The 288,358-nt window shown below is 45.1% G+C and overlaps 3 protein-coding genes and 2 long non-coding RNA genes across 7 annotated transcripts; 3 read left to right on the forward strand and 2 right to left on the reverse strand.

Annotated features, from left to right (window-relative positions):
- Positions 1-47,166: 47,166 nt before the first annotated feature.
- Positions 47,167-60,959, forward strand: LOC128340954 (uncharacterized). The gene is made up of 4 exons (XR_008314106.1): positions 47,167-47,420; positions 53,591-56,017; positions 56,910-57,107; positions 58,042-60,959. It is a non-coding gene; the product is annotated as an uncharacterized LOC128340954 (long non-coding RNA).
- Positions 60,960-99,932: 38,973 nt separating this feature from the next.
- Positions 99,933-178,235, reverse strand: RNF144A (ring finger protein 144A). 2 transcript variants are annotated; one of them, XM_053285849.1, is made up of 8 exons: positions 177,801-178,228; positions 125,863-126,008; positions 114,542-114,646; positions 114,299-114,359; positions 112,771-112,978; positions 111,830-111,977; positions 109,285-109,374; positions 99,933-105,968 (listed from the first exon to the last, which is right to left on the reverse strand). In XM_053285849.1, the coding sequence occupies exons 1-8, from the start codon at positions 177,946-177,948 to the stop codon at positions 105,837-105,839; spliced, it is 1,038 nt and encodes a 345-aa protein (XP_053141824.1). In that variant the 5' UTR covers positions 177,949-178,228; the 3' UTR covers positions 99,933-105,836. The 2 variants fall into 2 exon arrangements, with proteins under 2 accessions (XP_053141824.1, XP_053141825.1); XM_053285850.1 differs by lacking the exon at positions 109,285-109,374 and having other exon boundaries at positions 177,801-178,235.
- Positions 178,236-179,842: 1,607 nt separating this feature from the next.
- LOC128340584 (uncharacterized) lies at positions 179,843-187,502 on the forward strand. Of its 2 annotated transcripts, XR_008313813.1 has the most exons (3): positions 179,848-179,978; positions 186,589-186,713; positions 187,211-187,502. It is a non-coding gene; the product is annotated as an uncharacterized LOC128340584 (long non-coding RNA). The 2 variants fall into 2 exon arrangements; XR_008313812.1 differs by lacking the exons at positions 186,589-186,713; positions 187,211-187,502 and adding an exon at positions 180,932-183,883 and having other exon boundaries at positions 179,843-179,978.
- RSAD2 (radical S-adenosyl methionine domain containing 2) lies at positions 183,795-205,124 on the reverse strand. The gene is made up of 6 exons (XM_053285848.1): positions 204,534-205,124; positions 202,006-202,167; positions 198,886-199,115; positions 188,485-188,634; positions 185,773-185,805; positions 183,795-184,042 (listed from the first exon to the last, which is right to left on the reverse strand). The coding sequence occupies exons 1-6, from the start codon at positions 204,835-204,837 to the stop codon at positions 183,878-183,880; spliced, it is 1,044 nt and encodes a 347-aa protein (XP_053141823.1). The 5' UTR covers positions 204,838-205,124; the 3' UTR covers positions 183,795-183,877.
- A 5,402-nt stretch (positions 205,125-210,526) lies between these two features.
- Positions 210,527-222,619, forward strand: CMPK2 (cytidine/uridine monophosphate kinase 2). Its single transcript, XM_053285847.1, has 5 exons — positions 210,527-211,286; positions 213,361-213,475; positions 213,951-214,152; positions 220,130-220,363; positions 220,742-222,619. Exons 1-5 carry the CDS (start codon positions 210,585-210,587, stop codon positions 220,863-220,865), a joined length of 1,377 nt encoding a protein of 458 aa, XP_053141822.1. The 5' UTR covers positions 210,527-210,584; the 3' UTR covers positions 220,866-222,619.
- The last annotated feature ends 65,739 nt before the right edge of the window (positions 222,620-288,358 follow it).

Consider the following 288,358-nt stretch of genomic DNA (forward strand, 5'->3'; position numbering starts at 1 on the left):
TTTTATGGCTGTTGAATGTGTCACCCTCTATTTAACAAAATGGACAATGGCAATAGCGGTGATTTTTGTAAATAAATAATGCAAGACAAATCGCAGCAGAGCTGTTTGTAATAAGGTTCGGCACATTTAACAATTAAAACCACCACCACAACAGAGAGCCACAGCCACACTGTGAAGTTGGTGCTCATATTAGAGGCTAAGAGGACTGCAGATGAAGCAGACACTTCGCTTGGAATGAGCAGTGAGCTGCGCTTTCAGTGATTGGTGACGGGTACAAATGGGCCGGCCCTAGATAAGTAGCACCAGGGCTGGCCTTGTGGATGGGCAAACCAGGCGGTGGCTCAGGGCACCCACTTGAAAGGGCTGCCAAGCCGAGCTTGGTGGTTCACTGTTTGTGGAGTGAGCTGGTTGCATGGGGGGCGGGGGGCGGGGGAGCAGTGGCTGAGTAGTCTAAAAGACTACTGTAACTCCTGTGCAGTACTATTGAGTAACTCTGGAAGAGGGCCTTTTCAGTGGTTGCACCCCGCTTATGGAATAGCCTCCCCAGTCAGGTTCGCCTGGCTTCATCACTTTGCTCTTTTAGGTTCCAGTAAAGATATTTTTGTTCACTCAGGCCTTTTAACATTTAAAATTTAATTTTTAAAAAATGTTTGATCTGATTGTAACTGATTTTTTTAAAAAAATAAATAAATCTTAAATTGTTTTTGTTTTGTGTTTTGTATTTCCTTCTTACACACACTTTTTGGCCTGTAATGATTTATTGTGTGTTTCTATCTCAGGTTTTAATGTTGTGTTGTAAGCTGCACAGAGAACAATTTGTTATGGAGTAGCGAACAAATAAAGATGATGATGATGATGATTGTTGTTATTATTCTTATTATTCTTATCATTATTACTCCCAGCCATTAATTTTTACAGGTTGTTTGGGTACTAACTACAAAAATAGACTCTCATCAGTTACCATGGGGGGCAGCAGGTTGCTGAAGACACTCCTCACCCAGGGTGCTATCTGTCCTATGGCTGGTCCTGAATAGCACCCTGGCTGAGAAGTCCCTTTGGTGCCAGGATTGCAAGGTTGCAAAAACTAGTAGTGTAAAAGGTCCTACAGTGGCGAGGCTTCATAAGAACATAAAAACAGCCCTGCTGGATCAGGCCCAAGGCCCATCTAGTCCAGCATCCTGTTTCACACAGTGGCCCACCAGATGCCACTGGAAGCCACAGGCAGGAGTTGAGGGCATGTCCTCTCTCCTGCTGTCACTCCCCCGCAACTGGTACTCAGAGGCATCCTGCCTTTGAGGCTAGAGGTGGCCTGTAGCCCTCCGACTAGTAGCCATTGATAGAGCTCTCCTCCATGAAGTTATCCAAACCCCTCTTAAAGCCATCCAGGTTGTTGGCTGTCACCACATCCTGTGGCAGAGAGTTCCACAAGTGGATCACGCATTGTATGAAGCAATACTTCTGTTTGTTGGCCCTAGACCTCCTGGCAATTTGCTAGCATTAAATTCGCTAGCATTAAAAAAAAAAGTTATCTAGCTTTAAAATTTACCACTTACAGCCTCTTTTTAAATTATCTACAATGTTTATAGTTTTTGTAATATTTGTCGTGCTGATAGTGCTTGGTAAGATCACCTCACAGTAAAGCCATGTTCCACAGTTTTGTGTCTAGAACAAATGACATCAGACTGGAAACTGAAAAAGAAAAGTACTTTAAAGGCAACTGATGGAAGTTCATTTTTGTAGTTAGTATCCAAATAATTGGTATAACTTTGAATAAAGACACTGAGCAGCATCCAGATTACATTACTGGATATTACTACTCAGGAGTTACTCTGTAGGACTCTACAGAGGACACCTCTTTGTTACTATCATCTGCAAAGGGTTTTGTTGAGGTGGGTCCAAGTGAATCTGTCTATTTCCAAACAGCTTGGATGAACCACTTAAAATGAATGTTGTCTAGCCACTCTGCTGGTATTGGAAGAACTCATACATTCATCAGATTTGCTAGCAGCTCAGTTGCATTTCATTTTAAAGTTTCTAAAGAACTTTAAGAGTCTTTCTGAAACTGAAGGTATCAGTTTGTTCCAATACATTTGGTTCTGAGGTTTCACATACTCTACAAAGAACACTCTTCCTCAGCATCTGCAAAAGAGTTACTCTGGGGTAATCTCATGGAAAAGTTGCTCATCTGTTCTACAGTGATTGTAAATCCATTTTATTTGCCCTCTTTACTCTCAAGCAGTCTGGAAATCTCACTGCAAAGTTATTTCGATGTGATTTGGGCTTTGACCCATGTGGGAAACATTTACCTGTGCAAACACTCACAGGTCCCCCAATTAAGTTTCAATGCATTTTGTGTGTTGCTGCATCATGACAGTAGCAATGGCACCATCAAAGATATACTTTAAAATCTGCAGTTTTCATAACCAGCAGCCCATCAATGAAAATAGTACATAATTTGCCTGAAAAGATGATAGACAATATGCGAAACTATATGCAGATAGTCGTCAGTCCTTTATGAGGAATTGTCACTGTCATATTTTGAATTCATTAACATGTTGCAAAAAGTGCATGTATAATTGAAAAGCTACATGATACATAATCCTTTTGCAACAGGTTTATGAGCTCCAAATATGCCAAAGTTGTTTTTAAAGGCATGAACTGAGACATGTGCAACTGGATTAAATTCCTTCCCTTTTTTTCCTAGCAGTGCAACATCTTTAATATATTTGCTCCATTTCCTAAAGTTTTACAAACTATCTGTGAGCCTGGCAGAGAACTGTGAGCATTCTACAGATGTAGAGTATATTGCTTTAGCCGAATTCAGAAAAATACCCAATAGGTGTTCATTACTGCAAAGACGACGGCAAACCCCCAACCTAACATTGTTCTTCCAAAACCAGTGATGCACAAGCAAAACCAGCAATGAAAAAAGAGTAGGGACGTCTCCAAAGAAAGAGCTGCCATACTTGAGCCAGATTGTGAATGGCCCCTATGTGGATAGGGGAAGGCAAAGAAGCTGCCAAACTTTTCCTCCCTCTCTTAAATAAATGAACTCCTATATATATATGTGCCTAGTGCTCTTTAGTGAGTTGGGCAGCCATTAGGATGAGGATCATTATTTTGCTCTAAGTAAATATTATAGGAAAATGTTAATATCAACTATCATCCAAGCAATTCATGCTAATTTTATGTACATTATGGACCTAAAAAGAGCTGTGTCTACTTAGTTGCCTGCCTACCCCATTCATGTGTTATGTTGAGTGTACATAAAACCTGTGTGCAATGTGTGCATAAACAGATCTGTACACATGTACAGAAATACAGACATGATGTTCAACACATATTCAATACTCCTTATCTGCACTCTGCATTTGAGGGGTGAGTGAATGCATGTACAGCCATTCAGACAAATACATGTACATGTGCACAGACACTTTCATGTGTACAGGCAATATCTAAATAGGGCTTCTGTTTAGCTTGCTTCAAGTACTCAGTTTGTTATTGGCTGAACTACTGTGAAACCATTGAATGTTCATATACTGAACATCTCCTGGATGAATAAGCTGCGTTCACACAGTTATGATGATCCTGGTTGAAACATTAACCAGGATTGCTGAGCCCTGCAGAGCTGATTGTGAGCACTCCGAATTTCAAGGCAATTCAGGTCAAACCACTGTTCTTAAACGGCATTTGCTCGTTATCTATTCTGGTTAATTTTGTAATTAAATAGTAGTTTGACCTGGAAATTCTGAGTTCTCACAATCAGTACTGCAGGGCTTAGCGCTCCTGGTTAACTCTTTAATCAGGATTGCTGTGATTGTGTGAATGCAGCCATTGTTTTATCCCCTGTCGTAATTTGCACTGAAATTGGAATATATCACCATCTGGACGAGCCTCAGAATTACAAGATTAAAAGATCAAAATGGCAGCCCCTTGCCCAGTTCCTTCCTTCCCTTTCATAACTTCTGGTTCAAGTTATCCCATGAGGAGATGTCATCACAATGTACATTTCTCTCCTCCCACCAATAGTAGCCAATGATGTGGAGTGGGTCCAGAAGAACATACAGTCTAATGACATCTGGCACAGAGTGAGTTGCAGTGCTCAAATTCTTGGAGAAAAGAAAATCTGCTAATGAAATCCACAACTCAACTCCCCTCTTGTATTACCTCCCCTCTAATTCCCCTCCAATCATGGCCTCCCATAACCTTCTACAAACTGTAACTAGAGGATCCTAATAAATGGTAAGGAGTCTGGAATCCCTATGACACCCCTATAATGCAAACTCTGGTGAGAAGCACTAGATGTGATGGAGGGAGAGGCCACTGGCACTGCCAGTCTGTGAAGACAATACTGAGCTAGATAGATGAGTGGTCTGACTCAGGATATGGCAGTTTCCTATGTTCCTGTCCTACACAATCCTAGTAGAGTGGAATGTTAACACATGGACATTTTTCCTCCTCTACTCTGACTCAGCTCTTGGTATGGTAACGAGAACACCATTTCTGATTTTGGGGAGGAAGAAAGAGTTATGATTCGAAGGAAAGCAAACTTCCCAACTACACTGAAAGGTACACTCTTGAATATATTAGGATGAAACTGCCAGACAGCCCTGTATTCAGAAGATTTGCTGTACCTCGTCATAACCTGATCGGTGCTCCTGAAGAATAACCACATGTCATCTGAAACACCAGGTGGAGAGAGAAACTGGTGGAGAGCTCCCTGCTCTCCCTAAATTGCATCCCTGATGGTAAACACACAGAATACTGTGCCTAAATTGCTTCCCTGATGACATCAGAGCAGATGTCACAGGTAAGACAAACACAAGTTAATGTAATACAGCACAGCTCACAGGTTCATTCTTGACCTGTGATGAATATTGAGGGTGGCAATGTGCCTTCCCTAGTGCATTGCTTCATGCCCTGTGACTGTATGGCTGTTTTGTTAATACACATGTATAAACATCTGCAGTTCATTCCTCCTCCCCCAGCATTCCTTAGAAATGTATATCACTGTTTTCAAGCCCTATATTTGGTATTCACAATAATACACCCATCACCAGAATATCATCCGCTCTGGGGAGAAAGGTTAGTGGACCTTTAGTCAGAATTTTCTATGATACTGGTGTTCCACTAGACAATATCAATTCCTGAGACACAGCCAACATTAAAAATGCACATTTTGTGGCTCTGAGGTATGCACTATTTAATCACGGCTTTGCTGGTTTTGAGCACAGCGATTTCAGAATAAAAATTAGCATTCCATTCCAAAAGGATTGCTCGAGTGGCTTCCGCACATTGAAGCTATGCCTGTCCTTCTGGACGGTTGCTGTTTTTTGGCCAGAAACAGATAACTTCAGAGCCATCCAAATGGATGCTTTGGAGAAACTTGCCCTGAACTTTGCATGGAAAACAAAGAGGCTTACAATCTGACTCACCATCGTGGCAACCCCCACAGCAAATGTTTTCGCATGCTGCCCCTCAGGCAGTTTGAATGCTCAGAGGTCTGTGTCCTATAAAGAATGCAGTGGCGCCAGATGCTGATACGAGCGCAATGTGTTCCACAAGTTGTTCGGAATGCAGTCATGCCCTGGGCCCTTGAACACTCAAAACACATGTGAACAACAACTGGAGCTTTGGCAACAACACAAAGATGGCCACAGCAGACTTTGGGACAGCTTTGTCCCTGCAAACATGAGCTTGCTGCCCTCCACAAACTGTAAGAAGAGGGCAATGGGTTTCAGGCTCTGGAATGAATAGCATCTTTCATGCACCAACTCTTTGCACTTGAACAAAGGCATATCAAAGATTGCAGTCGTTGACTCTAAAGCTAGGAAGTACCAATTGAGGGTGTTAGTGGAGGTCCTCCTGGGTAGAATTGTGGGGATGAGTGTGGGAAACTCAGCTTCACAATCCTGGCTAGTCACAATGAACATGGAGCAATACTGTGCAAATCATTCCTTGCCTATCCTCCCTCCCTGAGTTATAGTGAGATTTAAAAAGTAATAAGAAGATTTGTAAAATATTGGGGCTATTCTCACGATTAACAAAAATCGGGCTAGGAGAGCCTAGACCGATTTTTGTTAATCATCAGAACCACTGGGCTCGGTAACCCGCTCTGAACCTGGGTAACCCGCTCTGGAACCCCTGGTAAAAAGCAGGTTTGCACCTGCTTTTTACAATCGTGAGTAGCTGCGGCGTGCCTTCGCGCCGCGTAGACCCTCGGCCAGGAGGCGAAAAGCTGCCTCCTGGCTCGGGGGTCTCCCCAGTATGCCCTGTGCACACGCACAGGGCATACTGGGGCTTGCGGGGGCCACGCGGCCCCCGAATTCCCAGCCCCCGCCGGCTCCGTCTCGGAGGCGGCAATCGTGTGGGCGGCCGATCCAGCCACCCAGGGCTCCCTCCCTGCTCACCCGAAGAAACCAGGTCTCACAGATCATGAGACCCGGCTCATTGACTTACAGCCTGACGAATGCTTCACTTGCACCAGGTCATTGTGTTAGCTCAAGGCTGTTTTGCTAGCTAATTGCACTAAGTCTGGAGCTTGCATTCCAGACCAGCACTGGGCTAGTTCAAATATGTTACTTTTGCGCAACAAGGTTTGCAACCTGTGGCGTGCCTCATATGTTTTGCAGGGAACTTCTGCACAATAGCACAAAAGCGCAATTCTAAAAATCCCCAATACTTCATGGATCTGTGCAATCTTCTTAGAAGAGGTTAATAGCATACTAGATCAGGCCTCAACAATTTATGACCCTCCAAGCCTAACACAACCCATAGCTTAATATTATGGCCTACAAGATGCTTAACAATAAGCCCCTTGCATTTGCAGGGCCACTAAGACAGGGAAAACAGGGTGTTCATAGTGGGCTGCTAGTAAGCTTTAGAGATGTGCACAAAACTAGTTTTCCCAGTTTGGTTTGAGTTTGAACCAGGCTTGAGCTGGGTCCCAATGCTCAGTCAAACAGACCCATGGTTCGACTCAAGCTCGAACCATGCTCAAGCCATTTCTAAAGATTTGACAATAGGGAATAATAGGGATTTGAACTCTTGGTTGTGACACAACTTCTTCATAGGGATTCCTTAAGAATAGAAGTTATTTAACAACCAAGAATCTGCAATACATAACAATCCCTAAATGTTCACACCTTTGCCCGATTGCTTTTGGGGATGGGTAGTAGTTGGTACCCATGCAGCCCTACTACCCAACCTGTTTTGGTGTCCCTAGGTGCTACCCATGGGGAATTATGGGGTCTCTTTGAATTCCCATTATTCCCTATGGCGGTGGGAAGGGGACCAGGAAAAACTAAAAAAACCCATGGTGCCCTACCACCCAACCTGCTCTGGAGTATCTAGGTGTTCCACTACCCAAAATACCAACCACAAACTACAGGGGAAACACAAACCTAACCAAGGCTTCAAGAAAGCATAAATCAAACTAACAACTACAACAACTACAAACCTAGACTCAGCAAACCATAAACCTAACTATACAAACCACAATCCAAGCAAACCACAAATCTAACTACAAACCACTAACCAAAACCTGACAAACTGCAACACAAACTAAAAAACAACCCACAGACAGAGCTTACGGAAATTTAAAATAACATACCTACTGAGAAGTCTTATTTCTTCTCTTTGTGCATGCTAAAATAATAATAACTAGCCGACCCCGCACAAAGCATCTGTGCAGTTGTGCACTGAGCCTGTGGCATTCCCCCACAGTGGTCTCGCTCGCTCCCCCCCCGCAGCGCTCTTGCTTGCTCTCCCCCCAGCACTCTCGCTCGCTTGTCCCCCCACAGCTCACTTGCTCACTCGCCCCCCCGCAGCGCTCTTGCTCGCTCCTCCCCGCAGTTCACTCCCCCCCCACAGCTCTCTCACTCATTCTCCCCTCCACAGCTCACTTGCTCTCCCCACTCCCGCAGCTCTCTTCCCCCGCAGCTCTTCCCATTGGGCGGGCCAGGGCCAAGCCATCCCAACGCTGCCTCCCACCTCCTCTTTCTGGTTGGTAGGGCTTTGCCCACTGTCTGCCCACCTCCTCGCTGCTGCCATTATTTCTCCCCGCCACCACCTCCTCTTCCTGGCTGGACGGGCTTCGCCTGCCGGCCCTCCACTTCTGCATCCTGGCAGCCACCATTATTTCTCTCTGCTTCAATGCTGGAACTCTTGCACGCTCTAGAGCACTTGATTGCTCCCTTCACCTCAGAGTTCTTCTCACCCTCTCCTGAGCTGTACTCCTGCTCCTCCTCCATCCCGTTGCTTCCATCCCCCTCACCCTTCTTGGTCACGGCTGCAGCATTGCCGGCGCCTATTGGCCAAGCTGCAGCCCCCTATCCCGAGAGACCTCCCCACCCTCACCGAAGCCTCACTCCTGCTCCTCCCCCCAGGAGCAGCAGCAGTGGTTGACCGGGCTGTTCCTCGCTGCTGCCACCACCATCGCCCCTCTTCCCCTCAGGCCACTGACAGGCCCGGGCCCGTCCCTTGCTTGCCTGCCTCCCTCTGACAATGGCCTCGGTAGCCCCAAACAGCAGCAGTGGTTGACTGGGCCCTTCCTTGCTGCCAGTGCTGCCATGGCCACTCATTCCCCTCAGGCTGCTGACAGGCTCAGGCCCGTCCCTTGCCCTTCCTTCTGTCTCTCTCTTCCCCCTTCTTTTTCTCTTTCTCCTTCACTCGCTCTTCCCCACTCTTTCTTCCCCCTTCCTTCATGTTTTTTCTCTCCCTTCCTCCCTCCTTGAGTTAACAGATTTTGCTCATCTTGTTTCCTCATTTAATTCACACAATGGCATCCTCCTCCTCCTGAAGGGGCTCTTTCCTCCCTCATGACCCATCTTTTTGCAGAGCCCTGCCTGCTATCCTTTTATATAGAGAGATTTCTCTCCTCTACAGTCAAGAACATCTTCCGACCAGTAACAGTTGCATTCAAACTGACCTTAACCATCACAGGCTCCTCCCCACAAATGGGCATCAGTTGCACACCTTTTGTCCAGGTGGCATCTTTCCAATGTTTGTCCCAGAAGGTTGGTAGGGTGTGTGGTGGCAGCCCAGGTTGTATGGCGAGTGGCATGGGTGTTTGATGGAGTGTCCCCCCCTGCAAAACTTCATTTGGGGCACTGCAATTCCAACAGGAAGGGCCCTGGAGGGGTGTTATGCATTGATACTGTTGAGCCGTGTGTTGTGCACACAATGAGTTCTGCACAAATGGCTCCTTGTCTGGCTTAAACAGCACAGTGCATCAAGTGGTGCACAAATATACCTCCGCAGTGGTCACCGTTCCCATCTCTCTTTCCTTTATTTGTACAGGGACACTCAGTTCCCAGGGAAAGCAGCAGAAAGCAGGCAGATGCCAAAACTATTGTATCCCTTTAAATCCTTCCACTGTGCAAGCACAGTGTCACTGTTGCTAGGCAGAATGGGGAGGAGAAAAGAGAATGCAGGGGACTGGGCATTTTCACAGAGAGGTGGCCATCGAGACCCATGGCGGGCATAGATCTTCCACATTTCTGGAAGGGTCTGGGCTGCCCTCTCTCTGATTTTAGTTCCAGAAACAGCACAAAACCGTGGTTATGGCGGCGTCTGCATTCAGATGTAATGCTGCCTCCAAATCTCAGGTTGAAGAAGCAAAACTCACTACAAACCAAAGGTACAAATAGGAGTTTGAGGAGGAAAACCACAGGCCACTTTTGCCATGGAACTGCAATTTCATACATTCAGATGCACACAAATTCCAACCTCTGACCCTTTCAACTCCGGTTTGGCATTACATGTGAATGTGGCCAATGTTACATTTTCTGATGGGTTTCACATGGGGTTATCTGGGCACATATGCCCTAGAATTGAGCAGCCCCAGCTGCTCGGGAGAGTTGAATAATATAGATCCTGGCCACTTATGACAGAATTCTGGACTGGCCACCTATGACTGAATTCATACATCCTGGCCACACTACTGGAGACCTGGACTACTGCCTAGAGAATATGGAGGCTCGCAAGAAAACATAAATAGGCCATCCCTGCTTAAAACTGTCCAGTCAGAGAGGGAATATCGCATGTGGCCTTCCAGCTGAATAAACCCACTCGACTAGGTCAGCTGGCAGAGCTCTGTTGCTCTAATTGAGCAGAGGCACCTTTTAAAAGTGGTGATTCTCTTTATTTAGCAGGGGGAGAACAACTGGCCCCATCCATCCCCAGCACAGCATCCCTTCACATGGCCTCCCTCTCTTCCAGCCTTTTGGAGGAAATTGAAGGCTAACTATTTCATCTAGGCTTTTGGCCAATGAGTGGCTCCCAACTCTCTTTTTAGGGTGTAGCCATGTTTAGTTTATTTTGAGGTTGTTTTCATTGAACATTTCATTTCATTTCATTGTATTTGTTTGTTTGATTGATTGATTTATATACCACCCTTCCAAAAATGGCTCAGAGCGATTTACATCATATGATTGTTTTTATCTTGTTATTAACCACCCTGGGTCTCAGGCAGTATTAAAATTAATTAATTAATTAATTTAAAAAAGTTGGACCACAAACACAAAGTAACTTGTGCTGGTAATACCATTTCCCAGCTTGGGATGAGGTGGGATTTTACTCAAGCCTTTTCCCATGTGAACTGAATGCCAGTGAACCTAGTCATTGACACACAAGCATCCCAGCCCATCCCCAGCTAGATTTTCTCTGGAATTTTGGGTTCCCCCTCTGGCCACTCCAGGGGCTCTGAGCAAGTATATGACAATCGGACAATTGGGTAATAACCATACTAATCCCTGAAACAGCAGGTAGCAGCAGATCCATCAGCCCCTTAAGCAAAAGCTCTGGTGCTAGACCTGATGAGCTACTATGATGCACCATCTTCTTCTCTTTTCTTTCAGAAACAGCCCTTGCATGGTTTGAAATTTGAAACTGATCAGCCTCTGAGAAATCAGTGAGTCAGAACATCTTTCCCTCCTCTTCTAATCAGCATCTTGCCTTAAGAGCCAAATACAATGGGTTTCCTACCATAGAAACTAATGAGTCTGCCAGTGAAATACTCTCACTGGGTGGAAGATCAGGTAATGCTATTATGGCTATTGTTACTAAGGGACAATCTAGGCATAACAGTGGCACTGCAGGCAATTTTCTGTGATTTTCCCTTTGAGATGTTCCAGCTGGGTAGTAAGAATAACTTGAGCCTGATGTCGCAAAAATCTCCAGAAATCCCAGTCCCTCTCTAAATATTTTGGCCAGGCTACAATTATGCAATAAGTCAAGCATGCAATAACACAAGCATGCCTTCCAGTAGAACATTTTCTAGGCTCAGCCAAACTGGGGGAGGCATATTTCATGCAATACTTCAGCCACATCCACACTCAAAAGGGTCATTTCCCTGTTTGGCAATAGGGACAAGCCAATTGAAGTGAAACATAGAGAAGCGTAACAGTAGCTTTTCTTGAAGCAGATGTCAAGAAAGGGTTAACTAAGTCTCTCTTTTTTTAACAGGGTTAGATTAACATACCTGATATTGCAAACTGTGGAATGTGCAGATAAGTATATCAGGCCCTACCTGTCTTAGCAGAAACAGATGTGCTTACTCGTCAGATTCTGGTATGAAAGCATCTTTGAAGAGGATGGATCCCAGGGGCACAGCTTTAATTGAACACAGAGAGGGCAAATGTCTCTAGGTCCCTGAGAGAGGGGAGGCCCACCAAATGAGTGACAGCTTGCTGTTCACAGTTTCCCCTCCCACATCTCTGAAGGAGAAGGTGGGGGTGGGGATGGGATGGGGGCAGGGTAGGGACTCATTTTCATTTTTTGTCCCAGGGCCCGCTCTAGCCATGTTATACCCTTGATGGACCCTTTAAAGTGTGGAACTTTTCCCTGAGTACATTCTGCACATGTATAGTAATTATACATGTGGTTATTATGAAATTAAGTATTATTTCTGCAATAAGGTCAACCATACAGTGACTCACAATTGATACATTACCTATATCAGTTGGTCGACAGTGTCAGTAAAGAAGGTATTGGAATGCTTCCTTCACTGGGACTGGAGCCAAACAGAGGAAACTCGGAAGTGAGGCCCATTGCTGACCAGGCAAAGTCATTTTGTATAGATTAAGCTTATAAGAAATTTCAAGAAATGAAATGGATGTAATATAATTTTTATTAATGTGCTTGCAAAAGGGAACTAAAAGAGCAGTTTTAAATGTGGATTTCAACTTCAAACATTATTCATTTCATTGACGAATTGCCATGCATAGAAAATTTGAACCTCTTTGGCTTCTCTTGAGCATGTTGTTTTTGAATTATTGATCCGATTATTGAGTGTAAAAAAAATATGTTAAAAACAATAACAGTTAAGATATGATGATTATATTCAGAATTCCTTCTAAGAAATATACCCCAAAATATTTAAACTGTTCTCCCAGCATATTCTGGTGTAAAAAGTAGTTCATTCCGTTAATTTAAGTGGCAGGATTGTTTATGCAAAATTTGGTATCTGTAGGTAATTGGGAAGCATGTTTTTATTTTGTACAAAGAAAATATGTAACAGATTATAAATGCATATTCCATCTTTATCACATGGATTTTCCACATGACTTTGGGATGTATATAAACCCTAACACCCATGATGAGCACATGATGATTGTGCAGATCCTTCTCTCCTCCCAGTGCACTGGGGTGTTTTCTCCTAATCACAGGGATGGGGAAGCTCCTCTGATTTGCTCCCCTACATATGACACATCATTAAATTAGTATTTCAGATGACACCCCCACCCCTCACACACACACACCCATACAAACATATACGATTAGGAAAAGGAGCCCTGGTGTGCTGGAAGCATGTTCATGATGTCTGTTTATCCTTATCGATTCTGCCAGGGCAGGGCCAAAGAACACAGTATTGTCTGAACTGGCCCAGTTTGAAGTTATGGCTTCCATAAAGGCATTGCTACTAGAAACAGTCATGGGTTCTTCCATAAATTCTTCCCAACTCAGTTCTTTTGCATGCGGTTTATTAAGCCAAGAGAAAGGGTGGAAGCTTGCCATTTTGAAATCAGTTAGCCCAGGCAATTGTATATCAAGCCATTTCTATCTTAGCATATCTCAACCCCCAGGGAAGACCTGGGCAACTTCTTTAATTGTACCACTGACAGTTTGTTAACACATAATGGAAGGAAATTGAGCATACAATATTGAGAAGCTTCAGGAAGTTCTGAGAAGGTGTGGAAACACCTACTCAAGAAGTATTAGCTTTATAGATCTTTGCTATATAGAAATATGTTAACTAACGAACTAACTATGTCTGTAGAGCTTTTGCTCTGGTGCCAGGTATCATAAAATGAAGGAGCAGAACTTCCACTAAGTTTTGCCCAGAGCAAATATAGAAGGCCTTGCTTGGTCTATATACTAGCAGGAATGGCAAGGGGAAAAAAATAACAGAATTTCAATAAGATTAGCAACATTCCTCAGGCCACAGACCACGAATCTTAATGTAAGAGCTCATCCAGAACTGGAGGTGTGATTTTTTTTTTAAATGCTGCAAGATAAACTGCTTGTGTTCCAGCTACAGAACAAAAGGTAGTGTACCAGGGCTAGTTGATTGTGTTTGAGGGTCTTTTATGCAAAATGGAAAGTGAGGTTCCTAATACATGATAAACCAGATGCAAAGAAATTGACAAGGAAGACTTTCTGTGCTCCAAACACCTGAGGGGCCCTACTTAGTTAATAAAAGAAACATGATTATTGGTACATAAAATTTGCACATAAAATTGTAAATAAATTTTAAAAAACATGATTATTGTACATAAAATTCTTGGTACAAAGATGAACAGTGAAACAGGCCCTTCCAAATAGCTTACAATCTACTGTATTACAATCTACAGTAAAAGACAAGACACATGAGGCACTGTGAAGGAAGGGAAAGGAAAAAGAGAAGGGGGAGGACATGGATATGAAATCAGTAGGATGTCTGATGTTAACTGGGCAAAGAGGCACCTTTCAAAGTGGTGATTCTCTTATATTTAGCAAGGGAAAGCCACTGTCCCTATTCCACCACAGCAAAATACATCCCTTCAGTGTCTGATGTTCTGTCTACCTTGTGCTTATTTTCATTTGTGAGCCCTCTGGGGACCAGGAACCACTACCACCTCCTCTTCCTCCTCCTTCTAGGTAAGCAGCTTTGATAACCTTTTCTCTTAAAAGTGGTATTTCAGTGGAAAGAAGCTGCAAAGGAATAGAGAAAGTAATTATAAGATTGCTAGTGTAGGATAAACATTTTGAGAAAGAACAGAAAAGGAAAAGAAAGAAGATAGATAAGCCATGGAGAGATTTGAAACTAAGTCCAAGAAACTTAAGCTGAAGATGAGAAGAATGAGGAAGTAGGGATATGTGAAAGATTTTGGGTACAAAATGTTTTGTAACCGAAACGGGTCGTTTTGGCCACTTTGTAGCCAAAATGAATCACCCCTTTGCACCTTCCGAAAGTTTTGGCTAAAAAAAAAAAAATCATCCCTGTTTCAACTACAAAACTTTTGTTGTTTCGGACCTCCATTTTGTGCCTATCTCTGAGTCAGTCTCCATTAGTCTTGTGCATTTCGATTCAGGTACAAAACATTTTGTGCCTGAAAATGGCAATTTCAGAGGTTTTGTAACCAAAACAAAATCAAGAATTAAAAAACAGAGATTTTTGTTTCCAAATAAAAATGACTGTGTTTTGGACAGAATGATTTGTTCTTTGGAAAAGCATTGCAATTGAAACTGACTTCTCTGACTCTCTCCACTCCAGCTGAGGCACTGAGTGATTAGCAGAAGATAAGATATGCAAAAAGCTTTTGAGCTTGAATGGTTTAGTTAAGTATGTGTTGTATTCAGTGTGATTGAAATGCAAACTGACCTTGCAAAGGGATTTGGAAGACAGCATCTTGAGATAGAAATACCCAAATATCTCTGAGAGCTCAACGCAATTCCAAAGCTCTTGCTAAAAGCCATGGTATAAATTGTGTGGAGAAGCTTTTCGAGAAGCTGGTTAAGAAAGTTCTGAAATTACACAGGTTTTTCTTTCCAAAGGTTTAGAAAGAATCTCTTGACTTGTTCAGGGGTCTTTTGAAGAGCTATTTTGTTTTTCTTCTGATTTTTATGAGTGATAGTGGTGTCTAAGTTTTGTTGCCCAAGTTGAGCAGTCTAATGTAATTTAGGCCACAATGTAATTTGGTGGGACATGATGTCTAAGCCAGGGGTTCACAACTTTTGCCATTGCAGGGACAGGTCATCCACATGGGACTATTGGAGACAAAAGGAGGGGGGTGGGGAATATCCCTGTCAATTTATTGACATCCCCAGGAATCTTAGTTGCTTCTCTCTTTCTTGTAACCATGATCCATGGTTTTGCACTTTCTTAAATGCAGTGATGATAAATCTCAACAATTCTGAACAGTAGGCTGATTTGTTTGGGCTACGGCTCACTCCACTTCAGTTAAATGAACATTTGAAGCTGTCCCACAGTACCAAGGCAGTTTTATTTTATTTTTATTTTATTTTTTACATTTTATATCCTGCTCTTCCTCCATGGAGCCCAGAGCGGTGTACTACATACTTAGGCTTCTCCTCACAACAACCTTGTGAAGTAGGTTAGGCTGAGGGAAGTGATTGGCCCAGAGTCACCCAGCTAGTATCATGGCTGAATTTGGATTTGAACTCAGGTCTCCCCGGTCCTAGTCCAGCACTCTAACCACTACACCACGCTGGCTCATTGGTCTATCTTGCTATCTCAAATGACCTGTGGTCACTGTTCCATGGGGAGGGAATGTTTTTATTGAAAGTGCTTGAATCCACAAATGGGTTGTGCTGCTGTGCTAGTGCCACAGGGACAGGCTCCCAACCACTGCAAAATTCTCAAATAACTGTGCCAAAAAATTAAGTGTTGTCGTTGTTCATCATTCTCTTCACTCTTTCAACTTGTTTATGTGGGGCTTCAGGGACAAAACAGTGGGTTGAGTGGCAGTGCCCCAAGGGCGATGCACCCAGATTCCAATAGGGCAAAGGACTGATTTTTTAGAAATGTTTGAGGTTTACACGTCTTTAAGATTCCCCCCCCCCTAGGGAATAATAGAGCTTTCAGCAGCCCCATAACTCCACCTGGGGGGCACTGGGATGGTCAGAAGTGAGTGGTGGTGTAGTGCAGAGAGGGTGCCAACCACCCCCCTGGATTGCTAACCCATTGGGGTACTGGGCTTTTTTGTTTCTGAGGTGTTGAGTTTAGATTCTCTGGTAGCAAATGAGTTTTTTAATGAAAAACCATAAATCCACTCTCATATGCTACTAGAGAATCTACTCTTAGAACACCTCTAGAACAACAAAACCCTGTACTTCATGGGTTGGCAACCCATGTGGGTGGTTGGCACCCTATGTGCACTACACCGCCACTTGGTCTGGGCCACCCTAGTGCCCCTCAAGTGGAGCTATGGGACTGCAGAAACCTCCATTATACCCTACGCGGAAAATCTGAAAGACACGTAACTTCATTAATTCTTTAAAAATCAGCCCTTTGCCAAATTCCTCTGAAAAAAATGTGGTAGCTACCTTGTATCAACTGGACACTACCACCAACCACACTCCACACTGGGCCACCCCACCCTCCACGTGAAACTATACTTTTCCTGAAACCTCCATCATACCCTATGGGGAAAATCTGAAAGACTCGCAAACTTCAAAAATTCACCAAAAATCAGCAGTTTGCCTAATTCCTTTGAAATTTTTGTGGTAGCTTCCACTCATTGGGCACTATAACCCCCACCCACTCTTTTGACCATGTGACCCATTTTTTTATTTTAATAAATTCAGATTCAGATTCAGATTAATTTGGATACAAAACAAAACTGGGGTGATTTGGAAGGCTTAATTTCAGACAAAATACAAAATGGGGTTGATTCGGATTTGGTACAAATCAAAACAGAAAAAAATACAAAATGCGCAACCCTAGTCTCCATTTTGTCTTTGACGTCTATTTGAATTTCCTGCCTTTAGAGCAGTGAACGAAAACATGGGCTGATCTCCTGATTATTCCCTCCTTGTTCCCATTGGCTCTTGCCACTTCTGACTAACCCTACATTGGCCAGGGGAAGGGTAGAAGAAGGCGGAAAGGAGGGAGGGAGGGAGGGAGGGATTCATTCATGCATTTTGCCATTCATTCAGATTTAAAGTGGCAGCAGCCTGCCAGCCACCAATCTGCCTTGTTCGGGGAGAGAAGAGAAAACTTTTGCTTTGCTTTGCTTGCCACCATGCCATTGCCCCTATGTTGCCACCTTCTGCCTTGCCAGCCTGAGCCCAGCCTGCCCACCCAGCCAGGCTGTCTGCCTGCTCATGCTGGCTAGTGGCTGGTGTGGCACTGGCTACTAGCCTGGGAATTGAGTAAAATTTATCTCTGCTGCATTGCTTTTTTATTTTTTGTTGAATCCTGAGAAGAAATCTTTTTTTACCCCCTTGAGACTGAGAATCACTGACTGTCTGTGACAGCAGCCATCAGCTGACAACTGGGTGAAGCCCTAGACTGAGTGAGTGTACCCCATTCTCTCTCTCTCTCTCTCTCTCTCTCTCTCTCTCTCTCTCACACACACACACACACACACACACACACACACACATATATACACACACCCCTCTGGAATTTTGTATTCTTGGGGCTTTTTTCCTGTTTGGAGGGAGGTTTGTGGTTGCAATTGAATTTAAAAAGTTGTGTGTTTAGTTTAGAAGTTTAACTGGGTTCTGTGTGGGAAGGATCCCCATTAGCTAGTACTAGTAGGTGGTTAAGGGTAGCGTAGACTTATGGTTTTAATAAACAATTATGTCTTTTTTCCCATTCCAAAGATTTTTTTCTTGGGGCAGTGGTGCTTTTCTCTTTTTTTAAAGAAGCCTATCCTCCAGCCCTCTGCACCATAATATATCAGAATTAACATTCTCTGGGCCTGTTGTATCTTCAAATGGGAGGCAGAAATGGGGCTTCAGGGGCAGAAGGGTGGGTTGGGTGGTAGTGCCCCAATGGGTGCCTGCCACCACCCAGATTTCAAAGGAATTGGACAAAGGGCTGATTTTTTAGGAATTAATGAAGTTTGCACGTCTTTACGAATTTTTCCCATAGGGAATAATGGAGGTTTCAGCAACCTCATAACTCCACTTGGGGGGCACTGGGGTGGCCCAGAGCAAGTGGTAGTATAGTGCACATAGGGTGCAAACACCCCCCACACTTCTAACCCATGGGGTACAGGGCTTTGTTGTTTCTGAGGTGTTCTGAGTGTAGATTCTCTGGTAGCATATGAGATTTTCAATGACAAACCATGAATCCACTCTCATCTGCTACCCGAGAAGCTACACTCAGAAGATCTCAGAAACAACAAAACCCAGTACCCCATGGATTCGCAACCCATGGGGGTGGTTGGCACCCTATGTGCACTACACCACCACTCGCTCTGGGCCACCCCAGTGCTCCCCAAGTGGAGTTATGGGGCTGCTGAAATCTCCATTATTCCTTATGGGAAAAATTCTTAAAGATGCGTAAACTTCAAAAATCATTTAAAAATCATCTCTTTGCCCAATTCCCTTGAAATAATTCTGGTACCTTCTTTGCCCCCCATTGGGCACTACCACCCACCACACTCTGCTCTGGGCCACCCCTTTCCCCCTGATGTTTTCCCCTGATGTTTGACATTTGCTGGAATCCTCATTATTCCCTATGGGAAAATTCTTAAAGATGGGTAAACTTCAAAAATTCACAAAAAAACCAGCCCTTTGCACAATTCCTTTGAAATTTGGGTGGTGGCTTCCAACCATTGGGCACTACCACCACCCCCACTTGTTTTGCCCTGGGACACGTTTTTTCGATCCAAATCAATTCAGATTTTGAAAAATTCTGGTTCAAAACAAAACAGAGGTGATTTGAAGGGGTCAGATTTGGACCTGAAACAAAATGGGGGTGTTTTTATTCAAATCAAAACACAAAAATTGTTTTGTGTACACCCCTAGTAGCTAACACTTTCCTTGAAATATACCTGCATTGTCATCTAAAGTGCCAGATAAAATATTTTTTGTGAATTTCTAAAAGTTAGATATGCCATTATATATTTTTAATATCTGGATACTTTAATGCTCCCCATTTAGAGTGAGTTCCATGGAAATGTCTGAAGAAATCCCATTTATTTAGGTGAAAAGCTACCGGTAGCATTTTCATTATTGAATACAGTAAGAGTTTATATAGTAAAATTAAGAAATGAAAAAGCTGTTCTGTAAAGTGAGAAATATCTTGCCAGTGGCAGAAGTTACATCTTTGTAAAACAAGTCCATGAAACCTTCAAACATAACAAACACTTTATTTTTGACATTTCAATGTCAGCAATATGCACAATATATCTCAAGGCTCTTCAGGGCTTGCACTTCCTGTACAACGATCTGAAATGCATCACAGCTGCAGCCAATCGTTGAGGATGAAGTATGAGTCATGTCCCTCTTTTTACCTTTCTTCTTATTCTCCATAAAATTTCATTTCAAACAGCCAAACACATGGATCATACTGGCAACAGAATATTTTAGTGTATCAGGATATACACATGCCTCTGTTTTGGACTCTGTTGGGTACATAGGAAGGAGTGAAGCTCATGCCCCATTCATGTGTAACACGTCCACATTCAGAGGAAACAGTCAGGAACCAGACTGCAGTCAGGGAGACTGCAGGAGGGGGATCTGGCTGTGCAGGCTTTCTTCCGGCATGAAGACAGCCCAAATGCCAATCACAGCCAGAGAGAGTGAGGAACCTCCTCCCCCAACTCTGGTCACAGTGAACACAGCCCACTTTTCAGCATTCAGATATGCCACAGCTGGCTACCAACCGCATGTAGGAGCAGCAAAACTCACTACAGCCCGAGGTTTCAATTTGGAGTTTGGGAAGGCAAACCTCAGGTCACTTTTATTTATTTATTTATTACACTTTTATTTTACATTCATTTTCTGATGGAACCGTGGTTTCACTCAACGACATACAGGTTTGTCAGCCTCAAGCTCCTTTAACTCTAGTTTCCCATTAGAGTAAGGCAAATAGGGCCTTACTCTCGGAAAGCAGTTGTGAATTCTGGAGGACTTCTTGCAGACCTTGCCAACAAGCATGGTCCATATGTGGGGACGGTTTACGTTTTATATGGGAGTTTGGGATGGAAGTGCTATTATTTCTATTTGTATGACATTACTCTGAAATCTCTGATACACAATCTTCTTATAAAACACATGCTAAGTATACAAATTAATAGCTCATATACTCTTTTCAGATGTTCTTTGCATGTGCAATGAGTACATATGGGAAGGGCATATTATTCTACTCCAATCCTGACCTAGGCAAATTCATTGCAGGGTCTCAAAAGAGTCAAGTATGATCATATCTGGATGGATGGATGGATAGATAGATGTAAATCAATATTTCCTACTACCTAAGTTACAATCACAGTTGCTTGACTAGCATCTAACAGATGCTTTGGGGGTTGTGAATCCCTATAGGGTGATCTCCCTTCTTTGTAGGATTAGAAGAAGAAGACATCTGGAAGCCTCCACCAGCTGCATTGGTGCCTATATTTTTGTGAACATTTGACCATACTGGCCGATGGATACCCAGGGCCACAATGTCAATGTGCTCCACTGCCATGCCTCTTGCCTTCCCTGAATACAATGCTTGTCTGCAGAGACAAGTGCTAAACCTACCCAGGGAGAGAATTTCTCCCCCTGTGAAACTCTATTGCTGTTGTATTTCATATCTTTCTTCACCCACCCACCTTTTTCTTGATGACATCTTCTAAATTGGCTCATTTACCAAGACCTCAGAACCTGCAGGGTTTTCTGTCAATGCAGCAACATCTGCTGCTAAAGAAAAAAGCTATCCATTAGTCAACAGAGAATCTATTGCAGGCCTGCTCAATTTAGGCCCCCCAGCTGTTTTTGGATTACAACTCCCATAATCCCCAGCCACAGTGGCCAATAGCCAGGGATTATTGGAGTTGTAGGCCAACATCTGCTGGTGGGCTGAGTTGAGCAGCCCTGATATATTGCAAGGAAGAGATGAAGAGAGGTTTATAGGTGTTCTAAGAGAAGACAGCTTCATCTTGTCTTATTGAAAAGGGGGAGAAGAGTGGCAAAGCAAATAAGAAAAACTTATCATCATCATTTATTATTTGTATAAATGTACATAAATAGAAGTGTTCAGGTCTCTGTTCATAGGCTTAAAATCTATATCAATTGAAGGAAGGGGAGAGAGGAGGGAATAGTAAGCTATAGTACACCCTTCAATACTTCACAGGTGAAAACAGGAACACTCTGGTGCATGAATCGGTGGGGCCAAGATTGGAGTCCCTCCTGGTAGCCCAGAGATGTACCTAGGGCTGTGTCGAACCGGTCCACAATTGAACCAGTCTGCAGCAAACCGGGCAGAGGTCCTTTGTGCAGAAGGCATTTGTGTGCTGCAGCCACTGAGAGGGTAGGGGGAGGGTGGCACAGGCCTGTCAGTAAGTGCCTTCTTTTTCTGTTTTAAAGGTGCCTCTCTCTCATTGCTCCTCTGCCACCTTTCTTTGCTTTTGAAAGCAAGGGGAAATCCTCACCGGAATTCCCTATACAGACACTCAAACTGGTGAACCAGTTCGAGCTGGTTTGGTTGGACATACTGGACCAGCTGGTTGGTTCAACCAAACTGGTTTTCAGACTGAGATCTGATCTGAATTTGGTCTGAACTGCTTAAACTGGTTCCGCACACACCCCTAGATGTACCCTGGTGGTCAATACTGAGGTCAAAAAACAATCCAGACTAAAATGTACCACAGGCAGGAAGAAGATATGTTCCAGCTACACTGGAAGCCACATTTCTTTTCTATAATGCAAAACCTTTATCCCTACCATTGCACCACTGGTCACAAGAGCAGGAAGATGGTGGTCACCAACACGGCTGTTGAAGAGTGCTCAGAGCTGCTTTGTGGTAAGATTAAAAAACCCCAAAGGTTTGGCAAGGCTTACTTTGGTGTTAACTTAGTGTCAGTATCTTGGAGTGCTTCCAAGCTGCTGCACTGGTGGCCACCACCAGCATTTTTCACCAGGATTTCAGTGGCCAGCCATGGTGGACAATTGGCTGGTGCCCAAGTTGGCCTACAATAAAGCCAATCCTAATTCTGAGGATCTCCTTCATGAAAATATTGATTCCCAAATTTTATGTGAATTATCTCTGAGGAAGTTCATCAGTAATGATGTTATAAATTCACCTCCTAACTTATTCAGAAATCTACATCCCAAGCATCTTACTTTGCCTGGTTGGAGTCAGATTAATTGTTTGTTTGGTTAGTTAGTTAATATATTTGTATATTGCCCCAAACTTGGGCCTCTGGGTGTTTTACAGCAAATAAAACACAAATTTACAACTCTATAAATCTAGTCAAAAGCTTGAATTATCAAATATGTTTTAAGAGTCTTTTAAAAACCAGTTAGAGATGAAATGAGAAGGCTCTTATTTCAGCAGGGAGTGCATTCCAATAGGGATGTGCACAAATTGATTTTTTTGATTTGATTTGTACCTGAATCGAATCACCCCCAAGTTGTTTTGGGTCTCAGCAGCAAGAGGGTTAAAAAAAAATTATCTTCTCTTTTCCTTAATCAGGAAAGCAGGAACAAAAAGCAGAGAATCCACTACTGGCAGCAGGCAGGCAAGACAAAGCAAAGATACTCTCTCTCTTTCTCTCCTCCTATGAGGCAGAAAGTCAGAATGGTGGCTGGCTGCCTCCTTAAGTACATTTAAAAATCCCTCCTTTGAATTCCCCACACCTTTGTCCCTTCTTTGACCCTTCCTCTAGCCAATGTGGGGTCAGTCACTTCCGGCAACACAAGATTTGATTGGAAATGCAGCAATTAGGAATCAGGGAGGAATCGCCAGCCAATTGTTGCAAAATTTAAGTTACCAATCTGATTCCTATTCTTCAATCCTTGTCTTCTTGGTTCCATGTAATATTCTAATTTTCTGAGATTGTGGATTTGGGTTTTCATGAGCTGTACGCCATGATCATCACAATTATAACAAATTAAGGCTTGACTTATCTCGCTTTGCATGTAATGCGTCTGTCTCATATATCAGTTTCACCTTTTAATTTGCATTACTGAAATTAATGGACTTTTGCACGATATTCTAATTTTCCGAGTTTCACCTGTATATGGCATTTATTAGAGAACTCCATTCTAGATAGGAAAGTGAGGAGTTAGGATCTCTAATCTATCTAGTTAGCTGGATGCAGATGGATTCTACATCTCTGCACACATGATGCAGGGAGAGCAGCTTGCATGTTGCAAGGTAGAAGGAACAGGAAGGGAAGGGAAGAGAGTGCAAAGCAGGAAGGAAGGAAGTTAGTCCCTGAAAGTAGCAATCTACATTCCAAAGGGATAGTGTCAGAGCAGTAGAGAAGAGATGACCAATGTCTTGACCCTCTAGCCCTCTGACTCACTAGTCTGTCCTCCTATGTCACTGAGACAAGAGACAGCGCAAAGTCCTTCACTTCCAACAGTAGTAGTATCATCATCATCATCAATTTTATTACAGCCGTTGGCCAGCATAGATAGAAGTAACAAATATATCCAGTACAACAATCAGTAAACAATTATAAAACAAAATAAAACAAAATACAATCACTCATAATAAATTACTTTAAAAGAATAAACAGCTCTCGCAATTAAGCGCTTAAAAAGGACCTTAATCTAATGGAATGAAAAAATTTAGCTACAATTTTTGTAGTCTCAGGACTTGAATCCACAAGACAATAATATGTATAAAAGAGCTCACACCTTCCAGGAAATTTGAGTAGCAGAAGGAAAATAAGTTCTTCTCTGGCATCCCGATACAAAGAGCAATATAACAAAACATGGGTGAGTTTCCATAAGACCAGCGCCACAAGGGCAAAAAACCGTAACAGGATGATCTTTAACAAACCTCCATTCCAAAAGAGAAAAGGGCAACACGTTAAACCGGGCCTGAGCAAATGAAACCCGAAATTTGGAAAAATGCAGCGTTGTTAAATAATTAGCACCTCTATCTCCCCAAGGTGGCACAATCCCAAAATGAAAAGGGGAGCAAATTCTATTGGCCGAAGACATAAGTTCCTGCCGTTCAATATCATGCAACTGGAGAAGTAGTATTTCCTTCTCCTTATTATCAGTAGTAGTAGTAGTAGTAGTAGTAGTAGTAGAAGATGGACCTCCCCAGATGATTTCAATATGTAGCAGGGCTCATAATGAAGAAAGGTCTTATTGAAGCAGCTCATGATGAAGAAGAAACATCCCAGATCTAAGCTATTTAGAGCTTTATAGGTTATAACCAGCACATTGTATTTTGCTCAAAACATACTGGTAGTTAGTGTAGTACTTTTAATATAGAAGTAATATGGTATCTTCAAGATGACCCAGAGACCAACCTGGTTGCCACATTTTGCACCATTTGCAGTTTCCAAACTATGTACAAAGGCAATCCTACATAAAGCACATTGCAAAAGCTGAATCAAGAGGTTACCAGCATATGTACTACTGTTTTAACATTGTTTGTCTCAAGAAATTGGTGCAGCTGGAATATCAGCTGAAACTGCTAGAAAGTACTGCAGACCATTGCCTCAACCTGAGACACTAGAGAGAGGTTTAGATCCAGAACTACTCTCAGACTGCTTACCTATTCCTTCTGGGATAGTGTAATCCTCGCCAGAACAGGCAGATCAAAACTGTCTCCTGCACAATAAGTCTTAGTTGGATTCAGTCTCCATTTCAAATTTCTTTCTTCCATCTTCAGTTGCTGTTAAACATTTCCCTTTCTATCAATGAGTAGGGAAATCCTTGTAGTGAGGACACAGCATGTCCACAGAATATTTTCTAAGGCTGAACATGTTCATATAGCGCATTCATTTTCTTTCAGTCATGTGGCAATTGTGCCTATCCCCACACATAAGCCCATTAATCCAAAAAGGAGCTGGAGGGGTGCATCAGTGGGGATAGCCTAGCACACACCAAGTGTCACGCAAAACTCTGCGACTTGGCACTTGCATTTTGAAGCGGATTACTAACATCCATTGAGCAGTGGGGAAGGTGTTGGGTAACTTTTATTTTCCTGATACTTTCCCCACCTTAGTGCAAAAATTGTGCTAAGCTCAGAGACCCATGTCATTTTTATTTATAATATAGTGCCTTCTCAAATATGCTCAAAGCAAATGGATAAAGAAACAGATAGACGCTTTTCTCCCTCTCCCAGAACACTAGGACCAATTGAGGCATCCAAACTGGTTGGCAGAAGATTCAGGAGAGACAAATGGATGGAAATACTTCTTCGCACAGTACATCAATGACTGGATGCACTGCCACAAGATGTGCTGATAGCCAGTAGTATAGATGACTTTAAAATGGGGTTAGATCATTAATGCAGGGCAATCTATCCATGGCTGCTAGTGATGATGGCTATATGCTACTTCCAGGGTCAGAAGCAGAGTTCCTCTGATTGCCAGTTCATGGGGAGCAACACTGGGAGATGTTGTGGGGTTTGTAAGAAATCCAACCCCTGATCTAGCCCAGCTTTTGAAGAATGCTTTGCTACAGCCTAGTCCAGCACTGAACTTTGAGGTGGAGCATTCACACAACAAGCAGAATAACAGGGAAGCAGGCTGGGTTGTTTTTCCTGTACAAAAGGACTAAAACACTTTCTTTGTTAAATTCTTAATTCTACTGACTTTATTCTGTTACCTGCTCTTTACATAGTATAACCCTCCATCTTCTGGACTCTACACAGGGCTATTTGTCTACATGCCCTACTTCTGGACTTCCCAGAGACATCTGGTTGGCTACTATGGGAAACAGGATATCAGCCTAGATGGCCCTTCGGTCTGATGCTGCAGGGTTCTTCTTATGTTGTCTTGAAAGTGTTTAACATCAAAAACTGACCAAGAAAGAAGAATACAAAAAGTAAAACACAATCCAGCAGCCAATCCAGTTGCTAATAAAACTAAACCACTGTATCTGAATATATACAATACAATGAAATAAGTAACTAACAATAAAGTAAGCATACATAAATCACAAGATGCAGAATAATAAACAGGCTAAAACAAACATTTCATCGGACTAGAACAAAAGCATAGGATCAATAAATAAAGCCAGCACCCTTGTAGAAACTAAAGGGATTCTACTACTTAAAGGGTTATATGTATTCAATCTTGTCAAAACATAAATTACTGCAATGTGATTCACAGTTCATGAAAATGTTTGGGAGGAACTGCATGTAAGAGCTGTACAAAAGCAGTGGTTTTAAAAATGTGCCTCTACACACATTGCATGTAAGAGCATTCTGACCTGCTCGTATATATAAAATATGAGCATCACTAATAAACAGCAGCTGTACAATATGGCAAGCTAGATCCTTGCACAGAATATCTTTAAGGTGTTTTTGGCACAGTGTTCAGGACTGTCGTGACCAACACTTTCCCAGATGTGCAGGATTATGGGATCTATCTGCTGGAACCTCTGAAGATAGCTCTTTACAGCCACACCTGGTTTGAATATTGCAATCAGCTCCATTTTATTTTCTTCTTGATGTACCATTTTCCTACCTCATTCATTTTAATTTCTCCATCCGCCCTCAGCCTCCTTTATCACTTAATACATTCTCCTCATTATTGGCATCTGGGCTATGTGCTCTATCACAAACACCAAAAGACCAAATCAAGATTAAAAACAACAACAACAAAGAGCAACAATATTCCCATTTCAGATGGAAGAGCAGATGGAGCTCTTGGCACTTCTGAGGATTAAACTGACCCTCTGCACCAAGCTTGGGAAAGACAGACTGTCACCACTGACTGGGAAACACTAAAGAGACCTCCTTTTCCCATATAACATACAGTAGCATTTTCCACTTTCTTCTGTTCTGATCTCTGTGTGTTGCAATGACAAATAGGGTATTTCTATCCTAATCATTCTATTGTGTAAATCTACTAATATTGCTTTCTGCCTTTGCTCATGAAATGGGCCGAACAGCTATTTGGAATCCTTGGTATAGCTGCCACCAGAATGCTTTCTCATAAGATTATATAAGGATTTGGCATATATTGCAGTCGTTTTCCATCCAAGGTACTGTGTTTGAGGCACACAGCACAGCACACAGGCCAGAGTATTACAGCTTTAACAACTCTTGAAGGACAGATCTTTGGACAGGGACTCGAGCAGAACTGCACCAGACTTTGCTGGGGGAAAGGCTCAGTTTTTAGAATGTTAGAGACAACAAACTAATAATGTCAAACCACCAAATTGCCATTCTACCAGGTTTCAAAAGTAATATCTTGTTAATTCATTATTCCTGAGCATTATTGTATTCTAGATACCATAGTGTTTATTTTATGAAAGCTTCAGTGATGTTGTGTGATATTGAGCCAGAGTTGTGCTTGGCACTGGTCAACTAGATTCAAAAGATACGAATAAGAATATGAATACGTTGAGTATTTATATACCCCTTTTCAACCAAAGTTCCCAAAGCGCTTTACATACAGAAATTAATTAATTAATTAAATGGCTGCCTGTCCCCAAAGGGCTCACAGTCTAAAAAAGAAACGCAAGAAAGCCACCAACAACAGCCACGGGAGATGGAAGTCAGTGAGCAGTACGGAAGAGACGAAATGGTCAGAGGTGATCCACAGGCTGAGGCAATCAAAAGTGGGGACAGAGATTTCTTTTTTCTCTCTTGTCTCAGTGTTAGAATTCAATGGTCACCCAATGAAACAACAGATAGGCAGTAGAGTAAGAAGAACAGTCAAAAAGAGGTACAATTGCCCCAAACACATAATTGGTTTATTAATTATGTCAAAATTGATGATGGCCAAATGGTTCCTATTACATAGTACCACTTATGACATACCTGGGGTCTTCCTCAAGGCTCTGGCCTCCAGGGGTCAACTAAGGTGTCAAAAGAGCTGCTGCCACTACTGCATTAGAGATTAGCAGGAATCTCTTATAATAGCTCTGCCTGTACTGGCAAGGCAAGGACATGGGATGGAACTATTTTTACTCCAGATACACCCAGGGCAGAACACATTAACAGAATAAATGGTTTTATTTAAGAACATATGACTGGTAACAGTCAGTTAACCAGAAAGAACGAAAGAACGTTTTTGCCTTACAACAATCCTTTGAGGTAGGCTAGGCTAAGAAATAGTGAGTGGCCAAGATCACCCAGTGATCTGATTGAGTGAGGGCTTCATGGCTGAATTAGGGCTTCAACCTGGGTCTCTCTTACCACCTTATCACTACACCACATTGGCTTATGGGGCAGTTAGAATCTTCTTTATTTTCTGATTTATAGGAAGATATACAAATAAATCATTTTGATTTTTATATAAACTAGAAGCTTTCTTTAGCTTTCTGAGTAATTGCTTGGGTTTAGGGGAATCCTTCTGAGTCACTCCTGTAAAACACACCCCCTCCAATTCCTCTAAGGGTTTCAAGAATTGCATAGAGAGAGATGAAAGGGGGGATAAGTAACTGTTCTCCTCCCCATATGATGATTTGACCATATGATTGCTTCACCATAAATACAACTTGCTGCTCATTTGACTATGCCACAGCTATAGGATTGCAGCCTTTGTCATGACTAACTTTAAGTTATTTCAATGGTTCTACTCTAAGCAGGATTAATATTGGATACATCCTCTTGTGTTTTGATTTCTATTGACATACTTTCTTTATATCCCCCCACCCCCAGAAAAAAGCCTGCAGACACCCACAGAAGGTGGTGAGAAAGGAGAAACATAGCAAACATAGCAAATGAGAATGGAGAAACATAGCAAAAAGGAACAGGGTGTTATGTTGTTGTGGAATTATTGATCTGAGTGAGTGTTAAAAAGCTGGAAATAATCCAGGTTTTGCAGGACAAATCCAAGCACATTAGTATGTTGGGTGGGTATCCCATTGTCTGATGGCTATTTTTTAAAGATATAATACAAGTCTAACATCAAGTGGTGCTGCAGAACCATTATTTTCCTTTGCTGAGATTATTCACAGCCCCAGAAGGCACAACTTGTAGTAATTAAACTAAAAGTAATTTAGTCTTTGAAAAACTTGTATTGCTTAATTGAAATGGAAACAGGTTTGGATAAGTAATGTACATCTTGAAATTGTTCCTTTTTTTCAGGCATTGTATTTTGTATTTTAGGATGTATTTTAAAATACTATTTTGTATTGCGTATTTTGATTGGTTGTTTACCAAGTATTTTGTATCTAAAATACATTTGCTTGGGTATTTGGTATCAAAAATAATTTTTAGAAGTATTTTGCCCATCTCTGTTACAACAGACTAGTCCCTTGTAAAACAATTTTTAAAAGGAGCTCCTTTTAAGAAGAGATGGAAGCATTATAAACTTCACTTCCACTCAAAAGTATTTTAGCCTCACCATGTTTTGGCAGCTTAATGTGAAATTTCACAAAGTGTCCCTAAAATGCCAACAATACCCCCCCCCCCACTGTTTATTTGTTTCTTCTAAGCTTGTTCCCAATGGCTGGGAATTTGGTTCTTTTTTTCTTCTTGCCTATTGCCATTCACACCAGCTGCTATAAAACTGCTATAAAAATACTCCCGGTACAGATCTTGACCGTAGATCACTGCACCTAGACCCAGCTGCAGATGGATGGAGCAGCTGGTCCAAAGAGGTGCTGTTTCTGTCTCCCACACACGCTGGCTTGTGATGCATGAAGCAGCACAGTTGCTCCCCAGCCTCAATTCCGGTTCAGGCACAGATTTATGAAGTAATGAGCCACCTACCAGAAGGGGAGAAGAGAAAGAGGTGGGGGGATGGCTGGGGAGAACCCAGAGGGGGGAAAAGCTCTCTGGCATACTTTCAACAAATATGCATGAATATTCTTTGACTGTATCAAATTGTTGTTTAGACTTCAAAAAGGAAGCTAACTCCTTTTACAAACAATAAAGCTGACCAATGCCTATGAAAGGGAGAATATAATGTATCCTTTTATCAAATATCACACACACAAACACACACATATATATTCTCTCTCTCTGTGTCTCCCTCCATATATATATATATAGAGAGAGAGAGAGAGAGAGAGAGGTCAATTATATTTTCCAAGGTCTCAGCACTTTGGAATTGTATATACACACATTCACTATAACATGAAGGATTTCTAGCCTTTTAATATATGGTTTTTTTAAAAAGCTCAGAATCCCAAGTAGCTGCAGGTTGCTTATGCACCTTTCTTGCAGGGGCATAGCTAGGGAGGAGGGGGCCCATGTTCACCCCACTCTCTGGCGGCCCTTCAGGGTGAGTGAGATAATGAAGGAAATAGGGAGGGGTGGTGCTGGGGGCCCCTCAGGAACTCAGGGACCAGAAACTGGCAGAGTTCAGTGACATCAGAAACATGTAAGAAAGGACTCGAGGCTGGCCTTAGGCATTTTGGCACTTGAGCAAGAAGTGGACCGTAGAGCTCCCCCCAGACCTTTCTTCACAAGTTATTCCTCAACCGGGCATTTGTCAAGCACAGGCCAGGCCTCCTTGTGCCCCCACCTCACCACCACCATTCCTGCTGTTTTTACTGCTTCTTCTCTATGGCAATCAGGGCTGATTTAAATAACCATTTTGTGACAGAAGACACTGGCAAGGTGAATTTTCTCCTCAGTTTTCCTGATATTGCAGACATGGACAAAAGCACCAGGATCCAGGAGAATCAAATGACAGTAGGTTGTATTTGTGCAAGGGAGGGGCAAATTTTGCCAATGTGCCTTTTCCTCTGAAGCCCTCTGAGTGCTCTGAAAATTTGCTACTGATTTTTGGCCCCTGAAAACTGAGAGCTCCATCCTTTATGAGCAAATGTGAGCAGGACTCACAGGGAGCTGTGGAGGAAAGGTTGAATTGGCGAAAATCACCCTTTCCCCCTTGTGTGAACAGAATGCAAATGGGAACAGGGATATGACCCAGTGCCCTAAAAGTAGGATATGACCCAGTACCCTAAAAATCATTAGTTCTCTAGCGGTTTTCAAAATGTGATAGTTTGTAAGCAAACCACATGGGGTGCTTTTCCAAAACCATCTTACCCTGTGAAAACCAGGCATGTAAAGCAGTCTCTAGCAGGCCTGGAGAGTTCAACAATCAGGTTGCCACCAGTTCATCATTTTTATGGGCTGTTCATATTTCGGAAGATTTGGCTATATTCTGTGAAAGCAGGATTGTGTGTTCCAAACTTACCTCAGTCAGCGCTGCTTTCTGGTTCAAAAACAGGTTAACAGGAAAAAGGATTATAGAGAAGAAAAGAAAAAGTAAAAAGTAAAAGCACAAATATTATTAAAGCAAAGAGCTGATACTTAACATTAAGTATCATTAATAAGTATCATTCACTACTTATTCATTAATTAGTGAATAATGTTTATTATGCTGCTTGCTAGCCCTATTCTGAAACTGAAATTGCTGCATATATCAATATTATTTATTTATGACATTTTTCTATCCTTCCTCCAAGGAGCTCAGAGCAGTGGAAAGAGTTTCTTCATTCTGCTCGATTAATTCCTGTTTGGTTAAGTTTCTCATAATTTTTGAACTCAGGGGAAACCCATTGTGTCCATGTTTACAATGCTGATTGACTGACATTTATGACAATTACAAAGCCACGCCCTCCACTCCAGTTTTCAAATTCAAACAAACTGGCTTACATACAGCGCAGTATGCCACCCATGAGGGGGGGGGGGGTTTGCATGTGTCGTAGCTTTGGGGGAGTCCAAACTGTGTCCTCATTTCTGCTGAGTCAGAGAGCCTACATGGCTCCTAAGAATTGCATCAAAGCTGCAGTGACCCTGCTGCCATTAGGAATAATGGAAGCAGTGTTGCTGCAGCTCTGGTGCAATTCTTAGGAGTCATGGAGGCTCTAGGGCTGTGTACATCTTGCCCAGTTAGGCTTGAGTCTGGATTGGACTTGAACCGGACTGGGCATGTTTGTTTTTGGCACACACACCCCGAACATGCCCCCCCCCCCGTTCAGTTCGGTTAGGAGGGGTTCATGAGTTGATTTTTTAAAAAACTTTTTTTAAAAATTTGCTTACCGCCACCTGACCCGAGGGCTTAGATTCAGCCTTGGGGTGTCTCCAGAAGTTCCCCTCCCCCCTGCCAGCCTCCATTTATGTACAAATCACCCAGCTTGGGTGGTCTTTGACCCATTCCAGGCCTGCCATACATTGCAGCAGCCATTTTGAAGGTCGCTCTGCATGGCCTAGGTCATGACCCCCCGCTGCCAAATCTAAGCCTCCGGACCGGGTGGCGGTAAGTAAAATTAAATTTTTTTAAGTTTAAAAAACATTTTTTTAAAACACATGAACCCCCACAACAGCTGGCGGGGGGCGGGGTTCAGTCCAATAGCAAACCAAACTGAGGGGTAGTTTGGTTCGATATCAGACCATCAGAACGAACAGGTTTGATGTTGCACCTGTTCAACATTGAACCTGTTTGTACATCCCTAGGAGGCTCTGGGAGCTCAGTAGAAATGGGGACACAGTTTGGATTCATTCGGAACCAGCATGTGTGTGTGTGTCCCTTCCAAGGGCAGCACACTGCACTGTATGTAAGCCATTCAGTGGAAGTTTTTCTGACAAATGACCAGTGCCTTATTTAAATAAATGTTTAATCAGGGAAAAAAAAACTTGTGAGGCACTTGAAAATGAATTAAAAGTTGAAGAGCTGGCAGGAAGCATGCTGATGGGCAGTGGTGAAGAGGAAGAGGAAAATTGGATTCAAAGACAAGTTAGCTGAGAAGCAAAGGCAGGGAGAATCCACACTCTTTGCCGCAGAAACACAATGCACTGGTCTCCGGTTTTTAGATATGTTTATGTACACTCAAGTTGTTAAGCAGGCCTTTAATATTATACAAAACCAGGTGCGGAGGGAGGCCAGCGGCAGCCCGGGTTCAGCCCGCCACTGCTGCCCCCTATCCCTGCCCCCTAAGCATCTGACATCAGATGCAGGGAGTGAAGGTTAGTCTTATAATACATGTATAGTATTATATGTATTCAAGTATAGTACACAGAGCTGCCTTGATTACAGTACATTAGGAAAAACCATGTAAAACACTGCTAAATAATTTGCAGCTCTGGCAAGGTCCATTAACTCCTGCTAACTTGGCAAAGAGGCACCTTTGAATGTGGAGATTCTCTTTATTTAGCAGGGGGAGAGTAACTGGCCCTATCCACCCTCAGCACAGTAGCTCCAGTGACTGTTGCTGGTGTCTATCTTATGTTTCTTTTTAGTTTGCGAGCCCTTTGGGTTCCATCTTATTTGTTATTTCTCTGTGTAAACTGCCTTGAGCCATTTTTGGAAGTGCGTTACAGAAATCGAATAAATCATCATCGTCGTCGTCGTTGTCGTCGTCGTCGTCATTGGGCAGAAAAATGAATCATGGATAACAGTGCTCCAGCCTGGGGCTGTTTCAGATTCAGAAGCAGCCCCAACGCTGTTCAGAACCCATTCTCTGCAATGGGGGGAAACTGTGGTCATGCTGCATGCATGGTACAATCACTGATTCTGAACAACATCGGGGCTGCTTATGAGTCTGCAGCAGCCCCAGGGCCACCATGCTGCCTTCAAGTCTCTGAAGAAAGTATCATCTGTACACAACCAGTAAGTGTTTCTTTTCTAGTCAAGCTTCTTATGATGGTATGGCACAGTAGTAAAAGCCAGTTGTCTGAGGCCAGGCCAGTCCAACGTTTCTTCTCTCAATATTAGCAGATTCCAGCTGGAGAAAAGCCTCAAAGTCAGAGGCTGTTGGGGCTGAGCAGTTTGGAACGTTACCTTCAGCACTTATTGCAACATCCTTTGCCAAGCACTGTCTTGCTGTTGGCTCCAGAGGATGTCTTTCTGCACCATGCCGAAGCACCTGCTTAGTAAGGCAAATCATTTTAGAAATCATTAACTAACCAATATCTAATAAAGAGAAACCTTCCCGTCATTACAGTGAAGCAGATGTTGTTTTCAGTGGTTAATGAAAAGGGGTGATGCAGCATCAGACTGCATCACCTGACCCTCCCTCCCCCCCACCACGCACCGCCTCCGCTCTCTCCGCACTCTTCTGTCAACAAGCAGGCAAAGATCTTTACCGCATAAATAGGATATTTGGATATTGCTTGCAGAATTGCCAGGTCCTTCATTTGGGAAACAAAACAGCAGCCCTCAGCAAACAGACTGCTGAGGAGGGTAACATCAGAACCAAAGAAAGTGGGACAACTGAGAAAGGCAGCTCCCACAATGCAGCAGTGTGATTGTCACCTAAAGGCATGTGAAAAGTTTTACAACTAGCAAAGCACTTGCAAATAAAATGACACAGTTTTAGCAGTTTCAGAGGAAGGTGATGAAGAAGAAAAATTAGTTTTCTTCATCTAAAAAGAGTGAAATAGTGATGTACTGTATATATTTATACTGTAGCCTAGGCATGTCTTGACTTGACTGTCGACTCTGATCACTGGCACCTTTCTAAGAACTAAATTAGATATGATATTAACCATGCTGATGTTCAGACTGGGAGGCTTTTGAATCTTAAAAAGAGCATCCAAATTGGGGCCATGGGCTGGAAGTAGAGGGTGTTTAGCCCAATACTTCCATGCCACTTTCTCACCAAAAATCTCACCATAGGCTGAAAGTGCCATTGCAGCCAATGGCTTGTCGTAGACTGGCACATGTGTACGGTGTCAAATCACTCTCAATAAGTACCTTCCCAAAGAAAGGTTCCTTACAGTCTTCTGTTCCTTGTTTGCCAGTAAATAAGCCCTGTCTGCCTGCCAAGTAGAGATATCTCATCTATTGTATTCCACAGTCAGGATTCGTGCCACTAAGCCAAGTGTCAAAAAACACTCAAATGCCGAAAATGAGAGGCACTATTCTAGGGAGTATGAAAGTTAATTTCAGGGAATCAGGCAGCCAGCTATTGGTGATCACTCTGTTGACTTCAGTCTTGCCTTTTACCTGAAACAGACCTCTCATGCTGCAGGAATTGCCACATTTATATGGGCCCTAAGCCAGTGGTTTTAATAGCAGCCCGAGTCTAAACTGCAGAAATAAAGCAGGTGAAGTTTTTTTCCTGCATTGTATTTTCAGGCTGCTGTTAGTCACAGAAGGCATGCAAGTTTTTTGTTTGTTTTAAAGTGGCAATCAGAATTCTGAAATCACTCTTTTCTTATATGAAATATCCTGGCTCTCCAAACATATTCAACCCTAAGCTATCAAGAGAATGCCTGTTGTGCAAATCCTACTTTGTATCTTCATTCCTTGGAAACAGACAGGCTGGTTAATTTAAGAAAGAAAATACAATGCGACTACTATTGTCACTGTCAGAGCAATCCAATCAAAGGCTGGAAAACGTGTTGGAAACCTTTCTTATCGTTGATGTTGACCTTGCCAAAGCTGCAAATTATTTTGCAGTGTTTTACATGGTTTTCTAATGTACTGTAACCAAGGCAGCTCTGTGTACTATACATAAATGCATGTTCTCATCAAATTATATTCAATTCCCTTACACTGGACAACAAACCTATCAGGTGCATTTAAATGCTGAATTGTATTCAGGCCAGACTAGATTCTGCTCCTGCTTATTCCAACAGGATGCAAACAGAGAGGAACCCTAGCAATGAACAAGTGCAGGACCACTTTGTACAATTGAGTGAAAGAGTGGCTTCTTATAGTGGAGTACCACAAAAAGCAAGGAATAAGAAAGATATACTTCCATGAAGTGTATTAGGTGTGACATGCCCCTCTTTTGGAAACCTTCACTTTAAAATGTATGTTTCAGTGCAAATGGGTATGCATTTAGATACTACAAAGAGGAATTGTTGTGTGCATGCCCAGGCTCTAAAAGACCATGCTGCCAGTTCCAGGAAGGGTACATTTATATGTCTTGAATCATGGAAGCATAGCAAGCTGCTTTTACAAGTAAAGGAGTCTTCAGAAATAGTTTGGTGGCCATCTATTCAAAAAGCAGATGAAAAAGCAAAAATGTTGGATTGCATGCAAGCTCCTGGATGCCTTTAAAGCAGTTCTTTGGATTCTGATCTTCCTCTTGGGAAGAATGTATGTGCGGGTGCAGGGAGAGAAGGAAAACATATAGAGATGTTTGGGTCTCACAACCTGAAAACTAGACATTTGTAGTTATTGCCTTCCTAAAAGGCTACTCAGTGTGCTAGAAAATGCCAGAAAATTATTGTTTCACCAGAAATCTAAAATGTGATATTCATATAGTCCAAAACACCCTGAATACAACAGGTGTGTCTGGCAATGGAAGTGTGTGTGTGTGTGTGTGTATACACCTTCCATTTGTGGGATGAAAGAAAGCCCAACCTCCCGACAACACAGAAAGTTAAAATTTGGCAGGTACAGATAAGACCCCTTATTTATGAGGGAAACCTGAAAATATGGCACTTGTACATCTTTCCTTCAAAAAAGGGTGCATCACTTGTATCCCCAAACACAACAAAATCACCTAGAAATTTTAAATGCTGTAGATTAGTCCAAGAAAGAATGATTTCTGAAAAACCAGAAAGGGGAACATTTGTATATTTCTATCATAAAATGTGGGTGTGACACCCAATACAGTTATGCTACTCCCACTCTAGCTAGAAAGCTGATATGTGATATAAACATGGCCCCAGATCCTGTTCAGAAATTGGGCTGGTTTGGATGATATCCACCCTACTCCTAACTGGCCCACATCATTAAAATTAGGATGCATCAGGAGCACACACATCCTTATCTCTTCCTAGCATGTCCTGATATCCTCTTTGAATTTTAAACTTGTATTTGGGCCATGGGTAGAGCCTGCTGTTCAAACAAACTGTCCCTCCCCATGCAATAAAGAAACATGCCAGGAGGGGGTCAGGATGGGCCAGGAAGATGTAAGTGTGTCACCTTATAAAATGCATGAGCTGACTGTGGGAGTGGGTGGTACTGGAATATTGTCTGAACCAGTCCATTATATTGTACATACATACAGGTGTCTGTACACATATATATGCTTCTGTGTGAATGAATGAATATGCGTACATTTTTGAGCCTGGGTACAGATACAGGTAGGAAGTGTATTACTGTGTGTGCGTTGAACATAATGTGTGAATAACAGTATGTATCTACAGATCTGCACAATAGGAGTGTGTACGAATCAAATTCCACAATTCAATTTGAGGTCAAATCAAATTTCAGAGCCCTTGAACTTATTCATTGAAAACAGCCAGTTTGGCCAGCTGCCTTGACGAATCACCCTTGAATCACCCAAACTAATTTGGGTGATCTGAGCACCATTTTGAGGCCCATTTCCCTGGGGGAAAGGGCCTCAAAATTGTGCTTTTTTCTGGGGAGAACTGGTCTACCAATTGGAGTGGGCAGGTAGACCAGCCCTCCGCTCTGAACTTGGTGCATCTGCCCACCTCGGAGGACTGGTCTGAATCACCATCTGAATTCGGTTTGAACCACCCAAATCAATTTGGGTCAGATTGGAAGAGATTCTCTTCAACCCCAAAACAGGCCCTCTATTTTGAGGGTGATTCAATTCGGGGCCAAATCTGTGAATTACCTCCAATTTGACCTGAATCAATTTGAGGTCAAATTGAATTGTACACAAGTGTACACCTGTACACTATATATAAATTGTACATACATTGGACACAATGTGAATGGGACACTCTGATTCCTGGAAAGACTGAGACTTGGACTATTTTATACTAGTCAACACGTAGAATATGACAGCCAACATATAGACATGAATATCTTAAAATAAACGGCAGCATTCTAGCACAGAACAAGCAAAGGCACACATCAGTTCTGTAATGTTCTCTCTTTCACACACTTGAATCAATCCATCTTGAAATTCTTCCAATTGGAGCCAGGAAAGTGAAACTTGTGCTTTCAGAATGCAAGCAGGGTTTCCTATTGTGTATATGTTTCTGCACTTACTATCTGATATGTCACTGTCAGCACTTGCTAGCTTGACTTTTAAAAATAAAAACTGAGAAAGAAAGAAAGAAATCAAAAGATGAACAAGAGAGCAAGCAGCATGGATAATCTTAGTCTCCAACCAATTCTATGCAAAAGTGCGTAACTACAGTGCAACTAAAGTGCTACATCTCCATCTTCTGGCAAACACACACCATTGCATCCCTGCTGTTGCCACAAGTGTTTTAGTTTGCAATCTGAAATATTTTAAGATCCAGATTAGGTACAATTGTCCAATCCAAAGATACTTTGTAAGTGCAGGAGATCTGATGTACCAACCACATCCTACTCACTCTTCACCCTGTTTGTCCATCCTACAACAACCAGTCTTCCACTACTGTCCATCACTGCTAACAAATGCCATTCTCTCTAACCCAATTAAAAGCAAACAGCGGAAGCAGGGGGTCAGAGTGTAGCTAGGTGGCCACTGACCCCACGGTGTCATGAGCATCACATTGTCCATGTCCTATTTACTAAACCTTTTGGAACAAAAATATTGCAGTAACCTACTGGCCCATTTTATTTGGAGGGGTTAAGGTAGCATTCGATCATTCAGGGGATAGTTGTAGGCGAATATGAGGTAAGAGGACTTTGTATCATGGTGGTGATGGTGGATATGCATATGTGTTTAGAGTCTAAACCCACCAGCCCCTTTGAATCATGTGGGAAAGAAGCCTGTGCATGCATGTCTTCCTCCATTCAGCATGAAGTCCCACCACCACATAATCACATGAGAAGATAGCCAAACCACCCCTGAACAGAACATGCAATTTAAATACTTCTAGATGGCTGAAGATGTGTACAGCGTTGCTCCTTCCACATGCAATACAGAGGGGCCAGTGGGTTCATAAGCCGAATTGGCTCAGTGTGTCTCTAACTACCTAAGTGGTAGTGAGGTTCCATTAGTCAGCTGGAATTGACCTGATTAAACGAAGTTTTATCTGTAATTGTCTTTTTTTAAAAAAAAGCTTAAAAATCAAATTCATAATTTGTGGTGTGTGTATATAGATCTCTGAACTAGGAGGGATTTGAATTGGTATGCTAAAAAATGCCAAAGGACAGATAGAAACTGATTCAGAGAAGATCAAACAGAGATGGAAGGAGTATACTGAAAATCTGCATAGCAGGGACATCAACATCCAAGATACTCTAGAACAGGGATTCTCAATGTTGGATCCCCAGATGTTATTGGACTTCAACTCCCATAATCCCCAACCAAAGGCCACTGAGACGGGAGATTATGGGAGTTGAAGTCCAATAACATCTGGAGACCCAATGTTGAGAATCCCTGCTCTAGAAGACATTCTGTACTTGCAAGTACCTCTAGTATGGAGGTTAGATCAAGATGAAGTTAGATCAGCACTCCAGTCATTTCCAAATAGGAAGGCTACAGGAATTGATGGAATAGCTACAGAAATACTGTATGACAGGCAACAGAAGAAGAATCAGTCAAGGCTGCAATCAAATCATGCCAGCAAATTTGGAGAACAACACAGTGGCCAACAGATTGGAAGAGGGCAGTCGACATACCCATAGCAAAGAAAGGAGACTTAGATTGTGCAAACCATTGCACAATATCCTTAATTTCACATGCTAGCAAAATCATGCTCAGGATCATCCAACGCAGATTAGAGCCCTACGTGGAAAGGGAAATGCTGGATGTTCAAGCTGGTTTCAGAGAAGGCCGAGGAACAAGAGACATCCTTGCTAATGCACGCTGGCATAGAGAAAGCCAAAGAATACCAGAAAGAAGTCAATATGTGCTTTATTGACTACAGAAAAGCCTTCGATTGCATCAACCATGTCAAGTTGTGGAATATCCTCAGGAAAATGGACATCCTAGAACATCTCAATGTCCTCATGAGAAACCTATGCAGGTGAAACTCGGAAAATTAGAATATCGTGCAAAAGTCCATTAATTTCAGTAATGCAAATTAAAAGGTGAAACTGATATATGAGACAGATGCATTACATGCAAAGTGAGATAAGTCAAGCCTTAATTTGTTATAATTGTGATGATCATGGCGTACAGCTCATGAAAACCCCAAATCCACAATCTCAGAAAATTAGAATATTACATGGAACCAAGAAGACAAGGATTGAAGAACAGAACAATATCGGACCTCTGAAAAGGATAAGCATGCATATGTATTCAGTACTTGGTTTGGGCCCCTTTTGCAGCAATTACTGCCTCAATGCGGTGTGGCATGGATGCTATCAGCCTGTGGCACTGATGAGGTATTATGGAAGACCAGGATGCTTCATTAGCGGCCTTCAGCAATTCTGCATTGTTTGGTCTCATGTCTCTCATCCTTCTCTTGGCAATGCCCCATAGATTCTCTATGGGGTCAGGTCAGGTGAGTTTGCTGGCCAATCAAGCACAGTATACTGTATACTTTTCGGAGGTCCGATATTGTTCTATTCTTCAATCCTTGTCTTCTTGGTTCTATGTAATATTCTAATTTTCTGAGATTGTGGATTTGGGGTTTTCATGAGCTGTATGCCATGATCATCACAATTATAACAAATTAAGGCTTGACTTATCTCGCTTTGCATGTAATGCGTCTGTCTCATATATCAGTTTCACCTTTTAATTTGCATTACTAAAATTAATGGACTTTTGCACGATATTCTAATTTTCTGAGTTTCACCTGTACATAGGACAGGAAGCCACAGTCCAGATGGAACATGGTGAAACAGACTGGTTCCAGATCGGCAAAGGAGTAAGACAAGGCTGTATACTTTCTCCTTATTTATTCAACTTATATGCTGAACATATACTGAGAGAAGCTGGATTGGAAGAAGATGAGCATGGTTTTAAAGTTGGAGGAAGAAACATCAATAACTTGCACTATGCTGATGACACCACTCTGATAGCTGAGAATGCGGATGATCTTCAAGCTCTAGTAAAAAAAAGTCAAGGAGCACAGTGAAAAAATGAGACGACAATTAAATGTAAAGAAGACTAAACTAATGACAACGGGTACAGCAACCAGCATCAGAACTGATATTGAAGACACTGAAGTGGTGGATAGCTTCTACCTTTTAGGATCGACCATCAAGAGTAAAGGATCCAGCAGTCAAGAAATATGCCGCAGACTAGCACTTGGTAGGGTTGTAATGAAGGCCTTGGAAAGGATATTTAGATGCCTTGATGGGTCTACAACTACAATCGTTTGGACAATGGTTTTCCCCATGACACTCTATGAATGCAAAAGCTATACTTTGAAGAAGCAAGATAGAAAAAGCACTGTCGCTTTTGAACTTTGGTGCTGGAGAACACTCAAGGATACCATGGACAGCCAGGAAAACAAACAAATGGATCATAGAACAAATCAATCCAGAATTTTCACTCAAGGCACAAATGACCAGGCTCAAACTATCATACTTCAGACACATTATGTGAAGATCCAGCTCCCTTGAGAAGTCTATAATGTTGGGAAAAGTTGAAGGAAAGAGAAGAAGAGGACGATCAGCAGCAATGTGGATGGACTCGATTACAACAGCAATGAATGCACCAATGAGAGACCTTAAAGGCCAAGTTAAAGACAGATCATCCTGGAGAGAATCTATCTATGTGGTCGCTAAGCGTCGACAGTGACTTGATGGCACTCAATCAATCAATCAATCAATCAATATAAGTAGTATAAATAAGCAGTATATAAATAATAGTAGTAATGATTTATTTTATTTATTTATGATATTTGTACACTGCCCCAAACTTTCATCTCTGGATGGTTTACAACAAGCAACAACATCAAATTTAAACAAAATTAAAACATTAAACCAATTTAAAACCACAATTATAGTTAAAAGCTTGGGTGAATGCATGTGTCTTTGGAGACTTTTTAAAAGTCACCAGAGATGGGGAGGCTCTTATTTCAGCAGGCAACACATTCTAGTCTCTGGGAGGCAACAGAGAAGGCCCGTCCCTGTGTAGCCACCAGAGAAATTGGTGGCACCTGCAGACAGACCTCTCCAAATGATCTCAATAGGCGAGGGGGCTCATAGTGAAGAAGACATTCTTTTAATTACCCTGGGCCCAAGCTGTTAATAATAATTAGCCTTTTAAAAATTAGGCATGATATTAGCATATTAGGCAATTATTTGCTTTTTTTTTACTACAGCTATTATTTCAAAAGGTCCATTTTAAAATATCCTATTAATCCTACAGAAACAAAATGTTAAAACGTGCCCTTCTGAAATACTTACTTCAATTTTCCTAAAGAAACAACCCTCCACAAACATTTCAAATGCGATATTACTAGCCTGTGAATCCTCACTCTTTCCTGAGAAGCTAGAAAACACCTGGGAAAGGGAACAAAGCATTTCAGAACCAAAATTGCAACTTAACCATGACTAATTGCAATTCACATGTCTGTATCAGTTGTAGATTGTGCTGGAGATGATTTTCTGTCAAATTCCAGTGCAAGGAATTTGTGAACCTCTGCACGTTTTATATATCAAAACCACCTGGATAGATGTTCCTTCAACTGTTGCCATTACCTCATGACATCCAAAATTGCATCCTGTAAATCTCTCTAATACCAATCATGAAGGTAATGAATTGTGTCTGAATGCACATCATGCTGAAGTGCAAGATACAGAAGGTATAAACTGTCCCTTTGGATTTACAGTTGCATAGCGCTTAGCCACACAACTCCCATAAAGTCCAGAGGAAGTCTTTAGAGACAGGTGTCTGGTTTTCATATTGATTTGTAGTTTACATGCCTGGCTATTTTCATAATGTATTCTGAAAATGACTGTGCTTCATCTTCTCCTTGTCCCTCTGCTTTCATAGTATTGTTAGAATCAACTGGAATACCTGGCAAAAACTATGAATAAGGCCAGTTAATTCTTTTGCCAGTTGCATTTCTACAGTACGAATTATTTGTATACATATTTTGCTGCCACAAAAATGTCCTTGGAAATGTATGAATTACATTTATACAGGCAGATCTGTCCTGACAATACTGTGAGCTATGCAAGGAATCACCATACGATATATTTGACATCTGTACAGGACTACCACCATTTTACAGCTGCTTTGTATTACAACGTGCATCCTTGAAAATATCTTGGAGCCTTCTCCACCATGTTTTGTAACACTCTGTAATTATCTTCAGAATAATTCCTTCTGCACAGTTCTCATGTGAGAACTTACAAGCAACCATAAAACAGGAGAGGAGATGGATCCATCAGACAGTATATCCTGTAGTCAAGACAATGCAAAATGCATCCTCCCAGCTAGGGAGGTAAGCTAGACTAATAGTGGGTAACCCAACACTTACTTGCATTGCTCAAGGAATGGGGGGCATAGTTCAATGAAAGAGCAATCTGCTTCGCATGCAAAAAGCCCCAGTTTCAATCCCTTGCATCTCCAGGTAGGACTGGAAAAGACCCCTGTTTGAAATCCTGGAGAATCACTGCCTGTCAGTATAGACAATATCTAGCTAGATGGAGCAAGGGTCTGACTCAGTGAGTGGGCTTGCACCATTGCTGGCAAATCAGTAAGCTAGGAACCAGAGGTTCCCAGCGAGCATGCACTTCTGGCGGACACGTCATTTGAACCCACCCAAGTCTGGTTTCTATGCCACATTATCAACATTCTTCTAACTTCTTCTGTCTGACTTCAAATCTTGCTTACAGAAGTTCAGGTGGAAGTTGAGATATTCTTGGTAACGTAGCATGGGAACTGGGCTTGGGCAGGTCCAGAAGACACACCCACCAGAAGTATGCACTTTCTAAGAACCTCTGGTTCCCAGCTTACAAACTTGCCAGAGATTGTGCCAATCCACCCAGTATAAGTCAGCCTTTTACACAGCAACATTACACAACAGGCTGGAGCAGGAGGTGAATCTGTACGGTCCAACTCTCTATCCACAACAACATGCTAGCTTTTCCTTGCTGGTTCCCCCTATGCTTTTTGCATTGACCTGTGACTACAGGGCCAAGGCTATTATGAGAAAGGATATATTTGGGAAACCTTATGCACAGTGGCCCATAATGCACAGGGAAACACGCATCCAGGAGGGCTTTGGAATATGCCCCCTACTGAAATAAGCGCATCTCCTTCTCTGTTTGTTTTCAGGAAGAACCTCAAGATTCTCCTGTCTTTGCAGGCTTTTAATTAGAATTAATTTTTAATAATTTTACAAACTTGTTTTAACAACTATTTTGTTCTTTTGTTTTTATTGTCATGCATTTTAATCTGTGACTTTTAAATATTTTAAATTTTGTACACTGCCTAGAGAAGTACATATCAGGCAGTATAGAAATATGATAAATAAATAAATAAATAAATAAATACATACATACATACATACATACATGCTCACTGGTTCCTTACCAGTCTTTCAGTGCTTCTTGGCAGGGCAAAACAACTGTGTGAACAATACCATGTGTCAGGGAAGCTATTCCCAGCTTCCATTGGGGCTTATGGGATGTGAGTAGGGCTGTGATGATCACAGCATCCATCACACAGAATCTCTTCCTAATGCTCTAGAAGCTAGTGGATGGGTAAGCATGCATCCCTCTTGCGTGTGTGGCTTCTGTGTGGTATGTGAGCCACTGTCTTGAGCTCCTTGGAGGAAGTGCAGAATACAAATCTGACAAATAAAACAAAACATGCTGGCAGTGGCAATGTATATATTTATTTCTCTAAGACAGGCCATGCGTGGGGACGTGGCAGAAAGGGGATGATTGGCTGACAGTGCGTGAGAGTTCAGAAAGCGAGAAAGCAGCAGCCAGAGAGGAGTGTGGGTGGCTGCTTTGGAAAGCCAGGGAGTTTGCCAGCTGGGGTCGTGAAACAGGGAGTTTGGGGACTGGGGACAGAGTTTGTGGAAGGCTGAAACATAAAGCGTCAGGGAATTCGGCAGAAGGGGGCGGGTGGCAGTTCGTTACCTCCAAACACACCAAGGAGCTTGAGGGCACTGCGGAAAGTGGAGGGGCGGCAGGGAGGCCATTGTTACTGCCTGCCTGCCATACCCGCTGTCCGGAGGGAGCTTGCTGGCTGGGGTCGTGAAGCAGGGAATTCGGGGACTGGGAATGGAAAGAGTTTGTGGTGGGCTGCTACATAAAGCAGCAGAGAATTTGGCGGAAGGGGACAGTGGCAGTTCACTGCCTCAAAATGCGCCAAGGAGCTTGCAGCCAGCACAAGGGCACTGTGGAAAGTGTTTGGGTGGCAGGGAGGCCATTGTTAGTGCCTGCCTGGCACACCCGCTGTCGGGAGGGAAATAATGGCAGCGGCAAGGAGGTGGGAGAATGGTGGGCGAAGCCCCACCAGCCAAGAGAAGGAGGCGGGAGTTGGTGACGGGACAGGAGGAGGAGGCAGTGGGGAGAAATAATGGTGGTGGCGAGGAGGTGGGCAGGCGGGCAGCGGGAGAAGCCCTGCCGGCCAGGAGGAGGAGGCAGGAGGCGGCGGCAGTGGGACAGCCTGGCCCAACTAGAGGTGCAGATGCTCTGTGCCTGGGGCCACTAGTCTACTATATTACCACCACCAGATTAGATTACCTTCTAATCAGATTTTTTTTTAAAAAAAAAGAGGTGTTTTTAAAACCTCATGTAATTTGCTGAGAATTTTACAGAGTGATCTCATTCACATTTAATGACACATCAGTTTGTCTGTCCTTAGAACATAAAAAAACATTCTGCTGGATCGGACCACCTCTGAGTATGGAGGTTCCCCATAGCCATCATGACTAATAGTAGTTTAGAGACATACTAGCTGTCAAAAACTACATGCTTTTGTGTACAAACAAAAGCCATGCACATTTGTTTACACTGAAAGACATGTGCTTTCTGACATCACTGGAAGTGGTCAGAATCAGACCGATGCTCTCACCCTGGAAGTTCTGCCCCCCACCCCTTCACACAACACCACCGCAGAATGTGCCCAGCCATGCCCTGAAAGAGGGCGTGTGACCCTTCTATACCACCACCCTGGACCAATAGGAACAGCTTTTAGAGCCCGGAAAGTCTTGATGGTGCAGGCATGATAATGGAGCAGCGGCCATTTTCTGTAACTTTATTGGCTAAAACAGGTACAAGTGAGCCCTCTATAAACATGCCCTTCCATCCTGGACCAATAGGAATAGGTTTTAGAGAACAGAAATCATGGGATCCCCAACAAATCTTTGGAGCCAACCATGCCACCACCTGTTGTAAAACCTAACCCAAGAAAAAGTTGTATCAGTACAAGATCTGATGATGAGAAGTTTCCACCAACCAAATGCCCAGAAAAAGACCAAGAAGTGTATCAAATGTGGCAGGAAACCATTCAGGCCATTGCAGCAGAGCCTCCTGGAATACAAGTAAATAGGGGTTAGTGGGGGGAAATGTTACAGGTGACTCGAGACCAATATAAAGGTAACTTAAAACAGTGTTGTTCCGTTTTCTAGGAGGATGAGGAGGCTTACCTTGACAAGCAGTCTCTAGCCATGTGGAACCTAGCAGCACCAGGAAACATGCATATTAAGGCTCATATGGAGAATTTGGGATGGGATGGAACCAGAGTCTTTTAAAAGGAGGAAAGACGTTAATAATCAGTTTTCCCCCTCCCTCAGGAGCTGATACCAGTGAGAACTCAGCAGGCCAGTCAATGTTACCATGCAACATTTTCTAGGACTTAAAGTGGATGAATCTGACTAAACTGCACCCAGAAAATGGAACTCAGCTATGAAAAGCCTCTTGATAACTGCTGTGTGTGGTATTTTGAAGCACTGTCTGCAGGGGTACATGCACGATTCCTGTGTTGGCTGTATGATTGAAGCAGCAGGCCAGACCTCGCTCAAATGTCTCAGCTGGACTGAAACACAATTTTCCAGATATCTTAGAATCCTTTGCTCAAAGATGTGTTTCAAATCAGTGCTACGCATTGTCACAATTATTGCTTATGCTCTGAAGATGCTAATGTTAACCCAAGAAATAGTTGACCAGGTTTTACATCTGATGACTAGGGGTGTGCATGGAATCAGTTTGGTCGGTTCAGAATCAGAACTGGATTCGAACCAACCTGGCCCGGTCCAGTTCTGTGTACAGTAGAACCAGGCGCGTAACAACTATAGGGCAAGGGGAGACAGTTGTCTGGGGGCCCCACTGCCTGGAGGGGCCCCCCAGAGGCACCTCACGTGACTCCCCATTGCCCCCTGCCCAGCCCCAAGGCCCCTCAGCCACTTGCCCTCTTCGCCGTCTCTCCAGCTTGTTCTCCTGGCCGGCAATCAAGGCAGCAGACAAGCTGCAAAGAGCTCCTTTTCTCCCGCCTCTCAGCTGATCGGCGGGTGGGCGGGGCTTCCACGGAGGCCTCCGTGTAGGCCTCTGTGAAGCCTGAACTCCAGTAGGGCCCAAGCCAGCCAGGAAGGAGGCAGCCAGAGAGGCCTCCACTGTTCTCTGCAGCAGAAGACCCCCTGCTGCCAGGTAGAGTGTGAACTCCTTTTTGTGGTTACCTTCCTCACCCCCCCACCTGGATATATAGGGATCTGCTTGCCATAGGGCTTTGATATGGGGGGGAGGGACTGAGAAGTCTCTGAATATTTATTTTTAAACAGCTTGGAAAATTTGCTGGCTTAAAAAAAACTATCTAAAAAGTCCTATAAGTGGCTTGTTTCATGGCAGAAAATTACAAAAACTTCTGGAAGAAACAGTATTATATTTATTTTATTCATTCATTTATAAATGCACTTATGTTCAAGTTGTTTTGCAACCCAGAAGGTCTGAGTGAGAACTGTGAAGCATGTGTGGTGCTTTTATTTTATTTTTCTTGTGTGTGAACTGCTCCCCAATAACTTGCAGGGACTTCAGGGTAAATCTGGCCAACATGTGAATGCAGCACCTCCCTTCCAGAGATGTGTGTTAAAGGGCTTTAAAAGCCTCTTGTGAAAAACCTCCTGGAATCAAACTTGACTGAATTTGTTCAGAATTCTGAGAAAACAAACATAGGCTCACCCTGCATGGTTGAAAGTCTCCTTGGCTAATCTGCAGCGAGGGGCCCATTTTAATCATTCATCTTTCTAGTGTGTTCTAGGCATTAAAAGTAAAACAAATGTATAGTACTCAATGTATATCGCTATATATTGTGACGTGTGCGTGTGTGTATTCAGTGAAATGTATTTCCAGGCAGCATACTTATTTTGGAATATCAGACTTAAATCCTTGGGGGCCTGGGGTGTGCGGAGGCCCTGGACTTTGAGTGGGGGGGCCCCATTTTAAAATCTTGTCTCTGGGCCCACTCCAACCTTGCTACGCCCCTGAGTAGAACCATCAAATCAGGCTGAACCTGTTCAGGGGTTATACTTGTAAAAGTGTATCCGGTGAGAATACACCCCCTTTACAAGTACAGGAGTAAAGGAGCATTTCCAAGGCAGTGGTGGTGAGAAGGGAAAAAAGCTGCTTTCCTTGGCCAGAGCGGAGGCCAGTGACACTGCTCACTACCGCAGCTTGCCCTCTGGGTGCAGGAAGCACACACCCCGCCCCCCGCCTTTACCAAGCCACCAGCTCAGTGGCAGCTCAGTTCTGGCCTCCATGCACATGCAATATGCATGGTGATGCATATTGAATCCCTCCAAGGCTTCTTGGAATCTGACCGGATCGAGTAACCTCTTCAGGCGGACCATTCTAATAGGCCCCTCGCCCCTGCAAAAGTGGAAAGCAGTTGTAAGTCCAACCTTAACCAGATGGTGGTCCGTCCATGACAACGGGGAAATCGTAGGAGTCCCCACCCATGGAATACCACCCTGATCAGAATAAAAGACCAAATCAAGCATGTGACCTGCAATATGCGTCGATCCAGAGACCACTTGGGATAGGCCCATAGTCGTCATGGACGCTATGAACTCCTGAGCTGCCCTGGACAGATTGGTCCCAAAATGAACAACATTGAAGTCCCCCAGCACCAAAAGTCTGGGAGACTCCAATGCAAGTTCTGCGACCAAGTCTGTGAGCTCAGTAAGGGATTCCATTGGGCAGCGGGGCGATCGGTACACCAACAGAAGTCCCAATCTATCCCTGGTCCCCACACTCAAGTACACACATTCAATATGTCCGATACCCTAACAGGGACCCTGGTAAGGGAGATATTATCTTTATAGACCACAGCCACTCCACCTCCCCGCCTACGTCCCCTCACCTGCTCCTCTACAGAATATCCTGGAGGGAGAAGCTGGGACCAAACTGGACCACTAGCCTCCCCCAACCAAGTCTCAGTAATACACATCAGGTCAGCCCCTTCAGCCATGATCAAATCATGGATGAGTTCTGATTTATTTTGGACTGACCTGGCATTGCAGAGGAGCAAGTTAAGGTTATGTGGGATGTTGGCAGTTCTCCCCAAGGTCAAAGAGCTGGCAGGACAGCCGGAAAGGGGGACAGCTATTAGATTTCTGACTACCCTTCCCCTGGAACAGCCTGCTGACCTGCCAATGTCTCTTCTTCTATTCCCCACCACCACCGGAATAGCTGCCCCACATTCAACGAAGGCACTCCCTGCCTCCCCATCTCCAGACAAACCCACACACATTGCAACTTCAACCCAACCTCAGCACAACTTAAAACTGATTAAACAGAAGCCCCACTATTGAATGCCTCCCTCTATACAAATGGTTGGACAAAGTGTCCAGCCCTCGCCCTCATTTCTCCCCCGAAGTGGCTCCCCCGAAGGGGCGACCCCCTTTGGTAGCGACCCCTTTGATGGCGACCCCTTCAGTGGTGGGCCCGCTGCCACTGGCAGTCTTCCTATATAGGCTGAGCAGCAAGCTCAGCAGGTGGAACCAGGAAAAACTGCCCAGTCACCCTTACAGCCCCAGCCCTGCAAATCCTCTCCGCAAGCAGTCCTGGGGGGAGGCAGATGGCAACCAGGGAGGGCAGAAGAGAAGAGGTAGCCAGGCAGGCACCCCAGTCTCACACCTTGGGGAAGATGGTATCCTCTTCTCTTCTTCTCCAGCAGGCTTCTGTTGGTCTTTGACCATAATAAAGATTGGCTGTGGAGAGGCACGTTAACTACAGGCACAGCAGTGTCAGGATGGTGGTGGAGAGGGTGTTCAGGAGGCTTAAACCCTGCTGGCGTGCACTCTATGGCTTGCTGGGTGTGGAGGAGGATTTGGTGTCCAATGTGCTGTGACCTGCTGCATCTTCCACAACATCTGTGGGATGAGGGGAGATGTCCTCCTTGAGGAGCCTGTGGACTCAACCGCACATCCAGAGGGTGAGGCGGAGAAGACAGTCATGCTTGGCTATCAGTTGTGGAGCAACCCCTGAGGATCACTGGCAGTATGAGGGTAACATGGGCTGTGAGAGTGGCCTTTGCAAAACACACCTGGGAACATCTTGCCCCAGAGCATCTGGAGGCAGAGAGCTGCATGATGTCAGAAGAGTTCACCACCCTTTAAACCTGGGGCAATCACCCACACCAGTGGAAGCAGATTGGATAGGAGATAGCAAGCACCTGCCCCCCACCCAGCTCATGAGAGTTTGCTGTTTGCAAATAAAATTAAAACTTTCTTGATCAAAGCTCTGTGCTCCTTTCCAATCGAAGTGCGGAGGTTCCCCACTCACACCTGGCCAGTGGCGTGGAGGGCGGTTGGGAGGGTGGCAAGCAACTTCAGGCCGTGGGATTGGGAAGTAAGGGCCGTGGGATCCCCCCCTTGCATGTGCCGTGGGAGTTCCAGAAAGGCTTGTGGGACTGTGTGTAGCTGGGAACACACCCACAAGTCCCCTGTAGGGAGGCAGAGAGGGCACAAGCTGTTTTGGGGGTGTTAGATGGAAAAAGGGGGGCACATGGGATCCCCCTACCATGTGTGGTGTGGGGTGATGAGCACTTTGGTGAGGGGGTGTGTGTGCCAAGAACACTATTAGGTCCCCCTTGGCAGTGCTGGGGCATTGTGAAGGAAGGGACACAGGATACTCCTTGCATGTGGCACTTAGCTTAGGTGATGGGTGTGTTGCTGTGACTAGAACCAGTTTACCCCTTCAGAGCAGCCATGGAGGGGAGGAAGGCAAGTGGCACCACTTGTGGTAACCAAGCCTGCAGGTGCTCCCATGCCATGCCCTGCTCTGAGGTGAAGCTTGAAAAGCAATGATGCCCCCTGCCAGAACAGAAACCCCCAATCCTCACTGAGGATGTGTGTCCCTCCACCAGCAAGTATTAGCCCCGTGAGCCACTTTCCTGCTTCAGGCTTCATGAGACCACAACGGACCCCATGTGCGTGCTGGTGCCACACGAGGGTACTTGGAACAGGCCCTGCCACAACAGGAAGCTGCATGCTGCAGCAGAGAGTGGATAAAAGCCTGATCTTTTTAAAAAAAAGATAGATCCCCTCAGTGCTCCCCTCCTCACGGCACCAAACCTCGGTTCATGCACATCCCAACCGGTGGTTCTCAAATCTGGGTCCCTAGATTATGTTGGACTACAACTCCCATCACCTCCAGTCACAATGGCCCACTTACATCACCTGGAGTTCTGTGGTGGGACAAAGACAGGAAACAAATGTAATAATTAGTCCATCTACACTGCAAGTAAAGTTGCATGTTGTGAGTTTTGCTTTTAACATACATTAAGGAATGTGGTGGGGAAGAATGTAGATCTTTTAATATTTATTCAGAGCAGGTAGAGGTTGGCTTTCCTGGAACCCTTGATTACAGTCGGTGAACTTCAAGGCCAAAGGTTGTTTATGCTTTTCAGTGTCACCATAGATGTCACTGTACAATGATCCTGGGGAAGTCACGGATATCAGCAGCAATTCATGTGGCAATTCATGTGGCAATTCACAAGCTTCTTATCATGGAGCACCACTGCATGGAGAGGAGGGCCAGCTATGCTTACTGGAGGGCATTATGAAGCAAGAGCCAAGTGGGTTGCTACTTCAGTACTGCAGCTGAATAGCTCCTGAGTGAGTAGCAGTGCCCAACATAGGTGCAAGGTTCTCCTTCCCCATTTGGCATCACTGAAAGGCAGAAGTGGAGAACCTGACAGTAAACTGGAATTTGCCAGTAAATTGGCAAACTTCATACACTCCCTGCTGAACTAAGAGCATCTCCCCTTATTGAAACATACTCCCTGCTGAAATAAGAGCATCTCCTCCTCTGTTTGTTTTTAGGAGGACCTGAACTCGTAACTGTTTTCCCAGGCTTTTAATTTCAATTTCAACATGTTTTTATTCATCAAGATTTTTAACCTGTTTTATGAATGTTAACTGTTTTATATTGTTTTTATATTTGTTATGTTATATCACCGCCTGGAGATTTCAATATCAGGTGGTATAGAAATATGATGAATGAATGAATGAATGAATGAATGAATGCCATCCAAGCCCCCATCTGCTATGCAATTGTTAAAGACACAGAACCCCTCTCTGGTTCTCAAAGCTCAGTGTGTGTTTGTCTTTCAGGGGGCAACACAGCCCGAGAGGCAGTAGGGGAGGACTGAGTTTCAGTTCTTTATGCAGAACTAGCCAGGTTATGACTGGCAAGGCAAGGGGGACCAACCAAGATTCAGGAGGATTCTGGGGCATTCTGCTTTCTGGGTTTCTTAATTACCAGTTGTATTTTGATTCTAATTGTAAGCTTTGGGCATTCTTTGAGTGGAACGCTGGGATAAAAATCCCCTAATAAATAAATAAAGTTAATATTTATCTCAGGCTTGCCTGTGGGGATGTGCAAAATGTTTCGGGTAAGGAACAATCTGTACCCGAATCTGCCTGTTTTGGGCGATTTGTGCACAAAACAAATCGCCCATCTGCAAGTCCCAAAAGATTTGGCTTCAAAACAAATTGCCAGCGTTTCAGAGCCAAAGGTTTTGTTGTTTTGGACCTCTATGGTGATCTCCATGTAGTCCCATTTTGTGTTTGATGTCTATTTGAATTTTCCACCCTTCCAAGCTTCAGATCAGTGAACGAAAGCATGGGCTGATCTGCTGACGATTCCCTCCTGGTTCCAGATTGGCTCTTTTGGGTCCTGACACTCCTGACTGACTGCACATTGGCCAGGGGAAGGGTCGAAGAAGGGGCAAGGGTGGGAGGGAGTTCAAGGAGGGATTTTCAATTAGATGTAAAGAGGCAGCAGCCATCATTCTGCCTTTCCGTCTTGTGGGAGAAGAGAGAGAGAGAGAGCTTTGCTTTGCTTTCCCTTTCCATGCCATGCCTATTGCCTTCTGCCTTGTCAGCCTGAGCCCAGCCTGCCTTACCACCCAGTCTGCCTGCCCCTGCTGCATGCCAGCCTGGGAATGGATATTAATGGATATTCCCCTCAGGGGATGGAGCTGCTCTGGGAAGAGCATCTAGGCTCCAAGTTCCCTCCCTGGCTAGGGCTGAGAGACATTCCTGCCTGCAACTTTGGAGAAGCCGCTGCCAGTCTGTGAAGACAATACTGAGCTAGATAGACTCAGTATATGGCAGCTTCCTATGTTCCTATGTTGTTGTTCCTGTCTGCTGCATTGCTTGATTTTTGTTCCTGAGAAGAAGAGAATTCTTTTTTCACCTCTTCCCCGCTGCTGAGAGAATCACTGCCTGCCTGTGCCTGCTGTGTCAGTGCCAGCCATCAGCCCCAGCCCCTGTGGCCATTGCCCACCTCGCCATCCCCCCCCCCCGATTTTCCAGGCTTTTGCCCCAGCCCCCAGCTGCAATCTGAAGACTGAAGAAAGAGAAGGAGATTGAAGAAGAAAGAGTAGACTCAGAAACTAGACCACAGAAGTGGACAACTGGACACACAACATGGGTGAAGCCCTAGACTGAGTGAGTATCCATTTTCTCTCTCTCAAACACACACCCCTATGGAATTGTGTATACTTGGGACTTTTTTCCTATTTGGAGGGAGGTTTGGGGTTGCAATTGAATTTAAAAAGATGTGTGTTGTTTAGTTTAGAAGAGGTTTAAACAGGGGTTCTGTCTGTGGGAGGGATCTCCATTAGCTAGTACTAGTAGGTGGTTAGAAGGGTAGTGTAGCCTCATGGTTTTAAAAAACAATTCTGCCTTTCCCCCCATTCCCTATATATATCTATATCTATATCTATATCTATATCTATATCTATATCTATATCTATATCTATATATACACACACACACACACACACAGAGAGAGAGAGAGAGAGAGAGAAACCTGTCCTCCAGCCCTCTGTGCCTATAATATATCAGTATGAATATTCTCTGCCCAGCAGCCTACGGGCTCTGAGTGGGCAGGAAGGCACAGACTCTAGCCTCCTCCCTGCACCCATTTACCCCCCCCACACACACACACCCCAACTGCAGCATTCTGAGGCCATGGCAAAAATTAGAGTGGATTCATTGTTTGTCATTGAAAATGAATCCATTCTCATTTGCTACCAGAGAATCTACCTCAGAAACAACAAAACCTAGTACCCCATGGGCTTGTGGGTATGGGGGTGGTTGGCACCCTATGTGCACAACACCACCACTCACTCTGGGCCACCTCAGTGCCCCGGAAGTGGAGTTATGGGGCTGCTGAAATCCCCATTATTCCCTATGGGGAAAGAGCTTAAAGACACACAAACTTTACAAATTATTTAAAATTTTCACCAATTCCTTTCACCCTTTCACCAATTCCTTTGAAATCTGGATGGTAGCATGCACTCACTGGGGCACTACCACCTGACCCACTCTTCTGCCCCCAAAACCCCATTTCTGCCCCGAATCATCCCCCAAAGTTATGCCAACTACAAAACTCCTTTAAAAAACAGCCCTTTGCCAAATTCCTTTGAAATCTGGGTGGTAGCTTCCTTGCACCCATTGGGCATTACCACCCAACACAACCTGCTATGGGCCACCCTGGTGCCACTGCCCTGGGGGAATTATAATTAAGGCTGCTGAAATTCCCATTATTCCCTATGGAAAAAAGCTTAAAGACACGTAAACTTCAAAAGTCATTTAAAATTCAGCCCTTTGCCCAATTCATTTAAAATATGGGTGGTAGCTTCCTTGCACCCATTGGGCACTACCACCCACCACACCCCACTCTGAGCCACCCTGGTGCCCCCCACATGGAGCTATAGGGTTGTTTAAACCCCCATTATTCCCTATGGGGAAATCTTAAAGATGTGTAAACTTAAAAATATATATATCATTCCTTTGCCCAATTTCTTTTAAATTTGGGTGGTAGCTTCCACCCATTGGGCACTACCCCCTCTCTTTTGGCCCCAGGACCCTTTTTTGATCCAAATCAGATTTGTATTCAATACATATCAAATCTGGGGTGATTCAGGGGTGTCAGATTTGGACCCAAAACAAATTGGGGTTGTTTCGATTTGGGTACAAATGGAAACAAAATTGATTCATGCACATCCCTATTTGCCTGTGGGCTTTAAGTTATGTACAGTTCTCAGGCTCAAGCATCCTCCTCCAAATGACATGTACTGTAGCTTATAACCTTAACCTTCAATGTGAAGGGAGATCTGTCTGTATAAACATGCCTATGCAAATAAGTTGTTTGTTTTGTATTAGGGTACAGTAAATTAGATATTTTACCTCAGAGAAAATATAGACCAGTTAAACCTGATAAAACTCTCAAATTGGGACAATATTATAGTTTCTGCATACAATTTGTCATAATATCTATTCCGTCTAGTTTTGTGTTTTGTTTTGTTTTTTACTACAGGAAAAATGTTCTTTGATTTAGGAGTAGCAATATTACTGAAGTGCTCTTTCCCCTTTTGTTTTTTATGTTTTCCTGTCACCACATTGACCGACTACTAAAAGGCAAATAATAGTACTGTGTAGACCTTAGAGTAAGGGATTCATAGGAATGTTCAAACAACTTCTGAAAGCCAGGAAACTAAGTGAAACCACCTGGATAGCAATGCAAACTGTGCTCTATTAATACCAAACTACTTACTGTGGACTCCCTGCTGAAATCATATGAGGACCGGTGACTGAGATAATATGTATGATGTGCTTTCTTCTTGTTGTTATAACGGTTGTTGCTGATATTACCATCCGCATCATCTGAAAATCACCATTAACGCAGGCTCTGAGCAGACAGAGCATGGCAGAGGCAATCCTAGCTTGTATCAGGTACAAAAGGGGAAAGACTCAGTAGGGCAAGGCGGGGGGAATGAACAGCATGCCTCAGTGGTGTGTGGAAGGCCAGTGGCAGTGGGCACCTGGGAGGCCTGTGGGATGGTGCCTGTGGTGGCAGCATGGCTGGCACTTGCTTCCCCTTAGGCCCCTCCTTGTGAATGCACCTCAGGCAGTCACCTCACCTTGCCTCATGGAAGGGCTGTCCCTGAGCTCCAGTGATTGGGAAAGCAAAATATGTTTACTTTATCATGGTTTCCCCCCCCCCCGCTTATTGAAGACAAAGGGGCCTGTGTCTATTCCTCACATTTACAAAAGCAGGCTCCTGTTGACACTGTTGCGTGTACAATGAAGACGAATGCATGAACCCGAGGCTTCCTCCCACACCCCACCACATGTAAAACCTACCCTGGGACTAGGTGTGAACCAGACCAGCATTTCAAATGTTTAAGTGTTTCAAAGCTCTTGCCCTCATGTCCTTCTGACTCTCCTCTTCTCCCCCTGACGTGTTCCACTGAAAATGCAGATACATCTCTTATAAAAAAGAGGGAAAGTAATGCATTATGCAGACAGAATATATTTTTAAAGGAAGCCAGAGATAATAATATATTTGGTTTATAGCTCTTGAGTCCAAAAAAGTCTCCCCTTTTTGTCACTCATATGCTGTTGTAGACAACAGTATTGTGATCCCTCGGATACTGACAAACAAGCTGTGTTCAACGGATATCTGCTTCCCTTGAGAATACATCGTCCCATTGCTTTTCCATGGCACTAGTTGCATGCCATAGGAAGACCTTCATAATCATACTTTTGAACTAACAGGTGCTTTCAGTTTACATGACATTGGCGTGGGGGATTCAAATAATTAATTGTAATCTTCTTCCTGTAGATAACTGAGGGGGGAAATGCATTCCTGTGCAATGGCAACCACTCCAAAAAAAACTCAGCATGATAATAACTTGCAGATATTGGAGTAGTTATGAACCAAGCTCATGGGAGGAATTCCATCACCAATTGTGTTTTCCCAGTCCTACGCAACGGATTTCCATGGAAAATCTGCCGGGTGAAAAAAAAGGAGCAACCTTCGGTATGCATTCCAACAATTCACTCTGGAATCCTTTCTCCATCTACTCAGGCCCCAGATGTCGTTACACAAGTATGGCTCACTGGCACTTGGCCAGCACAGCCAACTTTATAGCCTTCATGAACTTGTAAATTTATTCGGCTGTGTAATATTTCACTGCATCATGGGACTGATAGTTTTGAAATAGTAGCACTTCTAAATCATTAAGCTTGTGCACATGACCTTCGGCCACCGCTTTCATGGGCTGCAGGGAAGGCAGGAGCCCGTCTGCCTTCCCGGCAGACACAGGTTCACTTAACCTCGGCAATACGCCAGGTTCAAAAGCAAGACTAGGCACAAGGGCAGCACCGGGATCGGGATTGATCCCGGCACTTCACATGCACAGCCTAGCCCAGGCTAGGCTGCATGTGTGAAAAGCCTCATTCATTTGCATGTGCATTTGGCCTTGGCACAACTGTTTCTCGGGATCTGATAAGCTTACAGAAGAAGATGGGAATGGAAAGCAGGGGAAACTGCAAATGCTGGTGCTTTGGAATAAAGATCAAAGAACTGCAGATAGGACAGGAACACATAATGCTTGTTGGCAGATGTGTGATAACAATAAATACTGTCTGGTCCGGCATATAGCAAATTCACAGAAAGCACAGTGGATATTATGAAAAACAAAATTTTCGGTGCAGCATTTTGATTGGAACTGCAAAACAAAATTCTAAATTCTAGTTTTGTACTTGCAAATGTTAGCCTAGGTTAGTCTAGACTCTTCTCCTTCTGGCTACCAGCCTTGTTATAAGACCGAATCTGTATTAGCTATCCTGGGGCTGTTATGCGCAGCAGGTTTCACCGTGAGTTTTTTAAACTCGGGATATAAATTTGGTTACACACTAATGCACAGTGAGAAACCCAAATTGTACGTGAACTATTCCTCGATAACCCGCAGGGACTTTGGGGTAAATCTAGCCGATATGTGAATGCACCCCCTCCATTCCAGAGAAGATGTGAGTTTCCAAAAGCCCTGTGTGAAAAGCTTCCAGGAGGGTTGTCTTCATCAGAAGAGAGACAGACAGGGTGAATACTTTCCTGTTCATCTGGTTGGATTCAGCATCAGCTTGCAGTACAGTAGACTGCTTTATTCTTTTGGATCACCTTGTACATCTAGTGAGTGTCTTGAAGAGCATGTTTTGTTATGCGTTTTTGTTTGTTTGAAAGGACTCACACCAAGGTTATGTCAGCCTCCTGGAGGCTACTGCAGTTCTCTGGGATTTGTTGTTATCACCAGTGTTGCTCAATATCTGTATAAAGCTTCCAATCACCAGTATGTTTGGGGCAGGGTGTCATTAGGGTGTCAGGACTGGGGAGACTCAGGTTCAAATCCCCATTCAGCCATGAGACTTGCTGAATGACTCTGGGCCAGTCACTTCTCTCTCAGCCTAACCTACTTCACAGGGTTGTTGTGAGGAGAAACCTAAGTATGTAGTACACCACTCTGGGCTCCTTGGAGGAAGAGCAGGATATAAAATGTAAAAATAAATAAATAAATAAATAAATAAATAAATAAAGGGCTGGCCCGTAGCGCATGGGCCCCCAGTGAATTGCTCAGAGCACTGGATGTCATCAGCCAGCTCCCCACTCCATGACCTTCCAGAATGGAAGTGCAGCAGTGGCAGCACCTGCACACAGCATGGGAGAGAGCTCCTAGTAGCCTTACCTAGGTCTTTGCTGCTTCTACCTTCATAGATGCTGCATTCTAATATTAGAGATGTTTAAAAGAATATGTAATTATTTTTGTGGATGGGTGCAATTGAGTTTAATGATCAAAAGTGGGGCTGTGGGCCCGGCCCTGGATCTTTTAAGCACCTAGCAATATCCCTGGTTTGGGGTTCAGTGTCATCAATATTCAGATGCCATCCAGGTCTGTTTGTCTTTAGCTAAGCATCCAGCAGCATCTATTTCTGTCCTGAGCCAGTATTTGGAAATTGTGATCAATGGATAAGGGAGGACAGATCAAAGCTGAATTCAGACAAGATGGAAGTGATGACAGTAGGGAACAGCCATACCCTGAAAGAGATACATCTGCCTTATCTGATCAGGAGCACTTTTTAAAATCTACAGTTAGTACAGCTGTTCTGTCCCCTCAAGGACAGGTCACACCCTGCTTTGTGGTTCATGGTTCTGTAATGTCCAAGCTTGCTTCTGGTAATGTGCTTTATATGAAGATTACCTTGAAGATGTCATGGGAGCTTCATCTGATGCAGAACACTGCTGCTTCTCTCCTAACAGCTACTGAAAAGGATTCCCATCCTGTGCACCTCTCCCCATATTTAACTGCAACCAGAAGCGCTCTTAAGTCCAGGGCCTCCACAGCCCCTGGGGGGCCCCATATACTCTTTCGTCTGTCCCGGGTATTGTGGTTGGCTGGTGGAGCATGATGATACTTAATTTGTAGGGGAGGGGGCCCCTCCAAAAGCCTTTAGGTCCAGACTTCAAAATTACCTAGGTGTACCTCTGCCTGCAACTGAGGTCATCTAAATTAATTGCCAACTGAGGTTAGGCAACTAGTTTTGCTGGCCCTTGTGGCACTTTCCTGGGAAGGTCAAAAGAAGAGCTATCACTTTATTGAATTTTGGGAGGTGTTCTAAAACCAACCCTTTCCATCAGGTTTTTGGCTGACCTGTGCCTTTTCTGTGATGGCTTATGAATACAAATATGATAAGTATCCATATACCGCTTTTCAACAAAAGTTCCCAAAGCATTTTACATAGATATAAATTTAAAAAATAAATAAAATGGCTGCCTGTCTCCAAAGGGCTCACAATCTAAAAAAGAAACACGACAGACACCAGCAACGGCCACTGGAGGGATCCTGTGCTGGGGTTGGATAGGGCCAGTTACTCTCCCCCTGCTAAATAAAGAGAATCACCACTTTTAAAAGGTGCCTTTTTGCTAGTTAGTTCTCTTGCTGTGTTTATGGTTGTGTTTTATTATTTTAGTCTTAATGTTGTTAAGACATTAATGCTTTGAATTTCCTCTACGAGTGGTATGAAAGTGCTTTTAAAATAAATAAAGAAGCCCTCAAGAACATATTTGAAACAGTCCCTATGTACTTTTTCCAGTTTTGTGAGAACAGTAACGACTCATAATATAATCAGATCAAGGGAATTACTTGATAGATGAATCTTCATTCTAATTAGGCTATTCTCAGAGTTTCCAAGCACTGGTTCTGGGCAAGCATTCCTTGACAGAGGAAGGGCAAAAACACTTGTACAATATACTTATTCACAAGCCTCTGCCATCTGGATATATAGGTTCAAATCAGGTCACAGATGGGCTGAATGAACGTTAGTATTCAGTGCCTCTTTCTGGTCTCCCATATACTTTCAGGATAGCACCAGTGACCTACAAAGATACGATCCTCCAGTTCACTTGTGTCTGATTGTGATAGTGGTTTTCCAGAAAGGAATGCTCACCCTCAGCAGGGACAGGGCATTTAAATTCTGCTCAGTGCCATGCCATTCAAGCCCTTCTTCTGACAGTGATTGCACCGCCACCATCATAAAAGCCCCGAAACAAATCAATCTCATGTAAGTACAATTTCTAGTTGGAGGGAGATGCTGAGGGGCACCGTTTTGCTTGCTGTTACTCAGGAAAGGGAAGGGAACATGATGCCTTCCTAAGAAGGCAAAATATCCTGGGGCCTGGCCCATTGTGACCAAGGATGCTCTTGTGGTGCGAAGGATGCCATGGCAAAGCAGTCCATGGATACCAAACCACACTCTTGCACTCTCATGAGAGGGCCAGTCTACTGGGGAGGACCTTAGGCTTGCCAGCCATTGGGCTTCCATCAGACTGTGTGCTCATTAGTTGATCTATCAAAAAAGGGCCCCCTGCTTGCGTGGGGCCCCTTTCTCTCTGGTTAATGATAAAACGTTTGCACAGAGAGACCCCCCTCCTTTCCAGGGGAGTCTTTCATGCACCCAGAGGATATTTTGGTGCTCCATGTGTCCCAGTGTAGCCGGGTGGGCATACTGGGGAAACACCAGGACAGGGGACAAATCTTTACTCTTGTTCAAATTTCCCGCCATTGTAGCATATGCAGATCTGTCACCATGGTGAATCGCGGAAGAGGGGAGCCTCGATTTCCAGTGACTCCAAGAGAGCGGGGTCGCTGTTCCGGGCAAAAATAAAGATGGACATGTTCAAGTGGGTGTATGGGCTGGCAGGGGGCACACTGACAGCGTCTTCATAGCAGTCGCCAAGACAGGGAGAGCTGTTGCCAGGGAGAGCTGTTGCCAGGCTACTCATCCCCACGGCTTGCTTGTATAGAACAACCTGGCTGGGCGGCATTTGCCGTCTGTCTGGCCCCCATGCATATCTCCATGGCCTGATACTCTCCTGAGAGAGCATTCCGTGGGAGAAGGGATGTTGTCACACATTATTAGCGATTCAACCTGAATTGTGAAGCTGAATTCACACAATTGTGAATTGTGTCCCCATGGCCTTACACTCTCATGAGTGAGTGGTACTCTCAGGAACAGCATCCATCATCAGCACATATGTCAAATTGCCCCTTTCCTAGGGGACAATGCTGATCCTGATGCCCAGCCCTTCTCATGATTAAGCCTAGGGACTGCACAGATACCCGCAAGGGGAAGGAGCTGGGCTCCCCTTCAACAACATCATTTTACAAAAAATAGACCTTAGCCATTCAAGAATGCCTGGTAGGGGCTGTCTTTTAAACCCAATGCCAGGTATCGCCAACCTGCAATATGTTGCTGTCCCAGTGCTCTAATGGGGTTGCCCTGCCTATGTTGCCACCTTGAGTGCATGTGCTTCTGGACATACTACTACTATGGCTATTTATATACTGCCCCTGAACCACAGCTCTCAAAGCGGTTTACATACAAAAATAAATAATACATAAATAAGACGGGGGCCCACAATCTAAAATGAAACATAAGGTTGACCCCAGCAACAGCCACTGGAGGGATGCTGTGCAGGGGTTGGATAGGGCCAGTCACTCTTCCCCTGCTAAACGAAGAGAATCACCACTTTAAACTGCCCTGAGCCATTTTTGGAAGGGTGGTATAGAAATCGACTAAAATAACAACAACAACAATAATAATAATAAGTGGAAAATCAGACATCACCAAGACCTGGCAATGGCTTAAGAATGGCAACTTGAAGAAAGAAACAGAGGGTTTAATACTGGCTGCGCAAGAACAGGCACTAAGAACAAATGCAATAAGAGCAAAAGTCGAAAAATCCACAACAAACAGCAAGTGCTGCCTTTGTAAAGAAGCAGATGAAACAGTGGAGCACCTAATCAGCTGTTGTAAAAAAATCGCACAGACTGACTACAAACAAAGGCATGACAAGGTAGCAGGGATGATATACTGGAACATCTGCAAAAAATACAAGCTACCTGTAGCCAAAAATTGGTGGGACCATAAAATTGAAAAAGTTGAAGAAAATGAAAATGTAAAAATATGATGGGACTTCCGACTACAAACAGACAAACATCTGCCACACAATACACCAGATATAACTGTAGTCAAGAAGAAAGAAAAACAAGTTAAAATAATCGACATAGCAGTACCAGGGGATAGCAGAATAGAAGAAAAAGAAATAGAAAAAATCACCAAATACAAAGATCTACAAATTGAAATTGAAAGGCTGTGGCAGAAAAAGACCAAAATAATCCCAGTGGTAATTGGCCCCCTGGGTGCAGTTCCAAAAGACCTTGAAGAGCACCTCAACACCATAGGGGCTACAGAAATCACCATCAGCCAATTACAAAAAGCAGCTTTACTGGGAACAGCCTATATTCTGCGACGATATCTATAACAGCAACAACATTGACAATAAAATTCAGCCATCCCAGGTCCTTGGGAAGGATTCGATGTCTGGATAAAACAAACCAGTCAATAACACGTGTCTGACTGTGTAAACAAGAAATAATAATAATAATATGCCTCTTTGCTCAGTCTGAACACACTCAGTCAGTACACACTGAAGTTAAAAGAAAAAATGGAAGTGAATACATCAGGAGAGTTAGAAAAATCCTAAAGTCCAAACACAATGGCGGGAACACCATACAAGCCATAAACACCTGGGCTATACTTGTTATCAGATACACTGCAGGAATAATAGACTGGACCCAGGCAGAGCTAGAGACACTAGATCATAAGACCAGGAAAATAATGACCATCAATCATGCTCTGCACCCCCACAGTGATGTAGATGGGCTATACCTCCCTCGCAGCTCAGGTGGAAGAGGAATGCTGCAAGTCCAGCAGAGGAGGAGAAAAGAGGCCTTGAAGAATATATAAAGGTCAGTGAAGAAGATGCACTTCAAATGGTCAATGACAAGAAACTATTCAACACCAATGAAACAAAGCAGGCCTACAAGAAAGAACAAGTCAAGAACCAAGCAGAAAAATGGAAAAAGAAGCCACTGCATGGTCAATATTTGCACAATATAAGTGGAAAATCAAACATCACCAAGACCTGGCAATGGCTTAAGAATGACAACTTGAAGAAAGAAACAGAGGGTCTAATACTGGCTGCACAAGAACCGGCACTAAGAACAAATGCAATAAGAGCAAAAGTAGAAAAGTCAACAACAAACAGCAAGTGCCGCCTTTGTAAAGAAGCAGATGAAACTGTGGACCACCTAATCAGCTGTTGTAAAAAGATTGCACAGACTGACTACAAACAAAGGGATGACAAGGTAGCAGAGATGATACACTGGAACATCTGCAAAAAATACAAGCTACCTGTAGCCAAACATTGGTGGGACCATAACATTGAAAAAGTTATAGAAAATGAAGATGCAAAAATATTATGGGACTTCCGACTACAAACAGACAAACATCTGCCACACAATACACCAGATATAACTGTAGTCGAGAAGAAAGAAAAACAAGTCAAAATAATCGACATAGCAATACCAGGGGATAGCAGAATAGAAGAAAAAGAAATAGAAAAAAAAATCACCAAATACAAAGATCTACAAATTGAAATTGAAAGGCTGTGGCAGAAAAAGACCAAAATAATCCCAGTGGTAATTGGCACCCTAGGTGCAATTCCAAAACAACTTGAAGAGCACCTCAACACCATAGGGGCCACAGAAATCACCAACAGCCAATTACAAAAGGCAACTTTACTGGGAACAGCCTATATTCTGCGACGATATCTATAATAACAGCAACAACATTGACAATAAAATTCAGCCATCCCAGGTCCTTGGGAAGGACTCGATGTCTGGATAAAACAAACCAGTCAATAACACCTGTCTGGCTGTGTAAACAATAATAATATGCCTCTTTACTTAGTCAGCAGGGGTTAACTGAGTGACATCTTTGCCACTTCATTCTTGGAGAGAAAAGCATGTAGTGCCCATCTTGCCATCCCGTTCCCTTTCTATACTTATTGCCAGGAGGGGGCAACAAGGGACAGAGTGGGACAAGGGCATGCCCCTGTGTGACTTTCCCATTTGACAGGCTGACAAGCTTGGGATGGGATGTTGTGGCATCCCTGTTGCTGGGCAACTGCTTTGCTGGATCAGAAACCAGCAAAACAGGTCCACATAATCCCCTTTATAATCACATGTGCTCAGAGAGGCGACCAATCAAGAAGTGCCACAGACCTGGAGCAGGCACAATCCTAGGTAGGGATGTGCAAACAGGTTAGGTGTTGAACAGGTTCAACATTGAACCTGTTTGGCTTGACGGTCCAATATTGAACCAAACCCCCTGGTTCAGTTCGGTATCGGACTGAACTCCCCTGGCCATTTGGGGGTTTTACAAAATTTTTTTTAATGACCCAGGCCATGCAGAGGCCCATTGGGCATGTGTGGCAGGTTCCCAAATGGCCACTGCCACTCAAAGCAGGCCCAGAATGGGCCAAAGACTGCTTGGACTGGGCGATTTTTACCATAATGGAGGCTGGCAGGGGGGAGAGGGAAATCCAGAGACCCCCCTGTGGCCTCGGAGAAGCCCCCTGGAGGGGGTGAGTTTAAAAAAAGAGGGTGTTTGAGGGGGTGCAGAACCAGACTGGCCCAGTCTAGTTCAGGTCCAGTTTGGATTAGAACCAAATTGGGCCATCTGGTTTTGTGCACACTCCTAATCCTGGGTGGTTCTGCACCACCCTCTCTATGATTACGGTTCCAAAACCAGCACAAAACTGCAGTTATGGAGGCATCTGCATTCAGACATTACTCTGCTGCCGGAAAACTTCAGGTTGCAGTGGTGAAACTCACTACAAACCAAAGGTTAAAACTGGTGTTTGTAGAGGCAAAGTGAAAGTCACTTTTGGCATGAAACCACGGTTGCAAGCATTCAAATGTAACCAACCTTAGCCCCATTTAACTGTGGTTTTGCATTACATGTGAATGTGGCCACTCTGTATCAAATGAATATATGTCCTTGAGGACTGCACAAATCTCAGGCACATTTTTTTATTTTTTTTTTGGTGATACAGAGTACTTCCAGGGCAAGGAGATCAGTAACGGAAATCACCTATCATGCATGATCACCGCAATGGAACTTCTAGAACTGGGCCAGTCACTTATCTCTCAGCCTAACCTACTTCACAGGGTTGTTGTGAGGAGAAACCTAAGTATGTAGTACAGCGTTCTGGGCTCCTTGGAGGAAGAGCGGGATATAAAATGTAAATAACAACAACAACAACAACAACTGCCATGTTTCATGGAAACTTAGGGCCTGCCTTGGAGGTGGTGTGTGTGTGGGGGGGGAGGGCTGGGGGCAGGGGAGAGGCAGCCCAGCACATGCCTTTGAGCAGTGAGCAACTCATGTTCTTTGAACACATCTGCTCAATTATAGCTCCACCCCGCCGTTGTGCTGATGTGTGCACTCTCATGTGCCCCCTTCATAGTCATGTGTTAGTGGTGTGCACAGAACCAGCTGACCTGGTTTGGTTCGAGTCTGAACTGGACTCTAACCAGACCAGGCCAGTTCGGTCCAGCAACCCTTCGACCCCCCCCTCAACCCAGTTCAGTTCGGTCCGGGGGGGGGGGTTCATGGACCTTTTTTTAAAAAACCCCTACCCCCTTTGAGGGAGTTGTTGGAGGTGGTCTGGGGAGGTCCCCCCTCTCCCCACCAGCCTTCCTTGCAGCCCAAACTGGCCATTTTGTTCGGGCCTTCTCCCTTTGGCACTGCGGCCATTTATTGGCCTCTGCATGACCCAGGCCTTGCAGAGGCCAATTGCGCAGGCACGGTGGCCTCCAAAATGGCCACCGCGCTGGAGGGGGAAGGCCTGAACAGGCCAAATTGCCAGCCAAATGGGCCAGTTTGGGCTGCAAGGAAGACTGGTGGGGGGAGGGGGAACCTCTACGGTCACCCCGGCCACCTCCAACAACTCCCCGAAGGGGGTAAGGTAAAATTTTGTCAGACGAACAGGGAATGGTTCATTTCAACCCTGAACCTTTGAACTACACAGGTTTGACGTTGAATGCGTTGAATGTCGAACCTGTTCTCACATCCCTGTCATGTATCCCAAGGGTTGTATCATCTGAATGAGCCCTTTATAATCACAAATATAAAACTAGGCATAACACCTCTTACTCCTTTAAAGTTACTAAAAAGATCTCACAAGGTATTTTATAAACCCATATGTTACAAACTCTGACAACACTTTGCTGCTATTAGGTTACTGGTACTGCATGTGTCCTTGCATATCCATTAACTAACAGGGACACACACACACATACTGTAAAATCCTGATTTTCCTAATCCTAATACTCTGGGTTTTGGATTTTCTGGACAGTGTTTGTGAAACTAGAAGTTTGCCCATTTTGCTTCCTCATTCTACTCTCATTTACTGTCCCAGGCATATGTTGTACCATCTCATCTCATGCAGAAAAATTACTTTCTGTATCCCAACTAGTGTTGTGTGTGGTAGTGTACAAGGTGGTGGGGTGTTTTTTTTGGTCCATCACCTTCCATGTCCCCCAAACTCCGTGTTTGGTGTTGTAAAAACTTATTTTAGCTTATTTTATCAACTTTTGTGACCATGTGCTTTTTGTTTTCATTTTCTGGGCAGTTGCCTAATCCAAATTGACCTTCCCCATAATTAGGCTGGAAAATCGAGGTGTGTGTGTGTGTGTGTATACACATACACACATGTACATGCCACTACATTATGTCAGTAAACTATTAGAAAGCATTTTAATTTATAAGCAAACATCTAATATATGACTAACTCACTACCAATGAATCACTAAAGTCCTTAGGATAACATAACAATGGCAGGCTTAGGTCCCAACCAACGTACATGTATTAGAATAACTACAGCAGTGGTTCCCAACCAGGGTTCCTCTAGATGTTGCTGAACTACAACTCCCATCATTCCCAGCTGTCTACAAGGATCCCTGTGCATGCAAAGAGGGATGCACAGAGATGCAGTCTATGACTACAGTGTCAGTATGGGGCTCGCTACAGACATTGTAATGAACACATGGAGAGGAGAGCTGGTCTTGTAGTAGCAAACATGACTTGTCCCCATAGCTAAGCAGGGTCTGCCCTGGTTGCATCTGAATGGGAGACTTGATGTGTGAGCACTGCAAGATCTTCCCCTCAGGGGATGAAGCCGCTCTGGGAAGAGCAGAAGGTTTCAAGTTCCCTCCCTGGCTTCTCCAAGATAGGGCTGAGAGAGATTCCTGCCTGCAACCTTGGAGAAGCCGCTGCCAGTCTGTGAAGACAATACTGAGCTAGATGGACCAATGGTCTGACTCAGTATATGGCGGTTTCCTATGTTTCCTATATTTCCACATGCAACTTGAATATACATCCTGCTGTTGCACCCTGATACTCAAGAAAGACAAGACACAAATGATGGATTTAAACGAGGGCCACTTTATTAAGTTAATACAAGAGAGTAGTTAAATAACCCCTAAAACTTAGTGCGGGGAACTCCTCCCATGAAATCCAGCTTCCTAGTGACAGCTATTATTCCACCAGGGTAAAACAGCCAGGTTCAGGGGTTGACAGCTGACATCCTACAACTGGTGCACCCCTCACTTCACAAATGTTATGTTGAGGGAGAATTGCCCGAGTCACCCCCGCCGCCCAAGTCACAAGACTCTGAGTGGGTGAGGTGAGCAATTCCCCAAAGCAGATCTAGGGAGAGAGAATGAGTGGACGTGGAAGGTGAAATGTGCAGCCTCCCGCCCCGCTCCTGATAGGCTGCTAACACACATGGCCTCTGATGGTGTGCCTCTTGCCCCTGCCTTCCCAGGTCCCAAGGTACAACTCTGCCTCCTCGCCGACTGACTGGGCATGACAGGTAACCTAGGCATGGTTGTTCTACATGAACGTAGGCCTGAAAAGGACTGGAATGTCCTACATTCAAAAGAGCAGCATATTGTTTGCGAGGGAGAAAGTGAAAATCACTGAAGCTGAGCCCAGATTGTGGCCACTCCACCCTCCATATTATCTGTCGTGACAATACTTATATTGAAGGGCATACAAAGGAAAGCTATAGAAACTTCACAACTCACTTCCATTACATAAAATGCCATAGGCATATTTATTTCTTCATTGCATTTTAATACCACCTATGAAAAATTATTTTAGCGGTGTTAATATATTAAAACATCAATGACAGAAATTAAGCACTGACTACCAGGGTATTTAAAGGAGAAAATGTTCTCCTTACAGAAGGACATTGACTGATTAGAGCGGAATGATTGGAGAGATTGTATTTTTATATGCTAGATAGAAAGGGATTTCAATCCGTTGCTGGGTTAAGGAAAGAGGGAGCAGGAGGAGTGACCAGTGAGGTTGAGGAAGAGAAGATAGATAATGTTCTCATGAACGACACTTTCCATGTTTGTTGTGCAGCTGGATAGCACCTGCTTAACATTTACACCGGATAGCTTTTATTCATTTCATGGGATAGTCATCAAAAACATGGTTGAGAGATGGAGAAAATTCCAAGTATGTGTCATCACTTTCCTGGCTTGTGCAGCTGTTTCCTAAGGCACACAATGATGTTGTGTCATTAAGGAAATACACTGTCACTGTGCTGGACAAATAACACATTTGATTTTATTGAGCAACTCTATAATAATGAAGGGAAATAATAGACCTAAATATACTGTTTATGCAGTGGCAAAGATAATCTCCCCTCATAAACAAAAAAAGGGGGAGGATAATAATGCCCGATCACTTTCTACTTTATTTTCCTACTGTTAATATCCTCTGTACAACCTGCTTGCTAAAGCTTTTCTCAAATATTTGCTGATCTGCCCCATGATTATTCCAGGCTCTGCAGCTGACTCCGGCAACACAATTCTACAAAGGTGCCAGTGTCTCTCTTAATGGATTCTGATGCAGGAGTGAAGCCAGGCCAAGACTGCTGCTATAAATGTAATAATTACATTTAGGCTGTGATCCTAACCCTTTCTAGTTTTTGAAGAAAGCAGTAGGGCTAAGCTCATGACAAAAAGCGTTAACGTTTCCAATCTTACAACAGCAGAAAATGAAAGGAAGATGTTGTTCATGGGTGATTTTATGCCATAGAAAAACAACAGAATGCACCTCTAGTGGGAGTGGGTGAGGTGGTGGGTTTCTCCCAATATTTGGAAACAAATTTAATGCTAGGCTTCTGTGACCATAAGCCTTGATTATTACAATCAACCTTTTTACCCATCCTCTGCTAACAATGATGTGTATAAGATTACTGGAGTCTCTGTGGAGTCATTTGTATTGCTACCATTATAAATTGGCAAACTGACCCATATGCTTCAGAAGGCCCTATTTGCAAAGGACAGTCCATATTTTTTGGCAGGGCTGTGCACTGATTTCAGAATAACTGAGCAAAGAGGCATTTTTTGCTAATTGGCATCTTTGCTAACTGAGCAAAGAGGCATCTTTTTAAAGTGGCGATTCTCTTTATTTAGCAGGGGGAGAGCAACTGGCCCTATCCAGCCTCAGCACAGTATCCCTCCAGTGGCTGTTGCTGGGGTCAACCTTATGTTTCATTTTAGATTGTGAACCCTTTGGGGACAGGGGACCCCAATAATAAATATTTATGTATTATCTATTTTTGTATGCAAACTGCTTTGAGAACTTTGGTTGAACGGCGGTATTTAAGTATCTGTAGAAGTAGTAGTAGTAGTAGTAGTAGTAGTAGTAGTAGTAGTAGTAGAATACCTGGCAAAACAAACTGATTTGGTTCATCTTTCATTCATTCCACAAGAAATGTTATTATAAACCACTGTAAAGATAATAAACTGCATATTTTATACGTATTCCTTTTCATTTCTTTTTTCTTCTCTTTTTACTATTTTGCTATTTCCAGTGGTGTACATATCAGTAGCCTCTTCTTAGCAGCTACTATTTCCCTCCTCAGAATTCTACATATTGTGTCATTCTGAGGCATCCTGGGAGGGCAGGAAGTGGTGGTCACCACAATAATGATGGCTTAAAATGACTGGAATAACAAAATGAGAAGGAATTCATTTTTCTGTCACTGGTAAATTACTATCCTATTTTGCATTGAGGGACAGGGTTTTTTAAAAAAAGTTATCAATTGTTACATTATAGAGCAGATAGGGAGCAGAAGAAATGTATCTTGGTTTGGTTCTCATGCATGTAGATATACTAAGGCATGACCTACACAGAACAGCAGTTTTACAAGTACAAAACTGTCCTTATTTTCAGGTACGAATATTGGAGAGATATGCAGAATTTTCATGTTACATTTTCTCAAAATTTTCACTGTTAAACAAAAGAGAAAAACTTGTAAGTTGCATGAATGGAAAAGTTCCTGATGAGCTCACAAATAAACTTCTATTGTCAGTGATGTTGGGACTTCCGTCTTGTATCCATTAATTACATAGTTCCAGTGCCTGTAGTTCAATCAAGCAAAATTGTGACTATGGCAAGTTTACATGGTCCAAATCTCATCCCTGTGGTTCAAACTGGTCATCAGTAGGGGATGCAATCAAATGGAAGATTGAATGCAATGTTCTTCACTGAAAGGCAGTTCCTATTGACCCTGAGCATGGCTCCTTCACTCTCAGGATTCCCACTCCCCAAGTAGGGATGTGCACAATACCGATTTGCTCAGTTTGTTTGAGTCCAAACTAGACTCAAACTGGACCAGGCATGTTCAGTTTTGGCACCCCGAATGAGGGGCCTGGTTAAGTTGAATTCAAATCAGTTGGGGTAGGTTCAGGGTGCCATCCACATTAAAATGTGTTGTTTTAAGGCAGGCTTACTACCACCATGGTCTTTGGTGGCCTCAGGGGATGCTTCTGCGGCCATGAGGGGTTCTGGCAGTTCCTCCTCCGCCCACCAGCCTCCCCCACCTGATGACCTACAGGCCAATTCAGCTGTTTTGGGGCCATTCCGGCCCTCTGCGTGTGGTGGCCATTTTTGAGACTGCTGCTCATGCGTGTGGGCCATTTGCCGGTTCAAGCTCAAGCCGGCTCAAGGTCAAGACGCCTCACACATCCCTATCTGTGTTCTCCGTAATATTTTTAATCTCTGTGCAGAATGAGTTTTGTTCTGAGTGGCAGTATCAAAGCAGTATGTGCGCACATATATTCAGAGTGGAACCTTCCTGATTCAATCTGAGCGGGATCGAAAATTAACTGAACAGACATCAAAAATCATGTGCATGCCTTAGAGGGAACACTGATCCCTATCCTCAAGCCAAGGGAGGGATGTCAACTCACTCACCCCACAGCAGGCCCACAGCAGCTGCATCAAAGGAGTCCAAATATCCCAAAGTTGGTGGTGCACTAAGAAAACCAGGAGACGCTCCAGGCAGTCTTGGAGGAAACTGACTATCTAGACCCATTTCAAACTGGTTTTCGGATGGGTTATGTGGTGGAGACTGCCTTGTTCAGCTTAATGGACGATCTCCAATTAGGACTTGACAGAGGAAGTGTGAATGTTGGTCCTTTTGGATCTCTCGGCAGCTTTCGATACTATCGACCATAGTATCCTTCTGGAACGTCAGAGGGAGCTGGAGGTGGGAGGCACTGCTTTGCAGTGGTTCTACTCCTTCCTTTCTGGCAGATTCCAGATGTTGTCACTTGGAGACTGTTGCTCTTCAAAAACTGAGCTTTTATATGGGGTCCCTCAGGCCTCCATACTGTCTCCAATGCTTTTTAATATCTACATGAAACCATTGGGAGAGATCATCTGGAGGTTTGGTGCAGGGTGTTATCAGTGCACTGATGACACCCAAATCTATTTCTCCATGTCAGCATCATCAGGAGAAGGCATATCCTCCCTGAATGCTTGCTTGGAAGCAGTAATGGGCTGGATGAGGGATAACAAACTGAGACAATCCAGACAAGACGGAGGTACTTATTGTGTGGGGTCATCACTCAGGAAGCGATATGGAGCAACCTGTTCTAGATGGGGTCACACTTCCTCAGAAGGAACAGGTACGCAGTTGGGGAGTGCTTCTGTATCCACACCTTTCCCTGGTTCCCCAGGTTGAGGCAGTGGCCAGAAGCGCTTTCTATCAGCTTCAGTTGATACACCAGCTGCGTCCGTTTCTTGAGGTCCATGATCTCAGAACAGTAGTACACTTGCTGGTAACCTCCAGACTTGATTACTGCAATGCACTCTATGTCGGGCTGCCTTTGAAAATAGTCTGGAAACTACAATTAGTACAAAATGCGGCAGTCAGGTTGGTCTCCTGGTCATCTCGAAGAGACCATATTACTCCTACATTACAGGAGTTGCATTGGTTTCCAATAATTTTCTGGGCAAAATACAAAGTACTTATAACCTATAAAGCCCTAAACAGCTTAGGTCCACGGTACTTAAGAGAGCGTCTTCTTCTGCATGATCCCCATCATCCACTGTGTACATCAGGGGAGGCTTGTCTGTGGCTACTTTCATGATGCCTGGTGGCCACCCAGGGACAGGCCTTCTCTGTTGTCGCCCCAAGGCTTTGAAATGTACTTCCCGTGGGAATAAGAATCTCCCCGTCTCTAGCGGCTTTTAAAAAGTGTCTGAAGACTCATCTTTTTACCCAGGCTTTTTAACTTTTTAAATTTTAGATTGGTTATTGTTTTAAACTGTTTTTAGCATTTAATTGATTTTAATGTTTTGTTTAGTGCTTTGTTGTGAACCGCCCTGAGACCTTGGTTTGGGGTCATATATAAATACGTTAAAGATAGATAGATAGCTATAGCTATAGCTATAGCTATAGATATAGATATAGATATAGATATAGATATAGATATAGATATATAGAGAGAGGCAGGATGAGCTGTGAAGGCAACTGGATGGGTGACAATGGGGATTCATTGGGACTCTCTTATAAGTCACAAGGTAGGTGACTGGAACACAAGTGGTGCAGAACTCGGCTCGAATGTGACAGGACACAGCACAGAACCCATTTGAAGGTTTATGCAGAGGCAGTCTGTGCAGCAAAAAAGAATTCTGGTCTGCGTGCATCGCTTCTTTAGGTTCGTGTTCAGTAGAGTTGTCCCAGGTTGTGAGGAGTTTGATTCAGGCTCCTTTCTGTTCGAACCAGTCCCCAGAGACTATGTTCTGCTGGAATGTTTTTAATGGGTTCTTTGCACACACAATCTCCTGTATTCGGGCCAACTTGGACTCCACTGTTTCTGTGGAGCCTGGTGGTGGCCAGCAATACCTCTTGCAGTATTAGATTGGATCAGTTTCAATCTGTGATGCCTGAGAACATGGACAAGCTGCTTGGGGTGGTGCAGCCTACCACTTATTCGCTGGACCCTTGCCCAACTTGACTGCTTCTATCTAGCAGGGAAATTGTTGAAGATGGCCTAGTTAATATCAATAACTCATCACTGAGGGAGGGCAGTATGCCTCCTTGTCTGAAGGAGGCAATAATTAGACCACTTCTTGAGAAGCCTTCCCTAGATCCTTTCCCTAGACAGTTATAGGCCGGGCTCCAATCTCCCTTGGTTGGGCAAGGTGATTGAGAGAGTGATGGCTAACCAGTTCCAGGCAGTTTTGGAGGAAACCAATTATCTAGACCCATATTCAAACTGGCTTTAGAGTGGGCTATGGGTTTGAGATGGCCTAGGTTGGCCTAATGGATGACCTTTACCAGGGAATTGACAGAGGGAGTGTGACTCTGTTGGTTCTTTTGGATCTCTCGGCAGTGTTTGATACCATCGACCATCGTATCCTTCTGGATCGCCTGGAGGAGTTGGGGGCTGGAGGCACTGCTTTGCAGTGCAGCTATTATATGGAGTCCCTCAGGGTTCATTCTGGCACAAATGCTTTTTAATATCTACATGAAACCGCTGGGTAAGGTCATCAGGAGATTTGGTGCAGTGTGTTATCAGTATGCTGATGACACCCAAATCTATTTATCATCATCATCATCATCATCATCATCATCATCATCATCTGGCATTCACTCCCTAAATCCCTGCCTACAGGCATTAATGGGCTGGATGGGGGACAACAAATTGAAGCTGAATCCAAGCAAGATGGAGACGCTCATTGTGGGAGATAGGAATTTGAGGGATGAGCTAGATCTTCCTGTGCTGGATTACACTCCCCCAGAAGGAACAGGTGCACAGCCTGGGAGTGCTCTTGAATCTAGCCCTTTCCCTGGTATCCCAGATAGAGGCTATAGCCAGGAGCAATTTTCCATTAACTTCTGTTGATTCGACAGCAACGTCCATTCCTTGAAGAGAATGATCTCAAAAGACTGGTGCATCAGCTGGTAACCTTCAGGTTGGACTATTACAATGCACTCTACATGCGGCTTCCTTTATACAAAGTTCAGAAACTTCAGTTAGTCCAAAAGGCGGCAGCCAGACTGGTCTCTAGGGTAACCCGCAGAGACCATATTATGCCTGTTTTCAAGCAGTTGCATTGGCTACCAATAAGTTTCCAGGCAAAATACAAAGTGCTGGTTATTACTTTTAAAGCCCTGAATGGCTTAGGTCTGGGTTACCTTAGAGAGCATCTTCTTTTGTATGATCCCCATCGTACACTGAGGTCTTCTGAAGAGGTCTGTCTCCAGTTACCACTGGCACGTCTTGTGGCAACTCAGAACCGGGCCTTCTCTGTAGCTGCTCCTGCTCTGTAGAAGGCACTCCCAACAGATATCCGTAGTTTGAACTCGTTGTTGGCTTTCAAGAGAGCCCTAAAGACTTACTTGCTTGGCCTGGCCTTCTAAGGTTTTAAAGTATTTTCATTGGTTTTAAATTATTCTGAATTATTTCAAATTGGTTTTTACATTGTTTTAAGTAGCCTGTTTTAAATGGTGTTTGCCTTTGTTTTTTACTTGTTCTACACCACCCAGGACCTTTGGAAGGGGCAGTATAGAAATGTAATAAATACAATAATAAATAAATAAGGGCAGACATCAGCAGACTCTTGTGAGATCTTGGAGTGGAGTGAGGGAATATTAAGGAAGCAGAGTCTAAGTAGTAAACTGTTTGTGCAGTGAATGCCCAGACTCTCGAGGAGGAAGGGATGCATGTTAATGTAGCTCTTGCTTTGAAGGTGGTTTGTTGTTGTTGTTGTTGTTGCTGCTGTTTTTTGCTAAAGTGGCCACCAATTGAAAAATAGTGAAGATGACTAATCTAATGGATGACCTATAGCACGTCCCCAGATGCAGATATATATGGCTTGATGACAATGACAATGATGATGGCAATGACAGGGGTGGTGGTAGTGAGTGAGAGAGAGGCAATAACAGAATAGGGATGTACTGTATCACATAATTTGATGGATATACATAACTATGAACCTAGCTATGACTGGCAATGGGGACCTCATAGTGTACATGTGCTTTAGTCTGTGTGCATCAGCTGTATCTTTCCCAATGAAGATAATGAGATGGAGCCAGTTTTTGCAACCCGTCGAAACAAGTGAGAAATTATGTGTTCAATGTTGTAAATGTAGACTGGCTGTCCCTTTAAGAAGGAGCCTGTGTGGGAATTTTTGTAAGCTTCCCCTTTCCCCATAAGTGCTCTGTGCAATGTGCAAATATGTCCCTGTGTTGTGCAGCCCTCAAGGACATATTTGCATATCTCACACATTGCCTCTAGGGCAGTGCAGGGCAAACTTGGCCCTTCAGATATTGTTGAATTGCAACTCTCACCACCCCCACAAATGTACTTCGGCAATATATGTAGTTCCCAGCCCTATTCTAGGGGAAGGGGAGACTGGTGAATAACACCATTCCTGCATGTGAGCTTTAGAAGCAGGAATGCATCCGCTGCATGCCTGCTTCTTTTGGCTGCACACATGCAGTGTTAGGATGTCAGCCAATGATGCTAAACTGAGTTAAACAAAGAGAAGCCCACTAGTTCTCAAGCTGCCCTCATTACGTACTGCACACAAAGAGAACTACAGTCTGTCCTAACTCCCAAGAGAGAAACTTGCCGATAAGGGTATGCTTTATTCCTACATACAGGAGCACGGAAGAAGCCAGAACATTACTAGATCCTCTGACCTTTTATCTAGTTAGGGTAGTATAAAGAATCTAATGGTGGAGCGAGGAAATGACTTGACCAGCAAGCCAGAGGTTGCCGGTTCGAATCCCCTCTGGTATGTTTCCCAGACTATGGGAAACACCTATATCAGGCAGTAGCAATATAAGAAGATACTGAAAGGCATCGTCTCGGACTGCGCGGGAGATGGCAATGGTAAACCCCTCTTGTATTCTACCAAAGACAACCACAGGGCTCTGTGGGCACCAGGAGTCGATACCGACTTGATGTCACACTTTACTTTACTTTACTTTACTTTACTCACTTCACTTCACTTCACTATATTCCTACATACAGGAGCAAGGAAGAAGCCAGAGCATTACTAGATCCTCTGGTCTTTTCTCTTGAGCTGGGTTGCAAGGAGTGTGGCAAGAATTGGTGCAGTCCAGTGTTACAGGAAGTCCTTCCCACCTTGATTCACCTTTCCACTGACTGGGAAAGCATGAGGTCTAATCTAAACCAGTCTGAAAAAACCTATATGAAGGTGTGGCAGGTAGTGATGAGGGTCCGGAGCTAGGCAATTAGGTGGTGCAAGGGCACAAGCAGCAAACGGCTGAGGGGGCTCTGTCTCAGCTTCACTAGTGGCACTAGTCGTTTCCCACTGTTTCATTTTTGATTAGTATTCTCCCTAAGAACAGACTCCTGCTTGCCTTCTTTCAAAGTTATTATCATTCTATAAGGCAGGCTATTAAAAAAAAGGTGCACGATTGTCTGCACTAAAACAAATCCCTGCAAAAGGGGCACCTCAACTTCTGGGGGAAATGAAATGTATAAAAGGATAGAGTGTACTTGTCAAAGATCATAATGGACCTTTGTGGCAAAGCTGGGAAGGAAAGCCAGATGTTCATAGCCTTGGATTTCCTGTACATCAGTGAACACATTGTGGCTTAAAAATAAGGCGACGGAGAAGGGGAAGCTGCCCTCTCTGGCTCCTTAGAGGCACAACGATGTGGGCTTTAATATACAGCGGGATGTTATGGATAGAAGAACAATCTCTGTTGTAAGCCTGGCTGTCATATGTTGTGTACATGGGTAGTTTTTAGAAGACTGTCGCAGGTATTGGGCAGGAAATAAGAAGAAATACGAATCCGCATCAAGATGGCTGTACACTGCCTGCACGACCTGGCGCTTCTGAACCATCTTCAGAGGCAGCCCACACAGTACACTTTGCAGTAATTGAGCTTAATTAAATGCTGAATATTCCAAATTAATGTTTGTCCAAAAAAAGAATTTCATTTGGCAAAAATGTCTGAATATTTCTAATTTTGCTGGGGAGGGCACTAGTTAAAAAATAATCTGACCATCTAAGCAAGATGTTTATTACAGCATTAGGTTTAAACGGCTTGGTTTTATTTCTTGATTTAAATAAATGTGTGGGATTTCTTTTGTTTCCAAATCCCCCTCCATGCTAATTTTGCTGCTGACAATAAAGAGAAGAGTGCTATAAAAATGAAACTGCAGCTGACACTTTCTTTTGGAACCTCCAATTTAAATTAGCAGGGTCCTGTTTTGCTCCTTTGTGCGGAAAACTTTAGGTCCAGCTGGTTCAGAAAGCCAGTGGAGCAGTGAGCGAGATCAGATTGGGAAAGATTTGCATAAGCATTGTTGCCCCTGGCTACTGGTCCTCAAGAGTGTTCATTGTTCTGTCCTATAATTATCTAGCTCACAGACAGCTCCAAGGAGCCAGAGAGAATAGAACACACACCTGCAAAAGAGTGCCTTGCCAATATCCCATATAGATGCCATCTTCACATTTTTGTCCCTTCTGCAGGCAGGAAACACTTTGTTTTGCTCAGCGGAGGATGTTTCAGGGCATCATAGCATGGCATGATTATGAGAGACACCCACCCCCAGTCCCTGGAGGTGACAAACAGAATGAAGATTTACTCCTTCGACAAAGTCAGTCAAGTGTTTGACATATGGATGTTTCCATTCCCCAATGGTGAAACTGCCTTAAATCTGATATCTCAGAAGACTGCAAGTTTCTCTGTATGATCAAAAGAGTAATCTATCTGCTTTCACTTCAATTCAAATAAGTCTGTGTCATGTCTGGTTTGTCACACTGCCTTCTGCAGCATAGCATCACAAGGGAAATGTTTACACCTGGCTTACTCTAGAAGCTTGACTGAAAATCTATGTTATCTTACCTGTTTCTATATTCTTCACCTATCCCCCGCCCCCCGCCTGCTGTACAATCTAATTATTGTAGGCCTGGGATTGCTGTGTCGATGCCGTTTTTGAGTGATTACCATGGCCATAAATTACATTGAGAGACTGCACATGAGCAAACAAGCCTGGGCTTGGGCAGCCCAGCCTGGGCTTAGCTGCTCGTGTGCACTATTGGGATCGATCCTGAACCCGGCACTGCCTTGGCCCCAAGACTGAGTTTTGTACCCAGCCTTTTACTGCGTGACCCCTGGCGGTTTTCACGAGAGTTTTCATGGCCAAGGGATATGATTGATGGGTCAAATTAACATACAAGCCATTTGGATTTTCTAAAAACTATCAACTTTTGTAATTTTTTTTAAAGTATCACCCTTTTCAGACAGGAAAAAAACATCTGAGGTAAACCGTGGCTGTGGCTGACTATTTTCAAACTGACACTGGCTATTGGCTGAGGCTCTGTGGGGCACTGAAGGCTGAGGGGAAAATGAGACTCAGTTGTAAATCATTCTGTTTTAATAATTATTTTTATTGATTTTTTTAAAATACTGAACTAAAAAATGCACAAATGCATTTTCCATGCTTGGGAATGACTCATTAGTGAATCAATAACAAACAGCAAAAACAATAGACCAACATGTAATCCAAAAAAGCAGATGCCAAATAAGCAGATGCCAACTTTAAAAAAAATCATTTTTAGGAAGATTTAAAATTATTAAAGGCAGCAAGCATGACAAGTGATGCTAATAAATAAAAAGAGAGAAACAAAATGGTCCCACATATCTCAGTTATGAAAGAATATCCTCCCATCGGTTTATCCAGTGGTGTAGTAGTCGAGCAGGAGCAGTCAGGAACGAAGCTCCTATAGATAGGGCCAGTTGTTCTCCCTCGCTCAATCAAGAGAATCACCACTTTAAAAAGGTGCTTCTTTGCTCAGTTAGTAGGGCTTCTATTTATCAGGGGGAGCAAGAATCCTTCAGTGGCTGATGCTGTTGTTTCCTTGCCTTTCTTTTTAGATTGTGAGCCCTTTGGGGGACAGGGGACAGGGTAGCATCTTATTATTGATTTTTCTTTGAAAACCACTGTGAAAAGCGGTATATCTGTTGAAAAGTGGTATATACATGTTTGTAGTCACAGAGAAGAGACTACGCATGCACCACTGCACTAGCATGCAAAGAGACTGGTTCGGTAGCTAGCTGGCTGCTCTGCCTCAAGCCATGAAGTTGCTGGCCTGGCTAGGGAGAGCAGGCTGGGTGTCCTGTGGGGAAGAGGACAGAGGACTGGGGTGTGTGTGTGTTAAACCTAACTAGGAGATGAATTTATGTTTAAGACATCACCATCCGGACCTGGCAACCCTAGTCTGGCAGAAGGAGAGAGGGACAAGCAGCATGTTCATCAGGAGATCTCAGGGACAGTACACATTCCAGAGGACATGAGTAAATGAGTTACATGTCTTATCTCTAAAGTGCATAGAAGAACTAAGACTAGATCCAGGGTCTACAGGGCATTTGCCAAGTGTATAATTACCATACATACATAAATGGTAAAGTGTGCTGTCAAATCAATGTCAACTCCTGGTGCCCACAGAGCCCTGTGGTTATCTTTGGTAGAATACAGGAGGGGCTTACCATTGCCTCCTCCCACGCACTATGAGATTAAGCCTTTCAACATCTTCCTATATCGCTGCTGCCCGCAGTGGCGGATTGGGTCTAAAAATATTGGTTGCCAGGAGACAATGGGGGCCCACCCACAACTATAAGGCTATCATTCACTTTTTATAAGAAATAAATAAAATTTTCAAAAATACATCAGTGGAAAAAAGGTACAATTAAAATTTTTGTGAAATAAATGTATATTTTTAAGTAATTACAGTGTACATATATTGTACATATTACTGGCAGTATACAGTACAGATTGTTATAATTGAATTTTTATTTTTAAAAAAAATTTAAATAAATGTATATTTTTAAATAGTTTGCTTGTACTGAACATTTTACACATTAACAGGTAGTTCAAAAGCATATTTCATGCAGTCCACTATATTAAGAGCAATCGTTTGAGTTCACTAGATGATTGTGCGAATCTGTTAATATTTGCTTCTGCATCAAATTCATCTAACAATTCCTTTTCAATGGATAGCAACTTGTATGATTCCAAGTTCTCCTCAGACAGTGAATTTCTTAGCCTTGTCTTTATGATCTTTAGCTTTGAAAATGTCCTCTCACATTGGACTTGAGTAACTGATAGTGTGCAGATGACTTTATAAAGTTCATAAAGGTTATCATATGCCTTATCATGAAGTCTGTTGGATGCCAGAATTTTTAGTACACAGAATGGGCAAGTGCTACAAATTTTACACTTGTTGCAACTGGAATCCATATTCTCACCATCATTAAGCAATAGCTTTCATACATCAAAGTTCGAAGCAAAAGAAAACAATTCCAGTATTACTTGATCTTTGCTGATTTGTGGAGACAGCTTAATAATACCTTCCAATGCTTCATCTTCAAGGCCCTTCTCTGCAATGGTTTTAAACGTTGCTGGGTCCAAGCAGGATAAATCTTTATACAACTTTTTGTGTTGTACAAAGCGTGAATCTAGTGACTGGACAATTTTGCGGTCCATTATTAGGTTAAACACATTTACTCGAAAATCAGCTAGAGAATCTGAGGATTTTTTTTTTCTTTTTCCACGTCCAGCCACTGAACAAAGCTCCCCAGAGAACCCTGTCTCAGAGGAGGCACTTCCTGAAGGCCCAGCCAGGGTGTTACGGATTTGGGAGGTGCAGGAGGAATTGAACAGGGGGGATTATACGGAGCCTGTGGGAGTGAATGACGAAGAGGTGGTGGGCTGGAGGGGCAGAAGTCACCCTCATTAAGCCTGATCTGGTGCAAAAGAAGCAGTTCTTGCCAGGCAGGACTTATAAGATCAAGAGATAAGAAGTAGGCCTCAGGCGTCTGCAGAGAAGACAGTCGCAGCACCTACAGAGCCCCAGCCCAGAACAACGATCCCAGAGACATCCATGCAGAGCGTTTACTGCAAGGGGAGCATGCTGCAGAATTCCTTGCTGGGTTTTAACACTCCACAGTAAATGATAGCCTTAGAGTTGTGGGTGGGCCCCCTTTGTCTCCACAGTGTATTAGGGCCACAGTACATAAAAAATATTAATTAAATACATACCTTTTACAGAACACATAAAGCACAGCAAGCACGAGGTGAAGAGCTGACGAAGCACACGCGGACTGGGGAGGCCGACGCAATGGAAAATATTTGCTGTCTGTGCAATGTGGGCAGGGGCAATAGCTCGCAGGTCGAGGGCGCAGGGGCTGAGCAGCGACTCGCGGAGGATCTGCTCGAGGGCCAGCTGCATGGTGTCGCTCAGCGGCATCAGGCCCATGATGGCCAGCGGGGTGGTGGCAGCGGTGGCAGCTACTGCCGCAGGAGGCGGCAGAGGCGGGTGGGGGCCGTGGTGGGCATGCTGCCGGAGGCTTGCCAGCGCCCGCTGCCCTCCGCCAGGCGCCCCCGGCTGGCTGGGCGTAATATTCTTAAATATAAAGTATCCTCGAAAAATGATTTTATTAAATTTTTTAGATTAAAATAGTAATACGACGTAAATTTTAGTTGCATACAGTAATAATATTGAACTTCTATTATATTTTCAAACTACTAAAAGGTCATTAACATTTTTAACATATTGTCTAATGTTTAAGGGGGCCCATTTCATCAGGGGCCCACAGGGCCCACTTGCCATCGGGCAAGCTGACACCCTGGCCAGTCCGCCACTGCCCATAGTCTGGCAAACATACCAGAGGGGATTCGAACCGGCAACCTCTGGCTTGCTAATCAAGTCATTTCCCCGCTGCACCACTAGGTGGTGTATATAATTACCATACATACATAGAAGCGGGACTGGTATTACAGGTTTGTACCAAATCCAGAAAGTGGTGCTTGGGCACTGGCCATGATTTAGTGCTTGTGGTGTACACATGAGGGATTCTAACGTGGAGGCTTTTGTTTGCTTTGGTTTTGCTTTTGTAATGTATGTGTGCAGCAAGACACAAAACATAAGTTCAAAAAAAAAAAGTGCACTTCTAAAAGAACATTTGTGTTGTTCAAAAGTTCAAATCATGTAAACGTCGCATTATGTTAGATGATATAAAAGTGACTGTTAATGATGAGAAAAGTAAAGAGTGTAGCCCAGGCTCCTCTAGAACCCAGGCCATGATCAAGCATATCAATTTTTCCTCCCCCTGCCGAATATGTTTCCCACAGACTCCACCACTACACACAGAGTCTTCATCAATGAATGCAACACTCTTCTGCAATAGTGCTGTCAAATTCCCAGTTCTGGGGTTTTTCTCCCACTCTACATAGGCTTCTAAATATCACGGGATGTGACTCTAGGCAAGAAAGTATGTGTGTACAGACAAAGAAAATGCATAGGTGTGTGTTGAAGTGGTGCATGCTTTACACACAAGTTTTGCTCACATAGCATTGCCCCCAATTTTTTCTTTTTAAAAGCCCTGCTAATGTGCTGTTGAAGGTTTAAGCATGTAGGATATGCCCTCTTGTAGGGATGTGCAGAATGTTTCATGGTCAGAATGTTCCAACTCGAAATGGGCCGTTTCAAGGGTTCCAAGCTCAGAATAGAATGCCCTTCAAATGAAGGGCCTGTTCTGAGCTCAGAACGGAATGGCCCATTTCAAGTTGGAACATTCCAAGCATTCCAAGTGCCATTTTAGAATCCAAAATGGTGCTCTTCTGGTCTCTGCATATGCTCAGCAGCAATTTGCATGGTCAGCACTACCATGCAAATGGCCACTGTGCATGCACAGAGGCCAGAAGAGCACCATTTTGGATTCCAAAATGGTGCTCAGAACATTCTGGCGCGGAACGAGGTCATTCTAACCATCTTGGCCGGTTGTTCCAATGGAATGTTCAGCAGATTTAGCATTCCATTCCGAGCTCGGAATGGAATGCTCAATCCATTTCATGCACATCCTTACCCCCTTGTTTCCTATGGAGGAATACTCCACACACATGTGAATGCAGATGCCATCCTGCTTGCAGGAACCATTGCTCACCATTCCTGCTTGCAGGAACCATTGCTCACCATAAGAGAAAACAGGTACTTGCTGCAGAAGAGGAGTCTTACTGTTGCATCGGAGCCCAGCAGAATTTGGATGCTGCTCGTTTTTTCATTTTTATTTACATTCCGTTCCACCAGGGCTTTCCTGGATCTCTGAGCTCTCAGTCTTGAAGAGTTTGTGGATTTAGCAGTTTACATGTCAGACATAAGCAGACACTGAAATGCAAGAATAAACTGTGGATTTAGCCCAAAATACCTTGGAGAGCCAGCGCTTGCCAAAAACATGTGAACGCTGACAACGTGATCATCCACTCCCTGTATGCTCATAAAATACCAGCTCAGTCTGTGGAAATGTTCAGGAAGAGATAAGTGCTGGTAATCATTCTTCCGCAGAGACATCTAACAGAGAATTATTATCAGGCACAACTTAGAATATGAGGCCGTCAAAGCACACATCCTAATGCTTGGATTCAATGCCTGATTGTACTTTTACAGTGATGAACTGACTAAAAATAATAAAGATTGCCAGAACTATTAAAACAAAAGGGTGAGAGAGAGCACTTATTACATATTCAAAGTAAAGACCTACAGCTTCTTTTCATCTCACTGCTTTGTGCTTTGATTGGGCAACAGGGTTTAGCCCACCGATACAAAACGTTAGGCAGGAGATATATTTATATATTGATTTGAGCTTCTAAAGGGCTAAAATGTGTGTGCTTTGCACATTTGGATTTCATCTGTAAATTCTGAGCCTTGGGGCAGAAACATAGCCAATGGTTACCTGATCCGCATATGAACAATGAACAGACCAAAGTATTAAAGACACTTCTTTCTGTTTGGGGTAGGATTATGGTAAAGAGTATAGCCCACTGGATTTAATTAATAGTTAGGAGACACAAAGTGGTAGAAATGTTCAATGACTACTTACTTCCCATTTGAAACCAAGCATATTGTTTCTATGATGTTTGTCATTTTGATTCTGAGTCCAGTAAGTGACTAAACCTTGTTTGGTTTGTACAGCACACCCAGGCATATTGTCTTTTCCCTTTGGGAGAATAACACAAGCCTATTCGCTCAGGTTCCTTATACATATTCCAGATGCTGTTCTCAGAGAGCAAGTGGACAGGCCCCTTGGGATGAACCAGTCTGTACTCTATTTCAGAGCGAAATGCTGGTGCAGGAGGCTGCCCTGGCATGGGAGGCTGGCATGGAGAAGGAAGGCTTTGCAACGTGCCAAAGAAGATTGTTTAACTTTTGGAATAAACAAGCCACTGCTTCAACAATAGTTACAGCAGCTATCTGGGACTGGGCTGCCTGTTTGTAGTGATATCCATCTGTCTTGTCACTGACAAGACAAGAATAGTGTAAACACAGGTGCACAATAGTGCCCAGAGGCGTAACTACAGGGGGGGCAGGGGGGGCACGTGCCCCGGGCGCCATCTTTTCTGGTCACGTGGGGGGCGCCGCCATGACAAAAAAATTTTTTTTTAATTTTTTGTTAATACAAATGTTTCCTGCTCAGTGCAGCAGCGCTGCAGCAGTCAAGGGAGTGCATCGGTGCCCCCTCGCCCACAAGCGGTCCCTTCCGCGCCGCCCGCGCGCCCCCCCATTGCTTTGCTGGCACCTGGCGGCCAGTCAGTGGCCTGGCTTGGCGGCCGTGGCGGGCGCTTGTGAGGAAAAACCTAAGTATAATGTAGTATGTTGGGGGGGGCGGGGGGGCACCATTTCAGTGCTTGCCCCGTGCGCCATTTTCCCTAGTTACGCCTCTGATAGTGCCCATTACACAACTGTTGTGGAGACACTGAATTTTCCAGGCATTAGGTATAAGAAATACCTAATGATTCTTCCCCAGCTAACACATTCATTTTCATGGTCATAGTGATGGTGCAAATGCTACAAGCACCTTTTTGATGTTGCCTCTGATGTGAATTGTGATCAGCAGCACAACTTTATGTCTGCATCATTTGAGAGTTAGAGCATGATTTTTTGGTTTCTGTTATTCTTGGCTTGATGCTTAGAGCAAAGTGGCTAGCCTGAGGTTCTCTAGCTTTTGCTGGACTACTGCTCCCAGCAACCCCAGCAATTCCAGGTGGTGATTATGGGAGTTGCAGTCCGACAACAGCTGGTTGGCCACCCCTGCTCTAGACACCCCTGCTCTATACTATATCATGCTGTGCCACTCCAGTGACAGAGCATACTTCTATATATATTTTTAAGTAGTTCACAAAGGATTGCCATATTCAGGCTCTCTAAATCCGGGCACCCTAATTTGCTTACTATGCAAATTAGCTTGCACATAGTGTAAAAATTATGCAAATCAACCGGTGCACTATGCAGTTGGCTTGTCTTTGCTCTGGATATCTAACAGCAATAGTTGGGGAGGATCTCTTTATCTGACCATTTACCTGAGCATTAAACACCCAGACTTTATATCCCAGCACATTCTATCCAAGTTCAGTTTTTAACCCTGTCTAATTAGCTGTCTGTAGGACTGCCATGGATTTCTCAACAAATGGAGACTACCAACCCACTCCATTTTCTAATACCAGAATATGCTTTTTATTGGTGAATAAACATGCTATTTATTGGTTTAAATATGCTAATTTAAATATGCTATTTATTGGTGGTAAAGATACCAGATCTTCAGCAGGGAGAGCAACTGGCCCTATCCATCCCCAGCTAGGGATGTGCACAAAACCGGTTTGCACAGTTTGGTTCAAATTTGAACTGGGTTCAAACTGGGGTGGGGAGGTTCGGTTTTTGGTTTTTCTCGAACTCCCCCTTAGGTTAAGTTCAAATTTGAACCTGGTTTGAACCATTTTAAAGCAGTTTGAACTGGTTAAAACCGGGTTGAGCCTCCAAAACTGGATTGGCTGGTAGGCACCCGGGGGTGCCAACTACCACCCAAACCCCAAAGCAACCAGAGATTCCTACAATTTTTAATGAATTATTGAAATTTTTATTATTTTTCCCCATTATTCCCTATGTGGAGTACCTAGGGGCAAAAAACTGAAGTGGGTGCTAGGCAATAGGGAAACAATTATTCCCTATGGTGAAAAACCTTAAAGCCTCGTAAACTTCAACAAATCACAAAAAAATCAACCCTTTGCCCAATTCCTTTGAATTGTGGCCCCTGGTGGCACAGTGGTTAAAAAAAACTGCCGCCCTGTAACCAGAAGGTTACAAGTTCGATCCTGACCAGGGGCTCAAGGTTGACTCAGCCTTCCATCCTTCCGAGGTCGGTAAAATGAGTACCCAGAATGTTGGGGGCAATATGCTAAAATAATTGTAAACTGCTTAGAGAGCTCCGGCTATAGAGCGGTATATAAATGTAAGTGCTATTGCTATTGCTATTTGAAATAATTCTGGTAGCTTCCTTGCCCACACTGGGCACTACCACTCACCACACTCCACTCTGGGCCACCCCTTTCCCCCTGACGTGAAGCGATACATTTGCTGGAACCCCCATTATTCCCTATGGGAGGAATTAAAAAATGAAAAAACCCTTCAAAAATTCACAAATAATTGCAGGAGTATCTGATGGCTTTGCCATTCTGTGGGTGGTAGGCACCCCTGGGTGCCTACCAACCACCCTGGTTTTTTGCCCCTAGGTACTCCACAGAGGGAATAATGGGCAATAATGGTTTTTTTAAAAATTCATTAAAAATTGTAGGAGTGTCTGATTGCTTTGAGGTTTGGGTGGTAGTTGGCACCCATGGGTGCCTACCACCCAACCCAGTTTTGGAAGCTCAAAACAGTTTGAACCAGTTCAAACAAGTTCAAAATGAACCAGGCTCAGTCCTGTTCAAATTCGAACCGGCAGGTCAAACCCAATGCCTGGTTCGGTTCGAATTTGAACCATAGAACTGAACCAGTGTGAATTCAAACCGGTTCAAAATAAAAATCGGTTTGCATATCCCTATCTCCAGCACAGCATCCTATCTTATGTTTCTTTTTTAGATTGTGAACCCTTTGGGGACATAGAACCACTTTATTTATTTATTTATTCATTCATTCATTCAGATGTAAACTGCTTTGGGAACTTTTGTTGAAAAGCGGTATATAAATATCCTTCATATCCATGTTTGTATAAGATTGGTGAAGATACCAAATCAAAGCTCATGCTGAAGAGCAGTGCTGAGTGCATTTTCATAACTACTAAATTCTACAATTGACCCCACAAAACTGGCACTAGGGATAAAGGCTTTCATGCTTGAGCCTTTTCATGATCACCATTTACAACCTGAGGTAAGTATATAAAATGTAACACCAAAATGACTCATTTTGATTTGGAATAATAGTATAGGCTGGAAAAGAGCAGCGGGCATGGAGAATTCATGGTGACTTAAAGCAAAATTTAAAAACATACAAAACCAAAATCACATATAATTGGGGTGGGGGTGGGGGTGGCTGAACTACGTTTGAGATATTAACAGTGCAATAGAACAAAAATAGAATGAACTTTTCAGTTAAGGCTACAATCCTATACACACTTAAAGTGGGAGAGTATCTGATTAAAACCAATGGTACTTACACCTAAGCAGGCATGCACAGAATGGATTGCATTATAAAGGTAAAAACTTTAAACATTACAATACACAGGTAGGCAGTGACTTACAGCAAAATCAAGCTATCCTCTCAACTGCCCTATGGAGATTCCCTGCTGACCAAAAACAAAGGCAACATCCCTCATGGAGATTACTTATTGTTGTGAACCTCTCCCAGCCAGCCTTGTGTGCTTCACCTGCTTTTCTCGAAGTCCAGTGGTTTAACAGAATAGTGACCACATGTTTTGCTCCTTAACTCTACTTCCAGGCTAGAGCTTAGCTTTTTTGCTTTTTTTTTTTTTTTTAAATGAAAGCCGGGAATCTGGGTAAGCAAATGGACTAACCGGGTGCCAGGGAACATGCCTAAAATCCAGTAAATACCTGGAAATCTGGTGAGTTGGCAACCTTAGGTGAACACAAGCAGGCTGGCCAGTCCACCACATCAGTGTCATTGTCACACTATTTCGTTCTTTGAAGACCATGTGCTATCCCTATTTTTTATTTTATTTTTGGCCAAGGAACAAACACTGATATGGTTATCTCCCCACAGCAAACCTTCAGTATGTGAACTTTATTGCTCTGAAGTGTCTTCAATTTGAGACTTGCAGAACTATTTGCAAGCCAAAAATTAGCTTTCTTGTGGCCGTGGGGAACCACATTCACATTTCTGGATAAACTACTGTTTTATAGCTGCTTCCCTTGTAAACACAAAGTAGTCTTATGCTGGTTTAAATAAGACTTTATTCAGAAACAAGTCCATCTCCTCTTCCTCCATTCCCCCCCCCCTTTTCTCTCTCTGACTCCACCATGTCCCCTCTGCAGGATCCCCACTGTCTGGGACAAACTGCTAAAATAACAAAATATAAAAGATTACTAGATAGACTACAACTACCATATTTCTGATATTAGTTGCTGCTCAACTATTTTGTTAATTCTCGCAGTGCTACCTGGATTAATGAGGTTAATGTCCTACTTAAATCTTTGTTCCATACAAAGAATGAAATACATGCAGTGGTCCAAATTGTATTTTGTGGGTTGCTAGCAAGTTATGACTTGACTAACTGATGACCTGTAAGAAAACAATTAACTGTAATAGTAAGAAAATTGTAAGACAGCATGATAGTCAGAGAAAGTGGTTATTGTATTGCATTCACCCCTATATCTGGAGTTCCTTAAAATGCTCCTCCAGAATAATACACTGAACATGGAGACTGGGAGAACTGCCAAATATTTATGTTCAAAAGTAACTGTGAGTTTCTTCTTCAACAATCTTGGCTCCTGTTGTACTCAGTGTGCGACTTTGCTGTGTCTCCGGAGAGGTTTCTTCTCACATGAGGTTGAACTCCAGTCTGTTTTTACTCTCAAGATTCAGCAGAGTCTCCAGTCTTTTTAATATTTGGCCTGCTTACTCAATATATATTTCACTCACTCCTACAGCTGTAGCTCTTTGCCTCAGATATGGGAATATAAATTCTGTTCAGCAAAGTTCAAATTTTGGCCCTCTTATTTCTTCACACTCAGATAGAACACCCTCAGTTCTCATTCTCCAAACCAGCCTGTTGGTTGCTTAAGCTGCATATTGGTCTCCATACATTATCATCTTTGTACTGTACCCTGAGGCATTACCTTGGCAGGAAGCTTTCCTAGGGCAACTCAGGAAAACTCAGAAAAGGGGTTGTGTAAGCGAGAAATGCAGAGCACATCTCACCCACAACATATCTGTCTACCATCTTTCCCCACCACAAATGCTTTTGTCCTCAGCTGAGCTTAATGTGTACTCAACATGGAGGAAAGTACAGCCACCTAACGGCACAGCGGGGAAATGACTTGACTAGCAAGCCAGAGGTTGCCGGTATGGGAAAGACTATGGGAAACACCTATATTGGGCAGCAGCGATACAGGAAGATGCTGAAAGGCATCATCTCATACTGCGCGGGAGATGGCAATTTTAAACCCCTCCTGCATTCTACCAAAGACATCCACAGGGCTCTGTGGGTGCCAGGAGTTGACACCGACTCGACAGCACATGTTATCTTTAGCTTTACTCAGAGAAAAGGGCTGTAGAGAGGTAAGCATCTGGTGAGGGGAAGATTCTGCTCACCTGCACACTCCTTTTGCTGTTAAAATGTTTTCCCAGCCCCTTCCTTTTATGTGATTGGGGCAGATCCATGTTTCAACACATGGACCGGCCACCATGACATTCTGCTTGGCCCAGGGGTGTAGCAAGGTTGAAGTGGGCCCTAGGACAAGAAGTGAAGATTGGCTCCTGCTGTCCCCTCTTTCTTCTCTATCCCACTACACCTGTCTTTGCTGCAGAAGAAGTATATGAACATGGTGAAAAACAAAACATACTGAGCAGGCCCTTTCTCTTGTTCCTATGAAAATAGTATCACACACTCCTATCAGGAGCTAGCACCTTGCCAGTGAGTCAGGGAGGTGGAAGGGGCTGGGGGAGTGAAGAACAGGGTGCCGTTCAACCTGTGCCCAGGGACACCTCCCCTGCTCCAGGGTCATTATAGCTATGACCATGGTTTGGCTCATTGTACTTGACCCAAAACGTTTTAAGAATAAAATGATATGGAGATACAAAACAATCTTAAAAAAAAAATGCAACAAAAGTGCAATTAATATTTCAAACCACAGAAAAATGAATTGCATTCATCTTCTACTGGAACAATCCATGTGTTCCTTCCTGCTTGGAAATAGTTTTATTGATCTCTGATTACATGTTAATTATGCATGGTATAAATTATAATAATAAAATATTTTTAAAAATTAAAGAATGTGTCCAGCATAAAGTAGCAGGTTTCCAGGCCCTGGCCTCTGTAGATGAGATGACTTCACTTGCTGAAGAGCTACCTTTAAAAAGCCACTCTGCTTATTAAAATCATTTTAATTTTTAAAATGTGAGTTTTTATGGTATTCTAATGAATTGGTTTCCACAGTAGCTTTGGGGGTTTAGCTGTGCCAAATCAGAAGAACAAAGATGAAGCAGCTGGCAATGAATTTTGTAGTAGTTAGCAGTAAGTTATAGAGATCTGTTGGTATAGTTAGTACTGACAGATAATTTAATATGGATTGTAATGGTGTTTAAATGATTGTGTTACATGGTGGGGTCTTACTTTGGCAAGATGAAGCAATGAAAAATATAACCAGTCAATCTTTGTATCATGCTGGTCTATTAGCTAAAGCACCCCTGTGTGAAGGCTGCTTTTTGTTATACTTCTCATGGACATCCTTGATTCTAAACCTAATTTATTAGATTATTGGGTTTGGGAATTGGTGACTAAAGCTACAAGACCATCTGGCTGGAATGAGTACATTTTCAGGTGTTCCCTATGGCAATTGCCATTATTGACATGCTGATGGTCCTTTTTAAAATTATTTTTAACATTTTTAGCAGGTTTAACATTATTTTTTTGGAATCTGTTTCTGCCATACCTGAGCTTAACCTCTGAAATCTTGCTGTTTCAGAATACAAGAGTATCATTTTACAATGCTGGTCTAAATGTTGCCCATATTCAGGCTATTTTGAACCACTCCTCCCATCCTTCATGTATATTTTCTTATTTTTGGATGGTTTCAGCATGCAAAGAAAGTGCTTGTGTAATCATAGCTCACCTGCACACTTACATCTTTATTCAGTATTGGTGTCTTTTTCATAAGAGCAGAGCAACAATGGAACATGCTAATATGCAACAAAAAACAAAAAATAAAATAAAATAAAATAAACCATCCATTTGCTGTGCCAAAACATATTTTGCCAGCTACATGCTTTCCATTAGTAGAACTCATTGATAAAGTTTAGTTCATAATGCTCAAAATAATGTTTACTACATCAGCATTGTGTGTGAACAAGACATGTATTTATATGGGATGCATGTTAAATATTTGAGCAAGGAGGTCATTCAGCATCCTCTAATGTGTGCAAAGACTGCACCCTGCTGGTTTTTAACGAAATGTGAAAATATGAGATACTTAAAACATGGATTTTGGCATAAAACGTATAGGCAGAATGGCCTATTCAATTCGGCCTTCAGCTGTTCAGTTATCAGAATGGGGGGAAAAAGTGCAACCAGTTATTTACTGAAGCATAGAATTTGCAATATGGACATTGGTTAGAACTGGCATAGTGACTGGCATCGTGAATAATAAAGCACTGGTGCAATGGGAGAAACACCAGTGTAGCACCAGTGCTTCTGAAGAGCTCCAGACTAATGCTAGTGTGTGATGTGTTTGTGTGTGACATTTTAATGACCTCCCCTTCCCCCAGAGGCTCTCTGTGTTACCCAAAAATATGTCACTGAGGGGTGTGTTTCTCTCATGGACATATTTCCGGGTGCCACAGAGAGCTTCCTGGGAAAGGAGGGATCATTGAACACTGCAGAGCTAGCAGTGGAGCTAAGTTACTTGAACTTTTCAGAAGCAGAGGTGTTTCTCCTGTTGCACTGGTGCTTCCTTAACCAGGATGTCAGCCAGTGTTTAGTTGCTGTGAGTAAATTCTCCCAAATGACAGTGACACAGTTATAACTGCAGGTTGTTTTTTGAAGCAACGTAAGTATTTTTACCATACACAAATTCAGTGCAATAGTATGAGGAATATTAGATAAGTCCTTAAAAACAAACAAACCATTTTCCTTTCCACTCATGAAAATACTCTCAAATGGTTGCAGCCTTTGGGTTCAATTTAACCCAGCCCGGCACAACTTAATGACCAACCAAGCTGAAAACTGCTAGCAAGGCTACACTTGAGGCCCTTCCATGGTCTTGATAAGCCTCCTATTTTTGTTGCCTGCCTGGAATTGCAAAAATTGGGATTGTCAAACAACACGACAGGGTTGCTGGGCTGCATTTGCTTGGTGAGGTACGAGCTGAAGACCAAACTAACATACCCTCTAACACTGAAGTCTGGATTCTATCTGCTATATGCTATGCATGGTACAATATGTTACTGTTGTGCACCCATTTAGGTAACGGGGACTGTCCAAGGACAGTAGGAACAGAACATCTGAGTCAACCTACGTATGTGCCTGCATGTTAAATATGTGCCTGCAGGCAGTTTCCTTGGGTGTCTGTATGTTTGCCCTGCTCATAGGTCATGTGTCTGTCCTATTTGCATATAAAGCAGGTGTAGAGAGTCCCCTGGCTTTCTGGGCTACACTTCACTAGTTGTTAAAAGCAGGGTTTTTTCTCCCACCTGGGTTCAATACTGAAAGTGAGCAAGACTGGGTGAAAACTGCTTAAAACTACAGAGTGCAGTGAGGTAAGGCACAGGAGATGGTGTGTGTGTGGGGGGAGAGGTTTCATTTCTCCTCTCATCCCCTGCATAGAGTTTTGCATAGCATTTTGTTCTGCTTTTACATCCCACCCCAACATTATGAGTGAACAAGGCAAATGTGTTTAGTATATGTGGTATGTCCTGGCACATTTAGTTTGGCTTGCATTTAGTCACAGCTGAAAACTGAAAGCTTTTACCCTTTTGTATTTGGTTATATTTTGTCTGCTGTTGGGTAAAAAATGCTACCAGAAAAGATGGGTCAAGCCGTCTTCAATGCCAAGCATTTGCAATTCCTTAAACATTAGCACTATCATAATGCTGGATAGTATCTGAGGCCATATAATCCAAATCACTATTCTAAATTAAGACTGAGACGCCCACACCCTTTAAGATTAACCCACATCTTTTCAATTATAGGAAGCCACAAGCAGAGAACAAAAACTGAAACCCATCTACCAGAAGGTCCTGTTCACAAGGCATAGCTCAATGAAACAGTTTCAATAGTATGCAAGTAAATGATACATAACACACGCCAAGAAAGGAGAGGGCAAAAGATAATACTCACTGGTGCTAACCAATCTAAGAAATGGCGGGGGGGGGGGATGCCAATGCCAAGTATGCTGATCAAACAATGAGAGTGAAGCAAAATCCAGCCCAGTGAGCCATTTTTTAAATTTAATTAATTAATTTTATTTATATATCTCCCTTCCAAAGGTGGCTCAGGGCAGTTTACATTAAAATAAAAATACATAACAATTTTTTTTAAAAAAACCAATTTAAATCAGATTAAAATCACAATTAAAATTGGATAACATTAAAACTAACTATCATTAAAAGCCAGGCTAAAAAGATGGGCCTTTAAAGCTCTCCTGAAGGCCTCCAATGAAGACAATCCTCTTATATCCATGGGGAGCATGTAAGGGGAATAACAGAGAAGGCCCTATCCCAGGGTGCCACCAAATGAACCAGTGGCACCCAAAGATGGACCCCTCCTGATGATCTCAATGAGTGGTGGGGAGCTTGTAGAGAAAGGTGTTCCTTCAGGTAACCCATACCTAAGCCATTCAGGGCTTTAAAGGTATTAACCAGTACTTTGTATTTTGCCCAGAAACATATCAGCTGCCAGTGCAACTGTTTGAGAACAGGCATAATGTGGTCTCTCCGGGATACCCCAAAGACCAATCTGGTCGCCGTACTAACGCAAGTTTCTGAACTACATACAAAGGCAGCCCTACATAGAGTGCATTGCAGAAGTCCAACCTGGAGGTTACCAGCTGGTGAACCAAAGTTTTCAGGTCATTCTCCTTAAGAAACAGGGAGAGTTGTTGAATCAGTCACCACTGTTAAAAAGCACTCCTGGCCACAGCCTCAACCTGAGGCACAAGGGCAAGTGCTGGGTCCAAGAGCACTCCCAAGCTACGAACCTGTTCTTTCTGGGTCTAACCTTGTTCAGAACAGGAAGTTCTAATCCATCTTGCAGATTATGACACTCAAAAATGAGCACCCCTGTCTTGCTTGGATTCAGCTTCAGTTTATTATCCCTCACCCAGCCCATTACTGCCTGTAGACAGGCATTTAAGAGGATAACACCATTTCCTGATGTTGATGACAAGGAGAAATAGATCTGGATGTCATCAGCATATTGCTAACACCCAGCACCAAATCCCCTGATGACCTCACCCAGAGGTTTCACATAGATGTTAAAAAGCATTGGTGACAGAATGGAGCCCTGGGGGGCTCCATATTGTAGCTCCCGCTTTGAAGAGCAACTTTCACCAATCACCACCATCTGAATTCTTCCCAAGACATAGGAGCAGAACCACTGTAAAACAGTGCCTCAAATCCCTCAGGTGACCCAGAAGGATACCATGGTTGATGGTATTGAAAGCTGCTGAGAGATTCAAAAGAACTAGCAAAGACACATTCCTTCTGTCAATTCCCAGATGAAGGTCATCTATCAGGCCAACCAAGACCGTTTCAACCCCATAGCCCGATTTAAAGCCAGTTTGAAATTGGTCTAGATCAGGGGTGGGGAACCTTGGCCCTCCAGCTGTTTTTGAACTACAACTCCCATCATCCCCAGCCACAATTAGTTGTAGTTCAAGAACAGCTGGCGGGCCAAGGTTCCCCACCCCTGGTCTAGATAATCATTTCCCTCCAGGACTGCTTGGAGCTGGGCAGCGACCACACTTTCAATTATCTTACCAACCATGGGAGGTTGGAGACTGGCCTATAATTGTCCATCACCAGCAGGTCCAAAGTGGACTTCTTAAGAAGGAGATGAACCACTGACTCCTTCAGACAATATGGCATCCTGTTCGCCCTCAGTGAGGTATTAATGATATCAACAGGCCAGCAACCACTTCCCTGCAAGACAAAATCAGCCATGTTGGGGAAGGATCCCAACAACAGGTGGTAGGCTATACTGTTTCAAGCAGCTTGTCCACATCTTCAGGAGTCACAAACTGAAAATGATCCCATCTAATCTCGCAAGAGGGATTGCCAAACACGCCCCCCCCCCAACTGGATGTACAGAAATATTGGAGTCCAGATCAGCCCAAATGAGAGAAATTTTATGTGCAAATAACTCTTTGACTGTGTCACAGTGAGACATTGTTTCTGGAAGCAAATCTGAGACAGAAGGGGTTTGAGTTGAGCCCCTTAACAATCCGGAAAAGCTCTGCTGGATGAGAACTTGCAGACTCAATACGCGCAGAAAAAAATTGCTTCCTTGCTGCACATATTGCCACAGTATTGGTAATATGTGCAGTTTTAGGCAGTATAGAAATGTTAAATAAAATAAATAAATAAATAAATGTATGGCTTTAAATGGGCTCTATGCTGTGTCATCAAATTCAAGATGAGTCCTCCTCCATTTGCGCTCTAGTCATCTACCTTGCTGCTTCAGTTCCCGTAGCTCTTCCGTATACCATGGAGCTAATTTTGAAGCGGGTTGGAGAGGATGCTTAGCGGTGATCATGTCTACTGCCCTGGAAAGTTCCCTGTTCCAAGTATCCACCAAGGCATTGACAGAATCATGGCAGAACCAACTCCAAAACCCACCAAGGCCCTTTGGAATTCTATTGGATCCTGCAGCCTTCTTGGGTGGACCATTCTAACAGGTCCACCACCCCTGCAGGGGTCAGATGTGACTGTGAAACCAACCTTAACCAGGAAGTGATCTGTCCATGACAATGGGGAAAGTTCAGGAGACCCCACCCATGGAACACCCCCCGATCAGCGGGAAAGGCCAAATCCAGCATGTGTTCAGCAATATGTGTAGGTCCTTGGACTGATTGGGACAGGCCCATAGCTGGCATGGGTGCTATGAACTCTTGAGCAGCACCAGACAAGCCAGTCCTAAAGTGGACATTAAAATCACCCAGCACTGGGCGACTCCAAGACCAAATCAGGGATCAGCTCCATCAGCTCAGTTAGAGAGTCTGTTAGGTAGCAGGGTGAGCAGTACACCAACAGAATCCCCAATTTATTCCAAGTCCCCAGCCTAAGGTACACTCAATATTAAGTCAATTCTCTTACAGGGCTCCTGCTAAGGGAGATGTTATTCTTATGGACCACAATCACTCCACCCCTCTACCTGCCCACCTCCCCTAACCTGCTCAACAACAGAGTACCCGGGGAAGATGTTGGTCCCACACAGGACCACTAGCCTCTCCCAACCAGGTGTGAGTTATACAAGCCAGGTCAGCTTCTTCATCCACAATAAAATCATGGATTATTTCAACCTTATTTTGAACTGACCCGGCTTTACAAAGGAGCATGGTTAGGTTATGGGCTTCTAGTTTGGAACTGTTCCCTGAGGCCTGAGAGGAGTTGGAATTACTCCCTGAGGCCTGTGACAGGGCAGCCAGAAGGGAAAACAGTAATAAAGCTACTGAACTCCATTCCCCTGTAACGGCCTGCCAATGGCCAGTTCTCTATTCCCCACCACTAAGGAAATAGCTGCCCTAATCTCATCAAATGCACCCCCTGCTCCATCTTTCACAAGGGACACCCCCAGCACAGGACCTCCAGTGACTGTTGTTGGTGTCTATCTTATGTTTCTTTTTAGATTGTGAGCCCTTTGGGGAAAGGGCTCCATCTTATTTGTTTGTTATTTCTCTGTGTAAACTGCCATGAGCCTATTATTAAGAAGTCCATGGTACTGTAGCCAACCTCCCTGGATGCGGCAGCAAGAAGAACATCGACCCCAGAATGGGCAGAAGGATAGTAAGAATGGTAGACGAAAAGCCAAGGACAACTTCCAAAGAGATCCAAGTTGAACTCCAAGGTCAAGGTCCATCAGTGTCTGATCACACCATCTGTTGCTTTTTGAGTGACAGTGGGCTCATTGGAAGAAGACCCAGGAGTACTCCACTGTTGAAAGAAAAACATTAAAAAAGCCAGACTGGAATTTCATACCTACTGTGAAACATGGAGGAGGCTCGGTTGTTTTGGGGCAGCTTTGCTGAGTCTGGCATGGGGTGCCTTGAGTCTGTGCAGGGAACAATGAAATCTCAAGACTATCAAGACATTCTGGAGCGAAACGTACTACCCAGTGTCAGAAAGCTCTGTCTCAGTCGCAGATCATGGCTCCTCCAACAGGATAATGGCTCAAAACACACAGCTAAAAGCACCCAAGAATGGCGAAGAACTAAACATTGGACTATTCTGAAGTGGCCTTCTATGAGCCCTGATCTGAATCCTATCGAACATCTGTGGAAAGAACGGAAACATGCAGTCTGGAGAAGGCACCCTTCAAACCTGACACAGCTGGAGCAGTTTGCTCAGGAAGAGTGGGCCAAACTACCTGTTGACAGATGCAAAAGTCTCATTGAGAGCTACAGGAATCGCTTGTTTGCAGTGATTGCCTCTAAAGGTTGTGCAACAGAATATAAGGTTAAGGGTCCCATCCTTTTTGTCCATGCCATTTTCATTTATGTTATTATTTGAAATATTCTGTTGCATCAAAAGTCTAAAGCAAAGTCTGATTTTTGTTAAATGCAGAATAAACAATGATGGGTGCCAATTACTTTTGTCAGTTTCAAGTTATTTCAGAGACAATTGTGGGTTTTTCTTTTTTCGTGGAGGGGTACCAACACATTTGTCCACGAGTGTAAACTGCAGCTAGATGTTGACTGCATTGGCTACATGTACTAGAGGTCGGGGCGTAGCAAGGTTGGAGTGGGCCCAGAGACAAGATTTTAAAATGGCCCCCCCCTCACTGAAGCTCAGCTCATGAAGTAAAGAAATCTTAAATGAGGCTGAATAGTGGTATATATAACCTATGTGCCACAATAGAACATCATCCTAAATTATATTTTTAAAAGTTTTGTAAATTGTGGACGATGCAAGTCATTTGATGGTACTAGAGAAAGACATGCTGTTCTGGTAGCTCCAGGTCTTAACACTCACATCAATTTCGGAGGATGAATACAACTGAAGGAAGCCTGGTCGGCTGCACAGCTGGGGGAGTCAGTCATTTGACTCCCACTCCCCAAGGCAGCGGGCCTCCAGACAACTGTCTCCCCTTGCTCTATTATAGTTATGCCCCTGCTAGAGGTAGCAGGCAGGCTCAGAGGGAGTATTCTAGATATCTGCTGGCCACAAACAAACTAGATGGTAGGTAGTTTATGATTCAGGCCTGGCATGTTTTCTTTTAAAAATGTAAATGCAGCATGTGGGGCAATTCCAATTGGTGCCCAACAGAAGCTTTTCTCCCAGGTGTCTCTGGGAGACCCATTTGAATCTGGACAGTGAAGGGAGGCAAAGGCTTGAAGCTCTTCTTCCTCCCTGCCGTGCTCCTGATGCCGATCGGAGCCCCACACAGCTGCCTTTTATACTAGAAAACAAACAGGAACCTGTGCACCATCTAATTTGGACCAGTTATAGATCATATTGAGGCAACAATGGGAAGGGCCTAAGATATCTGAGCCTACAGGCTTGGAAGCTGAATGTCCATTCAGTTGAGCTTACCAGGATAGGAAGGCAGTTCTCAGTGCTGTTCTTGCTTGGACAAGTAAACAATTGATTTGACAAAGAGTTCTACCTGGAAGAACATTTGTAGTACTTCTTGTGCTTTTGGTTGGCTAGGGGGCAATTTTTCCATTTGCTCCCCCACCCTTAACTCAATCTGAAGGAGAATTCTAGCATGATTTTGAAAAAGCTATTTGTGGTAGCTTCTCCCCATCCCAGCTGTATAAGAGGGTATGTGGAGAGAGAGAGAGAAGAGAAGAGAAGAGAAAACACCCAGAGAGGAGACTGATTCATTTAAAATATCTATTGAAATTACAAATAAAACTCTTCAATATGATTCAAAGTACAAAACAACATTCAAAGGCATTCAACAGCTCTTTTATACATCACAGTGTTAGTGGCACAAAATGTAGCTACATTTCAAATACAGAAACAGATTTTTTTTTTACACTCGTCAAATACATCCTTTATACATATGCATGACTCCTCCATGCTTCTCTATACAAGGTTAAAAATACATCCATGGTAAGATGAGCAATGATTGTTCAGTTCTACACATACCTGCACCTAAAGCTCCTGGAGCCCTCTTAAGAGAGATGTGCACGTAACAGGGCTTTAGACACAAATGACAGGTTTTTACTTTATGGAAGAGTGAGAATTAGCAAGTGGGCATGATTGCAGGCCTCTGTGATGTCTTTAAGCTTCATCAATCTGCATTACTGTCCTCCTTCAGCAGGCTCCCTTGAAGAAACCTCTTTGTAAAATTATGTGGTACCTAATGGAGAAGGCTTTCTATTGAGACCGACCAGTATCTATGTCAAAAATAAGCTTTGACAGACGTCAAGGGTAGGGAAGAACCTGTTCCACTATGTTGCATGAGTTGGCTCTGCCTCTGCATTATGCAGTCTTTCTTCTTGTTTAACTTAAAGCATTTCTAAAAATAATTTTGGAATGGGAGCATGCACAATTTACTGCAGTTGGAGAATCTTCCTCCTTCCCACTCCCCTCCCCACCCCACCTTTTACAGGTTAGCAATGTACAGGAGCTCATGTGCCCACAGACCACACCATCACATCACTGTTTGTCCTTAAAAAAAAAAAAAATCAAAACACACATAAGCATGGTGGCAAATTGGTAACCAGTAAGAAGAACAAAAGAAGACAGGGACTGAGTACTTTCAGAGATGGTTGAACACATGCACATTTTGTTGCAAAGTGCAGAAATAAAAAATGGAAGGACAGCAGATCACGAACACATTGGTGAGCCCCTGGAAATAAGATCAGGTGGCAGATCCTCAAATCCAGGTTAAAATTTGGATGAGGAGAATTTCACAATCTTCCCTAAAAAATAACCTACTCTGTTTGCCAAATCTTTAAAATTGTATGTAAGTGTAATTATTTTCTCTTTCTTTGTGGGGGTGGGGGTCCACATAAAAGATTTCTGTTGCTCTCCTTTCAGGTAGATTTGTGCTAATTATCCTAGGCATTTCATTGTATAGAAATAACTGGACCAAATATTTCCTGCCAATTTTTACAGTTTAAGTTACATGGTACCTAGCACTAGGAAAATGACAGCTTTGTAACTACAATCAAAAGCCACTGAAAGTTTACCTTAAGTGCTTCCCAGAGAAGCTTGAAATGATTAGCCTGAAATGTCTGCTAAGTAGGATTTGTGCAGAGGTGGGCAAAATAAGCCACAGACCAAATGATCTGCCCAAACCCACCAGGTCAAGGCTTAATTTGCCACTCACAAATGGACCTTTTTGCTATCCATTTCAGTGAAAGCACAACCAAATCAGGATCAACTGAGGGGGGATGGGAGATCTCCCAGGACTTGATATGAGATTACATCAGTCTTGTCCAACAGAATTATATAACCTCCTTGAAAAGATTTAAGGCGATGTACCCAAAGTAAGCAACGTACAGAAATAAAATACAAGTGATAGGTGTCAAAACCTAAGTTTTTACTTGAAACTATTAGAATTGCAACCAGGGGCGTAGCAAGGTTGGAGGGGGCCCAGAGAGAAGGTTTTAAAATGGGCCCCTCACTGATATACACACACAAACACACTTCACAATATATAGTGCACTCATACTCACATCCCCATTATGAATATGGTGAAAATCTAGTTCACATTGAATCTAGTTTTTTTACTCTCTGCTCCTGCCGATCTCCAAGAGACTCAATATAATTCATAGGGGGTGCAACATGGGCGGGTGGGGAGTCATGTGATGTGCCTCTGGGGGGCCCCTCGAGGTAGTGGGGCCCCAAGACGACTGCCTCCCCTTGCCTAATGGTAGTTACGCCCCTGATTGCAACAAAAACTCTAAAGCATTTGGTGGTCCCATACAAAGCCTTCAAATTTGAAATGTAAATTAGTTCCTGTTATACTGTTCTTTGATTTCAGGGTAATATGACCATTGTCAGATTATGTAACATATCCATTCACTGCCAATGAATGGTTATTTACTGATTGCAAGGCAAGGCACCAAACTTAATACACGGAGCAGATGTCCGATATGCAGGATGCCGAACTGGTTTCAGAATGTGGTACAGCATTTAGAACCGTTCTATAATTAAAGTGTATCAGTCAACATTTTGAGGTGTCTGATGTGATATGATATGAACACTGTTTCCAGAGACAGGACTGAGACTGCAATCTAGAGTTCAGATGTGTGTTGTAATCTAATAATGGTATCAGCTTGACAGAAAACCTCTGATGGTTCTGTACACACACAAATTGCAGTGGGCAAATTGGTGAAACATGAAAGACAAGACAAAAGTGAGTGCCTACATTGGCATGTCTCTTTCCTCCTGCTCACTGACTCACCTGTTCTTCATTTAAAGCAAGGGCATCAACCTGCAGCGTTCCAACTATTATTGGCCTACAACTCCCATCATCCCTGGCTACTGGACACTGTGGCTGGGGATGATGGGAGTTGTAGGCTAACACTGCAACCTTGGAGAAGCCATTGCCAGTCTGTACAGACAATACTGAGCTAGATGGACCAATGATCTGACTCGGTATATGGCAGCTTCCAGGCCACACACTATGTCCCTATAAGCGCTGGAGTGCCACAGTTTGAAAACCTTCATTGAAAGGATGAGAAAGAGGAGAGTTGGGCCAAGTGAGTTTGTTAGTACTGGTGCATCGAACAGAATAGCTGGGATCAGAGCAGAGGCTTAAATGCATATCATATAATGTGGCAGCCCATCCAACTGTGAGCAGACATACTATGCTTGCCTTCCCATGGCCACCAACACAATAGCTAATAGTGCCTGTGGTGGATTTGCATCACAGTTTTTATGCCACAGACTGGGCATATTAGCATAAAACTAGAGGCTCAGAAATGGGCAAAGCAAGCTCCTTTCCCCCTGCAGGTGGGCTGTAGTCAATGGATCAAGTCTCTGGCATGTGGATCAGTTGTGCATTAGATGCATATATCTCTATCCAAACTGCTGCGCACTTGTGCCTTAAAAGTAGCTCCCATTTCATTGTCATTACACATGCACCTAAAGACGTCCCCATTATCCCATATGCTTCAGGTTTCATTTGTTAGGTTACATTTTCATCTAAAACTTTTTCCTGGCTTGAAAACCTGCATATATTAGAGAGGTGTTTACAGTGATACCCCAAGATAGCGCAAAACAGCAGTCTCAGGTTTTAACAGCACACTGATGCCCACATTTTACTCCCTCTGGAGTAAAAGTTTACTCCCTCTACAGCACTTTAAATTACACAACAGATAGTTCCATAACAAAGCAGCAAAAGGGCAGAAATTTAAAATAGAAAAAAGAGATTTCATCAAGGAGGAAAAATACCCACTTCATCACAGTATCATACAGCATGAGATATAATTGTTTGAAAAACTGACTAAACCATCGAACAGACTTTACCTATTACCACTGCAGGCATTTTTTAAAAAAAAAATGTTGCAAACAAACAAAAAATAACCTCTCTCAAGTTTACAAATGTCCATGTGTTTTAGGATGGAGGTGTTGACAGCTGTATATAAAAAAAGTTACTTTGGGCACAATCCTTCCTCATGTGAGCCCAGCTCAGAGCACTGGGATAGACAGATGGATGTAAGACTCAAAGGAGCCCTTGTTCCCTTTCCCTAGTTGGTCTTTGGTGCATGTCACATACAGTGGTCCCTCGACTTACAAACTACTCGACATAAGTATTTTTCGAGTTACAAACGGCAGTTTTAGATCCGGTTTTAGATGCGGTTTTTTCGACTTACAAATTTTTAGATGGGGTTTCCTCGACTTACGAATTTTACATGCGGTTTCCTTGACTTGCCTGCCTGTTTACTGCCTGTTTATTCTTGAAAAGAAATGTTCCTGTGCAGTTTGCAAGCCTTACTGGGGGTCTGGGTCTTTTTTCTAGGCTCCGGAACGCATTAATCCGTTCCCAATGCATTCCTATGGGAAACCGCTTTTCGACTTACAAATTTTTCGACTTACAAATGTGCATTTGGAACGGATTAATTTCGTACGTAGAGGGACCACTGTATTGAAGAAAACAGGCCCTTGACCACCTTCCAGACAGGGAACACCCTGTAAGAGGGAATCCCAGAGGTTGTTGACCACTGCTCCCAGAATCTCTAGCTGCAGTGGGCTTTGGCTGAGGATGCTGGGAGTTGTAGTCAACATCATCTGGGATTTTCTTTTAGAGGAAAAACTACCCCCAGATACTCCTCCCTTGACTGCCCAGGCCTTTCCTCCAAAATGATTTTTGCCCGAGGGCTCAAATAATGCCCTGGGGAAGCAATGGGAGAGTTGCTCATCTGGTATAGTGGACTAGGTCCCGCTTCAGACATTATTTTAAAAAATAGTGGGGATAACAATACTGTACATCATACTGAGAGCATGCTGGAAAACCCCACCTTAGTGCCGATGCTCTCAGACGGCTCCCCTCAGCACTTAACATGATTATGGCACTTGTCCACGGAGACAATCACTGTAAGCATGAAAATATTATTTCTGTGATTGGAAGACTGGGGCTTCTGATCTGCAGAGAAGAGCTGTAAGTGTGAGCACAGGGTGAGATCTGAGTGCTGCTTTGTCAGCGCTGAGGTGAGGTTTGCTGGTGTGCTCTCCGGGTGCTGTGCGCCCTTTTAAAAAATCATATTTGAAGAGGGGGGCTAGTGTGTGCACCAAGATGTGGCTGGGGAAGGGGAAGTAAAGAAGAGGGCGTCATCAAACCCTGATGTTGGGTTTGCCTCTCCTTATGTGCAGAGCTGAGACAATGAGGGAAAGGATCATGCCCTTCATTATTTTCATCTTAGTACCTGCCATCAAGACAGATGTGGCATGCTTTTAACTTTTACATTATTCAAAAGAACATCTATTTGCACATTTGATTTCAACAGAATTATCTCAATATGTACAAAAAAAGATACCTGGATTAGAGGTAGCCCTACTTATGTTGCAGGTAGCAAATTAAAAAAAAAAGTGTGTGTGTGGGGTGGGGGTGGGGGAGATAAGCTTGCTAAGAGTAATTACCTTTTTTTTAAAAGAGCTTTGATTAGGTAGCAGGTCTGTGTGATATCTCAACCTCAACACTTTGGGTGAGTAGGGGGGGATATTTAAAAATCAAATGTATGTCAACACAAATTGTGGACAAATTTTCCCCAAAATGTTAGTAGCTAGCAATTGCATCTGTTGTTTTTGAAAAGTCAAAGTCATGGGATGTCCTACTGGATGGCCATGATTATTTTCTGTGTGGGATAAGAAGGAAATGCTTAAATAAATTTTCCCATGTCTATTATTACCATGCCTAGCTTTAATAAACAGATATTTCTAGTCACAAATGGTCCAATTTAAAATGGCAAGTTCTTCAAATACATATGTTAGGTGGTAAAACACCTCAGTTTGATGCAAATAGATATGTGAAAAGTTTCATTCTGATTCAGTTCCAGGCTGGCCAACCTAACCTCCAGGTGAACAAAGTGACTTGTTACCTACACATATTTCTCTGATGTTCAGCTTGTTTTCCACCAGCTCCTCAGTAGACCATAATGTTCTCCATCATCCTACTTGTGGCTAAAAAGCTGCAGTAATGTAGTTCCTCAAATCATGGCACCGTAGGTCTTGCCTGAAGTCAGGGGTGAGTAAGGCTAAAACCATGTTAAGTGCAATAAAGGGGCGGAAATGTACTGTGATGAGCTAGTCCTCTCTTCGGTCTGTCTTAAGTAGGTAGAGGGTCATCATCTCCTTTATTACACTTGCACTTGCAGCAAAGAACAAACGGGGTAGCGAGTAAAAGAAAAGGAGAAGCCACTAACAACAACAGACCAAATCCTGCAAAGATCCCCACGACCTGGAACAAAAAATACAACAGAAAAGGAAATATTGTCAGCAGTATTTCCAACCCAGCTCTAAAGGAGACCGGCGGAGATTCTGAATCTCTGTTAACTTTTTCTGTTGACTCTTTGCATGCCAAGTTGACTTTATTTACACAACACACACAAGAATTGGGCTAAAGGGTGGCTCCTGCAACTAGTTGGGAGGAGGTGTTATTTTCAAAAGAGGCCACTGCAGTTGCATTACAGTCTATCTTTGCCACTTGTGCCCTTCAAGCTCTTACACTGAGCCTTGGAATTACACATATTCAACTGGTGTCATATGGCAGATAAAAAAATGCCCAGGAACAGTGTTCCCTCTAACAGGGATTCCCAGATATTGTTGACTACAACTCCCATAATCCTCAAGCAAAAGCCATTGCAGCTGGGGATCCTGGGAGCTGTAGTCAACAACATCTGGGAATCCCTGTTAGAGGGAAGACTGCCCAGGAGTGCCAAGCACAGGCTACTGGAAGCATGAGAAGATTCACAACTGCTACATGTCCCTATCTGAGGAACACAGGGAAGCATTTTGGCTCCTGCACCTGCTTTGTCCATCTTTCTCTCAAGGCAACCCATTGTGCAGAATGTGAGAGATGATAATCCATATGCTGGTTTCCAAAGGTTGCTGAAAGACTGGAATTCTTAGTGGGCCTGTTCAGGTGACAATTTCCAAATGGCCTCACTCACACAAGATCAAGACATGAGTGTGCTATGAGTGCACACATCTCCCCACTCCAGAACGCTGTTCCTTGATCACGGCAGACAGACTTCTATCTCTAAGTGGTTTACAACAATATAAACAGATCAGATATGAAAACCTTAAAACAATTTAACACAGTCCAGTTAAAAAGCTTGTGTGGGGAAAAATAAGTCTTTAGAGACTTTTAAAAACTCGTCAGATGGGGAGGGGCTCTTATTTCAGCAGGGAGTGCATTCCAGAGTCTCGGGGCAGCAACAGAGAAGGCCCACTTCTACGTAGCCACCAGATAAACCGGTGGCAACTGCAATATTGTTTGCTTAAATGTCTGTGTGCACACATGTGTGCACTTTGAAGAAACAGCAGGAGCCAATGTTAATTGCTTTATACTGTACTCAGGTCTACATCATGAACAATTTTGCAGCTGGGATTTGTATTGTTTTATTTTTTGTTTTGCTTCAAATTTTATTACCTCATTTCTTTATTGTGGTTGAAAAATCAAATGTTTATCAGCAGGTGGCACTGTTGAACAACATTAATTCTGAAGACACTACTGTATTATGTAATAGACTTGGAGTTCTTTATTCCAAGTACAAAATATTCCGCTATTTCATAAATCTTTTTATTTTGGTGAAGCGGTGTTCACGATGGTGTTGCTTCACTGTGCATCATTCAAAATATGAGTATTATCCCTTGTGCAAGTTTCTGCCATGTTTCATATATCAATCTTCTACCACAGCAAGCATAATTTTAGCTCCAGCAACAAATCACTGCAGCATCATGCTTTTTCTCATCAGTGCAACTCAGTTTTCTAAAGCCTTATTTTCTAATGTTCTTTGGTGTCAAAATAAAATGCTATAGGATTTCAATGGCTAGCAGTTTGAATTCTGGCCTCCACAATGTGACAAAATTCTGCCAGGTCTGGGGACTGATGCCTGTAAATCCTGTTTCTACTTTTTTCTTCTGCCCAGTAAAAATCCATTGCCACATCAGCTGAAAGTCTTTCAGTGCTCTCCAGCTCATAGAAAGTCCAATAATCATCTCTGCTTTTTCTGCAACACTACATGGAATATCCATGAGAACTTGTATACTCTCTATAACTCATCTCAAACAGGGAAGCATTCAAGACCTTCGTCTGGAAGTGGAATGCTTGTTCCAGAGTAAGGACCTGTTCTGGATTAAGGACTCCAGAACAGGAGTAATATATATTCAAATATATTTATATTAACTTTCCCGTACCTCAGACCAGCTTTCATCAGTGCTCCTTGCAGTATAAGCAAACTAAGTAGTACAAAGTACTACATTTTTTAAAAAAAGCTTCCAGTTTTGTTTGTGCCACTTCTTTTCTGGTCCACAATCATCATTCACTCTACTTCTGCATGAAGATACTAATAAGAAAGACAGCACAGATGCAGACAAAGAGCCACTGTGGGGCATTGGTTGTAGTGGTGGACTAGGGAGAACCGTGTCCAAATCCTCACCCAGTTATGAAATCCACTGGTTGGCTTTGTCAATAATTATCTCTCAGCTTCACAGAGTTGTTGTGAGAATAACATGGGGGAGGAAACACTTTGTATGCTATACTGAGCTCTTTGGAAAAAGGGTGAGATTACTGCTGCTGCTACTGCTAAGTAAAGTGTGCTGTCAAGTCCATTTCGACTCCTGGCGTCCACAGAACCCTGTGGTTTCCTTTTGGTAGAATACAGGAGGAGTTTACCATTGCCTCCTCCCACACAGTCTGAGATGATGCCTTTCAGCATCTTCTCATATCACTGCTGCCCGATATAGTACCAGCGGGGATTCGAACCGGCAACCTTCTGCTTGTTAGTCAAGCATTTTCCTGCAGCGCCACTTAAGGTGATCCCAGTAGTAGGCCACCTTAAGGGGTGCAGTGGGGAAATACTTGAATAACAAGCAGAAGGTTGGTGGTTCGAATCCCCGCTGGTACTATATCGGGCAGCAGCAATATAGGAAGATGCTATGAGATGAAAGTCATTATCTCATACTGTGCGGGAGATGGCAATGGTAAACCCCTCCTATATTCTACCAAAGACAACCGCAGGGCTCTGTGGGCACCAGGAGTCGAAACTGACTTGGCAGGACACTTTACCTTTACTACTACTAGGAGGAGAGAAGAGCTGGTCTTGTGGTAGCAAGTATGACTTGTCCTCTTAACTAAGCAGGGTCTACCCTGGTTGCATATGAATGGGAGACTACATGTGAGCACTGTAAGATATTCCCCTGAGGGGATGGATCCGCTCTGGGAACAGCAGAAGGTTCCAAGTTCCCTCCTTGGCATCTCCAAGATAGGGCTGAGTTGCTCTGCCTGCAACTTTGGAGAAGCTGCTGCCAGTCTGGGTAGACAATGCAGAGCTAGATGGACCAATGGTCTGACTCAGTATATTGCAGCTTCCTATGTTCTTATGTTGTTCCTCCTCCACTACTTTTTAATATTGTTTTTATCTTGTTGTAAACTGCCCAGAGACGCAAGTTTTGGGCGGTATAAAAATATGTTAAATAAAATAAAATAAAATAAAATAAAATAAAATAAAATAAAATAAATAAATACTACTGCTAAGTAAGTTGGCCCTTACCTGTGTTCTGTGCCAAATGACTGATGCCCTGGAATGACCTAGCTTGTTTCGGCAAGGTCCTTTGTCATAATGTATAAGGAGGAAATCATCCTACAAAATATCAATTAAAAATTTTGGTCATGGTGCTGAACAATCAAAATATTACAGACTTTTGCCAAGTCGTAGACATGGCAGCCCATGTCGTATTGCCTCAGCAGTCAATTCACTGGCTGACATATAGAATACGTATGCACTGGTGCAGTGAGAGCAGCCTAACAGAACTTCCCAACTAACTGTACCAGTGCAGTGAGGAAACAGCAAGTTCTGAAGCCCTCTCCTTCCCCAGGAAGCCATCTGTGCCAATCAAAAATGTGTCCCCGAGGACTGTAGAGCCCTTTTTTGAGTGGCACAGAGGGCTTCCTGAGGAAGGCGTCAAAAATGGTAGCTTCCCAGATGCAGTTAGCTGGGAAGTTCCGTTAGGCGCCCCTCTTGCTGCATTGGCGCATCCATGCTCTGTATGTCAGCCAGTGACTTCAGTGGAGTTTACTCCAAAGTGCCGAGACTACTTGGGATAGGCCCAACCTTGGGATAGGTTTCAAGTTGTCATTCTCCACTTGCGCTTTAGTCATCTACCTCATCGCCTCAGCCCCTGTAGTTCTTCCATACTACTTCAAGGGGCTAGTTTTGAAGCCGGTCAGAGAGGACACTTATGAGAAGTCTTGTCTACTGCCCTGGTGAGTTTGTGGTTCCAGTTCTCCACCAGAACATCAACAGGATTGCCAGCAGAGCCAACACTAAATCCATCCAAGGCTTCTTGGAATCCTATTAGATCCAATAACCTTCTCGGGCGGTCCATCCTAATAGGTCCCTCAGCCCTGCAAAGGTGGGAAGTGATGGGAAGAGTCCAACCTTAACCAGAAGGTGGTCAGTCCATGACAATGGGGAAATCACAGGAGTCCCCACCCACAGAGCACTCTGATCAGAGTGAAAGACCAAATCAAGCATGTGACCAGCAATGTGCGTCGATCTCGAGACTACTTGGGATAGGCCCATAGATGTCATGGCTGCTATGAACTCCTGAGCTGTCTCAGACAATGAGAACTGCAGCCCTGGCACAGCTTGAGGACTGCAAAGCACGAGCTGCACTTTTGCTTGCTTTTTCAGCAGTAGAGATGACATGGCATGTCTGCATCAATGGCCATCCACATCTCACAGGGTAATGATGACATCAAAGGACATGGCTCCCACCACTCTGCAAGGTGCAATGATGCCACCGAGCTGGCCCATAAGCAGCAAGTGAACAGGCTGCAGCTAATGAGGTTTGTGAGTCATACATTGCTCACCTCTGCATGACTTCAATAGTACAAAAGGCTCTCTCACAGAATCGAGTAATGGGAATGGGGGGGGGGAATCATGCCGTTATAGAAGACATGAAAGTGTATTTACTGATCTTAACAGACATGCTGAGAGGCATCAGACATGCTGGGCAGGCATCAGAAAAATCTGTTTTCTGATGTGTTACTAGAATATACAATCATGTGGCCACACATTACATTGTACACATCCTTTTTTCCTAACAAATATTCTGTGTCTTGCTAGAAAATAAATCTGGAGAAAATTAAAGTGAGACGTGTCCCTGTGTGACTAGCACAATTACAGACGAGTTCTGTAAAATGACTGATGACGCATTCTGTCTATGTATTCTCCAGAACTGTAATAGCTTTTAATATCAATACAATGATGCATCCGATTTGGTTAAACTCTGTAAACTTCAATTTTTTAAAATAAAAATGACTAGCCAATAGACCAGAGTATCTCTATACATCAAGCCTGTATAGCATTTTAAAAATACCTTTCATATAGCTGATTTTGAGAACAGACCAGAGCAGAATATTTTCAAGCTCAATTGTATGGCAGTTAGGGATATGTATCAACCATGATTAGCATCTAGACTGGTACCTGCATGAACAGAACTCTTCCATTCATGCAAGGGAGGGAAGGGCAATTTTTGGAGATTCCTCATTTACCTAAAAATCTGCTCCTGAGGATCCCCCAACACTGAGAATCTATTTTGGGGGTCACAGGGGGTTGAAAAAGGAAGTGTGTGTGTGTGTGTGTGTGTGTGATCCACCAAAAATCACCATTCTTCTTGCTTGCTTGCTTCAACTACTAGTCTGAATCGGTGTTCCCTATAACCAGGATTTCCAAAGGTCAAACAACTCCCAGCATTCCCAGCTACAATGGCCTTTGACTGGGGATTCTGGGAGTTGTAGTCAACAACATCTGGGAATCCCTGTTACAGGGAACACTAGTCTGATTGGCATAAGTTTAAGCCTTTATTACAGTTCTACTTTTCAGTAAAAGTCATATAACAGTACAGCAATGAATAATGAATATGGGTGCAATGGTCTGTGCTTTATCTGCTGAGGAAATCCAATATCTTTCACTTGTTAACTTTTGAGTACTTCTCTGGACAACTTCTGAAAATCTGGATCAACATACAAATAGGGCATTTATGGCCCATGATAAGGATACCTATGATCCCCAAGGTGTGAAATATACTTACATCAAGTGATTCCAAACAGTACCAGCAAAAGGCGTGTTTACAGTTCTTACACATCATTTGGGCACATCCTTCATCCCGTTCAATATAAACTTTGCATTTGGGGCACCGTTTGATTGGAGCATCATCTTCTTCCATTTTAAAAACAGAGCTGGGGAAAAATATTTTCATTATATTATGAGAGAAATACTCTTTTTTAAAAGCTGAATTTCTTAAACACTGATGCACACTCTCAAAACTGGAGCTCTTTGTATGTCTCTGTGAAGTTGTGACCCAGCCATACATTTTCACTTTCCACTGGCACAGCACACCTTTTGTCATTTCGCCTAAATAGCTGCCACACAGCTCAAAAAATTCAGGTCAGCTAGCATTAAGCCTGTCTCCAGTTCCAGATCCAGGAGTGGATTATATGTATCCAGGAGTGAAAAATATCCCAAGTTACATACAGCTGGGCTCCTTCCAACATTACTTTCATGGTTTAGGAGCGATTTCCTGTGGCTATTGCCCATGTTACTCATAATGTTAGAAATGGGCTTCTCTCATGTGACCAGGGTCTTCTGCTTATGCATCACTTAGTAACTCATTTTAAAAAAACAGAAGAACATTGGTACAGGCCATGTGACCACAGATCTCTGCCCTTTCCAAGGGGTATGGGAAAGAGCCATAGGACTGCAGCCATGGCAAAGTAGTATTTTACACTACCCCATCCCTTCCATACTCCTGGGAACCCTTGTGTGCACCAGATTTTAGAAGTAGGACCATCTATCTACACTGACCTTGCCTTATTGTCTAGTCTATGGTGACACAAAAAGATTTTAAACAATTGTCTAATGACACACCTGAGGCAGAAAGACTCTGGAAACCACATCTTTTTAGGCCTGGATGAAAGGGTTGCTACTAGTGTGTTGTTAATTATGCAGACATCACTTAGTAGTTCATAGTACCTTGTCTCCCCTGGAAGGAAGCTGACTGGCAGATTCTCTTGGCAACCTTGTCCTGGATGCCAATTAGATTTGCACGCAGAGCAGAATTCTATGTCACAAGCGGTACATTGTACCAGCTGGGGATTCTGAGGCCCTGATTCTTGAAGCTGGCAAACTGCTTGGCAGGAAGAAGATGGGCACCAAGTCCGACAAGGATCTAAAAGCACTTCTGTATGGAAATAGAATCAATGGCAAAAGTGAAAACACAAAATTAATATTGAATCGCAATATATAGATATGAATGCCCAATCCTTAACTCTAAGTACCATATTCTGAATGGCTTTATCCATTACAAAATATGTAGGGAACCCAACTGCAAGTACACCACCTGCCTATGGGGAGAGATGCGCAAATTCTATATTGGATAAGGTGGAGAAATATACAGAACAGGAAACATAGGTTACTTCTCATCCACAACTCCTCATATTCCATAACATCATAAAAACATAGGAACAGCCCTGCTGAATCAGGCCCAAGGCCCATCCATTCCAGCATTCTGTTTTCCACAGTGGCACACCAGATGCCTCTGGGAAGCCCACAGGCAAGAGGTGAGGGCATGCCTTCTCTCCTGCTGTTGCTCCCCTATAAATGGTATTCAGAGACATCCTGCCTCTGAGCCTGAAGGTGGCCTACAGCCATCAAGATTAGTAGCCACTGATAGACCTGTCCTCCATGAATTTGTCCAAGCCCCTCATAAAGCCACCTATGCTGGTGGCCATTATCACATCCTGTGGCAGAGAACTGCATAGATTAATCTGCTGTGCTGTGTTAAAAAGTACTTTCATTTGTCAGGCCTAAATTTCCTGGCAATCAATAAAGGCAATATAATATTAGCAGTTTTATTTTCAAACCCCTAGCTAAGGATCCCTAGTATGGAATTTGCCATTTTCACAGATGCCATACACTGAGTCAACACTTTTAATGAGTTGTCCACCACAACCCCAAGATCCTTCTTCTGGTCAGTTAAGAACATAAGTACAGCTTTGCTAGATCAAACCCAAAGCCCATCCAGTCCAGCACCCCTGTTTCACACAGTGGTCCACCAGACGCCTCAGGGAAGCTCACAGGCAAGAAGTGAGGGCATGCCCTCTCTCCTGCTGTTGTTCCCCTGTAACAGATCTCAAATGATCCACCCCCATTTCAACCAAGGGTTAAACTGGGTGTGACTAAAATCTAACAGAGAGTTCCATATTCTAAAGCTCAGTTATTTCAGTTGGTTTAAGCATGGATTTGCTGGACTGTGGTCAGCAACCAACGTTTGTAAAGGCATGTGACAAGAACAGCCCCAACTCCCCAAAGGAGAAAATTATGCTTAAAAGACAGAGACAGACAGACACACCCATCTGTATGATTATTGAATAAACACATGGGGTCACATTCTTATTCCCATTCAATGAGAATAAAACGGAAGATATGGAATGAAATAATTCCCACACACGTTATAGTCAGTTGGGGGGTTTGGGAGTAGTGATGCTGCTGAATACTATACCTCTCTCAAACTGTAGCTTCTTATACCTCTGCATAATTTCCGATGCAACCATACACTCAATCTGTTGTAAAGGAAGAGACAGACAAGGAGCAAATTAATGGTAGCCATAACCAAAGGAGTGTTAGACAAAAAGGGACAATGGGTTTGGTGATATATGTACTTAATTGCAACACCAAAAACCACCGGTCATAGAACTGGACTGGACTTTTAGTACATAAGAAGAATTTGCATTAGGGAACATACTTCATTCTCTTGTAGATGACCTCGCTTTGGGCAGGAAGCATCCGGGCAGCTAATTGCTGTTTCTAGGCCTTCCTTGATCAGAAGCTCCACATACTGTTTCAGGCACTGTAAGAGTGTCAAATATAGGAGCTGTAAATATCGTTCTGTTCCTAAAATACACATTATATTATTAACAAGCATTCAGACGGTATTAGTCATCTGATAAACATAAATATTCTGAGGGATTTATTCACATGAGCAGGGTAATGTCCAGTTTTCCCTCAAGCTCTTTTCAAACAAGATCACACTGCGATCTCCCATGGGCGTGTTTCCCAACATTGCACTCCTCATGAAAGGAGACCTCACCCACTTCTATGAGCATGAATCACCAGGTTCTAACATTTCAATGGGGCATATTCCAGTTCAGACATGGTGGCCAAACCATGGCTTGGTCATTGCAAATGCTACAGACTTCTATACCAACTCCAAATTGCGGAAAGTAATATTGCTATCATTTGCCACCAAACCAGAGCCAGAAACCATGGTCTGGAGTAGGAGTGTGCATGAACCAGTCCACATTGAACTGGGCAGGTTCGATGGTTCTATTGTGAACCCAACAGACCTCCAGGATAGGTGGTTTGGTCGGCAATCCAAACAGATCCGACCCGGTTCGGCAGTCTGAGGGGTTATGTGTATGAAGAGGAATCCAGTGAGGATTTCCCTTTACAAGCAAATGGGAATCCTGCCTTTAAAAGACTTCTAAGGGCGGAAGGAGGGTGGTGGTGGTGGTGAGAGGGCATCTTTAAAAGCAGGTGCTTAGCAATACGCTGGTGGCTCCTGGAAACCCCGGTGCTGCCCCCAGCAGCCCACCTGTGTGGCGGCAGTTCCAGCCACTGCGGATGCACAGAGGTGGAACTGCAACACTGCTACGTGGGCAGGCAGCTAGGGGTTTTGAGGAGCTGCTGATGGATCGGTAAGCACCTACTTTTAAGGTAACCTCATCCCCCCCACCAGCCACCCTTAGAAGCCTTTAAAAGGCAGGATTCCCCTTTGCTTGTAAATTCCCCTTTACAAGTATAGCCCCTCAGACCAGTTTGAGCTGGTTCAATGGAATGGACCAGACCGGCCGGTCGGTTTAACTGAACTTCAAAAATCAGTCTGTGCACACTCCTAGTCTGAAGTGGTTTCCAGTTCTGTTTTGGAAGCAAATAATCATAGTGATAACCACAGTTTGCCCAGTTCAGTCATTATTTCAAACTATCTACTTGAACCAGAAAATACAGGCAGGAATTGGTGATGAGGGGAGGAGGGAGGAGAAGTGTACCAGTCTGCAAAATGTTCCTAGGTGAAAGAGCAAGGGGGCACAGAATCAACGTCACCAGGATCCAAAGAGGTACCCACAGGCTTCAGCTCATCTGCTGGGATTGTTTGCCTTTGTTCTCTTTCAGCAGCAGATTCCACATGTCACATCCAGGGCCCTAGCATAACTAGTAGCTTGGAGGAGGGGTGCCTTTGGCGTTCCCCATGGCTAGTTGATCAGTGCTACCAAGTCATAAAATGCGGTGAGGTGGTGGTGAATATCCTTATCCAATCCCAGCACAGCATCCCTCCAGCTGTTGTTGCTGGTGCCCAACTCATGTTTCTTTTTTGATTGTGAGCCCTTTTGGGAAGAGGGGACATATTATTTATTATTTATTAATTTTTCTGCATAAACTGCTTCAAGAACATTTGTTGAAAAGTGGTATGTACATATTTGCAATGATAGTAATTTTTCAGGAAACCCACCCACAGCACCCTTGGGTGTGCAAAACTAATTGTGCAATTCTTGGCTTCCTGTCCTTTTCTTTGTGCATAGTATATAGGACCTGTTGACAAGGGGTGGGGAATTGCAGTATTATTTACCTTTATTATTATTATTATTATTATTATTGTTGTTGTTGTTGTTGTTGTTGTTATTTACATTTTATATTCTGCTCTTCCTCCAAGGAGCCCAGAGCGGTGTACTACATACTTACGTTTCTCCTCACAACAACCCTGTGAAGTAGGTTAGGCTGAGAGAGAAGTGACTGGCCCAGAGTCACCCAAATAGTATCATGGCTGAATGGGGGATTTGAACTCGAGTCTCCCCGGTCCTAGGGACCGGGGGAGACTAGGGTCCAGCACTCTAATCACCATACCACACTGGCTCCAGTAGCTCTGCTTTAAAGCAGGGCTGCTCAGGTTTGGCAGATGTTGGCCTACAATTCCCATAGTCTCTGGCTACTGGCCACTGTGACTGGGGATTATGGGAGTCGTAGTCCAAAAACAGCTGTGGGGGGCAAGGTTGAACAGGCCTGATCTATAAAACATCTTTTAAGATGAATGGCAAACTCTCATAGTCCTTTACAAGATGATCTTACCAACAATTATGTTTTCCCATTTTCAATAATACAATACTGGAGCATTTTATTTCAGCCATTTTATTTATACAGTGCTTTCCACCCACAGTGCTTTATATAAAATGAATTCACATTTAAAAACCAATTCCAAAAAGGCATGTCAATGGCATACCCAGGTGGCCTTTATATTCATATCAGTGGGTGGTTCCTCCACCTAAATGGAAAGCTGACACATTTCTTCCATATAGCATTCAGTGTTTCTTAACCAAGAATTGAAGACAGATTAGATGATCAGGCAATATATGAAAAGACCTATGCATATTAAGCTGTATTTTGCTCAGGTTTAGCTCTCCACGCAGAAGTGAATGCTTGCCTTCTTCTACTTGTATATGTCTGCATATACCCAGCTATCATAATTTTTAAAATATAATACATTTCAGGCAGAGTTATCTACAGTTCGATTCATACATTACAATCCTGGGTATACAGGAGAACCTCGTTAATCGTGGACCGGCACCCGCCGCTTCGCATATCCGCGGTCAGGTAATTGCCACCCGATCTTCGTATACACAGAAAAATTAGGCATTTAAGGGGTTAAGACTTGCATATCCGTGGGTCAGAGATGGGTGGAAATTACCTCCAAGGTCATTTTTGTCTGCTATTTTGAAGACAGGAGACATTTTGTGGCTCCTTTTGCTAATTTTTTTTTAAGGGGGAAAGGAAGAGGAAAAAACATGATTTTGGGGGGTTAAAACACTATTTTTACTTTGGAGGGCATTGCTGGACAGCTGGGGACATACAGAGCAGGGTAGGGCACTCCCCGCCTTTCCCCAGTTTCAGTCCGGTTTTGTCCGATTTTCGGCAATCTCTTTGCACCGTTTTCACCAGCCCTTATACTCCGCTGCCTCAAGAACCTAACCCCCCAATTCCCATTGCCCTAATACCCCATTATCCATGGTTTTGCTATCACCTCCCCCCCGCCCCCGCAGAACAGAACCCCCACGGATAATGGGGTTGTCCTGTACTGGTGGCATCTTAAGGCTGTATGCACATAGCCAAAAAAGGCATACATGCAGTGACAGCAGCCCTTCTTTTGAAGGACACGGGCTTATGTTTGGGTACACATTATATCTACTCAGACACACAAGTAGTCACTGAAAGCAGCGCACCTTTCTCCAAAATCCATATTATGCAAATGTGGTCTCAGTTCTCAGCAACCACATTATCCTGTGTTGGGGTTAAATGGAGAGGCAGGATAGGCATCTATGGCAGGGCTCTGTTAGATGGGCATATCCGTAATGAATCTCTCCCTATTTGCTAATACTGAATGTGAATTAAAATGAAACTGCGTACATTTTTAATGACAACACTTAGCCCTCAAAAAGCACTTTTAGACCTAAGTGCACTTTACCATTATGGATGATTGGTGTTTGTGGTTTGTTTTTTTTAATTCTTCCCACCCTTATGAGGAATTCTGCCAAAGTTAATCTGAATCTTTCCCCCCCCCATTTCCTGACATCTTCAGGAAAGTAGAGATCTCTTTCCCCAGTTCACAGTTCCCTACTAACCGGGTGAAGAGATACATTTTAAACTGGCAATTCTCTTTATATTTTGCAGAGGGAGAACAATTGGCTCTATTCAGCTCCAGAACAGCATCCCTCCAGTGGCTGTTGCTGGTGTCTACCTTATGTTTCTTTTTAGTCTGTGAATCCTCTGGGGACAAGGAACCATCTTATTTATTTGTCTGTGTAAAGCATTTTGAGAGCTTTTTTTTTTTTTTTGGCTGAAAACTTCTAAATATAAACCAGCCAACCAACAATCTTCTTTCTATGCTGCACATATGGACTGCATCCATAGGACCTAGTCATTTCAATATATTCCCCATGGTCAGGCTCATCATCACAAGGGTTTTGAGTTAACTGCCAAGCGAAACATGATCAAAACCGTTTCACACAACATAAAATATTGGGCTGTCATTACACATAAAAAAGCTAAACTCTGCCATGCTCATATAGTGCCATATGATACTAAATATTCATGCATCGAAGCTAACAGTATACATTTCTTGCCATCAGGAGGGTGCATTTAAGCAAACAGCCATATTAAAAACACTGGACTCTTATAATGAAAATTATTAGTCGATAATCCATTCATCCTAAACATTATTACTACAAGATGATAGGCATCAGTGATGCAATTTGTCTTTGTCTCAAAGAAAGGTTCGGAGGCCTAGAAAGAAAATGAAAAAAATAGTTTTGCAAGAAAGAGAGCGAGAACAAGAGTGAGAGTGAGAGCGAGAGAGAGAGAGGGCGGGGGTTAAAGTACAGCCAGCCCCACCATGTTCACCTACACAAATGGAGCAGAGAAAGGTGGCTGTATCCTCTCTCTCTACATAGGGAAGGGAAGGGAAAGGAAACGAAAGAATGAAGCCCACACAGTCTACATAGCTATGCTGCAGGCTGAGATTCTTTTGCCATCACAGACTTAAAGTCTTCAGCAAAAAAATCTGGAAGGGAGAACATCAGGAACCACCACTAGAGAAGCAGTGTGGAGAAACAGCACAACACTAGTGGCAACTGTCCCTCCTGGCGCTGTCTGATCTTTTAGAAGCATGCAAGGTTTGTGTGTGTGTGTGTGTGTGTGTGGTAATAGCAGAAGCCCTGTGGCAGGGAGAAGGCTTCGGCAAATGAATTTGGGGGAACCTCCTGATTATTGCAAGGCTGAAGTATAGCATGGGAAGGGTGAAGAAGAGAAAGAGGTTTACAATGAGCACCAAGCCTACGAGTACTGTGTGATTCTCCCACCCCCGCAAAAAAGTGGGCAAGAAGCTAGGTCAATGTTCTATGAATCTTCTCTGCGCCAGAAGAAAACAGCTTGATAACCATGGAAAGCTCCCACACTCTCTCCACTCCCCACAGCTGACAAATGTAAGCTTACAAATGGGTCTGTTTCTGCAGAGCCCTGCTATTCCTACTGGGCTTGCAAGTAATTTCCTGCAAAACATTGCTGCGCTTTTAATCACAGTCATGGTTGACACAAACATGCCTTTGATGCAGCCACAAGGGATGCTTTCTTAAAATGGCACTGGACTAAGCGTATGCCTATCGACATGTCAAACATCACATGCAATGGATGCCCTCACAAAGCACCATAAGAGCACACAGCGGTGGCTATACATTAAACTAGGATGCAGGAGTGAGCACGGCTAGCACAGAAGTGTGCTGTTTGGTCGCTTTCATTGTCGAAAATGAGACATATGGAAAGAACTATTCTGCTAGACAGGGCAACACCTATTTGGACTCATAATGTGTTTGAATAATATGGGATAATCTCCTAAATTAGTCCAAAGGTTTATATCCCCATCTAGCAGGAGTTTGGATCAGAAGGCCTCCTCCAGCTCTATGATTTTATTACTCTAGGTGGAAAGACGACAAATAATAGATTCAGAACATGCATCTTGGAAAGCAGAGAAAGCAAGCAAGCTTAATGGAATCAAACTAGGAAGATTCAACATATGAATCTGCCTTTCTTTAGTCTGACTAGAACATACACAAAACCATAGGAAGCTGCCATATACTGAGTCAGAACATTGGTCCATCTAGCTCAGCATTGTCTAAACACAGACTGGCAGCGGCTTCTCCAAGGTTGCAGGCAGGAATCTCTCTCAGCCCTACCTGATGTGCCTTGTAATCCCCCATCCCCGAGTTACAGTACTGCCTGCATATACTTTATAACCCTGTGGGTCTCCAAATCCTTGTGTGTAAATCTTTGTAGATATATGATGTACAAACAACTACTTTGTATATAACTGTGCTTTGGCAACGTACTGTATGCTTTGGTAGTCTGTTGGTTCAATAAAAAAATCTTGTCCTATTTCTAAAAAAAAATCTTGTCCTATCTTGGATTTGCCAGGGATGGAACTTGGAACCTTCCTCAGACAAGCATGCAAATACTCTTCCTGGAGTGGCTCCATCCCCCTAAGGGGAATATCTTACACAGATGTAGTTTCCCATTCATATGCAACCAGGGCAGACCCTGCTTAGCAAAGGGGACAAGTCATGCTTGCTACCACCAGACCAGCTCTCCTGTTGAGACTAATACCAGGGGCGTAACAAGGCTGGAGTGGGCCCAGAGACAAAATTTTAAAATGGGCCCCTCGCTGATACACACACACGCTTCACAATATACAGTCATGTGACTTTCCTCTGGGGGGCCCCTTGAGGCGTGGGGGCCCCCAGGCAGCCACCTCCCCTTGCCTAATAGTAGTTACGCCCCTGACTAATACTAATGCTACAAATATTTATATACCGCTCTTCAACCAAAGTTCTCAAAGTGGTTTACATAGAAAAATAATACATGAATAAGATGGCCCCCTGTCCCCAAGGAGCTCACAATCTAAAAAGAAACACAAGGCAGAGACCAGCCACAGCCACTGGAGGAGTGTTGGCCCTCCCTTTCAGCCCAGTCAAGTCTCTTGTGACTGGCAGTGGCTACCCAAGGTTTAAAGTAAAGGTAAAGAGTGCCATCAAGACTATTTCAACTCCTGGTGTCCACAGAGCCCTGTGGTTTTCTTTGGTATAATACATGGGGGGGGGTTACCATTGCCTCCTCCCACGCAGTCTGAGATGATGCCTTTCAGCATCTTCCTATAATGCTGCTGCCTGATAAAGTACCAGTGGGGATTCGAACTGGCAACCTTCTGCTTGTTAGTCAAGCATTTCCCCACTGCACCACATTTCATAGCTCTGCCACCTGATATCAAAAGGAAATTCTGGTGCATGCAACACACACTCCCAATTAAGGATTTCCACAACATTTGGCATAACTCTGTAATCAGCCATTAACAGAGCTATTCTGTTATATCACCACCGGCCCTCCCCCTTCCTCTCAGTCCTCTGCACGTGTTCCAGAGCCCAATAAGATAGCAAGAACCACATCACACCTCTCCTCTGCAAAATTCTCTCTGCTGCACTATGCTTTGGTCTGCTTGCTCCAAAGCATCTCCAGCCCTGCTCTGCGTAAGACTTCTCTCGGCTGAGCTCTGGACCAGGCAGAAGATGTAAAAGACCTTCCCAGAGTTCTCTGCAATTTATGGAGAACTCTAGGCAGGAAATCTGTATATGCCTGGGCTTCCTGCCTTATTAGAGGGGCTGGGGCATCCTGGCAAGCTGATCTGTGAAGGCCTGCCTCCCACTGTTGCCTTCCGAATGCTTGCAGGAATGCAAATAGGGGTTTATATCAATTTGCCATATATCTGTATTATATTGGTGGTTTTGTTTTTTTTTTGTTTTACATCTATATCCCACTCTTCCTCAGAGGAGCTCAGAGCGGTGTACATGCTTATTATTATCCTCCCAACAACCCTGTGAGGTAGGTTAGGCTAAGTGATTGGCCCAGAGTCACCCAGTGAGTTTCATGGTTGGATGGGGATTCAAACAGGTCTTCCCGGTCCTAGTCCAACACTCTTAACCACTACGCTATGCTGGCTAAAGAAGACTGCGATGACGTCCTCACTTGGCAAAACAGAATCTGACTTAAAGCTGGACACTTCCATCTTAGCTTGTCAGAAAGGCTCACAGCAGGGGTCTGCTTGGTCACCTGGCCATTGTGGCTGGGAATCTTGGGAGTTGTAGTCCGACAACATCTGGGTGGGGATCCAAGCTCGGGAACCCTTTGCTTACAGGATGCTGCTGGCTTGAATCTAAAGAACTGTCAATAGACTGCCACTGGCAGAAACTGGGCTTCCCTGGCTCCTCTTTACTGCCCGCAGCCCCCTCTGCACCCCTCAAAGTCACTCCTGAGGATTGGGGACCCTCTGGAAGGTGTTCCGTACAGTGGAAGGAGCTGAAGTAAGCAAGGGGGAGAACTGGTGGAAGCCAGAGGAAGGGGAAGGGCCTTCCATTCTCTAAGCCTGTGTCGGTACACACGGAGTAATCCCTTTACTGTTAATTTGGCTGTTTAATCAAAGTTTGCTTTAAATTGGAGACACAGTGTGTTAAAAGAGATTAACCTATAGTTTCCAGGAACACTGTATTATCCTGGCTGCAGGTGGTGGAATGACTGGCTGAGAGACTGGAACACATTCTGGGAAGGCACCGGTCTCAGAAATTGCTGATAGGATTAATTAATACTGTTTAGAGAGATGCTCTTCCATTTTGAACTGTATTTTAATCAAGGAAGTTTGGTCAGCATGGGATGTGGACATTTCTTCAGTATGGGATGGGTACAGCTCTCTCCCCAGAGTGTGCTGACTGTATTTACTAATTTGAGTCAACTGTTTCATGCAACCTCACACATGTGATTTTAGTACATGCAAACTGGAAAGCAGACTCATTTATTCCAAACCAAGACATAAGCCTGGCACAAAACATGGGAAACTATGCTTTGTGTAGTCTTCCACAATACAACGCTTTGAATAAAGCCAACCAAGTCTTTTCCTGTCCAAGAATGACTAGGTTATGCTAATGTGTAAAGGAGATTATCCCTTATGAGCTCCTTTACAACAACATTTCAGGGGTTGCCAAGAAAGTGAAAGCTACTCAGTCCTCTCCTATAATATTTCTCTATCTGTGCAGACTTCAGCATTGGCGTAAGATCTCCCTTCATTCTGACTATGCAGTTCTGAAAGACCTCTTTGTGAATCATATACTTGGCTCTTTCTCTGCACACAGGGATCTAAAAATGTTACTCTTCACTGAACTGGCGGGTGGGGGGACCCAAACCCACAGAACTGAAAAAGATGTTCTAGCAGTTTCAACCCATGTGCTGAAATATATTGTGGATCGTTGTACTTTAACAATTACATTTAATTTTCCCCAGTTAAGCAAGTCACTCAGGTCTGGAATTTACACACACCTGTCTCTGCAGTGCGGTCTATTGATTTCAACAGACTTTCAAGTAAATGTGCAGAGGACAGCAGCTTGTGTGTAGCTGTCTGCCTGGCCTTGTTCACCCTCTTTGCCTTAAAGGCCACTGCTTACTCTGCAGCTGGAGCAGAAGAAATATGAGGCCAGCTGCACATCAAGTTCTGGATGTGCACTGTATGTTCAAGGAGATACACATGGATACATCATGGCACTGTGCTGCATTTCGGGTTGCAAACTGAAGTGTGGGAAAATGCACACTGCTAATTGTGGCTTTAAAGGTTTGGAAGAGAGGCAGGCAGCGGCAATGCCGGAAGATAGGTGGAGGCAGACAAATGGGGGTAGGAAGATTAAGGCTGGCATGCCTGTCAATTGGCCAGTTAAATATTGTCAACTGACCAGTCCCATCCAGTGTTCCCTCTAACATGGATTCCCAAATGATGTTCACTACAACTCCCAGCATCCCCAGCTGCAATGGCCTTTGGCTGAGGTTTATGGGAATTGTAGTCAACAACATTTGTGAATCCCTGTTAGAGGGAACACTGGTCCCATCATTAGCCAGGATGATGATGATGATGATGATAATACTTGAAGAACCGGCTTGCTATCTACTTAGAACTGCCTTTAAAAAATTGGCTTTTGTCTTAATAGTTACTGCTGCTTTATTTTATTTCTGTTTTAATTTTATTTTTTAAAAGATTTTGTAACTGTAAGCTGCCTCTGGTGTTTCAAGAGCCAAAGATAAGCACTGTTCAGTGAATGAGTCATATGAATAGAAATATTACCTAGCCTTGTTCAGTTATAATAGTACAGTTTTTAAAAAGTTAACAAGGGTATTCACACACGCAGCCTAACCCAGACTAGGGCAGCCCCAGCCGGGGTTGGGCTGCGTGTGTGAAGTGTCGGGATCCATGTATATCCCGGCACTGCCCGCCCCAGCTTTTTACCTCGGGCTTTTACCTAGGTTAAGGGCATGCACAATGCTATCTGAACTCCCACCCATTTTCCACCCATATCACACTCACACACTTATGGCCTTCCCCTGAAGGCCAAGCATACTGCTTTTTGAAACGTAGGTGGCAATGCACCATGCATCCATTTAAAAAACTGCTCTCCTTTTCCTTTTTGAAATGTTGCTGAGGTCGCAGAAAGACATCCCATGTTTGTTGAAAAAGGCATGGAGGCTCTCATATCTTGAAGCGGGGAGAGCAACTGTTCCTGTTCATCCCAGCACTGTGTCCCTCCAGTAGGGATGTACATGGAACCAGTTCGGCGCTCCTTTTCTGGAGCGGTCTCTTACCAGCCCATCCCTGCCCCCCTGCTTCCCCACCCACCCACCCCTGCTGGCGCTTTCTCAAAAAGCATGGGAGTGGGGCTGCAGCATTCCTCCTTGCAGCCCCGTTCAGCATCACCACGCAAATGGCTGACGTGCATGTGCACAGCACACACACACGCTGGCCATTTGTGGGGCAATGCTGAACAGGGCTGCAAGGAGGAATGCTGCAGCCCTGTGCCCATGCCTTTTGGGAGAGAGCAGGAAGGGGGAAAGCAGTGGGGCCGAGATGGGCAGGTGAGGCACCCTCCCTGCCCCTTAAAGGACACACACACACACAGCCCAACTTCCCGGGAGTGCACGGAACCAGTTCCATGAACATCCCTACCCTCCAATGGCTGTTGCTGCTTTTCCCTCTGTGTTTCTTTTTATATTCTGAGCCCCTTGGGGAAATCATTTTCTCATACCTTTTATTATGTAAACCACTTTCAGAATTTTTTTTTTTGGTAGAAAAGTGGCATGTTTGTTTTTGATATTTATAACATTAAAGTTTGTCCTACTTCTTTCCTTAAGCAGTCCAGAAATCTCCTCGGTTTCCCTGATGCAATATTGGGGAGCAGAACACTACCATTGGACAAGAGGTGCAGTAGCACCATCACAGAACAAAGCAAGACTTTTGCCACGTGCCTAAGAAATGTTCACTATGTAGACAGGAAACAGCAGATGAACCTAGACCTCAGTTCCACATTGATGTCAATGACACTTAAGAAGGGGTGGCTGCATAATGAACGGTAGCCAAGGCAGACACATGGCTGGAAGCCTACTAACCAGAGTACAGAAGATGCATTGGCATTGTGCGATTGTTGTCATCTGCTCCACTGGATATTCCCCTAGGCAGAGCTTACAGGACACAAGAGGATCAAGCACCAAGTCCCACGTAGGTCTGTATCTTGCTGTAGTCATTTCAAGATAAGCTGAAAGAGGAGGGGGGAGGATATCAATAAACAGGTTTTTTTTTTTAAATATATATATATATCCAGAAACCTCATTCTTTAGCTGGAATAGCCTCTGGCTTCAGTTAAAAACTGTGTCCAGCTCCTAGGGCTGCCCCATTTTCTTCAATGCTGGCAAGTGCGCTGTGTGCATGATGGATAATTCTCACTGTGCACACACTGAATTCCCACATTTGCACCAGAGAACAAAGCAGCCTTGTTCATCCAGTACTCTGCATGCATATTTGAAGCCCTGTACACACCCCTGGATCATTCATCATTGGCATCCGAGCTCCTCTACAAGCACCATTATACTTCGTGATTCCGGTTTCAAAACTGTAGTGCCACAATGGATGCTTAGACAGAACTTACACAGCAATTGTGTGTATAAGTTATGTCCCACACAATTCAAATGCACTAGCCAAGGAAATGTTTCTATCAGCAGTGGTCAGTCCCATTGATGCATGTACTACAAGGCCAATCCAAAGCAGACAGTGCTGCTCTAGTGGTAAAGTAGTGCCAACAAGTCGGTGTCAACTCCTGGTGACCACAGAGCCATTCTACCAAAGAAAACCAAATGGCTCTAGCGGTACACACTACATATTGTATACTCAGTCTCTGTGTGTTGCCTCCAGGCTATAGATTAGCACGATAGCAATAGCAATAGCACTTACATTTATATACCGCTCTATAGCCAGAGCTCTCTAAGCGGTTTACAATGATTTAGCATATTGCCCCCAACATTCTGGGTACTCATTTTACCGACCTCGGAAGGATGGAAGGCTGAGTCAACCTTGAGCCCCTGGTCAGGATCGAACTTGCAACCTTCTGGTTACAGGGCGGCAGTTTTACCACTGCGCCACCAGGGCCTGCGCCACGATGCAGGAGAAAAGCCGAAGCACATGCTTTGAACTATGACACATGCCGGCCCATGATGCCTACTGCCTATCCAAGAGTGCCACAGACACCCATTGCTTGTGCTGTGGCCTCAATATCACAAGTTGGACACCCATGGTTAAGGTCTCTTTTTTTGTTGTCCAGGGTTCAAAATGTGCCTTTTGCTGTGTTACTGACTGCAGACACAAGCTCTTCAAGGGTTACAAAATCACTGTATGGTTTGGCCTTCTGCTTGCCAGGGAAACAAAAACATCTTTCAGTGCTTGGCCTCAAAGCAGCTTGTTCCTAGTTACAATTGGCAGGGACCTGGAAAGAATTGGATGGAATAAAGAAAGGAAAAAAATCATCAAACAATCCTATTTTCAGTGGGTGTTCTGGATCGTTTCTGTTGAGAATCCACAAGCATGAACTTTGTTTCAAGGAAAAATGGAAAGCCACCGAACAGGATATTAGCTCTAAGTCACAATGGAGACACAGCACACCCACAACAAACTATTTTCCTTGTGTGTGACATTCTAAGGGTGTGTGAAAGAAAAACCAAGAAGTGTGTGGTGTGTGTTAGAGAAAGAGAAATGGTTCAGCAGTCTTTAATGTATCTTGTCATGGAAGCCCGATCATAAGAGGATCACATTGTAAGCAAGCAGAAGCATCCTAATCATGTTCAGTGGATAAAATTTACCAGGCTCTGCTCTGCTTGCCACTGAGTTGCCATCTGCAACTCTTTACATAAACTAAGTTATAAACCCCACTGGCCCCCACACAGGGAATCATGGGGTCTAGTCACAGGACCACGTGGGCAGGTGAGCGGGAGACAGGGTTCAACCTATCTTCCCCCAGATAACTGATTTTTGTTTCTTTGGCAGATAAGCTGCGCACCCACTCAACCCATGCTGCCGAGAGTAGTGCGGATCAACCAAGGCTGGGACTCATTTCCCTGGCCTCCGGATATCCCATAAGGCACCACGCAATGAGCGCAGTGCCTTGGGGGATTCTGTCAGATGGGCACTCTAGGCGCCCATCTCTCTGTCTCCTCAGGCTGCATGGAGCCCGAGGAGACACACGATCTCGGCAGCCGGGTTGAGGGAGTGCTTGCTCCCTGAGCCTTGGCTAAGAGCCGGGCATGAGAACGGGATCTACGTGGATCCCAGCACTCCACACAAAGCTGCCCTAACCTGGGCTAAGCTGCTCATCAGAACAGATTCATGGCATAATTGTACCCAACTGTATCCATCTAGAATCACGGCATAATTGTATTTGGGGGTGAGGAAAAGGGGGGACTGGGACAGCTGAAAGTGCACTAGTACTGTGGGTCCCAGAACATTAGAATGTTTATACCCTTATTGCTTGAGCCTGCAAACTGTTATATTACAACAGAGGCTTGTGGGATTAGGCAATGTACTTATTAATTTATCATTCATTTTCTGAGCTCTGTGAAGCATCTGATATGCAATTTATATCTGCATTACAGAATGAATTATATTGAAATGAACGCTGGAACTTTATTGCTAGCAAAGTGTTGTAAAAAACATTTAGAATTTTCATGCTACTTTCCTTTCAATGTACAGAGAAGTAGGGCACTGACTCTTCCCCAACCCCTATTATGTGGACTGAGAAAGCGAAAGTGGTGATTTACATACATGTGTACCCCAACAACTGATGCAGAGCCAGTGTATTTTTGCATGGATATTTTTGCATGGATAACTCTGTACCCGAGTACAAAATTAACACAACAAGATGCCCTTAGAAAGGAAGTCTGTTGCTTGGTGAGAAAAAGTCCATGCGCCTGGTTGGTGTGAAGCAGAGAACAAAGAGGCCTGTTTACTTGTCAGTAGCCAAGTGGGAGTAAAACACTTAATATTTTGAAATCCAGGGTTGTGTTATTTCCTGTTGAGGAGAACTATAGGTCCAGGCTGTGCACATTGCCATGCAACTATTGAAGTCACAGATTCTCTGTCAAAAAAAGGGCAGCAAACTATATCTTATTTATTTTTTATATTTGTACACAGCCCCAAACATCCATCTCTAGGTGGTTTACAGCAACATAAAACAAATTAAAACAGAAATTAAAACCTTAAAACAATTTAAAGCCACAAGTCAAAGCTTGGGTGGAAAAATGTGTCTTTAGAGCAGGGATTCTCAACGTGTGGGTCCCCAGATGTAATTGGACTTCAACTCCCATAATTCCCAACCAAAAGCCACTGGGGCTGGGGATTATGGGAGTTGAAGTCCAATAACATCTGGGGACCCACACGTTGAGAAACCCTGCTTTAGAGACTTCCTAAAAGTTGTCAGAGATGGGGAGGCTCATTTAAGCAGGGAGCACATTCCAGAGTCTCGGGGCAGCAACAGAGAAGGCCCATCCCTGTGTAGCTACTAGATGAGCTGGTGGCAAGTGCAAGCCAACCTCTCCAGATGATCTCAATGGGCAATGGCACTCATAGTGACAAAGACATTCTCTTGAATACCTTGGGCCTAAGCTGTTTAGGGCTTTAACCAGCACCTTGTATTTTGCCTGGAAATGTATTGGTAGCCTGAATAGTTAATTTTAATTTAGGAGTAATATGGTCTCTCAGAGATGACCCAGAGACCAACCTGGCTGCCTCATTCTGTACCAATTGCAGTTTCCAGATTAAGTAGAAAGGCAGCCCCACATAGAGTGCATGGCAGTAGTCAAGTCTGAAGATTACCAGCATAAGTGCTACTCTTTATTATTTATCTATTTATTTATCTTTAGTATAAGATAAAAAGGTCGTTTATCTCAAGAAATGGATGCAGCTGGCGTATCAGTCAAAGCTGATAGAAAGCACCTCTGGCTACCATCTAACCTGAGACACCAGAAGCACTCCCAGACTGTGTACCTGTTCCTTCTAGGGAAGTGTGTCCCCATCCAAAACTGGCAGATTAAAACTGTCTCTTGAGTTCTGACCCTGCACAATAAGTATGTCCATCTTATTTGGATTCAGTCTTGATTTGTTATCCCTCATCCAGCCCATCTCTGCCTCCAGGCAGGCATTTAGGGAGATTATGCCTTCTCCTGATGATGTGGACATGGAGAAATAGACTTGGGTGTCATCAGCATACTAATAACACTCTGCACCAAATCTCCTGAAGATCTCTCCCAGCAGTTTGTTAAAGGGCACTGGAGACAGTATGGAGCCTTGGGGGACGGCATATAAAAGTTCACATTTTTAAGAACAACTGTCTCCAAGTGACACCATCTGGAATCTGCCAAGAGGTAGGAGTGGAACCACTCTAAAGCAGCTCCTCCCACTCCCAACCCTCTCAGATGGTCCAGAAGCATACTATGGTTGGTAGCATCGGAAATCGCTGAAGATAGAAAAGGACCAATAGAGTCCCACTCCCTCTATCAATTCCCAACTGGAGAGTATCCATCAGGCCAAACAAGGCAGTCTCCACTCCACAGCCTGCCCCAAATTGTCATAGGTTACCCACAGGGAGACGAAGACATCAACTGAAGCAGGCTTTTGGAAAGGCCAAGCATCAGGGGAGCAACATGAAGTTGCACTGGTAGCTGCTTTTATTTGAGAACATAACAAGCTGTATTGCCTGACATGCTCTTGCAGCTTTATGAGGGAGGAGAAAGAGTTCCATAGTCACAAGTGACTAAACGAACTCTATGCAGGGCTTGTTTTGCAGTGCTGGGTGGGCAGAGGGAGAAGGAATTTTTGCTTCTCTCCTTTGCAGGCAAAAGCCCTTGTCATGTCCAGGAATATGTCCATGAGGGTTGCATGACCCACATAGATGGGGATGGGGAGAAGGCGGAAATTTCTCTCTCCAGGTGAGAGAATGAAACCTGAAACTATCAGTCTAACAAAGGGGAAGTAGAGTAGAGAAAGCATAGTCAGAGGGGGGATTCCCTTGCTCACGCATAGTGCCCCTAATGATCAATAGCGTTGCTGGTGTTAAGAGTCAATGCCCATCAGGAGCTGCAACGCCAACAAATGCCGGATTCGGAAATGAAGTTTCTGCTTCAGTTTGAGCTAAACAAAGTCAGTCCGCATTCTAGATGGGCCTGTCTCTATATGTTGTGCAATGCACTGGCTGCAGTGAATCAAGTTAAAGGTTTTCATTTCATTTTTGGTGAAACTGAACTCACCAAAAGAGGCCATAAGCACAGTAACAGACTTTTGAAATTATTTAGGTAGGAAATGTAAAAGCCATGGAAACAAGGAGCTTTCTTCAAAATACTAGCAACTCCTCTCTGCTGGGAGCATAGTACACTCAAAAAAGAAATGAGGTAATTTTTGCTGGAGGAGCTTACAATAGGAACAGATGCCCACTTTGCCTATCAAAGGGTCTGTGAACAATCTAAAGACATGCCTACAAAAACAAGGGTAAAGTTTCATTTTGTGACTCTTTTTTAAAATTTGAGTTTTGAATATTCCAAAGGTAGTAGATAAATCCTGAAAAAAATCCCAGAATCAAGATAGCATAAAATGAGACCAAGTATTCATGGTTTGTAGTTTTATACCACAACCATATATCCTTACACCACATGACATTTATAATTGCAAACCATGCAGATGCATTGCCCTGGAAAGAGAGCGCTAGCTGACTTTAACAGACAGACTGTGCTCTACCTAGATTGTAACAGTCAGCAGATTGTAACAGTCAGATAGCAGCAAAGAGAGAAATGCAAGATATTGAGGCTATTCCCACAACCAGCAAAAATCGGGAAGGCTAGCCCAATTTCTCCCAATAGTGGGAAGCAACGAGAGCCACACAGCTCCCAGCAGCAAGCCCACTTAAACCCCCACTTAAATGAGGTTAGCAGAGTGAGCGCTGCGTTAACCCCATTTCTCAACAAGCCTCCCAGCATCGGGGTGGGGGGGTGGGGCTCCCCAGAATGCCCCGCACACTCATGTGGGACATGCTGGTGCTTCCGGTGGCCAGGAAGCTCCCAAACCCTGCCGCCCCAACAGGCTCCATGACGGAGCCGGTAATCGTGTGGGCAGCCGATCCAGCTGCCAAGGGCGGGCTCCCTGCTCATCTCTGCTCTCCCCACAAAACCCTTTTAGGCTCTCCACACTGCTCATGTGGAGAGCCTTCCTAAGATCAATGAATTTGTACTTTCAGTCATTGTCTAACTGGCTTAGATATACAAAAATGGAAAAACTCAATCTTTATCAGGTGGAAGAGCCTAGAGACCATTCCCATATTTGTTCTCCTCAAATGCCTTAAAGCAGTTCTCAAATTGGGGTTCAGGAATCAGGAGGGAGTGATCAGGGGGGCAGATGCCTTACCTGACATCTCTGAGGTGTGGAGACAGTCAAGGGTGATGGGAGAGAGATGGAGACAGAAGCAAGTCAGCACTTGACTGTTTGGGCTGGCAAGCCAGGGGAAAGTTCCCTTTCAGGAGACATTCACTCGAGCTTAACTAGTGAATGGCCAGAGAAGTACCATTGCTGCGCCTGCCCCTGGCTTTGTGAGCAGCAGAGGGGTCCGGTGGTTTTCAGCTCCTGTCTCCCTCAGAGAAGTCAGAGCTGCTCTTCATCAATTCCTGACAAGGTCTCTTCCTAAAGTTTGGAGGAGTGTGCAAGCTGAGTACAAAGAATTAAGTGAGAAAGCTTTGGGAATACCGGCTCCCTTGGCTTGATTTCTACTTGTGTGAATCAGAATTTTCAGCAGTTGCTGCTAGAAAGAGCAAATACCTGGCGAAAAGAACTTGGAACCTGAAATTATACTGACAGTCAGAAACAAAAAACCAAGTTTGAAAAACTAAGTAGGGCTAAGCAAGCCCATCCTTCTCATTGAAAAGGTAAACGTGCTTTTATTATCTCTACCTAACTAAATCAATGGCTCACCTGCTGATTAACGAAGTGTGGGTACTCCTAACATCAACAAAGCACTAGCCCCCATGCTGGTCTGCCATGCTTCCAAAGTCCGGGTACTTTTTTGCCTTTGCGCAAGAGCGCAAACACTTTTCAGAGCTTGCCGGCACTCCGGAAAAGCTCTGCTAGACTGGAAACACATTGCTTGGCCCTCAGCAACATGTTTCTGGTCAACATTTCATTAGTAAGGGTGTCAACCAGTAGCTTTAATCATAGGGAGGGGGGATATGTTGCTTTATATATTGTTATTATTTGCGGGGTGGGGGGTGCCACAATATCAAACAGTTCAAGAACCCCTGCTTTAAAGCACTTTCCACAAGTAGTGCAACTTACTGCTACTAAAGCATAGATGAAGTATATCCATTGCACCAATTTCCCAATTCAGCCAGGGTGATTTACAATCAGGGTACCTTGCTATGACTTGTATATGTAAGTATCTGGAGCTGTGCATGGAGGAAACCATGCTAGACTGGTCCCACCCACATATCCAGGCGGCTGGCACAGTCCCTCTAAGAATGCTTGTCACCTGCTGGAAGCAGAAATAGATGTCACTGGTACTAGTGAAACATACATAGCAGCTGTGCACATGTTCCACTCCTAAAGCAATGAAGTACTTTATCCAGGAGATCCAGAAATTGCACCCACAACCACTTGGCATGTCATGGGATTCTGCACAGACCTTGTGCATGTCAACAGGGCGAGTGCCAGAAAGTATCCCTGTGGATTATGCCCATTGCCGTCTATAACTGATGTAGCGGGCAGTAAGCAATACATGTCGTATTGTGCTGACCATGCTCTGTGAAAGGGAACAGGTTGTCCTGCCAAGAAGCTATTCTGGGAGGAATTTTCCTTTCAGGCTATGGTCCTGAGAAGGTTATTTCACCTTTGCTGGCCTACCTATGTCGATGTTAATAATATTCAGGGCTCTATGAAGCACTCAAACACAGGGACTTCCTGAGCAAATCCTGGTGCTCATTACAAGCATCTGCTTGTATGGTTCAGAAAAAGCTGCACATTCCAAACAGCCAAGTGGTTTTGGTAGAACATCAAACAAAATCCTCTTCCCAACCTGTCCTGATGTGACACCCATCCCACATGCCTCTGCCTGAAGTTACTATCCAAGGATGTCAACATGACATGGATGGTTCTCAGGAAGGAGAATGATTTTATTTCGGTTACCCCTTTAGAAATAAGTAGGCAGAAAGCTATAAAAATTCTTGAGCACCTGGTTAAAAGTGAAAATAGTGCCAGCTGGGAATCTAGGTCCCCCCTTCAGCTTTGTACAAGGCCTAGTGCCTAAACATTCTAGGAATTTGGATACCACCACCACCACCCCCCGGCGCCCGTCCTGGAAACAACACTACACGTATGTGATTTTATACATCTTGCAAGTTCTCTCTTATAGTGCTTTTTTAAAGATTCAGCAAAATTTTTCTCTATGTGTGATTTTTAAGAACATGTTTAAGCTATATCAAGCAAGCATACTGAGACCACTAAAATTAAGAGGGAGGAATTAGAGAGACATTCCGCCGCCGCCGCCCCCCCTGCCCCCCGGCCAGGTCCTGCCTCTGAAACCATGCCAGCAATAACGAAGGCAAAAGCATGCAAAACGTTTTACCCACATAAGCAGGACGGAGGGCCCATTCTTGCCGCCATGGCTTCCAGCCTGCTTGCACTGACCGCCGGTGCTGCCATGCAGAGACACAAAGGCTATTACGTGGCAATGTCTGAAAAGCCAATCCATGCAGACATGTGCGTTTGGCATTAACATTTGCAAATACAGCACACTGTACTGACAAGCAGAAGAGGTACAAACCCTATTCAGGTATTATATGAAGCGTGGATGCTGGACTGTACCCAGCGAGAACAACTTTAGACGCATGCTGGCAAGCAAGGCCCCCATGCCAATGTGCTCTAACCACCCCCCACCCACCCCCGATCCATGCTGGCAGTCCAGCGTACCCAGTCGCTGAAGCTTCCTCCCCCACTGAGTACAGTATTTGCATCCTCAAAGAGGTGACTCCCACGAGCAGCAGGAACCGGGCTAAGGGAGCCCAGCCCGGTTCCTGCTGCTCGTGTACTGCAACGAGAGCCATGTGGTTCCCGGCAGCAAGCATCCCTAAATGCCTCCCCTTAAACAAGCTCCGCTAAGCCCATTTACCTGATGGTGAGCTGGTGTGGCTCTTTGCCAGTTCACAAGGACACCCCCAACTGGGAGGCTACAACAAGCCTCCCGGCATTGAAGGGCACCCTAGAATGCCCCGTGCACTCATGTGGGGCATTCTAGGGCTCATGGGGGCCGGGAAGCCCCCGATCCCTGCTTCTCCAACCGGGACACCCCCTGACGGAGCCAGTAATCGTGTGGGTGACCAATCTGGCCGCCCAGGGCTGGCCGCAGAGCCCTTTAAGACTCTCCGCACCGCTCGTGTGAAGAGCCTTATTGTATAGTCATGGACAGAAAGGGGGCCGAGCTACAGAGTGTAAGCCCCATGTGGGACATGGGGCTTGATAGTGCACTCATGTGGGTGCTCTACATGTCCAGGTCCAGTTGCAATTGCCACCGGACTGTTTGGTGGCAACCTGCTGTGTTGTTTTTATGCTTGTATTTTATAGATTTTAAATTTGGTTTGTTTTTATATTTTTTAGCTTAATGTTTTTATTGTCTTTTTATTGTATGTTTTAACTTTTGTAAACCGCCTTGGGGTTGTCTTTTAACGAAAAGCGGTCTATAAATGCAACAATAAAATAAATAAACTCCAAACCAGGCCTTCTTAAGAGTTGCCCCGGGACTTTGAAATGCGCTCCCAACCAAGATTAGAGCCTCCTCAGCTCTGGATGTTTTAAAGAAAAATGTGAAAACATCGCTATTTAATGAGGCTTTTCGCCATCGTTTTAAAGTTTTACGTCTTAAAGTTATTTTAGCTATATTTTAAGCTGTTTTAATTGATTTGGTACTTTAATTGTTGTTTGTGTTTTAGAATTGTTAACTGCCCGGTTATTTGTATATAAAGCATATAAAGATATCGGTATATAAAGTATAAAAATACACTAAATGCACAAATAAAACAAAACAAAACAAAATGCTTCACTTTTCCTAGCATATGTTATATAAATGGCACTGTTGACAGGGAGAGGGAGGGGCAGATTAGGGGTGGAGTAGCACTGTATACTGAAGAAGGGATAGGATCCAACAAGCTAGAAAATTTGGGAGGACCGGAGTCATTATGGGTGACCATACAAGGACTGAAAGGTGTGTTACTAGGGGACGTGCTATTGCCTACCAGATCAAAACACTGAGAGAGACCTGGAGTTGGAGAAGCAAATCAGAGAGGCATCAAAGAGAGACAGAGCTGTAATAATGGATGACTTCAATTACCTTCACATAGCCTGGGCAAATTCACATGTGAGTATTGACAGAGAGGCCAAATTTCTAGACATGTTAAAATGACTGTGCCTTAGAACAGTTGGCCGTGGAATCAACTAGAGAGATGGCAGCCTTGGACTTAATCCTGAGTGGATTAAGGACACCTAGGACCTGGTGCAAGATGGAAGGGTTGTAGAACCATTGGGGAACAATGACCATAGTGTGATCTAATTCAGCTTGTATGTGAGTGGATCACTGCCAAGGAAGTCCAACACAGATGCATTGGACTTCAGAAGAGGAAACTTCTCAAAAAGGAGGGGACTTGTAAAAAGGAAGGTGAAAGGGAAAGTCAGGAGCAGTGTTCCCTGTAAGGTACGTGCATGTGCACCTGCTCACAAGTTTTTTTTTAATGTCCTCTCAATTTTCGATCCCGCTCAGGTTGAATCAGGAAAGCCCGATTCTGAATGCACATGCACACATACTGCCTTGATACTGCCACCCACAACAAAACTCATTCTGCACACAGATGAAAAGAATTAGAGAGAGGGGGAAATTACTCCAGAAAGCAAGGCACCTGTTTAAAAAGACAATAATAGAAGCTCAGTTGGAATGCATACCAAGAGGGAGGAAAGGTACCACCAGTTCAGGAGGATGCCAGTGTGGCTAACAAGCAGAGCTATAGCAAGCTATAAAAGGGAAGAAGACTTCCTTCAGGAAATGAAAGTTCTGCCCAAATGAAGAGAACAGAAAAGAACATTAACTCTGGCAAAAGAAATGCAAGGAAACAATAAGGAATGCAAAAAGAGAATGTGAGGAAACTATAGCTAGAAGTGTCAAAGGGAATAATAAAAACTTCTTTAAATAGATCAGAAGCAGAACACCTGCCAGAGAGGCAGTTGGACCCTTAAATGATGAGGGCATGAAAGGGATTATTAAGGAGGATAAGGAAACTGCAGAAAAGTTAAATGAGTTCTTTGCATCTGTCTTCATGGTGGAGGGTAGTGACCATATACCTTCTCTGGAACCGAGATTCTCAGGCTTGGAGGCTGAAGAACTAGGCCAATTTGAGGTCACGAGAGAGGATGTTCTAAACTATCTTGAAAAACTAAAAATTAACAAATCACCAGTAGCAGATGGCATCCACCGAAGAGTTCAGAAGGAACTCAAATGTTAAATTGCTGATCTTCTAGCAAAAACAGATAACTTGTCCCTACAATCAGGCTGTGGTACACAGTGGAAAGTAGCTAATGTAACTCCTTTTTTTTTTTTTAAAGGGCAGTCCAGGAAACTACAGGCCGGTTAGCTTAACTTCTGTGCCAGACAAATTTATGGAAAGCATACTTAAAGACAAAATTGTTAAACATATAGAAGAACAGGCTTGGCTTAAGAAGAATCAGGATGGCTCCTGTAAGAACAAGTCTTGCCTAACTAAGCTTTTGGAGTTCTTTGAGACCATCAACTGGCATGTGGACAAAGGTGATCTGGTTGACACAGAGGCTATTCCCACAATCAGGTGAAATCGAGCTAGGGGGGCCTAGCACGATTTCGCCTGACCGTGAGAACCACCGGGCTTGCAGGCGAGCCCGGTGGCCTCCAGGCGGTTAACCCGCCAAAATATCCCTCCTCTTACATCGAGTTTGCGGAGCAAGTGCTCCGCAAACCTGGCTTTTAAAATCATGAGTTGCCATAGTGCGGCTCTGCGCCTCAGCAACTCACAAGGAGACCCCTGACTGGGAGGCTAAAAAGCAGCTTGGGGGTCTCTCCAGCATGACCTGCACACTCGTGAAGGGCATGCTGGAGCTTCCAGGGGCCATGCAGCCCCCAATCCTCCCAGCCCCCGCCAGCTCTGTAATGGAGCCGGCAGTTGTGTGGGCAGCCAATCCAGCCGCCCAGGGCTGCCGCCTTGTTTGTCTGCGGGGAGAGCGGGCTAAGCCCGCTCTCCCCGCTAACCCCCTCATGGCTCTTCTCACTAATCATGAGAAGAGCCTCACTGTATACTTGGACTTCCAAAAAGCTTCTGACAAATTTCTCCACCAAAGGCTCTTGAGTAAACTTAGCAGTCATGGGATAAGGGGACAGGTTCATGTGTGGATTGGTAACTGGTTGAAGGACAGGAAACAGAGGCTGTGGCCACATTTGGAATACTGTGTAGAGTTCTGATCACTGTATCTTAAGAAGAACATTGTAGAACTGGAAAAGGTGCAGAAGAGGGCAACCAAGATGATCAGGGCTGGGAACACCTTCCTTATGAAGCAAGGTTACAGCATCTGGTGCTCTTTTGTTTGGAAAAGAGGCTACTATGGGGAGATAGGATAGAGGTGTATAAAATTATGCATGGAGTAGAGAGAGAGGACAGAAATCTTTCTCCCTCTCTCACAACTCTAGAACCAGGGGTTACCCCATGAAACTGAAGGCCTGGAAAATTTAGGACCAACAAAAGGAAGTACTTTTTCACACAGCGCATAATTAATCTATGGAATTCTCTGCCATGGGATGTGGTGATGGCCACCAGCTTGGACGGCTTTAAAAGGGGCTTAGACAAATTCATGGAAGACAGGTTTATCAATGGCTACTAGTCTGGTGGCTATTAGCCACCTCCAGCCTCTGAGGCAGGATACCTCTAAATACCAGATGCAAGGCAGTACAGGTAGGAGAGAGGGTATGTCTTCAGCTCTTGCCTGTGGACTTCCCAGAGGCATTTGGTGGCCCACTGAGTGAAACAGGATGCTGGACTAGATAGGCCTTGGGCCTATGTTCTTATGCTTCAATCAGCAGGTATTGTTTCAATTTAAAAACAAACAAAATAAGACACTTATATACATCACTTAAAATAAATTATTTTTAAGAGACTGTGGCAAAAAGAAACATTCCTAGTCTAAAATTTCCCCAAAGAATGTTTGCTGAATATTTTGGGTAATAGGAATCTTTCAAAGTTCTGCTTGCACCGCCTGAAATCAAACCAACCCACAACCCACAGGGCCCTGCCCTCTACTCCGCTTCTGGGAAGATCAGATGAAGATCCATCCACAGTAGCCCAGTTGACTCGCTTGGTAAAACAAAATCAGCTCTTGGGACACACATGCCTATTTATAGCCCTTCCACTGAGCCAACAGTGAATCTTTTTCTGGGGCACTCTTTCATTATTGCTCTTTCCTATTTACTTTAATGACCACTGTTTCCTTAAGGGCAGCCTTATAGTCCTGAATTACCATCTCAAATACAAAAATAGACCTGGGTGCCAAGAGGGCACCATCTCGGGTTTTCTGTTTTTAAATACAGCACGGACTAAACTGCATTCAAATCCTTAAGTTAGCATTCCCAGGCTATTTCCAAACATTTCCAGTAACAAATTAAATCTGAATGGCCACCTTTCTCCTACTTTTCAAGGAAATAATTGTGTTTCATCTGCTACTATTCATGTCTGCAGAGAGGCTCTGTAGAGAACTGAATACTTCTAGGTTGTTAGGAGAGAAAAGTAACATTTATATTAACTATATATGGACCTCAAACGTAAAGAAAAACAAGACTAAAAACATAGAGAAGGTGTCTCACTGCTGGGGGAGGGAGATGGGTGGTGGAGGACGTAATTTGCAATGTTTAAGTGCACATCCACAAACTAATCAAGAATACTAAACAGTACTGCAAAACAGAAACAAGAAAAAGAAAAGAGGTGGTCTTGTATTAAACAATGGCAGACATCTATATTAACACTGTGCTTGTGAAAACTTGATGCGCTAGCAAAATCAGGAGCTTGCATTCAAGATTAGTGTTGTACTAGTGCAAACAAGCTTGCATTTGCACAATAAGGTGGGATGCCTCCTGCTATTAGGGGTGTGCATGGATTCGAACCGACCTGCTGAACTGTACCCACTCCAATATGACAACCGGAATGGTTTGGCCGTCTACTGGTAAAGGGGAATCTGGTGAGGATTCCCCTTTACCAGTAAAGGGACAGGGGGCTTTCCTAAGGCTAGAGGGGGGCAGGGGAGTCAGGGATACTTACAAGAAGGAGTGGTGGTGGCTGCAGGATTGGGGGCAGCTCCCTCCACCCCTGCCGGCCTCCCCCAGGATAGCCCGGGCAGGTGGCGGCCCAGTGCATGCAAATTGTGTGATCATGCAAATGGCCTCTGCACATGTGTAGAGGCCCGAACTGGGGCACCACCTGCCCAGGAGTGAGCGTGGAGGTCACTAAAATGGCCTCCACATGTGTGCAGAGGCCTGAACCAGGCCAGAGAAACCCCAAACTGGGTCCCTGCCAGTCTGGACTACTCTGGGGGAGGCTGACAGAAAGCTGCCACCCCCGCACCAGCCACCAATCCTTCTTGTAAGTACCCCTGACTCCCCTTCCATCCCCTCCAGCCCTAGAGAAGCCCCCCTGCCTCACTGGATTCCCCGTTACCAGTAGACCAGGGCTGCACGACTTTGACCCTCCTGCAGATGTTAGCCTACAACTCCCATAATCCCTGGCTATTGGCCACTGTGGCAGAGGATTATGGGAGTTGTAGTCCAACAACAGCTGGGGGGGCTAAGTTGAGAAGGTCTGGAGTAGACCAACGAACCAGCCCAATTTGAACCCAGACCACCTGAACCCCCCCGGTTTGAGGCAAACCGAGGTTCAGACCAGATCGGTTTGCACATCCCTACCTCCTGTGACATCTTCCTCATGTTTTTTTAGAGAACCTTTGTGCAAGACTGCAGCTTCAAACATGCCTGTGACTGCAAATTTAAGCAATCGTCTTGCATTTGCACAACTTTGTTACAGAAATGTTAGCCTGGATGTTGGCCACCATCTTTCCATGTAAAGAAATGCTATGTGTAAGTGGAATGTAACAGTAGAAACCTTGGCTTGTTAAGTTTATTGAACAGTGTAGCGCATTGAAGCCAGTCTTTGTCTCAAAGCAAGCTCACGTAAAGGGAAGAAAAATGCTGAATCATCCTCTCTCTTGCTTTCACCCACAAAGGCTGTTCCTTTAAACTTAAACTGTTCCTTTAGTAGCTCAATCGCTTCCACCACACCCACTTTTTAAAAGAGTTTAATCCCCCCTCAGGTGTGGGCAAGATTCCAGGGAACTCTCCTTCTCATTACTATTGGAAAAGTACACAAAAACCTCCATGTGCAAGCCTACATGTGATGAGAAAAACTTGGTAGAGTTGCTAAGCAATCAAATTGAGACGTGTGTTGTACCAGAGACAAAAAACCCTTTCCAGCCTCCTTTCCCGAGTTAAAAATCCACTCAAAGAGGCTGGTTAAAATTGCAAGGAGAAAAGGAAAAAAACAAAACTTTATTTAAAATACTACAGACTGCTTCCATCTGAGGCTTTCTCAGCTTTTAGTTACAGGTAAAAGGAACACTCAGTAGTTGCAAGAATACTTCAAAAAGCACACCAGTTGCAAGCAACAGGGATATAGGAACCTTTAAAAGCACTTTTAAAGGTTACAGAGACTTTTGCAGTGCCCTGGATGGATAGATGGGCCCAGGCTCAGAGTTTCTTAGCTTGTTACCTTAAAGATAGAACACAATAGACCAGTTGTAAAGATTTGCAAAGCACACCAAAGGAAAGTAAGAAGTCTAACGCGAGCTAACAAACTGCTCCTTGGCTAAAGCCTTCCCTGAAACCAAAGCCCTGGCTTCCTTCCTGAACTCACCAAATCCATGGTGGAGACTAGGGATGTGCCCGAAATGTATTCGGCACCGGTGGGGGTGGTACTTTAAGGGTGAGGGAAGGTGTACTCATCCCTCCCGCCTCATTCCCCCCCACCGGCACTCCATTATTTGTAAGCCCCTCAGGGCAGCAGCGTTCCTCCCTGCCGCCCCGTTTCCCTCATCGGCTGGAAGTGGCCGGAAGTAGTGACCGCACGTGTGCCCGCTGCATGCACACGTGTGCACGCACATGCAACAGGCGCACGCACGGTCGCTACTTCCGCCTACTTCCGGCTGATGAGGGAAACGGGGCGGCAGGGAGAAATGCTGCCGCCCTGAGGGGCTTAAAAAATAACGGAGTGCCAGTGGGGGGGGGGAATGAGGTGGGCGGGGTGAGTACACCCTCCCCCATCCTTAAACTACCACCCCCGCCGAACCCTCCCCGCCGCCTTTATAATGACCTCCAAAATGTTTTGGGCTCAAGCCTAGTGGAGACTTCAGGCCCCCACAGTCCTAACTTCCCAGGATTGCAGTCCTCCTTGTTGCTACCATTTGTCTGGCCAACAACCTGTTGCAAGACCAGCCTGGGTCCAGCTGAGAACAAAGAAACCCTTCTCCTCCTGCTGCAAGACCCTCAAGGTTCTGCCCACCATGTGCTGAGTGGCTGATCCTTAGAGGTCACTGCCTGTCAGTCAAGATAGGGTTCACTTCTGGTTAATTCTTTAGGGGAGGGGAGAGGCTGTTCACTACAAACAGTTACTAAAGTTTATTACTTAACTATTACCATATTTTAAACAACAGTCCTACCTCCAACAGCCTTGGAGAAGCCACTGTGTAGACAATGCTGAGCTAGATGGACTTATGGTCTGACTCAGTATCTGGCAGCTTCCTATGTTCATATGTTCCTATGGCAATGGTAAACCGCTCTGCTGCAGCACTTTATTACCAACTTTCCACTGGTGGCATGCTCCTAGACAGAAATGTTCACCACAGGTTGCTTGGCCATGTCATCTACACGTTCATAGGTATCCCTATTTTCATTGGTGAAATGTGAAGGGTATGCAAGAAACATAGTAAAGTATGCAATGAACATGAGAGTCAGGATCCTCATATGTTCTTGTGCTTTAAATCTTTCTCTCTCTCTCCCTTTTTCAGGAGGTCTGGCTGCCTTGTAATACAATTACATGGTATCTAAAGAAGAAGAAGAAAGAGGGGCACTGATCTAATTAAAGTTCATTCCAAAGAAATCAATTGTACAACTTTAGCTATGTTTAGGACTGCTGTTTCCAAAGTAGCTGGACTGAGGCCAAAGTGAGGAAGACCTTCAGCTATCCTGCTAAAACCCTTGCAGACTCAGAGAAGTACCCTTAGAAAGAGTTATATGGGGGCTTCTCCTCATGAAAGCACTGAGAAATCTCCAGGGTGACAAACCATGATGATCACAACGACTAGCAATTCTTCTTAATAGCAGGCACCAGTTCTAAATATATACTTTTCCTGTTTCAATCCCTTGCACGTGTCTGAGAAAGTCTCCAAACTAGAAAAGAACATAAATAAGAATGCTGATGGAAATAGGTCAGCAATGTGATCTCTCCCTCTCAATGCATCTGGCAATGCTTAGGCTTTCAAAAGTGTGAGTAGCAATACTCCTCCAAGCAAGCACAAATACTTGCCTGGCACCCAAAACCAATACATTACTTGAAATTAAGTCCACATTACTTCAACAGGATTTATTTCCAGGGAAGTGGCTTTCGATCAGGTATTTCCACACATAATAGTCAAGTTGCCAAACAAACAAGATCAAAATAGTGGTGGTTCTGAAAAGACCTCACTTAACATTTTCCTAACTGGAAATGTGTGCAGTATCCAGATACCACCCAAACAACCCCCCATTTTTATCAGTGGGAGACCTGCTGTGGACAGTTCTAAATTTGTTCATTCCAGACCGCAGAACACAATTAAAATGTACTCTAGCCCTCACCACATTCCTATGTTAGAGCTCTTCCTTCCCTTTAGAGACAGTTTCAAGAAAACAAAACAAACCATTTGACTTCTGTAGGCAAGATTATGTTCGTACTTTTATGAAAGGGCTCTTAAAACTTTTGTTATGGTGAACCTTCACATGTTTAAAGAAATGGTTTCAGCCTCCTCAACCATAACTAAAAACAAAATGATGGCACAGCAACTAGGCTCAGGTTCCCACTGGAAGCATGGAGCCAAGAACCCTAAAAGAAAAGAGAAAAAGCACACAAAACTGAAGAGAGATGGTATACAAGAGGGCCAGGATCCAAGCAACAATCTTTGGTGCAACCAGTGAAATGTTTAATTTTGTTTATTTGGTGCATCAGACTTTCCTCAACACCATATTAAAGGCTGCTTTTGAAACTTCCCTCAGCTTTAAAAGCGGCTTGCATGTGGCACAATGCTGTGGGGTGAGTGGGGGAGGCTACTGTTGGAGCCCTGGTCTCCTAAGGTGTGAGGAACTAGTTGTGGTGGTGTAGGTTTCCAAGAAGGCGGGAAGCAAAGGATGCAATGACAGAGTGTCATGGCTAGTTCACAGAACCAAGCTGGTGTGGTATTTGGTCAAGGGCATCCAAGATAAGTCTGCCACTTGCAATGTGATTGGTTCACCACATGCTCAGATCTTTACTCAACAATCTACAGTGTTCAACCTACTTGTAGTCATTCTGTGGTAGAGCAGTAAATATTTGGACTGAATGTTCAATGGTGCATAATCACCTAATGCTGCAGCGGGAAATGACTTAACTAGCAAGCCCAGAGGTTGCTGGTTCGAATCCCCGCTGGTATGTTTCTCAAACTATGGCAAACATCTGTATGCAGCGATATAGGAAGATGCTGAAAGGCATCATCTCATACTGCGCGGGAGGAGGCAATGGTAAACCCCTCCTGTATTCTACCAAGGACAACCACAGGGCTCTGTGGTCGCCAGGAGTCAACACCGACTCGACAGCACACTTTATCTTTACAACAGTGTACAGCCAAATTCACTTGAGCAAACTGATGAGTTAAGAATGGGAGTTGGTCAGTTACTTGAGTACATGATGAAGGAACCTTTTGATAGGTGTCAATGGAGTCCAATATTTACTGCTCCACCACAGAATGACTGAAAGTAGGTTGGACACTGGTAGTAAATACAGCTTCTTGAGTTAAGATCTGGGCATGCAGGAAAGTATGTGCTCTGCTTGTGGATCAATTAAGATATTCCAAGCAACTAGGTTAGGATTCAAGGTGAATTGTTGTTCGAAACCTAGCCTAGGGAATATCATCTTATTAGTGGAGATTAGCATCTTATTAGCAGACTTGGCAGATTTAAAACATATGACGGCTACATGGAGCAGTCAAACAAAAAATATTTCCATGTACACTGAACAGTAATCTGAGAAAAGGCAGCTTTTCATGTTACAGGAAACAGCACATTCACTCACCCTGTGGATTAGTTGTTTTGGTTGGAATACCCAGTACAGCTGGACTGAAATGCAGAAAAAGTCAGTTTTTAATTTGGAAACAGCCACCTCTCAAATACACTGGCTGATATCCTAATGAAGTATGCACATTTTGAGGGCCTGCGAGGATGTGTCAGGCGCCCTCACACAACTAATCCAGTCTTGCACTCATGCTGTGGTGCAAGAGGACTAAGACTTCCAAACGCACCGGAAGAACAGAAACATGTCATGGAGGATCAGTGATGTGTCGTCACTCTTGCAGGATGTTTCCAGAATGTGCACAGCACAAGGACATCTTAGCCTTCTTTTGCAACAGTGTGAGCAAAGAGGGATTGGGGGAGTTACAGAAAGGATCCCCACAGACCCTCCTATTGCATTTTATTAGTCAGGATGCCAGCCATCAACTACAGTGTAAGAAAAAGCAGAAGCCCAAAGAAAACAAAACTTCAAAATTGCTCCTGTAAATCTTGAACAATTAAGGTATTATCACGATCACTGGAAAGCAGGCCAAGGTCGCTTAGCCCGCTTTCCAGTCATCGTGAGACCCAGTGGGCTTGCAGGTGAGCCTGGTGGTTCCCTGGCAGCTAGCCCACCAAAGCAGCCCTCCCCTTAGCCCAGGTTAGCGGAGCGGGTTAGCAGAGCTCCGCTAACCCAGGCTTCCTGATCGTGTATTGCCGTGGTATGGCTCTGCGCTACGGGAACACATGAGGAGACCCCTGGCTAGGAGGCAACGAACAGCCTCCTGGGCTCGGGGGCATCCTAGAACTTCCAGGGGCCACGTGGCCCTCGATCCCCGCAGCCCCCAATAGCTCCATGACGGAGCCTGCAGTCGTGTGGGCGGCTTATCCGCCCGTCCAGGCTGCTGCCTTGATCGTCTGCGGGGAGAGTGGGCTAAGCCCACTCTCCCCACAGAACCCCCTCCAGAGGGTCTCAATGATCACGAGACTTGCCTCAAAGTCATTAAAAATATACTTTTATTGGATTCCTTTTTGGTGTGTGATGTTATATGATGTATAGAGAGGCTCTCTGTGCCACTAAGTGAAACCTGGCATTTTGCTTCACTGATTCCTACTTTGGATAACAACTGCTTTAGTGATATTTAAAACTGAGAATGCATTTTTGAAGCAACACTAAAATATCATTAAATTGACAGAGAGCATCAATCTGCATATTTTATACGAGAAAAATCCCACTTGAAAAAACAAAAGCCCCACAAGTGAATCATTTTAACCAGTAATTTACCCTGGATATGTTTAGCAAACTGCCACCAATCTATCCAGAATCACTCCTCTTTTTCCAATGGAATTTGCCACCAAATGTTTAGCAAAGTGCACACTTGATCTACATCTCTATATTTCTGGTTTTTAAAAGGCAGTATTTTCAGCATCAGTAGCAAAGAAAAAGATAAACCATTTGACTTGGATGATTCCTTACAAAGAATCTAACATAACATAACCTAACATTTGGCATAAACTCTGGGACCATTCACAGGGCTGGGTGGGTGGGGGAGCAGGCGGGCGGTGGGAAGGCTGCACAAATCTTACCTCTGCCCCGCCTCTCCCCAGACAATCACAAGCAAGTTGCTGGGAACATGTTCCCAGATGAGCAGTGAGCAGCTCGGGAGCCCAGGATGACACATCCTGGCACCCGGGTATCCTACAATGCACCATGCACCAAGTGTGGTGCACTTGGGGATTCCTGCAGGAGAAGGGCGCTCTAGGCTCCCACCTCTGTATGCAGCCCGAGCTCCCACGTGATCAGGGAACTGGGCTGATGGTGAGTTGGCGCCCTTAACCCGTACTAAAATCCAGGCTACAAAGCCAGGCTAGGGGGCACTGGCCCACCAGGACTGGGCCCAATCCTGGCAGTTTTCACACACAGTCTAACCCAGGCTGGGCTTCCCTAGCCTGGGTTAGGCTGCGCGTGAGAACCGCCTTGCCAAACAGGCAGCGATCTCAATGGTCTGAAGTATTCTCTGCTTGGCATAAGGCTCTTATAAAAAGGGTAACAGTGAAAACTATGTGGAGATCAACCGTTGTCAAGACAGCTAATGCAAGCTCCAGCACAACAGTCTTCCCTTTGTTCACACTGCCTGTCTGGTGTGTTGGCCCTGTGCTATGAAACAGCAGCCACCACTTTGGGGTATTTGGACCCAATATTAGAAACAAGGACTGCAGGGTCCAACTGTACACAGAGTCACTAAATAAAAAGGGTCCTGAGAGCACCATGTCATGGAACGACTGTTCTTTGTGTTCAGAGGCCGACTCGCTATGCCTCATCTTTGTTAGCACTGGTGGCTAAAGAGCTAAATGAGCTACAGATTGGCTGAATAGCAAGTTGCTTCTGAATTTGAAGAAAGCAGAACTGTCCTTTGGCACTGCATAAATTAGTTGCAATTAGGCTGTGCTGCAGAAGACCCAAATATAACTTTAGCTACCAAATCTGAAGCTCCGAACCGATCCCCAGGGCACGTTCAGAACTCTGGAAACAACTGCTTCCTTCTACCGCCACCCCTATGCTTTTAGCACATTGGGGGATTTGTCTTGAGCTCCTGACTTGGGCTGTTGGTGCTGCCTCCCTCCTTTCCACGACTGCTGGTTGCCTGCATTGGTACAGAATTGTAGAGCTGGAAGGTCTTCAAATGCTGGGAGGTCCTAGAGGTCTTCAAGCCCCACCCCTGCTCTGTGCAGGAAACGGCTGCAGCATCCCTGCCAGCTGGCTCTCCAGACTCGGTCTGAAAACTGCCAGCAAAGGAGAGCCTATCACTGCAGGAAGCAGTCATTTTACTGTCTAACAGCAGTGAATTTGGAAATCCGGGGTCATGCAGATGGCCAGTGTGCAGGCGTGGTGGCCTCAAAAATGGCTGCCACCAGCACAGAGAGGGTCTAAAACAGCCCAAACTGGACCATTTTGAGACCGGGGGGGGGGGGGAGAACCTCCAGAGACACACACCCCTGCAGCCGCCGCGCCCCCTAGAGGCGGTGAGTGTTAAAACTTTTTAAAAAATGTTAGAACCCCCTGAACCAGCAGGGGCAGGTGGGGGCGGGGGAGAGATTCCGCCTTGACCCTCGACTACACTGGGCCCAGTCGAGCTCAAGGGCAAACCCTCGAGCCCGGCCAGTTCGATGGCGAAAGGGCTTGAGGTCGAGCCGGTTTGCACATCCCTACAAAGGAGAGCCCACTGCTCCATGAGGCAGATTATTTCACTGTCTAACAGCTCTGACAATTTGGAAAGCCTTCCTAATTCTAACCTCGTCATCTATGCTGCCCTCCTCTGAACCTGTTTCCATGTATCAATCTCCTCCTCAAAAAACAGGGCCCAGAACTGGTCACAGTATTCCAAGTCAGGCTTAGTCACTGTAGAATGGAGTGGAATGACTGCTTCTCATGTTTGGGACACTATGCTTAAGATTGCATTTGGTATTTTAGCAGCTGCATTACATTGCTGGCTCATGTTCAACCTAATATCCACTCGAGCATCTAGGTTCCTCCCACATGTACTGCTATTAAGCCGAGTCTCTTCCATTCTGTACTTGTGCATTTGATTTTTCTTACCCAAGTGCAGGATTTTACTATTGTCTCTGCCGAATTTCATTTTGTTGGTTTTGGCCCAACATTCGAGCCGGTCCAGATCAGATTGAATCTTGAGTCTGCTGGGAATTCTCTCTGGTAGGAGAAACCCTTTTCATTATAGCAGAGTGCACAGAGGCACAACACAGCAGAACTTAGTTAGGCATGCATGTATGCTGAGAGTAAAGTAATTTGGAGCCAGTTCATAGTTCCAAATCAATATAAATGGTATTTACTAGGGAACTCCATTCTAGTTAGGAAAGTGAGGAGTTAGGATCGCTAATCTAGCTAGCTAGCTAGATGCAGATGGATTCTGCATCTCTGCACACATGGTGCAGGGAGAGGAGCTTGCATGTTGCAAGGTAGAAGGAAGAGAAAGGGAAGAGAGGAAAGAAGTGGCTGGAAGGAACGCAGTGTCCCTGAGAGTAGCAATCTACATTTCAAAGGGATAGTGTCAGAGCAGTAGAGAAGGGATGACCAGTGTCTTGACTCTCTAGCCCTCTGACTCACTAGTCTGTCCTCCACTGTCTTTGAGACAAGAGACAGCGCAAAGTCCTTCACTTCCAACAGAGTCCGGCCTTTTAAGGTGATAGCCAACCTCTCCCACTCTAGAGTTGTGACATCTGCAGATTTGATAAGCAAATCTCTCCTCCCTCCTCCAAGTCCTTTATAAAAATTGTGAACCACACAAGGCACAGGACTTGATACCTCCTTCTAGGATGACACAGAGCCATTAATGAGCACTCACGAGGGTATGGTTGATCAACCAGCTGTGAACCTACCTAACAGTGGCATCATCTAGCCCCCATTTTACCAATCTGTTGACAAGGATGTTGTGGGAGACTCTGTCAAATGCTTTGCTGAAATCAGGGGCATAGCTAGGGAAGAAGGGGCCTGTGTTCCCCCCTCTCCCCCAGGGGCCCCTTGCAGTGAGCAAGATAATGAAGAAAAAGGGGAGGGGTGGAGCTGGGATGCCCTCAGGAGCTGGGGGGCCTGAGTTCTTTGAACTCATCCTTCCAATTATAGCTACACCCCTGGCTGAAATCCAGATAGCCTATGTCCACAGCATTCCCATGCTCTGCTCAACTAGTAAGTAAAGTAAAGTGTGCTGTCGAGTCAAGGTCAATTCCTGGAGACCATAGAGCCCTGTGGTAACTCAGTCAAAAAGGAGATGAGATTAGTCTGGCAGGACTAGTTATTGGCAAATCTATGCTGCCTCCTGGTAATCACCATATTCTCTTCTAAGTGCTTACAGGCAGACTGCTTAATAATCTGTTCTAGGATCTTGTCAGGTATCTATCTATCTATATACTGCCTAATATATCTATCTGTAGGCACAAAATTCAAGTTACAATATAAAACAAGTTGTTCTAGTAAGAACTAATCAGGCTACTTTCCTTTCACTGTCTCTACAACTGGACTAAATTTGGTTCAAATCAAGGTCCACAAGTTAGATCGCTTGCACCTCAAATGTTCGTGCATCCACCATCTTGGATCAGGGTGGATTACATCATTACAAACTACACCACTGAGGTGTCCCTGTGTGTCACTCACTACAACTGTATCAAAGTTGGTTCAGATTGGTTAGACAGTCCTCAGGTCAGTACACTTACACCTCAAAAGTTCAAATGTCCACCATCTTGGGTCGGGGCGGATGACATCACCACAAACTACACCATTGGGGCATCACTATGTGTCCATACAGCTGTAGCAAATTTGGTTCAAATCGGTTAGACAGCCCACAAATTAGTGCACTTGCACCTCAAAAGTTTACATGTCTGCCATCTTGAATTGGGTTGGATGACATTGTCACAATCTGAATTGCTGAGGTGTCCCTATGTGTCTTCAGCTGTAGCAAATTTTGTTCAAATCGGTTAAGCGGTTCACAAGTTAGCCCACTTGTGCCTCAAAAGCTTATGCGTCTGCCACCTTGAATCCACAAATTAACCTGCTTGCACAAGCCTCTTAGGGTTTTTGTTTTTTTAAATATTGATGTCAAGCTGACAGGTCTGTAGTTTCTTGGCTCTTCTCTTCCTTTTCCCGCTTTTTGAAGTTAATGGCAACAGTTGTCATTATAGTGCTGTATTCAGAGAGTCCTTCCTGCTTTCCCTCCCCCATTGTGTTTTATTTCTCAGCAGCCCCTCCCCAGGCACTGTTCTCCCAGCTCAGCTCACTTCTGATACTGGAACTTGGCTGAGGAGAAAAGGGGCTGTGGAGCAGGGCACAGGCTGTAATGTGCTAAGCCAGTAAAGTAAAAGGTAAAGTGTGCCGTCGAGTTGGTGTTGACTCCTAGCAACCACAGAACCCTGTGGTTGTCTTTAGTAGAATACAGAAGGTTTTTTTACCATTGCCTCCCCCTGCGCAGTATGAGATGATGCCGTTCAGCACCTTCCTATATCGCTGCTGTCCGATATAGGTGTTTCCCATAGGAAACATACCAGCGGGGGATTTGAACCAGCAACCTCTGGCTTACTAGTCAAGCCAGTAAAGGTAAAGTGTGCCTTCAAATCGGTGTCGACTCCTGGCGACCACAGAGCCCTGTGGTTGTCTTTGGTAGAATACATTCTATGTATGGGATTTACCATTGCCATCTCCCGTGCAGTATGCCAGTAGGGGAGGGGTATATTTTAGCACCAGTCTTGTACAATTACAATAAGACTCACTCCTCACCCAACTCCTAAGCTTCAGGTTTAAGCACCCAGATCTGCCATCTATTTTGGCCCTCATTTACATATTTGGCCCAAAGTAACTAGCAAACGGTTTGCATCAAGACTGTACAACTTCAGCCCTCCAGCTGTTGTCGGGTTACAATTCCCATCACCCCTGATCACTGCCAACAGTGGCCAGCGGTGCCCTTACCCCTGGGCTTCGGGGCGAAAATCCAGGGCCTTCATACCACCTCCCCGCCCCCGCCAAATCCTCTTCAGTCTGTCCTGGGTGGTGTGGTTGCTACTGGCCCGCACTGCACTGGGCGGCCGAGTGTGATTGTGACTGTGTGCCAGGTGCTTTAGAAACAGAGGGGGGAGTGGGGAAAGAAATATGTGGGATGGGAAATATGTTAAGTTATGTACTGAAATGTTTCTGCTCATGCATATTTGCATAAATGTACCTGTTTTATATCCTTACATTCTTGAGGAGTTCAGTTGCTGTTTGTGCCATCAAGAACCCACGTGTTAAAAATACTGTGTTTTGTAGGGGGATGATACTCAACTTGCAGTGGTGGTGGTGGTGGGGCCTCCAAAGGCTTTTCGGTCCAGGCTCCAAAATTACCTAGGTGGACCTCTGGCTGAGGATGATGCAAACAGTAGCCCAGCCACAGCTGGCCTGGTCTATATAAAGAACAGATCACATGACAAATCTGTTCTTGGATGGAACCCTTCAGTCTGCTGGAATGCAAAAATTGCATCATTAAATTGTCCTTCAGTTAAATAAACGCTTTGCACAGAGAAGACCAGGGAGAAAGATTCTAACTTAGCATGGAGTCTGTGCTACATCAGATGCTCCAGTTGGGGGACAACTGGCGACATGTGTTATTCATCTTGGACATGTAAAGAAAATGGGTCCCCCTCACTACGTTACTAGTTTCATAACATCCTACCATTCGGCTGTTACAGAGTTAATACTGCCAACATTTCCGCAACACTTTGCTCCCAATTTGTATTGGTGCCTTCAATAAATACATGCCTTCATTAGGAATACTAGCATCCATTTAAGGGAGTGGAAATAATCTGCTGTGGATCACCACACTTATATCTCCATCCTCCATCTCTCTCTGCCCCCCCCCCATCTTTATCATAAGCAGGACTTGTTAGTTCAGCCTAAGGTGAGTCCACACATAGGAAGTCTTGGGGGAGGTGGGGAATGGTTGTGAGAATCAGGCTTCACAATGTGACAAAGCAGGAAGACCTGTCGAGTAAGTGTCAAGAGAAGTACTGTCAGAGCCACACAGAGTGACTATATGTGTGTGAGAGAAAGAGACGCATACACCCAGAGAGTTTACGTTGTACTGCCTTCCCTTCCGGGGCTATTTATATGTCTCTCAAGTGTCCCTGCGTAAAGCCCACCGGTTTTCAACATGCACTGGATGCCAGCATTCTTTTGTGTTTTGAGAAAGATTACACTGAAGCCATTCCCTTTGCATTTATGTACCTCACACAGGCATTTTCAGAAGAGACAAAGGCATTTGTGAAAACGTACGAGGCAGCACAAATAAAAACCTTACATCTACACATTCTTCTTTGCCTGCAGGCAAACTAGACAAGATTGCTAAATGCATCTGCATCAACTAATCAGGTCTTGTTTTTACTCTAAAGTAACAGCTATGCCAGGCCCCAATCTAGAGGAGGACTGCAGTGCAGTAAGTTGGGGGAGTCTAGCTCTTTACTTCCACTCTGCTTTCCTGCAAAAAAACAAAACAAAACAAAAAGAACCCCACAACACTCTCCCAAAGCAGCTATTTTGCTATCCGACATAAGCAAGCAACAGTTACTGCCTCTCAAAGATGTGTGTGCATACATTTCAAATAAAACATCTTTATTTAAAGAATCTGGTCTGCTCAAAACACCGATTTTGTCCATGCTTTTCAGCTCACCTTAAAGCAGGGGACCTGTGTCAAGAGAGAGATGACTCTGACAGAAATGTTGCAAATAAAAGGAGAGGCTGGCCACTGGCTAAAACAAGGTAGAAATGTAGTAAGGAGGGAGGGGCAGGAGTTCAGAAAGGACTTTAAAATAGTGAGTTTTGAAAGAAAGAAAGAAAGAAAGAAAGAAAGAAAGAAAGAAAGAAAGAAAGAAAGAAAGAAAGAAAGAAAGAGAGAGAGATGATCTCTAAGATGACAAAATGCTGAGATCTCCCCGCCAAACTTTAAAAACTGGAAATTAGGTGTGAAAGTGAAAGGCAAAACCTACCTTCGTGAATAAGAGACATACTGTTTGGATGACTTATTTATATATTTAAAATATTTATGTTCAATCCTTCCAGTGCAACACTGCTTGGGCAGCTCACAAAAAGAGCAAACCAATCAACATGAGAACATGTTACAATACTGTCCCAGACTAGACATCATTCACCACCCATGGAGCCCTTTCTCATGAGCAGTGAGAAAGGGCTACCGGGTTTGTGGGGAGGAAGCCCTAAAGAGCTTACCTCCCCGCAGAGAAGCATTCCACCATCCCGGGGCGGGAGGATCACCCGCCCACATGAGCAATGGCTGCTGCCAGCAGCTCCGAGGGTCAGGGTGCCGGGACGCGCTGCCCCATGCCCTGGAGTTTCAATGATGCACAGGACAAGTGCACAGAGCATTATGGGGATCCCCCCTTCCCAAGTCGCCAGCCACGGCTGACACACAACCAAAAAAAATGAGGTTAAGGGAGAGCTCGCTCTCTTAATCTTGTTTTGAAGGGTGGCTCTGTAAGCGGCCCCAATTCTGGCAGTTCATACACACGTGCAAAACGAGGCTGGGCTCCCTTAGCCCGGTTTTGCACATGAGTGTGAATAGCCTCATGGTCTAGAAGAGGTAGGCACTGTCCACTGAGAATTCCTTTACTGACAGATTCTTTATTTCGTTCATTGACCAGCATAAAAAGGAAAAAATTGCAGTAACATCCAATTAAACGGTAACATCCAATTAAATGATAAATTCTTTACGAATTTTACAGACAACGTAACAAAACTTGGCCACACTGCAGGAAACCGTTTCTTTAAAATTGGACAGCAAATAATCTAAATAAAATTTGTCAGTCTGGCCAGGAAAATTCTTTAACAAAGGGGAAATAAAATTTAAATGAAAATCCTTGTAAAATGCACAATAGAGAATCACGTGAGCAGTGGTTTCTATGTCACCGAGCCACATGGGCAAAGGGGGGCTGAATAAAGTATCTTTTTGAACTTCCCCTCTAGAACTGCAGTGGGGAGTACATTAAGGTGGGTGAGAGTCATAGCTCTCCTGAATTTTGCTATTGGTAAATTGTTTAAATATTCAGCAGGCCTAGTACTTAATGGCTGATTGCCTATATACAACCCTCTCGGTAACTCTGCTACTTCATCTTTCAATTCTATGTCTAAGACATGCTGCTGGATGACCCGCGTGGCTTGGTCATACCCCAGCCTGATGAGCTTTTCCTGGGGGAAACCGTAAAGCTGGAGCTTGGATTTTAGCGCCACCTTCCATTTCGAGGTGTAGCTATCTGCCAATGGTAAAGGAGCCAAGCCCACCTGGGAAAAGTTCAACTTCAGCCAGAATACAATAATGTGCAGGCAACGTCTTGTTTCTAACCTAGTGACTCCCGCTTCACATCTGAGGACAGTATTTGGAACACTACAAGGGACCTGTAAGATTGCTCTGAAGAATTTTGTTTCTATTACTTCCAATGGGGTGAAGTTCTCAAAAGGGCCCAACTGGACACCGTACAAGAGCTGCGGATAGAGTTTTGCTGTAAAAAGTTTAACAACAGTTGGGATAAAGGGAGCACTCCTAGTAAAATGGAAGGACTTGATTACATTGGGTGATTGTTGAGCATTTTGAGTTACAAAGTTGAGGTGAGCTTTTCAGCCTCTGGCAGAATGGAAAATGACACCAAGATATTTAAAAGTTCTAACTTGTTCATTTTTATGGCCATTCATATGCTGTAAGTGAGACTTGGGTCGTTTGGCGAAGACCATCACCTTCATTTTCGAATAGTTTACTTCTAAAGCCTCATCTACACAATAAGCAGCAGCAGTTTAATCAGTCCAGCAGCTCCAAGGCCATACAACCAAGTTAGCCTGTAAAATTCAGCATGCAAAAGGCCTGAGAAACTTACTAAAACTATAACTCAGCGAGGGAGCTCTCTGAAAAGGTTACTTGACCGGTCGCCATCTTGCGCAGCCAAAAGTGGAATCCACACAATAAGCAATTAGGAGGGCAAGTGCCCGCTTCATCCCAATTGGGGTTTGTGACAGTAGGACCATATCATCAGCATAAAGTAAAATTGAAAGATGTCTGTTCGCCAATTTAGGTGGATGTAAATCAGGGTCATTTAGATGGAATACCAGGGAGTTAATATAGAAGTTGAACAAAATCGGGGCCAAAATGCACCCTTGTCTGATGCCCCTTTGGGATGTTATTTCATCCGATAAATGTCCTCTAGAACTGCAACATTCCCTCAAGCAGGTATCTTCATGAAGTTTATGAATTAATAGTGATAGACGCTTATCTATGCAGGAATCCCTCAATTTTGACCAAAGTCTATCCCTTGAAATGAGGTCAAATGCTGCTTTAAGATCTATAAAAGCAGCATAGAGAGTGGACTTTGGGCCGTGAGTGTATTTCTCAGCTAAGTGGTGCAAAAATAAGGCTTGCTCAATAGGGGAGCGGCCCTCGCGGAAACCCGCCTGCTCGTCCACCAGAATGTTATTAGAATGGAGCCAGTCCAAAAGTTTCCCAAAGAGATGTTAGGCATATAATTTGCTGATGGTGTTCAAAAGACTAATCAGGTGGTAATTGCCTGGCTCATCTCTTCCCCCTTTTTTGTATATGGGTATAATTATGGCAACACCCCAATCTTTGGGGACTTTTGCGGCACAGTCTATGTAAGTAAAGAGGAAGGCTAGAACGGGGGCCCACCAGACCAAATTGGTACGTATTGCCTCGATTGTAATAAAGTCCATATGCACCCCCAAGATTTGCACTGGCTCTCTGCGATAACAACAGTTTAAAATATCTTAAAAACTTGTAGAACAGTAGTCAGCACTGGAGATGAAGAAAGGGAGTGAGACTCCTTTAAAGAGCAATAGCCTGGTAATTTGAGATGAAGGCAAAATTTAAACAAAATGGGGAGGAAAATACTTTGAGGAACAATACAGCCATGTCTAATACATGATCAAAAGTAAGAAGCAAGCCAGAAGTGTTAAGATTTGTTCAAAACTGTGAACTAGAACTGTTTGATGATTTAATTGAAATGTGAAATGGGCGGTGAAAATATTTAGCACTAGCTGACAGACTGCAAAGAAGACATTAAAGTGCTTTGATTTACAAGTCTTTGAGGTATTTTGTCAGCGCTTCACTTTAAGCTAAACCTCTAACATGAACTGCAGTTAAAATTTATTTCTCATCCCTGTGAAATCTGCCTTACACACAGAGTTTTAAATGGAGCATCATCTTGGAACAAAAGATGAAGGTTAAATGGGAAGCAATTATGCAAACTGCCTTAACTTGTTGACAGGCTTTGAGAGTGTACTGGGCCAGCACACTCCCCTTCCATCCCTCACACACACATGAGGTTGATCCCTAAGTAAGGATGGAAATATAATTCCTCTTAAATATTCTGTCAGTTATTTCAAAAGGGCTGCTTCCTTTTTTAGGAAGTAGGTAGACAGAACACTGGATGACATGTCGTGCAAAGGAATGTCAGCATTTTCAACCTGCTGGGGCTACTGCGCATGTGAAAGCCAGCCCCCGGAGTTGCGGAGGCGGGTAGTTGCACACAGCTATTTAAAACAGTGTGTGGGCACTTCGGCAGCACTACTTCCGTCAGAAAACATGGAAGTAACATGACACAAGTGCCTGCTAACTGCCCGGCTCCACACCAGCTGGCTTTCACATGTGTAGTAGCCCCGGCAGGTTGGAAAGACCAACACTGTGCAACATGTCAGCCACTGTATGTCATTTATAACATCATCATATGGATACAAGCAGCTGCAAGTCCATCCAAAGCACGGGGGGGGGGGGGCGGAGCAGGGGAGAATCACTGGCCTAAAGCAAAAGGGATTGATTCACTCTTCCTATCAACTCTTTAGAAGAGGACAAAGATTAAAAAGACAACAATAGAGGCTCCAGGTAGTGTGGTTGCCACCACTGCTTATGGCAAGGCTGCTTTGTCTATATCAGCTACAACCACACAATGGACACCAATTCAACTCTAAGCTGGAAATCCTACACTTGCTGAATTGTTGTTTGTCATGCTTTTCTCAAAGGCACAGGAACCCTGCTAGAAAAATCCACCACAGGAGCCAGCTTAAGGCTTACATTTGGACAGGAGAGGAGTGTCTGTGGGTATCAACATTTTTGTGGCGCAGCTCTATGGCCTTTAATTACAACTGCCTTACATGCAGAAATCTAGCAGTCACAGTGTTTCTAGGTCTAGAGAAGAGATGGGAAACATACATGTTAGTCAGCTGTTAAAACTGTCTGGGGGCCTGCCAAGAAAACAGTTGGCAACTCTAGCAGCTGGTGGTAAAGGAGCAATTCCAGACCCTTGGCTTTTAACCAGATAGGAAAGAGGACCAAAAAAACCCAACAGCTATCGAACAGTCAGCAATGTGTGAGAATAACCAACAAAAATGACAAAATGTTGTTTGTGCCATCCAGTACCCAGAAGTAAAAATAGATAAATCAAACAAGCTGAACTAACAAAAGGGGAGTGAATGAACACTTAGCACAGTCGTATTTGAAAGAGTGCATTCCAAATGAGTTTTGCTGGTTTCTTTCTCCCACACCCTTTTTTTTCTTTTTTCACAATATTCCCTTCCCAGGTGGCAAAAAACATTACCACCTTCAGCATCCTTCTGAATGGAAGACACTACTTCCTTTACCAGTGAAGGGAAGTAATTATAAGGCCACTAAACACCTGGATAAGTAAACAGCCTCAATGTTTATGAAGTCATGGTTATGAAACGAAGCCCTCACCTGGAGGATTTCATCTGTCCAAAGTTGCCATTTTTTTCAACCAGCCTCTGTCTTTAAAAGCAATAAAATCTGCAGAAATTAGTAGTTACTAACATATATCTCAGTGCAGAAACTGCATTTCACACTACTGCTAAACAGGCAAACAGAATAACTGGAAACCCTGTGTCTGTTCCTTTAAATTGCTTTTCAGCAGGAGTCTATGCACTCTGGCTCTTGCCCTGTGGTCTTGCAGGACTCTGGATTTACCCTCCAGTATGGGATAGGTGCCAAAGCAGCTGTATCCTCTCTCCACTTCTTCAAGGCATTTGCAGCCCATTCCCTAAACATGTGTAGCCAGTGACTTAAACGGAACTTACCCTCAAGTAGGATTGCAAATGGGACAAGCAGGATCTCCAGGCCAAGAACTTGGCAACCTTTCCAAACTGTATTCACATCAGAGCCAAATGAGCATTTCCATTTTTAGCTCTTCTTGCCAAAGATTTAAAAACAAAACAAAAAACAGTTGGCAAAGGTAAAATAAAATTGGACCGTCAAAGTCATTTTGATTTATGACAATTCTGGCGTTTTTAGGCAAATAGTAATTTATCGGTTAGCCACAGCAAAAACATTTCTTTTTTGTAAAATGCTTCTAAATTAATTTGAACTTCAGCAAACATGACATGAATTTTTGTTGAATGAAAGCCCTTGCTCCACTAGGTCCATCTACTAAGCCCATAAAACAGTGTAGCCAAATTCTGCTACATTGCCCTTTTATAGTATCTATGGTTATCCTCTTTTCCTCTAGCAGAGTTCCTGTGTGTCTAAAAAGCTGCATGACAGGCAGAAATGTGATCTTTTCCCATCATAATCTCTCTATGTGGGGGAAAGCATCCCCTGTGGGCTTTCAGCCTGCCAAACAGCTAGTAAAGACACAGGGGTCACACCAGAACAAAAGGTGGAAACCTTACTTGCACCCATCCTTACTAGGAATTGGAATACTTCTAAACATGCAGTTATAGGAGCTCTTCTCATGATTGGTGAGAAGAGCTTCAGGGAGGTCTGTGGGGAAGGCGGGTTTAACTTAGCTTCCCCGCAGACGATCTCTGTGCCTTCCCTGGGCAGGCAGATCATCCACCCAGATGACCGGCAGCTCGAACGGCAGCTCTGGGGGTCAGGGTTCCAGGACACGCCACCACATGTAACCCTGCCCCTCAGAGCTCTAATAATAATAATAATAATAATAATAATGCCCCCCAGAGCTCTCATACTGGGATCCCCCCAATCCCAGTGTGCCAGCCAGTTAAGGGAGCGCTCACTCTCTTAACCTCATTTAAGAGGGAGGCTACTTAAGAGGGTTTGCCGCCATGTAGCCACAGGGATCGGGCCCGATCCCAGCAGCTCACATGAGCATTCAAAACCGTGCTGGGCTCCCTTAGCCTGGTTTTGCACGCTTGTGTGAATAGCCTCAGTGTCTAACATAAACAGCCAGCACAGAGTAGCTTCAGCATAGCCGCCGACATACTGCATGAAGAGATCTGCAGGCATTGCTGATGAGGAGGTGCTGCCGGTCAGCAGCACTCAGCCCTAAGCAGTCCATGCACACAGCTGCACAACACCAACAGCTTCCAATGGGGTTCATGTCATGCAACGGTCACCCACAGCCCCATCGAGAGTGCTTGCAGAGGCACAAATGATGCTCAAGCCACCCGCATTCCCTCATGCAATATGCCAGCCAGTACCTTTCAAGCCCAACTAATGTTTATTCTCTGGAAGTTGGTGTTAGGAGAATGCTATTTGCATTTATGAGATGTAGAAAGGGTTTTTCTCCCCTAGCCCACCAGGCATATATTTGCAACAGAAACGTGGATCTAGATCAGAGCTGCACAACATAAGGCCCGGATCAGGCCTGCGGTAGCTTTTCTGCTGGAACCAGGTAGGAATATCCTGCGGCAACACAGCAGGAGCCATAAAGAGCTCTTGGTCTGTCCTGACGAGCAGCAGCAGCAGCAGCTCAATGCAATTGGTGGGTTTGAGGCCAGATGACCCCTGCTTGCTATGGTGGTCCCATCCCTGAGATGGAGCCCACAAATACCTCAACCCTCTTTCCCCTCGCCTTTCCCCAACTCCAAGCTTTTAATATTTGTATTAACTGATTGTAATGTAATTATGAATGTGTTGAACATTGACCTTAGCCCCCATACACCAAGTCATGGTTGGTTCCAGCTCACTGGGGCATCTGAGCTGTGCATCCCTGATCTAGATCCTGAGTTGTGGGGAAAGTGTCGGGAGGGAGAGTTAGGGAACAAGGGTTGAGGAAACTTCCCTCCTGCTTCACCAATGCTGTCGCAGCTCCCAGTTGCAGAGGAGGAGGAGGGCGCTGAAGACACCAGGCTGAGGCAGCTGCTACAGAACATGCAGTTTCACCCGGAGATGACACCATTAATTTGGCAAGGAAAGTGTGGTGACTCAAGTAAGTAAAGCATATCCCAGGATTAAAAAATGCAGGGCGTTCTGCCAAATCTGATTTGCAGGAAGAAAAATGCTGCTTGCTGCTTATTTTGAAGATCAGTTCAATAGTGAGCATGTAAGCAAATTCTTCTAGCACCAATTTCCCTGTCCCTGGATGCTAAGAGAACTGGGATCTTAATCCCAGCAAATCATCACCTCTCTATACCACTGTCCTGAGCTTGCTTGGGCTGTTTTAGATCATAAACTCTTGGGAGAAAAAACTGTCTCTCACTTGACATTCATTTGGTACTTAGCACAATGAGGCTATAAAGGCATCATAGCAATGCCAGCAAAAACAAATACCAGCAAACTCCAATAAATCAAACTCCTCTCTCCAAAACCACAACTGTCTCAAAGTTCTGAAACCTCTCACCTCTATTATGTAACAGTATTCTATCAAAAATCCACCCTCATTTCATGGTTGTAAATAGCTACTGGCCTAGTTGCCTGTAGCAAGAAAGAATTTGTGCCAGGCAGGGAAGTACATACAAATACGAAGTCAGTTCTTCTTTATTTTCCTTTCAGGCCATCAAGACAATAATTAACAAGGTGTGTGGACATAAAATATTATTAAATTTTGTAGACATAACCTACTCACCTATCAATGTTGAGAAGTAGTCAAACCAGGGAAAGAAGAATTAAATAACCGAAAGCCATCTTAGTTAGACTTCTCAGTTGAAACACTGACTAGGCTTATGCATGTCCTAGTTCAACCAAGATGTGAACAAGCTAAATGTTCAGAAGCTAGTTAACCCATTTCTCCATCACACTTTACTGAAAAGTAAACAGATCCTAAAGACCAGTACTAGTAATGCCTGCCATCAATGATATCTTTTTAATGTGTATTCCATAGCTCTGTATATCTGTATGAAGCACATACATACAAAGCGATAATCTACCATCAAAAGGAAGCAGGAAGAACAAAGTATAACCTCTTTGAAGGAGCATGGGAAAGAAAGAAAGAAAGAAAGAAAGAAAGAAAGAAAGAAAGAAAGAAAGAAAGAAAGAAAGAAAGAAAGAAAACTAATTATGTTCCTTTCTCTTTCTACCTACAGAAAAAGGAAAACCAAAAGTGACAAAGGCTCCTGTGTGAAATTATATATTTGAAAGCTAATTATTAATCCCATCTAAAAAATGATTTCAAGGAAGGGCAGAAGAATCAAACAAATCAGCTGGACACAGCCAGGACCTATTTATACATTATAATATCTTAACTCTAATTTATGTAAACATCTGAATTTGAATTGGAAGGAGTGAGAGCCAACAAACCCATGGAGCTCTCTCTCTCTCAGTGGAATAAAGTCTTATTCCACTGATATTTGTTTATACAGCAAGTCACTGAACAGTGACTTTATCACATTAATTTGGTCAATAGTGGCTCCTCTTGTTCTGAGAGATACCACTTGCACATCAGAGTAACCACACTTTAAAGAGGTTCTCCTCATGATGCAAGTGACAGATGATGCAAATATCAAGAAATATCACCTTTCCATCAGTCATCATGACCAAACATGGTCTAACAGTCTAGAATTCTTAATTATATTATCTAGGAGATGTGTAACACTGAAATACTGTTTTCCTTAGAAACACTTAAGAAACTGAGTGCATTTAGCCTGCATAAGAGAAGAATGAGGGGGGACATGGCGCCACTGAAGAGCTGTTGCATTAAAAAGGGCACAGATCTGTTCTCTGCTGCTCAAGAGGACAGAACTAGATTTAATGGGCTTGAGTTACAAGGAGGCAGATATCAACTGTGCATTAGAAAAAACATAAGTGAGAGCAGTTTGACAATAGAACCCATTACAAAGGGGCTGGTGGGATCTCCCTTACTGAAGTTCTTAAGGAGAACCCCTAGAGCCTTTGGAGTCAGGCAGTATATAAATCAATTAAATAAAAATAAATAAATGAAGCAGAAGCTGAATAGCCATCTGCTGAGAAAGCTCTAGCTCTGGATTCCTTGCATCAAGCAGGAGTTTGGACTAGATGGCCAACCATGTCCCTGTCATCATTATGATTCCCAGATCTGTCACTGTGTGAATTATAATTAATGGGAGAGGTGAGGGCTATTTGCTTCAGGGAGACGTAGCTGTGGTTGGCAGGTTGCAAAACCTGCTTTGAGATCTGTTGTGAGTTGTCTAACGACGACAGCAACAGCTAACCTGCATGATCCACAGAAATCAATAGTGTATTTGCAGAAGTTTGCACTTAGGAGTTTTCTTCGAGTTCTCACTGAAGTATCCATAAGGGCTGAATCTTTTTAAAAACCCTGTGAGTCACAAAAGCAGTTTGGCATGTTTCTGCATTGTGAAGATTGCTGCACATATATTTTTTGGTCAGCCTCCACTGGAGGTTTCAGCCAGTATCTGGCAGTGACATTTCAAGAATAAATGTTCCAAGGCACATTAAAAGGGGAGTCCATTCATCTGTTCAGTTCGTCAGGATGATAATGAAACCCACAAGAACTGTGCTAATGGATAGAACAGGACCACCCACAGTGAAATGCCTCTTATCTCAAAAGCTTCCAATGAAGCTATTCTCACGAGTGATCAAAACCAGGCTAAGGGAGTCCAGCCCAGTTTTACTCGCTCCCAAGAACCGGCAGGCTTGAGAGTGAGCCCGGTGGCTCCACGGTGGAAAGCCCACCTACATAGCCAACCCCTTAAAGGAGCGAGCGCTCTGTTAACCTCATTAAAATGATCGTGTATCTTTTGCGGCTGCTAGCAGTTGCGGTGGGCACACTCGCGGGGGGGGGGATCCCAGAAATGCTCCACTCACTTTGCGCGGTGCATTACTGGGGCTTTGGGGGGCAGAGCTGCCAGGCAAGCCACAGCCGGACACAGGACTGCCCAAGATGATCCGCCCGCCCAGAGCTCGAAGGGGGATCATCTGCAGGGAGTTAAGTGCTTTCGGGCTTTCTCCCCACAAAAGAGGGTAGCCCTTCCCACTTGATCTCGGGAAGAGCTTCAATGTGTAAAAAGAGCACAAAAGGAAAGAGGGATGTCAGAAAGTTACGTGGGGGCGCGGGGTACAAGTTTCCATGGTGTTTCTTGGGCAACAACTCAGAGCATGGCACTGGAGCCACAAGAATGTATACAGAGATTATATAAGCATCCTAAATTTATAAGTTAGCTACTCCCTGCCAGTTACCCACTTTCACTCTCTGTCCTGGCTACTTTCATTCTCTTACTTATATTCCTAAGAACGAAAAAGCAAAAGGAGATATGTGGTTAGTCACAAGGCATGCAGTAGGCAGCTGAATTCAAATGCATACGAAAGTTGTGAAAGTTCTACTTTTGATGTTATGGGGAAGTGCAAAAACATGTATGAGCATTTTGTTGCATCCTGGCCTCAGCACCTCCAAACATCTGAAGTCACTTGGAAGAATTTGTTTTTAAATGGTACTTTTCTGTTTCTGTGCTCCTTGATTTGTTCCCTTCAACCTTTTGTTTTCCACTCTTGGGGATTGTGGAAGAAGACAGTGTTTGTTCACACCAGCCTTATTAGATGCCTATGTTTCATTCCTAGGTTGAAGGGAATTCTTTCTGGCCAGGATCAGGAAGCTAGAGTGTAAAATGAACTTTGGTTTACAGAGCAACAGTACATATGACCAGGCTTAATATACCCATGCTCAAAAGTATCAACCCAGGTCTGGTCTCCTCTGCCAACCTCGATCGGGCAGCAGTCTTTAGGTACCCAAACTAGCATTAGGAGGGAGATGACTCACTGTGTCACTGGCAGCTATATGCTGGTGGTAGATAGTCAATCTCCCTCCACAGCTAACTGCTTTGGCTCTGACATCCTGACACACATGTTCCCTCAGGCAAGGCTTCCACAGCAGCTACTGAGCCCAACTGAGCAGCTACTGAGCAAGAGGGTTAGCGGGGAGGAATCCCTAAAGAGCTTACCTCTCCACAGACCAGCAGCGGTGCCTTCTTCAGCAGGCGGGTTGCCCGCCTAGACAACTACTGGCTGCTGCCGGTAGCTCGGAGGACCGAGACGCATCGCTCCGTCCCCAGGGAGTTCCAATAATGCACCACACAAGTGTGCGGTGCATTGTGGGGATTCTCCCCTCCCCTCCCTGAGATCTCCTCAGTCTGCAAGCAGCCACAGCTGGCAGAGGATCACGGAAATGGGGTTATGTATTTATTTATTACATGTATATGCCGCCACACCCAAATGGCTCTGGGAGGTGCATAGTAAAAATAAAACCCACAAATCAATCCTTCTAAAAACAATCATTACAGAACAATTTAAAAACAGCATAAAACCATTAACAATTAAAAGGAGGGGGGCATACCTTCAAGGGCGGGGGAGGGTGCCCTTTCCCCTCCCACTGCACTTCCCCTGCCGGCGCTCCATTTTAAAAGTGTCCGTCGGGGTGGCAGTGTACCTCCCTGCCACCCCGTGTCCTCTTTGGCCGGAAGTAAAAGGAAATACCCAGCACACATGTGCACGATGGGCAGCAGGGAGGCTGAAGAGGACACAGGGCGGCAGGGAGGTACGCTGCTGCCCCGGACAATTTTAAAATGGAGCACCAGCGGGGGAAATGCAGTGGGAGGGGTAACAGCACCCTCCCTGTCGTTAAAGGTATGCCCTCCTCCGCCTCTGAACCAGCCAAACAGCCGGCCACTCAAACCAGCTTGGAGGCCCTTAACAGGGCCTCCACACAGGTTTGTGCACATCCCTAGCTGCCGCATTTTGAACTAACTGAAGTTTCCGAACTACGTACAAAGGCAGTCCCAGGTAGAGTGCATTGCAATAGTCAAGCCTGGAGGTTACCAGCTGATGCACCACTGTTTTGAGATCGTCCTCTTCAAGGAATGGACGCAGCTGTCGAATCAGCTGAGGCTGGTGGAAAGCACTCCTGGCCATAGCCTCCACCTAAGATACGAGGGTAAGGGCTGAATCCAGGAGTACTCCCAAGCTGCGTACCTGTTCCTTCCAGAGGAGTGTAACCCTGTCCTAACCCATCCCTCAAATTCTGAGTCTCTACAATGAGCACCTTCATATTGCTTGGATTCAGTTTCAATTTGCTATCCCTCATTACTGCCTGTAGGCAGGCATTTAGGGAATGAATGCCATTTCCTGACAAGGATGACAAAGAGAAGTAGATTTGGGTGTGATAAGCATAACACCCAGCACCAAATCTCCTGATGACCTCACCCAGCGGTTTCATGTAGATATTAAAAAGCATTGGTGACTGAATGGAGCCCTGAGGCTCCATATAACACTCCTGTTTTGAGGAGCAAATGTCACCAAGCTCCACCATCTGGAATCTTCCCAAGAGATTGGAGTGGAACTACTGCAAGCAGTGCCCCCTATCCCCAACTCCCCCAAGCAATCCAGAACGATACCATGGTCAATGGTATCGAACGCTGCCGAGAGATCCAGAAGAACCAGCAGTGTTACACTCCCTCTGTCGATTCCCCGCTGACCAAGGCTGTCTCAACCCCATAGCCAGCTCTAAAGCTAGTTTGAAATAGGTCTAGATAATCAGTTTCCTCCAAAACTTCCTGGAGCTGGTCGGCCACCACCCTCTCAATCACTTTGCCCAACCAAGGGAGATTGGAGATTGGCCTATCAATCGCTAAGGGATCTAGGGAAGGCTTCTTAAGAAGAGGTCTAAGCATTGCCTCCTTCAAACAAGGATACACCCTACCCTCCCTCAGCAATGCATGTATGATGTTAACTAGGCCACCTCCAACAATCTCCCTGCTAGACAGAAGTAGCCAAATCGGGCAAGGGTCCAGAGAATAAGTGATAGGCTGCACCTCTCCAAACATCCCGTCCACATCCTCAGGAATCACAGATACTGATCCAATTTAACACTGCAAGAGGGAATGCTCGACACCCCCTTCAATAGACTTTTAAAAATAGTGGAGTCCAAGTCAGCCCAAATACAGGAGATTTTGTCCGCAAAGAACCCACTAAAAGTGTCACAGAAGAACAACGTTTCGGGGGACTGATTTAAGACAGAAGGAGCGGAAATTAAACTCCTCACAACCCAAGATAGCTCTGCTGAACGTGAACCTGAAGATGCAATCCGTGCAGACCAAAATCTTATTTTTGCTGCATGCACCGCCACCGCATAAACCTCTAAATGGTCTCTATGCTGTGTTCTGTCAAATTCAAGTTGGGTTCTCCTTCACTTACGTTCCAGTCACCTAACCTGCTGCTTCAGCCCCTGCAACTCCTCTGTATATCCAGGGGCCATTTTTGAAGCAAGTCGAAAGGGATGCTTAGGAGCCCTGGTGAGTTTGCTATTCCAGGTTCCCACCTGGAATTCTGTTCCCATGGACAGAATCACTGGCAGCACCAACATTAAAACCCTCCAAGGCTTTTTGGAATCCTACAGGATCCAGCAGCCTTTTCAGGCGGACCATCCTAATAGGTCCACCACCCCTGCAGGGGTGGATTGTGGCTGTGAAACCAACCTTAACCAGGTAGTGGTCTGTCCATGACAAAGGGGAAACCACTAGATCTCATACCCACGGACCACCCCCCTGATTGGAACAAAAGACCAAACTGAGTGTGTGGCTGGCAACATGAGTTGATCAGAAACTACTTGGGATAGGCCCATAGTTGCCATGGCTGCAATGAACTCCTGAGCTGCACCAGACAAGCCAACCCAAAAGTGGATATTGAATTCTCCCAACACCAAAGGTCTGGGAGACTCCAACACCAACTCCGTGATCAGCTCCGCCATATCAGTTAGGGAGTCAGTTGGGCAATGGGGTGGACAGTGCACCAACAGAATCTCCAATCTATTTCTAGTTCCCAGCTTGAGAAATACACACTCACTATACATCAACTGTCTCACAGTGGCCCTGGTAAGGGAGATGGTATTCTTATGGACCGCAGCCACTCCACCCCGACTGCCCACTTCCCTTAGCCTGCTTCACAGCAGAGTAACCTGGAGGAAGAAGCTGAGCCCACACTGGACCACTTCTCTCCTCCAACCGTGTCTCAGTTATACATGCCAAGTCAGCTCCCTCATCCATAATCAAAACATGGACAATTTCAGTCTTATTCTGAACTGACCTGGCACTGCAGAGGAGCAAGGCCAGACTCTGTGGTTAGGTGGAGCTGAGCTGCGAAACCTGAGAGTAGCCAGCTGCTCTACAAGCTCCAGTTCTTCTATTCCCCACCACCAAGGTAATAGCTGCCCCAGAACCGCCGGACGCACTGGCGCTCGCTCTCCTAATTTCATTTTGGAGAGTGGCTGCCTAGCGGGGGTTGCCATCATGACGCCACCAGGATCGGGCCTGATCCTGGCAGTGCGCATGCACAGGCAAAGCCAGGCTGGGATTCCTTAGCCTGGTTTTTCCTGAATGTGGAAAGAGCTTCATTCTGTTGTTCTAGACTGCTGCCTTGGTATGTCCGATGGTCACTACTGACCTCCCCTCTCTGCTCAAGTTGGAGAGAGCTTTAACTGGAAGGAAAAACGTGTGCTGGGAGGTCTACATCCCAGTGCACCACTTCTGACTGGGCTAATCATGATGCTGGAGAGAGCTCCCCCACAATGTAGCATCCAACATAAGGTTAATCTTTGTTGCTAGGTTGCAAAGTACAAGCTACTTTGGATATTTTATTTTATACACAAGAAGTGTCAGGATGTACTTCTTCTATTTGCATATAACCTTCAGTGTGGGAGCTTGTACATATCTGACAAAGTGAGATGTTAAGGTTATCCCACTATCAGGAGCCCACACTTCTCCCCCATGACTTCCACACAAGTTTCCTCCTAGCTACTCCAGAAATTCTCAAATGGTGTTAGAAGCTGCCATCCTCTTGTCAGCTATGGCTTCCGAAAATTCAGCGCAAGAGAACAAGTGGGTGAGTTCCAAAACTAGTCATGAGAGGAGAACCAGTTTCTCCTGACAAAAACTCCATTGGTTTATGCCTCCACTACTGAAAGGTTTTGGAGAACTATGTGTTCAGACACAGATGGCTGGCAACCAACTAGTTAAGACAGAAGACCTTTCTAAAAGCAGGAGAAAGGGTATCTAGTTGAATTAGGACCTATCTCAGGCCTGTTTCTAGGGAAGAGCACAAACTGCGGTTCGAGCACATTGCAGGAACGTGGCCCAGGAGCTTTAAGAGAGCGAGCAGGTCCTTACCTGCTCTCCCGCCATCCCATGCAGCTTCCTGCTGGGGTAGTGCACATCCCAAGAAACCCTGCACGGCATCAGCTTGCACATGGCGCCCACCATTTGTGTGGCCAGCATGGTGAAGACAGAAACATCAGGTGATGATGCCTATTTATAAATGGGTTCTCACTACAGGCAGAACTTTCATATCACCACAGTTCCAGTTTTCCGATGGAATATCAGTTCATACATTGAGCTCTCCGTCAACAAAGGCAAAAGAATCAAGTACAGAAGAATCAAATGACGTGTGTAAATCATGAGCGGATGATTTCTCAGATGAGAATTTTCTGCCTGGGTTTCAGAGGAACCCAGCATCCTCATCATGAGGATGGGGTTCTGGAATTATCTGGAAGCTGAAACAGAGGCAGAATGCATGGACTCATTTCTTGAGCGTTGTGTTCCGTCAGCAGCGTATACCCTCTGCATTCCAAAAGCTGCACTAGTTGGCAGCCAGTTTCCAAACATGAAAAGATCCAGCCAGGCCCCAACTTCCAGTTCCCAAGTGTCTGGTCCCAAAAGGAAACACTGTTTAGAAGTTTACTGAATTTGGCACCTCCGTTTATTTTCTTCTTCTTCCAAATACCCCTGAAGGAGACAGCAACAATGATTACATGGGCAGTTCTTCAGCAAGACATTAACTAGTAGCTTTTGATGGAGCAACTGAGCTATTTACAATTACAACTGTTGTAAAGATGCCCAGAACATACTGTACCAAAAGACCTAAACAGATAAAAGCCAGAAGCTCTGGCTTCTTTTCTTATAAAAATCTGGAAATTATATTTTACTATAAGGTCTGTCAATGGATGCAAGATTCGTTGCATATTCAATGGATGCAATATTCAAGTTATTTCAGATTAATCCAAGAGTAGTCTTGACTGGCTGACATCCTGATTAACCAAGCATGGGTTTAAGGGGAGACTTCGGGGGTGCACAGGAAGACCTGCATAAGAGCCAACTGAGGTGGAAGCACTCTGTGCTTCGGAAGCACTCTGTAAGATTGAAAACATATCACTGAGGGTCAGAGACGTGTTTCCAAACTTATAGAGTGCTTTCGGGACACAGGGAGTGCTCTGAACTTCAAGGGGTCTCCCGATACGTCCCTGCAGTCCCTCCTTACATGCAAGCTTCTATCTTGACGGAGCGGGCGCGTCCCCCCGCCCATTAAAGGATCACAAAGCAAGAAGTTTAAGATCTTACCACCTGTAAAGGAAAAGGTCAAATATGAGCCACAAATAAGCGTTCCAACAACATAACAGCATGTATCAATGGCTATTGCAAGGCAAGTCAGTCTGATGCAGGGAAATAACACTGGAGAAGCACAAATTGCCAAAACAAAGATGACTGTTTTATATCAAATAGGATAGGATGTTCATTTGCTCATAAGATAACCTGAGATGAGTGGTTAACTGCTCAGTTAGACTGAGACTACTTTCTCCCTTACAGAAACCTCACTTCAGTGCCATGAATAAAAAGGAAATCAGCAGAGAGTTCCTGCAAACATGGTCAGCCTGTACAAGTGACACTAACCACTGTAAGGCATTGCTAGCAGTGGCTGCTATGCTGGGGGCTCTTATATCACCCCTTCTGAGATAACATAGCTATCTTCTAAAACATTTCCTTAAACCAGGTCTGCTCACCTTCGGCCATCTAGCTTGGAGGAGTCAAACCCCAAGCCCACGGGTCAGATCCGGCCCATGGAGCTCCTTCCTCCAACTCCTGAATGGGTAAGCCGCTCCTTCCTCCCCCCTCCCTCTGCCATGCTCTGCCAAGTGGCAGGCCAAGGGAGGGAGGAAGAAAGGAAGAGAGTGAGAGAAAGAGGGAGGAGGAGGAAGACAGAAGGTGGCATGAGGCAGGTGCGAGGCGACAGAAGGCGGCGCAGGGCTATGTGTGGCGCTCTGAAGGTCCCTCAGAATAAAGTCTGGCCTACCATTCAATTGAGTTTGACACCCCTGCTCTAGCTGGTTTTGGACTACAACTCCCAGTATCCCCAGGAGAGGTGGTCAAGGAAAGGAAAGCTGGTCTTGTAGTAGCAAGCATGACTTGTCCCCTTAACTAAGCAGGGTCTGCCCTAGTTGCATATGAATGGGAGACTTGATGTGTGAACACTGTAAGAGATTCTCCTCAGGGGATGGAGCCATTCTGGGAAGAGCATCTAGGCTCCAAGTTCCCTCCCTGGCTTCTCCAGCATAGGGTTGAGAGAGACTCCTGCCTGCAACCTTGGAGAAGTTGCTGCCAGTCTGTGAGGACAATACTGAGCTAGATGTCTCCACTGCTGCTGCTTGTATTTTGTACTGTTTTTATGCTTGTGTTTTATTTTTTTTATTTTTTAAAAATAAGATCTGTTTTTATATTTTTTAGCTTAATGTGTCTTTTTTATAATCTTGTTTTTAAATTTTATTGTGAGCCGCCTTGGGATTTTTTAAATGAAAGGCAGGGTATAAATACGATGATAGATAGATAGATAGATAGATAGATAGATAGATAGATAGATAGATAGATAGATAGACAGACCAACCTATGCTCTGACTCAATCTATGGCAGCTTCCTATGTTTCCAGTCACAGTGGCCAATAGTCAGAGATTAAGGGAACTGTAGGCCAACAGCTGCAGGAGGGCCAAAGTTGAGCATCCCTGCCTTAAACTATTTAGGACCATGTGGACTCTTGAAATTAGCTGATTACACCTCTTGGAGGCTTACACAAAAATATCATGTAGCTAAATTTCCTCAAAATATTTGGTTACATTAAGTCACTTGCGGCACTTTTTTCAAGAGTACACAGAGCCGTAAGCTCTTCAGCTGCAAAACCTATAAAAATTCAGAGGCCCCATGTCTTCCTCCTGCACTCAACATCCAGTGTGACACAGATGCATGACAAGAGCCCTGCTAGATCAGGTCAAAATGCCCGGCCAGATGCTCCTGGAAAGCCCAGAAGCATTACAGGGTGACAGGCCTCCATTTTGTTTGCCATCCAGCAATTGGTATTCAGTACACAGAGGTCCTATTTAGCTACTGAAGTTAACAGATGCCACTTAGGGTAACCCTAACCCCGGTGACCAATTTGGACTAAGCTAGGGGAAGGCAACTTTGGCTCTCCAGCTGTTGTTGAACATCAACCCCCAACATCCCTGGCCACAAAAAATTGTGGCCGGGGATGATGGGAGTTGTAGTTCAACAACAGCTGGAGAACCAAGGTTCCTATGCCTGTGCTAAGCCAAAGGGAAAAATCAACCAAATGCTTACACTAGCATCCCATTTAAAAATAAAAAGAACGAGAGAATCTGGAGTGATGTAAGCAATTAGTGACTCAGCAACCCTAGGAAGAACAAATTAGTACTACTTTATAAACTAAGGTTTCCAACTCTTCTCTAGCAGGGCTTCTTCTATGCCTTTCCCTTGCATGTCAGAAATCTAGATGGTGCAACTTTAGCCATCACTTCATTTCCATGCCAGGAAAATTTTTACCTGCTGAGGCTTTGCTGGCCAAGACAATTATTACAAAGCAAGAAACTGCTGTGAAAAAATTGGAAACTCATTATCCATTTACAGAACTTTTGTTTTGTCTTTTGTTTGCTCTTTATAAAAACCCCTGTACAACTTGCACATGAGAACTGCCGGGATCGGGCCTGGTCCCTGTGGGGCAGCACTGCCAGGGCCAGCTTTTAGTCGGGGTTAAGGGAGCGAGCACTCCCTTAACCCAGGCTTCCTGATAGTGTGTCTCCTCAGGCTGTGTCCAGTTTGGGGAGACCCAGAGATGAACGCCGAAAGAGCCCGTCTCCTGGGGAAACCTCCCAATGTACCATACTCAGCACACATTGTCCTGGCCTCCGGAGATTGGATTGTGTGCGAGCGTAGTCAGCACTCCCAGCAGGGATTGTTCGCTCATCGGGGGGGGGGGGGAGGACTGCGCAGCCTTCCCCCTGACCACCCATTCCTCCATTCACCCTACCGTGTGAATAGCTCCACTGTGTTAAGTTGTTTCTTTTATTTCTATAGTGCCTGTGATTCTACAAACTGACTTTAAAAAAAAATCCCAGTCCTTATGTTTGACTCAATAATTGAGTTATTCAGAAAATGAAAATGAAAAAGATTATTTTCTCTACAAGAGTAGTTTGGAGTGCTCTGTGGGGAAGGGAAGTTCCTTAGCACCCTAGCATGACCCTTGAAGCCTAGGGGTCACCAATGGTACCTGTCCCAGAAGATTTCTTCATTGGTTCTAACTGGATGGTAGGTGGTCTGGGAATCTTATTCTACCCAGCCCAGGATACCTGTGGGGAGGGGGAGTAAGGACCCTACCCCAAAGTAGAATAGGTGGGGCAGTAGACATTACCAGCCTGGAAAATCAGTCCCTTTAGTGAGGGGCAGTCCTTCAATCGGTCTGAGGTAGCACCCCACTATACAACTCAAGATAAGAAGGCACAATGGCCGACATCCTAATGAAGCATGCACATTTGCAGGCTCTGCAAGGACAAAGCAGGAGCCTTTGTGCAACTCCCCCAGTCTTCTTGTCCTCATTCTGTTGTGCAAGAGCACTAATACTTCCAAACACTGCCCATAGTCCGCAAGCACTGTAGGAGCAGAAACACACTGCTGAGGATTGGAGGCATCTTTCCACTCTTATAGAGCACTTCTGGAGCACAGGTAGGACTCGGAAATATTATGTTTATTAAAAAATTATTTAGCAAATGTACTGACCACCTGACTTCCATAGACTCAAGGCAGTTTACATAAATCAAAACAACAAAAACAAGAGGAAAAAAGGGAAACACACACACACACACACACACACACAAAACTCAAAGCCTCGCAAAATAAAAAAGTTTTCAAAAGCTTCTTAAAGGACAGAAGGGAGGTGGTATCACGAATCTCAGGAGGCAGGGTGTTTCATAAAGAGGGAGGTGCAACAGAGAAGGCCCTCCCACCAGCCTGGGCCCACGTACCTCCCCTGGGCCGGAACTCTTGAGAAGGCCCACCTGAGACGACCTCACAGGGCGGGTCGAAGTTGGAGATAAGAGCGCTTTCACACAACAGTGCGAGCGCAAGAGGACTGGGGTAGTTGCTCCTGCTGCGTCATTGCAGAGCCTGCAAACGTGCATGCTTCATTAGTCAGGATGTCAGTCGGTGTTTCAGCACTCAGAGAGAGAAAAGCTCTGAGCAGCTACACCCCAGCGTGTTTGTTTTCAGACAATCAGTCTTAATTAAGGATTGTGCCCTCACTCCTTCCAGAGGAGTTGCCCAGCAAATTCACCCAGCAAATTCTTCAAATATTAAAACTCTAGCTCTCAAAAAGGCCAGACACGATGTAATATCTATTACTTCTCAATTAATCTGTTTTTAGTTTGTAGACCTTCACTGGAAGTTTTATGTGTAACTTGAAAGCTTGCATACAATACAGAGCAGCATGAGGTAGTGGTTAGAGTGCTGGACTAGGACCAGGGAGACCCGAGTTCAAATCCCCATTCAGCCATGATACTAGCTGGGTGACTCTGGGCCAGTCACTTCTCTCTCAGTCTAGCCTACTTCACAGGGTTGTTGTGAAAGAGAACCGTAAGTATGTAGTAACCACTCTGGGCTCCTTGGAGAAAGAGCGGGATATAAATGTTGTAATAATAATAATAATAATAATAATATCAACACGATTTGGCCCAATAATACCTACCACCTTACTTCCTCTGTGTATACCTGCATTTTATTTTGTACATGCCAATATCATTTTTAACCTCAGTTATGTAAAGCAAGGTTAGGATAAAGGCCCACAAGCACCGCTACAGTACACAAAAGTATACCTCTGAGGGTGCCATTTTCCTCTTCACTACCTCCTCCCCGTACCCAATCTTTCTCCTTCCAGTTTCCCTGCAGCAAACAATGACTGTCCTCAGCCAATGTGTGTGAGTTTCCTGCTAGCGGTTTCAGTACGGCTAGCTTTAAAACACATACCAAGAATAGCATATGAGCCTATCTGTGCAGCAGAGCCAGAGGGAGTGGAATTGTCAGTGTTTGGATTAGACAACCAGAGCTTCTTGAGAGAAAACGCAAGGGGCTGGCAGACCCCACATACAGTGCCTCCTCCTACACGGTTTCTTCCAAAATTCTGCTGCTGCTTCCTAGGCTAATTTTAGACACACCTCATCTTCAGCCATTTTAATAGTCTTGAACTTCAGGAGAGGATGGAAGCTGGACATACACCAGCAATCCACAGGGAGACTGATTGTCACATAATCACAACTCACAAAAACGGATGAAGAAAATGAGGGAAGGATGCCACCCGTTCCTCAATACACACACATCATTTCGAAAAGCATTTCTGTGAAGTTCACAGAGAACATTTAAAAGAGAGAGAGATGAATATCTGCCCCTCAGAATCTTTTAACAACTCTCACATGAAAACAGACGTTCAGGAATTGTTAGCCTGGGAGTCCACAGATCAGGTGACACCCTTGTAGCCTGTTAAGGGACCCAAAAGAGTCGTCACCATCAGGTTCTCTCACAAAAGAACCTGTTCAGACATGTAAGCTAGACACCTCCTTTCCCTAACTTGTCCTGTCCAACCACCTCGGATATAGGATCCATGAAGAAACGTCAGCATGAACTGTACAACAGTTACAGAGAGCAGCAATTTCAGTGTCCACAATAGAGCTTTCTCTAGCCGGGGTAATGACTGGAATATATGTACACCTTGATTCATCATACTGATGTTTTTCCACGTGATCATGTACCCAGAGGCAGTCATGTGTGGAGGGAAATACCTGGCTTGCATGTGTGAGCAGACCCTAACACAAGACAGAACCTCTGCTTTACCCATCATCACACAATGAAAATGCTACAGGGCCAAGCACAAATGACACTCTGCATTCATCCTGAAGAAACTGTCTGAACCTGATCATAAGGAAACATAATTAGAGGTAATATTAAATAATATTATAGTATAACAGAGGTAATAATATATGTATATGTAATATTAATATATGTATACGTAATATCAATATATATTTAATATACAATTATTAATTATATTAATAATATGATATTAAATATTATCATCATTAAATAATATTACCTTAATATTACCTTTGGGGCTATATAATATTATCAGTCAACTTATATTGTTAATCTTAATATATCAGAAAACAACAACTACAATGAATTCCAGAGAGGGGAAATAATCTCTCAAAGCTACCCCAAAGCTCAGGCTAAATCCCCAGAAAGCTTCTTAAATATGCTCCCAAGGTGCCTCCCTCAGTTTGCTAACCCTCCCCAAACACTCCACAGATCCTCAAGTACTGCCAACTTGGCAGTGGCAAGGGTTGTCAGTTTTTTCTCCCGCAGAAAATCTGTCAGTGGAAAGAATTAAGCGAGGAGATTGCTCTCACTGACTCTTCTCCAGTGAAAGAGTTGTGGAGGCAGCTGTCTGAAAGGAATGGAGGTTGTGGCTACCAGCTGCATTCTACTCCTTTTCGTGCATCACTATGAACACCTCCACCCTCCTTGTCCTACCTTAGCTGTAGGGTGGACACTTGGAAGATGAATTCTATTTCATAACGGCAATGTGGTGCCAGGATTGATGCTAAAGGTGATTATGCCAAAAAGGACTGCAGGCGTGAAGTCCCAAATTAGATTCTCTCTCTCAGACACACACACATATGCATCCTACATATTTTTGTCATTAAGTGCTTCCAGACCATCTGTATTTTGCAACAGAAAGGTGGGGGTCATCCCACAAATATCCCATTCACTAGCTTAATAGCTTAGCCATTATGTGAGATATAAAAACACCACCTTGGGCTTCTAAGGGCAAGAAATAACAATGTACAGCAATTAAACACCTCCTGTGATTAACTTCTTCTATGGCAGTTTTCCAGGGCCAAAATTCGTGGCTCTGGAAAACAAAAATAATAGATTGCAAGAGGTTATCAAATACACTTCCAACACTAATTTGCCTGGTGTGTCTCCCATTCTTCACCATCGTGGGACAATTCTAATAAACCTCCCTTGACGATTCTAATAAACCTCCCTTATTAGAAGAGCAGAACGAAGCTCTGTTATTCACAAGCCAGCTTCAGCTCAGCCTACAGCAAACGCACAGAGGAGAGTGCCCAGTTCTAATCCCCAAACTGCCCCAGAGGCAAACTGAGAGCAGACTCATATCATGTAGCCAAGTCGTGTGTGCGCGTGCCGGTTACTCTATGGCCTAAACCAGTCCCAGGAAAATCCAACATCTTCAGTGCTACTTTGTGCTAGGTCTTCAATTCTGCATGCCTGAACTGTATAAATGCTTACTAAACGCTGCATTGGACATCAGCATGATGAAAAGGAGGGATATGAATTTGTACACACACGTCTATATGTGTATGTGTGTGTGTGTATAATATATGTGTGTGTGTGTACATATATCCGTGATTACAAATTCATATCCTGCCTTTTCATCACGCTGATGTCCAATGCAATATCTGGTAAGCATTTACAGTGCACGCACACTGATACATATAACACACACACACACGCGCGCGCGCGGGGGGGGGGTAGGTAGGCGACTGAGTGCGTAATGCAACACGTCTTACAAATGCACAAGCCAAGCTGCTGAGTGAGAGATAAGGACGGCCTACTGATAGCAACAAATGAGCGAGCCCATCATCCCCACAGGATGCCTCCTTGAAGCAGACACAAAGAGGCTGCGGACTACGCCTTACCCTCCTCCTGCTGATGCTGCTGCTGCTGGGAAGAGGAAGGAGCCGCGTCTCCGTTGTTGCGGCGTCTGCTGCTGCCGCCTCCTCTACCAAGCAGGCGTCTCCTGCGCTGTACCGCTCCTGCCGCTGCTGCAGCCACCGTCGCTTGCATGGAGCACGAAGTGCCGTCGGCTTCCTAGCTTACCGGGCAGCCTTAGCCGGCGCCTTGCGCATTGTGGAATCTCCACCGCCTGCTTTCCCGGCAAAGCCGAAGTCGATCTGGGCGCCTGGCGGTGCTTTCCCTGTTACTGCTCTGTCTTCTTCGCTTCCCTCCCCTCCCCTCAGGAAGGTGGGGTGGAAGGAAGGAGGAGGGAAAGGGAATAGCTAATCCGAGCACAAGGACGCCATTAAGCTTCAGTGGTTTTGCAGCCGTAGCGGCTTTGCTTTGAAGCAACCGCTAAAATCGGGGCACGGAGCATGCTCCGGGCGCCCCCTGCCGACCAACAGCGCCAGTTGCAACTGTCGGAGGTCGGAGCCTTCAGCCCAAACTACGGCGCTGTGCACAGGTTTCTCTGCATTTCTAGAATCGAGAGAGCGGGACAGTTCCCCGGAACACGAAGGAGATAAAAAGCCTTTAGGCCTTACGGTGTACGTGTACTTGTTTTTGTGTGCATGACTGTACGCGAGTTCATTTTAAGCATGGATCTGGGTAAAGCCCCCTGCAGTGCAGCGGGGCATGTGAATATTGTTAAAGTGAGGAGGATCCAGATGGCGCGTGGAACTTGGGAGCATTTTCACAGGTGCCCAAAGTGTCGTTGGCTTCTGGTCCGCCATTTATGTGACCACACATAAATACAGGAATGCAGAGGAGAGTCCTTTTTTAAAAAAAGGAAATAAATAATGATGATTTGGGTGCACTCAGCAATAACAGCTAATGACTTCTGGAATGGGGGGGAGGGGGCCCCGGGCAGAAATGTATAGCAAGCGTTTTTCTAAGTCAGCCTAGCCAACTCTAGGCCATGAACACTATTAAAAAGCTGCTGTGCTAACCCAAATCTCTACGTTCTCCAAAAAGGACAGGACGTTACTCTCACTAAGGGTCCTTCCAGAAGGCAAAAAATGAATATTGATATTTATTTTTTAAACGCTACATTAATGTTTTTAATTGTCTGTGTTTTAAATTTGTCAACTGCCCTCAGCCTCCTCACATCCTTAAGACATTACTCACATCCTTGTTTTCTTTCCCAGATGGACAGCAGGGACCTTGCATTATTTCTGCAGTGCACTCTGCTGGCTAGTTCCTGCTTTCTGTGAATAACCAACCCCTTTCCCCCCATTCTTCAGAAAAGTACAATACTAATGAAAAGGCATAGGTAGGTTATTCACAGAAAGCAAGAACTGACCAGCAGGTGGCGCTGAGGCAGTCGTGTGAGATCCCTGCTAGCCCGCTGACTAGCCCTTGAGATCCCGCTGGGAAAGAAGAAACATGCCTTTAGGAGTGCGTGGCATCTGAGTAAGCTCTTGCTTCCAACTGGAGAACAAACTCTTCATGTTGCACAGTTCTTTGCTGTCTGAGACCAAACTCAGTCTCAGATCCATCACCGTTAGTTATTTATATAACAACTAGAAAATGGTCCTCTAGAATCCTCTGATTTTTAGCTAACAAAACATGCTCATATCAGCCACGTCTTCTAGCATGTATGTACATTGGTGGGTTTGAGGTTTTATGTCACGAGACAACCCATAATAAAAGATGTGCGGTCTGGGTGTGGGCCTGTAGCTTTATTTAAACATTCCATTTGAAGACAGGACAGATTTTGCCAAACAACTATGGAATCAAGCCCCATAATTGCTCCTGTGGTATTTTACATCTTTTGAAGAGAAAACTAATGTCAAAAGCCTATATAAAGAAAGTATAAGTGGAAGAACTGTGGACCCACTTTGGTCCCACTAGAGCTGTATATGATTATGGCTGTGGCAATAAAAACAGCTTAAAAGAATTACAATTTAAGAAGCACTTTTTTTGTTGTTGTTTCAGTATTATGTGATATTATGTCTTTATATAGATGCTGTGGCTTTGGTCTATATTTATGTCCTGCAAGTGTAAAAGGGTAATCAGACTGCTTAAAATTCACCTTCCCAATGTGACCAATGTTAAAATACAAACTAAAATTGCCATCAAATGAAGGATTGTTCCTAAAGGTATGTATATCTTTTATTGTACTTTTCAGCAACAAAAATAAGGGGGGGGGGGTGGAATGTGAGAAGATAGTTTCATATCCCAAAGAGCTCCCAGTCTAGAAAGAAATGTAAGTTGGACAAGAACACCAGTGTTCTCTCTAATTTTCATCATCTCTATGGGGAATTAGTTTTGTTCTAGGTGGCAGTATCAAGGCAGTGGGTGTCTGTGTGCGTGCGCATGCGGGCGCATATGCATTCAGAGTGGGGCCTTCCTGATTCGATCTGAGCAGGATCTAAAATTAACTGAGCGGACGTGGGGGGGAATACTTGTGTGCATGCACACATGCACAGCCTTAGAGGGAACACTGGTGGAAGAGCAAATGCCACTGGGGGTACTGTGAGGGGACTGAATAGGAACAAGAGCATTAAAATTGCTTAGGGGCGCAGGGAGCACTTGGGCGGCCAGAGGATGTAGTCCTGCTGGGGGCTCCCCTGCCCTGTAACTATCAAGTGTGTGTGCAAAGCATGTATGTGCCCCAAGCCACACCCCCTGCATCTGACATCAAGCACACAGGGCAGAGCCACTACTGGGAGAGAGTGCCCATTTGGACCCTCTCCCATTCTTCCCAGTCAGCATTTCACTGAAACACTGGTTGGCTGGGCTCCCCCCACCCCCAAACACGAGCCCAGTCAGCACTTCAGTGAAACGCTGGCGGGGGAGGAGAGGGCCACGCCTTGCATTCCCAGCCAGAGAGTACTACGTTTTCCGGCTGGGGTATGGGAGGGGGCAAGGGGGTGCCCTGGCCTAGGGCCCAGCAGTGCCTTGGTGCCCTTCCCAGACCCTGGCAGATGGTCGTCCTCCCTTGCTCAGTGGCCCCTATGCCCGAGTGCAGGAGTGAGGGCAGTTAGAGGAGACAGTTTGTGAGAGAAGAGGTATGTGACATCTCTGGTATATCTGCTCATTCTCCCCTCAGATACCCTCTTGAAGCCATTTTCTTCTTGGCTGGGCAAACGTAAGCAAAAATCTGCTGTGGGGGGAGCATTTGCAGGGGGGAAATGGCCTGGGGAGGGTTAACCCTCATCTGGATTTGGGGGTCGATTTCCACCCCCAGCTGCGCAAAGCAGCAACTTCTGCACTCCCAGCTATGCCCTTGTTGTCATACCTGCAATTTAGTACACAATATAACCACAAATATGGTCCACCAATTAAGATATTTATGTTATTAATAAAAAAATATGACACAGGGTAGAAAACCACTCTAGAAATGGACTCCCTTTGGTGGGGTTGTTTCTATCCCATTTCCATGTCGAGCCATTTGGGATAGGAGAGAACACCCTGTTTCTCTTTGGAAACTTCAGCTTTGCTTCCCCTTGCAAGTGCAGTTGGCCTTGAAAAATGATAATGTCTGAAAAATAGTCTGAGGCATTGCATCGTTCTGTGCTTCTGAGCCAGGGTAGATGAAACCAGCCTCTCCCACAATATGGGACAATTAATCATACAGAAGCATCTGACCTTGCGGAAGCAGGGATTTCAGCCACCAGAACAGGCTAAAAGGATCACAACAGCAGTAACCACATGTCAGCTTCAGTAAGCCTGGCATCAGTGGATCAGCCACTCTGGGTCAACCAGAAGTGGGCCTCTTTCCATTTCTCCTAGTGGGATACAGCACAAAAAAGAGGTACCGCAGCCCTGATTTCACATGTGAAGGGCTACGCTCATCTGAACCCGCCCTCAGAGAATGGGAGCGGAATATTTTCCCAGCATGTTTGTGGCAGAGGCTCCCTTGAGCAAGCAGTTGACCTTTGTAGGCACTATGACACACAACAAACCAGACAAACCCTCAGAGGTGAAACCACATTCACAAATGGAACCATTGTAATCTGTGTTTGGCTTGGACAGAAGACGTCGGTTTTCCATGTATACAAGAAGCGCATGCCCAAGGGTAGCTGACAATAAACCAAACAGAAGTTGTGACAATTGTGGGAGACTGACTTGTAGGACACACTTGACTAGCTCCCAGACCTATAATGATTGCCTTTAGGTCCGCCACAGTGTGTCCTTTCAGCTGAAATGCTGAGAATCGGGATGTTGAATCATGGATTCTCATTAGTGTAGGGTTTGAAAAGTTCATTTTTCTTAGCTAACACTTCACCATCACACAGAGCGTCATACTTTGGGTGTGGGGGTCATCATTGCACTCCTTTGAAATACATTATTGTAGGTTCTGTGGTCTGGAAAAGTTGATGGGCATCCAGTGTAATGGAACTACTTGGAAGTAGGAGGTCCTACGCAAATAAAAATCATGACTCAGGATGAGGGTTAAACAGCTACCTCCTCTGGAAGAACAGCTCCCCCAAGCGCTACAAGGAAAATAGGAGGGCTGGGAGTTTTGTTTCTCTCATGATTTTGCCCCGTTTGAAATCACTTGCATGTTACCTTGTAGGATCTTTAGACCTTGAACAGACAGGTAGGGAGGAACAACTAAAAACTGAGTACAAGTATGTAGTTATAAATATCAGTGGAAGAACTCAAGAGTAGTTCTTGCCTATAAATGTATCAAGGATAGCCATGAAGTCACAAAATATTTTGATCACGGACAAGCTAAATTCAGAGACTAATTTCAAAGCTTTGTTACAGAAAACAAAACCAAAAATTAGCTTTTAGCAGAACTTTTTCTTTTTTTAACATTTTATATACATAGAAAACATACATTTTAAAAAAATATACAGCATGAAACCTTTAATATATGAGAAGAATTTTTTTTAAAAAAATAAAATATTTCAAGTTGTCAAATACATTAAACACACCACACAAAGGAATGGCATTTTAAGCATTATATCTGATGCAATACAAGTAGCTTTTTAAAGGATATTATGAAGACCACTCCGTAGTTTTGCAGAGTGTGTCTGCATGCCCACACAGCTGATCAGTGGAATCCCAGCTTCTTTGAAAGGGCTAGGCACATCTAGTCCTGACTATTGGATCAAACCAAGGAACCAAATCTGCAATTGGGCAGCAAGTACAATTCCCTGTTCAACTAGGATATAATGGCAATCCTGAAGCCACCTACAGTGTTAACGGCAGAGCCCACACTTGAATTGGCAACTTATTGATTTATCAGTCACTTTCCGCTTTACACTACACTGATGACATTGCTAGCTTTGGGATGAACAGAGAGTGATTGCGCAATATTTTGAAGAATATTTTGTTTATTGCTAGTTTATTAAATTAATGGCCATTGCTGGACCATTAATCAATTTGGGGTAACTGCAACATATTTAGCTGCCATTACCTTGGACAGCCCTAAGATCTTCACATAGCATTCTTACTCCTGACAATTCAATAATGCTCTTATGATATCTGTGTTTACTTCGGTGTCTCACTATATGCTCCGTTTGCTTAGCAAACATTTGTCCAAATGTCTTGGACTGATACAATGCCACCTATATGTAAATAAGTATCTAGGCAGTAAACATTGTTGTCAGAAGCTGCCTTCTCCATTCCTCTTTAAATATCAAAGTAGTGCCAGTTAAGAACTGTCAAATTAATCTCTGCAATAGTTAGACATGGAGACCCTGATGGTCTGGTGGCAGCTCAGATCTTCTCCCACTGTGTGTTGTTTGGTTCTCTGGGGCGCCCCCCCCCCCCCGCCAATAAACTATTCTTGATTTTGTGTTTACTGCTGTTGCTTGAAGTTCCTTATATAGAGTAAATGTGATCCAATTCCCACTTGTGGGCACCCTACACCTATATTTCCTGCCATAAGCAATATATATTTGAACTCTGTTATACACCCAAAGTAGCTAAAAATGCAGGGAAATGCCTTTTTAAAAATTGTTAAGCATCTTTCTCTCAAGAGTAGTGTAAAATCAGTACTATTCATGATTTCATTGTATTTGCAGTGAATAAATACACTTGGTCACCATTCCAGTGCCATATCTGCTTTGCTCCATACATATTTGCCTCCTCGCTTGAAAAACATCTTTTCATCAAATCCGCTGAATTTTATTGCATCTTCTACACCTACATCCAGGATAGATCTGGAAGGCTCTTTCCGGCCATTTACACAGTTCAGAAAACGCATCTGCAAAAACACAGAGAAGAAAATTTGAGAGATCAGCTTCTCCAGACAACATAATATCTGCTGTAGGTTAATTCTGGTAGGATACCCTACCAGAATTTTTCCCACCAAGCAAACTCTTATGATGCGTTTGTAATTCTGCATATGCCATTGATATTACTGGCTGACATACTGTGCAAGAATATGTCAACCTAATAATGTTGCATTTGCGCAAATTGTGTTACAAAAGAGCAAGCCAATTGGAAATAATGGGCTTACTCTTGAGTAACAATTTGTGCAAATGCAACTTTACTAGGGTGATGTACTTTTGTGTAATCCATCATCCACTGAAGTCAAAGGGTCAACATTAGAACATTTAAGGGAAAAAACCACATGTTTTTCTTGCAGCACTAGTTTTACAAATAGTAAATACCTTTGAATCAGTCTTACACTGTTCGTATTATTATGTAGAGCAGAAAACACATTCTAACCAGTGTAGATTTTACTGTCACATTACAGACATAGGAAAGGCACACACACACTTTTAGTGGTATTTGTGAAAATGTCTTTAAAATCCTTCCAAAATATAATTTTGATCCAACTTTAAGAGCTGCTGATCCCCTAAGTGCAGTAAATATTAGAGCTGTACATAGAATTGGTTTGATAACCAGAACCAATTTGATAGGGGTCCTAGTTGACAGTTTTTGATCAGTCCTTCCTGGGTGATTTTTTAAATTAAAATCTGACCAATATAAGGGTGCCTGACACACCCTTTATCGAATTGGGGAGCTTACCTTCTGGCAGCACAATGGGCTCTCCTTTCTTTAATCTTGAAAAAGCAGTAGCGGAATTTTAAATTGCTGCTTTTTGTCCTGGAAGCTACCCCATAATGCCTTGGGGAAAGAAGTAACATTATGAAGTTTCATCTTTCCCCAGTGCATTACTGGGGGGAAATGGCCTCCCCTACAAGGGTTGGGCTCTTCCCTAGGCATTATAGAGTAGAAAAGTAAAAAATGTTGCTGCTGCCTCCTATCAAGGCAGCAATTTTTTTCCAAGTTCAAAGAAAGAAGGAAGGCCCATCACACTACCAGCAGGTACCAACGGAGGAAATTACTCAGAGAGAGGGGTTTCACCTATCCTCTCAGGTGTAGGCGTCCTCTTCCCAAACAAACAAAGGAGGATCTAGGAAGATCTAATATATTCCAGGTTCATACTGCCAAGATCTGATGGCTACATACTGATCACTTCCACATCTCCAAATGTTGTTTCTGATATCTGCCCAGTGTGAGAAAGGCAATAATTTGTAGAGATAGGAATAACAGGCACTTCCTGTCTTGCATGGCAGTGGGCTTCCATAGATTATTTCCTCTCTCTGTATAATCTGTTCATCCAGAGCTATAAACTGGATTGGCTGCATTGCTTTAGCTCTATTCCTACTGCAGAGATTTGAACTGGATCTAGGCAGAATTGTTTTATGGAGACTTGTATTAGAATCCTAACAATATTTAATAGTATTCAACTGATTTCAGTGGACATGAGATAAAGGATGCGCTAAACTTTGAAGGCCTGCTCAACTTAGACCCCCCTAGCTGTTTTTGGACTACAGTTCCCATAATCCCCAACCACAGTGGCCAACAGCTAGGGATTATGGGAGTTGTAGGCCAACATCTACAGGAGAAGTTGAGCAGCCCTGAAATAACGGCTCTGATTCACATGGGAGAATAGTTTCAAGGTGCAAGAAACTAAAGACTTACATATTCATCCAGAATTAAGTACGAATCTCTCATCTGTTGGGAAAAGAAAATACTATCAGGAATTAAAATAAAGGACATCATGTATCTGCAGGTTTAAAGAGTATGGAACAGTAGTAATGGCAGATTTTATTTGGCAACATTGTAGTTTGTTTTCTCCAGGCATAGAAGTGATCTACACCCTAAGGGCTTTTCCAGATGAAACGCGCTTTGAAATGAGTTTGCAAATAAATATAAGGCACAAGCTTACTGAGCATCCAGACACTCCCGCAGATTCTTGGTGCCTTATCTTGCAGGATATGACTGGGAGGTCACACAGGAATCAGGCTCCTTGCATGACTTCCACTGTATCACCTGCAGACCAGCTCTTGCTTTCCATGATTAACTCATAGTCGCCTGAAAAGTGCGGGAGTTAAAATCTACTATTACTACTACTACTATGGATTAGTGATGTGCACGGAACCACGTAGGCGCGGTCCGGCACTGGGGGAGGGTGTCTAGCTTTAAGGGCGGGGGGTAGTACTTACCCCTCCTGCCGCTCTTCCCCCTCCGGCGCTGCAGTTAAAGGTGTAGTTTTGGGGGCGGCAGGGGGGAACGCTTCCGCCCCCAAAACTACACCTTTAACTGCAGCGCCGGAGGGGGAAGAGTGGCGGGAGGGGTAAATACTACCCCCCACCCTTAAAGCTAGACCCCTCCCCCCAGTGCCGGACCGCCGGACCGGCCAGGTTCCGAACTGGTTCGGAGGCTTCTAACATGGCTTCTGGACCAGTTCGTGCACACCACTACTATGGATATTTATATACCACTCTTCAATTACAGAAAGCAAGAGCTGGCCAGCAGATGGCGCAGTGGAAGTAACGCAAGGAGCCTGATTCCTGTGTGACCACACTGTCATATCTTGGAAGAAAAGACAACAAGAATCTGCAGGAGTGTGTGGATGCTCAGTAAGTTCGCACCTTATACTTACTCTCAAGCTCTTTTTAGAGTGTGTGTTATTACCATTTGAAAAACCACAAGATAAAACAACTCATACAACCTTTCTGGAACTGAACCATTTCAGAATGCAGGTGGGGGACTGTGTGCTTCCCCCGCATCAAAAACTACCTGCACACAGAAAACTAGCATCTTACAATGAAGGGGAATCTAATGTAAAGGGGATTTCAGCCCTGTGATCTCCCACCCAGATTCAAAAGTGCAACACTTCCAGGAGGGCCATACAATAAAATTATTATTCTAAAGATATAGTTTGGCTCCAAGCTCAAGCAAATGCCAGATGAAGAGGTACATCAGGGCAGTACTAGCCATGATGTTTGGACATGAAACTGCCTAAACCACACTGATGTGGGGGCGGGAGGGGGGTGTCTGATGATAAAAGCAAAAAGGTGTGCAGTGGAGTATTGCAGAGCTCTCCTCTAACCCATGCCTTACCATTTCCCCACAGGCCCTCTTTCAGGTACTTTTCTCTCTGCTGGGTCTCCAATACATGAAGGCATTCTTGTGGAGGACATGTGTTTGGGGAGAAAAGGTTAAGGGAGGTAAGCTACGGAATGGGGGAGCCAACCTTTGCCTTCACTTGTGCCCTTTTCCTTTTAAAAGCAGACCCTCACCTTTTTGACATGATGGGGAGAGGGCAGCTGTGTGACACAGAGCTGCCACCTTTGTGCTTAATTTGGCTCTCTGACTGCACTTTAGCAGCAAAAAGGCTTGCCAGCAGTGTTCCCTCTAACAGGGATTCCCAGATGTTGTTGACTACAACTCCCAGAATCCCCAAGCAAAAGCCATTGCAGCTGGGGATTCTGGGAGTTGTAGTCAACATTTGGGAATCTCTGTTAAGAGGAAACACTGCTTGCCACCTGGTGGCACAATTTTACTGGTTTGTTACAGGATGAACTGTTTGCTCTGCCTTCAGAAAAAAAAGACACATTCAGCACCAAAATAACACAAATTATGGTCCAAGAAAACCAAATCATGTAACCACTTTAAAATTATTAACATGTGTACACTGTTGCTTATTTTGCACAATTGATTCTGCTTTTACTAATCCCATAATGATGCTACCATATGTTAAAGCAATAGGTCAACTGAGGTGCAGACCAAGAATTCTTCAGTCTAAAGCAGCACAAAGATTTATGGTGCTGTGATAACACCCTTCTCTCTGGTTTCTCAACTTTCACCAGCTGTTACTCATGCATTTTCAAGCCTATCTTGAAACCCGTAAGGAACAGAAAAAATGTTATTTTAATAAAATAAAATAAAATAAAGGATGCTGAATTCTACACCCAAGTCCAGTTGTTGTCAGGCCCAGCATGCAGCATCCTTCCTGCTCCTGGGGCTTCAGCGCACCAGCAGGGCCCACCACAGATGCCTGCCTCAGCTCCCCTGGAAAGGATAGGCCCACGGCTAGAAACTGCCATTCCTCCTTCCCCACACTGTGTCGGAACTTTGCTGCAATGGTAGCAGAATGTCATGACTTCACACTTAGCATTGATGAACCTCTCTGTCCAGCTATACCCATCCACACCGCTTATGAGAAGACACTGCAAGGGTGCAAGAATTCTAACCCAAATGTGGTGGTGATCTCTCTTACAGTTAGGGAAACCAATGCACCTCCCCATTAGCAAGTACCCTTCATAGTAGCAAGCAACCAAGCATTGAGATTTCTAGATGTGTAACAAAATACATTGGTTTTCAGAACAGTCAGCATTATAGCTTTACTTTTTGATTAGATTCAGGCACTAAGCACGAGATGTCTTTATGACGATGTAGGAACTGTTCAAAATCTTCATCACTGATCACAAATCTTTCTGCTTCTCTCAGAGCATCTTCCCCTGCATTTTCCCCTTCAATGAGCAGGCACTGAAATACCTAAGAGACATAAAGTGTATGGTTAAGAGTGTATGTTTGTCGGTCACCATGATGACTGACACACAATACAGTAATATGATAAAGAGAGTCCAACAGTGTCTTTTCCACCATGATACATCATCATATTAGTAATACATTATAGTTACCAGTGAGCAACAGGCTAGTGGTCAGTGGTGAGTCGAGGACTAATTCCTGCATTGAGGACTAGATGGCCTACAAAGCATCTCCCAGATCTAGGATCCTACTGCACCACAAGGTTCCTCAACCGAGGAACAACAACAACCTAGTCAAAACAAGTTGTTCTAGTAAGCACTAATCTGCCTATACTTTCACTATAGCTGCAACTGGACTAAAGGTTCACCAATGTGAAGCTGTATGCAGTGAGTGAGAGTGTGTCCATGCAGTTTGTCAACAATAGTCAAGAAGTCCAATATTCCACTGTAGCAAAAACAAAATCCTTTGTTTCTCTGAAGGCTAGTAATTGCACATGGTAGCGCTTTCTTCCAGCCCTCTGGCAAACCTGCCCAATTTGTCAGCCACCAAACCAAATACAGCCCACAAGCTATGCCTTGTGCCTTTCCAATGCTTGAAATCCTTGCTGATATTGCAAAAACAAGTTTACCAAACCCATGTTAGATCATAAGACTTTTTATTGGGGCGGGGGGGGGGGAAGGGGACTGCATTTGACTTCGAAGGTCAAAAGATGGCAGGGCAGCTTGTCTTTTCAATTCTCACACCTCATTCCATCCCCCGTATGTTTATTTTATATTATTGTATTTCTAGCCCACCTTTCTTCCATCAGCTTAGGAACTTAGGTGGCATACATGGGATCCACCCCAATAAAATACCTATTCAAAGTCACAGAAGTATAAGCTGAGGACACTGCAAGCTATGAAAGCTAAAGCAGACCTTAAGGGTCCCCTGCCAGTATGGCTGGAGCGAGAGTTCACATCCTTTCAACTGACAGATTGGAGATTTGAGGTACTGGAGTCTTCATGGCCAAGAGCATTTCCAGTCAGGGAGTTTAGCTCACTCCTCTTCCAGAATGGAGGGTGTGCATTATTCACATGTCCGCCAGATTTACTCCAAAGTCCCCACGAGCTATCGGCGAGCACTTCACACACAATTTGGGTTTTTCATTGCATTGTTAGAGTGCAGCCCAATTTACGTCTAGAGTTTAAAAAAAAAAAAATCTGTGTGTCGGTTTTGGGGGGGGGGGCAAATTCAAACTCGCAGTAAAGCTTTACAGTAAACACTCAGTAAAGCCTGCTGTCTGAAAATGCTCCAAGTTACGTGTGTGTGTGTGTGTGTGTGTGTTGTGCCCATAAACACACACACACACACACACACACACACACACACACGTATGATCTTGCTAGAAGATTTAGGCAGTTCTAGATGCAATCTTCTAATAACCAATTCTAAACCAGACCTTTGGGGGGAAATTGGATCTAGGAGCCAGCCCAAAAATGTAGGAGCCAGACATTGGACACTTGACAAAATTACCAGACCAGCAAGGGACACTGTGGAGGGGATAAATGGGCTCTCTTCATCCCTTTTACAAGTAATGTACTTAGAACAGATATGTGACTACTTCAGATAAATATTTCATTAAATAACTCTGTTTCTGAAGACCCTAGTCTAGATGCCATAGTTAAATTTCTAGGCACCATGGCTCCCAGGTGCCTGAGATTGGTCAAGCCCTGTTCTATCCACAGAAACCTGTTTGCATCTATTCAGCATCATGGACACTTTCAGAATCCCCCGTCACTGCATATCAAGTTTCTCCAGTTTGCAGGTGGAGGCTCATTTCTGTCACAGATATTGACAGAAGGATCACATAAGTCATGATTACCTAGTTTCTGGCAGCTCTGGAACGCTCACTGAGCAATTTGTCTTCATTCAGGAGTCGTCTTTTTTTAGCCTACTTTCCAGTAGGCTTATGAGATCACCTGGTATTGTGTGTGTCCGTCCCCCACTATCTACTTTGCAACGCCTGAACCAATATGAACCAAATTGGATACAGTTATTTATTTATTTATATTTGTTTGTTTGTTTATTTATCTCTCTCTCTATTTATTTATTATTAATTTATTTATTTGATTTCTATACCGCCCTTCCAAAAATGGCTCAGGGCGGTTTCAAGGACACATAAAGGTAAATTGTGCCATCAAGTCGATTTCGACTTCTGGCGCCCACAGAGCCCTGTGGTGTTCTTTGGTAGAATACTGGAGGGGTTTACCATTGCCATCTCCCACACAGTATGAGATTATGCCTTTCAGCATCTTCCTATATCACTGCTGCCCGATATAGTACCAGCAGGGATTCGAACCAGCAACCTTCTGCTTGTTAGTCAAGCATTTTCCCGATGTGCCACTTAAGGTGATATGTGTTCCACACAGTCATGCACTACTGTTGAATTCTTCTCAGACTCATGGATGTTAGTGTTTCACAGCATTCGCTTTCTTAAGGACACACAGGACACCTGAAGGATACATAGGAAACCTCAATGGCGTAGTTTGTGATGATGTCATCCACCCCAATTCAAATGGTGGACATGTGAACGACGTTTGAAGCACAAGTGGGCTAACTTGTGAACTACCTAACCAATTTGGACCAAATTTGTTACAGTTGTAGGGATAGTGAAAGGAAAGTAGGCAGATTAGTTCTTACTAGAACAAACGGTTTTGACTCAGTTGCTGATCCAGACATCAACCTAATTCCCCCAGCTGCTTGTGCAGTAGAATGCTAGATCTGGAAGATGCTTTGCAGGCCATCTAGTCCAACCTTCTGCACAATGCAGGAATTAGTCCTCGGCCCACTGCTGACCACTAGCCTATTGCTCACTGATGTCCACTATCCCTCAACCCCCTAAGTGTGAATTACAAGTGTCAGTGTCGGGAGGCACCCTTCCCATTGCCTCTCGTTCTGACCGAACAGAAAACTGGAGGATGGGTTAGGAGGCACTTTGTAAAGGAGGCGTCTCAGGAGGAACTACACATTATCAGACAGACAGAGCTGCTGGTGCGCCAAGGCTCATTGCCCTCTCACCCGATAGCATAATGGCGTCACCATGCCCACGCCACCTACCCTTATTTACACAAATAGAAGATGACTCCCCTTTAAAATATGGGTTAAATATTGGTTATACTATTTGCTCAAAATGAAGAACTCTTTTGGGTAGTGAAACTCTTCCAGGTAGTGAAATCCAAAATTGATTGTGAGGAGCTCCAGATCTCTCCAAACTGGGTGAGTGGGTAACAAAATGGCAAATGCGGTTCAATGTTGGCAAGTGTAAAGTGATGTACATCGGGATGAAAAACCCCAACTTCAAGTATATGCTTATGGGATCTGAGCTGCAGTGACTCATCAGGAGAGGGAGCTTGGGGTCGTGGTGGACAGCTCATTGAAAGTGTCGACTCAATATGCGGCAGCTGTGAAAAAGGCCAATTCCATGCTAGGGATCATTAGGAAGGGGATTGAAAATAAAATGGCTAATATTATAATGCCCTTGTACAAAATGATACTGTGGCCACACTTGGAGTACTGTGTACAATTCTGATCACCACATCTAAAAAAGGACATTGTAGAGTTGGAAAAGGTGCAGAAGAGGGCAACCAAGATGATCAGGGGCCTAGAGCACCTTTCTTATGAGGCAAGGCTACAACACCTGGGGCTGTTTAGTTTAGAAAAAAGAAGAATGCGGGGAGACATGATAGAGGTCTATAAAATCATGCATGGTGTGGAGAAAGTGGATAGAGATAAATTCTTCTCCCTCTCACATAACACTAGAACCAGGGGTCATCACATGAAATTGATTGCCAGGAAATTTAGGACCCACAAACAGAGGTACTTTTTCACACAACACATAATCAACTTGTGGAATTCTCTGCCACAAGATGTGGTGACAGCCAACAACTGGATGGCTTCAAGAGGGGTTTGGATAACTTCATGGAGGAGAGGTCTATCAACGGCTACTAGTCGGAGGGCTATAGGCCACTTCCAACCTCAAAGGCAGGGTGCCTCGGAGTACCAGTTGCAGGAGAGTAATGGCAGGAGAGAGGGCATGCCCTCAACTCCTGCCTGTAGGCTTCCAGTGGCATCTGGTGGGCCACTGTGTGAAACAGGATGCTGGACTAGATGGGCCTTTGGCCTGATCCAGCAGTAGGGATGTGCACAAATCATTTTTTAAAATTTGATTTCTGCCCAAAACAAATCACCCCTGATTTGTTTTGTATCCAAATCTACCCCCTCCAAATCACACCAGATTCAATTTGTATTTGCTTTGTTTTATTCAGACTGATTCGGACCACCTAAAAAGATCCTAGGGGCACCAAATTTGGGTGCTGTGTAGGTCCCCCATGGGTGCCACCTACCAAATTTCAAGGCAGTGGGACCCTTGGTTGATTTTTAATGATTTTTTTTTTTATTTTTACTGATTTTGAACATTTCTGCCATAGGAAACAATGAGGATTCGAAGTTGCCATATCCTAACCCTAAAACGATCCCCCAGCTTTCTTTCTTTTTCTTTTTTAAAAAGCAATGCTCTAGCCCTTGTAGAAGTGGAGTTATGGAGCAAAATGTGCAGTCATTATTTTTCAAGTGTTTGGATCCTTCGATGTCTAATAACTTTTCCTCATAATGAATCCCTGTGAGGATTCATTATACGCCTTTGTTTCTTCTGTTCATTTTGGCTATGATTGGACAGTGCCAACTGTCAACTGCTATGTGTCAACTACACCCCCCCACACAAACACACACTGGGGTACTCAGTTTATTTTTTAGGTATTTTTGAAGGGTTTAGATTCTTTGGTGTCTTCATTACACACCTTCATTTCTTCTGTTCATTTTGACCCCACTGTCAGTAATCTAGCCACCCAGCAGGGGAATCTAAGATGTAGCTCAAAAGATACCAGTCTGGACTCTGGATCGCAGAGGCTGAAGCACGGCTCGGAATCTCTCTCTGGCTCAGGCTGGAGGCTGTTGACACTACGGATGATGCACATTGTCTTCCAGCGGCTAACTGCAGACGTGCTTTATAGTCCAAGCTGATAACTCTCAGCTGGCAGGGATTCAAGGCTTAACAGCCCTATGCAAGAGGTGTTTACTTCTCCTGATGGATTCCAGCTGCATGTGTCGTCTTGTGACCCATCTTTGCTGTGGAGTCAGTGGGGGTTGCCTGCACAACTCATCCTCCGGTTCGTCAGTCCACATCTCTGCTGCCTCAGACTGCTGTGCCTGCTCTAGGACATCAGCCGGACCTGCCTCAGCCATCTCTTGGGAACCGACAGCTGGGCTCTGCCCCTCCGGCACCCCTGCATCAGCTGGAGGGCTGTCAGCATCCCCTTCCTCCTTGCTATCTGAGACCGATGGCATGACACCTACTGCTTTGTAGGTGGGGGTGGGGAATTAGTGGCATCCCATGTCCCACTGCTCCGCAACCCACAAGCCACTGGGTACTCAGTTTATATTCTAGGGATTTTTGAGGTGCTTAGACTCTTTGGTGTGTAATGAATCCTCACAGGGATTTAGTATGAGGAAAGGTTATTAGAACCCAAAGAGCCTAAACACTTGAAAAGAATCCTAGAACATAAACTGAGTAGTACCCCCACTGCCTTGCGGGTGGGAGTGGGGTGTAGTTGGTATGTGGCAGTTGACACTGTCAAAAAGACAGGCAAAATGAATAGAAGAAATGAAGGTAATGAATCCTCATAGGGATTCAGTGAGGGAAAGTTATTATACACCAAAGAATCCAAACACTTGAAAAATAGTGACCACACATTTTGCTCCATAACTCCACTTCTTCAAGGGCTAGAGCTTAGCTTTTTCAAAAAAAAGGAAGAAACAAAGCTGGGAATCTGGGGAAATTAATAGGAGGGGTCCGAATCTCAAATCGATTCACATCGAATCAGGCACAATTCGATTTGTACCCGAATCTAGCCAGTGGACCACAGGGGTGATTTGTTTTGTCTCCAAATCACCCGAATCAGCTAGATTTGGGTACAAATTTAACAATAAATAAATAAAATTGACTTCTACCCGAATCAATTTGCACATCCCTATCCAGCAGGGCTGTTCTTATGTAAGAAGAGCTGAAATTGAAGACAACCCCCCAAATTCTAACATTCAAGAACATGGGGAAAAAACCTAGTCCTGATTCAGGTAAAAGCAGGCAGGGTGGAGAGTTGCATGATGTAATGACAGAGTGTCACATATTTTATTGTAGTACAGATTTGGAGAGAGCAAGACACATGGAACTCTTTGCCATAAGAATATAGGAAGCTATCTTGTATCAAGTCAGACCATTAGTCTTCCTAGCTCAGTACAGTCTAGGAGTGTGCAGGGAACCGGCTGGTCCAGTTAGGTTTGAGTCCGAACCAGACCAGTTTGGTCTGGCACCCCCTCACCCCCCCCCTTCGGTTGGGGGGAGCATTGTTTGTGTGTGTGTGTGTGTTTTTAAACTTACCCCCTCTGAGGGGGTTCTCCGAGATGGCAGGGGGGGTCCGCGGAGGTTCCCCCTCCCGCTGCCGGCCTCTCATCCACCCAAAACTGGCCCATTCAGCCATTCTTTGGCCTCCCCCCCAGCGTGGTGGCCATTTCTGAGGCTGCCACACCTGCGCAATGGGCCTCTGCATGGCCTAGGTCATGCCAGACCACACAGTGGCCCACTGAGCAGGCGCAGTGGTCTGCAAAATGGCATGAGGGCCCGAATGGGCCAAAGAATGGCCAAACAGGCCAATTTTGAATGGATGGGAGGCCGGCGGGGAGAGGGGGGACCTCCGTGGACTGTCTTGGAGAACTTCCCTGGAGGAGGTAAGTTGTAAAAAACCTCGTAAACCCCACAAATGGGCCGGGGGTGGTGGTGGTTCAGTTTGACCCTAAACCGTCACACCTGTTTGCACATCCATAGTACAGTCTACACTGACTGGCAGTGGCTCTCCAATGTTTCAGGCATGTCTCTCCCAGCACTATCTGGAGATACCAAAGACTGAACCTGTGTCATTCCCCCACTCGAGGACATTGAAGAGGAGTGGAGGGCAGGGGACTTACTAGAAAGTGGGGAGGCGCCGGAGGAGGAACAGGCCGGTGATTTGAATGGGGAAGTAGTTGAGACAGGCCAGGAGTGGTTGTTGCAGGAGGGGCTAGCAGGGCCATGTGACCTTGGGAGAGAAGGTCAGGATCTGAGCCGGAGATGGAACGGCCACTATCTCCACAAGGACGCAGACGGAAAAAAAGTCAACAGCAGGTGAGGGAATCATGGAGAAGCAGTCAACTGACAAGGTGGCAGCAAGAGCCAGATTGAATCTATGGCAGCTAGTGGGGGTGGAGTGTTGATTAAGTGCACGTGGCTGCGGACTATAAATCTGGCAGCTTGTGCCTTAAACAAACTGCTGGAAACAACACGTCTAAATCTGCTTTGAGCTTTTGTCGGGGAGTTTGTGACTCTGGAGTGGGCATCTGAAGTTTTACTGGAAAGCCTGGGTTATCAGATATGTACTGGGTCTATGGTGCTTTCACTCCTCATTTCTGTATTCATGCTTCTTCAAGTAGAGGGAGCTCGTGACAACCTGGGACCTTCTGCATGCCTAGCAGATGCTCTACCACTGAGCTTCAGCCCCATCCCCATTTCTTGCAAAATCTAGTTCTGTCCTCACAAAGCAAGAGCGGTATGAAACAGGAGCACCAAGAGCATTCCAAGCCTTGTGCAGGCACTTGCAGCCAACCTCACGAGTCGACTTCACATGGCCACAGAGTTAATGAGCAACTACTGTGCAGCGTTCCATCATCATTACACACATATCCTTAAAAGAGTACCTAGATTCCATGTTATACAGAAGAATGTGGGGGAAATTCTATGGGGTGTATCTTGCTAAACTTCTCATTTATTTCTCATACATTTCCTAATGGCAAGATGATGTGCTTAGAAAGGGTGAGAAAATATGTAGCCCAGTAACAGGGAAAGGATTTGCTTTAGGCCTCAAAAATCAGAGGTCCGAGTTTTGCTGAAATCCAGATGCCCCATCAACTGTTTGTTCAAGCCATTCAGCTTAGATGTCATAGTAGCCTATTGTGTCATTGACAATGGGCTGGCCCATATTTTTCAACCCCAAGTGAACAGAACCGCTCTGGCTATGGCTAGATGTGTGAACTTTGAGGGGAATTATGAGAGATGTAGGAGTCAAGAAAACTTCCTGCTTAGAGACAATGCTGCAAATACGTCCCTCACTGCCTAAATGCTCCAAGCCATCTGGCCAGTTTCTCCTCTTTGATATGTTAATTGCCCTTAGATGTGTATCAGAGCAGCCTTTCCAAGCTCCCTAACTCCTGGAATCCACACCAGTGTTCCCTCTAACAGGGATTCCCAGATGTTGTTGACTACAACTCCCAGAATCCCCAAGCAAAAGCCATTGAAGCTGAGGATTCTGGGAGTTGTCAACAACATCTGGGAATTCCTGTTAAAGGAAATACTGATCCACCCCCTCCCCACCCCCCACTTTTTTCTGCCTTAATTGCTTAAAGACCACTCTGAAGGGAGATACATAGGGCTTATACATGGGCCTTTTTCTTTTCAAGGACTAAACAATTCTGCACTATGGAGCTAGCAGAGGGAAGATATTTGCAGAGTGATAAGACTGTCCCACACAGCATATGGAATTTTCAATTAATTATAAAATTTTCACAGGAGAAAAGGAGTACAAAAAGAGAGCACTAGAAAAGTAGAGGGACAGGGAGAGAACCCCTGGATGTAGCCAGAGGAAGCTGATCCTCCACTTTTGCCAAATTATAGGCTTCAGAGAGCCCTCCTCCCCTTCTTATTTAGGAAACTGCATATCCAAAGCATTGACAGCCCAGCTGTTTACCCCTGGTATGTGATGCGAAATGGAAGCTGTTTTAATCTATCCTCATCCCTCCTTCCCCCCCACTTTTCTTTCCCCATCCTGGTTCTGAGTAGTTTCTCTCCACAATAGCCAACACAAATATGGAATCCAGGTAAGGCTGTGCTAGTTTCCTAGTGCTTATGGAAAGCATGTGTAGACTGCCCTAGGAGGCTTGGAGCACACAAATGTTTACTTTTGCTATTTGCACCCCAAAGAAGCAAGGGAACTTGTCTCCTGGAAAGATACGTGTCCTAAGAGACTCCTGAGATGGCGGGAAGCCAAAATCTGACCTCGTGGAATCAACCTGACCCAGATGAAACCTTAAAGGGCTTTCCAACATGCTGAATAGCAAATCACTGCTATTGACTTGCTGACCCGCTTGGGTCTTTTTGCCCTAACCTCCAGAAGTGGGGTGATCAGGAGAAGATTATGCCTTCAAAGGAGACACCACCTTTGAAGTTTGACTATAAGGGAGACCCTTTGAGGGAGCTAAAGCGGAGATGCCTCCATCTAGGATGTGCATGCAGGATGTCATCCGGCATGTGCACACACCCCACGCTTCTCTGTCCTGACCAAGCCCAAGCACCATCTAATTCCTGGAGACTAGCCAACTCCAAAGTTAGAGTAAGTATGAATGTGTGTCTGAATGTGATACATCACTAAGTCCTGTTATCAAAATGTGGTTTTTTTTTGTCTTTGTTGCTGCTACTATGGTTTTTTGCCATCTTCATCATTATTTGTCACTCCTGGCAATGCTGAATATATTTTAGGGATCTGCTGAAACGCGATTCGGCTGCCCGAATTGTGGCACCTCCATTTAAAATTGAGGGCTTACATAGCCCCTTCAAAGTGGAGGAGAGCAGGTCCATACCTGCTCCTCCTCTGTCACTGCCGCCATCCTGGAGCTCCCTCCAGCTATGCCCTCACACTGGCAGGATGTCTTCCAGCTGCCCCTGAATGGCACCTGCAGGCACATGGCCTCTGTGCAGTGGCCATGTCCGTGTGCATGGACATAGCAGAGGCCATGGGCATGTTGGCACCACGCGGGGCAGCTGGGAGATGCCCCGCTGGTGCGCAGGCATAGCTGGGGGGAGTGCAGGGATGGCAGCAATGGTAGTGAGTGGAGGAGGAACAGATATGCACCAGCTCTCCTCCACTTTAAAGGGGCTGTGAAAGCCCTTGATTTTAAAGTGAGGTGCCTATGATTTGGGAGCACATTCCCAATATATTTACCTTTGTGCAACCCTTGCCTTAATAAAAGTCATTTACACAAATGTCAAAAGTATACCAAGCCTCCAGTGTCTTCTTCCCTCTAATACTCTGGTGGCGGGGAAACCCCAACTGCGCATAACAAAGATCATCTTTCTCTTACCTTCCAGCGGATAGGATTTAGAGCTTTAATCTGCTCATTCATATCTTCTTCTATGTTGAATCTGTTAACCACAGAGTTTATTTTGAAAGCCACACTGTAATCTTGGCACCACTTTTTCAGTTTTTGGAGATTTTCAATGTGGTTCTTTTTTCCTTGCCCACGGCCAATTAGAACATTGACTTCCTCATTGAAACTATCACAAGAAATGGCAAGAATGTCGAGATATTCACCTGAAACAATGGAAATGTTCGCCATTCGTTATCATCATCTAGTTATGTAGAAGCTTGACCAGAGAACAACATCCTACACCCTCATACTTTTTATCAAAACTTTTACAAACCATCAAAACTAGTGCAACCACCTTCTGCCAACACTAGATAAATCTCTTGTGCTACAACTCAGCAAATTTAACCTATCACTAGCTTCTAGCTCCTTTGTCCTAATAATCTCCAGTGCGGCAGCAGCACACACATGGTGTCTGCACATGCGTGGACACTATGTGCATGCTGGCGCCGCGGGTGGGGAGGGGTTATTGTATGCACCCCACCCCAACAGGAAGTAGTCTGAGGCGGCAGAAAGCAGGTTCTTACCTTGCTCTCCTTTTCCTTAAAGTTCCCGGTCCCTTTTCCGAAAAAGGGCTCAAAGTGCCCTAGTTACATGTAACAAGATAGAGTTGTGTTTTGCCATTTAGAGACAGAGATGTCCAGATAGAGATGTGTTTTGCCATTTGTATTAAAAGCTGTAACCAGCTAATTCAGCAGCAAGTATAGTCTAAATGGAGATGCATGATTTCAAGTCCCTGAATCAGTGACACGTGTGAAAGGCTGCTTCTATGAACAGATCTCCCTTGCTAGACTGGGGAAAGTGCTTTTGTGTGGAAGTTCGAGGGGATGCTCCTGTTATATAGGTTTCTACATACTTTGACTCACATTCATCAAAGGTCTGACATACTGGCTCATGGCTTTTGGATCACTTTTGCATTTGATTGCCTTTACTCTTCCCTCTAAGGCGTGCTACATGCTCTCAAGTTTTCTGATGTCCACTCAGTTAATTTTAGATCCCGCTTGGGCTGAATTAGGAAGGCCCCACTCTGAATGTATGTGTACACACAGTGCCTTGATACTGCCGCCCATAACAGAACTCATTCCTCACAGAAATGAAAAAAAATTATAGAGGGACCACTGATTGCCTTGTTTTGAGTGCAATACCTGCTCTTTACATGTATTTGTTTTAAATAAATATTTATTTTTAGTTCTAATTCAGCTCCCTCATTTCTATCATTTAGTGTTGGAGATCATGAGAAACGTTAATAAACTATTGTTTTAAAAGTAAAAACCACTAGGAATTAGAATTCCATTCACTTTCAAGTAGTTTTTACAAGCGTTAATTACCCAGTTTTTCAAAAGGTATTTTCATAATTGTTTCTGTCTTTTTCTTCCCAAATGGTGATATTTTGCTTTTCTGAAACCTTACACACACACTTCCTTTTATTTTAACCTCGGAGAGAAAGATGTAACTACATTCCCATTATAATAAAGTGGCAAAAATGCATAATAAAGATTTTTATGCTCACACAAGGTGCAAACAAAATACACACAAGTGGAAAATCCACATGAACATGTGTAATGAGAGAAATCACAGGATATAATCTTCCTTTTCAATTTAATAAAATTGGCATGAAATGAGTCACAAATGTAAAAACAGTGAAAAGTAAAGTGAGGGGAAAGATAGCGTAAAACTGCCTAGCTCATGTTATTGATAATAAAAGGTACCATGGTTGGGGAAAGAGAAGAGATCAAACATTATTTTATGGTCAATGGAAGTAATCTATTTCTAAGTTTTGCTCATTCATTCATTCATTCCAGAAGTGCTCTGCTTCCTGTCCCCCAATGCACCAAAGCAATCCCTAAAGCCAAAAACCATGCAGACTACAGACTGGGCACTTCCTGCTGCCATAGCTCTATTGCTAGTCAGGCAATGACTGTTCTGACCAGTGCAAAGCGTCATCATCCCAAACAGAACCATGATGGCAGGCAATAGTTGGATGGTCTACAGGCCATGTGAGATCAGGCCAGGGCTTAGCTGGTGCATGGTGGGTGGATGTGTGCAGATACACATCATGGATTTCTTGGGGCTTGGATGCCTGCACTGGTGTGCGTGTGTGTGTTAAACAGGATATCATGCAATGGAGCACTGTTGTGAATCAGAAGTTGAACCAGTGTGGTATAGTGGTTGGAGTGCTGGAGTAGGACCAAGGAGACTTGAGTTCAAATCTCCATTCTGCCATGAAACTCACTGGGTGACTCTGGGCCGGACACTTACCTCTGAGCCTAACCTACCTCATAGGGTTTTTGTGAGGATAAACATAACCATGAACCTCTGGGCTGCTTGAAGAAGAGCGAGATATAAATGTAGTACATAAATAATAAATCATGCTCTAAAATATGGACAATAACATTAATACTCTTATAAGAAGTGCTAATGGCACAGCAGGGAAATGACTTGATTAGCAAGCCAGAGGTTGCCAGTTCGAACCTCCGCCAGTATGTTTCCCAGACTATGGGAAACACCTGTATTGGGCAGCGGTGATATAGGAAGATGCTGAAAGGCATCATCTCACACTGAGTGGGAGGAGGCAATGGTCAACCCCTCCTATATTCTACCAAAGAGAACCCGAGGGCTCTGTGGTCGCCAGGAGTCAAAATCGACTATTTTTTATTATTATTATTATTATTATTATTATTATTATTTTACATTTTAGATTCCGCTCTTCCTCCAAGGAGCCCAGAGCAGTGTACTACATACTTAGGTTTCTCCTCACAACAACCCTGTGAAGTAGGTTAGGCTGAGAGAGAAGTGACTGGCCCAGAGTCACCCAGCTAGTATCATGGCTGAATGGGGATTTGAACTCGGGTCTCCCTGGTCCTAGTCCAGTACTCTAACCACTACACCACGCTGGCTCTCAATGCACACTTTACTTTAAGACATGCTAGAATCTCTTTCTTTTGAAAAGATCTTTGAACATGATTTATTTAAACACTGAATAAACACTGGTTGTGGCATAAACTTATAAAATCTCTTCAGATTTTAAACAAAGCATCTAATTATTCTCTCTCTTACCATAACGTTTGAACCATCTTTCTTTAATCATGCTTCCATTGCTCACAATGCTCACACTCGGCAGCTTTAGGTCCTGCTTGCAAAACTGGACCAGCTTCCCCACAAATTCTCCTCTCTCGGGTAGAAATGGCTCTCCTCCAGAAAAGTTTATTTTCTCCATACCTAGGATGTAACAAATGTAAAGCAATATTAATAAGTATTTTACTATTTTCACACAATGCAGCTACATAAAGGGGGGGAAATGCAACAGTCTTCTAATCGAACACTCATGCTTTACTCTTTTTCTTACATAATTGTACATAACTGTACTGTCTTTAAGGAATCAATCTATGTCCCCTAAATCACAGGATCCCCTAAATCACATGATTTTTTTCCAAGCCATTCTCTTGATTATACAGTGAGTGGCAACAGCAAGGGAGTCTGTTTGCAGGTCATCATAGTTATGTTGGTCTCAAACAATCAAAAGAAAGAAGCCAATAAACAGACAGATTGAATTTAACTAATTTGGCAGAGAAGCATGTCAGTTTTCCTGTTTCAGAGATGAAAATGGTAAATGGAGGAAATTCGGAAGATGTCATGTTCCATCTGATCTCTACTGTATGTGATGGACCTTTCCTCTAGTCCAGCAGCTTGCCTCCAGGAAGTACAGTATAAGCAGGGCTTGAAAACCATAGTCATCTGCTGCAAGGGTGGAGATGAAAGAGACCTTTAAGGGGGGTGGGAACATAATTTGGAGGGACAAAAAAGCAATAGGAGGGAACTCCTCAAATGCTTGGGGGGAGTTTGCACCCCTAATCTATTGCTACTGCTCCACAGCAATTAGTATTCGTTTGCAATAATGTCTCTGAGCCTGGCAGTTCCATATAACCAACATGACAGACCTGTCTCCCATGAAGTTGTCTGACCATAAAGCCAGTTCATTTATTTTCAGTCTTAAATACTTTTGGGGGAAGTGGCAACTCTGGATGAACCTGTCTGGTGCTGATTGGAATGGATTGGTCATGAGTTGATGAGAAGAGGAATGCTGGGGTCGGGCTGGCTTGAAAGAAGTGGATTCCATCAATTAAATATGAATTTTAATTATGCACACACACACACACACACACATTCAGCTATATTGTAACTAAATATCTCCTCTGCATCAACCCCCCCCACATAATTTGCACTGTTATGAAGCCTCTCTCTCATGTCCTGTGAGTGTCCACGATTAAGGCTTGCCCTCTCTCGTCGGGGCTCCTTTAACCAGCCTGACAGCAGGGTGTAGTGGAGAGGGGAAGCGCAGGGACAGAACGTCTCAGCTACTCTGGCTGTTGGGATGAACATGGGGCATGGCCATGGGGGCTGTCACGGAAAGCGCCTGCGCTTCTGCATTCAATACCTTCTTATTTACTCAGGCTTTTGCCTCCTAGAGGCTGCCAGGTTTCTCAGCTTTCTTGCTTTCTTTTTAAATGGTTTCTTGGCGTTTTATGGTTTTAGTGTTTATGATTTCAAGGTCTTAAATGTGACTTTTATGGGATTCATTGTATTGTACAGGTGAAACTCGGAAAATTAGAATATTGTGCAAAAGTCCATTAATTTCAGTAATGCAAATTAAAAGGTGAAACTGATCTATGAGACAGACGCATTACATGCAAAGCGAGATAAGTCAAGCCTTAATTTGTTATAATTGTGATGATCATGGCGTACAGCTCATGAGAACCCCAAATCCACAATCCCAGAAAATTAGAATATTACATGGAACCAAGAAGACAAGGATTGAAGAATAGAACAATATCGGACCTCTGAAAAGTATACAGTGTACTGTGCTTGATTGGCCAGCAAACTCGCCTGACCTGACCCCATAGAGAATCTATGGGGCATTGCCAAGAGAAGGATGAGAGACATGAGACCAAACAATGCAGAATTGCTGAAGGCCGCTAATGAAGCATCCTGGTCTTCCATAATACCTCATCAGTGCCACAGGCTGATAGCATCCATGCCACGCCGCATTGAGGCAGTAATTGCTGCAAAAGGGGCCCAAACCAAGTACTGAATACATATGCATGCTTATACTTTTCAGAGGTCCGATATTGTTCTATTCTTCAATCCTTGTCTTCTTGGTTCCATGTAATATTCTAATTTTCTGAGATTGTGGATTTGGGGTTTTCATGAGCTGTACGCCATGATCATCACAATTATAACAAATTAAGGCTTGACTTATCTCGCTTTGCATGTAATGCGTCTGTCTCATATATCAGTTTCACCTTTTAATTTGCATTACTGAAATTAATGGACTTTTGCACGATATTCTAATTTTCCGAGTTTCACCTGTATTTTAACTGTTGTAAACCGCCTTAAGTTGCTTAATGAAAGGCGGTATAAAACCTGAACAAACAAAGTTTGCAACTCCTTCTCACTGATCATGCAACAGGCGATGCTTTTGCACCACCGCACCTGCCAGCTGGGCCGGGCTTCCCCGACTGAACTGCTGCCAGCAAAAGGCTGCCGTTCCAGCAGTAGCCCTTGAAGAGCCCTGGGCCACCACTTACCCGCCTCCTTGAGCAAGCGGAGCCCTTCCTTGGCTTCCTCCAGGGGCAACACGAAGGAGCTCTTGGCCGTGTGGAAGCAGAAGCCGCACTTGTAGTTGCACTGGCGGGTGAAGTGGTAGTTGACGCTGACCGGCACCGGCGGCGGCGGAGCGGATCCTGCCGAGGGGGCTCTGCTCGAGGCGGCGGCGGCGGCGATCCTGTGGCTGGGCGCCCCCCAGAGCCAGAGGCAGCTGGGAGCCAGGCTACTCCAAACGGCCTGTAGCGCTCGGAGAAGGAGGCGGAGCAACTGGCGAGGCGACTGCATGGCGGCTTCTGCGGCGGCGGTCTGCGGAGCGCCCTGGAGCCGCAGCGGCTTTTAGCGGGGGTCGGGATGATGAGCATTGGGCGCGTGTGATCGCCGCCGCAGGAAAGGTCTCAGTTTCGCTTTCCGTTCCTAGAGGCCGAACTTGGGGCGGCGGTGCGCAAACCTTTAACCCAATCCGCCCCCTGCTGCATTCCTCTCTCCTCCGGGGCTCGTCCCCTGGCCAAGCCCTTCTCGTCAGCACCAGGCAGGTGCATTCAGAGCCTCTCCCCCACCACACACACACACTTTCCAAATTGACGAAGAAGGGCTGAGGGAAGCTGACAAGTAGGGTGGGCAGCTGACTTTTGAATAGGGGGGCTTTTGGTACCCATACCCCCGAAAAGGCTCCGGGGACACCCAGGAATGCACTTTGCCCCTTCTCTTTCTCCCCACCCCATTTTTTTTCTAGTGCTGCTGCACATAGCTGGATATCGCTAGAGATATATAGCATAGGTGTAGTAGATCAGGGGTTCTCACTCTTGGGTCCCCAGACGTTCCTGATCCGCAACTTCCACCATGCCCAGCCGTAATAGCCTTCAGTCGCTGTGGCTGGAGAATGGGGATGGAGTTGAAATCTGACAACATCTAAGGAGCCAAGCAGGGGTGTTGCAAGATTGGAGTGGGCCCAGAAGCCACCTAATGGGAAGTAACTTGCCTAGGGAGCAAGAGGTTGCTGCTTCAAATCCCCACTCTTTCCCAGACTATGGGAAACACCTATATCAGGTAGCAGTGATAGAGGAAGGTGCTGAAAGGCATCATCTCACACTGTGCGGGAGGAGGAAATGGCAAGCCCTTCCTGTATTCTACCAAAGAAAAACCACAGGGCTCTGTGGGCGCCAGGAGTCGACATTGACTTGAGGGCACATTTTACTTTAGTGAGAAAAAAAAAGTAAAGATGGGCCCTTGCCCCCTCCAACCTCCTCCTCCTCTTCCTCCTCCTCCTCCTTCAGAGATGGGAGGGGAAGAGCAAGCTGTCACCCAGGCAGTGGGCACCTCTCCCTCAGGGGGCCAGGGACATTCATACCTCACCACCACCACCACCACCACCACCACTGTTCAAGTGCAGCTATGCCTCTGGACCCAAGCTGGTGTCTATCTTTAGGTTTCTTTTTAGATTGTGAATGGGGAATGGGGGACCATTGTATGTATTTACTGTTTATTTTTCTGTGTGAACTGCTTTGAGACCTTTTGTTGAAAAGTTGTATATAAAGTGGTATATACATATTTGGGTCGTAGTTGTACCTGCATTTGACTTTCCATAGGGCTGTGTGTGTGTGTGTGTGTGTGTGTGTGTGAGAGAGAGAGAGAGAGAGAGAGAGAGAGAGAGAGAGAGAGAGAGAGAGTTCTTCCATTTCCTAGCCTTTCAGCTGCATGATTTACAGGTCTTGTGTGCACATCAGCCAACTGAGAATAGGCCTGGCTTGAGCAGGACACCAATGTATTTGCATGGAGCTTGTATTTGTATGGAGCCCTTTGAAGTCTGGGTGAAATTTGGTGTTTATATTATAATGTGAAAGAAAGAAACAAGAAAGCTCACACAAGAAGCCCATTGCTCCTGCCTGTTTATAGACTCTCTGGGTTGGTTGGTTGGTTTATTATATTTGTAGACCACCCTACAACAACATAAAACAAATTAAAACAGACATAAAAACCTTAAAGCGATCCAAAATCACAAGTCTAGTTAGAAAGCTTGGGTGAATAAATGTGTCTTTAAAGACTTCTTAAAAGTCACCAGAGATGGGGAGGCTCTTATTTCAGCAGGGAGCGCATTCCAGAGTCTTGGGGCAGCAACAGAGAAGGCCTGTCCCTTTGTAGCCACCAGACATGCTGGTGGCAACTTCAGACAAATCTCTCTGGATGAACTCAATGGGTGATGGGGCTCATAGTGAAGAAGACATTCTCTTGAATACCCTAAGCCTAAGCTGTTTAGGGCTTTATGGGTTAAAACCGGCACCTTGTGTTTTGTCTGGAAATGTATTGGTAGCCAGTGTAGTTCTTTTAATATAGGGGTACTATAGTCTCTCCAAGATGACCTGGCTGCCACACCAACTGCAGTTTCCAGACTATGTACAAAGGCAGCCCCACATAGAGTGCATTGCAGTAGTCAAATCTGGAGATTACCAGCATATATACTACAATTTTTTTAGGTAGTTTATCTTGAGAAACGGATGCAACTGGCGTATCAGCCAAAGCAGATAGAAAGCATCTCCGGCCACTGCCTCAACCTGAGACACCAGGGTGAGGTTTGAATCCAGAAGCACTCCTAGACTGTGTACCTGTTCCTTCTGGGAAATGTCTCCCCATCCAGCAGATCAAAATCATGTCCCAAGTTCTGACCGCACACAATAAGTACCTCCATCTTCTCTCATCCAGCCCATCACTGCCTCCAGGCAAACATTTAGGAAGGTTATGCCTTCTCCTAAAGATGTTGACATGGATAAATAGATTTGAGTATCATCAGCATACTGATAATATCCTGCACCAAATCTGATGATGTCTCTCAGCAGTTTCATGTAGATATTAAAGAGCACTAGAAAAATATGGAGCCCTGGGTGACGCCATATAAAAGTTCACGTTTTGAAGAACTGCCCCCAAGTGACACTATCTGCAATCTGCGCGAGAGGTAGGAGCAGAACCACTGCAGAGCAGTGCCTCCTACTCCCAAGCCCCTCAGACACTCCAGAAGGATACTATGGTCAATAGTATTGAAAGCCGCCAAGAGATCCAAATGACCAACGGAGTCACACTTCCTCTGTCAATTCCCCATTAGAGATCAGCCATCAGGCTGTCCAAGGCAGTCTCCACCACATAGCCCACTCGAAAACCTTATGAAATGGGTCTAGATAATCATTTTCCTCCAGATAGCCTGGAGCTGGGAGGCTACCACCCTCTCAGTTGCCTTACCCAACCACAGAAGGTTGGAGACAGGCCCGGAACTCTGAGTGATCTAACACAGTCTTCTTCAGAAAAGGTCTAATAATTGTTTCCTTTAGACAGGAAGGCATCCTACCATCCCTCACAGAAGCATTTATAATCTCTACCAGGCCTACAACAACCCCATTGCCAGATAGTACAAGCCGTATTGGACAAAGGTCAAGTGGTAAGCCACACAAAGGTCAGGTGGTAAGCCACACTGCTCCAAGGAGAATGTCTACATCATCAAGAGTTACAACAAACTGAAACTGATCCAGCCTAATGACATAAGAGGAGTTGCCGCATCAGACACTGCAATAATTGTGGGGTCTGAGTCCAAGTTGGCCCAAATATGAGATATTTTATCCACAAAGAGCTCATTAAAGAGTCACAGCAGGTAATTGATGGTTCCAAATTCTGATTCAAAGGAGGAGAGGCATGTACAAGCCCTCTCACAACCATAAACAACTCTCCTTCCTGCAGATGCAATATGGCAGAAAAGAATAACTTATTTGCCGCACGTATTACTTGAGCATAGATCTTCAAATGTGCTCTATGTTGTAATCTGTCAAATTTGAGTTGAATCTTTCTCCACTTACACTCCAGTCATCTACCTTGCTGCTTCAACTACCGTAGTTCTTCTGTATACCAACAGGCCATGTGTTTGCTATTCCAGTTCTCCACCAGGGCATCAACAGAATCACCACCAGAGCCCACACTAAATCTTTCCAAGGCTTATTGGAATCCTATTGGATCCAAAAACCTGCTTGGGTGGATCAACCTAATAGGACCCTCACCCCTGCAGAGGTGGGTCCTGATTGTGAGTCCAACCTTAACCAGATGGTGGTCCATCCATGACAATGAGGATATCACAGGAGCCCCCACCAATGGAACACCACCCTGATCAGAGTAAAAGACCAGTTCAAGCGTGTGACCAGCAACATATATTGGTCATGAGACCACATGGGATAGATCCATTGTTGTCATGGCCACAATGAACTTTTGAGCTGCCCCAGACAAATCAGTCCCGAAGTGAACATTGAAGTCCCCCACCACCATAAGCTTGGTGGTGTCAATCCTGAGAGCTCAGTTAGGGGCTCTGTTGAGCAGAGTCTTAAGGAAACAATTATTAGACCTCTTCTGAAAAAGCCTGCATTAGATCCCTCAGAGTCCAACATCTGCAGGAAAGCTGAAGTTGTGCAGACCTGGGTTAAAGTGTGGGACTAGGACCAGGCAGAACAGAGTTCAAATCCCAATTCAGCCATAAAATTCACTGGGTTACTGTGCCACTTATCTCTCAGGCTTGCTGAGAGTCAGCTTAGTAGGGTTGTTGTGAGAATAAGCATAACAATGTTAACCACTCTGGGCGCCTTGAAGGAAGAGACTTCCTTCAGAAAATATTGTCTGAGCCTTGAGATCTTTGATAAATTCACCCGTGTCTCTTATTTTTATTAGTCAGCATTGTCCAATCATGAATATTTTGGCTTTTGTAGGTATAATTTGAGATCTAATATCAATCAATCATTTGAGTTCTCATCTATGTAGTTTGTTTGAGATACATGACAAGAGATATTTTCTATAAGATTTCCAGTTGTTGCAAGATGTGCTATGCAAAGTACTTTTATTTAATGTAACAATGTGTGTTGACATGAATTTGACATTTCTGTTGACTCAGGTTAAAAGAATGAAAGGGCAAGGGTGAAAAAAACCTAGGCTGGGCCTGAATTCTTAAGGGTCTCTTAAGGGTATAGCTTCATCTCCTGCTTGTGATCTTTCCAGAGGTTTGAGTGGAGTGGAGTGGAATGGAATGGAAGAAGGAAGGCATGAATGAATGAATGAATGAAAGAAAATAGGGGGCCCCACCAGATTTCAGAGTGTTGGCAAAAACACCCACCAATTTTCACGCTTTGCAAAGAGCTGCAGACTGCAATGCTGAAAATTAAGCACAACACACCCACTCCTCACTCAAAGGACATGGTTTTGTGGTCTGATCTTATACTTGCATCTACAAAATGGATCACAGGGGATTGTTTTAAAATCGGCTTTTCCCCCACTAGAAGAGCAGGTTCACTCCCTGGCAGCATCTGCAGGGAGGGTAGGGTAGGTAACAACTTCTGTTTGAAAACCCTGGAAAGCTGCTGCCAGCCAGAGTAGACACTACTAAGCTAGAGGGACCAATGGTCTGACTCAGTATAAGGCAGCTCCCTGCGTGGCTATTGGCCAAGGCTGTCAAGATGATTGTGGCTATGGGGATTGCCTGCTGTCCCTGACATTTTACACAACCCCCCACCACCACAAGGGGGATTGTAGGATACCCCCCCCCCATTTTCTGAAAATCTGAAGACACCCCAAACCTCACTTTGCAGGAGGCCCCCAAATCCCTATCTAACATCTGTGCCATGGAAGCCTGCCCATGCCACAGTCAGTCTGTTCGTTTCGTCAAGTGCGTTTGCTTTAACAGACCATCCTCTCTATTTCATCCCCATCATTGTCAGTTTCCGTTTCTTTTTCTTTTTTTAAACTTTCTTCGCCAACTCTTTCATTGCAAAACTTCCGCCCGTGAAGTTTCGTTTCTTTGCGAAAGCGACTTCATTCGGACGCGAGTCCCTCTGGCTTTTGCCGAGGTGCGCCCGCTTTTCTCAGGCAGCGTCAGATTTGAGCCCCACCCCACCCCACCCCGGCCCTTCCGTTCGCTTTCGTTTTCCCTCCTCTCGCTGCTTGCCACGGAACAGGGAGGAGGAGGCTTTTCTCGCCGCGGCTACTTTCGATTCCCGGCGGCATTCGCCGTCCTAGGAATGCTACAGCGCAGCGCCCTTCCTTTGTCTCCGCTGCTGCTCAGAGTCAGAGGCGGCGCTGCTGCCATGGCGCTGCCTCCCAAGAATGCCTCTCCGATCCACACCGAGCGATGCTTCGTAGCGGCGCTGCCAGACGCGGATCTGGTCTATTTCACTTTGAGCAGCAGCGACAGGAAGCTGCCAGCCCCCCGCGGCGGGACCCGGCCCCGGTGCTTCCTGCCTCCCACGGGGAGATGCTATTCCTTCTGCATCCCGGCCGCGCAGAGCCCCAGCGAGCGCGTCCGGGCCGCTAGGCTGCACAGACGTTTGCAGCAGGCGCTGAGCGAGCAGCCTTTCGGGGCTCGGGGCAAGGTGCTGTCCCTTCTCTCCTACAGCCCCCACGACCCTGCTGCGCTGGAGAGAGGCTTCCTCGTCCAGGACGCGCAGCGATCGCCGGAGACCGAGCGCTCCTTGGAAGAGCTGCTGCGTCTCCTCATGCCAGCGCCGGCCCGCTTCTGCGTGTACGAGGAGGCTGCAGACGGGCAGCTGTGGCGTGCGCTGTGGCGCCTGAAGGGGGCAGGAGAGGGGAAGGAGCTCCTGGGCAGAACGCGCGTCGTCCTTGCCGCCGCCGAGGGACCATCCGGCCTCCATCCCGCCGCTCTGCAGCTTCTCGATTCTGCTGTCTTCAGCTCCCGAGAAGCTGCTTGCAGGGTCCTGGAGGAGGTAAACGCTCTCCTCGTCCACTGAGACTGGGTTCTCATGCCAGGGCTCTGGTCTGGAGTAAGAGAAGTGCGCATAAAGAAAGCCGCCCCACTCCCCTGAGCATGTGTAGAGTGTGCAGCCACAGCTAGTCTCCTGCTGTGCTTAGGGCGGGGGCGGGTGGATGTCTTAGGCAAGGTTGAGCCAAGCATGCTTCTGATTAATAACCACTTTATTGATAGAACTGTCCCATAACCATTGATCTCTGGGCAGCTAAAATACTTTTTCCAACTCGGGATTATGGGGGACACGTGGATGACTATGGTCACATTCACACGCTATCAAGAAGCCCTTTGGTGCTCCTTCTACAGCAGTTGTTTGTGAGATGAGCAAGAAGGCCATCGCTTATGGACTCAAGGGCAGCTTTGCTAAGGTATATAGGCCTACAAACAGGGGCGTAGCTAGGGAAGAGGGGGCCCGTGTTCATCCCTCTCTCCGCCCCTCAGATTGAGGGAGACAATGGAGAAAATAGGGAGGGATGGAGCTGGAGGGCCCCCAGGAGCTGGGGGCCCGTGTTCTTTGAACCCTTTCGCTCAATTATAGTTACGCCCCTGCCTACAAAACCTATGGAAGAAAGTGGGCTAGGCGGGGTGCATCCCTGGCGTTTCTGCTAGGTGTCTCCATGGCTTTTTGATACCATTGCCCATGGTGTCATGGACTGCCTTGCCAAGGTAGGGCAGGGGTTTGGGGGTGCAGAATTGCTCTGATTCCAGTTCTGTCTGGAAAGTAGGTCCCAGAAGGTGGTGTTGGGAGACTGCTACTCGATGGTGTGACTCTTAACCTGTGAGGTCCTACAGGACTCTGTTCTTCTGACCTCCATGCTATAAACCAGCTATGGCAAACTGTTAGAAGAGATCACCTGAGTGTTGGACTAGGATTGGGGAGAGCCGAATTCATGAAACTCACTGGGTGACTCTGGGCCAGTCATTTATCTCTCAGCCTGCTTAACTCACAGAGTTGGTGAGGATAAACATAACCATGTTCACTACTCTGGGCTCCCTGAAGGAAGAGTGGGATATTAATGTAGCAAGTAAATAAGTAAATCTGGAGAAATGGGCTGGGGTGCCATCAATATGCAGATGACACCCAACTCTGCCTCTTGTTTCCATCTGTGACGAGGGAAGCAACAGTCATTCTGAATTAGTGCTTGGACTGGATATAAGCTAATAAACAGACTTTAGATCCAGACAAGACAGAAGTGGTTCTTCTCAATTGGAACGCGAACCCTGGGTTACCAGTGCAACCGCTTCTTTCTAAAGGAGCAGGTTTGCAGCTCAGGTGTGCTCCTGCACTGGACTTGGCATTTCTTCTTATTGCCCAGCAGGCTGCTGTGTCCACGAGTGCTTTTGCATTGCTTCAACTTGTGCACCAGCTGCACCCCTTCCTGGAGAAATCTGGCCATTGTCACTCATGCCTTAGTCACCTAGAGGCTGAAAGTGTTCTGTGCAGGACTGCCTTTGAAAACTACTCAGTAACTGCAGCTGATTCAAAATGCAGTGGCTGATATAGGGGTTTTCAAACTTGGGTTCCCAGATGTTGGACTACAACTCCCATCATCCCCAACTACAATGGCAGAGGTATAGGTTAATGGGTAACCAGTACAGGGATCATGATCGTTTCAATGGTATAGTTCTTTGATTGTATCACATCAAATCCCATAAATAGATAGGGAATAAATCTTTTCTCTGTGTTTCTTTGTACTGCTCACTTTGGACCTTGTTATCCACACATATTGTCCTAGTATAAGGAATCCACATGTCTCTGAGGAGGGGATGTGGGGTGAATGAGGGATTTGATCATTTCAAAGAATCCTAGAAGAAAATAAACTTTGGTTGTGATTCCTGTTTTCTCCTGTTGGTAGCCAAAGCCTCTATCTAGGTCAGGCCCGATAAAAGCTGATGATGATTTCCAGTGCTGTAAAAATGTACATAGGAGATCACCAAACATTTCTGCAGTTGAGATCAGTAAGGTGCTTGCTTGTAAAAATTAAATACAGGAGCAGTAAGTGTTTTTGAATTAATAAATACTTTCATTACAGTGTACTTCTCTAATTCCTGAAGCCAAAGCAGTCCTTGATTTTGTGAACGAGTGCCCTAAGAACCCAAAGAAGGGAGATTTCCCTGTGGTTGTCATTGAGGGACTAGATGCAACAGGTAAGAATTTAAGACAAATAGAGTCACAGGTAGTTCTGCTCTGTGTCTGTTGATCTGTTCTTTTCATTATTGTGTGGGGGAGAGAGAGAGAGAGAGAGAGGATTTACATTGCCTTGGGTGCTTTTTTAAACAGAAAAGTGGTTTATACTTTAAATGAATAAATAATTACTAAAGAGTTAGAATACTTGTTATAATGAGAATTAGTTCACCACTCTATGCACATGTGAATAGAGTGCATATAATTTTTCTTCTAACTCTCTCAAAAGGAGACTGATGATACTAAGGCTACAGTTCTGTGCCCATTTACTCAAGAGTCAGCCCAATTACAGTCAAAAAGACTTTTATCTGAGTAAACATACAAATGCTCAGGCTGGATGAAGATCTTCTATCTGTAATCTGTACCTTACCTGATTAATAGATTAACTTTTCAACTGTGCCATGAATAAATGACATTTTTCCTCCCTGTATAATGTAGGCAAAACTACAGTAACTCAATCTTTGAAGACCTCACTGAATGCTGTTCTCTTGGGGACGCCTCCATCTTGTGTCAGCCAGTGGAGAAAGATTTTTGATGAGGAACCAACACTCATACGGAGAGCGTTTTATGCTCTATCCAACTACATTGTTGCTTCTGAAATAGCCGAAGAATCCACTAAGTCCCCAGTGATTGTAGACAGGTTTGTACAATAGAATGTCTTCTGGTTGCACATTCCTGAAAAGAATTTGAGAACCTGTCCTGGATGTTCCCAGGCAACTCCTTGTTAGAGGAGATAACAACAGAAAGATAGGTTTCTGTTCCTGTTATTTCCTGAATACATACAGACTGACACTGAACATATGAACTGACCTGGTGGTTTCCTGTATGAAGGAGCATTGAGGTTGCTTAACATTAAGGGATAAGGAAGCACTCCAGCTCGGTGGTAGAGCATCTGCTTCGCATGCAGAAGGTCCCTGGCATCTCCAGGTAGGGCTGGGGAGAATGCCTGCCTTAAAACCCACCCTGGAGAGCCTCTGCCAGTTAAAATAGACAATACTGAGCTAGATGGACCAGTGGTCTGACTTGGTATCAGGCAGCTTGCTGTGTTCTTTTCTTATCATTGTTCTGATTTGGAATCTTATGTATATATGACGACTAGTTTATCGCTAGCATTCTAGTTCTGAACATTGCTCTCGCCCTAAATGGGTTGGCCTGGATCCCAAGAACTATGTGATTAGTCCTCACACACAAGGAGACTTTGAATGAGACTTCCTCAAACAGCACGCTCCCCATGTCACATAATAAACCACTTGGGGTGGGGGTGGGGGGAGTGTGGCCTGAGATACAGCATAGGAATCCATTTCATTTGAATTTGGCATTCAAAGCAGAGGGGTCAAAAATCCCAGTGGTGATGTCCAAGCTCTTTGGCATGTCTAAAGCAGCTTTTGGATCCCAGCCATTACTTGGAAATATCCCCATGGTTTTCAGTTGAATCTACTTCTGTGTGGTGTAATAATACGAGATAAATAATACATTTTATTTGTTAGCTGCTCCATAACAAATTGTTCTCTGGGTGGCTCACAACAACACAACAATAAAAGCATCCAATTAAAACACACACACACACACAAATTACAATAGAAAATACAATATAAAAATAAAATTAAAACTTCTAAAAAGCCGGAGTAAACAGAAAGGTGTTTACCGCCCTGACACCTTGGGTTAGGGCGGTATAAAAATGTGCTAAATAAATAAATAATACCTTGCATCTAAAAGAACAAAGTGATTATGCCAGGTGAGCCTCACTGGGGAGCATATTCCATAGATGGGGTGCCACCACTGAAAAAGCCCTCTCCCTAGTAAGTAGCTACCCGCCTCACCTCATTTGGCACAGGGGCACTCTGAGCAGGGCCTTCAAAGAAGATCTAAAGGACATATGGGGCAAGGCGCTCTCTCAGGTAACCTGGTCCCAAGCCGTTTAGGGCTTTAAATGTTAAAACCAGCACTTTGAATTGGGCCCAGAAATGGGCTGGGAGCCAGCGCAGCTGATGAAGCATTGGCATCATATGATCAAAATGCCCAGCCCAAGTTAATATTTATTTGGTCCTATGCTGGACCAGTTGCAGTTTCTGGACTATTTGCAAAGTCAGCCAGCCCCACACACAACACATTTCAGTAATCTAAACAGGAGGTTACCAAAACATGGGTAACCATGGCCAAGCTAATTCCATCAGGTAAGGCTGCAGTTGGTGTATTTGTTGGAGAGAAGTCTTTCATTTTGATTTGCATATATTTTCCCCTAAGAAATATATTTTCCCCCATCTCAAAATGCACTGGGACTTGTCTCAGCAACAAATAATTCTCACACCATCCTCCTCTCTGTCCTTCTTTCTGTATTGGTGTGGTGCCAGCAGGGGTATAGTGTAGTGGGGGCACACAGGGGTGAAACACCGGTACTTCCTGGCTTCTCTGGCTGTTGGAGTGGGCGTGGGCATGGCCATGGGGGCTGTTATGGAGAGCACCTGAATATGTAACTACATCACTGGGTGCCAGCAGCCTTCCCTACCATCTGTTGCTTGACAAAATTGATTGCAACCTCAAATAACTTATGACGGACATATATCAAAAAGATAGCATCATGAAGTTGCACTTTATAGCCCTGCCTTAAAGACAATATTTAGTAACAAGCTGGGCTAGCCGCAGAGCATCCTCGCCTCCGGCTGGCCTACCCACCCCCACTGTCCCCCCCCCCAACATGCCCAGCTTTCTGGCCAACTGGCCACTCCCCCCGCACAGAAAGCCGGACCGCCCACTCCTGGTAGTGACAGCCTCCTCCCGGTGGCTGGGTCAGCCCAGCCCACTGCTGCCTCCTCCTCCTTGTGGCCAGGCCGCCTGCCTGTTCCTGCGGGCTGGCCCGTGGCCACCTCCCTCAGCCGACTAGCTCCCACTGCCATTGTCTCCCCATCCCAGTCGCTATCCCCCAGGCAGCAGCTCTCGCGATAGCTGCCATGCATGGGATTAGCGATGAGTATGCCTAGGAGAAATAAATATATAGATGTTTGACTGATTGGCTTCTCTTGACCAGGTAGTTTTAGTTTGTGCCCACCCATTTCTTATTATTGGTCCACCTCTTGTCTGGTTCTGGACAAATCCAGCCTCTTTTTATAACTCCCTCCTCACTTTCATGTCTTTGGTCAAGTTGTTAGTTCTCTATCCTTTAACTCATCCTGAGGTTTGTCTCCTAACAATGACCATCTGGCAGATTTAATCTATGCCTTGCCAAACCTTGTTCTCTGTGATCAGTTAGCTTGAACCCACCTAGTTATATGGAAAATCACAACCATTCTTCCCCAGGGCAGCCACAGGTCGAAGGCCTAGGTGTACAGTATATATGCTGTTCCTGATCAACCCATCATATTATATTATCATGTATTGATGATGCTGTGCAGATATCATCATCTAATTCCCCTTTCACTTCTCACTTTCCAGAATTCTGTGGGTTGGGTTTGCATTAGATGTGAAAACATGGGAGGCTTGTAATATTTGCTTGATTTACAGGTATTTTTAGCCTAATTTCCTGTAGGTTTATGAGATCACCAGGCATTCCGTGTGTATGTCTGTCCCATCCCGCCCCCCCATCAACTTCGCAACACCTGGGCGAGTACATTTGTAGGGACACCTCAGCGATGTAGTTTGTGATGATGTCATCCACCCCGATTCAAGATGGCGGACGCATAAATTTTTGAGGCACAAGTGGGCTAACTTGTGAACTGCCTGATTTGAACCAAATTTGCTACAGCTGTAAGGACACATAAGGATATCCCAGCGGTGTAGTTTTTGATTATGTCATCCACCCTGATCCAAGATGGCAGATCTGTAAACATTTGAGGCACAAGTGCACTAATTTCAGGACTGTCTAACTGATCTGAACCAAATTTGGTACAATTGTAGTGAGTGACACACAGGGACACACAACTCAATGGTGTAGTTTGTAATGATGTCATCCACCCCAATCCAATATGGGAGACACGTGAACATTTGAGGTGCAAGTGCACTAACTTGAGGACTGTCTAACTCATTTGAACCAAATTTGGTACATTTGTAAGGAAAGGAAAGTAGACAGATTAGTTCTTACTAGGACAACTTGTGTTTTATTTTAATACTGCGATTTAAAAAAACCCTCATGGTGGCTTATAGCAAGAAATGTACAGGTAGAGTGTAAAAGTGGCAAGCATATCCTTACCAGGAGCAGATCCATCCCAAGTCAGTTCCTCCGGAAAGAAATAAGCTGCACCCCACCAGGTGCCTTCAGTGCTCAGCTCTCTCTCTCCCTGACTGCCCAACTGCTTCTTTTGTTCCTTCATATATACATTTTATATCAACCCCATCCTCTTGGCTTTGGTGAGGTGAGGGGTGTCGGTTACCCCAAGCTCTGATGGTTCTCTCGTTCCAAATACCCAAGACAGATATCTCCCAACCATTAGTTCCTATTAATGAAACATCAACCAGTACTCTGGCTCATTAACTAATAATCTGCCTAACAACCAGAATGGTTGTAACGTCATTAATAGTATCTATAACTATATGATGGCATTATATTTATAACAAGCTTAACCCATGCAGAGCATCTGCGCCCTAGTACTTGATTGCTCCCCTCACCCCCTGCCACAGCCCCCCTCACCTCTGAGATCTCTCCACCCTCACCTGAGCCACACACTTGCTTCTCCTCCTCCATCCTGTTGCTTCCATCCCCCTCACCCCTCTTGGTCACTTCTCTATCTCTTTACTCCATCCCCCTCACCCTTCTTAGTTGTGGCTACAGAGTTGCTGGCGCCTATTGAGCCCCTGGTGAGCCCCTGGTGGCGCAGTGGTAAAACTGCCGCCGTGTAACCAGAAGGTTACAAGTTTGATCCTGACCAGGGGCTCAAGGTTGACTCAGCCTTCCATCCTTCCGAGGTCGGTAAATGAGTACCCAGAATGTTGGGGGCAATATGCTAAATCATTGTAAACCGCTTAGAGAGCTCTGGCTATAGAGCGGTATATAAATGTAAGTGCTATTGCTATTGCTATTGCTATTGGCCAAGCTGTAGCCCCATATCCCCAGAGACCTCCCCACCTGAGCCCCACTCCTGCTCTGCCCCACAGGAGCAGCTGCGGTTGACCAGGCCCTTCTTCGCTGCCACCACCGCCATGGCCACCCGTTCCTCTCAGGCCGCTTACAGGCCTTGGCCCATCCCTTGCCTGCCTGCCTCCCTCCCTATGCCAATGGCCTCAGTAGCCCCAAACAGCAGCAGTGGTTGACTGGGCCCTTCTTTGCTGCTGCCGCCACCACCACCAGTATGGCCACTCGTTCCCCTCAGGCTGCTGACAGGCTCAGGCCCGTTCCTCACCCTTCCTTCTTTCTCTCTTCCCCTTCTCTCCTCCACTCGCTCTCCCCCTCTGTCTTTCTTCTTTTGTTCTCTCTCTCTCTTTCTCTCCCTTCCTAAGTTAACTAATCTCTTGTTTCCTCATCTAATTCATAAAATGGCAGCCTCCTCCTGAAGGGGCCCTTTCCACCCTCACGCAGACCACTCTTCGCAGACGCCTGGCCACTATCTTTTTAAAAATATAGATAGATAGATGGATGGATAGATAAATAGATAGATTCTTCTTCTCTACAATCAAGAACATCTTCCAACTAGTAACAGTTGTATTCCAACTTACCTTAACCATCACAGGCTCCTCGTCCCTATCTGCATATGGAATCCCCACTGCCCAATGAGGTGCTTCTGCTCGCGAACTATCGCGAGAGCTGCTAGGATTGCACGGGATTAGCCGAACTATCGCGAGAGCTGCTAGGATTGCACGGGATTAGCCACGGGTACACCTTAGAAAATTATATATGTAGATAGATAGATTCCAAATTGAGGAGAACATAGTGCCTTTATGGAGGCTTAAGGAAAAAGTTAATGCTGATAGTAATTGTAGTACTCTGTACCTGACCATACTTGCTCACTTTCATCACTGTCTTTGCTATTTCAATCCCTGGCAAAAACTTTAACTGGAGCTGGGGTGGTGTGTTGGATGGAGTGTTGGATTTTGACTGGGGGTACTTGAGCGCAAATCCCTGTTGAGCTATGTAGGGTAGGCTGGAGGATGTGACTTGGGAAAAGATAAAAGGAGCTAACCCCATGTATGTTGGGCAGGTTCAGATGACCTGTGGAAAATAACTGGGAAGAAGTGTTAGTTCTTCCTTTCTAAATACGTAGGTGGTTCCCGGTGAGCACATGCTCCTGGTGCTTGCTCATTTTCATGTCATCTGAAGCTGGAAATATTGGGTGGAGAGTGTCAGGGCCCCGCCTCAACCCAACTTTCATAATGGCTTGACAATGTCAAATGGTGGAGAGGTCTCAGTATTCTCCACCTGACATTTCCAGCTTCAGACAACATGGAAATGGGCAGAAATACTAGCAAGCTGTGGGACCACATGCTCACTGAGAACCACTTCCTTCCTACTTACTTTCTGAGGGTTGTTTGAACCCATAAATGAAATTCAAAATTCCACAGCCAAAACAAAGAACATGCACTGATACTGATAGATGCAGACTTGCCTCTTCAGTACTGCTTATTCCATGTGCAGAATCTGTTTTTGGATTTTCTTGAAGCCCAGAATGAGAGACACCTCTGTAATCCAATAGGTATTGGCACAGCACGGCAGCATATGCAATCGCCACTGAAATAAGCGGGAAAGTACAGAATCTCCCTCCCTGTCATCACCAAGTATATTGCTGGCCTGAAGACCTTCTAAAACCGGATGTGGTCTTACTGCTGACTGTTAGTCCTGAGGAGAGAATCCGAAGACTTCAGGGACGAGGGATGGAGAAAACAAGGGAGGAGGCAGAGCTGGAAGCAAATACTTTGTTTCGCCAAAAGTATGTACTACTACCGCTACTACTAATAAATATTAAATGCATTTTTGGCCGTGATTCAGAAAGTTGGAAATTTATAGAGACTTGTCTGATCTCAAACAGCAAGGAAAATGTGTACTTTATTTCTAGGGCAGGGTTTGAGCAGGATCAGAAAAGTCCTGTTCCAGATGTGATATGGGAGGTGTTCCTTTGTACTGAGAAGAGAGTTGGACTAAAGGCCCCCAAGGTCCCTTCCAGATCTAAAATTCTGTGACTCCAAATTACAGCCTCAGTTAAATAAATCAGCAGATAGATAATGATGCATTCGGGCAGTTTTGCTATTGACTTTTTCTACATTTGGATTCTGTTAGTAAGCTTACTTACTTGCTGGTTTTTTGACAGAGTTGAAGAGTCTTACAGAAGGATGGTGAACCCTGCATGTCAACCAGTTGATGCAAGTCCATCTAGAGAAGAGGTTCTCCAGACTGCTCTACATTTGATTAAACAGCAGTGTCATTTACTGTAGTTGCTGTCAATGCCCTACAGCAGGTATGGTAGAGCACAAAGGAGCCAGACTAAATTTCTCCAGCAAAATAGTCTTCTCTACTGGATAAGTGTGTTAGTGCTTTGATCTCAGAAAATGAGAACCTCAGGGCAAGAGAGGCAATAACCTTTTACCAGACCAACTGATCTTTAAAATGCTGCAAGTAAGTTTCTGCACTACGCTTTTACCAGACTTGGACACTAAGAGAGACAGTGGGACAAGGTCAAGGCTGCACGCCCAGTTTATTTTGAGTGGCTAACATGACATGCAGCATTACGCTCCATAGTGCTGTGCCCTGGGGCTGCTGTGGACCTACGCAAGCCTCAGCGTGACAATGGCAAAGCCTCCGGAAATGCTGCTTCCGCACCTGCTGCTTCAGAACAGTGTCGGGGTTTGCTTGGAAGGCTGCAGCAGCCCCAAGGCACCGTGTCATGGAACCATAACACTGCACATCAAGTTAGCCACTGAGTTTAGTGCCTTTTTTGACAACCCCCCCCCCCAGGAGATCCATAGATATATTTATATACGTAACAAACTTCGTATTAGATTATACCACTTTTAACTGTCACAAATTTCCCAAATAATCCTAGTACTAATACTTTGGCAAGGGGTTCTAAGGATTTATAAGAGAGTATTCACAATAGGGCTGAGCCAAATCGGGTGTGCATCGGGATCCCTCAGAAAACATACTCCCCTCACCCACCACCATCTCGCCAGTTTTCCAGGAAGCTCTGAGATGGGGTGAAAATATTCACCTCTGGAGCATAATGACACTGCTCTAATGCTGCCTCTGTGGTTCCTGATTGGCTATAATTCTCTCAGGAAGACAACTGTTGAATAAAAGCTAGAGTTGAAGCTTCAGATTAGGGAAAGAAGCAACTGTGGGCAGGTGGCAAAAAGCACACAAAAAGACTATAAATAAAATTATTTGGCTACCCCTTTCACCTTGGAAGTTTTCCTGGTGATACGTTAGCACAGCCTTAATTCTCAGCACTCTCACCAAATGTCCATTCTCAGGATTCTGTCACAGAAGTTGCAACAATAATGCTAGTGTGAAGCCTATAGAGCTTTTCATAGTCTACTGAGTGAGTGACATCCCATGCATATGTGTAATGAATAGTGGCCTGAATACCAGCAAGTCTTATAACCAGGGATTTTATTCTGCATTTGAGACAGAACAAAATGAGATCTGTGAGAATCGCGCTATGGCACACCCATACTTTTCTAGATTAGGAGTTAATTCATGCTCCTCTACCTCCTCTTTGGTTCGCTGAAATGGCAACAAATAAGGTAGAAGTCGCTGCTTTAAAAAAGGAGCATAAGCAATATACAGCAATATTTATGCATAGGCTCCTGGGAGGAAATTTACCTTCAACTTTAGGACTGAACTGTGTGAAATGTTCAGTCCTATGATTCTGGGTTTGTCCCATTACCAGTGATCTTTTTGGGATTATTGATATCTAATTAAAGTTTTGTATCTCAATCTGGTGGAAAGAAGTCCAATCTCTTAATCTGTGTACATCAGACTCATCACATTTTTCCATAGAGATTTCAGATAGATTTAGTGGGTAGAACTGAGACCTGTACATTTACCCGAAGGGAACCAATGGATCCAGTATTTGGGGGTGTTCCCCCCCCTGATTGTTCTTTTTATGTGCTGAACATGTATTGGTTCTGCTTTTCAAGAGGAGGTGTAATACCATACATGAATTAAATTAAAATTAAAATTGCTCTTATTTCGCTTGCAAAGTTATAGATTTTTTTCTGACTCCTCTCTTCTCTACTCATGCACATGTATATTTGAATAAACCAGGTTCATAATTAGCTGCTCACCTGGGACGAGCAATCATTTTCTTCAGGACAGGTGATGTGCCATATCGAGCCACCCAGTGGTGCATTAAATATTTGTGGCCCACTACATTTCTGGAAAAGCTGCAGTATGTTCTCAGCTCTTTAACCTGTATGTTACAGTCAATGCATGGTTTAGCCTACCATTTTTAGTCTACTTTCCAGTAGACTTATGAGATCACCCAGCATTCTCTGTGTGTGTGTCTGTCAGTGTGTCCCCCCCACCCCCCGCTATCAACTTCGCAATGCCTGGACTATTATGAAGCAAATTGGGTACAGTTGTAGGGACACATAGGGACACCTCAGCAGCTAGTTTGTGATGCTGTCATCCACCCCTATCTAAGATGGCAGACACATAAACTTGTGAGATGCAAGTGGGCTAACCAGTGAATCGCTTAACCGATTTGAACCAAATTTGCTGCAGCTGTAGGGACACATAGGGACACCTCAATGGCGTAATTTGTGATGATGTCACCCACCCCATTCCAAGATGGTGGACACATAAACATTTGAGGCGCAAGTGCACTAACTTGTGGTAAGTCTAACTGATTTGAACCAAATTTGCTACAGCTGAATGGATACATAGGGATGCCCCAATGGTGTCGTTTGTGGTGATGTCACCCACCCCATTCCAAGATGGAGGATGCATAAACCTTTGAGGTGCAAGTACACTAACATGAGGACTGTCTAACCAATTTGAACCAAATTTGGAACAGCTATAGTGAGTGACACACAGGGACACCTCAGTGGTGCAGTTTGTGGTGATGACATCCACCCCAATCCAGGATGGCAGACACATGAACATTTGAGGTGCAAGAGATCTAACTTGTGGGCCTTGATTTGCACCTAATTTAGTCCAGATGTAGACACAGTGAAAGGAAAGTAGGCTGATTAGTTATTACTAGAACAACTTGTTATTTTTTCTGTAAATAGATGGGCTGTATCATAATTTAAAGTTTGCCAAATGGGAGGGGAAGCTAACCCTTTCCTCTTGATGAAATCCCCATCCACTCATACACAGCCAGATACTTGCAGATGATACTTGCCCCAGGAAAGATGCTAATCAGGTGTTTAATATAACATGTAGTTTGGCTTTGGGGTACACAACATGTTTCCAGTTTCAGTTCTTTCTTTTCTTTCATGTTTTCAGTTTCAGTTCTTTCCTTTCTATTTCAGTTTAGTTCTTTCTTTGCACTTTTTACCAAATAGTTGCTCTCACATCACAAAAAGGGTGACATAAAATACAATATGTAATTGATGATCAAAATGTTCTCATTTATAAGTTGTAAACTAGTAAATGTAAACATTCTTGTTGTAAACTAGTGAGTGGCTTGTCGGCTTATTTATTAATAAGGAGCCCAGAACAGGGAATTGTAACTGGTTGCTGTGCCGAACCAACACCAGCAGTTTTAAATCTGATCTATGGTGACTCCGTGCGTGGCCCCCAACTATGATTGCTTCTCACACACGACCACTTCCTGGCCCTCCAAACAGGATTTCCACTGCCACATGCATGGTTTCGGGGAGCGCCCACAGCTCTTAGCTGGCTGCTCCTGGCATAACTTTCTTGACATGGCCTCTTGTCTTTTTCATGGTTAATAGGGACTTTAAAGAAAGCAGTGAGCAGCTTTTGACACTAGAGGGCAGAAAAGAGCTATGCTGCATGGTCTCAAATCCAGGAACCAACAATATCTTCTCTGGAGGCAATCCTTTTTCCAGCTTTGAAGGGATAGTGAGCAGAGATAAAGACTGCTGAAGCAGCAGAACGGTTATGCTGCAGCTCTGTCGTGAAGCTGGTGTGGGATCAGGCAGGATTTTGTAAACAAGGTGGGTGGGCTTCCTTTGATAAGATGTTTCAGGTAACATGCCTTTACCCAGCTGAAGGAGCCGGACTTCTCCATTGCTTATTTTCTAAAATGATAAGGAGCTGCTATAAAGAATTAACCTGACCTGAAAACCTTTCTAATCCCAAATGGGTCAGGTTTTGCTGTGGTTTCTTAGATGCTTGAGAAGGGCATTCTGCATGTGCTCAGAGACCCTCACCTTTATGGTGACATAAGCCCTATTTAGACTGTCTCCAGACATGTGTTCATTTTAAAAGTGAGCCTGGGTACAGTCTCCCTCAAATACAGGGTACAGATAGGAAATGTATTATTCTGATCCCTGCTAATGAGCAGAGGTACCTTTTAGAAGTGGTGGTTCTCTTTATTTAACAGGGAGAGAGCAACTGGCCCTATCCATCCCCAGCACAGCATCCCTACAGTGGTTGTTGCTGGTGTCTGTCTACCATACTTTGCATTTTAGCTTGTGAGCCCTCTTGAAAGAGGGAACCATCTTTCTTTGTTTGTTTGTTCCCTGTATAAACCACTTTGGGAACTTGTGTTGGAAAGCAGTGCATAAATATTCCTAGTAGTACTTGATGTGCATTGAGCATAATGTGTCTGCGGATACTTCTGTGTGCATACAGATCTGCACATGCATTCAAAGCAGGGGCAGCCAAGGGTCCTGTGGCGCCTGAGATGGGGGCCCAAATGCTGCCTTGCCCCATACCCCTGGTGGGAACTGCTTCCCTTTCAAAATCAGCCCTCGCAGATTTGAGAGCGGCGTGGCTGGCAAGGAGTGGGGAAGGTGGTCTTCAGCAGCCTCTTGTGCTTCTTGCAGGCTTTGCAAGGGATGTGAGGAGAAGTGGGCAGCCTTCTCTCTCCTCCCTGCACTCCTGGCTAAGCTTACAAGGGTCAGAGCAGTCCCAAAGAGCTGCTTCCATGGCAGCAACTGAGGGCATCTGGCCAGCATGCTGCCAGTAATCCACTGCCCGAGGCAACTGCCTCAATGTGCCTCATGAACGGGCCACCCTTTCATGAGGGACACAGCACACAGATTATACAAGTGTTGAACATAACATGTGAAGAGGGCTACAGCCCACTACTGAACCATGGCATTCAAAATTGACAGGCCTTTGCTCCAATTAAATCTTTGACATCCACGACTGGCATAGTAAACCTGGTGAAATCAAAAGACTAGTGTAGCGCGCAACCCTCCCCCCCCCTTCATTCGTTCAAGATGATGCTAGGGGTACTATACTAGTCTCCACTGCTTTGGAGTGAAAATATGAACTTATTTATTTACTTGCTTACTTGCTTACTTATCAAATTAGTACACTGCCGCAAACTTTCGTCTCTGGGTGGTTAACAATCGCATAAAACAAGTTAAAAACATATACAAAAACTAAAAACAATTTAACAATTTAAAAATAAACCAGAAATTAAAACCTAAAAATTTAGGAAGCTGAGAAAGCTTGGGCAAAAAGATGGGTTTTCAGGTATTTTTTGAAAATTGCCATCAATTCTTTTCACTCAAATGCAGTACCCAAATGGGATCTCTCTCTCTCTGTTGTGCCCCATTTGGGTATTTTGTTATGTAGTGCCCCTAGGCTTTGTTCTTAGAACTGTCTCTGTTTTACCGGTATCTGTTAGCAACCGTTTAGGCCTTGCTTTCTGTTATCATGCGTTAACTGGTTGCCCCTCAAGAGGACTTTTGCACTCTCTGCTGAGGTCAGTCTTCTTCAGAGTAAAAAGCCTTCCTCTCAGCTTGATATCTGTCATCCTAAATAGCAACCTGGGAAGCCTATCCTCCTCTTGTCTTTTCACCTCATCCATCTGCCTCAGTCATATCTGGTTCAACCTTCCACAGGCCTTCCTTGAGCAGTTAGGTTAATCCTCTGCTTCTACCAGTTACTGCCTGTTGGAAGTAGTGCTAACCTCAAAGATCTGGAGATTGGTCTACATGGAAGTCTGGATTGAAAGTGAGTTTAGCTGCCCAGATAGACATACAGCCTAAAGTGTGTGGGGGCCAGCACACTTCCTGCTTCCCGCTTCTCTAGACCTGTGTGGATGTGCTGCATATCTTCCGCTGAGGATGATGTGATCACCGTAATTGCCATCTCCTATGTGCAAGCCCTCTACATTTAGCTGCATTACTCTTTAATGTTTGGAGTCTTCCTGAGCTGCCCTAGAATGTCACCATTCTCAACCTGTGCTGTTTCCATTATCATTTCTGCGTTCAGCCTAAGGGGGGTGGGGGGGTGGGGGAGAGAAGAAGATTCCTGGAACTCCGAAACCATGTACCGATTGCATTGATCTGACACCACATTACAGAGAGCCCTTCTGTGTCTCTGATGTATTTTATTTTAATGGATTCGCTCATGCTGTTATAATTAAGGGTGTGTCAGACTTTCCATAATAGGATCTTATTTTTTTTCAATGGGCTATAAAATTTCACTCTTGGCTGCATCTCAGGATATATACCAGAGGGCCTGCTGCTTTTAAAGCCTTTCTCAATGCCTTAAAACATTCTTTTAACCAAATTGGCTCATTAAGGGGAAGAAGGGGGAATGCACTCAATCATATGTTAGCCCTGAAAGTCTTTTTTTAACTGAGGAAGGCATCTCTTCTCTTCTCCCCACCCGCCCCCACCCTCCCGGTCCAATTTCTTTGTGGCACAAAGAAGTGCAAGAGTCCAATGAATTCTCTCTCTCTCTCTCTCTCTCTCTCTCTCTCTCTCTCTATATATATATATATATATATATATATAAATGGAAGGTTGTACTGAAGGACAAAAAGCCCATTTTGCAGTTATGGCGATGCAGTTAGTGGAGGTGAAGTTTTCATGTATATTTTATATCTCAATTGATCAGCCCAGCCCGTAACATGAATAGGTTACAATCCACAAGCTAAGCAAGGCAGAATCCTTGTGCTGAGAATGATGGGCAAGCACAATGGGTCAGTTAGTATGTACACCAGATAGTCTCCTAAAAGTAATGTTTTAATTAACCATTCTTGGGGGGACCCAGCTAGATGTGGTGTGCAAGATCTGTGATTAGGATCTTCCATGGCTTGGGTTTCTTTTGTTTCTGCTTAATTTTTCCTAATTAGCAGCCCTTCATAGATGCTTTGAAGCTCAGGGAAGTGGCACTCTGAGAGAATGCTTCACCCTTTTCTCCTTCCCTCTTGATTTAAATCATCATTTTTCATTGTAAGGCCTGGAGACAATGGCAGCTCCCATCAACCCTAAGTGCAGTTCTCTGGCTAATTGATTATTGGGAAAAGCTTCAGCCAAATACGCCACACAGCAACCCTGGAACCGCATAGAGGCGACAATACCCACCACAAAGTGCTGTGCTTTCCCCAGCATTGGTGGAGCTCCTTTAAGGCAAATGGAGCCATCTTGGAAGGCACGCACAGAATTCAAGGAAGTGTAGCCCTTCTGGCACTGTCCCCATAAAGCTCCTCGTGAATCTCTCTTAAAGGGCCCTCCAAGAACAAGGAAAGCACAGTACTGTGTGGAGCTGGCACAGCAGAAAATGACTCTCACACTGAAAGATGCTTGCCAGAGTGGCCCTTGCTTCAAAAACCGTGAAGGCCACTGATTTAAATCATCCCACCCCCAGCTGCAACAAAATGCTGATATTAGCCACCAAGGGGGGAAAGACAGATACAGATGCAGTAGAACTCCTCTTCCCTGCCCCTGCGGAGCTCATAGCTAATGGTGGAATGATTTAGATTAAGCCAAGCTCAAAGGAGGAAAGGGTTAAGCTCTTTCTCCCAAAACGCCCCTTCCTCAAACTTCCAAGCGACTGCATCCGGCTGCTAAACAGAGGAAGCAAGCAGGCCGGCCAGCCACCGGCCGGCATGGGAGAGCCTCATCAATCTCTTATGTCATTGGCCCTCAGTCCGTTTGCTGTTCACTGCTATTTATAACCCACTGTGAATCAATAATAGCAAGGCAGCTTACAATATAAAAATAAACAGCGGAAGTAGTATGAAATAAAAGGACCGACAATCATTAAACAAATAGCAGCCATTAAAGGAGTCAATATAAAACACTGCACAACAAGGCAAGAGGCATTCTGAAACGGGAGTATTTTCACCTTCAGCCTAAGGACGGGGGGAAGGAGCCCACCTAGTTTTTCAGGGAAGGTCACCCCCATAATTGTGGTCTCACAACTGAAAAGGCCCTGTCCTCCTTGAGACTGCCTACTTATAAACGTTGAAAACATGCTAACATTTTATCGGACTCAATTCTGCTCAAGTAAGCTGAAAACCCACTGATGTCAATGGAGAAGTCTTAAACACATGCTGTTGTAGTGCTTAACAAAATGCTAGATGGCACCCACTGTATATAATTTTGGTTTCAGTTGCAACACTTGTTAGAGGGCCCTCACTGCCGTTTGAAAAATAAGTGGCCATATCTGCCCCCCTGCCAAGGTACATATACCATGGGTGGTGGATGGGGAGCTGATGCAATTATATATACATAGAATTTTACTCATAAGTAAGAAAGGCCCTCAGGCCCCAGTCACTCATTCCCAGGGCCTCAGTCGCATGGAAAAGGTAGTGCTATATTTTCCATGTGAAGCGTAGAGATGGTGTTCTCTCCCTTAGGTATGCTGGCCAATGCCACCCTGCCCTCTGCTTCCACAGATTGCTGAGCCACAGAAGCCCTATTCACACTTCATTCATACAAAAGCATGTTTGAGTGTATATACAAATACGATAAATATATTTATATACCGCTTTTCAACAAAAGGTCCCATGTGGTTTACATAGGTATAAACAAATAAAATGTGTATACATCTGTGCACTCATGCGCTATACTCACGATCATTCCCAGGGAGGGGAAGAGCAGGCGTTGTGGGGGGGGGGAGGAGCAGGGTTCCACGTACTTTCCGTCCAGATTATCCTTAGTTTTCTCATGGGTGCACCATCATGCGCCCAAACTATCCACACTGCTCTGTGCAGCGCAGATCACTGGAGGCTGGGACTCATTTTCCTGGCCTCCGGGAATCCCGCAATGCACTGTGTGACCAGTGTGATGCATTGGGGGATTCCCCCAGGAGTTGGGCGCTCTAGGTTCCAGACTCTGTGTATGCTCGGGCTGCATGCAACCCGAGCATACACACGACCCTGGCACCAGGGCTGAGGACGTGTTCGCCCCCTTAACCCTGGCTAAAGGCCGGGGTTAAAAGTTGAGCTACCCGCAAGGGCAGCACTGGGAATGGGATTGATCACACAGACAGCCAAACTTAGGCTGGGCTGCCCTAGCATGGGTTTGGCTGCTCGTGTACATAGCCTTAATGGTGTGTGTCTGGGGAGGAAAGAAAATTATAGTGGGGATACTATATGACTGAAGGCTGAAAATGACCACCTTCCCATTTGACTACAGCTGTAAGAGTCCATTCATGCGGTGACACCACGGAATATGGTGGAATATATACACTGGAATATGCTTGGGGAAAGATTTTTTTTATTTTTTTAGAATTCTGATTATAATCATCATTTTTAAACTGTGATTGTTTGCAAATGATTTTTAACACTCAATAATCAGATCAATAATTCCAAAATGACACCATGCCCAAGAAAAGCAGATTCCAATTTACTATGATTTAAATTCACCATATATGGACTGTGTACACTGCCTAGAGATGTATATATCAGGTGGTATAAAAATATGATTAAAAATATGGTCATTATTCAATAAAATGAATAGTGTTTGGAGTTGAAATCTTATGAATTTCAAACTTTTCTTTTACTTCCCTTGGGAAGTGTATTAATAAAAAATCCTACTACATCTATCTATCCATATAATTTGCTAAGATGTACCTGTGGCTAATCCCATGCGTGGCAGTTCTTGCGTGAGTTCGTGAGTGAGAGAAGGGGAAGAGGAAGGGAGGCAGCCAGTGAGAGGAAGCGGCAAGCGGCCTGGCCACCGGGCAAGAACGAACTGGGGCTGAAGCAGGGGTGGGGGTGGAGAATGAACTGAGGCTGAAGGGAGTGGGGAGAAGAATGGCTGAAGAGATGGGGAGGAGAGACAGGGAGAACTAGGAGCGCAGATGCTCTGCGCCAGGTCAGCTAGTATATTTCATTTCTTAAACTTTTCTATAAGTGAAATCTACACAAGAGTGACTTTGCCCAGTTAACGATGGGTCTCACCTACTAGTAGGGCTATAAAGCTCACAAACTGCTGGCACAAGTCTAGGAGAAAGATCCACAAATAACAAGAATAAGCTTGAGAAGGTGGAAACAGAACAACTATGATGCTTGGGAGAGTCTAATAAAATATTGCTATGTAATGACTGGAGCCACATGAGCACTGGTTGATTACAGTCGGTCATCTCTGAACACTCCTTAGGCCAACATTACCAGCTGCCCCTCTTCACCTGAATGTTAATTAGCTCTAGCCGTGTGGAGGATTATAGTAGCCACAAGATCTCTTCTTGATTGCAGTTAGAGCTGTACTGTGGAAAACTTTTAAGTGGTGACTCCTAAGGCTCCCCAGTCACCTGTTTCCACCCTGAGAAGCTTGGTTTATATAAGAAAACAGAGAAAAGTAGCAAACCATGTTCCTTCTCCCCAAGGAGAAAAAATAAAATCATGCTCTTGGTGTAAATTAGGAGCGGCCTTAATGAAGTGACAAATTAAATCTGAGTAAAAACTTACTTTAAATAACAGAACAAATCAATCCCCGTGTTATTCAAACAGGAAACACATAATTTACAGCACATTTAATTTCAATAAGTGCTTTTAAATGGTTCACCAAGAGTTCAGCCACTCTGTCCTACAAGAGCATAAGACCGGGTGTTGAAGAGAGTGTGAAAATGTAGCCAGGGCTGTGCAGGCAGCAGTTTGGGTGGTGTGTTATTCTTCAGCTGTCTTGCTTTTGGCAGCAGTTGTATTTTTATTCTAAAGAGGAAATTTGCTCCAAAACAGTGTCTTTCATTCAAGGCAAATCTGACAAAAGCCCTTTGGGGGGAATATTTCATATATTTGGCTTGCTGACCGCTTGCCAGAGTCCACATGGGTCCCTTATCGAAAGAGCAATCAAATATGAAGCTGGGGGTGGGGGCACTAAAGCCTTTTTAATTAAAAATGTCATAAAGGCTTAAATAAAATTATATCTCCCAGTTATAGTAATTGCTTTATAGGGTGAGGGTGTGTGTGTGTGTGTGTGTGTTGAGAACAAGAACAAGCTCACTCAATAGTGCCACATATCATCTGCCAATATGCTCAACTGAGAAAAGCACATTTAAATGTGCTAATGATCCTGTCGTGGTCATTTCCCAGGAACCTTTGATCACTTAAGCACAAATACTTGGGCAAGGTGGTGCATTGCCTGCATGGTGTACTTAAACTGTACCCTCCATCTAGAGTTGCCACATGTCCAGGTCAGGATAGGCTTGGACATTCCAGGAATCAGATGTCCTATCCAGGATGTAGGAAAGATCTTGTCCTGGATATGAAATGTCCAGGAATTTGAGTAGGAACATTGCTTTCATGAACTTCATCCATTTTTCTGGTTCTTCTTCCAGTCACTGTAGCTTCATGGTGTTTAAAAGTCCCATATTTTAAATCTTTCTCTGGCACTAGTGATGCCGATTGGCTACGTTGGCTCTCTGTATATGGCTCGTAAGCCCCTTCCTCTCGTTTCTGGATTACAGTGGTCCCTCTACTTACGAAATTAATCCGTTCCGAATGCACATTTGTAAGTAGAAAAGTTCGTAAGTCGAAAAGCGGTTTCCCATAGGAATGCATTGGGAACGGATTAATGCGTTCCGGAGCCTAGAAAAAAGACCCAGACCCCCAGTAAGGCTTGCAAACTGCACAGGAACATTTCTTTTCAAGAATAAACAGGCAGTAAACAGGCAGGCAAGTCAAGGAAACCGCATGTAAAATTCGTAAGTCGAGGAAACCCCATCTAAAAATTTGTAAGTCGAAAAAACCGCATCTAAAACCGGATCTAAAACTGCCGTTTGTAACTCGAAAAATACTTATGTCGAGTAGTTCGTAAGTCGAGGGACCACTGTATCTTTAGAGTTAATGATGTTTAGCTGTGAAATATATGGATAGAGAAATCCCCCTTTTCTCTAGTGGCATTGTGTTTGATTGTGTTTGAGGTGGAGTGCTCCTAACTCTCACCTGTGCAAAAAACTGTGCAAAAAACTGCTCCTAACTCTCACCTGTGCATGAAAAACAGCTGCCAAGCTCCACGGTTGAGCAGTCCTTCCAGTCCTGGTCAAAGAAGCAGGTTTTTAAAATGTGCACCCCTTCCCCTTTTGACGGTTGTCTCCAGGAATTCTCTCCACTGGATGTGGCAGCCCTCCCTCCATCACAGTGGGGTTCAAACTCTGTAACTCTGGGGTGCCTTGGAAGGCAAATCAAGGCCTGCTCAGTGAGCAGATGAGTAATGGTGGGCAATCTTCCCTGAAGGAAGGATAGCTTGTTTGACAGCTTTTCTTCCCTTAGAAACATTTAGCCACAAGGGTGCATTGGCTGTGCTCTAGAGCTGCATTCTCAGTTCACAGCAGGCAATAATGACACCTAACAGATTTGGCAGGTGCTTCTTGGAAGTAAAAGCATGCTCAGTTCTGAGGTGTCTATAGTATTCCTCAAAAATATTCTACAGGGATCCCATTCACACAACTAAGATTTGGTAAGGAGGCCACAAACCCAACTAGTAATGCCTGTGAGAACATATGGGAAGCCCTTCTACTCAGCCCACTTAAATGTACATAGCCCAGATCCTTTACCTGAGTCCTTACTGTGGTAAGATGAAACGAGGAGCTGTCCTACCTTGCCCTTGCTCTGCAGCTCCTGGCAGCCAGCCACCATATTTGTGTGAGAGAGCTGTGGCTACAGAGGCTGCTAGCTGTGAATGTACCGCTCTGCACAGCACACTCTATGGCCGCATGCTAGCAGTGGCTTGAACAGGACTTGGCCTGCCTCCTGTCTCCTCGTGGCCTATCAGAGTGGCTGCTGATGTCATGGGGTTTCCTGCCGCCTGGCTGTGCAACACATGTCAGGAAGGTCCTCCCAGGATTGGGCCGACATTCTCTGTTTCACGCTCACCCCTGCTACGATAATCTGCAGGGTGTGTTCACAGAGTTGAACAGAGCTCTGATAGTCAGTAAGAATCAGGGTAGATGTTCTTCTCTCCCCCACAAAACACCCCCAGTCAATCCCCTTACAGCCAATTCAAAACTGACCCTTGCTTTGAAAGTGGTGCATGGGATGGGGAGCAGGGAAGGTTGCCTGCGGCCTCTTCTTATCTCCTGTGTGCGTCTTCCAAAGTTTGCAAGTGTCAAACTGGCTCCAAAGAGCTGCTCTGATGGCAGAAGCAGAGGGTATCTTACCCCCCTGCTGTCATCCTAATAATCCACCCCCCCTGAGGCAACTGCCTCACTTTGCCTCATGAGTTATTTTTATATGTTTCTTTAATATGATCAATATTTATATGTTGCTTTTTGACACAAGAGTTCTCAAAACATTGACAAAAATAAAATTTACATAGAAAATGAAATAAAATGGTTCTGTGAAGGACTCACAAGCTGAACAAAATCAAAGAGTGCCTTCTTTGTCATCCCTATTAAGATCATCTGGAGAGGTCTGGTTACGGTTGCCACCGGCTCGTTTGGTGGCAACTAGGGACTGGGCCTTCTCTGTGGCTGCCCCAGGGCTTTGAAATATGCTCCCTGTTGAAATAAGAGCATCTCATTCTCTGTTTGCTTTTAGGAAGACTCTTGAGACACACCTGTTTTCTCAGCCTTGTAACTGAAATTAATTTTAAACTGAAAATTTATTTTGATTTTATGATATTGTTTTTGTTTGTTATTTTGTGAAATTTCAACTGTTTTTACTGTGGAGGCCAATTTGTGTTTTAAATTATGTACACCACCTAGAGATGTACACAGCCTAAAGATTATCAGGCAGTATAAAAATATGATAAATAATACAAATAAATAAAGACAGATACCAGCAGCAGCCACTGGAGGGATGCTGTGCTGAGGCTGGATTGGGCCAGTTGCTCTCCCCCTGCTAAATATAAGAGAATCACCACATTAAAAGGTGCCTCTTTGCCCAGTTAGCAGGGTGAGCCCTTGATGCATGGTCTCCCCATTTGTAATTTTCTGTTGGGTTGTGGAGGGAATTAAATAATACATACAATCCCCACTTTACTCTGTAACCATACTTTAGTTGAGCTGGTTGAGTACAATTGGGTTGGTGAAGCAAATGTGTTCAAGGAAAGAGCTGCCAGTCCCTTTTTTTTGGCCTTTGTTGCCAAAAAGAACTCTGGTCAATTGCCCTGAGACTGCAGAAGAAAAATGAGCCCAATGGACCCACAGTTCCTCCCTCCCCACTGTGCGGTTACCTGTCCACATTCGGATGTAACTGCCAGGACCCAAACTGCAGTCAGGGATACTGCAGAGAGGAGGGTAAACTGGCTGTGCAGGTGGGGGAACTGGCTGCATGGGCTTCATTCAGGAATAAAAGACAGCCCCGGAAGCCAATCACAGCTGGAGCGAGGGAGGAGCTTCCTCCCTCAACTCTGCTTAGAGCTCGCTGGGACTCCAATGCAGCATTCGGATGTAATGATCTCAAACAGAAACCTCAGGTAGGAGCGGTGAAACTCACTACAAACCAAAGGTTCAAATTGGAGTTTGGGAAACCTCGGGTCACTTTTGTGTCCAAACCGTGGTTACACTCATTCGGGCGTACAAGAAATTCAACGTCAGGCACCTTCAACTCCGGTTTCCCATTACGTGTGAATGGAACCATACTCTGGCCCTTGAAATCAGCCAGAGGAATAATAACTTCCACTGGGAGGTGCAGTTACATCACCCTAACCAAGCATTGTCAACAGCCTGGGAAGATCTGCTTGGCCCAAACTGGATGTAGATCTCCCATTTGGGCACTGTCAAACTGACCTCCTTTCCCTACCTTCTCTCCTCCCTTCCCTTCCTTGTGAGTCCTTCTCTTTTGAGTTTGTGAGTCTGGTGGCAGGGCCCTGTATCTCTCTCTCTCTCTTTTTATTGACATGAACTGCTTGGAGAGACAAGGGGTTATGTCACTGGAGTTGTTTGTCTTAAAAGTGGGTAAAAATATGTACATCAAGACAGTGTACATGAATTGTACTTGGAAGAAGCCGTACAGAGCCAAAATTATAGCAGTGTGGGGTCAGTCTTTTGGCAGCATAATTTAGTGGCCAACAGGCTGAGCTTCCTCAGAAGGATGAGAGTAATTTATTTTCCTGTAGGCTGTGAGTGATATTTGTCCAGTTTGGACTGCAAAGTGAAGACATTCTTTGAAATTAAAAGGACAAGTTAGGCAATGCCTAACTTTTCTTTTTGATTTAAATGGGGCTACTCTGAGTCATTTTCCTCATCCTGTCAGCCAGTGTTTTTATTGCTGTTATTTAGAACCTCACTACCTATTCATTCAATAATTGCAGTTCATTAAAATCCACTGTCCTGTTCTGTAATACATCGGTTTGGTTATTATTGCAGCTTCACAGTAAGGCCATTGGAACTTGGTTTCATTGCTACTAAATTTTCAGAGAGTATTTGATTCCCAAGAGTATTTGAAATGAGTCAAGTCCCTTGGCATGCTTAATACACAAATCCTGGTTCTGCTAGACACACCAGCTAGGTTCCATCTGCTTCTTCCAAACAGAAGCTTTTCATTACTCTCAGGGCCGTATATACACCGTGCTAAAAAATGTAAAATTCTTTTCTCAGGCAATTACAATTTGCATAATTTCTCCTCTTTGGCATAATTTATTCTGCTGTTCTGCATAATTCATTCTGGTTTTGTTGGCCATGGGAAGGGTCAATGAGCTGTTCAGGGCATGTCTGACGCTGCCTTCCTTGTATCGGGTCTAGTTCGTTCAGTTTGTCTCCAATTCAGGGCTGCACAGCTTCAGCCCTCCTGTAGATGTTGTACTACAACTCCCGTCAGCCCTGACCATTGGCCACTGCAGCTGGGGATGATGGGATCTGTAGTCCAAACACAGCTAGAGGGTTGAAGTTGTGCAGCCCTGGTCTGCCCTGACAGGCTGTGGCCCTCTAGGGTCTCAGAGACGGATGTTTTCCAAGCTCGACCCAGAGATGTTATGGATAGTACCTGGGGTTAGGCTTCTACATGCAAAGCTGATGCTCTACCACTGATTTTTGGCCCCATCCCATTCAGCTACCCCTCTGGCTTCGGGCATTCCAGGAGGCATTGTAACTTTTAAGCACATCTTCATAGCCATAAAGGGCTAGACGCTTGCTACTGGAAACATAAAAGCTGAGTTTCTCAGGAAGCGGAATTCTGCACCCAGGATCACATGCTGTGCTTTGATCCTGCAAAATTGCTGCACATGCACAGCCTCGATTGCACTGTCTTGCTACAATGTTGGATAACCTTCCATTCTGAGAGGACCTTGCCATCTTGGGTGCATTGATCATCGTCATTAATAACATCTTCTGAGTATCCAGGCTGGCATAGTCTGGTTTGAAGGGAATTAACTCTGGTACCAATATCCCTTGGAGCGGGTCACTATACCAGCTGTTCCTTTGGCAGGCTTAGGGGTAGCAGCATGGCACACACCTGCTGTAGATCTGAATATTGCTTCAGACTCTGAGCCACCTCCAAAGCCTTGGCCTTGGAACTCTGTGCAGAGCAGCCAACCCCAATCAGTCACTCTGCTTTGCATGGGCAACTGAGGTCTGCCTTCATTAGTGATAGATCAGGATGGATCAGGCTGCATGTGTGGAGTGAAGCTTGGTGTACAGCTAGTGCTGGCACCATTTTGTGGGGTGCTTTGGTAAGGCACCTTCAGTGAGCCCTCCTCACCTGCAGGTGCTGGGACACTCAGCGGAGAATTCTCTTGTATTGCATCCAACCTTCTTGGGTGCCACATGCAAACTGAGAGTGACAGCACAGTTGGGTCAGTAGGCCTTCTGCCAGCCTTGGGGCCCTGGCAAAGGCCCACACTTACCGCCCTCTGAAGTTGCCCATGTGTTCAGCTGTCACAGCATAACCAAACAAAAAGCATTCCCATTTGCCTCTGCAGTTTCAGCTGGACACACAGATATGATAAAGGAGATGCTTCATGGATGGGGACAGGTTGGTGCACAACAGCTATCAATTATCTCTCTGCTGCAGCTTAGGAGTGGGGAGATAGAGTCGCTGGACAGATGGTGCCTTCTGCCTTGGCACAGCCAAGCCTCCTGCATTTGGCAGTGCATCTCATTTCAGAACTTCAGCAGCTATTTAGAACATATGTGACAATATTGGTTACTGTGTTCTAAGGGAGGAAAAAGGTATCCAGTTCTTTTTATCTAGCTACCTGTCAGTCACACATATGCCTTTTGCATATGCTTATGGTGTGTGTGTGTGTGTGTGTGTGTGTGTGTGTGTGTGTGTGTGTCTCCCCCATCCATGCTAAATTTGTTAACTAAACGAAATGAAACTAAACTAAACTAAACTAAACCCATTCAGCAGTCTAGGCATAATCTGAGCACTCTCTCTGAATTGCCACTGACCTTACTCAGAACATAAACATGTACATGTTTAGGATCACTGTAAACCAGTGATCCTAAGTGATCCTAAGCATGTTAGTGATCCTAAGCATGTTAGCCATGTGGTGACCTCCGTTCTTCTGGGTCAGTTGGAGGCAATTTTATTTGGGTTGTATTTTCTATCTTTTACTGTGAAACAAACCAGGATAGCTCAATATCTTCAGAGAATCAAAATCCAGCAAATGTTGTTCAAGAGTTATTACAATTAAAAAGAAATTACAATTCATTTTCTAAAGGGTACAATGCATTCTCAGTTGCTGATCATTAGGTCATTAACCAAACATTCTGTTGAGCAGCGGCTTCCACACAGACATAATAATTTCACTGTTTTTCTACCCAATCACTTATTCTAAGATGAAAGAACATAAAACCAAGAACTCCTGCTCTTATCTAGAAATGTTGATTCTCTTTTAGCTTACTTCAACATCTGATCTAACCCTTAAATTTTTATATAATAAGGAATTGTGGTAAGTTCAGAGGTAGGGATGTGCGAACCAGTTTAGATGGTCTGAGTTAGAACCGGATCAGTCCCAGTTCTAAAATAACTGGTCTGAGCCAGTTTGGGGGATATACTTGTAAAGGGAAATCTGGTGAGGATTCCCCTTTACAAATAAAGGGGCATTCCCTATACTATGATCAGTGGGGGAGAAAAGGGGTGCTAGGTACCTTCTCTTTGCAAGTGGTGGGGACAGTGGCAGCAGAGATATCAGTGGCAGGGGTGGTCAGCCTGGGCCGGCAGCGGCCCAATTCGGGCCTCTGTGCAGGCATGGCTATGCAAATGGTCTCTGCACATGCATGGAGGTAACGGAAATGGCCTCCATGTGTGCACAGAGGCCCGAACCAGGCCGCAGCCAGCCTGAACTGTTCTTTGGGAGGCCATTTGGGGGTTTGGAGGAGACTCTGCCACCGATGTCTCTGCCACTGTTGATGTCTCTGCTGTCCCCGCTGACTTCAAAGAGAAGGTACTAAATACCCTTTCTCTCATCCCCCACCTTGGCATAGGGAATGCCCCTTTACAAATTTGAACCAAACCGCTCATACCGGCTCCGTACACACCCATTCAGAGGTGGTTGTTATCCCAAAATAATAGATCACATAAACAGGTCCCAGGGAGGGCCCTGTCAGAATGTCCCCCTGTTTTCAATGCTATTTCCATTGGCAGTGGAAATGGGAGAGGTGGGAAATTCAGTGGGAATGTCCCCTCTCAAAATTACTGTGGATTGCTTCATTCACTGCCTCCTCCTACTGGACCAAACTTCTCTTGTCTGGCCTCTCTCCAGAGGACTCTGACCCCATCTCACCACTGTGTAGTGGGGAAGTGATAGACTGGTTGTAGACCACCTTTTGTCATTTCTGCTTCTCATGTAACCCATGAGCTCAGGACTGTCACTGGCAGGTGAGTGAGGTTCAGCAGATTGTTCAGTGCCACATATTCCACCTCCACATCTTCTTGCTCTCTCCACCTGGAACCAAGCTCCAACCCCTGCCACCCCCACCCGGATATATCCCACTAGGAGAAATGGGGAAAGAAGACCAGAGATGTACTGTGGGTGGTTGATCCACTGATGCCAGACTGATTGAAGCTGACATATTGCTGCAGCTGCTGTGATCCTATGTTGCTGCTGCTGTTATGATCCTGCTATTGTTGCTACTACTGTTCTGGCTTTGTTCTGCTGGCTAAAACCCCTGCTTCTGCAAGGTCAGATGCTTCTAAATGCTTTACTTGTTCCAAACACTAGGTCTGACCTTGTGGGAGGGATTGGTTTCATCTGCCATAGCTCTAGAGCACAGAACTATGCATTGCCTCAGACTGGTTTTGAAACACTATCATCATCAAGGGAAACAACACTGAAATTTCCAAAGAGAAACAGGGTGTCCTCCCCCATCCCAAAGGGCTAAATGTGGGCATGGGATAGAGACCACCCCACCATAGAAAGCCCATTCCATACCTGGCGTGGTTTCCCCCCGCCCAGTTGACTTATAATGGGAATGGGATAGAAACCACCTTACCATAGAAAGCCCATTCTTTTTGGGGAAGTTTTCTACCCTGTTTCAAATTTTTATTTATAACATAAATATCATAACTGATGAGGGGCCATGCTTGTGGATATACCATGTACCAGAGTGCAGGCAAGAGTTTGACAACAAAAGCATAGCTGAGCGTGTAGTGGTTTGCTTGTTCACACACCTTTATGCACCTGGGGGTGGAACTCCTCCCCAAAAATCCAGATGAAGGTTAAAACCATGACCAAATAATGGGCTGCACAATACTGGATTTACTACACAGTACAATGCTGTCATTGCAAAAAGGAATCTGGCATTTAAAGGGTGCTGTAGCAGGTTCCTGATGCTATAATGAAGCAGACTGAAAGGTAGAAAACCAGGAAACAAAGGGCTGCTGTTGTGTTGTGAGTCCAAGGTCCTCTACTGCAGTGCAGTAGTCACAGCACAAACAAGACCCCTGTTATAGGGTTGCCAACTAGCCAGAATCATACCCTCTTGGTTGGTTGCCAAATCAGGAGGGTGAAATGCTGGGGGGCGGGGGTTGTATTAGGTAGATGGCTCTTTCCCTCCTTTCCCTAAACTGCCACCTTTGAAAGACAAAGGAGCCACTTTGCACTGCCCAAATTCACTCTTCACAACCTCAGAGGCACACTTATTCTTCTTTCAAAGAGCCTGTAGCATGAGCCAAAGGTCTCTTGGTACTTGGCTCTTAGCCAGTGGCTTGAGGCCTGTGGTCAAGACTGTATACTGTGGTCAGGACTGTATACAGCCTGTGGTCGAGGATGTATACTCTGAACATGCTGAGAGAAGCACAGTGCCTGTAGTGAGGGGAATCATATTTGTGGTTCCCTCTAGCTCCATGTCTTAACACAAATATGATTCCCACCACACAGGAAAGGTACGTGGCATGTCCTCAGGTGCGTTCATCTCAAGCACTGGACCTCTAAAACAAAGACAGACATCTGTGCACAACTGTACAACAGATCCCAGGGACAAAGTGGAAATGAGTAAAAGTGGAAATCCTCACGTTCAGCATAATGTTCAATTTTAAGGCATCTGGGAAGGAAAAGTGGTTCACTTGCTCGCAATGGAACTTGCAGTGACTACAGCTTTCAATTCCTTCAGATCCAGGGGTTACAGACCGAGGAAAGATTGAAGAGCAACTCTCTTAATTTTGCGGGGTGGAGCCAAGACACTTTTGGGGGGAAGATATGGGTTTGTAGTTATGGTGGGGGAGTTCAGTAAAATGAAGGGGGGACTCCTCAAATTCTTTGGGGGGATCTGTACCCCTGGTATCACCCTATTTTTTGTATCATTATGGGATATCCTAATAATAATCCTAATAATCTGTCAGCAGTCACATGCAAGCACTAAGCACTGAATTCCAAGCCAAATTTCCATACTGAGTTTCCGTACTGTAGGAGCTTCTAGGTAAAACAATAAGCTGGTGGTAATCCAGATCTGGAGGACTTTTTTTTTTTTTTTAAAGAAAGAGGTGACAAAGAAAAAAGAAACAAAGTGTTTGAAGCTGGACATAAATTTGGCTCCAGTTGAGTAGGGTGCCGTGTGTGTGTGTGTGTGTGTGTGTGTGTGAGAGAGAGAGAGAGAGAGAGAGAGAGTTGGAAGAAGGCAGCCTCTTCCATCCGTTTATCTCCCCTCAGGAGGCTTCCATATAACTGTCAAAAATAAGCTTTTATTGTCAGCATCTTCTTAGGTTGCTTAGACTGACAAAATGCAGAAACATGTTTTTGCAGACTTCTGCGAGTTACACAGGCATCAAACAGTGTCCAACACCACATAAACTCTCCCCTCTCCCCAAAAGCTGCTCCTGAGTGAAACTAGGTTTAATTATGAGCTAGTAGCTTTCCTAGAATTAATTGTAATATATCTGTAGTCTGATCCTGATGATCAAGCTGGACTCATACAGGCTCAGCTCTTTATTTCTATCCACAATGATACAGGACTACTACTGGTACTGAGAGTCCCAGTTTGAGACAACTAAAGTTTATTATACTTTATTTTATTTTTACATTTGTATCCGGCTCTTCCTCCAAGGAGTCCAGAGTAGTGTACATTGTTGTATTTATCCTCACAACAACCCTGTGAGGTAGTTTAGGCCAACAGATAATTGGCTTGCCCAGAGTTTCCCAGTAAGGTTCATGGCTGAAAGAGGATTTGAACTCGGGTATCCCCAGTCCTAGTCCAACTCTCTAACTACTGCACCATTCTGGCTCTCTTGTACTATGCTAGCTCTTTGACCCAGAATTCCTCCAGAGTCCCCGCCCCCACCCCAAGAACATGTGAATTAACAATATTAATACCATTGAGCATACACAGAATGTCTTTTCTTCACCCATGAGCAAACACAAGTTTCCCCCTCCCAAATATAGACAAATTCATGGAGGATAGATCTATCCATGGCTTTAGCAATGGCAGCTAAAATAGAACCCCAATGTTTAAACACATTATGCTCTGATTACCAGATATTGGAGAGAAACAGCACGGGAGGGCAGTCATCTCTGTTTGTAATCTTCCAGAAGCATTTGGATGACCACTTCGGATTCCAAAATACAGGACTCAATGTACCTGTGGTCTGATTCAGCAAGACAGTTTCCAGGTTCCTATTTGGGATGAGGGTGGGAATCCAAGAATGCAGCTTCCAGGAAAACCTAAGCAGGGAACTTCTCATTTTAAAACTAAACTAGATTTAGGTGCATATGAAAATATTTAGAGAAATCTCCAGGAAGAGGAGAGCTGAGGTCCTTACAATGTTCATTCATGCTCCAAAAGGCATGGAAATTGCCACAGATGAGGAAGGAAGGAAGGAAGGAAGGAGTCTGTAGCTGGACATAAGGGCAGGGTCTAATAGATATGTCAGAGTTCCACAACACAAAATGACATGACAATTCAGGAGGGCTGATGTAAGCAGTACCACTGTCCTGTTGTATCATGTCTTGTCAGAAACCCACATTTTGGGCCACAAACAGACCTCATAGTTATTGCTTACACCTCAGAAGTTAAGGTGACGGCCTTAATTGGCAATTTCCGTCCTATTATTATTATTATTATTATTATTATTATTACTACTACTACATTTATATCCCGCTCTTCCTCCAAGGAGCCCAGAGCGGTGTACTACATACTTGAGCTTCTCCTCACAACAACCCTGTGAAGTAGGTTAGGCTGAGAGAGAAGTGACAGGCCCAGAGTCACCCAGCTAGTATCATGGCTGAATGGGGATTTGAACTCGGGTCTCCCTGAAGTGACTGGCCGAGAGTCACCCAGCTAGTATCATGGGTGAATGGGGATTTGAACTCGGGTCTCCCTGGTCCTAGTCCAGCACTCTAACCACTACACCACGCTGGCTTTTCTTAAAGAAAACTATAAGAACCCTGATTTCCCCCCGCCCCTCATCTTAAACCAAAGTTTTGGTTTGTTTGTTTTTTAAAAAATTAATTCCATAGGCAGAAATGGTGCAAAATTGCTCCACCCCAAGACTTGAAAGCAGCTCCGATGCTGGTCAGAACAAGTAGTTGGCAAGCAGCACTACTGCAGTTTTCCCATTTGCCCCACTGGGATTTTTTTAAAATAAAGGTAGTACATTATAGCAGCTGTATGTGTGTGTGTGTGTGTGTGTGCGTGTGTGTGTGTAAATGTTACCTCTATCTCATTAAAGGAGCACTATCAAGTCTGCATAATTTGTGACTAACATTGAAGCCTTAAAGGTGCTTTGATGTTATCCTAACTTATTTGTACTAATTCCCCTTCCCTATTGTGTGCTGAGCAGCATAGTCTGCATATTTCAAAGTAAAAGGGGAATTTTTCTTGCCTCACTTTGTTTGAAAATCACTATCCTTAACTATATTGTTACTTCTCAGGCTCCTTCCATCTTAACCTTTTCTTTGGACCCCAAAGTAGTAACATTACGTGCCACATTTCTTTTCTTTAGAAGCCAGTTACGGCCTCAAGTTGGACGTAATGTAATGTCGCCACTAATCCATATCCAGTTGGTGATAGCCGGGCTGCTAATCCACCAAGACAGGGATTTGAGAAGTTTGCTTAAAGTAATCAGGAGCCCTCAATGGAATTATAGCCTCTACCCTCCTCAGTGATGTCTGCAGTTCATTCCTGTTAAAATATACGAAAAGAAAACCTGAGGTTTTCTTCTTTTTCTTCTGCCGCTTGCTCGCCTCATTCTAAAATGCTGACTTGCTCTCGTGTGGAGCATGTTAAGTGAGTAGCATGACATAATCCTCTGTCAGGCCTTCAGCTTCCGCAAGGAATGGCTCTAGGGATTTTGCAGGCCCAGGCAACCCAGCCAAACCACCACGCTTTTCATTTTGCAGCTTGCTTGTCTTGACTGTACAGCACGGGAGCTTCAAAAGAATGACCCCTCAGAGGCCCTTTAAGACTCACAGGAAAATTTACTGCCTTGGCATTCCGTTGGCTTCGATGTTTATTATTTTCTCTTCAGTCTCACTGTTAGGAGGAGTGCACGAAAGCCTGCGTAATATAAGGGTTAAGATTATGAGTTATTGAACTGGAAAATGTGCCCCCCACCCCAGTTTAAATTCTCAGCTCCTCCCCTCTCAGTATGATGATAGCAGGGGCCAATTCCATTGTTACCACTCTGTGCAGAGGCCACTAAGAAACATTACCATTTGATGGCATTCCATTGGGCAGGAGAGCTAGTCTTGTGGTAGCAAGCATGAACTGTCCCCTTTGCTAAGCAGGACCCACCCTGGTTTGCATTTGAATGGGAGACTACATGCATGAGCACTGCAAGATCTTCCCCTTAGGGGATGGAGCCGCTCTGGGAAGAGCACCTGCATGCTTGCAAGGAGCAGGTTCCAGGTTCCTTCCCTGGCATCTCCAAGAGCATGTGGTGGCGTCCCAGCTGCAGAGGGTCTTGGATGATACGGATTATCTGGACCCTTTTCAATCTGGCTTCTGCCCCGGGTATGTGACTTAGACTGCCTTGGTCGCTCTAGTGGATGACCTACGCCGGGAACTAGACAGGGGGAGTGCGTCCCTGTTGGTTCTGCTGGACCTCTCGGCAGCGTTCGATACCATCGACCATGGTATCCTTCTGGGCCGTCTCTTGAGTATGGGAATCGGAGGCACTGCGTTGCAGTGGTTCCGGTCCTTTCTTGGGGGGAGGGTCCAGAAGGTGGTGCTGGGGGACTTACTGGTCAGCTCCGTGGCCACTGGCCTGTGGGGTCCCGCAGGGTTTGGTCTTGTCCCCCATGCTGTTTAACATCTACATGAAGCCGCTGGGAGAGGTCATCCGGGGACTTGGACTGAGTTGTCAGCAATATGTGGATGACACTCAGCTCTATCTCTCCTTGTCATCTGATCCTAGGGAGGCGGTGGATGTCCTGAATCGGGGGCTGGAGGCCGTGATGGGTTGGATGTGGGCTAATAAACTGAAATTTAATCCGGACAAGACGGAGGTACTGTCGGTCAGTAGGAGAGCCAATCGGGATGAGGAGATTTTACCGGTTCTGGAGGGGGTTGCACTCCCCTTGAAGGAGCAAGTACGCAGCTTGGGGGGTACTACTGGACCCGGCTCTGCTTTTGGAAGCTCAGGTGGAGGCAGTGGCCAGGGGTGCTTCACTGCTGCCGCAATCTCTGCAAGTCACTCCATGTCCCTAAGAACTGTGCACCGTGTCAGTCATTATGTTTGCTGCTTTACTGAATTCTTCTTCACGAACGCCACCGCCTATTAAGATCACTGGGGGAGGCCTGGTTGCAGTTACCTCCAGCTCCTTTGTTGGCGACCCAAACCCAGGCCTTCTCTAGGGTTGCCCCAGGGCTCTAGAAATGGAATAAAAACCTCTCCATAGCTGGCTGTTTTTAAGCGAATCTTGGGAAAGCACCTATTTCATCTGATTTTTAGTTTATAATGTCTTAAATTTATATCGATGGTTCTTTTAATTTGCTTTATATGATTTAAGGTTTTAATTGTTGTGTTTTAATTTGGAAATTGCCCAGAGATTTTATATGGGGCGGTATATAAATGCAATCAACCGAATTGCTGTTCTGCAACCATTGCCCTAGTTATCAGTCCAACGCCTTGCCTGGTCCAGTGCCAGTACTTAGGACCAGTCCTGCTTTCCCCTACAGCCCTCAGCGCCCCATACCATCCTGTTCTGGAGAGTCACCTGACCCCAGGAGTGGATTTTCATTGGGCTGCTGAGTGCCACTTGTCTGGGCTTCCTTTCACTCATGCTCCTCAGGATTCAGCCCTGGGTCATGAAAGTTGAAGAACATGTCATAACAAGAAAAAAAAGCAGTTTGGGACTTGGGGACTTGAACGGACGTCTCCTGCATGTGTCTCTTCACACACTCCAAGCATCCACACAGGCTTTGGGTGCCCAGTTTATCTGAGGTGCAATGACAATCTACTGGGGAAGGGCCTTTTTGGTAGTGGCATTGCTTTGGCGTACCTGCCCAGATGAGGTCCCCTGGGACTTTTACACACAGTAGGCTTTACCGCAAGTTTACTGTGAGGCTTTACTCGAAATTATCGGCAAAAACCAACACAAATAGTCAATTTTTTTTACCCCAGATATAAATCAGGCTGCACTCTCACGCGCTGTGAAAAACCCATATTGTGTATGAACTGCTCCCCGATAACTCGTAGGGACTTTGGGGTAAATCTAACCAATATGTGAATACCCACCAACCTCCATTCTGGAGGAGATGCGAGTTCAAGGGCTTCAAAAGCCCTGTGTGGAAAAACTTCCTACTAACTGAGCAAAGAGGCGCCTTTTTAAAGTGGTGATTCTCTTCATTTAGCAGGGGGAGAACAATTGGCCCTCTCCAATCCCAGCACAGCATCCCTCCAGCTGGTGCTGGCATCTATCTTATATTTCTTTTTAGATTGTGAGCCCTTTGGGGACAGGGATCCTTCCTTCTTTCTTTCTTTCTTTCTTTCTTTCTTTCTTTCTTTCTTTCTTTCTTTCTTTCTATTTCTCTATGCAAACCACTTTGGGAACTTCTGTTGAAAAGCGGTATATAATTATTCATAGTGGTAGCAGTCACGGAGGCGCCCACATTGTATGCCTATTGGAGTCTATGCCTATTGTATACTCCTATTGGAGTATTGTTCAAAATTGATGGGTTTTTAAACAAGCTTTTAATGCTGTCTAATTTAGGGGTGCTGCTTTAGTAACATCTCACAGCATTTATATCAATGGTTTAATTGCTTATTTTGATGGAAATGTTTTCTTCTTCTTTTTGTGTTTTTTTTTGTACTAAAATACAAAATCCACATTTTAAAGAAAATCTTTTTAAAGAAAATCAGGGTACACTTTTAAAATCAAAATAATACCCTTGCTTCTTTTGCATGAGGATCTTGATTGTAGGGTGCACAATTTGTTACTTACCAAGCTGAATGCAGCAAACTCCCCCCTCCCGCCCGCCACTCTATTGTGATTTGCCAGGTGCTTGACATCCCCCACTCACCCAAGGGAGGCAGCAAAACCAGAAAATTTACAGCGCAGCTGGTGGGCTATCATACATAGGTAACGGGAAAGGATCTTTTAACTGGATTTGTTATGCTGCTGACCGATGAGCCATCCCAGGTTTCCCCTCTCCTCCTTTCCAGACTCTGATTTGCTGCTGCCAGGGGCGGCCCTTCCATGAGTCAAAGTGAGACCGTCACCTCAAGCAGCAGCTTAGCAGGGCACCAGCAGGGCAGCGAGAAGCACCCTCCACCCTTGGAACAGCTCTTCAAGACCGATCTGACCCTTGCAAATGTTGCAAATCATACTTCTTGCAAAGCTTGCGAGAAACAAAAGGAGAGAAGAGAGGGCTGTTTGCAACCTTCTCTCCTCCCCATCACCTTCAAAGCTTTCAAGGGTCAGTTTTGAAAGGGGGCTGGCACAGGGCAAGGCAGCAATTGGTGTCTCAGGCATTGCAGGATCTTGGGCTGTCCCTGGCAGCTGCTTCTGTGTAATTGTCCATGCCCAATTGGCCCAGGTCAAGTGATCTTTGTGCCCTATAGCTTTCCACTACTACTCTTGCACTTTGCCACGGATCTCTCCATTCCTTGTCTTCCTACAATATTAAGCCACCCATTCCAAGGAGGACAGGTGGGTGGGAAGGCTGCTTAAACTCACCTTCCCTCCAGATGAGCGATTTCATGTTCCTGAGAGTGCAGACTGCACTCCCAGATAAGCAGCACTGTGTGGTACAGCGTGAAGCTCCGGAGGCTGGGATGGCTTGATTTTGATCCCTCATTCAAATGTTCCAAATCTGATCTTCTCCAGCTGCATGCTGTTTCACCTCACACACTCCACCATGCAAAAGGAAAGAGTGTATGCTGCATATATTTAAACAAGCTTTCAAAGCATTATCGTGCACTTTAGACACCTAGCAGACGTCCTTTTCCTATTCTTCATGATATTTTTGCATTCTCCTGCCTTTTTTGCTGGAGGTTGGGTGGAAGAAGACAGACAGTTAGACTGCTGCTCAACTCTAGGGAGAGACTTTTGCAAAATGAGCCACACCTTCACAGGCCTGGCAGCTCTCTGCTCCTCAAGGCTCAGTCTCCGCCTATGGCCTGCAGGGGCAAAGGTGAACTTTAAGCTCCAAAAAATAGGTTCATCATGGGAGTTGTAGTACCAGAGTGCAATCTGCAATCCAGCCTGCAGGGCTGAAAAAGACTGCTTTCTGGAGGCCTACAACATGAAGCCAGCCTCTTCATTGTGTGTTCACTCCAGTCAGTGACTGGCCTCCCTCCGAGTGCTGGAAATATAGAACAAACTGTGTTGATTGTAGATAAAGAACAGGTACATGTTAATGATAGATAAAGAACTGTTCTTAAAATAAAGAATGGGTGGCCAGCCTCAGCGGCATAGCCACCATTGGGTGACCAGGTTCAAAGAACCCGGGCCACCCCTCAGGGGCAGCACCTTGTGGCCCCTACATGCCCCCCACATCCTTAATCAGATGCGTGGGGGGGGGGCTGGTTTAGTTCCTGAGTGGGACCGTCTGGCCCCATTCAGGAGTTAAACGGCCAGCGCTGCATTCACAGGGCAGCCAGGAGTGGCTCTCCCTCAGGGAGAGCTGCTTCTGGCCACCCTGCAAATGCAGCCCTGGCCCTGATCTACCCTGTTTCCCTGAAAGTAAGACCTACCCCGAAAGTAAGACCTAGCAGTAATTTCTGATGTACCGCTAATTGCCCTAGTGCATTTTTTTGGGCTAAAATTAATATAAGACACTGTCTTATTTTCGGGGAAACACGGTAGCTCCCGAATGGGGCCACACAGCCCCATTCAGGAGTTAGCCAGCGCTGCATTCATGGTGTGACCAGAAGAGGCTCTCCCTGCCTTTAAGGCAGGCCTGGATCTAATTCCCTCACGGGGCTGCACAACCCCATTCAGATGCAGGGGTGTGGCTAACCCCCACGTCTGACGTCAGACGTAGGGGGCAGGGTCCACCGCAGTGGCCAGACACGGGTCGCCGCTGCCCTGGCTCCGCTACTGCTATCTGGTGGCTATAGGCCACTTCCAGTCTGGGAGGCAAGATGCCTCTAAATACCAGTTGCAGGCGAGCAGCAGCAGGAGAGAGCGCATGCCCTCACTTTTTGCCTGTGGGCTTCTCAGAGGCCACTGTGTGAAACAGGATGTTGGACTAGATGGGCCTTGGGCTTGATTCAGCAGCGGGCCTGTTTGCCTTTTGCTCCCCAGAATCCTTGATCAGCAAGAGTTCAAAAACAGCCATAAAGAGGAAAGCCACTTGGACCTGCAGCTGTCGCAGTTTTGCTGCCCCTTCAAAAGTGTCACTCAAGGCCCAAAATGGCCTTGTAATAACATTCGCCCTGGCTCTTTCTGCTTTTCACATTAAAACAACATCTTCCCCTCCCTTTCCATAGCACTGGGTCTCCGTCCAGGCTTCCTTTTTCAGGGCTTCTGAAGAAAGCTGCTAGCCTTGTGCCTCAGAAGCACTAAAGCAAACAGACATATGGGCAACACCTGGCTAATGTTTGTGATACCCTAGGAGTGCCTGCATGCTCTTGCTAGTGCATGCAGAAGCCAGAGAACCCAAGCTCTGTTTACATATTCCTGAAGATTGTATAAACAGAGGAGTCTCTCCACCTTCCCTGCAGTTAGAGGCTGAATATACACACTTGGTTGGGCCTATCCTACTCAGGTTACTTGAGAGGAGCCCTAGATTGTCACTCTCAGGGCAGCTCTCTCTTCTCCACCTCCCTGCTCCCCTTTCAGGCCTAAAGAGTCAGTTCCAGTCCGATTGGCAAGAGATTCTATCACACCCGCTGTCTGCTGCCGCCTTGAATGCTCTTACTGAAATTACCCTTCAAGCTGAGTTATGCCTCAGAGCTCCTTGAAATATCATGGATTTTGAGCAGAAACTGAAACCTAATGACAGTAATGAACAGATGGCTTTTATTTTCTGTCTTTTTTTTTTTTTTTAGCTCAGTTCAAGCTAACTCCCCCGCCCCCCCCCCAAAGCATCCCACTATTTGATCTATAATGGCTAAGCATGTGATTTCATGAGGCAGGTTGGCTAAGGGGGTAATCCGATCAAGCAACATTTTTAGGGTCTTTCTGTTGGAAACTTCAAAAAAGATGCATGCTCCCTAGCTGGGTTTACACCAGTCCTGTTCAGACATCTTGCTGATCATACTGTGACCTTAAGGGGGGAAACACACACAGAGGCTATTCACACAAGCATGCAAAACCAGGTGAAGGAAGCCCAGCCCAGTTCTGCGTGCTCGTATGAACCGCCAGGATCGGGCCCAATCCTGGCGGCTCTATGGTGGCAAACCTGCCTGTGAAGCCTCCCTCTTAAATAAAGTGAAGGGAGTGAGTGCTCCCTTGACCTCATTCCAATAGCATGGCTGGCACACTTGGGCGGGGGGGGGAGGGATCCCAGTAATGCACCACACACTTGCGTGGAGCATTATTTGGGCTCTGGGGGGCGGGGTGACATGTGGTGGCGCATCCTGGCACCCTGATGCCCAGAGCTGCTGGGCGAGCCACCAGTAATCTGGGTGGGTGATCCTTCCTGGCCAGGGAAGATCCGGAGATTGTCTGCAGGAAAGGTAAATTAAACCCTCCTTCCCTGCAGACCGCCCGTGAGCTCTTCTCACTGGTCGTGAGAAGAGCTCTATAGTTTGGCCTTTGTGTCGCCTTTTCTTGTATCTTAGGTTTGCTTGTTGTTGCCCTTGCAAAAAGTTGCAATCCTATATTATCTTATATGCTTATCTCAACCCCACCCCCCCAACAAAAAATAAAAAAGTTCCAGTATTTAAAAGGTTCATTTGACCACACATTTGAAATGAACTCTCACATAATCCCAGGAGACTCAGGCCATACACTTCTGTGGATGAATTCAAATACGCCTTTAAGTGATTTGAGAGCAGAAATCCTCTTGCCTTCCAATAAAAGTTGTGCAGCTTTGGTGCTTTGGAGAAATCTTCCCTCTTTTTTTTTTTTTTTTTTTGGCCCAGAAGGCAGAAAAATGTGCACAGGTGGCTTTTGTACTTTTCTGGCTGCTTTTTTATGTGTACACCACTAGGTGGCAATGTTTCCCATATTCTTTAAAATGATTCTACTGAGATTGCAAAAATTCCGGGCAAATGTAGTGAAGCGAATGTGTGGGGACAAATTTATCCTATGACCGCCAGCCGAGTGTCACCAATTGTGTGCACAGTTAAATCTACCTTTGGTGTGTCTAAGTGTTTCTTATCATATTTAGAGGGGAATTTGTGGAAAGAGAATCTGCATCTGCATTGGGCATTGCCCTGTAAGAGATGGTTTTTTCCTTTTATTTTTTAAGATTACATTACATTACAAGTCTTTTGGAAGGGCGGTATAAATTTTTTTTAAAAAAAATTACCAAGATGTGTTAACAGCTGAATGCAGAAACCAGCCATTTGAATGACCACATCTAGGTAATATCCAAAGCTGCAAGACAGGATATGCTGCTGTTTGCAGATGAGAAAGTCAGTTCTTGAGACAAAGCTTTTCCTTAGCTGAGATTTGCAAGAGAAACAGTTTCACTTGTTTCCTTCAGAATAATAAGTTAGATGTAACAAAAAAAGGCCTGTTTTAGCATTAAATGTAAATTTCATAAACAATACTACTTTTAAGCCATTGCTCTACATGATATATTGTATTTTAAGTTTGCAGTAGTTGCTGGCTGATCATTCTTTGATAAGTTGAATCATTGTTAACAACTCTGAACGATCCTGGATGGCTCCAATGCTGAAGGATGCCATTGATTAATGTCAGAAAGTTCTGCCTTGTGGCAGAGACTCATAGAAAGGCGTAGGCCTACTTGATACTCCTTCCCCTCTCCTCTGCAAGGGGTGTGTGTGTTAAAACAGTGGCCAGACATAATGTGGAACTGTGGGTGCAATGGACCCACAGTTCCACTCCCCCTCCCCCTGCTCTCTCATCCCAATTTGAACAAAATGGAGAGCTTCCTCTCTGCAGTTTCACTGACTGAAAAGAGGAGGGGGAACTGGCTGCCTGGGCTTCCTTCTTTAATGAAGGACAGCCCCAGCAGCCAATAGCAGCCAGAGTGAGGGAGGAGCTTCCTCCCTCAACTATGTTTGCAAAGCAACCAGACTGTGGTGCCAGCTTTTGGACGTAACACTGGCACCACGGAAACGGAGGTTCAGGCACCTCACTAAAAACTGACCTCACTAAAAACTGAAGATACAAATCACAGTCTGGGGAGGGAAACCACAGGTCCATTTTTTGGCAAAACTGTGGTTGCTCACATTTGGATGTACAATTTTCGACACCAGAGGTCCCTTCACCTCCAGTTTTGTGCCCTGAATGAAAAAGAGCAACTTCTCACTGTTTGAGGAAGTGTAGCAACTGGAGGCAGCCTGGCAGTATAATGCAAGCTTCAATGTGAAGTTTTACATGTCTCTACTGAGGTCTCTTTATGATCATGATTTAGCCATCTCATGGAGCACATTCCTACATTTTTGAGCATGCAATAAGTCCTTTAACTGAAGTTGCTTCATTAAACCCAAAGTATGCAGTAATCTCCTTCATCTGAGTTTGATCTGCTACTGAAGCCTCTAGAACAATGTTCCAGTATAATGCTTAAGTCCCCATCTCTTCTTTCTCTACTTTCACTTCATGAGGAGATTACCTATATGCTTTCACAACAACTTTTCTGGGCCAGAATCAAACCAACCATCACACAGGATGAGTTTCTAAACTGTCTTCAGAGCAGAGAACAAAGGTTCATAGGGCTGTTTCTGAGCCCAAAGCATAGGAATTAATGCTCTTTCAGTGTAATTCTGTGTGTCTGTCTTCTCAGAAGTGGGCCCCTCTGATTTCAGCAGAACTCACTTGGCTAGTTCACACAATCGTTAATTGGGTAGGACAAGTGCTCCTGATTTTTGATTGTGTTCTAACGAAAACCTAGGTAGGTGGAGGGGCGGGTTGTCTGTCAAATCCTAGATGGGTGGAGAGGTGGATTGTCTGTCATCCATGAGTTGGGGAGGAAGGCTTTTCCTCCTGCTTCATTAAAATGATGGGTACAGGTGTTGGTAGGACAGTGCTGACCCAGCTTGAGGCTTACAGATGATCCATCCATCCTCCTACCTAGGTTTCTGCAAGCACGCAATCAAAAATCAGGAGCATGCACAACTCCCGAGCTGGGTAGAACCCTTGACCTACCCAATTAACAGTCGTGTGAACTAGCTTCCTCTCTACTAACTGTTCAGGAAAGTAGTCTTAGAAACAGCAATCTGGGATTCAGTGTTCAGCAGCCAATGATGTACTTTGGAAAAATGAGTTAAGAAAAGCTTCAAGGCCTAATTTTTACTTTACCTTCAGTACACACCTAAGTACAAAATACTTGTGCACCCTGTCAAGTATGAATGGTTCATGTGGGTGCATTTTTTGTTTTTTTAAAAATCACACTCGGCTTACAAATATGCATAAACAGTGATCAGGCCTTCTATTGTGTGATTTCTGCAAAGGAACATGACAACCACCATGTTGTTTCCCACAGCACCCAGACATTGTGGGAAGAAAACATGGGCACTTTCCCCATAATATGGGGGACCACCATTGATGGAAGCCATGTTGGGTTTTTTAACACAGTGCTCTTCACTAACATCACATCTGAGTGTTGTGAGAGAGAAAATGGCATCCACCAAGAGGAAACTCCTGGGAGGAGGAGCTCTGACATTCTGTTTGAACTTTAAAAATTGAGGGAGCACACAATTTGTCTGCCACGTTGACCTGCCACAGAATAAGCCCCCTGTCTCTTCCTAACAAAAACAAACAAGAAAGAAAGAAAATGGAAAAGGGGGTGTGGTTCATAAGGAGTCAGCTGTGTCTTGAATACCGACACAAGTAAGGCTTTTAGCTCCCCAAATGAATTGAGATGTGAAACTTTTTTTTAATGCATCCCTCGCAGTTTGTATTCAGATATGTCTATATCTTGAACGCTAAAGCTGAAGTGAGAACTCCTGAGACACATTCGCACACTTAAAAGCTATTGATCAATACACATTCCCTAAATATCTCTCCCCCCCACCCCAGCTCTCTAGCAAATAAAACATTCATTCATTTTAAAATCCCTGTGTGTGAAATATTGCAGCAAGGAGCTGCTGCCAGCTAATTTTCAAGCTGTCACACTCATTCCCCCAACAAGTGCAACAACATGGGAGGCCTATCCTTCGACATCTTCATAGGGCTTGGAAAGTATGTGACTATTCCAATTGCCACTGGATGACACTGTTGTTCTGTGGAGTAGAAGCTAAAAACCCTCCTCTTTGCCAAAGAAATTTGTTTTTTTGTTTTAGAAAGGAAGATGTAAGATCTTTTAAAAAGCTTCATAGATAGATTCTTATGCAATCTTTTTCATTCCAGTTGTTTTTAAAGGCATCTTTGCAAGTTAAAACTGTTTTCTTTTGCATGGCACTTGGGCATACTTCAGCTGGGGCTGAGATTCCAGTGACCGGGTTTTCCAGATCAAGAGCATGGGGAAAGGGGGGTGGGGGAACCCCACATATAGTAACTTCATATGTCTCACAGGGCGGCTTTCCTTACAACATCACTTAGAAGATTAAGAATAAATTGAAGCATATGTCACTTCAAAGAGGGCAAAAAAAGGACATCTGCATGATTTGGATGCATTAATGAGAACGATCTGCTGTGCCTTGATTTGAACTGTATGGGCAAAGATGAGATCGGTACACTTGTGAACCGAATGGATGTTAAATGATTTCTTTGAAACAACAACAACAAAATCTGAGCAGGGCTGGGTGGAGCAGGAGGGCACCAGAGCTCACTTGGACTTCTGACATATTGTTGGTAAATTGTGCTTTCACCCTTTTAACTTGAAGAGTTAACCAAAAAAGAAAGAAAGAAAGAAAGAAAGAAAGAAAGAAAGAAAGAAAGAAAGAAAGAAAGAAAGAAAGAAAGAAAGAATCAAAGCAATTCAGTTCCAGATATCTAAGGCTGCATTTCACTAGAGTAAGCAAGAACAGCTCCCTTGCCTCAGGCAGGCCTTATCAGCCATGACCATCTGTGCGGCTGCAAACAAACTACCTCTGGTTCTGTATGATTGTTGCAGTAGTGGCCTGTAGACTCCGAAACGAACAACCAGCCATTCGTCTTGATGTCTTTCTTTCATTCTCTCTCTATTCCTCCTAAAGGCTCTTCCTAAAAACCACTCACTTTCTTTTCATCTCACATAAAACACAATAGCATCTACATAATATCATGTACCCTTTAGTTAAAAAAAAAAAAAGTGTGTGTGTGTGGGGGGGGGAATAGGATTTTAGAGCTCAAGGCCCGGGTTTTGAATGCACCACAGAAAAAACGCCAAACATTGGGACTACATTTTAGCCCTGGTTCAGCACTTTCTGTGGCCAGAATCCAAAGAACTACTTTAGGTGCACCCAATGGCTTGGACATGCCCAGCGAGAGTCTTGATTTATTTTGCTTTAAAGAACAGACTTCCAGGCAAGATCAGAAGATTCTTTTCGAAGTCCCTTCAGTTTCAAAAGCGGCTAGCTGTGTTCCATCTGAACCAAAAGTCCTTCATGTATGTGTAAATTTTTGTGTGATTCTTTAGATCCTGGCCTATATTACTGGCTAACATACTGTGCAACATGCGTGGTTGGAGCATGATTATTGATCCTGGTTAAATGCTGGTTAACTGGAACGGTTTGACAAGGATTGCCCTGAAATTCTGCGTCCACACGAATCAATCCTGATTAAGCTTTTAATCAGAATCCTTGGGATTGTGTGAATGTAGCCATTGAGTGTCATTTGTCTTTCTCTCCAAAATTATGCAAGATGATTGTTACTAATTTAGGTCACTCTCAAACAAGCAAAAACTGTGTTCTACCCAGGATTGGGAGCTGTGTTTGCTCCCAATATTTGGTTGTGTGGATGCAAACAACTAGGTGGGAGGAGGGAGGAAGAAGTGATTGTGTGGAAGCAAGGTAGGAGGGAAACCTGGGTAGCGTTTCCTCCTGCCTTGCTTCCACACAATTACTTCTCCCTCCACATACTTAACAAAAGAACAACTCTGCTGGATCAGGCCCATACAGTTCAGCATCCCACCAGAAGGCTCTGAGAAGCCCACAGTTAAGAGGTGAGGGCATGCCCTCTCTTCTGCTGTTGCTCCCCTGCAACTGGTATTTAGAGGCATCATGCCTCTGAGGCTGGGGGTGGCCTAAAGCCACCTAACTATTAGCCATTGATAGACCTGTCCTCCATGAATTTGTCTAAGCACCTTTTAAAGCCATCCAAGCTAATAGCCAACGCCATATCCCGTGGCAGAAAATTCCATATATTAATTATGCATGGTGTGAAAAAGTGCTTCCTTTTGTTGGTCCTAAAATCCCCAGCCTTAAGTTTCATGGGATGACCCCTGGTTCTAGTGTCATGAGAGAAAAATTTAGCTTTGTCTGCTCTCTCTTCTCCATACATAATTTTATACACCTGTTTCCTGCCCTTCAACCAGTTACCAATCCACACATCCCATGACTGCTTATCCCTTGACTGCTAAGTTTACTCAAGAGCCTTTGGTGGGGAACTTGGTCAAAAGTTCTTTGGAAGTCCAAGTATACTATGTCAACTGGATCACCTTTATCCACATGCCTGTTGACACTCTCAAGAATTCCAAAAGGTTAGTGAGGCAAGACCTTCCCTTGCAGAAGCCATGCTGGTTCTCCTTCAGCAAGGCCTGTTCTTCTATATGTTTAATAAATAAGTATGCTTTCCATCAATTTACTGAGCACAGACGGGTCCTCTGTTACAGAGCCTGATTGTAAGGACAAGTTACATATTTTTGCTAGGAGATCAGCAATTTCACATTGAACTCTTTAGAACTCTTGGGTGGATGCCATCTGGCCCTGGCGATCTGTTAATTTTTAGTTTTTTTCACCCTAAAACAACTGAAAACTGGGAGCACACACAGCTCCCAAACCTGGGTAGAACATAGTTTTCACTTGTGTAAATGACTTCATTTTGTGAGTTAAAGCAGAGGTATAGAGCTTTTATATTGGAAAATGTCTTTTACAGTCCTCTTTCTATCAGTCTTGAAAAGGCTTACAGAGGAAAGCTGGTTTTGTGGTAGCAAGCATGACTTGTCCCCTTAGCTAAGCAGGGTCTACCCTGGTTGCATATGAATGGGAGACTTGATGTGTGAGCACTGTAAGATATTCCCCTTAAAGGATGGAGCCGCTCTGGGAAGAGCAGAAGGTTTCAAGTTCCCTCCCTGGCTTCTCCAAGATAGGGCTGAGAGAGATCCTGCCGGCAACCTTGGAGAAGCCGCTGCCAGTCTGTGAAGACAATACTGAGCTAGATAGACCTATGGTCTGACTCAGTATATGGCAGCTTCCTATGTTCCTAGGCTATGTCCATGTTGCTATTCAGTTCTTAGGCCCAGAATATATTTTCAGCCTTTTGCCTTTCAAGATGATGACTTACCTTACAAGATTGCTAGATGGTGCTAAAGAGGCCATTTACATGATCGTGTGGAGTGGGGGGAGGCAGGATATCACCTACCCACCCACCCCCGCCCACCCGATGATCCTCTGTGAAGTCTTTGGCCTGCCACTGTGCATCCAGATGATCCGCGCTGCTCTCTGCAGTGCAAATCGTTTGAGGTCAGGACTTGTTTTCCTGGCCTCCAGAGATCCCTCAATGCACCACATGACATACCCCCATGGGATGGGCACTGTAGGCGCCCGTTGTTGTGTGTGCTTGGGCTGCAAGCAGCCGAGCACACCCACAATCCTGGCGCCAAGGTTAAGAGCACGCTCACGTCCTTAAGCTTGACTAAAGGCCAGGCTCCAAAATGCGGTTAGGTGGTCCGGCACTGCCAGGGTCCATGTGGATCCTGGCGCTGCACGTGAGCAGGCTAACCCCAGCTGGGCTGCCCTAGGGTTAGCTGCTCATGCGGCAGCCTTAAAGACTGCTGTGCATTTTATTGTATTGTATTAGAAAGATGACTTATAATGCCATATATTTGCCAGTGATTCGAATGACCTGCAGTTGCCTGTACTTTTAGCTCTGCAGTACGCTATCAGTCTCAACAAATGACATTACAAAATCCAAAAGGTTATGTCAGGAGGATGCAAGCTGTTTGGGTTTTGACTTCCCCACCCCTCCAGTGGCATTAGCAATGCAATACCATGGAAGTATTTCCTTTTGTCACCTTGAATATGTTGGATTAAGACTTCTGCTTTACCTGAACTGTGCTGTATGGATCTGGCCCTTTCCCTTAATAGGGACACCCGTTAAGACGGAATGATGGCTGGACACATGAAGCCTTCACATGGAAAATTAGCCTGTGGCTTGCCTCTTCTGAGAAGACACTTCTCCCAGTCTATTGTAGAAATAACTAGTGCCCAATCCTGCTGTACGTTCTAACTTGAAAACAGAGGTACTATTAAGCTTTTGTGCATGACCATCATAAAATAAAATAAAAATCACTGAAGTGCATCTCACGATTGGTGAGACCCGCATTCAGAGGGTTTGCGGGGAGAGCGGACTTAGCCTGTTCTCCCCGCAGACAATACCCAGACAGATCGGCTGCCCACAGGACTGCCGGCTCCGTCCTGGAGCCAGTGGGGGCTGTGGGGATCAGGGGCTGCGCGGCCCCTCGAAGTTCCAGGATGCCCCTCGCAAGCACATGGGGCATCCTGGAGAAACGCCCAGGGTCGGTTGTTTCAGCCTCCCACAGGGGGTCTCCTCGTGTGTTGCCACGGTGTGGAGCTGCACCACGGCAATACACGATCAAAAAGACGGGGTTAGCAGAGCGCTCGCTCCTCTAACCTCAGCTAAGGGGAGAGGGAATTAGGAGGGTTTGCTGCCGGGAGCTGCGTGGCTCCCATGGCAGCAGACGATCAGCAAAAAACAGGCTGGGCTCCGTCCCTTAGCCCACTTCTTGCTGATTGTGAGAATCTCCTCACTGGCAGCCTTGTGAGGCTCTCATGGCCGACAGAGACTCATGTGTTCACTCCCAATGCACCATTTGGGGACTAGATAGATAATGCTTCGAGCATTAGGAATATCACCAAAGATGTCCTGATAGAGATCCACCCTAACTCCATTCGTCAACTGCTTTCATCTGCTCCTTATGTGTCACTTTGGCGTACCCCTAGCAGATACAATGGGCAGAGTATAGTTTTGTGGCATAGTGCATGCTTCACTGTCATAATCTTAGTTGTGTTGGGCTGCTCTTTGGCAACAAAGCTAATTTCTTAGCACCAGATTTGCTCTTTGACTGGACTGTGATGTGCTATCATATCAGTTATGTCTGGCTTTTAATGTTAACTGCCAATCATTTGTTTGAACTAAAACCTTCAGTAAAGAAGAAGACAAAGAAGAAATGATGAAAGGGAGGACTCATCTTTGAGCATCCATTAGCAGAATCTCAGATTTAAACATGGTAAACTGGGAGTTGTACTCCCAGATGTTGGAGCACACTGGTGGTGGATTGGAGGACTGAGAGAACTGGCTATACAGTGATAGAGCATGGAAAATACAGTTGTGCTGTCGGGTCAGTGTCAACTCCAGGTGACCACAGAGCCCTGTGGTTGTCTTTAGTAGAATACAGGAGGGGTGTACCATTGCCTCCTCCCATGCAGTATGAGAGGATGCCTTTCAGCATCTTCCTCTATTGCTGCTGCCCGATACAGGAGTTTCCCATAGTCTTGGAGACATACCAGCAGGGATTCAAACCTGCAACCTCTTGCTTTCTAGGCAAGTTACTTCCCTGCTGCACCATTAGGTGGTAGGCTATTCAAAATAACCCAAGACAAATCCATACTGTTTAGATGAACAGTTTGCTTAATCCTAGAGCTCTGCTGTTTCCTCACTCCTGTACCAGTTAATACTTTACCAGTGGTTGCTCTATATTGGGTAAGGAGGGGAAGCATCTGTCCCACCCCCACCCCTATCCTTCACTTCAAAGAATAAGTAAGCACTGTGCCAATGTCCAGTGGTGGTTACATGATCTTTGAAGTGAAACATGGGGGGTCCAATTGCAAGAAGGCCCTGTTTGTATGATTTCCCCCTCCATCTTTTCCTCCTTCCCCCCTTTTTAGAGGGCGAGGTTAAAAGTAACATGTTTAAGGTCTTTATTTGGATGAGAATCATTGTGAAGTGCCCTGCTCGGTTACACAGGCATCTACCCACTCCACTGCACAATTGCTTCTAAGAGGGCCGACATACCACACAAGGATGTGATGGCATCCATTAGCAGCATTAAATTCTTCATACATGAAACTTCAGAGAGAAAACTGAATTATAAAGTTAGAAATAGAGTAAGAATAAGAATAAGAAAAGTTGCTTGGGCCTCACTGACTGACTCACTCACTCACTGACATGAAACTCCCAGACCAAGCCATAAAAGATAGAAACATGCTGTTCTTGCAGATAGGTTCCAGACCTTGCCCAGACTACAAAAAATAAAAATAAAAATTCAAAACCTCAGGAAAATAAATAAATAAATAAATAAATAATAATAATAATAATAATAATTTAAAAAACCCCACTCCCATTGGAAACAGAGGGAATAAGACTCTTAGAGCTAGGAAAAGACTAGAGTCACAGTGAGATAAGATGTTAATGTGCTTGCAAACTGCAAGCCCTCACTGATTCACCCACTGACCAACATGAAACTAGAAGACCAAACCACTAAAGACCTCATCCAGACTACAAAAACAAAACAAAACAAAACAAAACACACACACAACCTCAAACCAAAAAACCCCACACAAAACCAAACCCCAGGAAAATCTGTTAATTTCTCAGAAAATGAGAGAAAACCCCATCAGATAACTGTTAGAGGTTATTGATTTTTACCCACAATAGGTAAAACAGCAGAGCACTAAGGAATGAGCACACACTCCAGTTACAGAGTAGGTAGCAGAGGATGGTCTGGATATTGCAGCTATTTAGAGAAAACACATGGAGATCCTTGTGTGACTAAACACTAAACATTTATTGGTTAAATACACTTAGACAGGAAAGACCTATATCTAATCTAAAGGACTACATAGTGGATAGGTAAGGAGAGAGATATATATGTTTCCATCTGCTCTCTAGGAGGAAAGGAAGGATTGTGACTCAGCACAGGAAGTGCTGCAGAGTCAGTTCAGGGGTCATAGAGTAGGGACAGATAGGGAGACCCTTACTCACTGTCTCTACTCCCAATGCCCCTAGTGGTCATTAGGACAGTTGGTGCAAAAAGGTCAATGCACTGGAAGTTCATCTCCAACAATAACTTGGGGAATGAGTTTTCATATTATTATTATTATTATTATTATTATTATTATTATTAATTATTATTAAAACTTCTATACCGCCCTTCCAAAAGGCTCAGGGCAGTTTACATTAAAACACCATTAAAATCAGTTAATAATTAAACAAAAATTGTAAAGCATAAAACAATGATTAACAATTAAAAACATCATAAAACAACAATTAAATAATCAGAACAATTTAAAAACAAGTTTTAAAAAGCTGAGAAAGCCTGGTTGAAGAGATGTGTTTTCAGGTGTTTTCTGAAAATTGCCAGAGATGGGGAAGATCGTATCCCAGCAGGGAGCGCATTCCACAATCTCGGGGCAGCAGCCGAGAAGGCCCGTATCTGTGTAGCCACCAAATGAGTTGGTGGCAACTGGAGACGGACCTCCTCAAGTGACCTCAGCGGCCGGTGGGGCTTATAGCAAAGAAGACGCTCTCTTAAATACCCAGGGCCTAAGCCGTTTAGGGCTTTATAAGTTATAACTAGCACTTTGTATTTTGCCCGGAAACCTATTGGCAGCCAGTGTAACTCTATCAACAAAGGAGTAATGTGGTCTCTCCGAGATGACCCAGAGGCCAACCTGGCTGCTGCATTCTGAACCAACTGAAGTTTCTGGACTACATACAAAGGCAGCCCCATGTAGAGCGCATTACAGAAGTCCAGTCTGGAGGTTACCAACAAATGTACCACTGTTTTGAGGTCATTGATCTCGAGAAACGGGCGCAGCTGGCGTATCAGCTGGAACTGATAGAAAGCACCCCTGGCCACCGCCTCAACCTGAGAAACCAAGGAGAGACGTTGATCCAGAAGTACTCTCAGACTGCAAAAGCGAGGAAAAGACTAGAACGACAGAGAATAATGAGGCTATTCTCACAACCAGCAAAAATTGGGCCTAGCCCGACTTTTGCTGGTCGTGTAAACCACTGGGCTCACAGGCGAGCCCGGTGGTTTACAAGCGGGTAACCCGCTTAATTGCCCCTGCCCTTAGCCGAGGTTAGCTGAGTGAGTGCTCCGCTAACCCTGTCTTTGTGCTCATGTTGCCATGGCACAGCAACTCACAAGTAGACCCCCAACTGGGAGGCTAAAAAGCAGCCTCCCGGCTCGGGGGTCTCTCCAGTATGCTTGCTCAGGGCATGCTGGAGCTTCCAGGTGTCATTCTGCTCTCCTCGCAAATCCTCTGGAGGCGGGTCTCACCAATCGTGAGACCCGCCTCAATATGTTCATATGCTTGCAAACTGAAAGCCCTTTTATTAGTATATATATAAAGCTACTTGGGCCTCACTAACTGATTCACTGAGGCGATTCTCACGATGGAGAGAAACCAGGCTAAAGGAGCCCAGCCCGATTTCCCCCCCATCGTGAGAACCACTGGGCTCGCGGGCTCACCTGGTGGTTCAACAGCAGCTAGCCTGCCTACAAACCCCTCCCTTAAAACGAGGTTAGCGGAGTGAATGCTCCGCTAACCACGTTTTACTGATTGTGTGCTGCTGTGGTGACACGAGTAGACCCCCGAAAGGAGGCTAGAACAAGCCTCCTGGCTTCGGGCATCCTGGGACCCGGTCTCTGTGACAGAGCCAGTAGTCATGTGGGTAGCCAATCCGGCCCCCCAGGGCTAGCCTGGGTATCTTCTGCAGGGAGAGTGATAAGGCTCTACACATGGATCGTGTGTAGAGCTTCACTACTGACTGACATGGAACTCCCAGACGGAACCCTGAAAGATAGAAATATGCAATTTTTGCAGGTTTTGGACCTCTCCCAAGCTACCAAAAAACACACACCCCTACCCCCCCACCGCAAACCAAAAACAAAAGACCATGAATCTCCCAGAATAAAGTCATTAATGTCCTGGGAAATGCAGGAAACTTCTCCCATGGGAAAATTATGGGTTAGGCTTCAGAGTAGGATTTTGGGAAGGCTTTGCATTATGGATAGGGTGGGGGGGGGTAGGATGATGGTTGAGGATAGGGTTAGGGTTAGTAATAGGGATGGGGTTATGATGAGTAGAACAGGTCGGGTGAGCTTCAGAGTTCGTGTTGGGAGTTGCCTTAGGGGTAGGCTTAGTGTTCAGGTTTGTGTTAGAGTTAGAGTAGGAGTCGGGCTCAAACCAACTTGGACAGTTTTCCCAGGTAGTTTTAGACAGAGCAAGTCTACACTTTGTAGTACAGAAGGAATGCCTGCAGAGTGCAAGCCGTGTGTGTGTGTGTGTGTGTGTTTGCTTTCCAGAGCTGAGATTTATGTTTCTTGAACAATAATAATGAGAAAAATGTAGCCTGGCATTACCTAAACAGAAGGGCATTGCCACCGAAGCACAGTACTCATTTTCTTATTTTATGTGCCAGTTATGGCTCTGCAGTGAGTTTCTATCAAATTGCGAAGCAGCATTTCACAGTCAGGAAAGCAGGTCACTTTGAACTGCAGAAAGAATTATCTCTGTTCTAAATTACTACATTAAATGGGGGGAGTGGGGCAAGATTCCTTAGTTACAGTAGCTCTACAGCTGTGGTTCTCAACCTGTTGCTGGGATTGACAAGATGAAAGCAGACCACACTATAGTCTGCCACGCTAATAGCAGAGGTCTACATAATTCGGAACAAGGTTTTTGCCTGGAGGCATAAACAGAAAGGTTTATGTTAGTTAAGGTCCCCTGCTAACTGAGCAAAGAGGCACTTTTTAAAAGTAGTGATTCTCTCTATTTGGTGGGGGGGGGGTGCAGGATAAGCAACTGACCCTCCCCAGCACTGCACAGCATCCTTCCAGTGGCTGTTGCTGGTATCTAACTTATGTTTCTTTTTTAGATTGTGAGCCCTTTGGGGACAGGGAGCCATGTTATTTAATTAATCTATCTATCTCTTTATTTATTTATATCTATGTAAACCGCTTTGGGAACTTTTCATTGAAAAGCGGTATATAAAAATTCATCGTGTTCATTAAAATACCAAAATATGCTTTCTGCCTAGCAGTAAGAGTCATGCTGTGAAGTTAACATTTTAGGTCATTTCAAGACATGGTCGTCTCCTCTTTCTGCAAGTCTCCTGAAAGAAACTTGCTTGCTCTCTGCTCTTCGCACACAGCCCCTTGCTCCCTCCTAACATCATATCTGTTCTATGTTTGGGGGAAAGTGTGAGGGAAGCATGCAGAGTGAAACTTCAGACATTTGCTGGCATTCTTCATAGTCGTGTACAACTGCCTTATCAAGGGAATGCTAACTTCAATAGAAGGCGGAGACGTGGCGTATTAATTTTCATTTGGTGAGCATTGCTCATCTGCATGTGGGCACTGGCAGGGCTCATGCCAATGGAAGAAAAGCAGAAACAGGTAATAACGCCTAGCATTGCTATAGTGCTTTTTGAGTACGTAAAGTGTTTCACATGCATGATCTTAGTGGAGTCCATTCATATCCAGAGGGGATGGCTTTATATTGTTGATGGGCTGTAGATCAGTGGGAGAGCACAGGGTTTGCAAGCAGAGAATCCCAGCCCCAGCCCCTGGCAACTCTGGCCAGGACTGGGGAAACTGCCCAGTCTGATTCTTTGGAAAGCCATCGCTGGTCCTTGTAGATCAGAGGTAAGCAACCTTAGCTTTCCAGCTGTTGTTGAACTACAGTTCCCATCTCCATTTATTAATGCTACCCCTCTGCCAGTTTATTGTGGCTGGGCATGATGGAAGTTGTAGTTCAAAAACAGCTGAAGAGCCAAAGTTGCCTACCCCTGAGGCTGAGGATACTGATGGACCAATAATCTAAAGCAGCCTCATATGTTCATGTATAAGATACAGAGAAAAACTCCTTCAGGGACAAGCAATTTTACATTAGAGCTGCCATGTCCCACGGAATTTAGGGTAGTCCCTGGATTTTGGCTCCGCCACCCGGCTGCTAAATTCTACCCAGATTTACACAGATTTCAAATGTGCTCCCCTGATTGCCCGGATTTTACTCTGGATCTTATCACAGGGGAGGGCAGAGAAGGAGGGGAAAGTATACAAATCTGTCAAATAAATAAATGATAAAAATGCAAATTAGTTGCCACATAATTTGCCACCTGGATTTGGGAAGCTTGAGTATGGCAACCCTATTTTACGTCCTAACCTACGAAGTGTACTCAGGAGTATTTCTCCATATTCTTCATAATATTCTTTGGAAAGGCCTCTCTCTAGAGCACTCAGTCACTTCTTTGGTGTGTTGCTGTTGACACTGAGCATCCACTCGATGTTATCTGTGTTGCTCAAGCCACTCCCCTGCTGCATGAATTGAGCCACAGTGCAGTGGAGTGTATGACCCAGGACTGTAACCTGTTTACCCAGGATCTCCAAACAGAGCCTCCACACCGAAAGATCCTGAGACCACTTCTAATATTGTATGCATACCAGAGGAACATGTGTGTTTTGCCATGATTAACTTCAAAATGCATCTACACAGCAATGCATGTATACACCCCTTGCATTTCATGGGGTATTGGACTCAGGTACAAAAGGATGCTGAATATTCCTGCCAGAAATCTTTTCTGGTATGATCTCTTTGGTCGCCATCCCGTGTTTCTGCGATAGTCGTACTGCCCCCAATTATGAACAACATGCAACTTCTCTTTCCCATCCTTCATATTTCTTTTAGAGAACTGCTCTTATTTATCCAGAGGCAGACAAAAACGTCATTTTGGTCTAGGGCTCAGGGCAGTGATGGGTTGGATGTCAGCTAACAAACTGAGACTGAATCTGGGCAAGACGGAGGAACAGATGGTCAGTAGGAAAGCCAGTTGGGATGAGGAGATTCTAGCAGCTCTGGATGGGGTTGCACTCTCCTTGAAAGAGGAAGTGTGCAGCTTGGGGGAACTGCTGGACCTGGCTCTGCTTTTAGAAGCTCAGGTGGAGGTGGTGGCCAGGGGTGCCTTTGTACGGCTCCGGCTAGTGTGCCAGCTGCGTCTTTTTCTTGAGAAGGAAGATCTGGCCACTTTTACCTATGCCTTAGACACGTCACGACTGGATTACTGTAATGTGCTGTACGTGGGGCTGCCCTTGAAGACTATTCGGAAACTGCAGAGAGTACAAAATGTGACAGCTACGATGTTATCTGAAACTTCCAGCTGGGATCATATAACCCCCATTTTGAAAGAGCTACAATGGCTGCCAATCTGTTTCTGGGTCCAATTCAAGATGCTGGTTTTGACCTTTAAAGCCCTATATGGTTTGGACCCTAGTACCTGAGGGACCGCATGCTCCCAAGGGTTGCTGCTCACTCAGTGAGGTCAATGGGGGAAGGGCCTGCACTGTGTGCTTACAATGAGGGAGGTTCTCCTGTCATGCACGTGGGACAGGGCCTTCTCAGTCATTGCCCCGACTTTGGAATGCCCTCCTGGTGGGCATCTCCTCTCCAGTCTCCATCACAGTTTTTAGAAAGCAAGTAAAATCTTGGCTTTTTACCCAGGCTTATAAATGAGTGTTTTGTTTGCTGCTGCTTTGTATTTTATGGTTATATTGTACATATTTTTTTGAAATTGTAATTAGATTTTCATTTTCATATTCCAGTTTAATTCTTATTGTGTAGTTTTTATGGTTTTATACTGCTTTAAATGTTTTGTAAACCACCTTGAGATTATTTTAATGAAAGGCAGTATAAAGATGTAACAATGAATAAAATAAATAAATAAAATAAATTTGAAAGAATGGGAAGGGTTGAATTAGCTAAAGCATCCTTTTCTAGCTGCCTTTTTGCCCTAGCTATTGCATATGGCCTCAGTGATCTTCCTTCCTTCCTTCCTCCCTCTCTCCCATTCAGGCACTGAGGAGATCCAGAGTTTAGCCTTAATATAGTTGCTGTGTCACATGCCTTCAGCTCAATGCTTGTCTGAGGCAAGACCAGTTCACATGTTCCTGGACATATCTCTGGGTCCCCGCTAGCTCTCTGACTCTGTAATTCTCACCCAGGCCTAGAAATCTTGCTATTTTAAATTTGCCCTTTATGATGCATTCATAAATAATCGAAACACCTGAACTCTTCATTACTTCAGGATTCCAGGATCCCCCAGCTTGAATGGCCCCTTCAGACTAATGCTAATAATTACAATTCCATTCAGCAAAGAGGACATAAATCACATCACTCATGCCAGATGTGCTGTACGTGTATCACCCTTGTCATTTTTATCACTTACAATCTGACAAAAAGAGATAAATTTTTGGAGGCACACATGTCTTTCTTCGAAGATATACATTCCAATGTTGAACAAGCATACACACTAGGAGGAGATGAATCTATTCCTGTCGTAGACCTCCCAAGTTGTCAGTCTGGAGAACAACCTCAAAAATGATAATGCCCCACCCACCAATTTGTTGGGTGATTAAGGTACTCATGGAAATAGTGGCCATCTCCTTCTCTCTCTCCCCTGAGCAAGAAGAAGGGAAATTCTTGGGAGTTTCCCCAGACATTGGCTTTTCAAAAAATCTAACATCTAGAAAAACAACTGGGGGGGGGGGAGGAGTTGCACTGGGAAAGTGTGTGTAGGTAAAGGGTTAAGCATCTCATCCCTGTTGCTTCTCTGCTAAAAAAAAAATCACCCCTTAAAGCTGCTTTTCCCCTTCATTGAGACTACCATTGCGGTTAAACATGTTTGCAATGCAGTGTTTAGTTAGACTCTGAGATGACTTTGAAAAAGCATTAGGTAGATAAGTTAATGGAGGATAGGTCTATCAGGAGTGATCTCCATGACAGCTAAATGGAACCTTCAGGTCTGGATGCATTCCAGATGTTAGGCATAAACCAAAGGGCTTAGTTGACAACACTCAGCTTCACAGAGGCTTTGCATTCTACGTTGCAAAGTAGATTGCTGGACTAGAGGGAACCTTTGCCCTGGCCCTCCTATTCTGAACTTGTAATCAGCTCGGGAGATGAGATGGACACAGCTGGGGAAGAAAACAGATTGGTCTGAGCCGTGTTTTAGAGCCTATGAAGCTGCCTTACAACTCTCCCTGACAGCAACTGTCTGGGAGTGTTTCCAGATCTACCTGGAGAGGCCAGGAACGGAACCTGTGGCCTTGTGCATGCAAAGCAAGTGCTCATCCCTCAGCTGCAGCCCCACACCCACCATCTACCATCACTTGATCCAGCATGCTTTTGTTGCATGGTCCATTTTTCTTCCCCTGACCACCACCTTAAGGCCAAACCAGACAAAACAGGAAATCATTTATTGCAGGGTTTCTTAACCTTGGGCCCCCAGATGTTGTTGGACTACAACTCCCATCATCCCCAAAAATGGCCTTTGTGGCTGAGGATGATGGGAGCTGTAGTCCAAAAATATCTGGGGGCCAAAGGTTAAGAAACCCTGATTTACTGGATGTTCTGCCTTTGTGGAGAATTAGCCCCTACGGAATGTGTCCTTCTAAGGTAAGGTTATTTCTGGAGGTGTTTTCCTTTGTTTATTTATCTTAATGTTCAAATGTGTAAATAGGACAAATACTACAAAGACACCATAAGCCTCTAGTGGTCTCTTTGGAAGCCACCAGGGATGGCCCAGAATCAATGTGCAGGTGCGGGTCCCCTAGGAGATGAAGTGGTGGTAGTGGGGAGTTTCCTGGAGACTCCCTGTCCATCCCCACCGCTGTCAGAGTGTGGCTCCTGCTGCAGCAGCTGTACTCCAACCAAGCCGGGCCCCGTGATGGGCTCTGCTCAGCCACGCATAGTGGCGACTCCAGCTGGGCTGCATCTCTCTCTGGGCAAACCAGAGAGGAGAACAGTCCAGCCAGAGGTGCCCTGCATGCAGCCGAGCAGAGCCAGGCTGGGCCAAGTGCGCAGATGCTGCAGCAGGAGCCACCAATTCCAGGCTGGAATCTCAATGCCACCATTGCTGGTGCAGGGCCAGGGATAGGGCAAGGGATAGCCCCGATTCACTCCCCTAACGGATGGCGCTGGAAGCCGCAACCCAAATAGGACTGTCCTTCTGGAGCACAAAGTGCATAGATATGCCATCGTACTGCCCAGAATATAGGGGGTAATATTGCATTCAAGAAAAGGGAAAGGTCCTATAATCTGGATGTCTACGGAAGCTGTTGGGCTGTGTCCAATATGCAACATACATTTTTCTCTTCTAAGGGCAATTCAGTGCACTTAACAAGTTGTTTCTGTGCAGAAGCAGGAGACGCATCACGATGAAAGGATCGCCTCATAGACACACTGCCATTTTTATTGCATTCCCTTTCTCTGGGTAACTTGCTTCTGTGACATTCTGTGATGTGGATATTTTTGCAGTCTGGTCACATTTAGTTCCCTTCATTTGTTGGCTCTGAAACAGATATATATATATATATATATATATATATATATATATATATATATATATACCTCATTTCTTCTTGTTTGTTTTATCATTTATACTTCCATAAATTGGTGCCACCATTGGCTATCACTTCTGACTATTGGCTATGCCATTTTGTGATAGATGTGTTTTTTTCCCTCCCTTCCCTTAAGGATAAAAAAGCATTGTTTGCAAAAGAGTCTGTTGCCCTGAGAAGAATGAGCAGAAAGAGAAATGGGACTTCCCCCGCCCCCAGGGAGGGCACTGAAATAAAAACTGAAGAAGAAACCAGATTAAAACCCATTTTAAAAAGTCCTGCTGCATGTGAAATGGTTTTCTTAAAATAATTTAGCACTGATACCATATCATCAACAGAATATACAGTTGAGGGTAAAACATTTCCTGTTCCCACAGCATGCAGTTAGTTTCTAGAATATATCAACATCACTGCTTTTTAAAAATAAATAAATAACTGCTTCACTTTAATATTGGAATACTGATGTTTTCAAGGAGGAATTTTAAGCAAGTGGTTTATGGCAGGTGATAAATGTTGATTTGTTATATCTTCAGCATTCACAAAGCAATGTATAATAATTTAATTGGTCACTTGCAGGGAAACTTAATTCTGCCCCCCACCCCGCCACCACTCGCCCCACTGCAGACTCATAAGCAGTAGGCATCTGGAGAAAAGATGTTATCAAAATCGACACTACATTAAGAATTATTTTTGATGGTATGCAGATTGATGCTGACTACTTCTTTGGCCTGTTCCCACTAGGAAGAGGGTGAATTATATTTGGCAGCTCATTGTAACCCCATTCAGACAGTTACAAAAGCCTCCCTGCAGATGGTGGAAGTCCCACCCGGGCACTGTCACTCGTCCCTTCTCTCTCATCTAGCCACTCAGAGTTACAGTGGCATTTGTGTGCTTAGGAAAACACCATAACTGTGAGAGCAGATGCTTCCGTGATCAGCGGCCTGGACCTACTCCCTACTTTTGGTGCTGTAACTGTGAGCAGGGTGGTGTTTGTTTGTTTGAAGTCTGAATGGGGCTTCTGACGAGAAAAGTGGAAACAAAAGGTTTGGAGAGCATTCTTAATTCAAATACTGAATACAGTCGTCCCTCATCAACCGCGTGGGTTCCTTCCAGGAAATCCTTGTGGTTGGCGAATTCACGATTGGGAAGCAATAGGGAATAATTGAAAATAGGAAGTTAGGGGGATCGTGGCCACAAAATGACTGAAAAATATAGTAAAACATAGAAAAAATCTCCCCTGACCCCAGGAAATGGCCCTCCCAAATTCCCCCAAATTACTCTGAACCCCTGAAAATCTCCCTCTGACCCCCTAAATTCCACCAAACCCCCTGCTTTTTAAAAAAGTATCACCAAACCTCAGATATTCAGATCACAGTTGGTGATGGAGCTCACAATTTCCCAGTCGTGGATACTCAAATCCATGATTGGGAAAACTGGGATTGGTGAGGGACGACTGTATAATTATATTCATTACATGGCAGGAAAGGTAGGTATGCCAGTCTGGCTAGGCACTTTGACTGCTGCCAGTCTGTGTAGACAATACTGAGCTAGATGGACCTATGGTCTGACTCAGTATATGGCAGCTTACTATGATAGCGGTACCTGTAAGAAACATATGTTTGAAAACACATTTCCTGTACTCATGTGTTTCATTTTAAGGTGTGTATGTTCAAAATCTACCTTAAGAAGACAGTTAGCAAGCAATGGCATATAAGATCTTAAAAGCTTCATAAGCAGATTAAGCATGCCTTCATCTTTATAAAGTTCTCTGGTTCAACTGCATCTAATTATAATGTCAAACATCCTTTAACTCTTAACTCACCCCCACATTTTCAGTAAGAACATAAGAACATAAGAACAGCCCTGCTGGATCAGGCCCAAGGCCCATCTAGTCCAGCATCCTGTTTTGCACAGTGGCCCACCAGATGCCTCTGGAAGCCACAGGCAGAAGTTGAGAGCGTGCCCTCTCTCCTGCTGTTACTCCCCTGCAACTGGTACTCAGAGGCATTCTGCCTTTGAGGCTGGAGGTGGCCTATAGCCGTCCGACTAGTAGCCATTGAAAGACCTCTCCTCCATGAAGTTATCCAAACCCCTCTTAAAGCCATCCAGGTTGTTGGCTTTCACCACATCCTGTGGCAGTGAGTTCCACAAGTGGATCATGTGTTGTGTGAAACAACACTTCCGTTTGTTGGTCCTAGACCTCCTGGCAATCAATTTCATGGAGTGACTCCTGGTTCTAGTGTTGTGTGAGAGGGAAAAGAATTTCTCTCTCTCTACCTTCTCCACACCATCCATGATTTTATAGACCTCTATCATGTCTCCCCGCAGCTGTCTTTTTTCTAAACTAAAAAGCCCCAGGTGACATAGCCTTGCCTCATAAGAAAGGTGCTCTAGGCCCCTGATCATCTTGGTTGCCCTCTTGTGCACCTTTTCCGGTTCAACAATGTCCTTTTTGAGATGTGGTGACCAGAATTGTACGTAGTACTCCAAGTGTGGTTGCACCATAGTTTTGTATAAGGGCATAATAATATTAGCCGTTTTATTTTCAATCCCCTTCCTAATGACTCCTAGCATGAAATTAGCCTTTTTCACAGCTGCCGCACACTGAGATGACACTTTCAATGAGCTGTCCACCACAACCTCAAGAGCCCTCTCCTGGTCAGTCACCAACAGCTTACCCCTGCTTCTAGATCATTTATGAATAAATTAAAAAGCACCAGTCCCAGTGAATGGGAGAGGGAATGATTGCACACTCCAACACATCAGGGGAGGAGAACTGGAGGCTGTTCTCATGCACAGCCTAACCCAGGCTAGGAAGACCAGACTGGGCTAGGCTGCGCATGAGAACTGCAGGGATTAGGCCCAATCCTGGCAGGGCAGCGCCACCTAGCTCAGCTTTTTAGCCTGGCTTCTGCACATAGCCTGAGTAGGCCAAGAGACAGACACCTAGAGCACCGGTCCCCTGCAGGAATCCCCCAATGGTGCTTGGTGCATGGTGCATTGTGGGATACTCGGAGGCCAGGACACATTGTCCAGGCTTCTGGAGCTTTGCGCTGCTTGGCCCAGAACTACTCATCTGGGAGCATGGTCCACACTCCCAGAAACATCCTTGGGATCTGCTTGCCTGCCCTCCCAAACTGTTGTGTGAATACCCTCATGGTCTTGCAGTAGTGAGAATGAATTGTCCCCTTTGCTAAGCAGAATCTGCCCTGGTTTCCATTTAGATGGGTGATTAAATGTGAGCACTGTCTCCTGCAAGAGGCGATGGGAATGAGGCTGTAGCTCAGTGACAGAGTGTCTGGTTTGCATGCAGAAGCTTCCAGGTTCAATTCCTGGCATCTCCAGATGGGGCTGGGAGAGACTCCAGCTTGAATCCTTGAAGCCTACACAGGAGAGATGCTGGGTAGACAATACTGAGCTAAATGGACCAATGGTCTGACACAATATAAGGCAGCTTCCTAGGTTCGTATGTCAGTAGGACTTTAGGTTAATGCCAGGGGCATAACTATAATAGGGCAAGGGGAGACAGTTGTCTGGGGGCCGACTGCCATGGGAGGGCCCCCAGAGGCAAGTCACATGACTGACTCCCCCAGCCACACACCCGCCCGGTTGTATTCATCCTCCGAAAATCTCATCCAGTTGTATTCATCCTCCGAAATTGATGTGAGGGTTAAGACCTGGAGCTACCAGAACAGCAGGTCTTTCTCTAGTACCATTAAATGACTTGCAACGTCTACAATTTACAAAACCTTAAAAAAAATAATGTGAGATGATGTTCTATCAGAGGCGTAACTATAGGGGGGGCAGGGGGGGCACGTGCCCCGGGCGCCATCTTTTCTGGTCACATGGGGGGCGCCGTCATGACCAATTTTTTAAAAAAAAAATTAAATTTTTTTTAATACAAATGTTTCCTGCTCAGTGCAGCAGTGCTGCAGCAGTCAAGGGAGCGCGTCGGTGCCCCCTTCCCCACGAGCGGTCCCTTCCGCGCCACCTGCGCCCCCCGCATTGCTTTGCTGGCACCTGGCGGCCAGTCAGTGGCCTGGCTTGGCAGCGGTGGCGGGCGCTTGTGAGGAAAAACCTAAGTATAATGTAGTTTGTTGGGGGGGCGGGGGGGCGACATTTCAGTGCTTGCCCCGGGCGCCGTTTTCCCTAGTTACGCCTCTGTGTTCTATTGTGGCACATAGGTTATATATAGAGAGTTTACTATGCTTTTTGTTACCACTATTCAGCCTCATTTAAGATTTCTTTACTTCATGAGCTGAGCTTCAGTGGGGGGGGGTGCATTTTAAAATCTTGTCTCTGGGCCCACTCCAACCTTGCTATGCCCCTGGTTCATGCTGATGTGAGGTGGGATGGCATGTTCTTAAGTCTGAGGCCAGCCTCAACTTCCGTGTACATTAACCCCTTGGAAAGGTGAGATCAAGACATGAAAAATCAGTATCTGCACAGAAATCAAATCTGCTCAGAAATTTGGAAAATATTTGGAAAATAGTACCTACCCTCCTGATTAAAGACTTCCTAGTAGCTCAGACTTTCTTCTCAGCCTGATTTTTTAAAAAGTATAATCTAAAAAAAAAAAAAATCAAATGTAAAGTGCCAAAAAATATTTAATTTGACAATGTATTAAAATGAATATTTCAGCATTTTCAATAAAAACCCAGATGTTTTGACATATGGAAATAAAATGTTCACTTTGGATTGTTGATGAAATGAAACATTTCATTTCAACATGTTGATTCAAATGTCAAAGCAACATTTCAACATCTGAATTAACATATTAGTGGCGATTGTTGAGTCATATACCACTTGAATGCTATTTTGCTTTGTGACTCAACATTGGAACCAACACTTTGAAACAGAAGCATTCCTTGAAAATAAACATTTGTTGGCCGATATTTATTTAAATGTAAAAGGCTGGCAGTTCCACCTTCTTTTCCTGGGTGTGAACTGACAGTCTCTTAAGTGGCTGACATACTGCACAGCTTAAGGAAGACGGAGCAAGAGCTTCATCCTTACAAGGAGTGACTTAACTAACAGAGTGGGAAGCCTGCTTTTCAGCTACTGTGTAGGTGGAGTGGAAGGGTAAAGCAGTTCCCTCCCTGGCATCTCCAAGATAGGACAAGATTTATTTATTTTAAATAGGACAAGATTTTTTTTATTGAACCAACGAACTACCAAAGCATACAGTACGTTGCCAAAGCACAATTATATACAAAGTGGTTGTTTGTACATGATATATCTACAAAGATTTACACACAAGGATTTGGAAACCCACAAGGTTATGAAGTATATGCAGGTAGTACTGTAACTCAGGGGTGGGGGATTTCAAGGTACATCAGGTAATCGGGGTCTGTGTGTGTGTGTTTACATCCGACGTCCATTTCCACAATTTGTCCCATTGCTGTTTAGAAGAGATACTCTTGTCTTTTTGCACATAACCATACAAACTTTTCCAGAAGAGATTTACTGTCTCATCTGCGTGAACCACTTGGTCGCGTCTTCCCTCCCTATTCCTATGCAGGAGCATTGCATAAATGACATACAGGTTTACTAACCTGATTACGAGAAGGGGAACGTTCCAATTCCCTAGTATGAGGGCACCCGTTCCATCTCGTTTCCTTGAAGGTTTCTTTCTGGGACCTCGAAAGGAGGTTCTATCGTTCAAACCCAAGGTTAGTTCTTCCCAAGTCTGTTTTTCCAAATCAGGCCACTCTAACAGCTTGCTTACTCCCTGCCACACTCTTTTGGCTACCACACACTCTTTTAAGAAATGTGAGTGGGTTTCCCTGAATGTTTTGCCTAGCTCACTAGCTTTCTGTTTGCAGGTGATTTTAGGGCACTCTTGCTGGTCCTCTGGGAGCCATGGCTTAGCCGCATTAAGTGGTAGTGCTTGATGGTATATAGGGATGTGCATAAAACCGGTTCTCCCGGTTCGGTTCGGGTCCGAACTGGGTCCGGACCGGACCGGGGAGGTTCGGTTTTGGTTTTGCCGGACCACCCCCCCGGTCCGGTTCGGTTTCGAACTGGTTCAGATCACAAAAAGTGGCTGGTTTTGAAGGGGACATTGTGTTCTACCTGCCACCCAAATTTCAAGTCGATTGGACCTTCCTCTGATTTTTTACAATTTTTTTTTAAATTAATTCTTGCCCATAACTCAATGTGGAGCCCTTAGGGGCAAAAAAGCTGGGGTGGGTGGTAGCCACCCATGGGTGTCCTCCACCCCAAAAATCCCAAGGCAATTGGTTGCTCCTAGTATTATTGGTGAATTTTTGAAGAAAATTTTTTTCCATTGGCTAGAATGGGGGTTTAGGGCTGCCCCAGACCCGCCTCTGTGGGGTGGCAGCACCCCCAAAGTGGGTCCGGGGCCATGGCAAAAATGCCCTCAGTCCCTCCCTGCAATCCCCGTAGAGATAGGAGTGATGGTTCTGTTGTTTTTATGAGGTGTTCTGAGTGTAGATTCTATGATAGCTAATGAGATTTCCAATGAGACACCATGAATCCACTCTCATTTGCTATCACAGAATCCACACTCACTCAGAACACCTCAGAAAAACAACAGAACCATCACTCCTATCTCTACGGGGATTGCTGGGAGGGACTGAGGGCATTTTTGCCATGGCCCCGGACCCACTTTGGCGGTGCTGCCACCCCACAGAGGCGGGTCTGGGGCAGCCCCAAACCCCCATTCTAGCCAATGGAAAAAAAATTTTCTTCAAAAATTCACCAATAATACTAGGAGCAACCCAACAATTGCCACCCCATCTTTTTGGCCCCTCTCTCTGGGCGCCCTAACACGTAACACCTAGTCAGTCCATCTTAATGCCTACCTACTACCACCACTCCTATCCAAGCAAGTAAGAGGAGGACACTCAGAGAGACAACACCCACTCTCTGATCTAACAAAAAGGCCACTGCTGTGCTGCCTGCCAGCACAGCAGCAGCAGCGGAGCAGCACACTAAGCACAAGAGCAGCACACACAGAGAAGAAGCAGGAGGCGGAGCAGCAGAGCAGCAGACCTGCCGCTCTGCATGATGGGTGATGTGACGCCCAAAGAAACCACCGCCTCACTCAGTGCCTGCCACTGACTAGGCCCGACAGACAGAAGCCAGCCAACCTGCTCTGCTCTGCTCTGCTGCTCCCCATGGATGATGCACACACACCCTACATCTGCATCCAAATTACCAGACCAGACCAAGTGCGCAGAGTCAGCACAGGCCAGCAGCCACCAGCCCAGCAACAGCAACAGCTACTACTGCTACCACCACAACCAGTGTTGCCGCTACAATAACATTCCCAGTCCAGTCACGCGTGCCACAGCCTGAGCCTAGCACACAGCCAACAGCTGCTGCCAGCCAGTGCCTGGCAAGCCCAGCCAACATGAGGAGGAGAGAGCTAAGTAGACGGCGCACGCACATCACCAACCCATCACGACGGCGCAACTGCAAGGGGAGAGGGCACAATTACAGGCAGGAGGAGGAGGAGGTGGAGGAGGCGAGGCAATCCTAGCACAGATTTGAAAGTTTAAAATCCACCAGGACATCTTCTAGAATCTAGACTTCTGTTTTTTCTACCACCAGCTGTAGTGTCTAGTTAGTCAGTGTGCTGTGCAGCTGAGCTGAGCTGAGCTGCGTGTGAGGAAGGGTGATTGTAGCTAGTTCTTTAGTTTCAGCAGACTGAGCATTGAGCATGGGCAGTGGCCTTGGGAAGCAACACAATTACACGACACTCACCTGCTGCTGCTGGTTCTAGAAGTTGCCTCTTCTCGTCTTTTCACCTCTTCGTGTGTGTGTGTGTGTGTGTGTGTGTGTGTGTGTGTGCAGTGAGTGCATGCCTTTTGCCTTGCTGGAAAGAAATGCTTCTCTGGTCCACCACCACATATCTGCTCAAGGACACAGAGGCCCAAGGCAGAGGTGGTGGCACCAGTGTGAGTGCATGTGTGCTGGTGGTGTTTGCCACCACAGGTGTTTTGTGTGTGTATGTGTGCGCTGCTAGCTAGGAGGGGGGAGGGAGGCAGGGAGGGAGGCTGGGAGGCAGGGGGGAGGAAAGGGGAGGGGGAGAGGGATGTAGAGGGGGTTGAAGGGGGGAGGGTCCAGCTCAGAGTTGGTCAGCCACATATTTGTGCACACACGTGCTCACGTGTGTGCTTCGGTGGGAGAGACCAGACTCTCATCATCTGCCAGACCGGGGTTGGGGGCAGGTGAGGCGGTGGTGGGCTGGAAGGGAGGGAGGATGGAAGGTGGTGAAGAGGAAGGGGAGAGGATGAGAGGGGAAGGATGGAGGGAGGCATGGGGGGAGGGAAAAAAACATGTAGACAGACACACACCACACTACACACAGAAAGCATCCACACACAGAGACAGTGCTAGGCATCCATTCACACAGACAGACAGACAGACAGACACACAACAGGAAGAGACAGACTGAGCCTGCACCACACACACACACACACAGACCCAATTCCCCCCCTGCACAGTTATCAATCAATATGTTGTGTTGGCAGCCAGTTCATTGCTATTCTGATGGTTTTGGGTTTTTTGCCATCAGCCAACATCAACAGTGACCACAATCAAGATGAACATAAGATGATAATAATTCATTCGTTTCATTTGAAAAAATCACCCAATCATTTTCTCCATGTAAACCAAGCCCCCCACACATGATTTCTGGTAACATTTTCAATAAAATCAATTCATTTGGCATTCATCATTTTGTTCTCCCTTTGTCACCTTTTTTTCTTTCTTTTGCATAATTTTGAGGCTTGATTTTGACATGGGGTTTTTAAAGAAAAAATTATTTACATGTTTATTTACATACAGTATTTACATATCTACACTGCATTTTATAACGTATACCCGCCGCTGCCGCTAAGTCTAGTACTCCGTGGGCTGTGCTACTTTGGGGGGGTGTGCCGTGCCCATGCCAGGTCCCCAAATGCTGACAGGTGGATAGATAAAGGGCCTGTGCTGGTCAGCATTGGGTTTCTTTTTAGGTGGGCGTGGGCATTGTAAACATCTGGCCAGTCGCAGCACTACAACTACTACTACAACTGCATCTCTGTGTGGGCACACTACACGCTGCGACTGGCTGGCACGGCTCAGCATCTGTCACGTCAGCTCAGCTAGAGGTGGAAGGGGGGAGGGTAGGGATAAGCAGAGGTCGAGCCAGGCAGGTGACCAACCATGGGGCAACCCACGGTAATCACTCGCCCGTCTCAAACTGCAGCTTGGGGTAGCCCAACAGGGGGAGGTTCACCTTAAGGAAGACCAGCTGCTCCACCAGACCAGGGTCCAAGCGGGAGCGAGAGGGTGTCACCACGTCCCCGGCACGTGAAAACACCCGCTCGCTCTGGACACTGGTTGGGGGGCAGGAGAGGAGGCGCACAGCCACCACCGCCAGGTCCGGCCAGACTTGGCGGCGGTTCGCCCAGAACTGTGCGCAGTCCACGCCGTCTCCCTCCACAGGCTCCTCCAAGTACTGCGCAACGCATTGCTCAGCACTGGAGGGGGGCCTGGCAGGTCGAGCCTCCCGCATACCAGGCATGGCACCATAGCAGAACCGCTGAAACCACTGGGCGGATCTCGAGTCGGTAGCAAATGGCTGCTGCGATGGCGCCGCCTGGGATGCCGCGCTGCTGGACTGGGAAGAGGGAGGGGAAGGGGAAGCTGACGCCGGCTGGCCGCCCATGCTGCTGCTGGGTGCGGGTTGGGCCGCGAGGGCTGCCCCCACACCACTACCAACACCCTGGTCTCTGCGGGCCCTAGCGGCCTCCTCCTCCCTAACCTTCTTGACCAGGATGCCCTTCCACCTGGGCAAGTCGTCGGCACTCACGGCATTGCCCTTGAGGGCTGGGTGACAGAGACAAGCAAGGACATACTCCTCCCTGTCTCCCAGCACATCAACGAGCCGCTTGTCAACCCCAGACCTCAGCCTCCCAGCCAGAGCACGACCCTCTGGCGTGGTCAGAGAGATATGGAGTCCACCCATCAGCTTCTCGAGACCAACAGCTGTGGGCAGCGCCTGGCTCAAGGGAGTGGTGTCGCCACACAAGCCCTTCGTGGCAAGCTGGAAGGGCTCGAGTGCCGACACCACCTCGGACATCTGCTTCCACTCTGCGTTCGAGAAGTCGCAGACATCCAAGGACTCGTCCCTCGCCAGGGCGACAAGGGCTCTCTCCTGCTCCAACAGGCGCTGGAACAGGAGGAAGGTGGAGTTCCACCGCGTCTCCACATCCGTAGGGATGAGATGGCGAGGAAGGCCAAGGTCATCCTGCTTCTGGCGAAGCAGTCTCCTGGACTTCTCGCTGCGGTGGAAGTGGGCGGCCAGCTTGCGGGACTTATCCACAAGCGTGGCCGTGGCAGCAACAGCAGCTGGGATGGGGCGGGCCCCCTTCTCCTGGGACGCCTTCAGCTCCTTAAGGCCAAGGGCGTCCCTGACGGTCAGATGGAGCGTGTGTGCCATACACCGTATGTTCACACAGTCCATGACTGTCTCGACAGCGGCGGTAACGTTGGCTCCATTGTCGGTGACAATGAAGCCGCGGGAGAGGTGTGGACACCCGCCAATCCACTCCTCTATCTGGCGGTCGAGTACGGCCGCCACCTCCTCCGCGGTGTGCCTCGTGTCCATCGTCTCCACGTGCAGGACGGCCCACCTGTGCCGTAGTGCAGCGGGAGCCGCGCCGGACCCGGAAGCATCGCCCGCGGAGGTCCCCTCACTCTCCGGTCCCCACCAGTGGGCAGTGAGGGCCAGGAAAGAAGCGTGCATCCCACTGACACTGGTCCAGAGGTCAGTCGTGAAATGCATGCTTGTCCCGGCCAGAGCTGCACGCAGCTCGGCCGACACGAGCTCCCTGCACCGGCGGTACAGGGAGGGGACCACGTTCCGGCTGAACGTGGTCCTTGAGGGGATGACGTATTCGGGAGCCAGGTATTGGAGAATCCGGCGGAAGCCGTTGTTCTCAACCACCTGAAATGGCTGGTCATCGGTGGAAATCATCTCCCCTATGAGGCGGGTGAGGTGATGATGGTCCACGCGAACAATACGCTGGCTGCCCGAGGACTGCGTCCACCGCTGGACAGGCAGTGTAGCCTGCCTGCTGGCTGGCACACTGCCGCTGCCCGCCCTAGTGGCAGATGCACAAGGCGCACTAGCGCTGCCAGCCTGTCCCCTGAGACCTGGGTTGTGACGCTCTAGGTGTCTCCACATAGGCGTCGTACCCAGGTGCGCAGGGTCCCTTCCACGGCTGACAAGCATCCTGCAGTGGACACAGCGGGCGTGGAATGGGTCATCTTGAGGGACCTCAAAATGCACCCATGCACCACTGCCCTTGGCCTCCTGCACCCTGGGCGCCGTCCTAGGCCGTTTCTCGCAGGGTGGCTGCAGTCCTGGGGGGGGGGGCGGCCGCCGCTGCCTGCCCACTGCTGCCACCCAACCCGCCCCTTCCGCCCTCCACAGCGGAGGAAGGGCCCGGCTGAACTGGCATCGGAGAGGCAGGCCTCTCCTCCACCACCTCGCCAGACCGCTCCCCACCAGAGTGTCGGGCTTCACGAGGGGGGGGCCCACTGAGCGGCGAAAGGATAGGGGGAAGGGGCCCCAGAGGGAGGGAGAACCTGGCTGCATCGCTGCCAGCCGCACGGTCCTCACCGCCCTCTACCTGCTCTTCCAACTCCACAGTCTCCTCCACCTCAACAACTGGCGGTAGCTCAGCAGCACCTGGTGCCGCCGGCGAGGAGGGACCCGCCACAGCCCTAACGGTGCCTCTGCCTCTGCCGCGATTGGCGGCAGCAGGCGTGGGGAACTGAATCCTGCGCACCAAAGATGGGGCCGGAGCAAAGAATTCTCCAATGGGGAGAACTGGGGTGTCCTCAGGCTCCCCGCGTCCTCTCCCTCCCCGTGCCGCAGGCGCACCCCGCACCTGGCCTCTCCCACCTCTGCCTGCCAGCCTTGAGCGAGCCCTGCCCGCCACACGGCGCTCAGACATGCTGCTAGGTCAGAAGGAGGGAGACTTTAGGAGGAAGGCCAGACAGGGTCAAAAAAATAATTTGGAGGGGCTTGGGGCCAAAAAAAAGGCAGCTGATTTGGAGGCGGCGGGGGGGAAGTTTGTTTTCAAAAAAGGAAGCCAATTGGGGGGAAAGGAAGACTTTTTGATATGGGGGGGGAAGCCAATCGAAGTGAGGGGGAGGGTGTCCTTTTTGAATTTGGGAGTCAACCACCAAGCCAATTGGGGAGATGGGTCTGGGAGGGGTTTTTTTAGAAAAATAGGGGGTTAAAGGGTGGAACCCCGGTGTGGGAGGGTGGCACGGGCAGTTGGGTGGAGTAGTTGTGGTGTGGGTGGCAAGTTTTTAACTTTTGGGGGGGGGAGAGTGGATGGGGGGAGGGCACAGCACCTACCGGGGGTGGGGGAGGGACGCAGTCAACGCTTGGGAACCTGCAGATCAAAGGAGGAAACCCTTATTTAGTGAACTGGAACACAAAGTGTGGGTTCTGGGGGGTGGTTCTCAAGTAATGCTCCTGTGGGGGGAGCATCAAACTCAATGCAGCCTATTTAGTGACTCTAAATTGCACACAACCAAAACCAGAACCCAGTCACACCAACACAGAGGTTGAACCCACCCACTCTGTGACTCTGCCTGCCCAATGCCATGGCAAGCAAGCAGCAGCAAACACTTGATGGCAGCCTCATGGATTGAACATCATGATCATCATCATACGTGTGTATTGGCCCAGCATGTAGTGGCAGCATCAGAGCCCAGCCAGGACCCCACTCAGACTGCCCCAGAGGCAAGGAAGCACTCTGGCATGGCATGGGCCCAGCATGTAGTGGCAGCATCAGAGCCCAGCCAGGACTCCACTCAGACTGCCCCAGAGGCAAGGAAGCACTCTGGCATGGCATGGGCCCAGCATGTAGTGGCAGCATCAGAACCCTGGACCCCACTCAGACTGCCCCAGAGGCAAGGAAGCACTCTGGCATGGCATGGGCCCAGCATGTAGTGGCAGCATCAGAGCCCAGCCAGGACCCCACTCAGACTGCCCCAGAGGCAAGGAAGCACTCTGGCATGGCATGGGCCCAGCATGTAGTGGCAGCATCAGAACCCTGGACCCCACTCAGACTGCCCCAGAGGCAAGGAAGCACTCTGGCATGGCATGGGCCCAGCATGTAGTGGCAGCATCAGAACCCAGGACCCCACTCAGACTGCCCCAGAGGCAAGGAAGCACTCTGGCATGGCATGGGCCCAGCATGTAGTGGCAGCATCAGAACCCAGGACCCCACTCAGACTGCCCCAGAGGCAAGGAAGCACTCTGGCATGGCATGGGCCCAGCATGTAGTGGCAGCATCAGAACCCTGGACCCCACTCAGACTGCCCCAGAGGCAAGGAAGCACTCTGGAAGGAACCTGTTCAAAAACCACCTGCAAGACGCATGCAATGCAACGCAACACACAGCAGCAATTTCTTTATTGGGCATGGGCATGAAGACACAAGTTACAACAGTACATCTCCTCTCCAAGGTTCCCTCCCTCCTCCCCACACCCAAATGCATTTCAGAATAGGGGTGTCCCTATTTAAAACCGCCAGCTAGGGAGAGAAAGGGGCAACAAAAGGTGCACAATCGCACACGCACTAACCCCTCTTCTTCCGGTCCTTCTCCTGCCGCTCACTGCTGGTCACGGATTCGCCGCCGCCAGCCAGCCACCCTGGGCTGAGACACAGCAGGGCGGCCGCACGAGGCACACAGGCAACCGGGGTAGTTCAACAACGATGGAGGGGCAGAAGTGAGGAGACAACACTATTTGTGTCACTCAACTCACCCCCAAGCAGAGACAAAATCAACCAAAAACTATAAAAAGAAAAAAATAACCGATGGCAGCCGCCAGGTGGGTAGGCTACTGTATGCGGCTGCAGCTGTGGGAGAGGAGGTGGAAAGTGAAGGGGAGCAGAGAGAGAAAAGACTAAGAGAGAGAGAAAAGAGAGGGGGGGCAGGGACAAAGAGAAAGAGAGGAGAGAGAGAGAAAAGAAAGAGAGAGAGAGGAGAAAGAGAGATGATAGAGAGAAAGAGGAGAGAGGAGGAGCGCAGCGCAGCAGGGAGGGGGGATTCAGGTGTGGGGGGAGGACACAGCAGTAGCAGTGGTCCAAAGAGGTGGGGGGAGCAGAGAGGGTGTGTGTGGTTGGGGGCTAGTGTGTGGCAGGGGGCCTGGGGTAAGTGGAGAGAGTCGGGGGCAAGGAGAAAAAGAGGTGGGGTGGGGGGAGCAGAGAGGGTGTGTGTGGTTGGGGGCTAGTGTGTGGCAGGGGCCTGGGGTAAGTGGAGAGAGTCGGGGGCAAGGAGAAAAAGAGGTGGGGTGGGGGGAGCAGAGAGGGTGTGTGTGGTTGGGGGCTAGTGTGTGGCAGGGGCCTGGGGTAAGTGGAGAGAGTCGGGGGCAAGGAGAAAAAGAGGTGGGGTGGGGGGAGCAGAGAGGGTGTGTGTGGTTGGGGGCTAGTGTGTGGCAGGGGGCCTGGGGTAAGTGGAGAGAGTCGGGGGCAAGGAGAAAAAGAGGTGGGGTGGGGGGAGCAGAGAGGGTGTGTGTGGTTGGGGGCTAGTGTGTGGCAGGGGGCCTGGGGTAAGTGGAGAGAGTCAGGGGCAAGGAGAAAAAGAGGTGGCGTGGGGGGAGCAGAGAGGGTGTGTGTGGTTGGGGGCTAGTGTGTGACAGGGGGCCTGGGGTAAGTGGAGAGAGTCAGGGGCAAGGAGAAAAAGAGGTGGGGTGGGGGGAGCAGAGAGGGTGTGTGTGGTTGGGGGCTAGTGTGTGGCAGGGGGCCTGGGGTAAGTGGAGAGAGTCGGGGGCAAGGAGGAAAAGAGGTGGGGTGGGGGGAGCAGAGAGGGTGTGTGTGGTTGGGGGCTAGTGTGTGGCAGGGGCCTGGGGTAAGTGGAGAGAGTCGGGGGCAAGGAGAAAAAGAGGTGGGGTGGGGGGAGCAGAGAGGGTGTGTGTGGTTGGGGGCTAGTGTGTGGCAGGGGGCCTGGGGTAAGTGGAGAGAGTCAGGGGCAAGGAGAAAAAGAGGTGGGGTGGGGGGAGCAGAGAGGGTGTGTGTGGTTGGGGGCTAGTGTGTGGCAGGGGGCCTGGGGTAAGTGGAGAGAGTCGGGGGCAAGGAGAAAAAGAGGTGGGGTGGGGGGAGCAGAGAGGGTGTGTGTGGTTGGGGGCTAGTGTGTGGCAGGGGGCCTGGGGTAAGTGGAGAGAGTCGGGGGCAAGGAGAAAAAGAGGTGGGGTGGGGGGAGCAGAGAGGCTGTGTGTGGTTGGGGGCTAGTGTGTGGCAGGGGCCTGGGGTAAGTGGAGAGAGTCAGGGGCAAGGAGAAAAAAGAGGTGGGGTGGGGGGAGCAGAGAGGGTGTGTGTGGTTGGGGGCTAGTGTGTGGTAGGGGGCCTGGGGTAAGTGGAGAGAGTCAGGGGCAAGGAGAAAAAGAGGTGGGGTGGGGGAGCAGAGAGGGTGTGTGTGGTTGGGGGCTAGTGTGTGGCAGGGGGCCTGGGGTAAGTGGAGAGAGTCAGGGGCAAGGAGAAAAAAGGGTTGCGGTGGGGGGAGCAGAGAGGGTGTGTGTGGTTGGGGGCTAGTGTGTGGCAGAGGGGTGTTGGGGGGAAGGGGAGGGGGCAACAACAAACAGCAAAGGAGAAACTGGAACAACTCGGGCAGCAGCAGCGATTAGGCTGGATGGGGTGGTTGGGGGAGGAGCTGGGCCTGGGCTAGGGTCTGGGAGGAGGGAGGGTGGGGGGGGGCAGGCAGGAGGGAGGAGGAGGAGGGGCGGAGCAAAATATATAAAGCAATATATATCAAGAGAACACAAGCCAGAAGTTTTAAAAAAAAACAATGAAAAGAAAGACTCTAACCAGCAGAAAAAACTCGTGGGTGGGGGTGTGGGGAGGGGGAACCAAACACAGACTCTGAGGGGGGCCACTAAGTGAACAGAGACAATGAAACCACAATTGGTGCAAATTAATAATAGCAAATAAATAAGTGGGACTGCAAGCAAAGAAAACTGGACTCTGGGTAGCAGCAGCGAAGGCTGGATGGGGTGGTGGGGGGAGGAGCTGGGCCTGGGCTAGGGTCTGGGAGGAGGGAGGGTGCGTGGGGGGGCAGGCAGGGGGAGGAGGAGGAGGAGGGGAGCAAAATATATATCAAGAGAACACAAGCCAGAAGTTTAAAAAAAAATATGAAAAGAAAGACTCTTTTTTTCTAAACCAAAAACCACCAAGAAGAAGAAACTTGTGGGTGGGAGGGGGAACCAAACACAAAGACTCTGAGGGGGGCCACTAAGTGAACAGAGACAATGAAACCACAATTGCTGCAAATTAATAATAGCAAATGAATAAGTGGAACTGCAAGCAAAGAAAACTGGACTCTGTTTGGCAGCAGCAAACTTGGGAGAAGGCTGGATGGGGTGGGGTTGGGGTGGGGTGTGGTTGGACTTCGAGGGGCAAGTTGGGAGCAGGGAACCAAAACTGATTATATGGGACAACAAGAAACAACAACAGAATCCTCTGGGGGTGGGGGGGAGGGATTCAGGGAACCAACTCGCAGGGCAGCAGCAGAAACAAACAAAATGGTACAATTTAAGCAAAACCAGCAAGCAATATATAAATGAAACCAATGGAATGCAATGTGAAAATCAAAAAGTTGGACAAAAACAAGGCAGGACAAAGAGCAATAATTAATGGAAGAAGTTTTAAAGCAATGAGGATGCAGTGGGTGGGAGTGGGGGAGGGGGAGGGTAGGCCCAAAGGATGAGAAGGGAAAGGGGGGGAGGGGGGGAGAAAAGCAGACAGACAAGGAACAGGGAAAATTGGGGGAAATTAAGAAGAAAGTAAAGTGAAGTAACACACAGTATACAGACAAGAGACAGACAGAGAGAGGAGACACACAGAGAGTCACAAAGGGCAGGTGGGCAAAGGATTAGAGCACACACGGAGAGACACAGGACACAGTCAGGACTCACAGAGACACCACAGCAGCCAGCAAAGGGCAAGCAGGTCTCAGAGATGATCCCACAACTGCAGCCAAGAGAAGTTTCCAGAGAAGAGGCTTGGGTTTATATAGGTTTGAAATTCCCTCCTTTGGGAGCCCCCACCTTTGCACTCCCCCCACGGCCAACAGGGTGCCAGCTCTCAACAGTGCAACAGCCAAGCAGCCTACCAGACCAAAGGACTCATTCTGGCCAATCAAGGATCAATAGCGCAGCCAATACAATGCCTGGAAATAGCATCACAAAATGGATGCAAGGAGGAGCAAAAGTTTCGGGAAGGAGACACAAAATGGAGGACACACTTGCAACTTTAAAGAGACACTCAGAGACTCAATTTCACTCCCGAACCGGTTCGGGAAACCCGAGCCGGTTCGGTACCGAACCGGCTCGAATTCGGTCCGGCTCGGTCCCGGAAGGGCCCGATTCGGTCCGGGATCGAGCCGCCGGATCCGGACCGGTTCGGGACGAACCGGTCCGGATCCGGACCGAACCGCACATCCCTAATGGTATAAGCGCCACCTTGTTTCCCATAAATGGAAAGGGACTTTTTTCTCTTTAAAGAGAGCGATAGGGTGATCGGGTTGCAACAAGTACTGTGAAGTGCGGTGTTCATAGCGTTTACGTTCTAAATCAGGTTTTAAGAAACCCACTTCTAGAATCTCTCCATAAATTGTTTTCCTTAGGTGCTTAACTGAGGAGGATCCTTTAAATAGATCCGGTTCAACCTTCCATTTTTAAAGTGTGAATAACAAATCTCTCAAGTAGTCCGCGTGTTCTCTTTTTAATACTTGTGTGATATTACCATTGAAAGATCCTTTCCCCCACCATGCTATGCCCCATGCTGACTTGCGCCAACGCAGAGCGAAAAGCGAGACCCAGGTTTTTTGCAGGAGCTTGGACATATTATGGACAGTCACGAAAATCCAGTTTCCAAAATTGTAGGACATGAATTCAATTACAAAATAGGGTTGCAGGGCAGGTAGGGCTAGGCCTCCCCACTCAACTTCCTTAAATGCTACCACACGGGCCAAAGGGAAGGACGCTGTGTGCCATACTAGACGGAAGATCTGGCTTTCAACTCTCCGAAGGAGATCGAGCGGGGGAGGATAGACTACCGCTAGGTTATGCACCAGGGGTATCAGGTAAGTCCGGAT

The sequence above is a fragment of the Hemicordylus capensis genome, chromosome 1 (assembly GCF_027244095.1).
Source record: "Hemicordylus capensis ecotype Gifberg chromosome 1, rHemCap1.1.pri, whole genome shotgun sequence".
Lineage (NCBI taxonomy): Eukaryota > Metazoa > Chordata > Lepidosauria > Squamata > Cordylidae > Hemicordylus > Hemicordylus capensis.

What these genes read in the sequence shown, in the direction of transcription:
- RNF144A (XM_053285849.1), bottom strand. Translation starts at nt 177,948, where the DNA reads ATGCAAGCGACGGTGGCTGCAGCAGCGGCAGGAGCGGTACAGCGCAGG. An exon ending in AATGCATCTTCTGTACTCTG is followed by an intron (nt 114,647 to 125,862) that starts GTTAGTAGGCTT and finishes ACACTCTTACAG; the next exon opens with TGCCTGAAACAGTATGTGGA. An exon ending in GTCATCTACAAGAGAATGAA is followed by an intron (nt 114,360 to 114,541) that starts GTATGTTCCCTA and finishes CCTTTACAACAG; the next exon opens with ATTGAGTGTATGGTTGCATC.
- RSAD2 (XM_053285848.1), bottom strand. Translation starts at nt 204,837, where the DNA reads ATGCAGTCGCCTCGCCAGTTGCTCCGCCTCCTTCTCCGAGCGCTACAG. An exon ending in TGCCTGAATCTAATCAAAAA is followed by an intron (nt 185,806 to 188,484) that starts GTAAAGCTATAA and finishes TTTTCCCAACAG; the next exon opens with ATGAGAGATTCGTACTTAAT. An exon ending in ACTTAATTCTGGATGAATAT is followed by an intron (nt 184,043 to 185,772) that starts GTAAGTCTTTAG and finishes GTGTTTTTGCAG; the next exon opens with ATGCGTTTTCTGAACTGTGT.
- CMPK2 (XM_053285847.1), top strand. Translation starts at nt 210,585, where the DNA reads ATGCTACAGCGCAGCGCCCTTCCTTTGTCTCCGCTGCTGCTCAGAGTC. An exon ending in CTTGCAGGGTCCTGGAGGAG is followed by an intron (nt 211,287 to 213,360) that starts GTAAACGCTCTC and finishes CTTTCATTACAG; the next exon opens with TGTACTTCTCTAATTCCTGA. An exon ending in TCCCCAGTGATTGTAGACAG is followed by an intron (nt 214,153 to 220,129) that starts GTTTGTACAATA and finishes GTAATCCAATAG; the next exon opens with GTATTGGCACAGCACGGCAG.